The sequence below is a fragment of the Hydra viridissima genome, unplaced genomic scaffold (assembly GCF_058129835.1).
Source record: "Hydra viridissima isolate aposymbiotic clone 2 unplaced genomic scaffold, HvirCarnegie_v1 scaffold_10, whole genome shotgun sequence".
Lineage (NCBI taxonomy): Eukaryota > Metazoa > Cnidaria > Hydrozoa > Anthoathecata > Hydridae > Hydra > Hydra viridissima.
The window spans coordinates 12,600,569-12,873,319 of NW_028324309.1; the positions used below are offsets into that span (position 1 = coordinate 12,600,569).

Below are 272,751 nucleotides of genomic sequence, written 5' to 3' on the forward strand. Positions count from 1 at the left end.
TTATCCTTCTAATCGCAGTTGATTTTTTAGAAGAAACAAAATAAAACAAAAAAATAAAAATAAAAAAATGTTTGATGCAATTAATTTGCACAATACTGTACGTGAGATGATTTTTTTTTAAATTTAACTATGATTCCTAGAATTTTTCTTTTAGGACCCATTAATGTCTGTCTAATTCTGTTTTAAAAGAAAAGCTCGCATCTAGGGTTTGGATTCTGTCGTCTATCATAAATTTCATTTTTCATTTTGACATTATATACAATGAACCAAAATATATTTACAAAAGAATATAATTTAATATAAAACGCTTTGTTTCCATAAATAACAGTAATCCAAGTTAAAATTTATAAGATTAGTAATCTATTTAAAAATATCGATGCTCTGAAAACAAGCTATTTTTTCACAATTAATACAAAATTTCGGAATATCTAGATAATCCATGAACGAATGGTAAATTATATTTATTTTATTTTCATAAGTCACATAAAAACGATATTTAAGTAGAAAAGGAACTCATTGATAACGCAGCAATACTAACTAAACTGCTGTCAGGAGAAATACCATTCGAAGAACTCCTCATTGTTTCATCATCTAAGCCTTCGAACGTAAGTTCCCGAACTGGTGAAATAACACGCATGCGTTGAGTGTTAGATTCTTTTTGTGAGTCGTACCTAGATTGGACAACATCACTCAAAGGTAAAAACGTGTCTTTGGATTTGTCGAATAAACCATCTAGTAAAGAATTTTGGTCAGTTCTTAGCGGTCTGGAATCTCGTTCCAAGACATTTCTTTGACTGTATAAAGATCTTTCAAAACCAGAAATGCGAGCTGATAATCTTGCAATCTAAGAAAGAAAAAAGAAATAATAAGTGAAACCTTACACATTTAAGCAATAAAAAAAAAAATGATTAAAAAAAAATATATCAATACCTCGGCTTCTTTGAGTAGCAGACATTCTTGAAGTTCTCTGCAGCGCCCTCTCTCCGTTTGCAATTCTTTTTTGCTAGTCTTTGAATAATCTTCGAGTTCGTTAGTGCGTAATTTGCATCTTTCCAAATCTCTCTCACACAGAAGATGTTCGTCCGATTTACGCTGCAGCTGCAGTTGAAGGTTAAGGATTTGCTGTTGATGCGATGTCGAATGAAGATCAAAATCACCACGAAGTGAATCAAGCTTTGGGTTTGTAAAAATAACAAAAAAATTATAACTATTGCAAAATTGCAACTGATAACAAAATTTTCAAACGTTTCATTAGCAAACCTGCTCGTTTTGTTGATCAATTTGTAATTGGTGATATTTTGTTGCTTCAGTAAGTTCTTGATTGAGTCTTGCTCTCTCCTGTGACTCCCTAACTTGACTCGCGCCCAACTCTCTAGCTAGTCGAACGCAGTCTTTCTCTTTCAAAGACAAAATCTTCCGTAGATTTTCAAGCTCTTGAGACATATCTGCCGCAGCTTTTTGTGCATCCATATTTTCACAGTTCGCTATATGAAGTTTATGCTGCTGTTAGGAAAAAAATAAAAAATAGATACCCTGAAAAAAATATGTCCCGAACAAAAGAGATATCCCGAACAAAAACAGAATAGATAATCCGAAATTGCTTTGTTATAGATTTATTATTCTCCTATATACGCAACAGTTATTCCGATATTTTTTAACTATAAAAGCAGAACTGTAAGGGGATATCACACTAAAAGCGCACAACAGGTGCACAACAAGTTTACTAAAACTTATGTGATTATCCAGTATTGACAATTAATTAAAAATCTGCGAGTCATTCAATCATTCACTACGTCATTCAAGATTAAGATTTATAATTTCATGAAAGCAGCCAGTGATAAGTCATTTGATTACGAATCGTAAATTAATTAGACCAGTGGTGTAAAGCTCTGGACAATAGGCCGAATTCGACCAGCATGAGCAAATTTTATATTCTCCTTTTGTCCAGAGAAAAAGATTGTAGTAAAAAAATTACATGTTTGAAAAAATTATTGCATTTATATTTTTTCTAAAACATATTCTTAATTTCTGAAACTTTAGATATCTTTCAACGATTGTCTATTCTACCCTGAAGCCAATCGCATAGAAGCAAAATCTAGTACATTTTTGTAGAAGTACAGTTAGCACATTCTTACATAAATAACCCAAACCTGAAATGCAGTGTTACCATGTTTTATGAAGGAGAGTGAAAATTTTTGTAATAAGATGTCATATTGGTGTTAATTTAAATAGCAGCTTCCTCACCTTTCAATTTAAAAATAGCAAAATGAAGAAAAAAACTGAACTAAGTGAAAAATGGACAAATTTTTTGTAATTTCATAAAAAACTAGTGTGTCTCATTTGTAAAGCTTCAGTTCGTGAAATAATAGAATACAAACATAATAAGGCATTATAAATCTTTCATACTAAACAGAATGTTCATTCAATAGGAAAGCTTTGAGGGGACAAAGATCAAAAATTGAAGCAGTAGCTGGTAAAACAACATAAGTTAGTTGCCAGGCGATCATGTGGCCTCCAAGATACTTTGAAAAATAGTTAAGTGCTCTTAACTCACAAAATTGCATTGCTTAAACCAATTTTCTCAAGATGAATTTATTAATTAATGTCTTTTTTGACATGGTTGAGCTTCCGGCAACTGACATAAAAGTATTTTCTTAACAAATTTATCTCGTAATTGCTTTATCAAGAATTACTAAAATGAAAAAAGATTTAAGAAAAGCTAGATGAAAAAGCAGTTAACTTTATCATTTTCAGTCTGATACTGCACAACTTTCAATTTTTATTTGAGATATTGAACCTGATTTTCATTTGTATGAAGATATTTAACTCTTTAACCTATGGCTGTTCTACTGGAAAAGGTATATTGGATGCAATAAGAGTTTTGGCAAATTAATTGCCTGATCTTTCTTGGTTGAATCTAGCTGGCTTTACATCAGATGGTATTATTATGGTATCAACATACATACAAACTATTTTTTTAGACTCCTCTGACTGGTGCAACTGGAACACTTTCAACAGTCTGGATGTCTGAATCTCACCCCTCCCCTCCCTAATATTTGTAACTTCATAACTGTACTTAAAAATTCTAATTAAGAATTAATTCATAACTAATTAATAATTCTACAAGAGTGGATTGTAAAATGTTGTACAAAAAAGATAAAAACTAACTAATTTTATGGAAAATTTATTTGCTGTCATACTTCAGCAATTTAATGAGCCACTAGCAGGTTTTAACAAATATCTTACCAGCTGATTAATTTCATTGTTCTGTTTCATGACAGCAAGTTCAATTTCTGAATCTATTTTTCTTTTAAACTCAATCTGACATTTTTCCAGCTCCTAGGAAATTAAATACAGATTTAGCATTCAGAGGAAAACAATTATTGGATGAAAATTCCATTCTATTTTATCATAAAATATCTGAGTAAGTGGAGATGTCAATCGAGTCTGCCACATGACTTTTTTTTAAACACAAATTTCTTTTAAAGTGCATTTTTGTAGTAGGTAATGAGAGAGAAACGAGGTCATGTTTAAATAAATTTAAATTCTTTAAAATGAATACAGATAGTGTTAAACAAGTTGTAGTATAACAAAATAAAAACATTATATTAATACTAAATTTTTTTTTGGATCATTTTTGAAAGGTTAATGCAGTTATTAAATAAGATAAGAAACTTTAATACTTGTTTAAGAAGCCTCAATTCAGTACTGGAATGCAAATTTCCATCTTCCTGGATTTTTAGCAACTCTTGTATTTCTTGACATCTTTTTTCAGTTAAATTGAATTCTCTTTTTAAGTTTGAACTTAGCTGAGTGAGCTCTTTCATCTGAAAAAGTTTAAACTTTAAATTTTTACCTAAACAAATACCAACACACACACACATGCAAAAATTCAATTCAGGCACACACATAGAAAATTCAATTCAATTATATTCAAGTAAAAAAGTTTGCTTGCTTGAAAACATTTTTCTTCAAGTTGTTTTTCCATTTGTGAATTGCATAATTGGAGCTGTTCAACTTTACTCTGCCATTCGCTCTGTTGTTGTTTAAGATTCATATCCAACTGAGTAAACTGTGCATAATAAAAGTAAAAAAAAAAAAAGATAAAAAACGTCCACCTCTTATTAGACTTTCTTAATGAACTTAAATTTTGAATTTTAAACCTTTGCAGCTTTTTCTTTTAAATTCCATTGTTGTTCATCTAGAAGTTCTTGTAGCTCATTAATCTTTGTATGGCAATCATTGAGTTCTTTTTCCTTGATATTCAATCCATCCTGGCTTATAGCTAACATTCTATATATATATATATATATATATACTAAAAAAATGTTTTCACTAAAAAGATGATTTTTTACAAATAAATTAAATATATATGTGTAAAGACCATAACAGACCTTTCAAATCTGCTTAGTACCTCTTGTTTCATCATAATCTCTTTTTTAACTTCCTTAAAACTTTCTTCTGCAGTTAAATGAGATGAAGAAAGTCTGTCACACTCTTCCTCTAATCCTTTCAACTGAGCAGAAAAAAAAACTAATGATAATATGTAATTAAAAAATTGGTAAGTTATACAAACAACAACAAAAATCTATTGATGTTTAACTACTTTTGGTGGATTTTTTCATATAAAAAGCATAAAAAAAGAACATTTATTACTGTGTATTTATTTTAAACTATTATAGTTCCAACAACGAAAGAAAAATTTTACAAAATTTTTTAACCATTTATATTTTACTTTTAGATAAACATCTGGAATTTATCCATAAGCGTATATATGTATGTATATATATATATATATATATATATATATATATATATATATATATATATATATATATATATATATATATATATATATATATATATATATATGCGTGTGTGTGTGTCTGTCTGTGTATAATGATAGATAGACAGCAGTAAGAACAAGTAGAAAATCTACCTTAACATTTAAGACTTTCCTTTCTTCATGTAGAAGATTAATAGTTCCTTCTTTAGAACTAATCTCTTTCTCTAATTCTTTAATCTTATTCTCCTTTAAACTCAGCTCTTTCACTTGCAAGCTATTAAATTTATTTAACTCAAAAATCTCAGCTTCTTTTTTCATTAATGAATCTGTCTGCTCTGAAAGCTTCTCCTCTTTCTTTTCTAACTCTTTGTAAAATGTTACAAATTGTAATTTTGCGTCTTCCAAAGCTTTATTCAATTCTTGGACTTGACTTTTATACAACTGCATTTCCTTTTGGCATATTGATAGTTCTGTTTTTAACTTAGTTAATTCATCTTGTAACTGTGTTTGATCATGCAAAGATGACTGCCTAAGAGAAACATATTCTTCTTCATGGCCATCTTCAAGTTCAGCAATTCTTTTATTGCTTTCTTGCAGCATTTTAAAATTTTCTTCATATGACTTTTGAAGATCTTCAATTTGTTTATTCTTGCTTCCAACTTCAGCATTGAGATAATGGATGGAGTCTCTAGAGCTTTTAAGTTCATTTTCAATGACCAAAAGTTTATTTTTATATTCAAACTCTTTTGATTCTAAATCTTTGCACTTCAGTTCAAGATTGGCTTTATATTGATCAATAATGGCCTCACACTGTAAAACTCGACTTGTTTCAGAATCAGAAAGTTTCTAATTTTGATGAAATAAAAATTAGAAAGATTATAAATTATCAAATTAAAGTACCATTAATATTTCATCATAAAATTAGGAGCATTACATATTTTGTAATCTTTGATACTTTTTCACAAAGCTTCTTAAGTTAAATGAAATTTTTTAAGCTACAACAAAAGGCAAAGAATAGTCATCAACATACTTGTAATTTTTCTTTATATTGTTCAACAAGATAATTCTTCTCTTTTAGGAGTTGCTCCATTTTTACAACATATTCTTGCAGCTGTTTAAGATTTTCATTCTTAGTTTTTCCATCTTTTAAACATATTTCAATTTTCTTTTTAAGATTTGCTGACTTTAAAATTTTACGCTTAAGCTTCTCTTGTAATCCTTCAATTTGTTGCTCCAGCTCCTTGCAATGTTCTCCATGTAATACTTTTATCTTGGTTACTAGACTGTCAGTGGCTTTGGTTTCCTCATCATGAGCTAGAAGTGAATTCTCCAGGTGAAGAATTTTTTCAGAATAACTTTTAGCCAGCATACTTGACTCAAAACTTTTTTTCTCAAGGTCAGAAACAATGGTGCGATAATCTTCTTGTTGAGATTTCAAACATGAAGACAATGATTGAATCTATTTTGAAAGAGAGTTTATTTCAATTTATAGAGAGTTCAATTCCATTTATATTAAAAACCACAATAATACAATATATTCTATAATTTTTTTATACTTAGATTGGTATTCTGATAGAGCAACAAACATAAACCTTATTTACACAACCACTCATTTGTGTGAAAATGAAAGCTATTGTTAACATTCAAAAACTACCATTTCTTTGTTTGTCATTTGTTGCTGTAAAAGCTGCTCTTTCTCCCTTTGCAATTGAAACAGCTTGTTGTTTCTTTCATTAAGCTTATTTTCAAATGAATCAATTAAAGTGTCTTTCTCTGCTAGTTTTCCAGTCAATTCAATAAGTTGAGATGATTGTCTAAGAATATCTTCATGTTGCTGAGCAATTTTTTGGTCAAGTTCACTCCGTAGTTTATCACTATTTCGAATTTTATCAGTGAGTGCAGTTAACTCTGCATGTAACAAATATGTGCTGTTTTCTTCTTTGAAATTAACTAAATAAAAAAATTCTTTGTTGATAACAAATTTTAAAAAGAGCATTGACAGCATTTTATATAAGACATACATGAATCAATCTTTTGTTGAGAGCTTGACAAGACTGTTGTTTGCAAACGATGTATTTCAGCATCTTTCATTGCTAACCTTAACTGAAGATCTGCTACTAAAGTACGTAATGAATGTGAATCTTTAACACCAGAATTAGACAATGATGGAAAACCACCAAGAGCTTTATCTTTAATCTGAAATGAAAAAAATAATAATAATAAAAACAAAATGAAATGAAAAAGAAAAAAAAAAAAAAAAATGAATTGAAAAATATTTTACAGTTGTAAAGTATACTATAAGCTTTAAGAAAATAAAAAATTTGAAACTTTTTTAAAATTGTTTATTTCAAAGTCTTTCAGAATTTTAAATGCAAAAATTTGATCTTATTCTTTACACTCTGCACAATAATTATTTTCAGCAACCCGTGGTTTACATCCAGAACGAGTCGAAAAATCATTCCAAAAGTCTTGTGAAGTTTTTATTTGTATATTTTAACCTTATTAAGTAGGAAAATTACTATTCATTTACCAAAAGCAAAAATGAATATATTTTCTCAGACATTTTAAAAGACAAACTTTAGGGAAAAGTGAGCTTGAGGTTTGTGATTAACAAAGTGTAATATTATAGGGAATAATACTATAGACTATTTAGAATAATTAACATAATTTTCACACAAAATAAAGTATTTTTTAGTTCTGCCCTTCTACTAATGTACAATTTTTAACTTGGATGCAAACTTATGACCTTTTAAGTAGAAAAATTAGAGTGTAAAACTATTACACTACAAACCTATTTTGATATTTTAAAATCTTTGTTGAAACTACAACATTAAAAAAAACAAAAAACTAAAACATAAAAGATAAATAAAAAAATATATATATATATATAAAGAATGAATAGAAAAAATCTCACACCAAAGATTCATCTCTTGTTCCCTCACAGAGATTTTCTAAATGTGATATCTGTTCTTTCAGTTTTTTTATGTGTTCTTCATTATCTAAAATCTTTTCCTCTTTCTTTTTAATATCAAACTTTAAATTAGAATTTTCCTCTGTCAAGACATTGTACTGTGTTTGCTGATATTGAGATTGGCTTAGCTCAGACATAAGTCTGCTTAACTCTTCCTGCAAATTTAAGTTTAACATTTCGTTCTCTTTTGCTTTTTTGCTAAAAATACAAATAAAAGTTTAAAAATTTATATATTTTAGAAATGAAATATTTAATATTAATATATTTTATTCAAATGTTTAATTTTTTTTTTTTTCATTATTAAATTCTTTTAAAGATTCTTTTTACAAATCTTTGTTTAAAATAAAAATTAAATATTTTTAAATTTAAAAAAAATATTACCAGAATTCTTTGTTTTCAGTAAAAAGAACAGCATGCTTTTCATTAATTTCTTTATTATATGCAGTAAGCTTGTTGATCTGCAAGTATAAAAAAAAACATTTATTTAATTTATACAAGTAAAAAAAAATTACTATTTTGACTTAAATATTCATTATATTTCAAAAGTTTTTAAGTACACAAAGTAAAAAAATAATTATACCAACACTTAGCATATTTTGCATATTTAATTTTTTTTCTCACTTATTCTAAGTAATTGTGTTCATTGTGTTTTTATTTTTGCATTTTAGTTATGATAATAATTGTTTGTGTATAATTTAGACAAATTAATTTTATCTTTCCAAGAATTTGAAATGAAATATAGAAGTAATATAAAATCAAATGAAGCTTTGAGCAACACAATTTAGTTAAATTAAATGGTAATTTAACAACAATCATTTTAAAAAACATAAAATGTTTATTAGTAACAGTAATAATTTGATTAGAGCCTGTCTCATAGATTAATTAACTATTTAGAGTTAGTTTGGTCAATCAATTCTTTTTGTATTGAATTACTACTTCAAAGTTGCCATTATTAACATAAATTATACTTTAATCAACTTACTTAACATCAAATACTCTAAAGTTTTTAAATAAGAAATCTAGCAATCTAAATAAGTATATATGAATCAACACATTAATTTATATATAACTGTAGTTTTTAAAGATCTTTCAGCAGTTAATACAAATAGTTAAGTTGTACCTAGATAGCTAAAGGTGTATGTAGATAATTAAAGTAGTATGTAGATAATTAAAAATAAAGTGTAGCTAGATAAAAAAAAATTTTACAAAATATAAGAGAAATAGATTTCTAGTAAATAGTCATAAAAAAAAAGGCTGATGCTTAGACAAAAATGAGAGTTAGTGAGGGTCAAACAGCTTTTTTTGTTATATACTAAATATTTAAATTGTTTTACTAAATATATACTTTTAAATTGTTATACATTAAATAATTAAAAGTTTTTCAACAACTCTCCAATTAGCATTTCTATCATCATAAACTCAAGCATTTGTTATAAGTGTACAGGTTATGATTGTTCTTTGGAGCACTGGTTAAAAATCACTGAAACATTTTAACTCAAACATGAGGGACAGATCAATAAAGCTTATTATTTTTATAACCACAAGTTAGTTAACTAATGAATTTAATTTTGAGATTCTCTGGCATATCTTTACACATTACAATAAGAATAGATAATATCATTGTAGCAGTAGTTTGCTAATTATTGGGTCATTTCAACATCCAAAGAATTTGAAAAAAGTCACCTTTAAAAGGAGGTTTCTTTTGTTTTGTTTATGATGTGTATGTAGAACTAAGACAAGCAAAATCCTAAAATTGGTGTGTTTAAATATTGCATATTTTTATTTGGAAATCCATCATTTTGAACATACACTTTTTTCATTACAAACAGTTCTAGCACTCAGGTGATTTAAGACCAGTCCAAATTTTTATGGTAGTTCGTCCTACCTTCTATAACTTGTTTTTAGAAAAAACTGTTTTTGAAAATTTATTGTCTAAGCTGAATAATACTTAGCAAAAGTTGGGCTAAGTTGAAAAAAATATTATTGACAAAAATATGGTGGATGATGCATATTGTCCTTAAACTTAAAGATGAATGTTTCAAAAAATAAGGGTTTAAATTGTTAAGCACAACTTTTCTAGTTATCTACAAGCTAAAAGACATCGATATTGAATTATATTGTTTTTTCATACTTTGATTCAGAAGGTAGGGTAGAAAATCCGACGTTTAATTATTTCTTTTGACAATGAACACTAGAGTGTCGAGAACTCGGTAATACTTAGCAATTTTGTTTTGAAAGGCTTTTTGATGACCGCATAGACAGAATGGTTTCTGTCGGTGGAAGTTATTCATAATAAACAAAATAGAGCATGTGGTCACTATATATACATATAAATATGCATATATATATAAATATATATATGTAACTATATATATATATATATATATATATATAACTATATATAACTATATATATATAACTATATATATATAACTATATATATATATATATATATATATATATATATATATATATATATATATATATATATATATATATATATATATATATATATGGGCAATTCCACGCAAGTGACGGTCGTAACATTTGACGCTTTTTTAGCCATTAAAAATTAACCAAGAATGGTATTTACATGAAAATTTCCAGAAACGTTAAATACTATTATATTATTTAGTATGCAAAAGTTAAATCATTCAAGTGTTCAACTTATTTGATAAATCAACTTAACGTAGCGTGACGGTTGTAACGCTTACTTTTTGACAAATCTAAACAAATAAACTTTGTCAATCTTTATGCAGCCATCTACTTAGTGAAAGAAAAAATCCTCTGCTGTGTTCTTTAACTACACATTGAACTTACTATATGGTGAGTTTCATAGATTTTGCTTGAAGTTTTCCGAGAATTTTATTAAGTTTTTTGTTGTGACGGTCGTAACTGTGACGGTCGTAACGAAAAAGCCAAAAATGAAAAACAACAAATAACGCAATGAATGACATAGTAAAAGCTAAATGATTATAAAAACCAATTAAATTATGTTAAAAAATATGAATTTTATAACATTATCAAGGTTATCCATGATGTTTCTTCAATACTGGGATCGTTTTATTTGGAGTAGGCAACAAATGCTTAATGCTATTTATGCTCCCTGTTTTTTTTTGTTTTATTAACTCTATTTAAATACAACTTAATATCTAGGAGTATGTACTTTCTTATGCCTCGCAAATGTTTTAAGGAGCCAGGAATCCAATATAGGAAAAAAATATCTTAGAATAGTAAATTTTTTTTACTAATATATAAGTTTTAAAATTGTTCCGCAACCCCATCACAAAATATAAGAGAATTTTGAAACCAAAAACTTTCTACTTTTTACTTGCATTTAAAATGCAAGTAAAAAGTAGAAAGTTAAAATGCATTTTGGTAATATTTGTAACGACTTTCACTTCTTCTATTTTATCAGCTATTAAGGCCCAGCTTAGATTAATATCGTCTGTGTTGATAAATCTAACATACGTTTTGCACCCATTTGATGCTAAGAGAAAGTCTTTAGCGTTTAAGACAACCACTTCACGAGATTTTACGCTGTTCCAAACAAATCGCTTTAATTACCCTCCTACTCCATCAACTACTCCTTTACCGTGAGAGGTAGCAAAAAAGTTCCATTCTATACTTTGAAAATGATATATCACAGTGCAATGTTGTATGAATTTGGCCATCTACGTATTTTTGAATTGAGTGCATGGACCATCACCCCATAATATAACTTTTTATATAATCAATGCAATAGAGGTCAAATATTTCACTCAACTATGTAGTAGTGGCGCGTTTTGTTTCATCATTATTGTCGGATATTATTACAACTGATTTTGGCTCCAATTGGTAACAATAGATTACAACTGTAAATAAGGTAATAGTTGACTGCGACCAAAAAGCAGCTTAAACAGCATCCTGATAACCACATGTATAGTTTTGTGAATAATCAAAGTGTATCAAAATTTGGTCTGGTTCGAGATTTTCTTTTTGACTGCAATATTGCTCAGAATGGTGCTTTTTAGTGAGATGATGCTTAGTAAACTCTAGTAAATTGTCGCGGAAATGTTTAAAAATACCTTTTATGTTTTTTTTAATTTTTTTAATCAACTATAGGTGATTAAGGTATCCATGTCTCCGTTTTCGGGCAAAGAAACTTTCAATAGTTTACTATCATAGTTTCATTAGTTACTCAAAGTTTCAAAAAAAACTTTAACAAGTTTAGTAATAAGATGAATAAACAAACTTCAAATTAAACAATAAACAAAACTGATTTATATTATAACTTGGTTTAAATGATGTAAATCGTTTGAAATGAATTAAATCGTTCGCGCTTAAGGTTTTTTCTTTTAAGTAAAGAAGCCGTGATGGGAAAACCAGCATATTGTGATGGTCGTAACGTACTTAGTAACATGTTGAAATGGGGATCTAAAGCACTTTAATGTTTTTTTTTTGAAATGATGATAAAGTATGTATAAGTATCTTTACTTTTACCATGGTTGCAGTTTTAAAAAGTTTGATACGAAGCATAGAAAAAACTTTTCGACTTTTTTTTGTGACAGTCGTAACGTCTTGTTTTCATTAATATGCTCTTCTTATAGACCTAGTTAGAGTTCATTTTTATAAAAAATATTATGCATAATGTTTAATTTTGCCTTTTAGTCAAACTTAGAAGTAATAGTTATTTAAAAAAACAGCACTGAATCTTTTTTCAACGCTTCACAACATGACTATATGTAAACGTCAATAAATGCTCATATAATCCTTACAACTTTAAAAGTATGTTATAGTATAATAAAATGATTTTTTTAATAAATTTTTTTCTTAAAAGTATTTTTAAATAGCTGGAAATTAAATTTAATGCAGTTATTATATGTCGCCGTGAAATTTTTTTTTCCTCTTTAACGTGGAATTGCCCATATATACATATATATATACATATATATATATATATGTATATCTATAAACTTGTTATTTTTAATTGGTATTTAGAATTAAATAAATTTGGTTAATAAGTTTGGTCATTTGGTTTTATAATTTTTAAAAGGTACTTATTTTCATGTCTGCATTTAGAAATAAGTTCAGTTTTTTTTATTTAGTAAATTTTCTTGATCTAAATAAGTAATAATTTCAAACTTTTTTTGTTAACAAAACATACATTTTTGAGATTTGTTATTATAGGTAGGCGCAGTTTTTAGAATAGACCAGTTTAATTTAAAGTTAATATTTTTTTCTTTTAGTTGCCAAATATATTTTGACAGCATAGTCTCTTTTGAGTACTTTTCATAATTTTTTTAATTTTTTAATGTAGTTGATGGAACTTCCTGGTCAAAGAAATCAATTACTATTTTACAATGCTTACTATATAACTAAAAAAAAATTATTTACAAGTATATTTTATAATTATATAGAAATGTGATTTATTTTACTATAGGAGGATGGATCCTGCTTAAATACAGCACATTGAAATTTGACTGATAGCATGTTTAATTTGTATAGTAAAGATAAATAAAACTGGAGAAAATGAAGAAAAAGAAAATGTTTATTTAACAAGAATGAAAATATTGCAAGAAAGAAAAAGATTTAGATTGAAAATAAGTTAATTAATAAAATCAGCAAAAGTCTTTAGTAGACTGTTGACAAAACGAATTTAACCGATTTGTTTGGAAGAAATAGAAATCGATTTATTAAATTCTTTTGTAGTAAAATTATTATTATTCGAAATACACTATAAATCAATGTCAACAAATGCATAGACATTTGTTGAATTAACAAGTAATTTACATAAATTTATTAAAAGCAGCTAAATAAGTTTAAAGGTTAAGGTAATTGTTGAATGTTTATATACTTCAAAATGAATTGGAAAAACCTTTGCGATTGGTTTTGAAAACATCCTTTGTGATATTATTGGAGTAATAGTTTAAATTCTAGTAATAAATTTTTGTTCAAGAGGATTTGATTTGTATTGATTATCATTATTTAATTTATCATAATTTTTTATTCATTTTGTTTTAACAATAATCATCCAGTCAATTGATTTATTGATTTTTTGTTTGTTTAGATATTATCTAGATTATCTAGATATTGTTTAGATATTAGAGATAATATATATATATATATATATATATATATATATATATATATATATATATATATATATATATATATATATATATATATATATATATATATATATGCTGCCAGTTTCTCTTTTTTCAGAATCGTCAAGAAGTCTTTATATTTTCTTGTTCTTTAAGAACATTGAGCACTAATTTTGTAAAATACACTAACACAATTTACATCCAATTTAAAAAATCTATTGCAAATAATATAGTAAAACAGGGTAGAATGAAATAGAGGGTAGAATGAAATAGTTATGACTACGCTTATTCTTTTGCTCTTAATTAATTATTGAATAAACTTTTCGCAAATATTTTTTGATTTTGTTGTGGAGAGTTTTTTTCTGAATAAGATGATATTAAACTTTAATTTTTAAAGAAAAGTTTTTTTTATAATTTGTTAAGTCTTCGAAAGCGATATGATACTTTTTTTCTTTTTTTGAAAAATGGACATAAAACTCTCGGAAACTAAATTTGATATCATCGAACTTAATAAGTATTCTGGTAAAACTTTTTACGCTGATCAAGAATCTTTTTTCAAAATTATATTTGCTAATCAGGGAAAAAAGTTATGAGATAAAAATGAAAATGGAGACATGTGGGGTTGAATGAAATACGCAAATTGCTCACTTGTTAAATGCAGCTTTTATTAATTAAATCTCAAGTGACCAATCAATCTCTGTAAATTTTGTGGATAAATTTTAAATTGATTATTATTAAATCTATTCTAATATAAAATATGCCTCAAAACAAGTTGCTCTCAAAGAAAAAAGAAAAACCATACACCGAAGAGCAAGTTACGCTTGCTCTGGCCAAAGTACAAAGCAGTGAATTTTCATTTAACAAAACTGCTCAATCATTCAACATACCAGTAGCAACTCTTCACAGGCGTGTCCACGGCAGAGGTGAAACAATTGGGAGTGGTTCAAACACGAGATTTTCGCATCAACTTGAATCAATTTGGTAGATACGCTCATCAAATTATCCAATTGGGGCTTTGGAAGAACTTATAATGACATCATCACACTAGTTACCGACTATTTGCAACACCAAGGTCAATCTCATTTGTTTTCTAATGGTACACCAGGGAGAGATTGGTATAAGTTTTTTATAAACTGGTGGAGTCATAAGTTGAGCATTAGGGCCATAAGAGCTCGAAAAAAATCCGCTATACAGTTGGAAATTGCATCGATGATGCTGGTAATTGTCCTGCTCCAAAAAATCTAAAAAATGTCTGTACAAAGATTGGTGCTTAAGTGGCCCAGACAAAAGTTTCGCATTCAACCCGTTGACACAAAAAAACGAAAAAATGTAGACGCACCAAGGTTCGAAGGGGAGTGTCTCAATAAACCTGAAATACCTGAGAGATTGAAAGATGCTGAGAGCAAAAAAGCAGCAAAGCAAGCTAAAAAACAACGCAAGCTTGGCTTTAATGATGAGCCGCAAATAAACCAAGCAACAACAGCGACTCCAACAGCATTAATAGCTACAAACCAAGTCAAGTGTAAAGTTTTAGGTGAAGCTTCAACAAGTCAAAATATAGAATGGCACCAGTGTGAAAATTCTAAATGCAAGATTTGGCTTTGTCAAAAATGCATACCAAAGCGATATGTTAAAGGCGCTGAGTTTTATTGCACCAAAAAGTGCCGCAAAAGTGACAACTCAGCTCAGCCTCTAGTACCTCCCTACGACTCAACATCATTACAAGAATAAAGTTTATTTTATTAGGTTGTTTTTTTAATTCTTAATATGGGTTGTTTTTTAAATTGTTATTATTGGTTGCTTTTTGTTTTTTTTAATTAAGTGTTGTTTTAATTACATATAGATTTGCGTATTTCATTCTCCCCGAATGTGGGGTAGAATGAAATAAATTTTTTTTTCAATTAAGTAAAGTTTCTTAAAAAACTAAAAACTTTTTTTACTTGATTTGTATATATTTAAATACAGCTCAAATTCCTCTACAACTTTAAAAAAAAAAAAATTAAAAACTTTTTTCTCTTAAAAAAAAATTCATTGAAATTCTTAACTATTTCATTTGACCCAATTTTACTCTAAGTATTCAAGATTTGAATAATAAATAATGTGGTTTGTTATAAATCAATATATTATATGCTAATTCATAACATGTTATGAAATCATGATATATACTCAAAAAATTAGAAAACTTTCTTGTCGGACTTTTTTAGTCACCGCTTTATTATAAATGTTTAGAAAAATCTCGCGGGATCTGAATGGCATAATTTTACGTCACCCTCAGATAAACGAAACAAACTTGAAATTTACGGAGACTGGCCTTAAACTACATGAGCAATCTGATGGCTATAGAAACTAGATTGTGGCAATTTTCAAGGGTAAGGAATCTAAAAATCATGGTTAAAACAGTGTTGCTGCCCTCTAAAACTCCATATCTGCCCTCAAATTAGATTATAAAGTTTTCTTTGGTTGGCAAAAATGCTGTGCCTAAATTGCTGCGTAAGTTTTTTTTTTCAATTTTTTTTTTTATCATTTAGTCTAAAACCAGACTGCTTAAATTAAAGCAATATTTTGTTTCTAGAATTATCATAAATAATTTTCTTTGTTACTTAGCCATCAGAACTCTTTTTATAGAACAATAAGAAATTCAAAATGGTGGATTTTGAACCATTTTTCAGCAAGATATCAACTCTCCAAACAACCATAACTTCTGCACAGGTTACTGTTAGAAGCTCAAATGTGTGGAACTTTCTTGTCTCTATTGATATTACCATTAGTAAAAAATTCAAGGAGACATATTATGAAGGTGACATTACTAGGATGACTTATATGGAATGAACCTTTTGGACACTGTGTACAAATTTTCAGCTTCAGCCTAACATTAGGCTGCTTTTAAAGCTTAATGTGAAGTTAAATGAACTTTTTTTATCCAAGCATGTCTGAAGCCCAAGTATCAGTTAGATTCTAATTGAAAGTATTCAAGCAATTTTTTGGAAACCAATTTAATTAACAAAAACAACAGAGAAGAAAATAAGAAAGCATTTAATACATTCACAATTATAAAATGTTTTTTTTTTTTTGCAAATATAATTCTCTTCCATCATAATCACATATACAAAACATTTATTACAGAAAATGTTACATACCACAGTTAAGTTATTTTCATGTGTAACTAGTAGCTCATTGTTCCTTTTGTTTAATTGGTCTACTTTTACTTCAAGGCTACAGAAAAATAGGTACATTTAAAAAATAAAATTTAACTGACAAAAATAGTTATAGTAATAATACAAGTATGAGAAATAGGACATACTTATATTATTACTATAAATATATTTGTTTTAAAATAGAATTATTTATTTTTAAATGCAATATTTCTTCTGTGTAAGAACATAAAAATATTTTTGAAGATGGTAAAATTATAAATCATCTTTGATAGTCTAATCAAATGGTTAATCTAGTCACACATAAAGTTAAGTAGATCTATACCTACGTTCTATCCAAACTCATTATTAATTTTTAAAGACTATGAATTACTGTAGATTTACTTCTACAGTATACTTCTATATAAGCAAAAAATGTAAAAAAAGCAAATATGGAAACAGTATTTTGATGATTAATTTAGCAAAATAACTTTTTATATTCAATCTCCAAAAATCTTATAGAAAAAATATTTTTTGCATTGTTTTATTATATTTACTAGCACTTGTGTCCAAATAAGAAAATTGTAAAAAATATCATAGCCATAGTAAAATGAGAGTGTACATTACTTATGAAAGACTAAATCTACAATAAATAACATCATACAGAGAATAAGAAAAAGTCAAATTTAAAAGAAAAAATACAAAAATAAGTCTAACTTTTTAGAGTGTCTTTTCAGCGATTTCATATTTTGATTTAAAAGCTCATTTTCTACTTTGAGGTTTTCATTGTGGTCTTCAATTGTGGATTTGTGTTGTTGTATTTCAATAACAAGTTTTTCCAATTCCCTTTTTAAAAAGAAAAATTTGTCTGAAAAAATTTTTTTTCAGAAAGCATATTCAACAGAATGTACAAGGTGCAACACCAGGAGCAGCAATTGCAATAACACATTACAGCAAGAAAGTTTTTATATAAATTTTTTATGAGTTTATAAAGATAATTGGAATAGACTCATAGATCAGAATTAACACTTTAAGATTATGAAACAAAGTTACTTTTATACTAAGGATCACAGTTATGATTACAGGAACTGCAGTTGTAATCAATAAAACAGTTCAATTATTTGTACAATTTTTAAGCTTTTTTAAAACTCTACAAAAACTTTTTAAATGTGTCAAAATGTGTCTTACTTAACAGTGTAGTTCTTTTTCTTCAGCTCTTCATCTAGACTCCAAACTTGATCTTTTAAAGATTGCAGTTCTTTTATCTAATAAAATACAAAGATTATGATTGCTAATCTATATATACTTAAAAGATTAAGCATTATTTTAGAAAGCTGGGTTTTTTAACACACACACACATATACATAAATCACCTCTAAACGACATTTCTGTATACATAAACTGGCATTCTCTAATTCATTCATCAACTTTTTATTTTGCATGAGTAAAATTGAATTTTCTTCTTCATTCGCAAGGATTTTTTTCTGGAGTAAGGTTTGATCTTTTTGATATGACCTCTAAATGATAATTACCATCTATATTATCATTTTATAGAAAAAATATAGAAAAAAATTACATAGCACATATATATATATACAGGTCTTCCTAGTGGTTGAGGTCCAATTAAACACTTTGAGGCCCCCCCTTTTTAAATCATAAATTTAGAATACCTTATAAACAGTTGTCTCAATGAATAATTATTTAACTTTCAAATTAAATTAAACTTATTAAACTTTCAAATTAAATTAAATTTAAGGATTTTAGTCAAATGCAGCTTAGCTATCTGAATACTTTGTTGTTGTTTTTTTACATTTATCTGAAAAAATCTTAAAAAAACTGCAAACTAATATACTGTATAATTTTTTTTTTTGGTTTTTTTTTTTTTTTTTCCCTCATAGAAAATTGAAGTACCAAATGGATCAAGAGCCCAATTGGCTCTACTTGGAATGGCCTGTATATAATACACTTATTTATTGATTAATTTCCGTTAAAATGTTTACAATAATTTTATTCTTAAAAGTTATACATTATATATATATATATATATATATATATATATATATATATATATATATATATATATATATATATATATATATATATATATATATATATATTAAGAAAATTAACTCTTTTGTAAAGCTTCAATATCAACAACGTTTACCACATACACTTTTAAAAGTTTTATACTTTTCCACATCTGACATGGATTTACTATTTTGGGTATCAAAATTTGGTGGTATCAAATCAGCAAAAGTGAGCACTGGGGGATACCCATTAGAGCTTGGATTTGTCATCACTTTGTTATTTCTATTCTAAATAATTCTATTATTTTAAAAGATATACTTTTATTGCCATTTCTTGTAAAATTCATTAAAAATTAAGCTTATTTCAACATTATGTATAAAATGTAAAAAGACTGCATTAACTCTTCATGAAAATGCAAATCAATATTACAACTTACAAAAATAAAGTCATTATCATAAGATAGTAATTACATATATATATATATATATATATATATATATATATATATATATATATATATATATATATATATATATATATATATATATATATATATATGTTTAACATTTTAAAACTTAAAAAATTGTTAAATCCTCTAAATACATCCCCCTCTACAAATTTCTAAATGCAAAAATTAAACACTGTGTTTTCTAGAATTTTGTTTATAACATCAGTTACTGTAAAAATATTATTTAAAAATCAAGCAGAATTACAGCTCATAAAAAAGTAAAACTGTAAAAAAAATGCAATCAAGCAGAAACTAATTGAAGTTATTACTATGCTCAGTTTATTCTTTGAGACTTTATCGCCTGAAGAATTTTATCTTAATTCCATTGATTGACTTATGTATTATATCAACAGTACCAAAAACTTCATCCTCATCTTGCATTGATTTTAAAGTAAAGTTTTTCATTATACTATACAGAAGTATTTTTTCTTCAATCATCGCAAACTTTTGACCAATGCAATTTCTTGGTCCAGCAGAAAATGGAATATAGCTGTATGGGTTTCGCTTTACAAAGTTATCAGCCTCAAATCGTTCAGGTATGAAATCATTAGGATGTTCCCAATATTCAGGGTTAGAATGCAACATTAAAACTAAGAGAATGATTTGTGTTCCTTTAGGAATAAACTGACCATCAATAATCATATTCTCTTCCACTGTTCGACCATATAAAGGGACAGGAGGGTGCATTCTCAGAGATTCTTTGAGAACATTTTCAAGATATTTTACACTTTTGACTTTTTCAATAAGTGAACCCCCGTTTAACTCTACTTCATCAATCTCTTTATGCAGTTTTTTTTGAACCTCAGGGTTTCTTCCCAGCAACCAGAGAGTCCAGCTTAATGCAGCTGAAGTGGTATCATGACCTTCAAACATAAAAGTATCAACTTCTTCTTGAATGCCTTCAACATCAATTTCCCCTTTTCTGTAAATATCTAACAATAAATCCAAAAAGAATTTTTTTTCATAAGATGGAGTTTCACTGTAAGTTTCTTTAATTTTGATTTGCATACGCTGGTTTATCACATCAAAAGACAACTTATGAGCTATACTTAAAGCTTTATAAAATCTTTTCCCACAAGGTAGCAGTTTGTAAATTACATCAAACCAAAGCCAAGGGAATTTTTGACGCATTTGAATTTCTTCATTTAAAATTGTGATAGCTTTAACATACTCAGAATCTGGATGACTTTGTGCATTTACTTTCACACCCATTGATGTTTCACAAATTATATCCAAGGTAGCCAACCCAATAGGTATCTGAACATCTACAACCTCTCCATTATCTGCAGCAATAGCTAATTTGTCAACCAGGTGAGATGCTTGCTCTTCAAATATTTTTAAAAAATTGTTGAGTATAGAAAAATGAAAACTAGGAGTAAGAAGCTTTCTACGAGTTTTCCATTTCAGTCCTGTACTTGTTAGCAAACCAGTTTTCAACCAATCATGCAGAAATTCATAAGAAAATCCTTTAGTAATTATCTTCTGACTACTTAAAACAGCTTCTGAGAAATTGACGGAGGAAGAACAAATCATGGGTTTAGGTCCCAACCAAATGCAAAACACATCACCATATTTTCTAGTCCAGTCATAAAGTTGTAAAAAAAATTTTCGTGAGTCGCTATGCAGAAACAAAGACGTACCCAAAAAAGGTATATTAGGAGGTGTAACAATTGATGAAAGACCGTATGAGCTTTTCCAAAACTTCCAAGATACCTTGCCCGCAAAATACAATACCAATCCAATCAATATTAGATACAAAGCATAAATCATTCTTAAATGCTGTAATATTTACTAAAAAGAAAACTCCTTAATTGAGTATATATTACCTATAAAATCAAAAAGTGTATAAAGCTTTATAATAAATTAAATATCTTTATTCAAACTATAACAGAAGTATAAACCAAATTTCATACTTTTACATTATATCTAAAACTTGTATTCGTTATTAAACGAATTATTAGAGATGTCCGAGTGACAAGATTCGTACTTACGCGCGCTATATATATCCATTTAAAACCTCGTAACAAAACTACAAATCTGTTTATGGCTAATGAACAAAAAACCTAATTGATAAACCGTTTACGCTTAGACAGAGTTAACAATGTAAGCTTTAATCTAAATAACAACAATGCAATTCAACAAAATTTAAATGTTTTTCTGCTGTTTTAAGTTTGAGGATTAATTTGGGATCGTTGATTTCAGAAACGCTATCAATTTTTGTTACTTCAAGTTTGTACTTTATTGATAGGTCCGCTCTGAGCATAATTTCTCAATGCTTAAATAAAAGCAGTTTAAGATTTTCTTGCAATTTCGGCGAAGCTCAATTTTTCCCCCCTTCGCCCTCCATCCCACATTGGTCTCAAATTTAAGCTAAAGTGCTCTAATCTGAAGTTGAAAATACAAATATATACAACAAATCACTAATATTCGCCGACTTGAATAAACTTGACAGCTTTTTTGTTTTCAAATGGAAAACAAGGACAGCCTAGTTTTTCCTATAAAAATTAAAAGTTTTTTTGGTTTACAAAATACTTGTTGTGTTTGATTACACGCGAAAATTCTTTCGAGTGCATTCTACCTAATAAAGATAAATACTACTCTCCAATAAGGGAATGTAAATGTAAGAGTTACACGCACGTCAGAATAACAAAAAAAAAAACAACAAATTTTTAAAAAAATAAAGCCAATCTGATAAAAAGATGATTTTTTTTTTTATATCTTAGTTGATTATGTTTGATCATAGTAAAATTGACCTTATCATGACATTTAAGACATTTGAAAGGCCCAAATATTTTTAATATCAAGATTATTTATGAAATTATAAAAACTCAAATTTTCTCTAAATTTTTGTTTATTTTCTTAACAATATGCATGATGCGTTGACAAAAAAACTTGCTCAATATAGTTGGAAAATGATTGCATTATATAACAGTTTTTGAGTTTTTGGTAACGAATTTATGTAACTGACAAAAAAATTACTTCAAATAAGCACATTTTTATCATGAAAATAGGCCGTTTTTAGTAACTTATCTAATGACATCCAACCTAATTTTACCAAAATGTCATAATGTAATCCATTTTCAGTTGTTTAAAAGTAAAAACCGGGCCATAAATGACCGTATTAGAGAAAAGTGTCATTAAAAACTTTTGCGCCAAAAATCTTTTTGCTTCAATTTTGGCGGTTAAAATTTGCGTACGCTAGGAGGTGGGGTTAAAGGGACAGGGACCTGAGGTCAGGGGTGGGAGGTCAGGGCAGGGTAAGGGGTAAGTTTGAAGAAGTGTAAAGCATGAAAAATTCGTGAAGTCGGCTTAGCTAAAGACGTTTTTGAAAAAGAAAATATCTGAACGATGAAAAATGCAAAAGTTTTTGATAACACTTTTCTCTAGGACGGTAAAAATTTAATCATGATAAGTTCAATTTACAAAGATTAAACATAATCGAGTAAGATATTTAAAAATTCATCTTTTATCAGATTGGCTGTATTTTTGTAAAAATTTGTTTTTTTTTTGCTATTCTGACGTGCGTGAGTTATAAAAAGAGTTATATTTGATTTAAAATATGTATATACGCATTAATTATATTACGCATTATATTACATTATAGGGGAACCTGTTGTAACTTTGACCACGTTTTACCTTTAGTCACTTCGTCCTGTTGGCCTACTATTATTATTTGGAAAAAACATGAAGTGCTATTTGAAATATTAGTCTGTAACGACTCTTCTTAACGTGAAAGATCATGCTTGGGATAGATTGTGTTGATCCATAAGAAATTATAATTTTTGGCTCTTAAAAAGTAAATATTTGTGTTTATCTTATTTTGATAATAAAACTGTCATAAAAAGTTGTTTGGTTAATGCATGATATTATTAACATTAACCAACATCTTTTTTTTGTTATGGAAAAGTTTAGATGATATCTTCTTAACCTAAATGGGGATTGAGATGATAATTGTTAAAGAAACCCATCTCGTGTACCTTTCGACTGGTTCATGTTGCGCTTTGATTGCAATCTTAAAGAGACCAGTTTTATGAAAATTATCATAAAATTCATGTACTTATGTATAATTGCCTGATGGTCAATTTTAATGATTAAACTAGTTGGCAGCTGTAGCAACTTGATAATCAGGTTGATTAAATAGCTTTACTTAATTCCTATACTTCTATAAGGAAGTAAGAGCAGAAAATTATGTAACCATTTCTGTTAGAATGTTTTTGTTTAAAATGTGAAGGAGCAAGGTTGGTGTTTTTCTCTAAGTAAAACCACAGCTAATGTTTCTTGGAAGATCCTATGCATTCAATAAAGAAACCATAAGAATTATGTAAAAGTTATAAAAATGTTTCAGTATGTTATCATTTTGAACCATCAAACATTTAAGACTGTGATGCAACAGGATTTTCCACAGTTCAAAAAATTCACCAAAACTCATAAATTCAAAAGGCAAAAAAACAAGTAGAAAGTATGACTAGTACAGAATGAGGCAACAGTGCAATAATCATTACAGCTATTAATGCTACTCGAAATAATTTCCCACCATTACTTGTATTTCCATATGCTAAATTTAAGGAATACATGCTGAATAGTGCTCCTCTAAATGTATGACCTTTGGTTGAAAAACCAGTTCTTTTGTTAATGGATAATCATGAAATTCATGTAAACATTTCTATTATTGAGCTAAAAGTTCTAGTATAACTTTAATGACATTTCATCCTCACGCAACCCACAAAATGCAACTCTTATTAAAAATTTTTTTATAACAATGCCATGAATAATTGGATGTTATCTTAAGAAAATGTTGTTAAACAAGTTAAAATTTATGATATATCTTACCTTGTTGATCAAGTTTCTCATGCTTTTGTACCAAATAATATGATTAAACAGTTTTAAATGTACTGGGTTTTTTCCCTTTAATTGAAAATATCTTTACCGAAACTGATTTCTTAGCTGCAATTGTCGCTGATAAACCAATAGTGAATATTGAAGCTTGTGTTTTTAATGATATTATTAAAGCTAAAATCACTCCTGGGAATTTACCATCAACATCAACCGTTTCACCTAAAATAATACAACCTACCCAAAAGCCATATTAGGAAAGACAACTATTACAAAAAGATGCAAGGGAAAATCACGTACTTTAACTGATACACCTGTAGTCTAACAATAAAAAATGTCAAAAAAACCTCTCCAAGACAAATAAAACCAGTACCAAAACAGATCATTTTTAAGCTAGAGTCTTACACAAGTTTAAATGGTAAAAGTTATGATGAAATTGATTTTGGAGTAATTATACTTGATAATGAACAAGAAAAAGCGAACAAGAAAAGTGAAATAGTTTCGCGAAATTTGAAAGTGGAAAGAAATACTCTTGACATGGTGTGGCAGAAGTTATTGAAGTTGTTGGGTTAATTTAAAAAATTAAATATCTTAAGAAGTCAGCCGACAAAAAATTTACACGAGATGAAAAATATTTCTGACTTGCAATTGAAGATATTAAAGTGAAAGTTTTACTACCACTTTTTGGTCACGAATCATCTAGACATCATTATCTTATGTTTGATTTTGATTTGACATCTTTTACTGTACAGTAATATTTAATATACTATATTCTTTTGATTTCTTATTTTTTCATCATCTGCATTCTAATATTTCAGTTAAGAATTATGATCATATTTAAATGAATATGGCAGCTAAAGATTGTGGTTGTAGTTGTGGTTGGGTTTTAAAAGGTTTCTATGCTATAAACCTATTTAAGGGAGATTCGTGTACCTTCAGCCAGATTTTTAGTATGATCACATCATATCATTACTTCTTATTGATAACAATATAATTACTTAAAAGATAAAATTTTGTCAAATAAAAGGATTTTAAAATCAGTGACTCTATGTACAGTTAGTCCATTTTTAATTTTACGTAGGCCACCAACTAGTATTCTAAATTAAAGAACTATATTATTGCTCTTAAATCTAAAATGGTAATAACAACTGTTAGAAAACACATTTTGTACAATTCAATCACATTTGAGTTTTTAATCTCAACTCTAACCATCTCATGCAAAGAGCATTTAACTAAAAAAAATGTGACTGAATCAAAATAAAATTGATAATTGATGTCATTTTCCATTATTAATTTCAAAAAATATTTAAATAAAGCAAAGTCGTAAAGATTATGACCATAGATTTACTTTAAGACACCGTCCTAGGTACAATCAATGGCCCTTTGTACAAGAATAGATAACCTCATAAAAAACAAGATCTATTAAAAAATCCAAGCTGAGAGGAGACTTACGTAATGTCAGATTTAGTAGTCATTGTTAAAAAAAAAAATGACTTGAAATACAAAAAAAATATTTTACTTAGTATTGTAAAACTAAAAAAGAAACAAAAGTTTATTTCACACCATCAAAAATTGTTTTTTTGATATAACTTGCCACGTCAACGTCTTCCGAGACTTTAGAAAAAGGAAGTTTATATCACCAATCAGCGGACTGAGTTGCATAACTTACAACTTGATATTTTAAAAATAAAGTGGGGTGGACTTAGATACTAAAATGACCCTTGGTACAAAAATCTTCAAAAGATTTGCAAGAATTGATTTTCGGATTTATTTTAGACAACTTTGATTGATTACAAAATAGTTTTATTAGCTTTTATTGACATGAAGTTGGCCAGAATTTTCTTTAAAATGCATAGAAAAGCTATAATATATTAAATAAGTCCTAACAGCCCATGATTTTTTATTAATAACATAATGGTCAAAAGAACAACATACCTCAGTCAAAGGTATAACGTCCGTGATATACCATTGACCATTTAACTAATTTTTTAAAACGTTAAAAAATGATACTTAGTGATCGAATGAGAAAAAAAGCCAAAAATAATTTTTGCGCAAAGTATGAGAGAATAACATTGAATGGTTTAAATTGATTCAATAGTATAGACAAAAAAAACACCATGAAGCAAAAAGTGTTCAGAGATACTACAGGTTCCCCTATACATTATATTAACTGTATGGAAGATCTATAACACCATGTCAAAGGATAAACATTTTTAAAGAGAACCTAAAGAACCTACTCAGCTTTTAAACTGAAATTAGTGATCATGATAAATTGTGGACATAAAGTGTGCAAGCCATGTGTGAAAAACAATCACCAGTGGACAAAGGGAATTAGAAACAAACTAGTAATTTGGGAAGGGAAATCAAATTACTGACTCTTAATTTTGTCCCACAAAGGCTCGGTCAAAATAAGACTTGTTGGAAAAGAATGTCATAAACAAAAACTGGTAAAGCAGAAAAAAAAATTTTTTTCTCCCCTTCATATTAAAATGAAAATGATGAAGCAATTTGTCAAAGCCATTAATGCAAAAGGTAGCTATTTTATCTAAATTAGTTCTGCATTTCCTAGTCTGAGTTATTACAAAATAAATCCCAATGTTTTTGATGAACCAAAAATCAGAAAGTTAAAAAGTGACTCACAGTTCTCAATATCAATGAGAAAAGAGCTTAAAATCTCTTATGTCTTATGAAAAACGATTTGAGGAATACGCATAGTTTTGACCATGATGATTTAATTCCTGACTTTGCAATCTATTTTTACTTCGTATCATAAAATAAGAGGGGGAGGGGGAGGGGGTGTAAAATAAATACTAGCCCAGCAAGCACACAACGTTGTTTCAACGTTGTCTTCTTGCTGGGAGACGTACTAAGTAAAAACAGTTTCTGATTTTTGGAATTAGGGACTGATAACAACTCACAAACTTATGATAACAAAAATTTTACTGGAAGAAAAACTTGTATTTTTAATAGAGCTAACTTGTATCAAAAGAATTTTTTTTTTTTTTTAAAAAAATTTGAAAAACATTTTTAAAATTCTCTGAGTTTATTTTAAGTCTTATCTTTTATTTTACATTCTTCGCATAGCTTGACTTGCACTTTTACCATGTCTCCTCCTCCGAGTCTCAGTTGCTGCAACAAACAAGGAATTGTTTTCGTTTACTGATCAATATTCTTTTCAGTACGTATTTCAACGTATTATTTCATTAAAGCGTATTTTAAGGGTTTCTGGTACCAAATTCTGTTAACCGTTTGTCTGAAGGTTTGCTCAAATGGGCGATTATTTGTACCATAAAAACACGAACTTGTTACTTACGTTTATAAATCAACAACAATTTTTCTAAGTACGTTTGGATAATGTCATAGTATTATTCAAGTGTGAGTCTATTTGTCATCATTTTCCAGATATTAGCAGTAATAAATGCCAAACAGAAGGTGCAATATGACTGGTTAAAAATTAAACTCTCCGGTAATTTAAACCAGACAAAACACTTTATATTAAAATTCGAGAAATACAAATCGCTGGAATCGCTGGTTCGCACTACACTGTAAAAAGGCTACCAAACTTTTGAAGTACTACAGTTGCACTCATTTTAGATTGAAATGCAAACACTTAGTGAAGCAGAAAAAGTTGAGTTTTAGTTATTGCAAATTAGAATCTCGTAAAAATTTTTTTTTTAAACTATAAGATTTTGTTTGATAATACTGTCATTCCGTAGAGGCAACGGGAGCGTTGTTGCAGGTTGTTGCATCTTTAAAAAAAGAGGCGCTTCTAAATGAAGATAATTTTATCAGTGATATTACTATTCATTTTCATGGAAGTGATAAAAATATGAAGAAAACGATTGCATTTTTACTTTCAGAACTTTAAAAAGTTACTAGCGTCATACCATTGAGAGACTCAAAGCTCTCCTCCCTGGGCATCCTAAGTATAGCATGCAAACAATGTTAAAACCTTTGGCATAGCTAGATGAGTTTGTAACTTGATTAAGCTAAAAAACACATTAACAATTAAAATAAACTTAAAAATTAAATTCAAATTTAAACAGTTTTAAGTAGGTTTTTTTAAACCACTGCGTTTCTTATAGTGTATAAAGAGTTTTAAGTAGGTTTTTTTAAACCACTACGTTTTTTGTATAAAGAGTTTTTTTTATAGTTAAGTTGTTTATCAAAGAAAGTTTATTGAGAGGGTTGTTGTTAGTTACGAAAGCTTGTTTTGCATTCAATGTGTGGGTAGTAGGAGGGTGTGTATGTGTGTGTTTGTCTATTTATTTTGTGAGTCAGTCTGATGTGTTTATCAGAAAACTGTCTTTTCTAATAGTATTCAAATCACGAGGATGTCATCCTTCTCACATGTCATAAATTCATTTGTGAAAAATAATACAAAACGATACGAATGTAGGGTTGTATATGTACTATTTTCTAATAGTATTCATGTCCGGGTTCGTGTTATAACTTGTGTGACGGTTTGTGTAATATTAGACTCGTAGACTTCTAACATTTAAGATTAACCTAAAGTTTTTAACCTAAATTTTTTAAAAAAGTAACGACAATATGCTAACTCGAAATACATACACACCGGTACTTAACAATCGAATCATGGTTTATGAAAAAATGTAACTTTCTTTTAATTTTCTTACCTTTTACTCAATAAAATCAATGACTGCCCTGACACAACCACGAAACCTGGTGCAGCTGTTGATGATTGATTCCTCTGACAAGGCCTTGAATTCTTTCTTGATTCAGGTGACTAACTCCTCTTTGGTATTGCATAGGGACTTATTTTTCAACTGTGCCCTACACAAAAGTCCATAGGATTTAGTCCGGTGAGTTTGGGGGCAAAACATTAGAACCAACATAGAAAGAAAATTGATGGCATCAAGAAAATTGATGGCATCAAAAATATTGCAAGATTTCTAAGTAAGAGTTCAGCAGCAACCTTTTGCATCAAGGTCAAAGTATGATCCTTTAAGACTTTCAAATACTCATCTATATTCACTCAAGCAATTGGGGAAAAAGTAGGTTGGCATGACGTCACCCTAAAGGAAATGGCTCCAAAGACCATGATAATAGTTGGGAACTTTGTTTGCATGTCCTTGGATACATACTTAGGGCAGAAATTCTTTCCATCAGAGAAAAACTTGTTGAGCAGTTTAACAGAGTTCTTCAGACGCTTTTTTTTAACCTCTTCGGTTCACAGCTTTTTCTCATCTTCTATGACTTATACCTTAAGCTCTGCCACACAAATCCTACTTATTGACACAGACCTTCCCAAGTCATGAGCAATTGGCCTCATTGATTTACTAGGATTAATTTCAATAATTTCTTTGATTTTGGCTACAAATTCAACCGGTCTGTCACAATCAAACTGTTGCTTGTGAATTGATCTCTCACCTATAAAAAAAATTAACAAATTTTGTCATGATGGCTGCAAGCAGAGTTTGAATTTGATTATTAAATACCGCGTACACCCTGCAATATCTATACTTTTACTGTCGATCTTTCTCATCTCTTATAATACTCAATAAGCATTCAAAATGTTTGATTCAAATGCATTTATTTAATACTTTACAATTAATAGAACACTTAATCAAAATCCATTCAAAAATCATCTTTGGAACTCTCGCCAAAAAAATGTCTATGTTAACATCTTTGGAACTCTCGCCAAAAAAATGTCTATGTTAACATCTTTGGAACTCTCGCCAAAAAAACGTCTATGTTAAAAATATTCCTATCTTTCTCTTAAAATTCACATGCAAAGCTCACTCTTTTTTCTCTTTTCCAAAGTTTCCTTTTTCTTCTGCAAGTTTTTTTTCTTCTTTTTCTATGTCTTAGAAGATGTTTCTTAAATTTGGATGCGATGCCTGAAATTGAATTTTAAGCTATTATGGGGAAATCAAATTTTAATTTTAATTGTGTGACTGTAATAACTTTCATGCGGTTGTATAGGTGTGTCCACTTTGTGTTTTGGCTCGCACTTTTAAATATGGTAAATTGTTGCAAAAAAATATCTGTAGTTTGTTTGGCTTTACATTCTTGTTTCTAATTGATTGTTATGATAAAAAAACTAAAATAAGTTCTTCGTACCTACAAAGCAAGCAATAAGTTTTGTTTGCTTTTTATTGATTTCCCCAGACCTTCATGATAGGCTCCTATACCCGTTGGTATACCCAAAATATCACTTCATGCTAGCTAGTTTTCATTTTTTGTATTGCCGCATCTTATTGGAAAATCCTATTCCCAAATTTTAATGACACTGATCTGAAGCTTAGATCTGGGCCCGAATCTGGACCTGAGTCTGTAAGATTCTCTTCCTAATCCGAGCTTACGTTTAACATGTTCTTGTTCTTTTAAACTGTTTTTGACTCATTTGGCTTCCACCGTCAGAAATAGAATTACATCAGACAGTTTTTAACAACCTTTTAATGGTAAACAAAGAAAAAGGAAAAAAATTCTAAACAACTGTTTACTTTTTGGTACGAAACCTATTTTAAAACTATTGTCATTTTTTTTTGATGCAACCTGTAATTATAAACTACTTATATGTATTTAGTATATATTGAAAATCTATATACAGGCAAAAACAATAATGGAGTTAGTTGAATAAGACAAAAGCAATTGAAGTCATGAAAACTGGTAGCATCGGGCTTGTAATCTTAAGCCCAGACTTAGGGATAATAGTTTAAATATAAATAAGGCTATAAAAAATCTTTTTGTTCTCGCAAACCAGTATTTATCTTTAAAGAGCAAGAGTTTGTTGATCAAATTAAGCAGATGAATAGTATATGCTTTTTGGATTTTCTTTAAATCAGCTAAATGAGGTCTGGGGACCTGTTTAAATATTTTGTTGCCAATTACTCAACTCCCTGAGTGCCATTAAAGATCCTTTACCATAAATACCACCTACTAAATATGAAGAAACTCAATACTCTGGAAAAAAAAAGAAACCAAAAATAAAAAAGTCTACAGACTCAACACTGACTAAAAAATTTAACATTAGCATTTTAAAATGTATTATCTAAATATTACATTTTTTTTTTCTTTATCATTTTAACTTTCATAAGCAGCAGATTAATATAGGAGTAGTTAAATGTATTTATGATTAATATCCCTAATTTTTCATTCAATCAAAATTCCTGCTTTATATTTGACCTACCTAAAACCTGGACACATACTACTTTGTGCAGCAAATTGACATGAAATCCATAAATCATTTAACTTATCTAATAACTTGTCGTTGTCTTTAACAAAAGTACGGTAGTTACTTTGCTCCAGAGTAACCGATTTTATGGGCTCATTGAAATTCAGTTTTGCAACTAAAGGGAAAAAGTTGATTGTTCTACATTAAAATATTTTTTATCAAAACTGTACAAAACTCAATGTTTGGTATTTCAAGTCATGCTAGAAAATATAGTTGTTTGTCTAATATAGTTGGAAATATAAGTCTTTTTGATGTTGGAGAAAAACGAACACTTAATTCTTTTGATTACCATTACAGTAAATACGCTAAAGCTAGAAAAACAAAATCAAAGATGGCTGTTTATAAAAATGTAATTAACCCAAGAGTATTATATCTTGAAGAGGATCCAAATACAACTATAGAAAATTTAGCTCCTTTACCTGAATTGCATCCATTCATTGGAATAAATATTACTCTAGAAAAACTATTTTCAATACTATGGTGTGGCTTTAAACAATGGTTAAACTCAAGTTATATAACTTCTAGAGGTTACCATGAAATTGGATTTGATAGCAACAGTGCCAATAGATTCTTGGATAAGTTAGATATCTTTACTCGAGATATTTCCAATAACTGAATGTTTAAGAAAGTTTCAGGCAATAAAGCAAGCTAACTTTGGTGTAAAAAGAAATGCTGGTAATGAGTTTGTAGTTATGGAATTCAAGACGTCTTATGCCAATTTGATGGAAAATGTAAATAACTACAATGAAAATGTTCCTTTAAATATTTCCTGGAAATTTCATATTGCAGTTATGAAATTGACTATTATATACCATTATATACCATTCCTAAAAGTACTAATATAGATAATGGATTTATAATTTACTCAAAACAAGCTGGTGAATCCAATCATTACGAGTTCAAAAAACATGGATTAGGTATATGAGACAACAAAACCTTTCAGAACAACATGTGACAACTAAAAATCTGGAAAAACTTTGTAGCTTCAATATATATATATGCTTAACAATTTTTTATAATTTTATAATTGTACCATAATGTATGTTGCAAATTTGATCCTCTACAATTTACAATAGTCTTTAACTTTTTCAGAACTTAATTAAACATGTTTTAAAAGCTTGAATAATCAAGAGGCACTCCGAAAAGGAATGTACGCTTTTTTAGATTTGCATCCAAAAGAGGACAAAACGTTTATTATTAACACTTTCGCATGGAAAATATCCTAAAATCGACCATTAACGACACTGCAACGAGAGAAGACCAATATAGGACCAGAATGAAAGGTCGGAAGTGGACTGAAAGAAAAATGCCTAAGAAACAGATAAAACCTATTGAAAGATTGGTTGATAAGAAGGATGGTGTTTCACAGCATAGCTTAGCCAAGAGATTCAATGTTTCCCAGCACTATATTTCCAAAACTATCAACGAAAAGATGAACATTCATTATTGTAAAAAAAACTTAAGTGCCAAAAAGACTATCAGCTTAGAAAGCAGCTGTGCGTCCTATGTGCCGAAAATTGGTTGTACTTTTTCTGAAAAAAACTGTGATCATTCACGACGAGTCATAATTTCCATAAGTAACACCAATCTTTCTGACAACGCAGGATATTATATTTCCAACGCAACGCCTAATGAGGTCAAGCTCAAAAGAAAAAGCAAGTATGAGCCAAAGTTATTTATTTGAATAGCTTTGTCTGAGAAAGGATTACATCGCTTCTTCGGGCTATACAGTCGACAGGGATGTGTACATTTCCAAACGTGTGGTTAAATTAAAAAAGTTCATTAACGAGGCTCACAAAAACAACGATACTATGTTCTGGAATGATCTAGCCTCCGCACACAATTCAAACAAAGTGCAAGATTACCTAAAAGACGAAATGTTGAATGTGCCAAGAGATAAAAACCCTGCTATTGTACTCAAACTGCGTCCGATCAAGGATTTTTGGACTGAAGTTAAAAGATTGGTGTGTGCAAATAATTGGCAAGCTGAAAATCTCTGCTAACTAAGAAATCGAATCGAGTATAGCATGAAAAAAATGAACCAAAATCCCGTTCAGAGACTTGGGGCGAGTTCTTTCACCAGAGTTGACCATGTTCGCCGAGATGGACTGATAAACGAATAATTTTGATTTTATTTTGTAAAATACAAGTTTCTTATTGTTATGCTTTTTAAATTAATAAAATTGATAAATTCGTGATTCATTTTCAAAGTTTGTCCAGATTTTTAGTTTTCACATGTTATGCTAAAAGGTTCAAGTCAAATGTTGTTGAATTTGCTGCATTAAGTAAAAAAAATTGTCTGTGTTTGTTATTGGAGTGATTTTATTGCTGACTAAGTGCAAAATTGTGGTAAAACTTATTGTTCATTTTGAGTAAATTAGATTTAAAAGTATTTTAAAAACAAGAGCTTGTTAATTTTTAGTAGAATATCTCATTATATACTAAGATCTAGTATATTACTTTTTGATAAGATGCAGCCTCATAAATAGACAAATAATGAGGAAGACACATAATAAAAAATAAAATTAGTTAGGGCATCATACATTAATTTTGTCTTGAAAATACGTGAAAAATCTTCATTTCAATATGGCTAACCATGTGCTGCCCCTCCTAATTTCATTCAAAACTAAAATGCTTCTTTTTTTTTCCCCTCTTTTTATCTATCTCTATGGAGGTTCTTAATACCTTTATTTAATATATTATTTCTGAATAAGAAGAAAAAAAAAAAAAAAAAGGCTGTGGGGAAGTTTCAAACCTGGCGGTCGCTGTAGTTCACAACCTGGAGATCTTGTAAGAATTGTTAAATCACCACTTATTATGTATCAACCAAATAAAGGTTTTAAATATATATTTTTTTAAAAATTAGCTGTCTTTTTAAAATTGCTATATACAAATGTAAAAATTATAAATTTCTACCTATCTGTTTTTATACATAATAAGTATATATATATTTTTAAAGAATAATTTAATAAAAATATACCCCCTATTTCATCATTTGGTTAAAAAAGTCTCCCTAAAACGAAGTTTTTTGTTTTTCATTTTTAGCATCGACTTTCTATTAGACGAGACGAGTTTTAGATTCTTTTTGAGCAATGTCACGTGACACTTTCATGGATTGTTGGGCGGGTCTGAAACTCTTGAACTTTGGTTCTGCCTTGGGCTGAATTTGATAGTCTTTGTAGCTCCTCTTTTATAGCACGTATAAGCGGTTGAGATCCGCTCTTTGATTTGACATCACCAAAATCATTCATATCAAGTATTGTAGAATGGGCTTGAGGAAACCTAGATAAGTAATCTCTTTCCATGATGTTCTACAAAAGAAAAAAGCAGTTCGATAAATAATACTAAATAAAGTTTTTGGTCAAGATAATCAAACAGAAAGTTCAAATACTTAAATAACATTATTAGCAAACTCTTACAAATGGCTGCATAGGATCCATATGGTTTTCCATATGTGGGGTCCAAACCATATTTCCAACACCGTCAGGTCGTTGATGAACAGGAGTTATGTAAATGTTTTGACCAGGAGTACCATAAGGAAGGGTTAGAGATGCTGGCACTTGACCATAAACAGGATACCCAAGACGTTGATTTACAAACCTTTTAAAAAATTTAAACACTTAAAATACCACTGGAAATAATTAACTGTTGGTATGCTTAAGTGAATTACTTTACAACTTACTAAGAAACATGTACATCTCAGAGTATAAACTTTTAATATACCTCTGTCTTTCAACAGGATCCCAAGAAAGCATAGGTTCAACAAATTGAGTAGTGTTCATGTATGGAGAATACGGAACAGTATAAGCATTTTTTAACAGTTTTGAATCAGGAGTTGATCTCACAGGAATAGCAGTTCTTCCTGAGCCAGGAGCAAGTACAGGAAGACCTGAATGCATACCAGCTTGATGTCTTTGGGAATATTCCTTTGTTAAATTATTCTTTACAAGAGGAGATTCATCTTTAATAAGGTTCTTCTGATAGTTTTTAATTGCACTGAAAGTGTCATCAAGTAGTGAGTGGATGCGTTGCCTGGCCTCACGCATGCTTATATCTGTGTCACTAGAATCTATTTCAACTGGATTACTTTGAAAACTGTTGATAGTCTAAAAGGTAACAACAACTGTTAGGAAATGAACTTTTTGTACAAGAAAAAAAGGGGATTTAAACTTCCAGCAATTACAAACTTTATTTTGAAAATTTTAAAACTAATTGGAAAACTAAAACTAGTGAAAAAAAAAAAATCATCAAGGTTCCACATAAGAATAATAAATGAAAATAAAGTACTGTTTGCTGAACAGATGATTCTGGAATTTTTTTGAATTCCTTTAAATTAGCATCAGCTGATGACTGTTTCAAGACTTGTCCATCACTATTAGGTAAAATATGGACTTTGTATTTGCGACGCATTCGCCTCCTTTTACGACCTTTACGTGTTGTAAGTCTAATATATATACATATACATACATACATACATATATATACATATATATATATATATATATATATATAACATTTGAATTAATATATAAAAAACATTCAAACTTCTATAAACTTTATGCTTATTTTTAAGTAACAAATCTAATAACCAATGCCTACCCTGGTTCAAGAATATCATTAATTTTTTCCTGTTCTCGTTTCCAGCCTTTATCCTTAGGAGTAAAAACAGCTTCAACAGATGCAGAAGTGGGTGACTTAAAGAACTGGTTTCGTTGACGCTGTTTATTTCTTTGACGTTCAATTTCCATTTTGTGTTGCAAGTCTGAATCCATCTGAAACAAACAGATATATTATGGTATTCATAATTAAGAAGATAAAAACACACAAATCTAAAATTTCTTACAGCAGTTGTGGCAGAACTGTGATTTGACTGTTGGTATTGCGCTAAATGCAGATTACTCTCAGGAGAAGCATTCATATTTTGCTGAGCACTCATTAAAGATGTTGTTTTCATTGACAGTAAAGGAAGAGGGCCAGTTGGGTTCGTAAATGAATCAAGTGATGAGTCTACAGTTTTTCTAAAGCGCACTGGAGGTGCAGATGTAAGACTCTTCATTTCTGTCATCTGTTTGAAAGTTGGAACATTTGCAGCAGAATTCTAAAAATGAGCAATCAGATGAAATCCATACTCCATCATCCATTATTAAAAGTATTTCTACCCTTATGCCTTTATCTAGTTAGATTTAGTTTTTTTTTTAAAACATGATTAGTTCTAAAATCATCTCTTACACTTAATAGTGGTAAAACTACAAATTTATAAGAAAACAAAACATTTATGAAGTTTCAGACAGATTTACTTACAACAACAGGCATGAGAACTTCATCATTAGAAATAACATTAGCTGTCATTTCAAATGGTCTACGTGAACTTGAAATAGCTGTAACTGGCATCTTAGAAGACCTAGATATTGGTGATAGAGGAACAGAAGATTTTTCTTTGAAATTTTCATACTCTAAATGAGGATGCTTACTCACAGGAGTTGATACCTTTTTCCTAAATGCAAGACTAAATATTACAAGTTTTTAATGAAAGATTATGGATATAAGACATAAACCAATTCAGTTATATGTAAATTTAAAGTAAACTTTAAAGCCTAAATCATTAAACTTTTCCATTTACAAAATTGTTGCTTGTAAACCAACATAATTTGATTGTATTAGGATAAAAATATAAATATGCAGATATACTTAAAATATTCGTTCTCCAACAAAAAATATACAAGAATTTGTTGATGCAAAACTAACAAGCATTTGTATGAAAACTTGGTAAACGTATTCATGATGTAAATAGCTAATATTCACTGATTAATTTTAATTACCTAATGTTCACAGTAGGTAATTTTCCTATTTCTTCATCTTCTTCTTCATCTTCTTCTTCATCATCATCATTGTCATCATTATCATCTTCATCATTTTCTTTATTATAGTCACGTTTTTGATTGTAAACTTGATTTTGCCTATATAAAAAATATAGGCTTTTCTTGATAAAAGAATATTTAGTTGCTCAAAAATAGAGTTCCAAGAATACAGTAATAAAAACATGCTTAGAAGTCATCCCTCATATGATAGAAAACGCTTGTAATATATGCTTTTCTATTAGTCATTTGAAGAAAACCCTTTTACAGAAACAGCAATGTAAGAACAAGCTATTGAGAGCTCAATCAAGTTTGAAGCATGATATTCTTTTACTAATAGCTTACCTATCAACTGTTACAGATTTCTTTGTAACTTTTCTTCTTAGCAATTTATCATCTTCATTCTGCATTTTATTATTTGCAGAGAACAATGGAACAGCTAAAGATTGCTTTTCTCTAAATATTGTCTCATTTACTTGTGAGGAAATCACATTGTTTTCAGCAGCTGGTCCCTTAGACATTGAAAAGAACAACTTATAAACCAATAGTTTAACACAACAAATTTCAGGAAAAAGTCATTAAACTAAATATTGGTTTGTAAATTTTTTTACTTTCCTTTTAACCATTTTTATTCACTAAAAAACTTTCATCATGGAATTATTTACATATAAATATAAAAAATAATTCGTCTTATGCTTCTTACTTTAAATAAAACCAGAGAGCATTTTTCAAAAAAATAAATAAAAACTATTTTACCATCTTTTTCTCAATTCCTATTTTTTCAGGCAGAACTTTGCGTGGAGCTGAACCTCTTTTACATTTCCAAATAATACCAAAGCATACTAATGATACAAAAATGATAGGACCAATAACAGCTCCTATAATCCAATACTTCACATCGTCAACAGCTGCTCCAATAAGAGATAGAAGTGGTTCTGGAGGGGTGATTACCTATGCCAATAATAAGGTTCAAGCATAATATAGCCTCAATCATAAATTCCTAATATAAAGGGCAGCTTTTAAACTAAAAAAACATTCTATTATACCTGCATTTCCAGCAAAACAGACATTTCAGCAATTGATATTTTATTCATTATAGAAACTGTTTCACTTGCAGTTTTCAGAACCCCTTTATCTATGATAACAAAAATTGCCTGATGATTTCCATTAAATAAATCATTAATACTAGCTATGTTTGCCACTACACTGCTTGTTGCTCTTCTCGATCTGATATTCTTTTGGGCCTTCATGTAAACAAGAGATAATTTTAAGGACAACTCTTGCATATAGGCAGCCTTGCTAATGTCTACATTATTGGGTGTCTTAATGACTATCTTAACTTTATCTGTTTGGTTCACTTGGTGAGCTGCATTGACTATGAATGGCTTTTCCAATACCTTCAATTAAAACATTTAATTTAACTTAATTTAGCAAAATTTTAAGTTCTGTAAATGAATATTACTCTGGGTCAAAATTAAGACCAATCTAAAAAAATATTTATAATTTCTCTAATAATTAATTATTCAAATTTTTATTTTAAGTATATTATTCAAATAAATAATAGCATACATATAATATCTAAAAATTTTGGAGTTAAAAAAAATTAAAATTTTGAATAACAAAATTTTAAAACCACTTTGTTTTTTTAAGAGATTTTGAATTGAATTTTTCTCTGAATTATTTTGTTATATAAATTGAACTTTTTAAAATTATACTTGTTTTCTTGTTTAATTTTAAAAATGGGCAAAACAAAAGATATCACTGGTTACAAGTGTGGTAAAATTGATGCTCTTTATTTAAAAAACCTCAGTGAAAGAAAATTTGCAAAAGATATAAACAGACAGATTGAAGACTCTTATTCATAATTATCTTAAGGGAAGAATTGGAAATATGTTTAAGAAGACTAGAGAACATAAAAAGATAGTTAATAATAAATGGAGTTAATTAGATAATAAGGATTTCAACTATCACCGTAGATAAGACAAAAAGTGATTTATCATTAGATGCTAGTGTTCAAATGATTCAATGATCCATTAATCAATTGTAAGAAATTAAAAAGAAAACCAGCAATTACTCAAAGACAAAAAGAAGCTGAACTTGAGTTTTTTAGAAAATGCATTAAAACAAGGTTCAATTGGAATGATGTTGTATGGTCTGATGAAAAGAAGTTCAATTTAGATGGGCCTGATGATTATCACTATTATTGGTATGATTTAAGATAGAAAGAAAAATTTATATCTGGACATAAATTTAGAGGTGGTAGTTTAATGGTTTGAGTAATTAGAAAGTAGAAGAAAATTAGTTATATTTTTTTAAGATACTATACAAAACTACTTAAAGAAAGTTTGCTACCTTGCTTTAAAAAAACAAGCAAAAATCAAGTTTTTCAACCGAATGGAGCTAGCATCCATAGATCAAATCATACAAAAAATTGGTTACAAATAAAGAAAGTAAATATTTATAAATAGCCTGGACTTAAATCCTATTGAAAACATATGGAGTTTGGTTTGTTTGGTTTATGCAAATGGAAAGCAATTTAGTAATGTCAATCAGTTAAAAGAAAAGATAAAGGAATGCTAGGATCAAGCAACCTTAAATGAATTAAAAAATCTTATTCATTCAAATAGAATTATCAAAGTAATAAAAAAAAAAATGTGGACCAACTCAGTATTAAGAAAAAAAACTAAAATGGTCTTAAAACTTAGTTGTTTAAAAATAAAAAAAATTTAAACAAAATGTGGTCTTAAAATTTGGTCAAGGAGTGCATGAAAACTGAAAAAAATTCTGCTCAATTAACTGCTTAAGCTTTTGTACCTGAATGGAAAGTGCCATAGAGAGCTCACTTAAATTCTTTGTATTAAAAAATGAAACAGTAGAAGAAGCATCCAAGCTAATGCCATTCAAAATAAAAAACAGCTCTAAATATATTTGTGCAGAATCTTCTCTCTTACTGTAGATAATCTAAAACAAAGAGTAAACAACTTAAGACTTTAAAAATTATCTGCTCAATATATACTTTAGAAACATTTTAATATATATTTATATATACCTTTGCTGCAAGAGATGAGGTATTATCAAATTTTTGTTTGTAATATGCTGTTATGTTATATTCAAAATACATCTGATTGAGAGGAAGCGAAAGATTATTGTTTGCTGACTCAGCAACAATAACTCCAACCACATCACTAAGTCTGTGTGGTACAACAGTTGGTACGCTAACTGTCACAGGACTGTTTACCTAAAACATTCAAAACTAATAACAATTTTACAAAAAAAGAAAAATAATGAAATTATGCATTAAATAAATTGGAACATCCTAAAAATTCATATCTTTTAAACTTAAATTCTCTTGTCTTTTCAAAAAAGACAGAAATAATAAATTTTGCTCAAGAGGGTAATTTTACCTTTAAAAAATTGATTAAATTTTTAAAAATTTAAAGATAGGAAGGAAGGGCAGGAAGTGCCTTGCAAGGGATACTCTTTAACCAGCCTATACTTGTTATAAATATTATTATCTACCTGATAACCAAGTTTTCTTTCTAGTCCAGACTGACTAAGATAGTTAAACATAGTAACTACGTTTGATGCTTTCATGTAATTATTATTCACAGCAATAGTAAATTCAACATTAACTTCTTGTGCAAGCCTTTTAGTTGATACTATCTAGAGTAAAAAAAGACAAAGGAAACATGTTACTCAAAATTAAAAAAATTTAGATGCATAAAATTGATTTAAAAAAATCTTATTTTTTGAATTTAGTGTTTAATGAATAAATATACCTCAGCAGTTACATTATCCACTGTAACAAGTTTCCTTTTTCTTTTATTGCCAGATTTTAAACTTATGAAAGTTTCAACTAACTTTTGTTCCAAATCTTTCCTAAACTCCTCAGAGGTTTCATCAATTGTTTGACTTACATTTAGAGTAATTCTTACTTTAGCATCATCTTGTGGCAAACTAGTTTGTGGTCTTGTTGTGCTTGTAACAGGTAATATAGATGAAAGAGTTGTGAGTGTCTCAGATACTGTTGGTTGTATAAACATAAATGAATCTGTAATTGGCGTTTTATTAACATTTAAAGACATTATCTCTGATGATGCTTCTGGAGCTGTTAGTGATGTATTTACAGATACTAATGGTAGTAATGTAAAAGACTCAAATATTCTGGCAGTTTCAGAGGCTGAAGTTTCAACTATTATTGGTTCAACAAATGAAGTGAAGCTTGCTGTTTCAATAACTTTGAAAGAAATGCAAACCATAGTCTCTGATAATGCTTTGGTAGATAGTGAAGGTAACAAGCAACTAAGCGGTAGTGTTGTAGAAGATTCTGATATTTCGATTAGTGGTGTTGTCAAAGCTATTGTTGGTGTAATATGAGAATCCAAGCCTTTTATAGTTTCACTGACCTTTAAACTTAAATCAATATCAAAAGATGATGCTGCTAATACAGATATTATTGGAGGTATTGCAACAGATTCTGATACAAATATTGGTGTTGGATATAATATTGATCCAGCAGAAGAAGCTAACTTTACTGATCTTTCACTGATGTTTAAAGAAAGACTAACTGTTGGCACTGGGTTTATTATGTTAGTAACATTTATAGAGTTAGTAACATATATACTTTGAAACATTGATTTATTACTTGAATCTGCACTAAATTCATTGCTTTTTGACCTTGAAGTAAGCTGCATAGTATTATTAGACAAAGATGGCAAACTTGTTAAAGGGGAAGTCATATACATATCAGAAAAAATATATACAGTGCTCTCTAAGTGAGAGAACTTTGGAATGCTACTTAAAATATTTATAGCAGTACCAGATTCCTCTATGAAAGTTATTTTCTTGCTCGATATATCATCTAATATTGATGAGGTTACATGTAAAGAATAACCATTTGTATGTAACCAAACTACATCGGATGAAGTAAAAATCAATGCAGTATTAATTAAAGTTTTAGACATGTCAATTGTTGGAGAGATATCTAGTGATTTTAGGATAAGTGTAGAATAGTATATCAAGCACATACTTAATGTTGTTGTAAATGACTGATAAGCTGATACTGTGACTTGATGAGTGGAGTTTAACAAAAGGCCAGTTACATTTAATGAATCAGTATCACTAGTTGGAGAAGCATAAGCATTTGAAGAATCAACTTTATTGACATCTATACTTGAAGAAAAAGATCTAGTAGGCTGAATAGTATTGCTGAAATCTGAGTTGATAACACTGAAAGTTGCTTGATCTAAGTTAGTATTGATGTGTATTGCTGATACAGGAGCAGCTGATGAATACATTACTTTGTTTTCAGTTACAATAGAGCTGAAACTGATTTCAGGGAATACTGTAGTTGTATCTTCTGAAAACTCTGACATGCTGTAATTTGATTCAGCACTGATGTTCACATCTACAGTTGATATGCTGCGATTATCATTAAATGCTGTAGGAGTATTATAGGCACCAGAATAACTCGAGAAGCTTTTAGTTTGATTAACAACTACTGTAGCCCAACATGGTACATAGCTAGATATAACAACAGCGGTGTAAACAAAGTTTGATATTGATGGTACTATCATGGCAGAAAAACTTGTTACATTTGCTAATTTACTGTAAGTAGAAACAATACTTTTCGAACTAACAAACGATGATTCTGCAACTGTGCTAAAATAAGAAGCATTAAAACTTGCAGTTAAACGTGCAGTAGTATTTAGTATATGAGATGTAACTAGATAGCTGTCCATTTGAATTTTTGTCATGTTGATACTTTTCTGAGGTAGAAAAGAGGCGGAAAATAAAACACTTTTACTGCTCATTGAGGTCAAGCTGTGCATAATGTCAGTATGAGGACTATTTGACATTGGTGAATTAATAAAAACTGGGATAGAGGTAAAAAAAAAGAGCTTTGATGAAAACATTACAGTGGGAGTTCTTGCTACTATTGAATTATCGACTACTGTCAATAAAGTACTTTGCACTTTGTCAGAAATACTACTGTTTAAAGGGTAGGAAAAACTTTTTACTGACAGAGAATTTGAATAAAGTTCAGTCAAATGCATAGAAGACAATAAAATTTTAGAACTATTGGCATTTATAGTTGATGCACTATTTAAAGCTGAACTATCAGTTAATGTAATAACATCATTTGTAAATATTCTGATTGAGGTTGAAATGCTGGTTGAGATTTGTAATGTTGAACTAGATTGAATCAAATTTTGAGAGCTAATATTTGTTAATACAGAATCCACAGCACTTTTTAGATGAGAAGTTTCAGTTACACTGTTGCCAACCAGCAAAGATGGATATGTTGTAGAGAATACTGAATCAGGTATACTTATTTCAATCAAGCTTTTCAAAACTATGCTTGTTGATAGAAGGGATGTTGGTGTAAAAAGTGATACATCTTCCCAAAAAGTAGTTTTTGGTAAAGCATTCTCAGTTCTATTTTTAACTGAAGACTCTTGCATTACAGTGGATTCAATCACTGATGTAGACTCAGAAAAAAAGTTTGTTGAATAGTTTAATGTATTTATGTATTCTGTTGAAGTAACCAAGTAGTTAAGTGTATCTTCAAGAATTAAAGAACTCATTTTTGTTGAAGAATATTCAGTGTTTATTACTTCAGCTACAGATGAATTTAATACAAGAAATGACGTTGAATTATAAGCACTAGAATATATAACATTTGATTCAGTTAGGTCTATCATCTGTGATACTGAAGGTGATTCAGAAAATGAGCTAATTGTATCTGATGACATTAATGCTGAGTTGACAATTGCTTAAAAAAAAATCAATAAAAAGCCTTGTTATTTCACTGCTCAAAAAAAATCATCTTATAAATCTCCTATTTAATATTAATTTTTATCCTCTTTATTCTGTTTAATATAAAGTCTTATTTGTAATATACTAAATATGAACTATATTTAAATATGAATTATAATATAGTAAATATGAATTATATTTCCTAAACATTCTTCATAAACATGTAATAATTTATATTTATGCTAGAACACAAATAAAATAAAGCTCAAACTTGTTTATTGGAGTAAACTATGCTAGATTTACACTTTGTATTGTCCAAAAGAAATTTATAAAGTTAACATTCAATGCTCTAATTAACATTAATTCTCAAATAGTAGAGATTAGTAATGTAAATAAATGCCAGTAAATCTAGAAAACAACTTCAGAGCAGTTTTACACTGGAATTAGTTAAAATAGGCAGACATGAACTTTAATAAAACATTTTAGTAACAGTGATATTAAAAATGAAGCAATTTATTCTGATCTGAACAGAAATTACATGACTATGAATTATGAATTCAATAACATAGGTTGAAAAAAGATCCTCTACTTGATCAAATACTTCATAAACATGTTTCCTTTAGTCAACTTACCTTAATTTATAACTAAATCTTCACATGCACAACTTTAAATACCTAACAAACATATAACAGGACTATAAACTTTCACTAACTGAGCTTACAAAAATCTTATAACAATTTTTAGGTGTTATTACAGTTAATTACAGACACTTTAAGCACTTTAAAATTCAATAAACATTTTGAAACCAGATGATTCTATCAGAAACTAACTAACATTATCTCTATCTATACATAACAAAAAACAACATGAGTTCTTACAAATTTTATTAACTAAGTGATTTCTCTGAGAATCTTTATATGCATTAACTTCTAAAATATGTCAAATGTAGGAAACATTTTCATAAGTATGCTTACCTATGACCTACTTTATCTTCTTGTTTTTAAACATCATTATTAATTAGAACGATAAATTTCAGTTAAATCTTTTTAAAGGGACAAACATGTTTATCCACAGTGTAAAATTGAGTACCTAACAGTGTATAGTATATTACAGAACAGTTTATGAACAGCTAGCCTAATTTTCTACAAAGGAATATTGATAACTTTTCTTTTTCATTAATTCCATTTAATTAATGGATAATGCATTTCAAAACACTTAAATTGAATCCATTTAATTGATGGATAATGCATATAAAAACACTTAAATTGAATTTGCCAAATTAAGTAATTTTAAATCCATTACCCATAAACTTGATAAACACTTACACACATAAAATATATAGTTCTAATTATATATTTAAGGTTCTAATGTAAAATTCAAAAAACAGTCTAAAAACTCTGCCTAAATAATATACTTATGTATTAAAATATAGCTGTTTTTAACTAATATGTTTAGACATAGATTTTATATATATATATATATATATATATATATATATATATATATATATATATATATATATATATATATATATATATATATATATATATATATATTATATAAATATATATATATATATATATATATATATATATATATATATATATATATATATATATATATATATATATATATATATATATATATATATATATATATATGCATGCATATAGTGATATACATAAAACTCTTAAAAACAACATACTATTCAACAGATTAAAACAAAGTACCTAATTTTCTATGTACTTGTAAATACAAATAAATTTCTAATAAAAGATCTTAAATTTAAATTTAAATTTCATTTACTAGGTGTAAAAGTTCACAGTTTAAAAGAAGAACGTTGGGAAGTCATTCCACTGAAAAACTTTCCTTTATCATAACACTACTAAAAAAAAAAGTATTATATTTTTAATTCTTACCTGAAGTTGAGGTTATAAAACTAATCCTCATGCAGAACAAAAAATAAAAACAACAGCTTCTCATGTCAAAAAAAAATCAGTTACATTTCGATAGTGGTCTTGGAATATCTTCTTCAGTATTCATATGGCACGTTAGCCATACTTCGCACAACGCAATAACTATTAATGCGAATTATTTCCTAGCAGCTGCTCGGTTGGAAAAAAGTCACATTCCAATAAAATCAGTATAATATTTTAATACGGTTTTTTTTAAGGGTAAGTGTGCCCAGCCGAAAACATCATTTTTTAATTTGACGCGATTTGCTTAGTGACAAGCTAAACAATTTGTTGCCTAGTATACACATGATTTAAATTTAAGCTCTTTACTAAGGTTATTGTTAATTTAAAAGATACTAAAATTAAGTTTCTGAGTAATTTCTTTTCGTTAGACTAATGTAAATTTCTGATTTTTATTTTTACTAAGACTTTTTTACTGGCATTTACATTAACTGTAATTTATTTTGAACTTCCTGTTTTCAACTTAAGGTTTTATTCTTCTTACTCAATCAATAGTAACAAATAAATATTTCATAACAACTGTATTAACATTTTATAACATTAATATTGATATATCTTAAAGACTATTAGATATGCTTAAAATATGAACCACATAAAAACATTTATACAAATATACTTCGATTATTAGTAAAACAAGTTTTGTGTTCGAACAACTGGTAAAACTTGTTAAGTATACTTACTGGAAAAGTAACTTTTGCAATTGTATTCCACTTTTGTAAAAGTGATATTTATACAAATAGCATCTTCCTGATAGCACATCTTTTTAGTATACTGTACGATTTTTGGATCGCAAGTTGTCACATCGATTACCTGAGATCTTATTGATCTTACAAGCGTTGACGCACTCATAAAAAATATTGCAATGCATCTTGTAATTGACAAAATGTCTATAAAATCAAAAAATTTGTCATTCATTTTATTTACTTTAAAGAACATTTTTAGTTTATATATAAAAAGTTAACTACAAAAAGTAAAAACAAAAAAATACATATTTTTGCATGTTTTATTTGTAACTTTATCTCTGAGAAGAATAAAAAAAGAATTTTCCATATTTTTTTAAAGTTAGCATAGTTAGCATTGTAAAAATCCCCTTTTCTAAAAAATTTCTTTGCAGAAAAAATATTTTCTTTGCAAATACGGTGTGGAGAAATGTTGGTAACACTTATAGTTAAGGTAGTAAACCCAAATTCAAATAAATTTTCTTAGTAAAGCATTTTTATCACTAAAATTAGTCTAGTTTTGTTGTAACTGATTTAAAACTAATATTAAAAAGATAATAATAAAAGTTTGCCTCAGATCTTCAATATTTGTCTCGTTTTAGAGCGTTGTTATAGGAGAAAATATCTTAAATAATGAATCCTTTTTAATGACTTTTGGTATTTCAGCTAATGATATGTTAACTTAGGTACCCTAGCAGATTTATCGAATTCCCCGGTATGGTTCAGAAGTTGTAAACATTGCTATAATAATCTTTTATCAGGTAGATTTTGCTAGGTAATATTCAAAATTTGAATTTATAAAAAGTAAAACAAACTATTCTGCTACCAGGCCCCTTCAAATACATTTAAAACAATCTGGGAAAATATCAGAGTAAAAGAATAAACCAATCAAGAGATATCTCGTTTAATTTTTGCTTAACCTACTAAATACTTAATATAGAGAAAATTGGAAAGCAAAGATAAAATGTTATTTAGAATGCTTCTAAAAAAACCAGATTCTTTTACTGCTTCTTTATCTGGAAATCTTTTTTAATTCTTCTCAGCTGGATTCCTACCCACATAGATATTGACTTTTTACCCACATGGATATTCCTTGGATTTTTTTTCCAATATCATTCAAGCTTTCATTACATTCAAGGCAATTTTTTTAGTAAACCTTGAGGATCTCAGAAGACGTTGTCAAAAGAATGTTGTAAGACTTTCATCTTTTTTTTTTTGGATTATTTTTTTTTTCAATATATATATTGAAAAAGAAAAAACAGAAAGTTTGGAAGTCTATTAATTTAAAAATGAAAAATTTTATTTTTGATGATACCATTTTCGCTGGCATCATCATCATCATCATCATCATCATCATCATCATCATCATCATCATCATCATCATCATCATCATCATCATCATCATCATCATTCCAAGGACAGTTTTTTTAAGACTGAATCTTAGCATTTAAATTTTGTAGCTGATTCTTAATTACTTAATTAATTGATCAATAATGAAATCCTTTTTATATTTAAGCAAAAATTTCAAACTAAGTTGTGTTCAAAATGTTTCATTAAAAGTTTTATTATTATTTGTAAGTATATTTTTCATTTACTAAAGTTATTATCTATTTACAACTGATTTATTTTGCTTTGTTATTTTTAATTGACATTTAGTGTCAAAGCTTCAAAATTGTCAAAAACTGTGTTATTTTTTGTTTAAAAAAATATCACACCAACTTGAATTCCGACGCATAAAACGCGAATTTTTTGGAAAAATGAAAAATTCAGAAACTCTGGAAAATTCCTGAATCGTTTATTCCAATCTTTAATCAGCAGAGAAATTTTAAACAGGTGTTTTGCTATTTTTTTAGTTTTATCTTAATTCAACCTATAACTTACATCTTTTTTGAAAAAAAAAAAAAAAACAACAACAACAACAACGACCAATTGCTACAACTTATAGAAAACTTTTGGATTTTGAACAGATTTAAGAAATAAGAAAAATCAACAAAGTGAAAAATACGATTTACTTACGATTTCTACTCATATTTTATTGTTTGTTTTAAAATAATTAGTTTTAAAAATCATTCTGTTCTTTCATGTGCTTTTTGCTGAACAACTTTTTTTTTTGCATAGCAACTAATTCTTTACAAACAAAAACCTTCTATTAATATTTGAAAAGTTTTATCACTCCGTTTTTTTTGCACTACGCATTTAAGAGTAAACAAAGGGAAATTGAAATATTCTCTTAAAAGAGTTCTTTCCAATATGAAATACGAGAAATAAAATTGAGTTAAAAATTGCGCAATTCAAAAGTGGCAAATGATAAAATCCATGCTTTAAATTTACAATTATCCACAATCTATGAGATCAGTTTTACAATTTGTTTATTCAAAACATGGAGATAAAAGAAAAACAAATAGCCACATAATGTTATTCATTAAACAATAAAAGTTTATCTTCATATACATCAGCGTAATTCCGTGTCAAATCATCTCGTCGTTTCACCAAAAAGGTTTAACTCATTTTTACATAGGTTTAACTTACGTAAAGTAGAACAAGGTTGCAAGTTTGAAAGCCCAATCACTCAGAGTTGATAACGTCTCCCGGCGGCAAAACAAACTTTCTGCCGAAAGGCCGACTTTTTTTGGAGGCGGAAGCCACTGGCGGCCGCCGCAAGGAGATATTTTGGATGCAAGTTGATTTAGAGACAGCCTCCAGTGGCTTCCGCCTCCCAACTATTAGCAGCAGCTGCTAGAATTTTTTTTTGGAGGCATAAAAGTGATAAATAGTTTGTTAAAACAATCGATAGTAAGGAAAAAACAGCTTGGTTGTCGTAAAAAACTCTCTTCGAAAACTCTGCTGATTTAATTGTTAGAAAGTTGAACGCCTTTTGTGCTCTTCGATGCAAAATGAGTGTAAAACTTCGTTTTATAAATAGACGGCTTAAACAATTTCTTGGTCAAGATGATTATTTAAAGGAGAGCGGTTCCACCAAGTTCTTCAGAAAATGGATGATCGTTATTAGGACGTTTGGAAAAACACACGATGGCAGACTACTGTTGGAGCATCAAGCAAGTTGACAAAAGAAAGAGCTACAAGCAAAAATTTTAAATTTGTAAAAAATAAATTTTTTCCAAATATAACCTAGAATTTCCAAATGAGTTTCAATTCAGAAATACTTCGGAAAAAATGTGCCAACTACCTAAAATTTGAAAAAATTAAGAACTTGTAGGCAAAAAATCTGATGTCAGATTTGAATTTAGCATATCAAAATTAGGTAAGAACAAGTGTCAAAATTAATGCAATAAATTTTTTGTTTGCCTGTGTTATTTATAACAAAAGTTAATTATTTTTCTGCGTGTTTTAAGACAAGATTTGGAATTTGGGTTTTCTCTTATATTTCAAAACAAGTGATGTTAAATGGAATCCTTTTTTTTATTCTTTGTATTATAACATAATTCAAGCTTATATGAAGACTAATATTATTTTGTCAATTTTTTAATAGTAAATAGAAATTTCTTTTCGATTATCTCCAGTGAGATACTTTCAGACTTGATAAGTTTTTCCACCATCTGATGATATTATACAATTTAGAAACGATAAATAATGACGTTCCTCAAGAAAAAAAAAGTATAAAAGTATTTTTTATTGACCTTAAATACCAAAATACTGCGGTTGTTTTGATTGCGGTTGTTTTTTATTTACAAGTTGTTAAGGACTAAATGTTTTTTTATTAATCAAAGATATGCCTTGTCATTATTTTCGAATGTTTCAGTTATAAATATTAATGCTAATTGAATATAGTTATTTAGCTATATGCAGAGTTTACAAAAGAGGGAAAAATTCTTGACTACACTTTTCTTTTGCAGCCATTAGCGTCCACCTTCTCAAAATACTTAAATCTTGAAAATCGTTTTATAAAACACAATTTTGATGTCAATTTTTCAATATTTGAATCCAAATAATCTTTATATTGCTTGTTAACTTAAAAACTAAAGTCAAATTTTCTTTTTAACCGAAAACTTTAACAAACTTTGAAAGGAGTATTATCAAGGGATTGATTGGGGCAATCGAGTTCATTATTTGATTTTTCGATGTCATTAACTTCATTTGTTAGAAAATTGTCTACATCTGAGGGCATTCCCAAGTCTTCAGACAGACACACAGTTCTAAGATCTTTTTAGCGGTTCTTTCTCCTAAACTCTAGCAAATTTTATGAAAAGGAATTATTTTTCCGTTACAGCTTGCCTTTCCTCATTACTAACTCTTGGACTTTTTCCCACTTCGATTTGTCTAACTTCAAATTTAGCAAAACACAATTTGGTAAACAAATGTCATTTTCGAATGTAAAGACTCGTAACAATTATTAGTGCAGTGCTAAAGGTTAAAAACTGAGAAATGGTTTGGAGTTCTTCAATTGATATAAAAGCAATCGACGTAAAGTTCAAGTTTTTTATACTTTGTTCTTTGTTTTTCTTACAAAAATATGTTTATAAGTTGAGCATTAACAATTTTAAGTTTTGGCAACTCCTCCTGAACTAAATGTGTGGGAAGCAACAAAGCAACATATTGTCCCCCTATTTTCTTAAACAGTACCAATGTATATTCAAAATGGAATGTACATCAGTTATTCTAAAATCAGCAAAATATGATTTTAAAGCATTTGGAAATGACTGCTCGTAGTAATCCATTTCTACCGATGGTGAAAATTCATTTACTAAATATTTTAGCTTTTAAAGTGCTGCCTTTTTTCTTACGTGATATCAATCAGGGCTGTGGAGTTGGAGTAGGCGTCGTGGAGTTGGAGTCGGAGCTTAATTTTGCTGGAGTCGGAGTCTGAAAAATTGTACCGACTCCGAGTCCAGCTTAAAAAAAGTCTTTTAAAGTTTCATAACTTTCATATGGATTTTATAGATGTTAAATATTTTATGTTCTGTCAGTCTAAAACACAAGTCTCAAACTCTAGCCCTTCAGTTGTCACAAAACTACAAGTCTCAGTATGTTCTGATAGCTGTAGGATGTCTAGGCGTAATGGAGATTGTAGTTTGCAACAACTGGAGGGCACGGAATTCGATATGTTAGTTTAAGGCCTTTAAAACAGTGATAAGGATTAGGGTATTTTGCTGCTTATCACTGAGAATCATAAATCACCTCCCCTTTGCTCTCGTCTACCATTCCTCAAACTAGATAACTTCATGATGCCCCAACTCCCGACTTAAACTGTCTGACACTGTGCTGCATATTTTTAGTGGAAAGCTAGGCGTACCACCATCAAGCACAAAAGACCTGCTTCACAAAATAGAAAGACTGTAAGTATTCAATTCACATGTTTTATCTAGAAAGAGAGAGTAATAGAAAAGTAGTTATTGATGAAGCTATTAAACAAAAAGAAGAACTTAAAGAATCTCTCAAAGGATGCTTTGTGTTTCTTAACTGAGTGAACTATTTTGCAATTAATATCCGATTTGTTTTTGGAAAAAATGAAGTAGTTAACAAGACATTGGGCAGTAAAAGATACCAAAGTTAATCACCTCAGCGAATTTCTGCAGGTCTTGGTGAAAAGAAATTCTTCAAGAATATGAACTTTAAGAAGATCAAGTTCTTTCTGTTCAACTGAGAAATGTTTCAAACTCATGATTTTGACAAATTCATAATTTTATTTGTGACTGCATTAGAGTTTATTGGATAACTAGAGTTCAGAAAAGTTGTTTGTTCAGAAATTGTTTTCTTATAAATATTGTTTAAAGCACTAAGTGGTTGGATTATTTGTATCATAGTGATGAAATAGCCAATATTAACATTTTACGACCGTAAATTTGTTGTTAGAAATTGGTTACTTATGAAGGAGTCGAAGTCGGAGTCGGTCCATGATGAAATTAAGGAGTCGGAGTCGGAGTCGGAAGCGCGGCTTACCGATTCCACAGCCCTAATATCAATAAGTACGCCACCGGAAAAATCACCTCTTTTATCTCCATTAAAATATTTAATAGTTGATCCCCAGAAAAGTTTAATGGCACAATTTTAAACGTGGAATCTAATAAAATTATAGTTACACTTAAAATATAGCAATTAAGATTTTGTTTAATGGGATGAAGAAACTTGCAGAGTTAAAAAAAAAATTATTTCGTTTTTGTATGTGAAAGCTACGTTTTAAGGTATAGTTTTTCTAATTCTGTTCGTACTGCATAATAATTGCGTGAAATATTTGATATTTTGTCAAATGAATCAAATGCTAGATACTGAATCAAATACTAGGTACTGAATCAAATGCTAAGACAGAAGAGCAAGAACAGAACAAAAGGATTGACGAATAACATTCTAAAATTTCTTAATCTTTTAACATGCCATTCCGGAGAAATGTGAATTTAAAAAAGTCTTCTTTTCTTGCTCAAATCAAAAGAAAAAAAATTTGATAGCTCTAACAATTGCATAAAACTACTTCTCAAAATGAGAATTAATCAACAAGATTTAATGCTAGATCCATTTTGCGCCAAGGTTTTATTTGACAGTTTACGGTTTAAATTTTTGGCTGCGGTTGAATGACGTCTGATGTAAACAAATGTTAAGTAATTACACTGGTAAACACTGTTTTTGTCACACGAACTTTGTAGTAATTATTATGTGTGTATTCTCATTAAAAATATATAATGATTTTGTTTCATTCACTTCCAGTTTTTTATGAACACTACATTTTCATTTCTGACCTCATATGTTTGTCTTTGTTTGAATAACTTTATTTAGGCGACTGCATGACTATTGCATTCAACTGACATATTGTTTACGTTAGTTAAATTGTAAATATGCTACGAACGTGTTCTAACAACCCCGACAGTTTTTATTACTTGTGTGGAGAAATTCAGCAGTGCTATTTAGACTATTTTGTACGGCATCAAGATAAATCCTGAATTAAACTTAAATGCTGTGTAACTTGTGTTAGACTCCTATTAGGTTGGGCTAAAACAGAAACTAGACTTTTTCCATTTGCTATACTAATCATTTGGACGGAATCAATGGATCATGTATGTGATGTTTATTTTAAGTGATGTTTGACTCAAACAAAAGAATTACAACCAAGTCCAAAAACACTATCCAGATATAGTACCGAGCTGTCTGCACCTAACCCTCAAAATTGATCAGAAAGTTGGGATTCTAATCCAGAACTTGTTCAAACTTCGCATTAGGTATCTGAAGATAGTGGCCCAAGTTATGAACCGTCAACTTATACTTCAAAAGAACCGCACTTATCGACACTAAGTAATTAAAATGATTTAGTACGTGATTTGAATATGTCTAAAAAGCAGGCAGAGTTTCTGGGGTCTGGGAACAAAACGGAATTTATTTTCTCCTGATACAAAAACTTTTTTTTTTTAAGTTGTTTGCACTTTTGCTTGGATTACAGCTTGGTTATACAAAATTGCTGTTTCATTTGCAAGTGGGACAGTAAAGACAAAAAAAGTCGCTATATAAAGAAAGTGTGGCCCAAGCATGGATCACTTATTTCAGGCCATAAAAATGTTAAAAATGATCCTTTAGTGAACTACAATAACATAATTTAACCACTGTTAAACATGAAGCCCGGGTTGAAAAAGTATTTTGTAAAAGTTATACCTAAAGATGGTAGTGGATTTTTGTATCTGAAAGAGAAATTCTCCAAACTAAGTAAGGCAGAAACTAAAGATGAAATATTTGTAGGTCCACAAATACGGGAACTGATAAAGGATAAAAGCTTTGAAGAAAAGCTGAGTAATCAGGAAAAACTCGCCTGGAAATGTTTTTTTTAATGTTGTCCAAAACTTTCTAGGAAACCTTAAAGCGGAAAATAACTTAATATCTACAACTTAACAACTATGTATCCCTTAATAAATCAACTGTAATGTCATATATATCTTTGGGGTGTGATATGTCCTTAAAAATACATATGCGGAATCTCATCTGGATTTCTTTCAGGTAAATTTGGGCTCTGTGAGTGACAAATAAGGCGAGAGATTCCATCTGGATATTTTCTTAATAGAGAAATGCTATCAAAGAAAACGGAGTCTAGGATTGTTAGCAGATTATTTTTGGAGGCTTAAAAGGGACCTACCAGAAGCCAAATATTCACGAAAATTATAAGTATTTATTGAAATTAAGCAATAACTTCTGTAAATGCAGCTGATTTTTTGTATTTTTTACGAAAATATGTTTTGATGTCGCAAGGAATTCTTATGTGCCAAACTTTTTTCATTGTCATTTTATTGTTTGGTGGTTCGAAATTTGACATTTGTTTTAATGTGACAAAAAAAAAGTTAATATTTTCTTTACTAGTTTTATCTTGTCGGTTGAAAATAGGTATGCAATAAAATAGATAATTCACTTTTAGCGTCAACCTAAGTTTAATATGAAAAACTTTGTCTATTACAACCTAAGTTACATAGTTTCTACGATTTTAGGAATTATAAAAGTAGGTTTTTAATATTCGTTGACCGTTTTCCGTTTTGACATTTTTCCACTCTGATTTAAATGTCTAGAAACTGTCCTCGATACAGTTAGTTGTGTTTTGACGCTCGCTGAGTAAAGATCTGTCACAGAGAGGGAAAACAAAGTTTGATTAAAGTGTAAATATATTAAATTTCATTTCGAAGTTATTTCTTAACTTAAAATTAGTTAAATTTTAGGAAGCAAAAAAAATATGTGAACAATGCTACCAAGTAAGAAACGTGCCGAATTATCTTGATTAAGAATTATCTTGGGTTTTCAAATCCAAGTTATGCCAGAATTTCCAGAAGCAATAAACGGGTGAGCTGAAGATAATAGCATGACCACCTCAACTGATTGACTTCCCAGTAAACATTGGACGTCCTTAGACGTCCAATGTTTATAGGATTGATTCTTTAAGCTGAGATCAGCAACTACAAGGTAGCCATCGGTTATTAGAATATCTAGAAGACAATGCTTTACTTACCTCATTTAATTTTAAATATTTAGCGTATCAACGACCATCATTTTAAAGTAAGTAAACAATTAAGTCACATTTTAATGAATCACATTTTAGTGGACTATTTAGTTCATTTTTAAAAATGTGTCTGTTAAAGTTAAAGAAAATAGTAAAAAATTAAATACCTGTTTTATCATAAAATGGCAAATTAAAACATTTATCATAACTCATCAAACCTACTACGTTAATTTTAGTTTGCTCACCAATCAAAACAACTCGAATAGGAAGGACGAGGATGAAATTTTGCTTGTCACGGAAATGACGAGCAAATTTAAATTCTTATAGCTCAACCTTTTTGTGAGACTCAAATTTAAATAAAACTAAAAAATATTCAACACTTTAATGGAAAAGAAGGGTATATCATCCCAAAAGAGAAATGTATTTGCAATCGAATATCAAATACATTCTTTAGCTCTGGATGATTTATGCGACACATTAGGCACCAATACGAGAGACGGAGTTACAAACAGTAACGCTAGAAATTTACTCAAAATTCATGGGTACAACAAATTTTCTCGACCAGAAACCACGCGAAGTTCTGAATCTATTGTAAAGAAACTGCTGCTGTGCGGCACTTCGAAAAACGACTGGTCAAAAAAGGATTGGGATCGAGTAATCAACTCAAGAATCAATAAAAGCTACTCTGTTATTCGCGACAGCATCAAAACGAACATTAAAGGGAGAAACTTAGTGAAAGGGGATATTATTCATTTAGAAAAGGGTCAAATTGTACCTGCAGATATTCGAGTCTTCCAGTTTGAAGGATATCTTGCAGTTGATAATCGCATTATTACAGGTAACTGTTCTGAAATCAAATCAAATTTGTTTACGAATATTGATCCTTTATTTAGTGAGAATATGCTTTTTGCTGGCACTGAGCTCTTGAGTGGTAAATGTATTGGTATTATAATCGCAACAGGAAACGACACAATATTTGGTACTTTAAGTAAAGTCGCTCAAAAAGTTCAATTCAAACGCCGTTATCGTTCTTCCGCATCAGGATGTTCCTATCAGTATGGAGTTTAGGCAATTTTTATAGCCAATGAAAATCTTTTTTATTTCAAATGCATTGGATTCCTTAATATATTTTATTTTTAACCACTTCTGTTGCTTATTTGGTTCCAAAGATATTCGTGTTTTAATATTTTCAATTCATATACATTTTATGAAATATTTCCTTAAAGTATCTCGTTAAACTTTTGGCACCGAAAAAAACTTTTTTTTTTTTTTTTTTTCTTGCGTAAAAAGTTGCGTTAACAATAAAATATCAAAAGACGGGGGAAATTTATAAAATCTCCACTTAGAAAACAAAAAACCCACCCTATTAGACTACCAAAAAAAAAAAAAAAAAAACTGTTTGACATAATAAATAAATAGTTGCAGAATCTATTTTTATGTGGGGACGAAAGAATTAGCTTAATTTACTTGTGTATAAACAAAACTGAAACATTTAAAATTAAATAACTTTATCAATTCTAAAGCAAAACGACGCACAGTGGAGTATTTGTATGACAAAACCGCTCAAAAGTCAAAAAATCAAGTTCGCATAAAAGTCTTATTAACTTTATTATTTTCAAGCTAGATAATTGCTTCATTAGATTATGTAACAGAAAATTCTTCTCGATTTTTCCTTTTGTCGTATTTTTGTTCAGAACGTGGCGTTGTTATTTGAAATTTCGTGGGAAAAAAAAATTCAAAAATTTGTGACATTTGCTATTGCAGCTATTATTATAATATTGTTCAGTTTTGAAAAAATAAACGGCTAATTATGGCAGAGGAAGGTATGACCTATATTTTAAAATAAAATTACATTAAATTTCTGTAGTTATTGTGCATAATATAAAGCGTTTTTATGATGGACTATTTGAGTTTTAATTTTCATATAAAATTATAATGTAATAATGTTTTTGTTAACAAGTATGGTCTTGTCGAGTTATAATTTTTTTACGAGCAATAACTATAGGCTGTAAACAATCAGATACTTTTGTAAAATTATCCGCCAACGTCCGCCACTTTTTATATTAACGCTTCAAAAATAGTGTGTAGACCATTTCGTAATATACACAATCTCGTAAAACGTCTTGAAATAGCTATAAAATAAATTCTTGTTGTCTAATTTTTGAATATTTTTGTACAAACTTAACCAAACTACGTAAATCTTAAATTGTATCTAATATATTAAACTATCAAACTATAAAATCTCAAAAAATATATATATATCTTATTTGTCTTTCATTAAGGTCACACCACTATGTATTTACTGATTTTATTATTTATCATGTAGATTCGACAGAAGTCAAAAAGTTGTTCACTAGAAGAGAGTTATATGAAATAATGAAAGATTGTAAAGGTAAAAAATTTGATGAAAAGTTTTCGTTGTTAGAAGAACACCTTATAACAGTCATGAAATATCCAATAGATCAAAAAAGTACCATAACAAGAATTTTAAAATTCTTTAAGAGTGATTTCAAGAAAAGATGGATAGCTGCAAGTTATAAACAAGAAAGTTTTATAAAAAACAATAAACAATGGCTCAAATCAAACATCGAGCTACCTTATTGGTCAATAAACATTCGACAGAAACCTGGACGACCATCAAAATCATTTATAGAACTAAGTGATTGCAGCAAGCGTCGAAAAACTATGGATTTGCGCAAACAGGTCTCTGTTGATGAGTTGACGTACGCAGCCAGAATGAGCCAGCACACTTCAGGAAATACTGATGTTTCAAAATTTATTAAAGAAATTACGGCCACGCCTACCAGAGCAAAGAAATACCGAAAAGCATTTAACTCTGCTTTTAAAAAAGTAACTGTCAATAAATTAACACCTCAAGAGGCACTGGCACTGTTTGTAGAAGGCGATTTTACCAGAAAACAGTGGGAACTTATTCAAAGTAGAAACAAAAGTGTCTACCCCTGCTACTCAATAATACAACAAGCCAAAAAAGAATGTTACCCTAATAAGGAATCGATACAAGTAACCGAAACAACAGCTGAAATTCAACTACAAGCATTACTTGACCACACTACATTACGCTTATATAAATATGTCTCAGAGGTTGTAGAAAAGTGTTCAATTGAAGAAAAGAAAAATATGGTTTTAATATCAAAATGGGGTTGTGATGGATCGCAACAAGCAAAATTTAAGCAAAAATTTCAAAACAACACCGACAGTGATGCAAATATTTTTCAAAGTTCTTTAGTACCTCTGAGAATGATTGTTAAAATTGATGGCCAACAAGAAAAAATTATATGGCAAAACTCAGTCACCTCATCTCCAAGGTTCTGCAGGCCCATTCGAATACGTTTCATTAGTGAATCTAAAGACATAACAATGGACGAGATAGAGCACGTAAAAAACCAAATAAGGAATCTCAGGGAAACAAGGTTGCCCAATGAAATTGGAAAAATAAAGCATACCTTGCTTTTTACAATAGTAGATGGTAAAGTGTGCAACGCTGCAACTGATACTACATCAACTATGAGGTGCTACATTTGTGGACAAACATCGAAAGATTTTAATAAATTGATTAAAAAAGAGCCAATCAATACGGAAACCATCTCATTTGGACTCTCGATTCTTCATGCAAGGATCCGCTTTTTTGAATCGCTTCTTCATTTAGCTTATAAAATACCTTTACAAAAGTGGCAAGCTCGATCAGACGAGGAAAAAAAAATTGTCAAAGAAGCAAAGAAGAAAATACAAACATCCTTCAAAGAAGAATTAGGGCTTCAAGTAGATATACCTAAAGCAGGGTTTGGAAATACGAATGACGGCAATACGTCAAGAAGATTTTTTTCAAACCCGGAATTATCTTCACAAATAACTGGTGTTAACTTGGATTTGATAAAAGGTTTACACGTTATTCTTGAAGTCATTTCAAGTGGATATAAAATTGATGCTGTTAAATTCGACGCTTTTGCTCATGAAACTGCTAAACTGTATATCAATCTGTATGGTTGGTATCCCATGTCTCCAACCATGCATAAAGTTTTGATGCATGGTGCCGAAGTAATAACTCATGCAATCCTCCCTATCGGCCAGTTATCCGAGGAGGCAGCTGAAGCCCGAAACAAACACTTTCGGCAGTACAGACAAAATTTTAGTCGAAAGTTTTCTCGTATCGACTGCAATACAGACGTATTAAATAGGCTGCTATTGAGTTCAGACCCATACATAAGTAGTTCTAGATCAAAACGGCATAAAAAAACGTTGCCTTTTTCCAAAGAAGCAGTCAATATGATGATCTCAGCATGAAGCTTTGATAAGCGAATATGTCTTTTTGTTAATAATAAATTACTCTTTAAAAAATTTTATTTTTTTAATTAAACATTTAATTTTAATAAAACTCTGTGTTTTAAACTAATAAAGCGAAAAAAAATTCATAAAATATTTTTGAGCGGTTTTGTCATACAAATACTCCACTGTGCGACGTCCCCAAAAAAATTATTGTAGTGCAACTTTTTCTAAAAAAAATAACATCTATATATACGTATATACTATATATTTTCATGGGTGGGTTTTTATTCTTCGACACCTACATAAAATCATTTGTTGCGTTTTTTGGACGAAGTTTTTCAAAAATGTACGATATATTTTTTTCCGCGATAAAATGTCACGTGACAAAACTCCCTACTATCAGTCGGCATCAACAAACCACGGTTGTTCACTAAACAAATATGATAGCTAACTGTTTATGATAGCTGCTTATGAGTTAAACATAGATCACTCATAGTTTCCTATATTAGTTGAAAGTATTCGCGTGTTTAAAAAAGAGACAAATAAAATTGAAATAGTTATTGACATTTTCTTTTTATACAAGTTTGCTTTATTTAGTGTTGATTTCGTATTATTAATTACATTTTCCGATTGTTTAATTGTTTTGTTTTTTGCTATTTTCCGGGTGGAGTTAATGGGGTTTATTTCTTAGGGTTGAATTTTTATTTTACATAGGAATTACGTAAGGCTCGCGGAAAAAATAAGAAAGATTTAAGAAACCTGACCAGGAAAATCTCGTGCAGTAAAAATCTTTAAAAAATATATTGTATTACACATAAGGGGAACCCTTATGGTATAACAAGTTTTTAATAAAAAGTTACATGTTTCTAATAGTGCAACTTTGTTTGAAATTCGAGTATTATAAAATTGAATCATAATTTAAGGCTAAGATTAGCAAAAAGTTTAGCAATATCGGCGCAGAACTCGTCGACCGTATTTTTTGAATATGTGAACTTCGTACCTAGATAAGTATCACAGACAGCACACGACTCCGGGCCAGAATTCCGGCGAATCATCGCATACCGTATCGACTTTATTAGTAACGGGCCAGTACTGGCTCGAGACTAGCAAGTTACTGGCGAGTATGCTACTGCAATAGCGTACGTTTGCTATTACAACAAAGTATGTTGATAATTTTCTAAAAACATTAACAAATATATTGTAAATAAAATTGCAATTGTTACGTTCGAACTTTTACAGTAGTAGTTACTACTGTAAATAGTTTGGATGTGGTATGATATAAGTAATGTAAAAGTCAGACTGTTGTAATTATAATTCTAATTACGACAACTAACTTTTGACTTATTAATATTTTTTGTATTGTAAATAGCTGGTTGATTTAATGAAACTGTTATTAACATCCTAAAATTATGTTAGCGTACATCATTACAGTAATTTTGTATAAAAATCAGCTATGTTTTTACATTAAAAAGGTTGAACAAAGTTCATGCAAGATGTTGATTTAATTATGAAACACAGTTGGTAAAAAAAAGAAGCTGTTTAAAGGTTGAGCAATAAAAAGTTTTACAATAACAATAATTACAAAATAATCAAGTATGTAAATAAATAAACAACTCTTTTATATTAATATATAAAAACACATTCAATATATATATAAATATATGGCGTTATTAAATGTGTCTTCTAAATGGTTCGTGCATGTGCGTGTGTGTATACGCTAATTCTTTTTAGAAAGCAGATTCTTTCACAATATCATTTCTCGTTTAAATAGTTAAGACTTCATAATATTTAGGTTTTCCCGTTCCTTGTTGTGGAGATTAATTTAGCGTAATCATAATTTTGTAACTTTTCGTAAACAATATTTCGCAATACTCATAAAGTATTTTATTTCATTTCCATTGTTTTTATCATCCTCTACTGCAGAATTTATAATGTTTAGGATTAGAATATCTACTAAAATTAAAAAGATAACAATTAGAAGATCTATTAATAACTATCATTCTCTAATGTTATCATTCAATTATTTTTTATAATGAATATTATAAATTTGCTCCTTATTATGAAGTTGAAGTTATTGCTTGTTCTAAATTTTTAAAATCATGTTCAAGTATTGCATGTCAGAAAACCATATATCAGACCAAGTTGATGCAATGAAGTCGCAGATTAAGCGCAATTGATTATAATCCGATTCAGTTAAAATAAAAGCCAGAAGGGCATAGATTGCTCTTGAATTCCATCTGGCATTGTGCAACAATGGCAGTCTTTTGAAGTTTATATCTGGAAAGCTGCCATTCACCTTCATGTATCGGTAACTTTGTACTAACTCGAACAAAAACTCCATGTCGTTTCTCCATTTATTAGTCTTCACTTTACAAATTTGTTCACCTTGCTTGAAGCTTGACTTCAAATTTTCATAATTTTTTTTTCAATAAATTTGTAATGTAATTCTGGCAATTTTGACACTCCTTCGTTAAGAATTTCATTCATAGTATGTTTCAAAATTGTGTTGAACACATGATGCTGACAACTAATAAATTGAAATGGTTCAAGATTTTTTCTTTCAAATTCTTTTTGCAGTTGAATTAGATAACTTTTTTAAATTCCAAAAACGTTATTTCCCCTTTCCCCCGGTCACAATTCTTTTTTACAGTAATGGAGAACATTTTTTATTTTAAAACAAGAATTTATACAAATTTCTTATCATGAGACATTTGAGCCACTTTAATGCAAAGAAGAGAAGAATTCATGAAACTTTTTTTCCTTCAGAATATAAAAATTTATATGCGATAAGGGTAACTTAAAAAAGAATCAGGTAAAAAAAGGAGTATGTGTAGTTAGATATATCCATTTAAATCTTGGTCGAATTCAAAAGTTTTTTAAAAATTTTATACTTGTTGTTCTGCCAACAGTGTTCTGTTGTGGTTTTGATTACATGTCAGCGGAACGTTTCAGTTCATCTACAGCTCCAACTTTCCAAATGATACGCTTTTTTAGGGTATTGTCAATTATGTACTGAGTCACTTATTCTGCGGTATTTGCGTAAACTTTGTCAAATATTCCTCTCTCCGTCTCGTTCTAAAATGATCCAGATGAACAATATCATTGTGCCGTTCAAGTATTTTTAGTTCTTTACGACTTCTTGAATCGCTTCCAAATTTAGCTTTTGATCAAACATTAAATGATCAGAGGTGATAACTTCATCACAAGCCTCTTCATGAAGGAACGTCAATTAATGCTAACCCATTTAAACCTCATAGTAGCTGTCTTCAATTCTTCCAAAACTGATAGCTAATTGGTTAGCTTTTTTAGACACTGCTTTAATGATTATACAAGTATCTCGAAAATAGTGCAGCCAGGTGGCATCCATTTTTTGTGTTTTGTTGATGTCTAACAAAATTTTGACAAAAAAGTGAACACAAATAGTATCAGTTTCTAAAGTTTAAAAATGAAAGCAAAAAAGAACTAAAGTTATTAAAATGATCCTCACATTTACTGAAGTGATCAGAATACCTGGAATGTTAAATTGATTCTCATATTTACTGAAAAGATAAGAATATCTGGAGTGTTAAAAAAACGGGAAAGTACTAAAAGGGCTTAGGTGCAAATTTCTGTGAAGGAAAAAGTTGACAAGAAGTTCACAAAACAACTAAAGAAGCACTTTAAGAAGAATCCTTCCGTAACCATTAGAAAGACTACCAAAATGTTCAAAATTGATACAAGGCCGTGAGAAGGGCTTAAACTTTAGGTCAGTGACAGGAAGAACGGGTCAGCCCAAGAAGTCAACTTTTTTACAGAAAGACTTAGGACTCTCGGATTATAGTGATCAAAAAAGCATTTAAACTGTTTAAAGAGCTAATGGCCCATCAATTGTCAAAACTTCTCATATATGAAACTATTTACCATTGACTGTGTCATCAATGAAAGAAGTTATTGATTTACTGTTCAAAAGGGTGGTAGTGTACCAACTGAGTGTCATAAAAAGCATTCTAAGTCAGTAATTATAAAAAGTGTTGTTGCTTCAAATGGTGAAAAATATCCATCCATCTATGTTAAAGAGACTGAAAAAGTAAATAAAGAGGTTTATCAGCTTTTTGAAAAGGTGTATGGTACTACTACTCAAGAAGAACTTTCCAAATTGGAACTATGTGTTCAAACATTATATGTTCAATTAGTATGGTTCAAACATTATGGAGCTCCAAGTCATGAGGCCAGAAAAACCCAACAACTTTTAAAAAAGAATGTGGCCTTCTTAAAGCCCACATGTGAATCCACTTGATATTACAATATGGAGTAGGCCTTTTTGCATACTTAGCTCTCCACAATATGTTGTGGAGAAAAAAGCCAACTCAAGTCTTAGATCTCTCTAGCTATCATTACAAGAGCTTGGAATTCTATGTCAAGCAATACTTGATTAGTACTTGCTCGACCTTCCGTCCGTGTCTAGAGGTTGTCATTGATAAAAATGGAATCTTAAGGTAGGCAAGGCATTTATCTCGAACTTTTCTTTTATAAATATTAATCAGAGATGATTAATTTTGGCTCTAAAATTTTGTAAGTCTAGTAGTAAGAAAAAGTCTGCAAATCCAAACCCTGCCACACCCTGCACAAAAGTGTACTGCTTAAGAAATTTGAGCTATATAAAGCGTACAATCATTCAGTACAAAGTGATCCATCCACAGATGATATCCTATAAAGTCAGTCATCATCAAAATTCTTATAAAGTAAAACAGTTTTAGACAATCACAATGATAAGAAGGACGACTTAGCTTAAGAGCATTTTTGCCAACTCCAGCGACAACCAATCAATGTTTCATGTCCAAATCATCAATAGAAAAAGAGCTTAAAACTTTTTCTGACAATTTCAGTTCTTGTAATCTACAGATCTCTATAAATGACTCAAATAGAAAAGAGACAATAACTACCCACATATATCTTTTGAAAATGATTGTGAATTCGAGACACATTTTATGCTCTCCTGTAAAACTTGCTCAATATGGGATAAGAGAAGAAATCCTCTTGGGGTATCGCCTATAACGACTGCTGTTAAAATAATCGTTAATTTTCTCATTTTGCTTTCATAAGATGGAATTTTAAAATTACTCAGATTGCATTTTCATTTTCCTATTAAACAGGCAATTGTGACGACTATTGCGCAATCCATAATACTTGTTATTTGTCTGTTAAATAAACTACCCATTAAAAGTACATCGCCGTCTTTATGTATGCAAATACTAATTTTGATCTAATGAATTTTTCCGTTATTTATTATTTTTACCAAAGATTAAACAATAGAACCTTGAAGAAAAAAGGATATTTTTTAATTATCGTTTAACCTTTTAATACTGAACTTGGAGAAGTTCGTTTTTAACCCTTTCGAGACCGGTGATGCTTTAAAACGTTATTGAAATTTTACATGATCGCAGTGAATATGAACCTTTTTCTCAAAATCCAGATTGTGATGTTCCATTGTCTAATCCGGTGGTGAAAGGGTCAAAGACATCGAAAAAAGCACTGATTGTCTGTAATCATTCCCTACACAAGTAATACACTTAATCTTTTTTCTTACTATTTTATCTTATTTAGAAATGTTTGTATTGCTTGGTCAAGACTGAACAGTGTATGCCTCAGAGAAGAAATAGCGAAAGCCTTCAGATTAGGAGTAGTTAAAAATGTTTTCGGACAGATGTCCCCAGCAAGTTAAAGACTGACATAGATGAACAAATTCTAGACTCACTTCGATGAAAGAGATTCTCTCAAGCTTGTCTGTAATCATTACCTACACAAGTTTTTCACTTAATTTTTTTTTTTTACAAGTTTTTGACTACAAATCATATAGTAAAAGAAATACTGCAAATCATATAGTAAAAGAAATACTGCAAATCATATAGTAAAAGAAATACTGCAAATCGTATTGTAAAAGAAATAACTCATTTTGTAAACAAGCTTCACCACGAAAAGTTTTAAAAATCAAGTTATGGAATGAGATGGTGCAAAATGGAGCGAACATGCGCAGTGATAAAGCGTATTTAAATGAATGCACACAATGATAAAGCGTTATTTTGCACATATTGAGATTTTTTGTTATAAACTATGAGTGATCTATGTTTAACTCATAAGCAATATAAAATACAGATCTCTATCATTCTATAAGTCCTAATTGCATTATTTTAACTAACTATTGGTTAAAATAAAACAAGTTTTAACATATTTAATTATATTTTTACTAAGTAGGGGGGAGGGGGGAGCATCGATACTTTTCGACAAGAAATTAAAAAACAAAAAGAATTTAAGAGTAAATTTAAGAGTAAAAAAAGTAAAAAAATTAGAGTAAATAACTTTTGCTATTTTTTCAAATGTAATTTTCTAAATATAGTTTTTTGTACCAATGCTCCCTTACATGGGGAGCATTGGTACACAATGTGTTTACATTATTACAGTAAGAAATTTCATAAAAAAAAAAGTTAAATTTGAATGAAAAATTAAACAGATTTTAAAACCAACAAAATATTTTATAACATATCAAGAAGCATATAGATAATTTATTTAAATAACTAGTATTTAAACAATTTTATTTAAAGTGCATAGATGCATAGCACATAGTGTATGAAAGCATTAGCAAATCATTTGAGAAAAAGAACCACATTGTAAAAAGTATATTTTACCACACTTTACCAACTATATATGTAATCTATAGAACAAATATCAAAAATTCAGTACCAATGCTTCCTGATTTCAATGTACCAATCCTCACCCTTTACGAGTGAGTGCTTCAAAGTGAAATATAACTTTTTTATGTACTAAAAAATTTTTAGTTTTTTACATTTTTTTTTTTTTTTTTTTTTGAGTTTTAGGATCAAACTTAAGTTTGAACAAATTAAGACAATAAAATACACTCATAAAAAGTAGCGTAGGGGAAAACCTCTATGAATGGGACAGTTTTTGCAAAATGCTTTTTAAACGTAGATAAAATTGTTTAATATATATATTTAAATAAGTTTGATAACCACCGACTCTTGCTCAATGATATAGTAAAACAAAAAAATTGGATTTGTACTTGGCTATTGGAAATAAGAGAGTTTTATTGGAGCATGACATTTGTCCCATTCATTAAGTATGTCTCATTGAATGGGACAAACATAAAAGAATTAAAAATAGACGTATTTAATTCAATCACTTTTCAAATTAGTTTATTAATTGTAAATGTAGTTAAATATACAGATACATACATAAAGACCACACAAAAAATATTTTTAACTTTAAACTTTTTAACTCTAATTAAATTTCAATCAACTCAGAACTTTCTCATTTTAGAATATTATATTTAGTTATTTTTATTTAAGTAAAATATTGCAGTACAAAAGTGTGTAAATAATACCCATTACCCATGGGGATAAAAGTAAGGGACTGCAGCATCCCTCTGCTGAGCTGTAAATAATACTTTGTTAAATTCATTCAATAGGTAGTATTTTGTCCCATTCAATATGCGCATCACTTTATCCAAAAATGATTAGTCACACCAAAAACACCATTAATTAAGCTTGAATGTTTTACTCACTGTAGTACTAGAGACTGTTATCTATTTAAGCATGGAATTTTATTTTCCATAACTTCAAAAATTGCTGCAAAATCAGAAGAAAAAAAACGCTTTTAAAAATTACTTTTTACATTCGAAAACACAAAAACATCCATTGTCATTACGGTCATAGAGCAATAGGATGGATGAGTCGGTTAGTTGAGTTCTTGTTTCTATCACTCTTTGTTACAGGAATTTGAATATCCTTACATCGATGCTTGTATAAGAATCTGAGTTTGTCCCATTCAATAATCGTCCCATTCATTAAGGTTCTCCCCTGTTTATCATACAAAAGTTAAACGTGAAAAAAATCAAGATAGCGGAAAAATAAACAAAAGGTAAATTTACAGGTAAAAAATGCTTAAAATCTAACAAAATTTTTTGTAGAAGAAGTGATTATTAACAACATTTGGTACCTGCATTCAAAAGTTGAAACTGATTTAAAACGGCTGAACATTTGCCTGTGTACCAACGCTCACCCTGTACCAATGCTCCCCCTCTCTCCTAAAAAAGACGATTTATTCATGCTATATATAGCTGTTGGAATGTCTGTAAAATAAGTTGTCAGAACTTCTAATTGGTGAAATAAATATTTTAAGATTACATTAAGTATTTACATTTTGAAACATACATTTTAAAAGATTTTAAAAATTTTGTTTATTAAACAAAATTTTTAGGCTTACATAAAACCCCAAAAAATTTTATAGGCTTGCATAAGACCCCCAAAATTTAGATAAAAATAATCTCCCTCGTTTTTAAATTAGACTGAAAAGGATAATCATATTTAAAATGATAGATAATTACACTGATAATTAAAAGTGAAAATTTTTTTCGGAAGTTGTTTTTTTTTTAATTAGTTTTTTCTGTCCATGATCTTCCGCCCATGATATTTTACTTATCAAATAACAAATCACAAAGCCTTGCAACTTAATCACTAACGGCGAAATAGTTCTTTGAAAACTTTACTGCTTGTAAATAATTTTTATCTTTATCATTCTAGGAGCAACCATTCTAGACTGTATAAAGTATTAATCTATGCTCAGATTTATTAGTGCCTTGTCAGTGGTAACATTCCCTGCCCTACAAGTGGTAACATTCCCTATTTTTCTTGTAGGACACCCTTTTCCCACGAGTGGGAGTTGGGGACTTAAGACGCCACATTGAGCTTTAAAAGAGTAGCTATAATCAAACTCAGGCTCTGAAATCCCGTCTTTGACAAAATAGACCTTGTCAATGATGCTTAATACATAAATCAGAATCTTCAATTGCTCTCATAGATTGACCTATTTACTAGAAATATTTTGCCTGTTATGTTTTTACGATAAAAGAAACATGGCCGTGTTAGTAAGTCATATGGATATCAAGTTGGAGTTAAATAAACACTTAGTCCCAAGAGTGAAACGGTTACTTTTATAGTAAATAAAGTTCAATCAGGTTTATCCCAATTGCCACCAAAGAACAAAAGCAGAATGTAAATAACACTACGTACTTTTTAAACTAGTTTTCTTCGATACTTACTACATAATTTGTTTATCGATAACTATGTATTGGAGGAATGAGTGGGGTGTAAATATTTCTATGAAATATTGGCATATTTTATTTGAATTCTGTGGTTAAGTGAAGTAAAAAAAACAACAGGTAAAGCATGAATAGTAAAATCGGTCATAATTAGTTTTGAAGAAAAACTCTGTATCGGACAATTTTTTGAGTGTTAAGAAACGCTTCAAAGCCAAGCTTTAAAGCATTAAAATTATTATTTTTTAACTTGATTTCAAAAACATTTAACTTTGTGAGAACCAATCAAATTAAGAAAAAGAAGCCTTTAAGTAATTTGTTATCATAAAAAGTAGAAAAAGGCAATTATAATCAAGTGCCATCATTCATATCCAATGATTTATAAACTATTTTTAAATTTGTTAATTTGTCTTATAAAAAAAAAGGAGTATAGTTTATAATAAATTACATACTTCCTGTTTAGAAATGCATCGTGCAAGATTACGAAATGTCTTGAATTTTCCTTTTAAATTACTTCCTTACTGCTTTATATATACAGTTATGTGAGATAAATATAGTTTTTAAGATAACTATTATTCTTTGCAAAATAAAGTAAAAAGCGTACACATGGATTCATACGCTGAAAATATTCCAAACGAACATTTGACTGACCTGACAGTCCTATTAAAGTTGTTAAATACTGATATTGAAAATGGTTTAGATGAGAATGTGGCAAAACGACTTTTTAAATTGGTTGGTAAAAATAAATACAGTTTGCCGTCAGGCATCGCTATAAGTGAGTTTGAATATTCTTGGAATAAATTTGTTCGAAGGAAAGTAACCGCGCCGAAGTGGACACAGTATCAGTGGGATATTTTATTTAACTCAAGAATAGGAAATATTTACAAAGTGATTCGTAGCAGCAAAAAATGTTATATAAGTGGTTGGTCTTTAGTTCGTGGCGATTTGATCCTGCTCCAAAGAGGGGATATTGTGCCTGCAGATATCCGAGTAATCTCTTGCGAAGGAAATTTGGTTGTTAATAACTTAGTTATAACAAAAACCCATGCGGAGAATAAGTCTCAAAGAGCAACAAGCAACGACTTTCTAAAGACTGAAAACATGTTATTTGCAAATACTCAAATCATTCAAGGCAACTGCAAAGGGTTGGTTCTGCAAACTGGGGATCGAACTGTTTTTGGCAACTTAGCAAAATATGCTCAGAAAATATTTTACACGCCATATATTTACCATAAAACAGGTTGTTCAGATAACCAAAGTAAGTTAGGGAATCATAACTATTTTCTAGAGCTTTACATAAGTTGAATTTTCATTCAAAAATTTTTCTGAGCATCAGCGGTTGGTTTTTCAATTTATAACGAGTGATAACGAATAATAACCAACTGCCATTTCAAATTTTTAAGAAAAATCAAATTTTCTGAAGTATGTTAAAATAGAACTCTTTTATGAGTTTAAAACAGCAAAGTTTTTTTGGTGAGACAAATTTTTATTTGCGCAAAAGTTTTTTTTTTTTATTTGAAACATGTTATAAAAATAAATTTAACGGTTTTAATCCAGTTCTGCGAAAAAGTTTTGAATGGTTGAAACAAAATAACATGAGGTGTACAAAGAATCGCAATTTTTTTCAGGGATTTTATAACTTTCTATTTCAAAATAAATAATTTATTTCAAATTCGATTTATTTCAAATAACTGATACAAAAGTTTGCATTTCTAGGTTACTACTCGTTAAAAACCGCAAAAGCAAACTACAATGCTTAATTTTTGTCTTAAATTCATTAATTTAGAAGATGATGTGTTTTTTTGACGACAATAAAAATTATGGTTATAACTAAATCTTCTATTTTAGATCTCTTCTTTCAATATCAAAATTATTCCCTAAATGACTAGCTTGCTATTCTTGTTTTATAATTTTATCTCATCATTTAATGCAACAATTGTTGTTCCTCTTAGATGCAAAAGTCGAAGTGGAAACTGCTGAAATAAATAACGAAACCAAAGAAACAGATTTTTTGTTGGCTTGATTGATTGTTAACTTTTTTTTTTTTTACGTATTCAGTTTCAAAACTAGTTTTTTGTTAACTACGATCTTTTAATAATTATATAGCAATTTTCCTTTCGTGTATATATTATTTTTTACGGAGTACAAAAAGAAAAAAAAAAATACAAAAAACAAAAAACAACAAAAACAACAAAAACAAAACAAAACAGATAAATAAGTTTACTTTAGGTCCGCGAAAAAACCCGCTAAATTAGTAAAATCTCTCCAAAAAATTCTTGTTCAAGATAAAAACAGAAAGAATTATCTAGTTCATTTTTTTTCATTATAGGTCAATTTCTTCAACTTAAAAGAAAGCCAGTATTTTTTTAGCCTAAATTTGTAAATATATAGCAAGTAATTTTAAGAAATATATGCGACAACTTTTATGTTCATGATAAAATATACAAAAACATGATTTACATTTAACTTTTTGAATATTATTAGATCCTGGTTCTAGATCTTGACTCTAGATTTTAATACTAGATTCAAATGATTGAGAAAATTTTGAAATATATTTAAGTATATTTAGTATGTCTACTGCAAAAAGTTTTTTCAAATTTTTGCTAGATAATCTGGAAAATCTAAAGTGGAACAATACAAATTCAGCATATAACCTTAATGTATGTATGTATGTATGTATGTATGTATGTATGTATGTATGTATGTATGTATGTATGTATGTATGTATGTATGTATGTATGTATGTATGTATGTATGTATGTATGTATGTATGTATGTATGTATGTATGTGTGTATGTATGTATGTATGTATGTATGTATGTATGTATGTGTGTATGTGTGTGTGTGTATGTATGTATGTATGTATGTATGTATGTATGTATGTATGTATGTATGTATGTATGTGTGTATGTATGTATGTGTTTTTCTAGTGCTATATGTATAATTATATAATTGTATTTAAGGAATTTATTAGAGTTGCAAATTAGGATAACTGGTACTTGCAGCAAATGAATCCTGCAGAGCTTATTCTGTCTCCATCTAGAGAGCGTTTGTTCCGAGCTTGCAAATCTCCTAGTAAATCAGTTTTATATAAATCTCCATCTCAAAGCAAAACTATTATCCAATCCAACAATTCTTCATCAAAAAAAGAAACTGAAGATCTAAGGCGCAAAGAACCTGAAAAAAGTAAAATCAAGCTTCCTAAGAAATATGAATTAAAAAACCTTTATAATTATAAGCATGTTTACACGTTTGGTTATAAATTTTTTACAACCTAATTTTACAGTACTTTATTTTTATGAGTTTTTATCTAAAAATTACCTTTCGTTTTGATTTCTACTTCTAATGTTTTTTTGATAAATTTTATGTTTCTTACAATCACTTTCTTAAGACATCTGATTAGCAAACTGATAGTATGCCCAATTGTTTAAATTAAGTCCTTAAATTTAATCATATCTTCTTGAAAAGTATTCCTTTTTGTAAGTATAAGAACTAAGGTGAGATTGGCTAAAATCTCAGTTGTGTAACAAAAAATGGCAATTTTTAAATTTTTTTGGAATTTTTATTTATCTTTAAAATTCTTATCAGGATTTTAAAGATAAATAAAAATTCCGCAGCCTTATCATATCTTTCTGGCATTTTAGCCAACCATTAGTGATGACAGCCTAGATGGTACCAATGTTAGGATGCTGATCGTCATGGCTTCTGACCTCAATATTCACCCACACTAAGAAATCAAGGGGGATTACATTAGCCAAAGAGTGTGGTCAGATGTAACTTGGCCAAAAATTCATGATCCTAGATTTGTCCAGTTTTTCTTTGTGATAAAGTGTGCCATCTTAGGTTAACAAATGCAAACTTTTATATCAGTTATTTGAGTTAGGGAAGGTAGCAACAATCCAGGTGTTATCTTTTCTCCTAAAATGGCAAAAAAAGTAACACTAAACCTTTGAATTGATTTGATGGGATCAAGGATTTCTTTGGCATTTGTTTGGTTGTGAAATGTTCTGTTTGGCTATTGGATTAACAGTCAAATATTTTTTGTCTGAAAACAACAAAGTTGGCATTTTTTTCAACATATGAAGAAGCTTTATGGAATGTTTTTTTCTGAGGGCTTTTAGATAATCAGTAAGAAACTTTTTTGTTTTGTCCAGTGACCTGGTGCCAATGTTCTTTTTGACAATATTTCTCACTGTTGTGGACACATTGAGGTCTTTTGCCATCCTTCTCATTGAGATGAAGGGGTTTCTATCAATGTGGCTTTAGATGGTGCTGACTAGCCTGGCTTATGTTGTTATGTTGTCATTGTTCTTTAAAACTTTTTTTGACTTTTTCAATTATGCAAGCTTCTTTTAATATCTGTAAAATATGGCATTTCTGCATGAAACAAAAAAGCTATTTGTTCATGTTTGGATTTCATCGTCAGAAATAGGATTATATCAGCCAATAAAATTATTTTTCACTAACTTTTAACAACTTTTTAATTGTAGATAAACTTAAGAAAATTGGAATAATTGTTTTTTTTTTCAAGTATAAAAGTTATTTCAAAATAATTGCCATTTTTTGTGATGCAATCTGTAGTTCTTGATTTCCATATGATTCTGCTGATGTTTGGAATTTTCTAAAAAGAAAGTAAGAAAAATAAATAATTTTCCAACAGGTTTAATGCAAACTTTGCATCAAGTAAAAAAAAATCCTAATTAAGCTATAATTACATTTTAAAACAATTTTTTTTTTAGGGAAGCAAGATTTTGCTTGTGATTTAATTGAAAATTTTCCAGTTCTTCAAAGTCATTTTGAAATTTTAAAAAAAATTGGAGAAGGTAAAATTCTTTTTTTTTTTTTTTAAATCCATTTAAATTTTATTCAAAAAAATTTCTCTACATATTAAACTTTTAAACAGGAGTTACTTATGTATAGAGACAACTTTTCTGCTCTACCCCAAAAGCATCATAAAAAATTTGCTTTTTCTATCACCCCTAATCTGGGTTCTGTTTATCTATCAACATTATAGAAAATGTCACTATGTATTTTGACTTGGGAAGCATTTATTCAGACTTGGGAAGCATTTACTATGCTGATTCCCTCCTCAACTGTCATTGAACTTTAAATACCCACTGCTATCCAAAAGTATGAGACCAGGTAATCTTTCGAAAAGAACATGTAATCTAGGGAAAGGAAAACCGGTTTCTGGAATCGGTAAAATTTTTGGAAATCGAAAACCAAAAATGTTATTTTCAAAACCGGTTTTTGGATATATATCTTTTGTACAAAATTTACTTGGTTATTTGGCAATTCTAAACCACTTTTCTTGATGTGAAGTTGCTCGAGAAACTAAATGAAAACATTCAATTTGCTTCCACTTGAACTTTAACAGTAAGTTACTGCAATTTGTGATGTAAAAAAGTGAAACAAATTTTCACAAAAATGAAAATGTCGTTTTCTTTTTTTTTTTCACAAAAATGAAAATGTCAAAAAGTCCACAAGGATATCAGTTTGGAAGCACTTTTTTGCACTCAAAAGAACTTGAATTGGCCAAGTGCAAGCTCTGCGACCAAGAAATTAAGTGCAAAGGAGGAACCACAAGCTCCATGAGGACAAAGCACAACATCAAATTTGCTGCAGTTGTTACTCCTGAGAGGAAACTCGAAGTCATCAAACCCATTGATTCATTTTTTAAGACAAAGGACCCTGTTGATGTTGTTTTGGCTGAGCTTATTTCATGTGATGGGATGCCCTTTCGTGTTTTCTCAACTATTCAACGTTTGAGAACAGCTCTAGAGACACAAGGATATAAATTGCCCAAAGATGCTAAATTGATTAAGGTTCTGCTGATGAAACATTATGAAGATATCAAGAAAACATATCAGCAGCAATTTGCAGAAAAGAAGCTTGTAAGTCACAAATTTAGCTTAACCCTTGATGAGTATACTTCATCTAGAAACAGAAGATATATGAATATAAATGTTCATATGGAAGGTGATTATTGGAACCTTGGAATGATCAGGGTACATGGGTCTATGCCAGCAGAGAAATTTTGTGTAATTGTTGACGAGAAACCGAAAGAATTTGGGCTATGTTTTGCCTGTGATATTGTCGCGGTAACCACAGACAGAGCTGCTGTAATGAAAAAATTTGGTATTTCAATTTTACCATACCATCAGCTCTGCGTCGCACATGGAATCCATTGGCTGACTTTGATGTTCTATATAGGCAATCTAGGAAAGAAGATAATGGCACACCTGAGCAAGTCTCTATTCTAGAAGAGGACTAAGAAGATGATGAAAGCAATCAGGAAGGAGGATTAGAAGTTTCAGCAGAAGCAGGTGCATAAGCTCTTCCAATGATCAGGGAGGATGTCAAAGAACTCATTAACAAGGTCAGAAAATGTGTCAGATTGTTTCGAAAGTCTCCAGTTAAAAATGACATGATTCTGCAAAAGCATGTCCAGTCTGAGTTTGGAAAGGAGCTGCAGCTAATCTTAGACTCTAAGACACATTGGAACAGCTTACCAGATAAGATTTCAAGATTTGTTACCCTTAAGAAATGTATTCAAATGTCACTGATTGAGTAATCAAGCGATATTATGATTTCTGAGTCTGAATTTAGCACCTTACAAAATCTAGTAAATGCTTTAGAACCAATCAAGGTTGGTGCTGAAGCACTTTGCAGAAGAGATTCGAACTTGCTCTCATCTGATGGTATTCTGAAATTCATTTTCAAGCAGCTAAAAAGCCAGAAAAACACCTTTAGTCAAGAGCTAGTTGACTCATTTTCTAAAAGAGTCACTGAGAGGAGGAATGCTATATTAGTAAACTTAGTTAAATATCTGAATAATCCTGATGTCATTAATGGAGCAACTCATGACATTTTTGAAAATTTCATGCCAAAGAGAAATGCAATTGCTATTACTGCATCAAGTTTGTTTAATCGTTTGTTTGAGCAAAAGAGAATTGAGTCTATAGATGAGAAAAACTTGTCAGATAATGAAACTAATCAAGAACAAGTACAGCAATTTACTTCCTTGTCAGAATAGCTCGAGTTCTCCATTAGAGAGACAGTCAAAGGAGCTTCACCAAAGAAACAAAAAATAGAATCAACTTCCAAACTAATTCTCAAAGAAATGACAGTATTTGAGCTAACAAAAAAACAAACAAGCAACTTAGATTTGTTGCACACGGCTTTGAAGTCAATTCAAGTAACAAGTGTAGAGGCTGAAAGGTCATTTTCTGCAAGTGGTCTATTTGTCACTAAACTAAGGTTAAATGATGGTTAAATTAAGGTTAAATGATGAAACGCTCAATGCTTCATGTTTTTTACGTGCTTATTGTCTTAAGAAATGTAAAATTAACCATTAAAAAGACTTGCTCAATTGTATTCAATGTACGTATATGACGTTGTTGCTATATATATTTATGTTTTTGCTGCTGTTGTTCCCCTGAAATGTATATATAAAAAGATACACTAGAAAACCAGAAAACCGGTTTTTAAAACATTGAAAACCTCGGTTTATTCGAAAAACGGGTTTTAGAAAAAATTTAAATATTTCTTTTCCCTAATATAAACATGCACAAGATATGGTCAGCTCTGTGTACAGAAGACTGAATATTATGAAACAAAATGGTGTTGATGCTCTATAATCAAAATTTTTTGGAAAAAGCTTTTTATTTTTCATTAAAAAAAAAAAGATTTAAATTTCAATAAAAGATAGCTAAATTAATCATGTTAAAATCTTGTCTCATTTTTTAGTATTTAAAATAATTGAAGGGTGTTAGAGAAAATAGAGAAAGTTTTGCATGCAATCTTTTCTCCAATTGTCTAAAATTGACATTTGCTGTTTTTTTCCCTTCATTAGTTCTTAACTTTTGTTTTATTGTTGTTTTCTAATTTTTCTTAAAGGGACCTTCAGTGTGGTTTACTTAGCAAGACTACGTGAAGATAAATCACAGATGTTTGCATTAAAGTATTTAGTGCCGACAAGTTCTCCAGGACGAATAGAAAATGAGTTGCTGTGTCTTCAAATGTTAGGGTAAATGTTGATTTCAAACTTATAAAAAGCTATTTTTTATTTATGTATATTTTTAGTTATTTCTGTAAATGTTTTTAGTTTTATTTAATGAATTATCTCATAGAATGTTTTTATAATATATATATTTAAAAGTTTGTTTAAGGAATTTAAATGAAAAGTATTTTTGCACTGCCAAGATTTTACTCTATAGTTAGAAAAATATTCAGAATTTTTGAACTGTGAAATTGTTTTTTTTTTTTAAGTGGAAAAAATAACGTTTTACCTGTGAAGACAACCATGCGAAATGGTGATCACATTATTTTTGTACTGCCCTATTTTCCGCATCAAAGATTTTCTGTAAGCTAAATATTTTTTTATAACAGATTTTGACATCCCTAATTCTAGAGGAGTTTTTTTGTCTGTTTTTACATTTTTATAACACTTCTAAAGAAAACGAAATTTTCTTAATAATTCATAAAACTGAGCAGATTTTAATATTTATTTTCTGGGCTTTATTTCTTTCAGGATTTTGTGAGACATATGACACTATGGGACATTCAAGAATATATGTGGAACCTGCTAGTTGCATTAAAACATGTGCACAAGAAAAATATCATTCATCGTGATGTTAAACCTAGCAACTTTCTGTTCAGCAAAGATGAAAAAAGGTAGGAATGTTAGTAAAGCTTTTCTTCCCTTCAGAAAATCATTCTTTTTGAATGGCAAGAAATTTATGTTAAGTAAAATAAATTATTAAAAAGGTTTTTGTCGAATCATGATTTAAAGTTAAGTTTTTACATTTGCATAATTGGACTTGTTAGGTTTATATTTCTTGGCTGCTACAAAACTGGATACCTTAGTTCATATTAGTCTTTTCAACTTGAAATGTACTCTTAAATTATTTGATGTATTAGTTCAAGGTAGACTTTTTGAAACAAGGGCCATTTTGAATTCAAATAAGCTAATCTTGATGTTTGTTAATAATGTGGTTTAAACAATTTTTTTTTGCATCAAATCTTGAACAATCAACTGGTATGAATAGAATAAATCTATTTTTAACTACTGCAAAAGGGTATTTTAGTCAAAACACTTTGCTGCTTTTTTTTAATGAATTTTTTATGGGAATAATTTACTTATGTATTAAATATTTCATATGTGCAACCATAAGAGAATTTCCTTTTTAAATTTTAGCTTTTTAAACTGTTATTGTAATCATTGGGTGGTTTTGAGTTTGTTGCTTACATTATCCTTCAGTGATTGCCAAAGAAATATTAAAGGAGAAATATTTTGATTAAGTGTAACAGTATGTTTATTTAAGACCATTTGTCAAAAAAAGACCAATAGTTTTGTCACTTTGGATTTAAATACTGGTCAAACTTTTGTACTTGTTTAGGAAAAAATATCTTGCTCTTCCAAGATATTAATAACCTCAATGTTGAGCTTGTGGCTATGCTACCATTACGAAAACCGTGATTTTCTAGTCAAAATAATGCATTAAGAATTTGATTGAATATTATGCAGACCAGATCTAAGATGGTAGGTTTTTCTAATATTGCTATTTTTATGCTGTCTTTTTAAGGTATACACTAATTGACTTTGGTCTTGCCATGTCAGTTCCTGGTTGCAAAACATCTTTGCTGAAAGGTATGCACACTTATCTCTCATACCTTGTGCTTTCATGTATACCATTAGAATTTTTTAAAATCTAAATTGTTGAAATCGAAAAGTTTACCCAGAAAACTGATCTAGTTTTCTCATGTAAAAAAAAAGATCCAATCAAAATTTTTTACAATTTTTGGAAAACAGTAATTGGATCTGCCCAGTTCTTCAAGATGACCAAAAAAAAAAAAAACAATTTTCAATAATAGTAAATGTTAAATGTTAAAATTATATTACCAATTAAACAAAAACTTCATTTGCCAAAAAAAAGTTATATATTTAGAATATTAAGAATTGTTGAATTTAACTATTATCTTTTATCTTTGAACGAGTTCCTCCAAAAAAAAAAGAACTTTAGAGCTTTTGCAAGTTTCTTTTGTACTGATTGATTGTGTCAAAAACACCCAAACTTAGTGGCGATTTTTAAAATCCGTATGTTTATGTATTTTAAAATATAAATACAAAAATATCTCTATCTAATTTAGACTATACAGTTGTTTCATCAGTACAATTAGCTGATAAAATATTGTCCAAGAATAGTGGGACGCAAGTTAATGGAAAAGCTGGAAATGCATGTAAACACCCATCATCGCATATCTGCGTAGTTTGCAGACAAAGGTGATCAACGTCGATTTCTTACGATTTTTGATTGTTAGTTGAATTCTGAAACTATGTGTTGATCAGTTGACTTGATGTTTAGAGCCCGCCAATGTGCTCCTCGTGCCGGTACATCGGGATTTCGTTCCCCAGAGGTTTTGGTCCGTTATCCTAAACAAACGACTGGTATTTAATATCTTCTCGTATTTTCTCATCTTGATTTTAAAAAGATTTTTTGTAATAGAATAAGCCTGATAAATGTTGAATAAAAAAAAGAATTTGAAGAGTTAAAAGTTTCAATTAGAAGAATTAAGTTTTCTCGATTTACTAAGTTAATTAATTCAATATTTACTGAATTTATCTTGGTTTTTAGCTGTAGATATGTGGTCTGCTGGCGTGATACTTCTTTGCATGTTAAGTAGACGCTACCCATTTTTTAAAGCTCGAGATGATATGGAAGCGCTTTCTCAAATAATGGCTTTGGTCGGAACAGAAAAAATGAAGTCGTTTGCTGAGACTATAGGTATATAAAACGTCTTCTGTTTATCTTGATTCATTATTCTGTTTCGTTCTATTTTTAGATTATAAATTCTGTGTAGCCACGTGAAGTAACCATATAATATCGATAACGATACGCTCTTATATTAAAGGTAAAGAGTTCGTGTTTGGACCAGCTCTAGAAGAAGTAGATAACTACAAAGTTATGTGTGTTAAGCTAGCGCAAAGAGTATGTCCTATACATAAGCAGTCTGTTTTAAATTTCCATCAAGATTATCCTGAAAAAAAGGGAAAAAGAAAACGTGCAGAGGATTACGGCTCAGGCGTAGATACTGTTCTTTCTAAAAAGTCGGTGGCTATCGTTGAAAGCCAGAGACCTGTAGATAACCAAGTGCATATGAACTGTCAGAAGCCTACAGATAACCAAACACATACGAACCATGTTGGCTTTAAAAATATTGAAACTCTAGATGAAATAAGCTTTATTAATAGTACCACTTCAGATATCTTAACAAAAGCACTTACCGACGCAACGACAGTTAGTAAAGTAACAGAAACACAACCCGAGGAGTGTGGTGCTAGCATGCTATTTAAAAATCAATCAAAAGATAAAACTGAATGTAATTGTATTCCCGATAGTGCCTACCATCTATTAGAACGGTTGCTGGAGCTAGATCCCCACAAAAGAATAACAGCTGAAGAGGCATTGTCCCACCCTTTTTTATCAGCTGTTGGAAGTACGAAAAAACATACCGAAATTCAAATGGAACTTTAAATGCTTTTAAGTTAGAAATTAAGGTTGAAATAACTTTTTAATGCCCCGGTCCGATAAACATGGTTTAATTATAGTATTTTAAGCTAAAATTCTTCGATTTGCGTTTGTCTTATCGTTAGTGTGGATGAGGGGGGGGGGGTATAAGCTGTAAGGTATGCCCCCCATTCATACTAACGCATCGAGATTCGCGAGAAGCTTTTTCTTCATCGCAGAATTTTATTTTTTATTTTTTTATTTTGTTAATAATGAATTTTAAATTTTTTACAAACTGGATTTTTTTAATACAAAAAAATCTTGAGTCTTCAAATTGAGTTTTCTTGATAACATAAAATTGACAATATAGAATGATTTAGGTTTTTTTATAAAATGAAGGTTTACTCCTGTTAACCTAATATTTCGCCAGAAACTACTTAAACAGAATGATTCTGTCTTCAATCAAATAAAGCGGGGGGCGGGGGGCGACGACTACGATTGGAGAGAGAAATTCTGCAATACCATCTTTTTAAAGCTTTTTTAAAACAATCAGCGTCCAGGGGCCAATGCTATAAACAATTCGAAGTTTTTTTCGAGAAAAAAAATCTTTCGTAAAAACGCAATTTTTCACGTACGAAAAAAAGTTCGTAATCTCGAAGAATTTATCGCTGTTTGTATTTTTTTCGGCCATTGCTATAAAGCATAAAACGTAAACGTCACTGAAATTCACGAACTTTTTTTATCCTTAATATATAGTAGTAATATAATTGTAATTTTTATTGTAACTTTTATTTATTAGGCCTACTTAATGAATTTAATTAGTCATTAAGTATGCTGTGCTGTCTATTCTATTTTTATGAATATTTTTAAATTCTAGTATTTGGTGTTTAAAAAATCTGTGTAAAATTAAAGTAGAAACATGAATTTAATTTTTTCGGATGAAGACTTAGATTTCGAAGTTGCAGAAAATGAGCTTCGCCACCGATTGCCTCGAGAGGTTGGTGTTTAAAACATTACTTAAAATTACTATATATATATATTTTTTTAATGATTTTTTATCGAACAAAATCAGAAATCATACTAAATAGGCGCAGAAATTATATTTTTGTTTTGTTTTTCAATATCATTTTAGTTTAATGGTCGCTTTTTTAACGAAGATGTTTCTGACAACGTTTTTCGAGAGCAGTATCGAGTCCCAAGAGCTGTATTAGATTTTTTAGAAACTAGGCTTAAAGATGATTTGCAACATTATACTAAGCGAAATAAAAGCATTTCAGTACTTTTCCAAATAATGGTATTTCTTCATTTTATTGGCACAGATATTTTTTTTCATGTTCTCAGAGACTGTCATGGAATCTTTACCAACACAATTTATAGTATTATACAGTGTAGGAGAAGCTATTTTCAATGTTAGTGTATTAAGTTAATAAAACTATTGGAAGTTTTACAATGTCATATAAAGTTGCTTATTATTTTTATTTTAGTGTGAAAATTAAAAACTAAGTTTAGTAAAGAGAAAAATTGTTATCTTATAAGATTAGATTCGACAAGAGATCATAAAATGGCCGAATGATTGCTCCACTCTTCCACAAAAGTTTATGGAAATCGGAGGTTTTCCGTGCGTATGTGGTGTTCTGGATGGGTCTCATATACTCCTTTCTAACCCTCCTCAAGCAGATGAAGATTCTCTAATCAATCGCCATCATGTCCATAGCATAAATGCAATGGCAGTATGTGGACCCGACACGTCCATATTTTATGCATCGACCAACAGTCCAGAAAGGTGGCATGATGCACATGTAAGCCTGTCACTAAGTTATATTTTACAACTGTTAGTTCACTAATGCTGGGTATTCAACTAGTACGTGACATTCTTCGGTATGTTCATATTGAACATACTATTTGAACTATTATGATTGCTAATTAAAATGTAACTTAGACTAACTAATATAATGTATTATAATGTAACTTACAGTAAATTTAAATATTGTGATTTTACTACTATTAGGTTCTAAGAAATTGTAACCTATGGAACAAGTTTGAAATTGGAGAGCTTCCATTTAATGGAGCTGTAATTTTGGCTGACTCTGCGTACCCATGTCGAGAATGGTTAATTCCACCTTTTCCTGGTGATCCAGACGGAGCTCAAAAACGTTTCAACAAAGCACAGAGAAAAACTAGAAACATAATTGAGCGATGTTTTGGCATTGTCAAAAACAGGTTTTATGCTTTGAAAACTGGAATTCGTTTGCATAAGGTCGAAGATGCCTCTAAGCTTATAATGTGTGGATTTGTTATCCATAACTTGTGTATTCAACATGGAGACAACGGTAATGACTTTGAAGAACGCGAAGAAGAACAAGTTGATGAAAATCTAGCTCAAGAAAATCAGAATGATGGAGCTTTGAATAGACGATTACAGCTACTTAACTACTTTACTTAAAAGTATTGTTTAAAAATTCATATACAATTTGCTCTAGAGCATAGGATCTATCAAAATAGTTTGGACATGGATCATAGATTTGTGCCTAAATTAGTTGAATTAAAATTGGAAAAAAATTCACACAATGACTTTTTAATAAATGCAAGAAATTTTTATAAAATATTAGACCATAAAAATATATGTTTATATCTGTTTTTATATAGTATGTGTATTTTGTTTTTTTATAGAACACGCTTAAAAAAAAATTAGGAGATTTGTTAGCTTTTGTCGTTAGGAGCAATTCTTATTAAGAGTATTTTAAAAAGGTAAAAAATGCTTAATAGCATAAAATTAAGATATGATCGTATTAATATTAAACTAGATTACAAAATAAATTTAAAATATGAAAGATATTGTTTTGTTTAAATTTTAAAATCAACCACTAGCCAATGCAATACCTTATATATAGTTATATATAGTTGTGATGCTTGTATCTATTTCACATCGCAACAGCATTGGTCTTAATGTTTGTGTGAAGTTTTACAGAACTTATTACTGTAAGGTAATGGTGATAAAAAAAATGAAATAACAAGAACAATTTCAGGTTGAAGTTATATTTTTATTGTTACTAAAAAATGTAATTGGTCATGGCTTTACAGTTAAATACCTTCAAGGTGAATGTTTAAATATAGTTATACAACATTTTTCGAAATTTAACATAAAATTATGATGTAGCTCTTCTCTTAATGCTCAAGAATTTCCTCCTAAAACAAAAAAAATTTGTTAATGATAAAGTTATACTAAATACAAGCTACAAGTTATACTAAATACAAAAAATTTGTTAATGATAAAGTCATACTAAATATTATTACAAATTAATTTTAAAATACCGTTTCTGTATTTACAAAATGTTGCTGGTTTGAAGGTTGCAATTTCTCATTCATTAGCTTTGTTGCTGTTGTGTAATATATTGTTAAAGCCTTTTCTTTTCGAATTTGCTGTTGTCTGAGAGCAACGTCCAATTTCAGAAGTTTTACTCTTAATTCTTGTTCTTTTTTTAATCTTTCTTTTTCTAACCGTAAAACACTTACTTTCAATTTTTTAAAACTTCCATCTACCAGGAGACTTTCTCTAGCTTGTTTTCTTTTTAATTTTTTTAATGCCCCCCTTGATGGTTTATTTTGAATTGAATCTAAAATTTAATTCTAGGTGTCAAAACAAGATCAGTTAACTAAAATAATAAGAAAGGTGGTTTAGATTCCTTTAAAAATAAGAAGTTTTTAATGGTTTTGGAAATACTAGTTGTGTAAAAATTAAGCACAAATTGATGTTGTCTGTTATATAATTATAAGTCTAAAACCTACAATTAACTAAATTAAACAACTGAGATTTAAAAAAAATTAATTTATAAATTGCATTACCTTGAAGTATCTGACAACTGTCACTAACAAGAGTGGTATTGTCTAAATTAGGGGAGGACATACAATCAAATCTTGCATCTAATATAAACAATCAATTAACTCTATAAACTATAGAAATAGAAATATATATATATATATATATATATATATATATATATATATATATATATATATATATATATATATATATATATATATGTATGTATTTTATAACACAACTAGTCTTAACCAACAAAGAAAAATATACCAGACATAGACGAAATAAAAGAAGCTGTATCAGAAGATTGTTTCAAAGTAAAGTTTACTTCTTTACTTGATGAAGAAAGGGTGGCAGTGGGAGTGGAAAGTTGGTTGGGAGTGGATGACAATGCATCATCTGTTGTACAAAAAGAGATATTAAAATCAGGAACATCGATTCCAGATACATTTATTGACTTCCTGTCAATAATGTCTAAAACAACATTATCTAATTCTGTTAGTTGTCTCCCTGCAGCACCTTAAAAAAAAAAAATTATATATATATATTTGTATATATAATATATATATACAAAAATATTTAATTATATATATATATCTATATCTATATATATATATATATATATATATATATATATATATATATAACAAAACTATACCTGTTTTTAGACTCTTAGCAAAATTTTGCATTGTAGCTCTTCGCAAATAATTCCACTCTCTACTACGTAGCTGGTTGATATCTTCAATTTTTGCCCCTAAACTATTTAAATGTGACATTATGTCTTCCCAAATTCTATTTCTATGCCTCATAGTAATAGATGGACCTAAAAGTAGATGAAATAAATAATCAATATATAGTATAATATAGTCTTATATAGTAAAATACTAAATATTCTATAATAATATATTATTTTATAATAGGAATCATACCTAAAAAAGCTTACCTATATATATATATATATATATATATATATATATATATATATATATATATATATATATATATATATATATATATATATATATATATAAAATATAATGCAATTATACATATTTTTATTTAAATAGTTTGCTAATTAGAACATACCAAGCTTCCCAAGAAGAACCTCTTTGTTTTCTCTAATCTTTATTGCTAGTATCATTTTAAGTTCTTTAGACAGCTTTTTATTTTGTTGTGTATTTGTGTATTATTTTGTTGTGTATTTGTGTATTATATGGCATATTTGTTGACTATTTATACTTTTCTTTAGTCAAACATTATGAAAAATTTGTTTAACCAAAATTACTATCGAAAACCTAACAAGGAAAAACAACAAGGAACTGAATAATCGATTAAATGCAGATTTTAAGTAATTAGTTTATTATGGAGTTACCAAAATCCTTTTCAGTTTTATCTATAAAATATCTACATAAAAACACAAACAAAGAATGTTCAATGATTTTGAAGCGCTAACGTTGTTCCAGCAATGGCCGCCAAAAATCACGAAGAAAATATCTAAAATTGAGATCAAAAATCTATCTGAAGTTTTTTTTCGAAAAAACGCATTTTTTATCTGAAAAGGCGATTCCCTTGTTCGTTTATAGCATTGGATTTAAAAACGAAGTTTTTATCTTAAAAACGGAATTTTTTGAATGTTTATAGCAATGGACTTTTTTTTTCTTCGCTTTTTACGGTAAAAACTTCGTGTTTTACGGAAAAAACTTCGTTTTTTATGTTTATAGCATTGGCCCCAGGAGCTATTCATTACGTTTGCTTGAGAATACTTTTTCTTTAGAGTGAAAAGTAATTTCGTTTTCTTAAACGAACAATCTTACCGTTAAAATAAATTCTCGTAATTTTTTTTTGCGCAAAAATTTCTACTCTTAAAGTATTCCATGTTGTTATTGAAAACGTAGAAAAACATTTTATTAAACTAAATACTATAAATTATCGGTTTAAATAATTAAAAATTTGTTTAAAATAACATTCTCGTTTAGAGTTAAATAATATTACCTGTATATTACAATAACGTGAAATCTTCACTTAACTAGGATTTCTGGTAACTCAATGAAGTTTTACCGTATAAATAAACTTCAAATTAAGAAAATTTTAGAACGAGAAACAACGGATTTATATAATCGCCGAAAACAAACCAATTAAACGACAAGTTACATCTAATTAGATATTTTTCTAATGTTTTCACAAACAAAATTAAAAACAAAAAACACTACGTTAACTTAGAAACCGAGGAAAAAATTCGAAAGCATTACAATGAAAAGTATAAAAACATCTACGAATTTAACTTTTGATTTGTAATAATTTATCAAGTGGGTGTCATCGCTATAAAGCTTTTTTCCGTTGAGTTATCTGGCTGGGAAACACTTTTTAAACGATACTGAGAGTCCACTGCAGAACTTGTTACTGCACTTAGTGAAACGGCTTGTGGACTAGAAACGACTCTACCTCCAAGATTAGTTGAGTATGTAGCAGACAAAGTATTTTTCGATTGAGATAAACTTTCAGGGGTGTGCCTAAACGACTGATTTTCTAAACTTTTATTTTCAGTGCTTCCGTTTATAACATTCGAGGATACTTGAGGCAAAGAATGATTGCCTGAAATAGGCGCAATTTTAGGAAAACAGTTGGATATTTTAATTATTTGAGCTACAGGCTCTTGAGAGAAATTTTGAGGTCTAAGAATCATCTCCTGGTTTTGTGGAGATTTGCTGAGTTTTGTGGATTCTATTTTTGAACTACCCATTTGATTGCTAGTTGAACGAATTATTAAAACATGGCTTCCATTGGATTGGGAAATATGTTTTTGAGTTCTATTCATAAAAATATGATTGTTTGATTCTTGAGTTTGCGGTAGGCCACGAATAACTGACGTAGCATTTGAAGTTTTACACTCTAAGATACTCGTATTGAGGTACAACGATGAAGACGCTGATGTAGAATTAGACACAACAGGCTGTCCTATAGTTGTTACTACTGATATATTACTTAATACCTCAGGACGAATTAAAGTTGTTGAGATAGGACTGAATTGATTGCCAACCGGACGGAAAAGTATGGGTAGAGATTTTGTCAATTTTATTGAACTCGAACCCAGTTTTTTTTCGTGATTTTGAAGATTTTCAACAGAAATAGCAGATTGTTGTTGAGAATCCCAAACTTTTATGCTAGATACTGCGCTTGATACAAGAGTAAATTGCTTTTTAGTGCCCAGCTCACTGGTTGTTTGAGTGAAATTAGGCGAAGAAGAGACGCGAAGTTCACGCAACGCTACGGCCGAAGTTCTATTTTTCAAATCAACGGATTTGCTCAGATGAGCATGAAGTTTAGAACTAATTTGATTTACAGCGGCAACCTGCTGGACTGCCTTTTGAAGATCATTATTGGAATGTAACAAACTTCCCTCAACCGATCCAGGCAAGGGTTGAGTGTCAATATGAGTTCGCAAAACTTCTGCAGGACTGACACCAGCATTTTTTAAAAACCCTAATGTATCTGGAACTAACCGAACTGTATTTGACATAGATGTCATTAAAGGTAATGAGGTATGAAATGATTGAGGTGAGCTTGTAGCGCTTTCTGAGTCTTTTCCAATGAATTCTCGAGTAGAATTTAACCAGCTCTCCACTTTAGAATGGCTAGGAAGAGCAACATGATCTATCTTCGTAAGGATTGGAAATGTTGTCCTTTCAATTGACGTAACAGCAGATGAGATTACTTCTTTGGATCTTAAAACGTTCGAAAATGAAAACACCTGACCACTCAGAGCTAGCGCAAGAAACAATTGTATAAATGTTTATTTCTAATAGAGCCACATAATATTTCATATACAAGTGCTAAAATGAAAAATTATGTAAAAAAATAGTTATACACCTAATTAAAGACACTTACTTGTAGTTGCGTTAGAGATAGCCGAACCAGCTTTCGTAAGTTGGGCTGTAGTACAAGTAAAAACAACTTTTGGTACGTTAGCACCTAAACCGTTCATTTGAGTCATAATTTGTTCTTTAACTTGCTCCCAACGAGGAGAATCAGCTGGTATGTTTGCCCCTGCATTTTTCATTTGTAACATAAGCTGTCTTTTTAGATCATCCCAAGAAATTGTTGCTGGATGCAACTTAGATCCTGAGACTTTTGAATCCGACTGCTGGCATTGGAGAGATACAGAGTTTTTGTCTTGAATAACTGTTGTTGTTACGCTAAGGGGCTTCCTCGGACGACCACGAACAGTCATTGACTCAATACTACTCCGCGGTTTCAAGTCATTTATTTGATGTCTCAGAGGGGCGAGGTTAAATGGGAGCGAATTGCTTCTTAAAAGATTGTTTGCCAACACTACTTTAGAACCTATTTGTAAAGGAGCTAAGGCTGTATCGGCCAACTGATGTAAGGGGTTCGACAGTACAGAATCGTTTTTCTGATTTAAGGAAATACTTTGCTGATTCACTACAGCAGTTTCCTGCTGCATAGGTTTTATGACAATATTTTGCCCGTTTTGCATATTATTTTGATTTCCTACAAACATAAGAAAATATCAAATATAAAGGTTTTAAAAAAATTACACAAGATTTAAGCTATTTACCAAAAAAAATTTTAAAAGCGCACCATCAATGTAAATACGAGAAAATGCTGCTCTTGGGTTAGATTTCAACATTATTAATTGTAATTGAGCAGGTGACATTTTTTCTAAAGTTTCATACGTTTTAGCACATGCACTCTGACTATCTGATGCTTGTTTAACAGCCTTAGAACCAGTCTGAGCCTTTACTGGAGTAATATCTGAAGACATGCCCGACCCAGCAGCAACAGGTGTGAGAACTTTTATTTGTTCTTGAACAGAGGATGAAATACTGTTATTACTCTTTTGCATTTTCATTTTCTTAGCTTTCGCTGGTTGTTCGTCACTCATGAAAAAATAATCATCATCTTCATCAAAATCTGGGGGAAACTCTTTTTTCATTTGTTTAGTAAAAACCTTTTTTAGTTTCATTGCCATTTTGGTGAAAGCTAAAAAAAAAAAAGTATTAGATGTTTTGAAACAACATTTAAACAAACAGCAGACAAGGTAAATTTTTAAAAAATATGAATACCAATTTATGAAACAGATTAAAGATATGAAAGCTACAACTATTTTATAAGACGCTAAAATGACTTACGGCTAGCGGTTCCATTGTACATTTCACAATTGTCAAAAACAAGTAGAACATCACTTTCAAACTAAAAATTAACATCTTAAAGTAAATTAATACCTTAAAAAAAAAGAAAAAATCTTAAAAATTTTTTTTTAAGAACTAAAATTTTATTTAACAGGAACATAAAATGAAAGTAAAATACCAAAATGTAACATTTCTAGAACTAAATGAAATTAAAGAACTTTACCTCACTCTTTTGTTTGTAAACTTTCTTTCTAATCTTTTCACCTATTGTTTTAAAATCCATTGGGTGCTGGAAAAAGAAATTGTTTCATTACAAGTTAAAAATTGAAAAGTAACAAGTTAAAGGTTAACATTAAAAACCAAAATAAGAATAATTTTACCTTGATGTATGTATAATAATTTGGTGCTTCTTCTTCTTTAACAGGTTCTTCAAAAGGCCAAGAATCATTGTGATCAAGCAGAGAATGAAGAACTAATTAAAATAGAAAGAACTAGGTGAAAAAGACTATATTGTACAAATGAAACTATTTTAAAAAGACATCATAAAAGTAAACTTTGCATAAAACTATGAACCACACCTTTCTCCATTGAAAAAAGTTTGTCATTTTGCTCTGAGTCTGAGTCATCACTGTTTGAAACTTTTATCAAACTGTTTGATTTTTTTGTTGAGTGCAAAAGATCAGGGTTATCTATATTTAACTTTTGTTCTTCACGCTGTTTAACACGTAATGCCCTTTCTACAAGTACAATATTGTTTATAAAAATTACAAAAAACACATCCAAAAACACATCCAAAATCACACTGTTCCAAAAACAAGAATCCAAAAACAAGCATCCAAAACCAGACAAAAACATACAAATTTTCAAAAGTCATTTTTACAAACAGTTAAAACCATAAATATAAAACAAACAGTTTACAAACATACCCTCAAGAAGCTTTTCTCTTTCTAATGTTCGCCTAGCGCGTTCTTTGAGTCTCTCTTCTTGTTGTTGCTTTTGCTTTTCTTCTAGTTCTTTAGCTTTCTGTAGACTTTTAAGCAGTCTTTCTTCTTCCTGCACCTTCTCTTCTTCTTCTTTAAGCTTCATCTTCATCGTAATTCTATCAGAAGATCTTCGTGGAGCCATCATTAACAGTTTACGGTGGTATGAAGCTTCCTTTTAAAGATGTCAAAAAACATTATTTTGCTTATCAAAAAACAGTACTTTGATTTGGCTTGGCAACCTTATAATTAGGATGAAACAACAAACTTAAAGAAAACTCTATTACTGTTTTGTCTATCAATTTTCTATCAACATACCTCTATTAGGTATCTCTATTTACTAAAAAGACTTCATAACCATGCTTAACTTGTACCTTAATTTACTAAATTGGTTTTATGACTGATTAAATTTTCAACAGGAAATTACAGCTAACAGAATATGCATCAAACTAACAATATTATCACAATAACAAACTTTTTTGCTTAGGGTCCATACCTTCGTATGGTAATGTCATAACTTAAAGATATAACCGTAAAACAAAGTATAAAAATCTAACAGTTTATAAATTTAACCTTTTCTTTGAATAACTTTTTTATACTGATATCAAGTACTTCAATGGCAGCCAGGAGTTCTTTCTCCTTCTTATTCTTTTTACCTTGAAGCTCCGTCAAGAAATCATTCCAATCTTGAAGGGTAGAACAATGAAGGGACCAATCTTTTTTAATTGAATTTACAGATGAACTATCAATACTTTTTTCAAAACTTTGCTTGCTAAAAATAAAAAACTAATAGTTGCATGATTGATTAATATTTTAATTAGACATAGATTATATTTATATTTTAACTCTGAGGTACATAATTTTTATATACATAATTTGCATTTATCAAAACATAAAATTTTAATTGATTAAAATTAACTTCATTAGTCAAGAATTTTGCCTTACTTTTTACAGTTAGTAGCAGGAGCAAGAGTATCAATCCTAGCTTTTTTTCGAATTGGTCTTCCACTTTTCGTTCGAGCAGTTCTTGTATGATTTACACTGCTTTCAGCAGATTTTTCTGACTCCACATTTACATTTTTTTTTTCTTTATACAGACGGGTTCCATAGAAATACCAATATGTACTCCCTTCACAATCTGTACCTACAGGATCAACTCTCATATGATCAGGATCAATGTTCTAAATTTAAAAAAAAGACCAAATATTCAAGTCTGAAACTATCTACCAGCTATAAAAGAAGAGGGGTGCTAAGTGAGTTAATAACCTTTATAATTTAGCATAGTAATTACAAAAATACCAATTGCACACAAATATAAAAAAATTAAAATAAATTAATTATGGCTGAATACTTCAGCCTGCATTTTTTATAAAAGAAAAGTAGATATAATAGTATATGTAGTTTTTAAAGAGCCTGGAAGCCACTCATACATAACAGTACAGCAATAACATCTCAATTTGTACCTTAGTAAGTTCCATGACATCTTCCAACTCTAACCGCCAATTGCACATACTTAATAAAACTTCAACTTTACTTCTTGCACTCAAAAACCTGATTTAAAAAAAAATTTTTGTAGAATAACATATAGCATAACTTTGATAAAGAAAATATTTGAAGTACTCTAAGTAGGGATTGAAAACCCGACCTGGATACCCAAGGGTACCTGTAGATGGACAATTTTAATAAGTTTAGGTACCCAATACCCTAGCCTTTGGGTCAGTTATTAGCTGATATAAACTACCTGTAGAAGTACCTGAATATTGGGCAGTAAGGTTACCCAATCATCAGACCAAAATTTTAGCGCAACCAGGTATTTTTGTTTTTTTTTAATTTAATTTTATCTCAATTCTTTTAATATCACTCTTATTTCTATTTAATAGTTTCACCTACTCCATGTAAGTATTAAATTTTAATTAGTTAAAAATTAATAATTATATGGAGTAGGTGGAATTAATACTCAATTTTGAACAGCTTTTTTATTTATTTACTTACTTTTTTATTTAATACACTACCCATATTTCAGAACCACCTGCTAGTTGGGTAATAAAATCAGATATTGTGCATTTTCCATAACATTTCTTTAAAATACGTTTTTTTAAAATTCACTTGTGATTAATTTAAGGTTTTCTCTTTATCAATTCAACTATGACTGTTTTAAGGCCTTTCTATAAAGTTATGTATGTATGTATGTATGTATGTATGTATATATGTATGTATGTATGTATGTATGTATGTATGTATGTATGTATGTATGTATGTATGTATGTATGTATGTATGTATGTATGTATGTATGTATGTATGTATGTATGTATGTATGTATGTATGTATGTATGTATGTACATATGTATGTATGTATGTATGTATGTATGTATGTATGTATGTATGTATGTATGTATGTATGTATGTATGTATGTATGTATGTATGTATGTATGTATGTATGTATGCATGTATATAATGGAGCAGCTAGCGTTTATGAAAGAGAACAGTAAATTACTAGATGAAATTTCAGGCTACTTCTAATTTTTTTAACGCTGAAATTTGAACTCCTTCAGTGCAAATATTTATATTTCAATTTTTTTTTTTTGTCATTTGTAATTCAATGTAATTAAATGAATTGAGTTGAACTGTTTTGGGTATTTTTTCTTCTTCAGGTATTTTTACGGGTATTCTATAGGTATTAAAAACAATTGGGTATTATCTTATTAAAAATAAAATAACAGGTATTTTATAACTTTCGGGTAATTACCTGAATATTTAAATTTTGTTAATACCCAAAATAACTACCCGGATTCAAGTTTGGGTCCCCTAAATCTAAGCGTCAATAATGGTGTGAATGCATCATAAATTTATTTTTAATATAATTTGTTTAAAATAAATTTTTGCTTATTTTAACATACAGATATATTGGTTTAACTTGTGCATTTGAATTTCACACCTCAAAATCAACTAATGGAATTATTTTCAGCTATCTAGTGACTATAGAATAGAATTTATAAGAAAAAAGGCAATTTTTAAGATGATGGAAATTAACCCAATCCAATATTTTATCCAAAATTGAAACAAGCATAATGAATCACTGGATCCACTGAAGTTTATATTAGCTAAATTTTTCTTATTCTAAATCAGATGAGGAAAATTAGATATCACTTACTTGCAGAATCTAACCACTTATAAAAATTAATTTAAGAAATCTTATTCCATTTCAAAATTATTTTTAAAATTTCAATGTTAATATATTATGAAACAAAATATAATCAAAATTATGAAGCAAACAACGAAAACTCACTTGAAATCTTTATCTGCAACAGGATTTTCCTTATTTTGCTTTGTCTTATAATGAAAATCTAACAGATCTTTTAAGTATTGATTGTAGTTCTCCAGCCTGAAGAAAAGTAATATTGATATTTATATTCAGAATATACGTTTAATCAGTTGAAATATATCAATAAAAGTAAAACGGATTTTAAGGATTTAAAGGATGCAAAGTCTGTGTCAGACCTTGTCTCAAAACCTTCAATAAATTAGTTATCGAGACAAAACGCCAAATTGAATTAATACCCAGTAAAATTTTAATGTCGTTTTATATATTAAAATGACTTGAAAAAAGAATTCCAGAAAAAATTCTTGATAACTTCAAAAAAAAAAAAAAAAAAAAAGAAAAAAAAAGAACAATAAAAAAAGCAGTTAGGAATAATTTCACATGGAAATAATTAGTTAACATAAAAATACTTGGCATTAAGTAACACTCACCTCAAGCTCATATACATAAGACTTTGTTTAAAAAATATAACAGATATGTTAAAAGTCCTAACTTTCAAATAAGTAATCAATTTTATATTTGTAAAGCATAAAAGCAGTGTCTAGAAACTTAAAACATCAAAAAAAGTATTAAATCTATGTAAAAAAGTATTAAATCTATTATACTATGTAATAATCTAGATATACATACGAAACCAAGTAATTCTGTAATTAAACACTAAAATAATACTTTTTCTTAAAAAAAAAAAAAAAAAAAAAAAACAACCAAGTAAAAAAGAATAAATTCAAACATATTGAAATAAATTGACAAAGGTTTGCAGGAAACAGTAAAAAAAAAATAGACTTTAGTTTTTTATGAGTACTAATGAAAAGAGTGAGTTATACTTTTTAAATGTACACTTTAATAAAAAAAATTCAGTTAGCATAAGTATTCCATATTTACTGGTGTATAAGACTTTTAGCTGTTTTAAGAATGCAAGAAGATAAAAATATTTTTCTGTGAAAAGTAAACCTTGAGTTATACATTTTTTACAAAATATTAAAAAACTCTTTCCATCTAAAAATAGGAAGTCGACTTATAAAATGTTAATAATAAAAAAATTTAGCTTAGTAAATAATACATGCATAAAAAAAGTGATTTTATTTGGACACTTTTTTCAAAAGCATGCACATTATAAGGTTAAAGATAATGATTAATGTGTAAGTAGATTAATCATTATCACTAATGAATTTAAAAAAATTTTATTTCTTAAAATTTTATTCAAAAAAATGTTGACAACTTACGTGATTTGCAGGCCATCTCTAGTTTTGTAAAGACCTCTTAACAAACAAACAACTAAATCTGCAATGAAACTTGAAAAGTTCTCTGTACCATCTACTAACAAAGATTCTTCAAAATCCTAAATGAAAGGACTCACTTCTATTACTGTAATCAAAAAGGAATATTAAATGTTAGTAAACTAACCACATTTAACAATTCAATTAAAGTGAATAGTACATACATACATACATACATACATACATACATACATACATACATACATACATACATACATACATACATACATACATACATACATACATACATACATACATACATATATACATACATACACTTGCTTTAGAAATTTTATAAAGAAAATGACTAAAACAATTTTCTACACACTATGAGTTTAGGATATATATATGTATGTATGTATGTATGTATGTATGTATGTATGTATGTATGTATGTATGTATGTATGTATGTATGTATGTATGTATGTATGTATATATATATATATATATATATATATATATATATATATATATATATATATATATATATATATATATATATATATATATATATAAGTAGATAAAAGTACTAAGTACCTCAATTTCAAAATTAATTAAACCAAATGATTCTTTAAACACGTGAAAGAAATGAGAGATTGTAGGAACTTCATACCATGTGTGCAACTCTGTAAAAACAGTTTGAATTTAAAATCTATCAATTGTTTTGACCATCCCTGACCAAAAGATGCATGTGCATAGACTGCATCAGCTGATTTTTATATTGATTTTTAATGAAAATTGTTAGATTGAGAAACTGACTTATACGGAGCTGGGATAGATTTTAATAGTTAATTGTGTACTTATGTATATATGCAGTGTTTATTAAGGCCATTATAAATCTCTTAGATAATTGATTTTAGGTTAAAATAATCTTTATTTTATTCTAAAAATTTATTCGCATAACCATGAATAATTTGTTTGTGAGATTCCTTTATTAACAAGCTCTAAAATGCCAAAAGGAACTTTTTGTCTGCGTTCATTCGTGTTTCGTAACAACATAATTAAACACAACACAACTTACCGTCCATTTCGATTTTCTTTTCTTTCATATTGAGCCGCGCATAACTGAGTTTTTTATGGAGATTGGGGCAGAAAACGTTACAAAATCAATCAACACTTAGTTAACTCATAGCTCAGTACAAGGATATGCAGTCATTAAAAAACACGCTCACCCGAAACTGCAAAATATTAAAATTAAAATTAAGAAAATTTCCAACTGAAAAAAACATGACAAGGAAGAATAATGCTAGAGAAAAGGTTTTGAAACTGTATTACTCGGTTAAGAAGAAACCAATCTCTACGAAAGAGAGCAATATTTTGCAAAAATACGTAATAACATAGTGGCAGATGAATTTCTTAAGTATTACATTCCAGGGAAATAAAAAAGTAAGCTTTTAAGACAACACTACCTTTATTCTAAGAACTTGATAATGTCACATGTATGTTGAAATCGAAACAAATTGAACTTGATATTAGATTCTTTTATTTAAAAATTACTGAATATCTATTGTTGCAGTTAGAATTCAGGGGTATACAGTTGTATATACCAGTGTTTGACAAATTGCGGCTCACGAGCCACATACTGCTCTTTGGTTAATCCAGTGCGGCTCTTCGAAGAATATTAAGGATACAATTTTTTAAACTTTAGTAGAATGAAAAATTTTATAATTTTTTAAATTAGTCTAGTAATGTGATGTACAGTTAAATTTTAGTTTTTTTTTAGGGAAACATGGGGCAAGATGTCGAACGTTTTGAAAAGCACTTATATCTTATTCAATAACTGTTTCAATAAGTAAATTCCATTATACCATTACCTTCTCAAATAACACGATATCATAAATTCTAGTTAATAAGATATGTAATACAAACGGTTATGTAATTTTTTAAACAATTCTACTACTTAAAAACTACTAATCTACTAATCTACTAGTCTACTAATCTACTAAACTACTAGTCTACTAATCAGTTCATAGCAAATTCAAACACAACAATATAAAGCAAATGTCAAATAAAGTATTTTAATGCATAATAAAGCAATGTAATAATGACTAAGCTACACAAAAGTTATTACAGTACAGGTTTATGGTAAAACATGTACTTTGGCGAAACGACAAACGAGTCAGCTTGCCCCGTTCATCTTGCCCCTAGGCTACTTAATCTTCGAAATGACTTAGAACTCTACATAGATAAGTTATCATAGCTTAATACTACTTGTATGGCTTCCAAATTGAACAAAAGGAATGAGAAATTCTTACTTACCTTTGGTTGGTGATGTAATTATGAAATAAATCAAATACAAGTGGTTAAATTTTTTTTTTTCTTTAATGTAGGAAAAATCTTTTTAATAATTATCTTTGATTCCGAAAGTAATATTTATAAAGAAAGCATAAATAAATCTAGTAGATTAATCTACTTCCCTATCAGCTACAGTCAGATTTCATATTTAGTTGAGTTTTGAAGATAACAATATGTTTTCATCTTGCCCCATTCTTCATCTTACCCCATGTTCCCCTACTTTTTTACTTTTTCTTCGATATAAATCCTTTGTGTCAAATAGACAAAAATATTATAAGCTACTTGAAAAAAATAGAAAACAAATAGCGAAACATTTTAAAAATCTGTTTTAAGTTTAGTATAAGGTTTACGTACGTAAGTGTACGTAACGAATAGAAACACATCCTTTCCAATTGTTATAACATAAAATCTCTTTATCTTTCAAATGATACATTTTAATTCATTAAAACAACTTAAAGTTGATAATTTAGAATGTTACAGACGAAAAAGTTAGGTGTCCAATTTAGAAGATTTATACAACATGTAACGTATTATATTTTATACAGGTCAGTTTTTTTTTCTGTACTCTCATTAACTTTATAAAGTGTTTTTTTTTTTTAATTTATTAAAAATTTGCTGTGTGGAGGTAAACATATTAGTTCTACGTCATTAAGAATACAGAATTTGACAGCTTCCAAAGAGACGTGACTTTTATGACCATCTAAATAGAGTAAACATTTTTTCCTACCGATCTTTTGTAGATGGTTTTTAAAATGCTTTAATCATTAGATAAATATATCTTATTCAATATAACCCGATTTACTACATTTAAAAGAGGCTCCTGCTGGGAACTTGGATACATCAGAAAGATGTTTAACCTTGAAAATCAAATTTTTAAAAATACGAAATTTTCGGAAAACATTTTGATTATTAAAAAAATTTTCGTTTTTATTAAGTTATGAAATACGTTATTTTTGAAAGTATATTTGAAATCTTTATTTGTTAAATTTTCATTTAATTTATTAATTTTATTATATCTTCTTAATGTTTCAAATCAACTTACCATACTACTATTCCCGCAACACATGACCAAAAAATTTCATCCAAAAAAAATTGTTCAAAAAGCACAAATATTGTACATAATTTTTTTTTTTTTAATTATGGGGCTATTTCGTAATTTTGTGGTGAAATTGCCCCGCAATAATGTACTTGGACAAAAACCTATTAAAAACATTCACCACAAACGGTTGAGAGATGATGATAACAGATTTATGAAAACTAACCTTAACAGTTATTGTCAAACTTCGTTTCAATCAATTTCACAAAGATAAATAAGAATACCGCAAGGAGAAAGAGAGGCACGATAATTTCAATTAGTAATAATAAACAGCAAATCATATTTAAAAGTTGCAATAAACCAATAGAATTTTGCAGCAACTATGATCAATTAATAGTAAGTAGGGGAAAACCTCAATGAATGGGACAGCTTTTGCAAAATGCTTTTTAAACGTAGATAAAATTGTTTAATATACATATTTAAATATGTTTGATAACCACCGACTCTTGCTCAATGATATAGTAAAACAAAAAAATTGGATTTGTACTTGGCTATTGGAAAAAAGAGAGTTTTATTGGAGCATGACATTTGTCCCATTCATTAAGTATGTCTCATTGAATGGGACAAACATAAAAGAATTAAAAATAGACGTATTTAATTCAATCACTTTTCAAATTAGTTTATTAATTGTAAATGTAGTTAAATATACAGATACATACATAAAGACCACACAAAAAATATTTTTAACTTTAAACTTTTTAACTCTAATTAAATTTCAATCAACTCAGAACTTTCTCATTTTAGAATATTATATTTAGTTATTTTTATTTAAGTAAAATATTGCAGTACAAAAGTGTGTAAATAATACCCATTACCCATGGGGATAAAAGTAAGGGACTGCAGCATCCCTCTGCTGAGCTGTAAATAATACTTTGTTAAATTCATTCAATAGGTAGTATTTTGTCCCATTCAATATGCGCATCACTTTATCCAAAAATGATTAGTCACACCAAAAACACCATTAATTAAGCTTGAATGTTTTACTCACTGTAGTACTAGAGACTGTTATCTATTTAAGCATGGAATTTTATTTTCCATAACTTCAAAAATTGCTGCAAAATCAGAAGAAAAAAAACGCTTTTAAAAATTACTTTTTACATTCGAAAACACAAAAACATCCATTGTCATTACGGTCATAGAGCAATAGGATGGATGAGTCGGTCAGTTGAGTTCTTGTTTCTATCACTCTTTGTTACAGGAATTTGAATATCTTTACATCGATGCTTGTATAAGAATCTGAGTTTGTCCCATTCAATAATCGTCCCATTCATTAAGATTCTTCCCTAGATGATAGAATAAAAGTAACAAATATTACAGGTCATATTTATTACAAAAGTAATAAAAATCATCTCTTTTACTCGCAATATCAAAAGTGGCGAAAGCTTCCCGAGGTGAAATTGTCCCAGTCCACTCTACTTTAAAATTATGATCTACCAACTCTAGTTTGAGTTCGAGAAGATACGTGGCAGTAACTCCTAAAGCTTACTGAATCTAATAAATATCAAGAGCAAACTGTTCCCAAAAAGTGCTTCAACTTTTTATCATTTAGAAATTAGAACTTAGAAGGGACGATATTACAAGCACGAACCCTACTAGTTATCACTTCACTTTAAACCTTTAAGTCTATAAACCTGAACATAAGTAACTTCTCATTTATTGGGATTTTTTCCAAATTTGAGGGATAGGGTAGGTTTCTAGGAGACTAGAAAGGAAGAGTATAATAGTACTAGCTCAGCCACATGGTTGTTTTCATTTATCACTTCACTTTAAAATATAGCTTATAGAACTTGAACTTGAAGTCATTAAACTTAAAACAAGTCATACGACATTCGTTTGTTTACTTTTCGTGCGCATTCGTTTCGTTTACACAAACGATTTCGAAAGCAGTTATATTTTTGGAAGCGAATTTGAAAGCCGGGGTCAATGCTATAAACAATTCGAAGTTTTTTTCGAGAAAAAAAATATTTCGTAAAAACGCAATTTTTAAGTAAATTATTTTTACGAAAAAAAATTCGAAAATTCGAAGAATTATCGCTGTTTGTATTTTTTTCGGCCATTGCTAAAAAGCATAAAACGTATACGTCACTAAAATTCACGAACTTTTTTATTCGTAATACATCATTGAATTACGAATAAAAAAGTCAATTTTTTCGGATGAAGACTTAGATTTCGAAGTTGCAGAAAATGAGCTTCGCCACCGATTGCCTCGAGAGGTTGGTGTTTAAAAAATTACTTAAAAGTACTAAATTTTGATGTTTTTTTTAATGATTTTTTATCGAAGAAAATCAGAAATCATACGAAATAGGCGCAGAAATTATATTTTTGTTTTGTTTTTCAATGTCATTTTAGTTTAATGGTCGCTTTTTTAACGAAGATGTTTCTGACAACGTTTTTCGAAAGCAGTATCGAGTTCCAAGAGCTGTATTAGATTTTTTAGAAACTAGGCTTAAAGATGATTTATGCAACATTAAACTAAGCGAAATAAAAGCATTTTAGTACGTTTCCAGATAATGGTATTTCTTCATTTTATTGGCACAAATGTTTTTTTTTATGTTCTCAGAGACTGTCATGGAATCTCTACCAACACAATTTATCGTATTATACACAGTGTAGGAGAAGCTATTTTCAATGTTAGTGTATTAAATTAATAAAAATATTCAAAGTATATATATATATATATATATATATATACTTTAAACTACTAATAGTGCTAATGATATATAACAAGGGTAATAATAATGGTAATAATAATTGCCATTATTATTACCCTTGTTATATATCATTAGCACTATTAGTAGTTTACTTTACATTAGTTTATAACTATTTGTATATAAACTTGAATGTAAAATCTTTTTTTAAAAATATATGATTGATTGATTACATACTTATATTGTGTTAATATATACTATATTTTACATACTTATACTAAAACATTTGTAAATATACACATTTGTAAATATACACACACACACATATATATATATATATATATATATATATATATATATATATATATATATATATATATATATATATATATATATATATATATATACATATATATAAAATATAATGTAACTATACATATTTTTATTTAAATAGTTTGCTAGTTAAAACAAACTAAGCTTCCCAAGAAGACCCTCTTTGTTTTCTCTGATCTTAGTTGCTAGTAATATTTTAAGTTCTTTAGACAGCATTTTATTTTGTTGTGTATTTGTGTATTATTTTGTTGTGTGTTTGTGTATTACATGGCATATTTATCGACTATTTATTCTTTTCTTTAGTCAAACACTATGAAAAATTTGTTTAACCAAAATTACTATCGAAATTACTATCGAAAACCTAAATTCATGCATGCATTGTTAACCAAGCACATAAGGAACTGAATAATCGATTAAATGCAGATTTTAACTAATTAGTTTATTATGAAGTTACCAAAATCCTTTTCAGTTTTATCTATAAAATATCTACATAAAAACACAAACAAAGAATGTTCAATGATTTTGAAGCACTAACGTTGTTCCAACAATGGCCGTTAAAAATCACGAAGAAAATATCTACAATTGAGATCAAAAATCTATCTGAAGTTTTTTTTCGAAAAAACGCATTTTTTTTATCTGAAAAGGCGATTCCCTGGTTCGTTTATAGATTGGATTTAATAGCGAAGTTTTTATCTTAAAAACAGAATTTTTTGAATGTTTATAGCAATGGACTTTTTTTTTCTTCGCTTTTTACGGTAAAAACTTCGTGTTTTACGGAAAAAACTTCGTTTTTTATGTTTATAGCATTGGCCCCCGTTAGAAACTTGAAACAAATTTGAACACGTCAATTTCGAATTTACGCAACTTTTTACGATTTTGAAAACCGCGAAAATATATTTCAATTGAATTAATACGATTTTGAAAACCGTAAAATTAAATTTTATACAGCTATTAACGATTATGAAACACGATTATGAAACACGCGACTTTTAGCAATGTCGAAGCTTAGTCTTCGACTTCGAAAACATATCGATCTTGATTGTTTTATCTCTAATATAAAATATTTCATTAAGAAATTATACAAGCTAAAAACGAAATATATGTGTTTGATTAAAATAAATAATCGAAAAATATCTCAAAAAAAAAAAAAAAAAAAAAAAAAAAGACAAGATTCTTATAAATTAAAAGTAGCTACTCGGGGCTCCTAATTTTTATGGTACAAACTGTTTATGGAAGGTGTTTGTCCCTGTAAAATTACGAGTAAGTTACTAACTAACAAAAAGAACATAATACGAACTCTTTTCGTTACATATTGAAACTTGAGATGAAATTGATATTTTTTTCCGTTAATTTTTGTTTTCTCTTACGAAGAGACGAATCTACTAAACCTATTAATGCGTCATATTTTTGCTTTAAATTTTTCACCATTTTTTACTTCCCAGAAAAGACGTCACACGTTATGAAAAGGACATCAAATGTTATGTAAATCTTTTTTTTATTATTTTTTATATATTACTCAATTTCATTTGTATGAGGAATTATATTGTGTAGTTTTTAAAAAAATACATACATTCAAAAAAATTACGTTTTTTTTTTACAACTTCTAATGTTGATGAATCTACAGAAATTTCGTTTGAAGTTCGTTAATTCTGTAAAGTCCAACAGTTTTACAAAATATGCGAAAGTTTTTTAAACGAAGAAAACGAAACGAAAGTCAATTTACAATTTCTAACATCATAAAAACGGAATTAATCTTATCGTATAGCAAAAACATACAAATTCAAACGCGAACTTTAGTTAAATAGTTTAACTTCTGAGAATAGATCTTTCCTTTTTTTTTTGGAAAACTGATCATCGGTAAAAAAAGGTGTTTTACATTAAAATCCTGAAATCGGTGCCACTTTACCTTACAGTTGTTAAATTACTTGAAACACTGTTTTACATTGCTAAATTTTTTCTGACATAAATTGTTATTACACTTGTCATATTGTAACTTGAAAAATCATCAAGTCCAACCAAAAAAGGTTGTCTTTACATCCTGTTCTTTAGAGGACAACCCATAAATACGCCTCTAAGAACAATATAATTTCCAGAATTAAATCAGCGTTTTTTCGGAGAATAACGACTAATAACTAGTCAATTGCAAGTCCACTTTAAATTAACTGAAATATATGCAAAAAGTTGGTCTTTCTATTAACACGAGAGACTTTTAACTTCTTCAGATATTATTCTGTCAGCTAGTTTGTGCCAGGGTTTGAACTTGTAAGATTCTGTTATAAAAATCGACTACTCAGTCGAACCAACGTTGATTTCGCAAATAAAAACCATTCCTAAGCACGTAGTTGTAATAATATCAAGTTTAAGAAGTTTATGATTTTTAAAATTATACAAGCATTCTTTTTGAAGTTTTTAAAAGTACGAGCATTCTTTTTGAAATTTTTAAAATTATGCGAACATTCTTTTTGAAATTTTTAAAATTAGGAGCATTCTGTTTGAAAATCATATGACAGCTATTTTTTCAAATATCTCTTTACATAGCATCATTTTTCTCAACATGACAGATGCACAGAAGTAAAACGGATTAAACATTGTTATGCAAATAAGTTCAAAATAAAAAAAAAAAAGCTTCAGAACTCGACTATTGAAATAATACTGCTCCGAATAAGAGAAACAAAAAAAAATTTATGATTGACAGACCATAACAAGCAATAATCTGTTGCATTTAAACTGTTATTCATAATTTCAAGAATCTCTGTAATGGATGAAATGAAAGTCAATGATACTGCTTGTGGGTGTATATTTCACTTAACTTAAGTTATTATATTCATATTTTTATTATGCGTGCTACGTACTACTTTTATGTTCCTGTCTAAAGGTGGTAATGATGGTACCACTCAGGGTGATGATTTCGTGTTTTTTACATATTATGCCTCCTTTTTCAAATGTGATTAACATGATTCTAATTTTATCAGCTGATGTCATTTTTACGGGGCTCCATGATTATTACAATCTATAGGTGTTTTTGTGAACCTCTTATTTTTTAGTGCAGGCAATATGTTTTCCCCAGGTGTTTTTATATGATTTCTAATTCTCAAATCCTTTCACAAATATAATTTATCTTTCTCTGTTTTTTTGTTTTTTTTTATTTGTAATGAATTTTTTAACCGATTTTTCAAAATTTTTTTTAACTCACAGAATCTTTAATTAATAATTGATCAATTATGTCCGGTTAGAATGAATAAATATATAAGTAAATATAATATGAATATAAATGTAATATAAATAAATATGTTATCTAAATAAAAGTTTTGTAAAAAGTTTGCCGTGAAATAAAGATTTTTAAAACTTAGTGTTACTCTTATTCCTCTAAATTTTATTTTTTTTTACTGGATAAACTTTTATAGACAAAATGATAAAATTTGCAACTCTTCGTGGATTACACAAAAATCTACAAATGTTCAAGCGGCTAATTTTTACGGAAATACCGCAGAATAAAATCACGGCTCCTGCAACGCAAATTAAAAACCGCCCTTTCTTGCCTGGTTCTTTAAGTGAGAGTTTTCCCGAAATCCTAAAAAGTGAATATAAACCAGGACTAAAGCTACTAACATCAAGTGAAAAAGATCTGCGTCTAGTTGCAAGCGAGCTTCAAAAATACATTAACAATTGCATGCCAGAAATAAGCGCAATCCTTCTTAAGAGTTTACCGATATACACACCAGAAGATTTTTCATTATTTTGTAACGCGCTTGATTATAAATCACTTGCATACACGGGAGGTAATGGTTTCAGAGAAGCCATTATTGGAGACGTTTATTCAGCAAGCGATGATCCTCCTGTTTATTCAATTGAGCCACACAACGAAATGTCATACATGCCAATCTACCCAACAAAGGTATTTAATCAAGGATGTTCTTTTTTCTATAATACTAAACAATTTTGTTTACACTGTTTGAAATTCGAAGGTCAATAAGTAAACGTTGTGAAACTCAAGATTACTATTTTTTTAAAACTAAGATCATGTTTTGCTGCCTCTCTGAAGCTACAAAAGGTGGAGAATCTCCAATCGTATTTAACCGCGAGTTATTATCAGCCTTGCGACCGGATAAAGTAAAAAAAGCAACGGAGAAAAAAATTAGGTATTTTCGAAATTTACCTCATCAAGATAACACAAAGTATATAAGTTGGCAAGGAACCTTTTTCGTCGATTCATTTGAGGTATTTTTGAAATTCTTATTGAAGTAGTTTTTAAGTTATAATATTTTATAATCTACTTGGACAGCCACCCTATACTCGGACAGTTGGCAAAAAAAACTCATAAATCCCTCTTTTTCAGGATCTAACCCATACAATAAGGTTTTTTCAGCTTAGAAACTATTAAATTATAGTCTGTAAATACCTTCAAGAAGCTAAAATAGCTTTACAGGCAGTCTGATAACTAATCTTATGATTAATTGATATCCTAGGATGCTGAGAAAATTATGGCTAAAAGTAATATGAACTGGAAATGGCATCCAAATGGAGACTTACAAATGTGGAATATTGGTGACGCAGTAGTTAAACATCCCGTAACTAAAGAAAATGTTTGGTTTAATCAACTCCACTCAAATCACTATACCTATTACAAATTTCATCCAATGGTAACTTTTTGAAATGATTTATTCCCCTAAATTTTAGCCAAAGGTAAATTCCCTCCCAACCCAATCTCCTTCACCCTTCTCTAAAATTTGTTTGAGAACTGCATCACATTGTATTTTGATATTTTATATTTATTTTCTGTGTCTTTCTTTATTTTTCTTTCACCATATTTTTTTTTTATTCTTTATTTTATTATTTTTTTCTAATTTTTTTTTTGGTTTTATCTTTGTTATTTTTTTCTTCTGAACTTTTTTAAGTACGAAGGGAGAACGGAATCGTCTCCTTACTCTTATCACTATCATTGTACATATGGAGATGGCGAAGAGATCGAAGAAGATTTTATTGATCAAGTTAGGGCAAAATCTTGGCATTGCGCAAAAAATCTAAAATTACAGAAAGGAGATGTTCTTTTTTTGGACAACATTTTGGTGCAACACTCTCGAATAGGATTTGAAGGGAACAGGAAAATAGTTGTTAAACTCCTTTGTGAATGAAAGTATAATTATGTTTAAGGGTTTAAAACGTGCATAATTATACAAATGCTCATATCAATAAATAATATATCACATAATCATTACAAGCTATTATGTAAATCATCATGCTAATTTTCTTACTAAATTTCATTGTTCATAAGAACAAAAAATATTTAAGTGACATGAATAAAAGTCAATTACAAATATACCTCATTACTTTAAACATTACACTGTAATGTCATTTAACCATAAAAACTACAGCAAGGTTAGAATTATTTTGTTCTATCTCCAATTTTAAACTTTAGTAGAAAGTTTTTGATTTTTTTCTAAAAGTAAAGATAACTTAAAACTTTAGCTTCAATTTTTTAAAAAAAATGCTTTAAATAATTTATATTTAAATAATTTATATTTAAACAAATTATTTAGAAAAAAAAAATTATAAAATTAAGTAAATCCGACTCTCATCACAGTTTTTCCGCATTTGGAAAATGTCCCCGAACAAAATATTCTAGATCAAATGTCCCAGTATAAAGTATTTAGTCGAACTAGATATGAAATCTTAACATTTGATCATTGTGTTGGTGAAATGGCGAAGGAAGGGGGAGTTGCATAATAAAAAACTAAATCATTTTAAACTAAAACATTTCAGTTTTTAGTTGGCTTTAAATTATGCTTACGTCAAATGCATCCCGAACCTTTTCAGTTTGAATAAACAATTGATCACCATATTTAAAATTTGTCAGTTTAGTATTTAAAATCATTGATTTCCCATACCTTCATGCTGGGCTTCATGAGTCGTTTATTTGGCCCAAATCACAACAGCTTCATTCGCTTCAAACTAAATTTTGATTATCTTGGGGTATGTTTTGTACCCAGCTGGAAAATCCCCTAAACGTGGCATTACCTACTTAACTAACGGAAGCATAACATTTTAATAGATAACCTTTAAAATGAACAAATCCATTACAAGGCCGGATACAGGTATAAAAGGCTAGCTGCACCTCTTTTATTATTTTTCTCTTTTATTTTACTGTTAAATTATAATTTTGCCAAAAACGCCAGAGAGTATTTTAATAATAAAGATCTGCGCACGGAAAGTCTGGCTTTGAACCACAGCTCTGCTTTTTAAAAACGTTTTTCCCTGCTAGTAGGTATTTTTACACCAGTTTGCAGGTGTAAGATGGTTGATAAATTCCGTAAATATTATCTTAAATTTGATTAAAACTATGGCCATTTATTTTTGTGCTTACTACACTATCAAGATGCCAATGATTATATTTTCTAATTCCATCCTTTTACTAATTTTTAATGTTTTATGATATCACTTAAATATGAATTCAAAAAATTAGAGTGGGTTAGTTTGATTTTTTACCGGCTTTAATGGGTCTGTGTACATTTAAGGTAATACTTACAGACTTTTTAAAGTAGCCTCTATTTGAGGGATGTTTTTGTCTCTCAACGGAATTTATTTCAAATAATTTTACAAGTATAACAAAGTGGTGAATGGATAACTCTCCGACAGTTAATTTGAACTTTACGAAATTAGGAAAATAGAGCAGTTTCTACACCAGAAAAAACAATTCCTACATGCCATGCAATACATCTTTGGTTTGATAATGTTTCCCTGTACCAGCAGCAAAAAAATCCATCCTTGCTATAGCTGAATATAGAGAGTTAGTCCTATAACGGGAATCGTCAGAAAAAAATGACGACGAAGTGTTTTTGCTATTGCTTCCAGAAAAAATTTAATTTGATCCATTACTAAATAAAGTTATTTTCAATTTAACAACATCTAACTTTTGTGAGCTAATCCAAATTACAATAATTTTTTTTCAAAAATTGCATCTTTCTTAGATAAAAAAAAGTTAATATAAGATAAAATAAAAATTGTATCAGTAAAAACTCTGCCTTTCAATTAACAGTAAAATAAAATATAAGAGAAACTTAAAAATAATTTATGATAATCAATTTAAAAAGTATTTAAAATATTTTTTGAAGCCAATTGTTCCGTAGTTACCTATTCAATATTATCTCCTAAATGTTGTCCAATATTATCTCTTAAATATATTTTTAGACGTTTGTTATTGTATAAAAAGTTTCAATCATTCAAAAAAATTTTGAGTTATTTAGTTTTTATTGTTTTGAGTTCAAAATATCACTTAAGGGAGCAGGATATTTTTAAGGGATGCCCGAATAAATGAGTAGTAGAGTTGAATCAAACTTTGTTTACTTAAATAGTATCTGACTTTATATAGAATTCCAATACTTTTGGCCAATTTAGTAGAAATAAAGTCGAAATGATACTTCCATGTAATATTTTCATCAATGTAAATGCCTAAAAAACTTGTGACCGACTCCTTTTTTATTTCAATTTTATCAATAAAAAAGTTTAGGTAATATTATATTTTTTTATTTTTGGTTATATTTTGATAATATAGTTCGTCTTTGGCCACAGTATATACTTTTTAGCCAGCACCATTGTTGAGAATCTTAGAAAAATAAAAATCAGATGACCGATTTTGCAGTCGCAGCATATTTATCTTCATAATCAAGAGGGAGGGGGAGGGGGAATTTTCGGACCATAAGGGAACTGTAAAAACAAAGTACAGATCTTTCTAATAAATTTAACTTTAAAATAAAATGATTCACAGTCTCTTCCTTGTAAATACAACTGGGTATGGTACTGTAATTTTAATATTAAAATCGAGAAATTTTTTTATTTAAATTTAAAAAATTAAACTAAGCAATTTACCCTAACTCAACTTGTGTATACTATACTATAGATGATAGCAACAACAACAAAAATTTTTGTACAGTGTACAAAACATACTGAGTTTGTGGCTTTTTTAAAGTCCTTTATTAAAAATATCAAAAATATTATTTTTTTGTTATAATATGTAACCTAAACTAAAGAAATTACTTAAAATATATCTTGAAGTTTTTATTGTGAAAGAAACCCAACCTGTAATTTGTATCAGTTAAGCAATTTACACAAATCAACTCAACAAATATTTGTAAAAGATTTTTACAAACATTTAAAAATTTTTTATATATATTTTAATATTGATTATCATAAATTACTTTTAAGTTTCTCTTATATTTTATTTTATCAAAAAGGTAATGGCCATGTTTATCTGATTTGTTTAGTGAAATCTTTCTTGAGAAGCATTGGAAGAGTGTTATTTCACATGCTGTTTGTGACTACTTTTTTGATGCTCAAAAGAAGGTACTGAGTGATTTTTGTTTTTATATACTAAAATTCTAAAATGATATGAAAAAAACCTTGAATTTTAAACTTCCTCCCAAAATATGAACATAATAAAATGTTAACAATAAGACTTTGGAGTTGGAGTCATGGAGTTGGAGTATGAGATTTTTTGGGAGAGTAGGAGAGTAAAAATGGTCATGCTTTTTCTAGAAGTCTTAGTAAAAATGGTCATACTTACTATTCATTTTAGATATTTCATAAAGGCATTTTTCAGTTAAAATAAATACAATTTTTATCAGTTTGTCAGCTGATAAAATAAGCTTTTATCAACTGAATTAATTCAGCCCTAGCTAGCAAGGGTTATTCAGGATTTTTTCTCATACAATAGGTTTTGAATTATTAGTAAGTCTTTCTCTCTAGGCAAGAAATTACTATTAATAATATATATTGAGGATTTTTTTTGTTTTTTCACTGGTGTCAGTATAGCCAATAAACAGCATATTGAATATACTGTTTCATCTTGAGAAATTTCAGCAAATAAAATTAAAATTCTAAATTAGAACCCTACTAATACAACAAACATAAACATATTATTTTAAAGATATGTAATCCATAAATACTTATACTCTTTTGGGCCCAAAATAATGTCCAGTCAACAGTCAAATGCCACATGGTAGTAAGATATTATGTTAACATTGATATTAGGATAATATTTTATGATATTGATATATTGATATCTAATTCTTAGCAGGAGGAGGTATATATTAAATCTGATTTACTGTTTTTAATAATGTTGGTATTATTTTTTTTTTCATATTTCAAATGAACTTCTAATAAATTGATTGCATTAAAAAAAATTTTTCATTACTAACATAAAAAAATATTATTTTTTTTTGTTAGCAATAAATGTAATTTTTTATTTTGAAAATCAGGCAATCATTTTCCCTCAGTTTTGGATAATGTTTTTGAGTGCAAACTGAATTTAAAAAATAATGTAAAAAATATTGTAAATATATAATTGTTGCTATTATTATGCTTACAGGTATTAGATCCAAATGATGTCCCTCCTGTAATAGCTACTCCTCATCACTATTTGATAAGCATCTTTAGAAACAGTATATACTTTATTACCGTAACACAGAGTGAAGGTATTTTAGCATTTATTTTTCATCAGAATTTATAACTCACTGTGACAATTTTTGTTTTCAACACATTTAAATATTTTTACTATAACATTTTTTATGTTTTAAAGTATTTTTTCAAGTTAAATTTTTAACATTGGTGTTATGATTTAGTCCCACCATTGTTTGTAATTGAGTTCCTTCATCGTGTTGGAGACACATTCATTGACTATTTTGGTGATTTTAATGAACAAGTTATTAAAGATCAGATTGTTGTTGTGTATGAGGTGTTTTTTTTTTCTGTTAAGATGAAAAAATATTTTTTTCTATTGAAATTGTTAAAGTTTTGTTAAAATTATTTCAAAACAAATTTCAATTTTAAAGTGAAAAATAAAAATATTAACTGTATTATGTGTAAATAGAATGATACATGTTCATAAGAAAATTATTAAAAGCATTTATTGCTATTAAATCTTTTTTAAGAACGTTTAGTAATAATAAATGTGTTTTCTTTGTAGCTACTTGAGGAAATGTTGGATAATGGTTTCCCTCTTGCAACTGAGAGTAATATTTTAAAAGAACTCATCAAACCTCCTAATATTTTAAACAAAGTAGTAAACTCTGTTACTGGAAGTACAAAGTATGATTTTCCCTTTTTAGGACTTTTAATCGGTACTTTATGAACTAAAATGGACTTTTGTGTTTCGTCACAAGACAGATGTAGTTTAAATAAAAAAAAAAATTTTTTAGTGTCAGCAGTGAGCTTCCTTCTGGTTCTTTATCAAATGTTCCATGGAGAAGATCAGGAGTCAAATATGCAAATAATGAAGTGAATGCTTAACTTTATCTTTTAATAACATTAAAATATTTAAATATATGTGTGTATATTCTAAAATCAAACTAAATATCCTTGATCATTACTTTTGCTCCTCTCCAACTCTCTTATCTTTTTAAAGAACTGAATACTAAGTGATTATTTGAATTTCAGGTTTATTTTGACATCACTGAAGAAATTGATTGTATAATCGACAAACAGGTTTTTTGTTTTTTTTTGCTTACAATTTTCTTTTCACTAGAAAAAGTTAAGTTACCTGAATTTAAGTAATGTTACTTTATTCAAAAAAATCTTTTTACTTTTAGGGTACTGTTATCAACCTGGAGATTAATGCATATGTAGGTTTTGAGTCTTCAACTTTTGTTTTTTTTTTCTCCTGTAAAATTCTTAATTATAACTAAAATGAACTGCCCCCTGGTTTTTTTTAAGTTTTTAAAGTGTGATCAGAAAAGTATCGTTTGTTTTTAATGAAAGTTGGTTAGTATGTTGTTTTAGAAGATAGGTATTATGTAATATTTAATGTTTCTTTGAGCATTAAATATTTACGTTCATTAATTGTGGAATATGTTATAAAAAGAACTTTATTTTTGACTTTTTACTATAAATTTAAAAATGAATTAAAGAGAAAAAATTTTAAAGCTGAAATACTGAATTAAAACATTTTGATAATATTTAGTTGTGCTTAAACATAAGGAACTAATTTACTAAAGCTTTATCAGAATTAAAGGTACAACCACCCCTTCCCCTACTCCATTCTCCCTATCCCCCATTCCCCCTATCCTAGCATCCAGTAATGAAAATTAAATTAGTGCATTTTGGTATTCTATGGAAGTCATAGATTACTATTTTATAGAATGTAAAAATGACTGACATTTTAAACTTTGTCTTTCAGATTGACTCCTTCACTCGTCTTTCTGGAATGCCAGGTCTGTTGAATAATTCAATAAAATATAGTTATCTTATTTTAAAATGTTTGCTGTATTCTTAAGCTTATGCAAAAATATTTGGAAAATTAAATGCAAGGCTAAAGGTTATTTTTTATGTTTGTATTTATAAAACTCATCACAGATCTCACTCTTTCACTGATCAATCCTCGTCTACTTGATGATGTCAGTTTTCATCCTTCTGTACGGTTAAAAAGATGGGAGGTGAAATAGTTATTTTATATCCATTTTAAAGTTTATTTAAACATGAAATTTTACAAGTGTTTTTTTTACCTTAAGTTACATAATATTCTTGTTACAGAATGAGCGTCTTCTATCATTTATCCCACCTGATGGTCAATTCAGGCTTCTCTCTTATCACATTACTGGAGGGTTAGTCAGCTAAAACATTATTGTTTAAAGGTTTTAAGTTGAAAAGTGGAATTATCTAATTTTTTTTATCTAGACAAATTCAACTACCAGTTTATGTAAGGTCTCAGATTTCATTTATTTCGGTTAGTTTCTTTTTCTTTTTTTTTTTTCTTTGTTTTTCATCTTTAATTTTAATTTTCTTAGGAGTTTGTTATATTTTTTATTTTTGCATTTTTACTGTTTACTCAGGGTGGCACAGGGCGTTTTGATTTAACTATAGGACAAAAGGCTAATCTACAAAAAACGGTTTGATATATTTTGTTAAAAATATTCCATTCGGATCATGGAAAATAACTCATTTCAAAAAAAGAAACTCATAACTTCTAACTTTTTTGTTTAGGTTGAAAAATGTTTGGCTACCATACAAATGCCTCAACAGGTTCTTGATTGCAATCTTACTCCTAGTGGTCAGTATTTTTCTACCTGAAATCTTTTGTGTCTACTAATTCGTCCGACATTTCGTCTTAAATTGTGGTAATATTCCCTTTGTTTCAAAAGATTTTTTTTTTGCAGTTGGTAGCATATCATTTGATCCAGTCAAAAAAGTTCTCAAGTGGGATGTAAGTTTTTTGATGCTTTATCAATTCAAAGTTTATCTAAAGGATGTTGTTTTTTAACCCCATGGTTACTTAAATCATTAACGTTTTCATTATAAATCTTTTAATGAATCTATTTTTTGTTCCTCTAAATTTGTCTTTTTAGATTGGAAAAATTCAAAAGGTTTTACCAAATCTGAGAGGAAATGTGAGTTAAGATTTATTGCATAAAGATGAATTATTTTAAAGTCCTTCAAATTTAACATACTTAACACTATCAGATATTAAGTCTTAAGTTTTGATTCGGTTGTTCAAGAGAACGATTTTTAACAGTACAGTTAAAATGATTATTTCAATTACTCGGGTGATTCAAGGCCAGTCTGAGAAAATTTCGTTTTTTTTCGTGTTATTTTTGTTTAAACGCGTGTGACGTGTTTTCACCTCGCGGGATTAATCGCATTAAGAATTTGACGTTAAGTGTACCGTTTTCAAAGGCCGATATTGTTTTTATAGAAACAGCCGATGATAGATAAAAATATACAGGTAAATATAAACATTCATATTTAACAAAAATAGTACTTTATTTTTATTAAATATAAATGTTTATATTTACCTATTTAAAGTGTATGTTCTTATTGAACTTGAGGTTCCAAAATATTACATGCATTTTGAGAATACTGCTCAGAAATGCCTTTATTGGTTCACCAACCAATATCTTCTTATGGAAGAAATTGGAAAATTTACTATATTTTCTGTAAAAGTATCTTTCTTCGATACGAATGTGAAGGAACTGGCACTAAAAATCTTCATACTTTTTCTTTTTTTGAGAATGATGGATTTCTTTTAGGCCTCCTAAAATTTCAGCTTTCATATAAAAACACTCAAACAGTTTAGTTTAAGGGTCTGCGTATCGTTTCATTTCCATTTCGTTATCATACCGATATGATATCGGAAAAAAAAAGTGTCATCGGAATGATTATCGAATTTTAATGTTCGAAACCTCTTCAACTTTGTTTACTTTTTTTTTTTTTTTGCAAAATTTGAAATTTGCGCGGTAGAAATAGGAAAAACATAGTAGAATACCCCATAAAAGTCCTTTGACTTTTTAAGGGGAAATTTGTTACTCGCCTATAACACAAAAAGGCTAAAGGTCGACCCTGGTGTATGTTTATCCTGATATATTTTTTCACTTTTTATTACCCCAAGCATAGGCTACATCCAAACCTTTGACTCTAACAATTAGGAGATAATAGCTTACTAAAGAGTGCTTGATATTTATTTTTCATTGTCTTATGAGAAACAATGATTAAAAAGTTGTCAGTATTAATCCAGTACCTTGTATTTTACACACAATATAATGTATGTATGTATGTATGTATGTATGTATGTATGTATGTATGTATGTATGTATGTATGTATGTATGTATGTATGTATGTATGTATGTATGTATGTATGTATGTATGTAAGATTGGCTAAATAAGATTGTTTGCTCGTTACTGATATTTTTATTTACTAATCATTATATAATTTTTTTTTTTTTTTACCAACGGCAGAAGAGACTCATTTCCCAAAGTTATTACCTCTTTATTAGCTTTTCAACATTTGTTATTTGATCACAACCTGGTATTGTCAAGTAAAAATGTAAGTTTGATCACATGGTTTCACCCGACAAAAAAAATAGCCTTAACCCTTTCGCGACTGAGTTAAAAACATCTATATGACTGCGCGTAAAATAACGAATTTGGACCATGAACAATTGAAAGGCCATTAAAAAAAAACTACTCGTCAGAATATAACAAACGAGACCTTGTTTTTTTGTTAGAGAATAGACTCTCGTATTTTTTTTTTTAATAAATTAGTCACGTGATCGAAAATATAACATTGAATAAACGAAAGTATATAATTTCCTTATTTAATCTTAAAATATTAACAGATAAATTCATAAACATATAGTTTTTAATATTAAATAAGATTTATAGTGATGATCAAACAAAAAAAATCAATATCAGTATCGCTATCTACATCATTACCATCAAACAAAATATCAAGGATCTCATTCATATCAGTATAACTTGTTCGCTTTTTAGCCATTTTTCAAAATTAATTTTTGATCGATCTATAAATGCAAGTGACAAACGGTTTGAAGTATCAACTTAAGAAATTATTCCTATTTCAGATATATTTAATGTTTTCTTAAGCCCATATAGATGTTCAGGAAAATTTAAAATTATTGAAGAACCTCCAGGCAGTTCACACGTCATTTAGAAACAGATTTTATGCACTGTGGTGTGAGTCACGCGTCAGGAAAGGGTTAAATACGCTTATCGACTTTATTGCTCAGTGTCGTTAACGATGTTCGATCCTTTTAGTTGTAAAAGGGGCGACGCCGGAAGTTTAACAAGATAACAATTATCAAAGTGTACTAGACTGATTATTACTGAAAAAGTTGTGCTTAGAGATCATTTTGTTTATTTTTATAGATATTCTCCTTTTTCAGAAGACAAAATCCGTCATAACCCATAACGTCGTAAAAAATGAATATTTTAATTTTTAACAACTTTTGCCTGGTAACGTTCATTTTAGTGAATTGTGTGCCAAAAAAATTTATGCTCATAAGAAATGTATATTGGTACAACCGAACACTAATAAAAGCCAGACGTGCCTTAAATCACCCGAGTAATTCAAATCTAACGAACTATTTGAACATCTGTTTTTGAGAAATGGCTTGCTAGCACTTTTTTCCTACTTTAAAGTTAATTTTTCATTTGTTAGTAAATTAGCTAAATTTTTCTTTTAAATTTTTCTTTTAAATTTTCTGTGTTTCATTTATTGTGTTTTACAAATAAAATGTTTTTAATGTAAAAAAAAAATTGATGGGTTTTTTTTTATATTTATGTTTAGAAATTTACCAATATTTCTTATAATGTTACATAATAGTAACATAAAAAAACATAAAATCAATCGACGTCTTGACACATTGATCAGTCATTTAGCCTATAGCCCTGATCTAAACCAATGCAACAGGTGGGCGTTTTAGATTTGTAGAAGTCTCTCCGACAACATGATTTTACGTGTGTAAAGGAAATTTTGGAGGCCGCGCTGCAGTTGTTCAACTTACTACCAGCTGATGATTTGAAATGGAACTGAAACGTTTGTATAGCTATAGTAAAGTTGTCATAAGGTGTGGTGGAGACTAGACTACATGGATATAACACGCTTTTTTATGTTACTATGATATAACAAAGAATATTGGTAAATTTCTAAGACTTTTTGAACACGCCAAATATTTAATTTATTTATAGCCAAACGTTTAATTTATTTATGTATTTTAATCAAATGCCAAATATTTAAGCTTAAATGTTTAGTTCTTGAAATAAACTGGATAAACGAGAATATGTTTATCAAGATATTTTGTGATATTTTTTTACTGGTCCAACGCAGGCCACTGCAATTCAAAATTATACTATATCTAGATCACACTCGTAACTGGTGCTTCTACTCCTGAGGATTCTGCTGTTATAAACGTTTGTTTTTTACAATTTTCTAGCAGGAGATAAATTTGCTCCGTTTTTTTTTTTTTTTTTTTTTTTTTCTCTTAAAATTAAATGTTGATGTAAAATTCCCCTTATTAAATTAAAAACTTTGTTTTTGATTGGTGTCATTTGATTATTTCATCAGCTGTGTTTTTTATGAAAAATATATTTATAGCTTGAATATCGTATTGGCCAATATGCAGTATCAGGTTTACGAATAAATCGTTTGGACATATATGGTGAAGTAAGTCTGATTAAATAACTTTTGTTCATTTTTGAAAATATTATCAGTATGTCTAATTCACTACTTTTATTTCCTTGATATTGTTTTAGTTTTTAAAACGATTTTTTTCTTCCTCTAGAAATACAAGCCTTTCAAAGGAGTAAAGTATGTCACTAAAGCTGGAAAAATTCAAATAAGAACGTAGTTTAAACTACTTAAAACTGGCCATTCTTTATAAATAGGTTGTATAATCGAGAACACGAATACATTTGGTTCAATTCATCGTGCATTATTGCACAGGAGATTAAATAGAACTTTTTTTACTTTTTTTTACTATATACAATTTGTTTATTTTTTTGTGAAAGTTGATTTCGTAAAGGTTTTTGGTTGTGCCACGCCCAAGATAGAATGTATTAGTTCTTTGATAAATATCAGAATTAACTTACTTAACGAAGCACGCTAATCTTGAAACTATTCAAACGTTTAGAGTATTCATAAAACGTAGTTCCTTTATATGACTTAATGGTTCATTTGCTTTTTGTTTGTTTTTTTTCAAATTTCTTTTTTTTATATATATACTAGATATTTTATATAATTCTAATAAGAGCTTATTTAGTGATGAAAAAAAATGGGTAATATAGTTTTTACCTAATTATTTATTTGGCATGGTTCTTTAAAGTAACAAATTCAGACCAAGTTTTAGTTTTCAGGATTCGTTTAGTACAACTTTCTTCTAAGTTCTTTTTATGTCAGAACACTGTGTGTTGTATGTCTAAGAGTATAGTTACTTTAAAGAAGCATTAAATGCTTCATTTAATGCTTCTTTAAAGTAACTATAACGTAACTAATGCATATGACAATACATTTGTGAATTCTTAGATAGGCTGATAGCAAATTTCGCGGGTTATTGGAAGTGTAAACCTTTAAAAGACCAAAAACCGAACGACGAAAACTTTTTTAACAGAACTAAATAAAAAATGCATAAGAAAAAGGCGCTTTGAAATTTATATATATATATATATATATATATATATATATATATATATATATATATATATATATATATGCATTAGTAATCCTAAAAGTAAAAATTAGAACATGAGAGTAAAAAAAACTTAAATTATATCATGTATATCACAGATTGTGCGATACTGTGATATATACAAGGCCAAACGTAAGATGATTTTCTACTGTTAGCTCAAAGGAATTCTCTTTCCCCCCCCCCCTCCCCCCACAACAACAATAAAAAAAAAAAGGTTCAAAGTTCACCTTTAAACCATTTTCTACATTTCTGACTATAAAACTTTGTAAGTGACTTTCTCGTTGATAATATATTCTATAAATTAAATATTTTTTTTATTAACATAAATTAAAATATCACCTTATAAATACATATTACGTAATATATTGCGTAATATATTACATATGACACATATACAGAATTAGTGATTGTTTTATATTTCTATGTAATTTGGAAATGATTTACAGAGGAAAGAAAAGTGGTAACCTCAGATAAAAGATTTTCAAGTATTGCGTCAGCGAGTTGAAATTTTACACGCAACTCATCTTCATCATAGTTTACCCACTGTACTTCTTCCTCGCGTAACTCGTCTACAAGTATTGCATCAACATAATCCTTTTTAGCAAGATTTAGTGGAAGTTTTCGCTTAAATTTTTCTAAGGATGGTCTACCCGACCTTAAACCTATAATTGTGCATACATGAGAACATATGGCCGAGCGTATTTCATGTTCATCAGTTAGTTGGTTAGTTTTCCTAGTAAACTTTGAGTAGGTTTTTCGACGTACTTGAAACAGCATCGGTTGCTTTTGGGTATGATCATGGCGAAATTGTAAAATGTCGTGGTAAAGTGATTTGGAAACGTCAAATATAAGCCGACGATATAAAACAGAATGACTATCATCGTCGTTCTTTGTTTGAATTAAAAAACTGTCCGATGGTTGAATTCCTAACATTCTGTCTAAAGGGACACTCTCAAGTTCATTTAAAGCATTTGTTACTAAATCTATGGTTTCTTTCTCCGTATAAGGGATGTTCATTATTGATTCCTCCGTGTCAAATCCGCGAGGAGGAAGTATAATGCTGCTTGGAGATTGATTATTGTTTTCTTCGTCTGAATCAGAATCGGAATCTCCTAACAGTGCATCTAACTGATCGTGTACTGTCTTTAGCTTTTCAATCTTTTCTGAAATATCAGGATGAAGCTGTTCTTCAGTTGGCAAAGGAATGTGCAGATGGCTAGTGCTCTTATCTTCTGAGATAAATGAAACAAAATTATTGGTAATAGTCGATGTTTTCAAAGATTCTTTTTTGCGCTTTTCAACGTTTATCATATGTAATATAGCATCATTTAACATGGTCTTTATAGTTAATTCAGTAATAGTATCTGTTTTATTTGATACTGATTGCTCATCGTATTTAGTTTTACGCATAGATATATTAACTGTTTCAGTTAAAAGCGATCTCAACAAACTATCCGTGATATTATCAGCGAGATTAGAGCCTAGATTTTTAGGAGTGTGAACAATATCAAAAGAGTGAGAACCTGTATTCTGTTTATCATCTGAGCGATTATCGACTGATTCTATGTATATGGTATTAATTGAGTTATGGGGCGGATCTTTAAAATCGGTTAAATTGCTTAGATTTATAGATTTACTTCCTTCATTAGATCGATCTAGTATCTTAGATCTATGAACTGACTCAGAAGAAATTGATTCAGTTGATAAATCCGCTTTTAAGGAGAGTTGACCAATTGACATAGGTTCAGATTTAATAACTACATCACCGGAATTTTTGAATGACTTAATTGATTCGTGAGATGTATGACTTTTTGGTTCTATCAGCTCATCTGCTATTTCAACATCGGGTGTAATTGTTCGTGAATGAGTCTCACTATCTTTGAAATCCGTAATATCACTAACATTATCTGTAATATCTTCTTCTTCAATAAATGATTTAGGAACTGAAATTCGTGAATGAACTTCGCTATTTTTGAAATCGGTAACTTTTTCTGTCATGTTCTCTTCTATAAATGATTTCGGAACCGTGTCCAGAATTTTTAGCTTTTCAATTGTTATAAAAAGTCCATAATTATGGTGGCACTCAAAATATTTTTGGCCATTAAATGTACCGTTACTTGTACCACGTGGCTCATCGAGCTTAACCCCTGCTACAAGCAGAGGAGAACTTGAAATTTGACCCAGATACATTATTGTTCCTGTCATTCTTCCTTCAACGACAACCCGATCGTTTAAACTAAAACCACAAGTGGACACTGTAACTTCTTTCTTTAGTGAAATACTAGAAAGACTAGATGTAACAACCGATTTGATATCTTCTTTGATACTTTTACTATGTCTATTAGATAAATCAGCAAGATTACTGGATTTACTGTCAGACTTCGGTGAATGATCGTTAAAGTTATTTAATGATTTAGTTGTGTCCAATGGTTTAACGCCAAGACTTTCGTCGAGTTTCTTGGAAAAGCTGGATAAAAGTTCTTGCGTATTAGAATTTTCATAAAAAGTACTTTTATATGATAACTCGAAAATATCATCGTAAAATCCATTTTCTTCGTTAACAACTTCTTTCGTGCTTTTATTAAAACTTTCAGAAACGGTTCCCTCGGTACTTTTGTTGGAATTTGCAGATATATTTTTCTCTATTCTGCTAGAATTTTCAGAAACGTTTTTCTCTGTTATGCTAGAATTCTCAGACACACTTTTCTCTGCATCGAGCACTGTTTCATAAATTGATTTTTTAGATAAGATGTTATCATCCAATTTAGAGCTAATCTGTGAAGAATCATTGTTGAGCCCAATGACTTGATGACTTTTCAAAGAAGAATTCGATTGGTCAATCTTTCCTTCTTTATCTTGCTCACTAAAGTTTAAACTTCTACGCGACTCTTTTTCTGAAGAATGCTTACCTTTTTCAGAACTTGTTTCCAAACTCCTCGGGGAAAGTATACGAGGAGATTGAGTCCTTACAGGACAAGGGCTCGTTTCTGCAATCTTTTCTTGGTGAATTTGTTGCTCAAGTGACTTAAAAGATAATTTAAATAAAAAATGATAAGTATTAGATAATACTGACACCCTAAAATATTTCTGAACTATGGACACTTACCTGCAGCTCTTGCTTCAATTCTATCTCCTTCTTTCTTAGTATTTCCTTTTCTTTCTTTCTACGCAAATGATTCAGCTGGTCACGTCTTCTTTGCAATTCATTTTCGAGTCCCTTTAAACGTTGTTCTATGTCGCTGACATCTGATGTACCTTCTAGATCAAAGAAAATCCGTAAGCTCCAGGTAAAAAAAATTACTTTTAGAAAAGAACAACTTGAAAAACGAAAACCTCTTCTCTGACATCCCATAAAATCCAGCAAGCAATAAATTATGCTCCATTTCATGGTTCCCCCTCTCAATATAGTCAGCTCAGAGCAAACAAAATATTTAAATTGAAAAAATCTCTGGCATTTGAAACAATTTCCGTTAAGACTGGAACTAGCATAATTATGTATGTCATAATACTATGCAGGACGTACTTGAATAGCTGACGATTAAGCTACTTTAAAGCTTTATTGTTAAAAAAAAAAAAAAAGTTTAACCTTCTTATTATTTGCTCAGAATCAAAACTTTATTTGCTAAATAAATACTGTAGTAAACAAGGTTTATCTTTGTCTCAATTAAGCTTAGAAAAAAAAGTAAACTTCGTTTTTGAATATTTGTTTAAGATAATAAAATTTAACTCGAATAAAATTTTGACAAAAATCAAAGAGATATTTAGAAGTAAACTCATAAAGGTTACGAAAAAATTTGTTCTTTGTTTGGATTTTGGACCAAAAGAAAACACACTCCAACAATATGTAGAGAATATATAGAAAGAAAGAACGATAGGGCAAGCAATAAATTAAGCTTAGAAAAAAAAGTAAACTTTGTTTTTGAATATTTGTTTTAAGATGATAAAATTTAACTCGTCGTAAGCAGAATTTTAACTTTAACATCTTTATATATTTATTCTCAAAATTTTGCTTACGACAGCTATTTTAAGTTACTACAAATATTGCGATTGAAAATTTTTTAGCATTTTCAGTTGATGATTTGAAACGATTTTTAAAAAGAAATTATACAAAACCTTTCTAAAGCGGTTCACTAAAAAAAGCCTCAAGTTAAATGGAAAAAAAGATAAGTTTTCTGTTAGTTAAGTTTTCAGGCTTAGAAAAAGAAAAAAGGTCATTATTAAACCGAAACGAAAGTTAAACGACTCACCTGTCGTAGATTCGTCATCTATTCTTTTGTTGCCAAGTTTACTAGTATACTCTGAGGGATCTTCAAAAAATTCATTGGAATAATGATCTGAGATCTCTTTACGAAGAAATTTAGAACTCGTAGAACCTTTTGCAAATTTATTGGAATTTTTGTTGGTACCTGTACTGGACGAGACTTCTTCTGTTTTCGCGTCAGATGTAATCAACTGAGTTTTTGATTCTGCAGTTAAAATATCTTCTCTAACTGATAAATCATAAAATGATGGTGAGTTTGACTTATTAGCTGATGTAGAACCTATTAAATCTTTTATAGAATCTTTTATAGAATCCTGAGATATAGATTTGGTAGAACTTTTTGAATATGCTTCATGAGAGCCTGTCTGCTGGGATTTCCTTTCAGAGGAAATGCTTTCAGAAATTGGAGATGTGTTATCTACGGAAGAGTGACGCTCAAGTACTGAAGAAACTGTGACCTGTTTAGCGGAGGGTGAACTTTGACACGAAGATTTACTCGTCGACATCTGAGTCATTTGTGAAGTAGTGAGATCTACAATAAGAATTTTTTTGATTTAAAAAACTATGATAAGTAATTCAAACAACTTTACAGCTTGTTGAGGCAAACTGTACTACAGTCAGTAAAGGCATAAAAGCCAATTAATTAGACGGAGGTGTCTTGAAATAAGAAATAGAGAGTTTGTTTTGCATTTTTTCTGCATACTTTATTTACGAATCAAAACCTTTTGATTAACTCACTAACCTTTATCATGGATATTTTTAGCGTCACTTGCATTTAGTACACGTTTTATATCTGCCTTTAGTTTTTGTTCCTCCTCGATAATTTTTTCCCGCCAACTTTTTAGCTTATTTTCCCGTTCTAAGATCTTGCTGAATTGTTCTTGCCGAGATTGAAGTTTTTTCTCGCGCTCAGTTAAATACCTAAAATATTGGATGATGGAAAGAAGAAAAAAAAACAACCTCAGGTGGTGAGGACTAAAAGAAAGTTTCAAATTCCAAGAAATAAATGTGCTACCTCTCACTAGTTATACTTCTTAACTTTTTCATATCTTGAGAAACACTTGATTGGTCTGCTGCTTCATCTCTAAGCAGATCATCTTTTTTTGTTACAGGCTCGTATACATTCGAAGCCTTTTTGATTTCCCTGTCTGATAAAACGTTTTCTATTGCAGATTTTGTTATGGGGGGTCTTAGATCCAAAGAACTAGAAGAAGTAGGACGATCAAGTTTAACTGTTTTCTTAAGATGATCGCCGGACTTAGAAGTTTCACGAAGAACTTCCTATTAAAACAAAAGCAATTGAATTGAAAGGAAAGCCTCATATTTAACTAATTTAGTACGCACAATGAAACAAACCTTTATAGATAAGTCGCTTTTGTCAAAGTCTCCTAATTTATTCCATATTATTTGTGTAGATGCGCGTATTCGCTGGATTTCTTTTTGCTGGTTCAACATCGATTTACGCTCGTACTTTGCCACTTTTAATGTTTCCTTTTGACGACGAATTTCTGCCTGAAGAATTAAGCTTTAACAGATTAGTTAATCACAAAAGTGTAAAACAAAAAAAAACCTTTGAAAAAATTAAAATAATACCTGTTCGGCTTGTAGCTTCATAAGCAGCGCTCTCTGTTTCTTAGTTATAGGAGGCATCATGTCATCACTTCCTTTCTTTTTTAATCCTTTTTTTTGCATCTCTAAGAAAGCCATTTCAGCCTTTGTTTTTTCAATAATGGCCTTCTCACGAAGAGCTAACAATGCTTTCTGATGTTTCGCTCTCATTTCTTCTTCTTGAATATATTGGCGAACCATGTCAGCAGTGAATCGAGAAAAAGTGTCCTCTTCAGCAAATGGACTCTTGGAGTGTCTGTGAGACCACTATAAATAGAAAATATTCATTTAATCATTTGAAAACGTATCACTAAATACATAATATTACTAGATACATACATAATGTTGAAATTTTAATTACCTTGTGTATTCTTGGAGTATCCACTTCATCCTAATATCAAAATAAAAAATGTGGTGACAATTTTACAAACTAAAAACACTTTTAGTAATAACTTAAAATTTACTTAAAGAAAAAACTTACTGAAGAAGACATTTCATTAACAGTAATAATATCTTTTGATTCTAAACTTTTCCTTCTATGATTTTCGGATGGTAAAACCATACGAAAATCGTTTTTCAATTCATCTTCTGTTAACGAAGAGTAGAAACGTTCTTCTAATTGAATGCTCTCTTCATCAATAACATTTGCTTGAAATTCAAAAAAATAAAAAAAAGAAGAAAAAAAATGAAGGAGTTTTATTTTTTGTTACAGAAAATGAAAATCAAATTTAGTAAAAAAAAGCAACGAAATTTTATTCAAATGAAACTTTACCTTCAGTTAAATGACCACTAAATGAAACATTAGAGTAAGATTTATCTCCATCATCATCATTCTCTCCATCATTATCAATGTTTCTTCTAGCATCATTACTGATAGTTTGCATTTTGTTGGATTTAGTGGATGAAACTTCTGATTTCTCAGACGAGAATTGTGATAACAGCTCTTCAGCAATACTCTTTTGCGATTTTTCGGTATCAGATTCTTCTCCAGCAACCAGTTCACTATCGACACTACCCAAGATAGAAGTATGACCCAAGATGGAAGTGTGACCATGAAATTTAGAGTGTACATTTACTACATCACTTGAAGTAGTGTTAACATTTGAAGAAACTGAATCAATAGTTGCATCATCAATAAAGTCATTTGAGGCCTTTGATCTCTCATTATTTTTTGACAATGTTCTGCTAGTTTCTTTGGTAGGTGACTTGGGAGTTTGTGAAAGTGAATCTGTTATTGTTTTACTTGCATCAGAGGTCTTTGTTTTACTTAATGAATTTGATGAAATTGAGTTGGAAGGTGAATATAATTCTGATACTTTTGCAAGCGATTGCTTTCTCAACTGTTCAAGTTGTTGTTTATGATGTTCTAGAGCTGCATTGACTGCAGCAAGTGAAGCTGCAGAAGCTGCAGCCACAGCTACTTTTTCAACATCATAAATTTGACGCTCAACAGAGAACTTGTAAGCTTCAGTCATGTTCATTCTTGATTGATCTGCTCTATTTGCAGCTTCCAAAACGATGGCAGCTGTCTTTTCATGCACTTGTGCTAGTTTCCTAGCATTTTCAGCTGCATCCTCTGCTGATTTAACCTTCATATCAGCAATCGCTTGTGCTGCTTTCATAGATGCATTAGCAGTGGCTAACCTAGCAGTGTCAATGTCTTTGGCAGAAATCATAGCTTTTTCTTTAGCTTCTAAGGATAGCTTTTCAAGATCTTGTCTGTGTGTCAACTGCTTTGCTTTTAAAACTTGTGCTAGTGCAACAGACTGCTGCTGAGCATTAATTATATTCTGGATTTTTTCCATATCATCTACTTGCTGCAAGGTATCGCCAACATTATCAAAAAGGTTGATCTCAGCTCTTAAACGTCGTTCTAGAGTATTAGGAGACATGCGACCTCTAGACTGGTTAATATTTAGTCGCAAAAAACTCTCCTGTGTTTTATCTGATTTTTGGCCAGGAAACCTACGGGTAGATGTGAGTATGGGGTTGATTTCATCAGAAAATAAACCATCAATAACTGAACTTTCAGTGTCACTTGAATAATCATTCAAAACATCTTGAATTAAACTAGGTTCTGATGGTCGGGAAATGGGTGAAAAAAGCTTTTCTGAATGGTCTGACAAATCAGATAACTCAAGAACATTTCCTTGAGAAAAACTGCTTTTACTTTTTGTGGGAAGAGTTGAAGCCTTACTTGATTCTTTTTCTTTTTTTGAAGATGACTATGAATTGGAAAATAATTGTTAGCAGAAAACAAGTGAAAAAAAAAACACAAAAAGAAAAAGAAAGAAAAAGAAAGAAAAGAAAAAGAAAACAAAAAGTATTAAATAATTTAGATATGATTTAGAATATCAAATGAAATAAACAGTGAAATTATTTATACATTTATCATTTACACTTACTTATTCCTATGGAATTTTCTGTATTTCATTTAATTATCTTATACAAGATATTCATATCTGGAAAAAATAAGTGGAATACAGGAAATTCCTAAGAGAATATTGAAAAAAAATTAATTTACTTCATTTTTTTTATCCTCAAAAATGCTTCGTTCAGCATTAGTGGAACTTTGTTCGGTTGCAGTGGCAGCAGATGATTTTATAGAAACAGAATGATTTGACAGTGTAGAGGAATCAAATTCAGTATTTAAAGGCGTGTATTCAACGTGCTGCTGAGGTTCACCTGAAAAAACAAAGTTAGATTTTTTTTTTTTTTTTTTTTTTTTTTGTTCAATAGTTTGTTAAATACAAAACATTTAAAAGGCAAAATAAACAAATTAAAAAATCATGTTAAATTTATGAATTTAAAGTTAATTCTATCCACTTAGCTTTATGTATCTCTGTTAAACCATTTTTAGGGTATCTGTTTAATCTTTATTAGCAATCAATTTATACAGATACAAATATTTATAGCTATAATTATTTATGTAAACATTTACCAGCAATTTCTTGAAAAAGATGTTGACTCTTTAATCCTGCATAGTTACGTGTAAAAATATTGATAACAGAATACCTAAGACATAAGCAATATTTATGATACTTAATGAATACATATTTCCATTTTACAATACTTTACTAAAAATGATTTTAACAGGACAAAAGTATACAATATATAATCTCTCTATGTGTAATTTTTATGCATCATCTCTATACATTATTTGTCTATATTTGATCGCTCTCTATATAATCTCTTTATATATTAGAGATTAAAGGTTTGCAATATGCTGGTAAGTACAAACCAGACAAAATTCAAAATGTTTATTGAAATCAATGAAGATTCTTGGACAAATATATGACAAGAATGATGTTGAGAGAGTGGAACAGCAGCATCTTGGCCCAAATGAATTCTGGTTGTCTAGAAAGAAAATGTTGATGGTTACTAAGAACATTAACTGGTAAATGAGGTGAAAAAATTGTTGTATGAGATCATACTTGTGTTTGTTCTGCAATTTGTGAATGAGAACAAAAATGAAATTGTACACACCATAAATCATACATCACACAAGTGATACATCACACATTACAAGTCATACATCACACAACACAAGTTATAATTTGCACTTTTTTCTATTTTCATTTACTCTAAAAGTGAAGTAAAAAAAATCTTACAATCGCTAGAGGTTAAACAGCCACTCCAATTAAATTCATAACAATTGATGATTCATTTGTGAGTTTAATTGAAGTGTAAATATTTAATCACTTAAATATTCACACTTCAAATAATTAAAAAAAAAAAAACTATTTTAAAAATAATTTTGATTTCATTCAATTGATTAAAGTTTTTTAGAAAAGCAATTAATACTTTCAACCTATTTCTATCTAGCAAACATTTAAGGGTATCACAATATTTTTCACAATGTTTTTCATTAGATCAGCATGATATCTGATGAAAAACTTGCATGCCAATCATTAACTACTATTTTAACTTTTTTAAACTTTGATTGGAATAAAACTTTTCATTTTATAAAATTCTTGAATGTATTTTGAATAAGTTTTGCAATCAAAGTAAAAAATGTAAAAAAAAAAAATTTTTCTAAAAAAAAACTCACTTATCACTCTGGGCATCCTTATGTTTTTCTAGAATACTTCGCAACTTTTGTACTTGATCTTCAGAATGTGATTTATTTGACTCAATATCTAAAGAGTAACTTAAACTGATAACTCTTTAATAACTTATATTAAGCTCATGTTATTGTATTTTAACAACTGAGACAAAATTTTAATGCTTTAATTGCTTAATAGTGATTAAATGGATAAGTATATTTACCTGAACATGATCTGCTGCTACTTACAGCAACATAGCTGGGATTAGAGTCCTAATAAGTGTAATAGAAAGAAATATTTAAAAACAAAATAATAGCTAAGAACGTTTTCTCAAAACAAGTCTAATTATTACCTTTACAGGTTGTTTATTAGAGTGGCTTTCTCTGCTTGCAGACTTCAGGCTATCAGTTTGAACTGTGTCATTTGAACTTTGTAAAGATTCATTAATAAAAGATGAAGTTAGGTCTTTCTTACTAAGAGATAAGCTATGTAAGTCATAATTGTTGGCTATAGTAACTGGTGGGAAGTTACTGCTGGTTAATTGAACAGGCTGGTTTTTAATATCATTAAGAAATGCTCGTCGCCGAGCTTCTTCTAAAGTTTGATACAATGTGCGCCCAGATGGAAGTTGCCATGACAAACTTTGACGAACATAATGTCCTCGGTATGCAGCTTGTATTTTTTTTGCTGCAACTTCCCTGTCGTGCTTAAAAATTTTAAATGAGCAAAAAATAAAAAATAAAAAAATAATATTTTTACATAATCCCAATAAAAATCACATACTCTAAATGCTTACCATTAGCTATGATTTAATTAAATTTTGGTAGCTAAAATTTTCTGAACTTACAGCCAAGGTTCTTATACAATAAACTCAATACATTTTGAACCTAATTTAATCAATTGAATCTAGTTTGAATCTGGGCTTTTATTATTACTCTTTTTTCCTTTGACTTTTTGTGAATTTTTATCTATAACTTTTCTTTTTTTAAATTTACAAGTTATTGATTTATTTTTGTTTGTTATTCTTTCAATTTATAAGTTAGTTTTCAATTTATTGCATTTTACTTAATGGTGAGTTATAAGTTAAAATTCTGAATGAAAGTCTTTTTCCTATCAAATAAAGGAAGGGGTGGAAGTGGGTGCATTGAAAATGAGATTTACAAGTAACTTTAGGATGATGTAGTCAAAACCTTTCTGAACAATTTATAAGTTTTTTTTACAAATAAATTAACATTATTTCTAAGTTGATTTCATTATTCTTTTGATCTGGTAATAAGGCATTACTGAATAAATCAGTTTTTGCATGAGGGTAGGCTATTGTCACAATACAATTTGCACATGACGTTAACATATTAATTCTCCAGAGTTGTTTGATTTACTGGAGACTAAACATAAACCTGCCATGCTACTAGAAAATTTATCATGATTATTTTAATAAAAAAAAAAAAAAAATTTTACCATTTTTTTATTTAACTTTGTTTTTTCATCCAAGTTGTGAACACCTTCATAAAAATTAACAAAAAATTATGCATTAATCATTTTTAAAGTCATCTGGTAACTAAAAATTTTTCTACTGACTAATAATACCTGGGAGATTATTATCTTCGTTGCCAAGAAACTGTTGCATAGCAGATTGCATAGGAGAATTTCCAGATTTAGATTTTTTTTGTACTAGAGATGTTAAACGCTTTGCTTCTTCGTCTAATCTTTGACGTAATGCAGCTGCAGTTGTTCTGATTGCAGCAATTCGGTCTGCTTTTGATTTCTCAAGATCTGAAAAAAGATCATTCCTCTTCCATACAACATCATCATCTAAAAATATTGATGCTAACAATTTAAAATTTTAAACTATTGCTTAACATCAAGAAAATCAAGTAAAAGTTTATCTAACCTGATTTCATGGACAGCATATTTGTAGGAAATTCACAAATTGGTGCTGACTTTTTAACATCATCAACTAAACTCATGCACTGAGACACCATATCCAAAGAACCCTTGCTCCGCGGACTACTTGTTTGCTTTGGAACTGTAAATGATGAAGCATCTGTTGAGTTGCTTGATGAATCTTTAAAGTAATATATCAAATATTTATTTCTAAGGTTTACTTTCTCTTGTCTTCAAAAAAAATCATGATATTCTGAATTGAGTGTGCACTATTGTCATAGAAAACTATAGCAAATTATGAAATTATAGATTACTTTAACAAATAGTGAAATCATTGATAACTTTCATAAACTATAAAACTATTGGCTATGCTTTAAAATCTTTAAAAAAGTAATTTTTTTAGCTTAAATTGTTTTTTACAACAAATGTTAGCAAATGATGAACCTAGTTTTAATGTTTGTTTTTTTTTTTTTAATATTATGATGCAACATTTTTTACTTGGATTTTATTTGGACTTAAATACCCCTTACATTCAGTTGCATTCTTTTGAGAAAGTATGCACATAATTGTTGAAAATTGTAAAAAAAATTTTGATAGAAGAAATAAACAAGTCACAGTCATTTTTGTTACCTTCTTTATAAAGAAATATATATAGTGTATAATATTTTTCAGGAATATCAAGCCATATTGGAGTATACATAGAGAGTGAAGTTATAAAAGTTTTAAAGAAAATTAAGCTGAGTCTTGGGAATCTTTACTGACAAATGCTGTTATGCTGCTAACATGAAAAATTTATGTAAAAGAAAATTATCCTCATCTTTAATTAGCATGGCTGCATTTCACATGATTTGAATTCATAGGTTTTTTTTTAAACTGACTACTCTTATCATTAAAAAAAATTACAGTCAAATATTTACTGGCTTGCAAGATAATTGAAAGTTTGTTGATTTTGTACTGTACTTACTCCACTTGACACTGTTAAGATTAAATATACTCTTAACTCACTGTAAATTTAAGAGATTTATAGGAAACTTATATTATTTACATAGAAAAAACATGGAGACAACTTTAATTACTTACTAGAATGTTAATTTTCTTTTAGAAAAGTGTGCTTGATTGTATTTTACAAATGCAGTATGTGAAAGAAGTTTAAGCACAAATTTCAAAAAGAAATTGTTTGACAGCTGAGAGTGAAAGAAAATTAGTTTATTTTTTAGTCTGAAACTAGAAACTATGGCTGCAATCGTGTATCTAGAAACTATGACTATAAACTATGACTCATATATTTACAAATCTGATAATTACACATTTAACAATAAAACAATAAATTTTTAATTATTTATAGACTTACTTTGTATACTTGACTTGTATTTCTCCTGTTCATTTTGAAACATCTAAAAAAATAGATTTTGCAAAATAAAATTTAAAATATGCAAAATAGATTAGTTATAATTATATCAAAGTAAAAATATTTTAAAATGAGAGAATTATTCAAAGCTACGACACCGTAAAACATCCTATACTAAACATGATAAATGTATTCTAGATGTTTTCTAGAATACATTTATTATGTTTAGTATAGGATTTTCATCAACTATAAAAGCAGAAGCTTTTACTTACACATGATATTAACTTACTGCTTCAAGTTTTCTTTGTTTATTCTTTATAAATGTCTCACTTATTGCATGCTTTGCTTCAACTTTAACAGCAGCTTTTTGCTTTGCATACAAATCCTGAAACAAATAGACTGGGAATTACATATTTTATGATTTTATACTTTTTGTATTATTATCTCTACTTGCCCAGCCTTTTCTAAGATTAGTTTTAAAAATGTTAATTTAGGAATTAAATGATTTAAAGTAACAAATAAAGCAAACTTCTGCTACAGCTGATTGAATTGAACTGAAAAAAAAAAAAAAAAAAAAAAAAAGCCATTTAAACAAAATAAAATTCTTTGTGGGAAAAAAAATTAACCTGCAACATTTTTTCTTTCATAGCTTTTTTCTCTTTTTCTTTGCGCTTTTCGTCTAAAATTTGTTTTTTCCGTTGGGCTTGTTGCATCAGCATATATCTCTAAAGTAAATAAGCAGTAACAACAAATAAATCTACAATAATCCATCATTCAGAACTATTAAAAATTTATTTACAATACTTATTAAAATTTACTGCTAAACTTATTTACATTCACTAACAAAAAAACATAAAATACACAAGTATTTGCTAAATGGTTGAATTGCAACAGTTCTTTTGCAATGACCATTATCTTATCAAAAAACTTTTAGTATTGTATAATACCTCACCATATTTTCAATTATTTTGGTGAAGTAATAGAAAAAACACTTTGCCTTTTTCTCTACTTGTACAGATAATTTCATATACAAAATCATGTAATACACAATAAAAAAAACAATTTATTCAAATTCATTATCAATGCCACAGAATTTGAGATTTCAGCAGGATATGTGACACTATCACCGCAAAGGGTATGGGTACAAACTTTACCAATTCTTGTTTTTCCTTGAATAAAACACATTTTTTGTCATTATATAGGCAGCATAACTTTTCTGAATGAAATCTTGCCCTTGTCCAGTTGTTTCACTTAATTTTTTTGGTTTTCTATTGATTTATTTTGAACCATTGTAATTTACACTTTAAAAAATCTGTAAACTTAAAAACTCATTTCTCTGGGTTTTAACCACTTTTTACTCTTTACATTACTAATTTAAATAAGTAAAATAAAAAATAAAAAGTAAATCATAAAAAGATTAAAATTATATCAAACTATAAATCTAAAAACTAGATTTTATTTGTTAAACTTTTTGTAAATACAAAGTAAAAAAAGTTACAAGTTCTAAAAAATTGTAATAACAAACAATTTATGAAATATATTTAAAACTATTTATTAAATATATTTAAAGCCTTAGAAATCTAATAAATGCAATTATCTAAAGCTCCAGAAATTAAACATTTTTTAATTTTACTGATTTACTAGAAAAAAAAAAAGTATGGTTTGGTAATGTTGGTGAAATACTAATGGTTTTCATGAGGTTAAAACAGTTGAAGATTACAAAAAAAACATTTAAATCAAATGCAATAACTCTGTTCAATTAACAAATAAAGCAAGTTAGCAACAAAAAAAAAAAAAAAAAAAAAAAAAGAGAGAAAAGAGTCCAATTTTTAAGTTAAAAATTTTGCGAATTTTTCCAGTTTGAAAAATTTAAATCTTTTTGAAAAGATAACAATAACTTTACAATATACAAGTTTTTTTCTCATGATAAAAAATATAATTTTATTGCTTACTTGCACCTCTTCTTGGTCATAGTGTCTAATTTTTCTTTTTGGGTATATATCTTCTTCTAAGATTAAATAAGCCAAATTTAATGTATAAAAAAACACTTCTGATACAATCTTCCGCATTGTTATTATTGTTAAGAATAATTACAATTAAAGAATAGGATTTAACAGACTGTTAAAATATAAAAAATGCCCCCTGTCAATAAACTACTGTTATAGTGTGATTAATATAATTAATAAAAATGTTTTTAAATTAAGTATTTGTTTAGCATAAATGATGTTAAAACTTTTGATTTTGTAAATACAGCAATTTGGACCTTTTGTTATATTGACTATGTAAAATTGGCTGAACTACATTTAATTTCAAATGGGCAGGGTATTGTTTAATTTAAAACTAGTTAGTTTGGTATCTACCTCTGTTACACTTAAAAGAATTCTTTTCTATTTTGTGTGAAATAAATCATAAATATAGAGATTTGATTTCCAATTCCATTAGCAAAAAACATCTGATTGCCAAGTTATTTTTCTGATAGATTTTCTATTTACATAAAGAAATTTGTATGTTTCGATTAATAAATCATAAATGTGGACATTTATGATTTGCCAGTAATAAAAGATCAATTTATGATTTTTATTAACATTTAACTTCTGTCTTCTATTTAATTATGACATGAAATGTACAAATGAAAAAAATTGAATTGTTGTGAATTAGTCATGAAATTTAACAACTGCAAAACAGTTGTCGAATAGATCAATTCTAAAAAGGTCATTGAATGAACCAGATTTTAATGCTACAAATGATGATAGGATGAAAATCATAACAAACCAAGCTTCCTCTTGACTGGTGGAGACTTTTCTGCTATTTTCTTCTGTTGCAATGTTTTTAAGCCAGTGTCTATACAAGCTGCAGTATGTTTCTTCTTAGGAGGACTACTTGGAACTAAAAATATTCATACCTTCTTCAAGTAGATGTTCTTTTAATTTAAGAAAGTTCTGTAAATTAAAAAGAAAAGAACTTTTTTCAAATTTTTAATAAGCGACAAAATAATAAAAGAGTGTAAAACCTTTTTCAATGTGCTGAACATTTTCTAAAACTTCTTTTGCAGTTTTTGATAACACTTTGCTTTCTAAAAGTTCACTGATATCTTTGTCCACTATCATTCTGTCATCTTCTACATCACTATCTATGGACTGTTCTTTTAACGTATTATCTTCATTTATTTTTAAGTCACTTCCCTCATTATTATGATTTGTTGTTATCTCACCAGAATTTAGAAACTCATTTGAAGGATGTAAAAAACCTTCTAAAGAATGTAAAAAATCATCTCATAATTACACAAAAGGAAAAAAAGAAAAGAAACAACTTTAATTTAAACAAACATTAAAATTCAATTGTGCAAAAAAAATTAAATAATTAATTTGATCACTGTAATAGAATTATCTCATTTATTTTTATGGTCATTAAAAAAAAAGTTACCTTGATCTGTAGGTTTTTTTTGTAATTCATTAGTAACAGATGCAGTTGTTATAGAATTGGTTTTTTCAAAATTAATTTGATTATCTTTTACTGAATTAAACTCCTGTCGAACTTTGCGTTGAATTTCTTGACCAAGTCTCCATGACATAGTGGTAATTGTATTAGGAGATTTCTTAGGAGCTACAACACGATGTGGTTTTCCTAAGAAATATAAGTCAGTTTATTTTTTTTTTTGTTACGCAAAGACTTAATCAAATAGAAATCCATTTACAGAATATTTTATCATTAATCACCTTTATTTTTTTTTTTCATCAACACACTTGCGCTTTTTGGGGAAAGTTTTTTAATCACTTCTTTTTGTGCCTTTTTTCTGAATTCTTTAGAGCCAATATGATTTACAGTGAGAGGTTCATTAAAACCTTTATATACAGGAGCAGATGGAGCAGGTCCAACCTTACGAGTGATGACCTTCAATGAATCTGGTTGCTCAGATACTTTCACAACATCAGTTTCTTCATGATGTAACTTACTTGGAAATTTTTCTAAAATGAAACAAATTTTTAACTATTATAATTTCCGTTAGTTGATAGTTAAATTTCTGAAAAAAAAAAAAAAAAAAAAACATCAACAATTTACTTTTATATTGTAAAACATAAATTTCTAGTACATTTTTATAAATATTTATACATATTGCTATGATGTTTAAACTGGCATTGATGGTTTAAATTGAATATCTGAGTCATAATAATAATAGCTACAAAAAAAAAAAAAAAAAACAATTTCATTTACCATCACTGTCATCAAAAGATGAGAGATTATTTTGCTTTTGCTGATTGATTTTCTCCTTTAAGCGCCTCAATGCAACTAGAAATATATAGAATTAAAAGAAATAAAATTATCTTAGTAATTATTACATTAAACTATCTATATTACAAACATTAAAATTGAAAATTTTTACCACTTTTAGACTGCTTTGTTAACAGGTATTTTCCAGCCAATGAATTACTAGTTGTTTTACCATTTTCTTCAAGCTCTGGATTCTGCAAATTATATATTTTCTGATGTTCAATATTTGGGTATTGCCTATTACGAGAAGCATAGACAGAAGGACTTTCCAAAAGATCTACAATGACATGCAAAAAGTTTCAGAAAAAAAAAATCAAAAAAAAAAAACATAAGAATCTGTAAAAAAAAATTGAAAAATTTTAATAAGGATATTAATACATAAAAATTTAGGATATGGTTAAAGATAAGCGTGAAATATCAAAAAATATAACTGTGTGAAAATTATGTTTTTTGACATTTCATCTTAAATTCAAATTGAAACTTTTAAATTTGAATTTCTTTTTTAGTGCAATAAACAAAGAATAAAATCCCTGATTTTAATCTTTAAAATGTTTCATTTTTAAAATACTTCATTGCAAACAATAAATTTAAATAAGAACAAACTTTTTTTAAAATCATTTTAAATCATTTTTTAATTAATTTAAATATCATTCATATACACATGCATACATTTGCAGCATAAATATCACTAGCATGTTTTTAATTCATTATTTAGTTAACACCATTGTTTTTGTATGCTTTCTTGTTTAATTTTTCTCCATTGGGTCTTTTTTTAGGCATTACAACTTGAAGTTCATTTTCAAAATCATTTTTATGTAATCTCTTGCAAGTTTATTCAACAGGGACTGTTCCTGTTACCATTGCAAATGTGTCAAAAGTAGATTTAGATTCAGCAAATGAATTTTGTATAGGTGATGATGTTCACATCACCTATACTGCTTGTTACCAGCAAGACAAAACATCAAGTAAGACAAAAACATTAGGTAGACAAAACATTTATGGCATGTTTAATATCAACAAAATTGGTTTATTTCAATCAATAATTTTTAAATCAAAAAATAAAACCATATTTTTTTTTTAAAAAAAAAGGCTATTGTCAATTTTTCTTTCATTTTAATTGTCCAAAACATCTAAAAAAAAACATTTAGTAGCTGGAGAATGCAGATCCTTTTCATAATAAACAACTACATTAATCAAAAAGATAATAGCCACAAACATCATAATCAAGAATAAATACAGACAAAAATTACAAGAAAAAAGCATAGCATTGAAAGAAAACAAGAAACAAAAAAAACATACCAGAGACATATGGCTTCACATAAGCAGGTTGTGGATAACTCATAGGAGGTATATTTTCTTTGTGAAAGATTTTCTAAATAACACTTGAGAATTTCTATATTGCATTCAAAACATCAGGATATGCCAGTGGTGCAACTTAGACTCTTAGGGCATTTTTATTTAAGTTTGTTAAGTGAATGTTGAAACTGAACAAAAATAAACTAAATTATAAATTTAAATTCCCAGTCAAATGTCACAGTCAAATAATTATCAAAAAAAAAATCCTTTGTCTAAACCTTTAACTTTTATCAAGAAAATAGCAACAATATGTGTTTACCACATATCTGGACTGCAAAATATCATATGACTGAATATCTGGACTGCAAAATATCTGGATATTGAACAGAAATGTTTATATTTATGTTTGACTACTGTTCTAAATTTAACATGTTTTTAACAAATATTATAAGTAATAAATGTCTATTTCCAGATAGGTAGTAGTTCATCCACTACTCATTTGCAAAATCTGGAGCTTGAAGAAAATGGTAAAACAATGAGTATTTCATTGGCTGGAAAGTATTTGTTAACAAAGCAGTCTATAAGTGGTAGAAATTTTCACTTTTAAAATTTCTAATATAGATAGTTAGATGTAAAAGTTACTATGATAACTTTATTTCTTTTAATTCTATATATTTCTAGTTGCAGTGAGGTTGCATATTTTAATGAACAAATAATAACAACAAAATAAATATAATAATAATAATAATAGTAATAATAATAATAATAATAATAATAATAATAATAATAATAATAATAATAACAATAACAATAACAATAATAATAATAATAATAATAATAATAATAATAATAATAATAATAATAATAATAATAATAATAATAATATTAATAATAATAATAATAATAATAATAATAATAATAATAATAATAATAATAATAACAATAATAATAATAATAATAATAATAGTAATAATAGCAATAATAATAATAATAATAATAATAATGGTAATAATAATAATAATAATAATAATAATGGTAATAATAATAATAATAATAATAATAATAATAATAATAATAATAATAATATTAATAATAATAATAATAACAATAATAATAATAATAATAATAATAATAATAATAGTAATAATAGCAATAATAATAATAATAATAATAATAATGGTAATAATAATAATAATAATAATAATAATAATAATAATAATAATAATAATAATAATAAAAATAATAATAATAATAATAATAGCAATAACAATAATAATAATAATAACAATAATAATAATAATAATAATAATAATAACAATAATATAATAATAATAATAATAATAATAATAATAATAATAATAATAATAATAATAATAATAATAATAATAATAATAATAATAATAATAATAACAATAATAATAATAATAATAGCAATAATAATAATAATAATAATAATAATAATAATAATAATAATAATAATAATAATAATAACAATAATAATAATAATAATAATAATAATAATAATAATAATAATAATAATAACAATAATAATAATAATAGTAATAATAGTAATAATAGCAATAATAATAATAATAATAATAATAATGGTAATAATAATAATAATAATAACAATAATAATAATAATAATAATAATAATAATAATAATAATAATAATAATAATAATAATAATAATAATAATAATAATAATAATAATAATAATAATAATAATAATAATAATAATAGCAATAACAATAATAATAATAATAACAATAATAATAATAATAATAATAATAACAATAATATAATAATAATAATAATAATAATAATAATAATAATAATAATAATAATAATAATAATAATAATAATAATAATAATAATAATAATAGCAATAACAATAATAATAATAATAACAATAATAATAATAATAATAATAATAATAATAATAATAATAATAATAATAATAATAATAATAATAACAATAATAATAATAATAATAATAATAATAATAATAATAATAATAATAATAATAATAATAATAATAATAATAATAACAATAATAATAATAACAATAATAATAATAATAATAACAATAATAATAATAATAATAACAATAATAATAATAACAATAATAATAATAATAATAATAATAATAATAATAATAATAATAATAATAATAATAATAATAATAATAATAATAATAATAATAATAATAATAATAATAATAATAATAATAACAATAATAATAATAAGAAGAAGAAGAAGAAGAAGAAGAACAACAACAACAAAAATAACGACAGTAACATTAACAACAACAACAACAAGAACTACAAATAAAATAATAATGAAAATACTATGTTTTAGTTATGTATTTGTTTTACCATATGTGACCACAAATGCAAAAACAAAAAAAGAAACTAAAAAGTAAAAATGAATATAAAAAATCAAACCAATTGTTAATCTCACCATGACTGGCATCGTGCCCAAAGATATTGCCTAGATGGTTAACAAATCTTTAAGTACTGTCTAAACTGTGATTTCATGTTTCCAAATAACTTTGCCATATAAAAAGAAACCATAGCAGTGCACAGTGGGTCAGAATGCACTTTTACTGGACAAAATTCATAACTAATTTAATATTAGAGCTATATTCACTAAAATTAGTATGAGTACTAATATGATGTCTGCACTTTTTATGAAGGTAATATTTTTTTATTTCGTTGCTATGGATACCTTTATTTTGCTTACCAACAACCTACTTTTGTTATCTGCAGATATTTTATAAGTGCTATATTCACTAAATTTGGCATGAGTACCAATATGAGATCACACTTCTTACAAAAGTGATAATTTTTTAAATTTAGTTGTTATGGATACTTATATTGCTTAGTTACCGGATACTTTCCTTAGTTACAAAGTGGTAAATTGATATTTGAATATCTTATCGGATTTTTGACCCACCTATATTGAATAAAAATTGAGTATTTAGGTAAATAATGTTTTAGGAATAATAAAAGCAAAAAATAGTGCAAGAAAACGTTATCAATTTTAAATTACATCAAAAAATTATAAAACAATAATATCGTTTGAAGATTGTTTAAGTAATTGTAAAACATCTGAAGGAAATGCTTTATGATTTGTTTGGTGTGATGTTGATTTACGCAATGATGAAATAACAGGATCACTGGAAACTAGGAGTCTATTGATAAGATCAGTATTTGTTGCTTTTCTGGATGTTTTTCGGCTGAAATTTTCGCGATAAGATTTAAAGTCTTTATTTCTAGCCTCTTGAGCTTCCTCTGACATAAGTCCGATGGGTAATGTAAGGCTTTTAATTATGTCATGTCCATGTATCAATACTTTGTGAACTGATTGAGCCATGTAATACCATGGATAAAGGGACACATATAGTCTAAAAGTGTCAAAACAATAATCCTTGAACTTTAAGCAGTCTATTTCATATCCTGAAGAGAGCGTTACCAAGATAATGTAAAATCTGAATATAAGGTTTTGGTCAATACCCAGAATTTCAGCTGTTTGTTCATATGCTGCAAAAGCACGCCTTGAGGTATTGCCATCATTACTTGTTCCAGAACCACCACTTTTAGGGAAATCAACAACAAGTCCCATTTTGTTCATAAAATCAGTCTGAATCTTTTGTTTAGCTACAGATGCCTTTTCTTTGTGTTCTTTAGATCTTGCTTGCCACTTTCTTGTTTCTTTTTTATATGAAATATGCAATAACATCTCAAAAAATCGAATCCATGCATGAAGACTGGAAAGACCATATTTGAACTCTCTGTTAGTATAATTTATATTAAGGATATCAAGACTATTCATATTTTTTGGAGAGACACCACACACTGAACAGCATTGGTATGAGTTATTTTTTTCAGATAATATTGTTTGAACCTTCCCATCAATCATTGTAAGTTCAATAATACAATTCATTTCAATAGAAGATCCGCAAACCTCTAATAAAATCATACCCAAGCTTTCTATCTCACTTTTAATGTACTGATCTTCTTCAATCACAGATTCCTTGGATTCCATTTTGTATGCAAATCTTATGGGCCTACAATAGGCTGTGGAGGACGACTTTTGATTTCTCCAAATAGGCACCTTTTCGTTGCTGTTGTTAAATCCAGTCAAATCCAATGGGACAAGACAAGTAATAAATAATGATTCTTCACGCTTTAAATCTCTGTTAATGTCGGGTTCTGATAAAACTTGTTTATAAATGCTTTGGCCAGTAGCACCATCAAAACCAGCCTTACACGTTAGTGTCATTGTTTTTGTTGCTTTGTCGTTCAATATCAAGTGCCTTAGCACAGGTTCCTGAACTGCACAGATTCTTTGCAAAGTATGAGTCATTAAATCTTTTAAAGGAACTGAAGCTGAATAGTCCTCCACTGTTATGTTTGCAGGATAACATTTCAATTTTGTATCTCTGACATCATTGTAAGCGGGGTAGATGTTATATTCTTTCTCCAAGGCTCTGCTTCTAATCAATTGATAGGAAGCTTTTGTCAGACTTGCATCAATTATTAAAGCCAGTGCTTCGTCTGCTGAATATTTAGTTGCTTTATCTGTATTTGATATATTTAAAACATTCTTGGCAGCAATAACAACAGATTCATCTCTAAATTTTTTATTAGCAGCAAAAAATAATTCATTGGATGAATGAGATTCAATTAAACAAGATACACAATGTTTTTTAGTTTTATTAGAACTATTATCAAATGCAACTGGTTTTCAACCACGTCTACTTGCAGTTGGTTCATTGTCTTTTTTTCTGACAATTAAATATTCATTAAGCCAGTTCACAAACTTCTTTTCAAAATTTTTCACAGTATAGTTTGCAGATTTCCACTTTTTTTTATACAAGTAAACAAATCGTTGAACAGCATGTCTAAAATAAACGTCTTTAAAATCAGCAAATTTTGGCTGAATAAATTTTAATATATCTTCAGTAATATTTTGTTTTGAAATACGAATGTCTAAGTTTAACAAAACCATATCTAAATAATTATTGTAACAAGTATTTTGTATTTAAAAGTAAAATGTTATAATATATATGCCGCCTGGACTACTAATACTTGTTAGTAATTAAGTTACTACAAGTGTTAGTAATTAAAATTAAAAGTAATTAAATTACTGTTAGTGTTAGTAATTAAATTACTAACAACTACCGAAAATATGTTGTTGCTATGTTATGCAAAGTAAGGTATCCATAGTAACCAAAAAAAGTTAACCTCATAAGAATTCTGAATCTCATTTTAATACATACCCCCAATATTGTGTATTTAGCGCAAGTAAAATACTGTTAAAACAACGTTGATGTAAAAATGAGTTGTTGCTATGCAAAATTTAGTACCATAGCAACCAAGTTAAAACATACATAAAATCTGAACGGGGATTTAAGGGGACGAGCAATCAATTAAAACTCGATTGAAGCATCATATAGCTCAAATAAATATAAGACAACACATGGCAAATTGTGGTAATTATTAGTTATTGTGCGGCAAAAAATAAGTTTCTTAAGAAATTTTTTTTTTAATCTGTGATTTTCAAAGTATAACTGAGATAACATGCTATGACAATTTTATTTCACACATTGGTTTTTCTTATCTCTAAATACTCTAGAATAACATGTACTAATTTTTTGTTTCAAAAACGTAGATGTAATTGAAATATAACACAACATTGATGTCACCGTTAATTACTTATTTATAATTTTTTATTTTTTTATTTTATCTCAATATTCAAATGCTTAGAGTCCTGGTAACTAAGGGATTTAATATAAATAAATTATCAATAGATTTCTCCTAATATATGTAGATAGTAAAATTAAATAGGTTTTCAAGATTAGACAACTAAAATTTTTCCCATTTTGTCCACCTACTGGCCCACTGTGCAGTGGGTTCAAAATGAGCTGTTCATAAACCTTAGTAATCAAGGCTATCAAGGGCTGATTTTTTCAGAATCCATTAAGGTCAATAAGTAAAATGGTAAAAAAGCTCTCTGCAAATGACCACACCATCAGAAATGTGGTCAGAAAAAACCTCAAAGCCAAATAGATTCCTATAAGTATATTTGAATCTTGGAAAACCATGCCAAGCCCTGGATAGATGTTATCTGTCCAGGGCTACTACACTCCAGAGGTTAATTTTATGTTCCAGCAGAACAAAATATCCTATTTAAATTTCAAAGAAGACATAAAATTGGCTCCAGGGTAACCTATCAAAGCACTGGTCATAAGACCTTTGACCACCTAGCTTTGTTACCCTTTGACTACTCAGTCTAGGTGTTCATTGAGTTAAAGACTTTTAACATCCTCACAACAGTTCCAACCTCCTGATGGCTGCTATCAAGAAAGAGTTGAATAAGATGTCCATGAACATTTTCAAATTAAAAAAAAATCCAGACAACCTGTTCTAGGTTTAGGAATTGACTAGAAGCTGTTGAAGGAAACTATAATCAATAATAATGTGGTAAATGTAAACGTAAATGTAAAATGTAAACAGTTCTTATTCAATAATTTTTTCTCTCCCACTTCATGTTTCCGATCTAAGTTTATTTTTATAAAAAAAAGTTAAACTTATATAAAACTTGCAGTCATATGTGGTAAATACATGTTGCTACTATTTTTTGGACTACTTTTGTTAATATTTTCAATATTTCTCTTTATTATTCATATTGCTATCATTTAGCAAGAACAAAATGGCAAAATTGCTATATATTCATTATATATACACTATTATATGTAATTACTTCAGTGATAGGATTATCTTTAATACTTGTATGTGGCTGCCAACTCATCGAATGTGAAACAGGATTAACAGATGATTGTCTTATACGAGAGTCTACATTTTTTAGCTAAAAGAAACAAGGATTCTGTAACAACTTTTTGTAGTTAAATGATCCTCGTCAATTTATTATGACAAAAAAAAAAGACAAAAGAAAATTTTAGAGCATTGAAATTTAAAAACAATTATCTGTAAAAAAATTTTTGTTTAAAAAGCACTAAATGCTGCTACAATTTAATATAAGAGTTTGTAAATATGAGAAAACAAATAAAATTAAAATTACTTAGACAAAAAAAACTAAAAGAATTTGTAAAAAGTAACTTTAACTTTAGAAACCTCTTTTTTTGCTTCTGCAACTGAGGCCCAAGCATCACTTAAAGCTAAAAATTAGGAAAACCAAAATTTAATTTCAACCATGATCAATTTAAAGCAAGTAAAATAATTTAATTTAAAATAAGTAAAATACTTATAAATATAATACTTATTTTAATAAGTATTAAAATAAGTAAAATGCTTAATTTAAACTCATACTTTTTAAATAACATGTTTGCTCAATGTAAAAACTTAAATACCAGTTAAAATCAAAGTTGCTTACCAGTTAATGAAGATCCATAAATATTGTCATAAACATGCAAACTGGGCTCTTGAATTTTTTTCCCTTTGAAATGTGACATTTGATAAAAATTTTGTTATTATGCATGTGTTAGCCTAAATAGCAAAATAATAATTCAACTGTATTATTGAAAATGAGTATAACTTTCAGAACAATATTTTAAAACATAATGATAGCATTGGAGGAGTGTATCGAATAGTGATGGAGTTTATAGAAATAAAACAAATACTGAGAATATTTAAGATGTCAAGCTTATGTACCAATAAAATAAAATAAAAAAAGATGTACAGATGTAATAGTTATAACAATTTGGCAACATGAAAAATAACTTAAAAGAAGAAGTGTGAATAAAAATGAAGAGTAAATCCACAACCTGGTAACCAAGTTAAATAAAAAAAAAAGTATGTTTAAAAAGGAAAACCAAAAAAACTCTACCAATTTTAAACAACATGAAAAAAAAAATTAACAAGTTTTAATCTTAGGTAAAGGAAGTTAACATAAGGAGGTGATATTAACTTATATTAACTTCCTTTTAATATAAGAGTTATAACCTTCTTATGTTAACTTCAGAATTATAACAAAACACTTTCTGTTTAAAAAAAAAATTTCAAAAAGACAGACAAGTTTTCAACTTTAAATTTATAAGCTTTATCACCCTCGCCAATAATGTTATAATTATTGCTTAATAAATTTTTAGTAATTCATTCTTCTTTCTTTATTACTGAGGACAATTTAATACCAGAGTCCTATTCAACCACTTTTTTAATTCTTTCATTTCTTTGTTGCTTCAATATCTTTAAACCCAAATACAGTGCAATATGAACTAAATAAAAAAGAACAACATAGTTCTAGAACTTGTAAAGGAGCTTTCCTTCATTTTAAAAAGAAATTTAAATAGTAAGTAGTTACAACAGTAACCCCAACTCAAAAAACTGCTGCTCAACATCAACTTTACTCATTTGAAAACCATCATGCAGTAACACTTTTAACACCAGTATAGAACATAATATAGAATGTAGGAAGTTTATATGACTGAAATGCAGATTAATCTTAATAGCACATACTGTAAAGAAAAGCACACACAAAAAATTGAATTTAAGATTTAACTGACTGTAAGCAATGCACTAGCAGATTTAGCCAGAGGAATACAATCAAATGTGAGTTAATTCTTCCAATTATCCAAAAACACAGATGTTAAATTTAGCAATAAAGGTTTTTTGTATGAGAATATTTTGTATGTGAAGTTCGGGAAGTGCAAAAAGTTATAATATTTAGTATCAGATATTGCTAAAGAGCATAGAATTTTATTGTATATAAAATAATTTTGATATTTGAGGATTTTATATCTGTCTGCATGTGTTACATCAACATAATCATGCTTTTACATTCATGTATAAAAATGCATATTTTTAAATTAATGTATTGGAAGTAATACAAACTTTAAGTATAAATAGCAATGACCACACCTGTAATAGCAACACCAAATATCATTTTTATCTTTATTTTTTCCATTTTCTAAATGCTTGTAAGAAAGGAGTGATAATTTTAAATGGCAAATTTTATACAATTGCTTTAATGCCCAATATTTCTTTTTTTTTTTTTTTTTTTTTTTTTTTTTTTTTTTTTTTACTCATGGCCTCCATGAGTAAAAGAAAAATGGGGTCATGAGTAAGACTTTAAACCAAAGAAAAGAAACCAAGAAAAAAAAAAAAACTCAACCTTAAATAACAAAATTATAAATAAAAAGTCAAAGCTGAGTAGACACTTTACCTATATAACAAGTTTTCCTCAAAGGTTTTCTTGAAGTTATATAGACCAACTACTTTGGTCAACTCTTATGCACAGAACATAATATTACAAGGATTGCATCATCAAATCATGTTTTAATATTGCATTTTCATGCAATTAAGAAAATTTATACTTAAAATATACAAACAATATATACTACAAAGCTAGAGAACATATCCAAATAAATTTTAAGATTTCAATGTAAATGATAATATTATAATAAACAAGATCCATAGAATTTAGGTAAACCTTTAAAATTGTAAACAATAAGAAGATGCTTGAAACTTGGATAATTAGATATTGCAGGAATTTTAACAGATTCTCAATGTGCTGTAAAATTTAAACTTTTTCATTCAAATTTGCACATTTTATACAAAACAGAGTATTCAACTATGAGAGATTAAAAGAATTATTAGAGAGGTGATAAAACAAGACTTCAGCATTATTTACAATTATTTCTAATAAATATCTTTCTGTCCTATAAAATAAACTGAACTATAATAATTTTTTGATTACAGGAGAGAGAGAATAAAACAAAATGAAGGTAAACTCATTTTAAATTGTTGTCATTTGATATATATCAAACTCTTATTTGTTGCTACAAAGAGTTATAGAAGAAAATTCACTATAAAGTTGTCAACGTAAGCAGCGTTCAAAGTATACACTTCCAATGTAACCTCCTCTCATTGTTCTTTGTACATTTTGTTCAAACAAACGACGATTTTGACGCAAAACTTCTGCTGCATCTAGTTTTAAATAAAGAATCAAATTGCTGAAGAAATGATTCCATTAACACTAATTTTCCTTAAGAAGTTTTTCTTGAAGCACAAATGTTATTTGTGCTTCAAGAAAGACTTTTTCCTTTCTTTAAAATAATTACATTTTTTGTATCTTTTTAAGTCATTTTAAAGGATATTCTTGATAAAGCAAAACTTTCTATTTTCAAAAATACAAATTAAAAAGACTTAAATATATACATACCTTTGTTCAAGGGGTCATCAGGATTTGGTTCCTTTACAAAAAAAAAAAATATAAATAAAAACAAACAAAACAAAATATGTAAAATATAATATGTAAAATCAATATAATTAGTAGTGAAAAAGATAAGTAGCAAATTAATTATTCAGAGACAAATTTTAAAGAGTTTTTGATGCTGAAATTAATTTGAAAATAAATAAAAATATTTTTTACTTTTATTGAAATAATTCTTAAAAAAAAAAACATTCTTAAACTTTTGTCTCTTATCATAATTGCTTTGTTATACTTTAAGAATTGCTACTTGTACATTGAGTCTTTTTACTATGCTTAATTTACAAGAACTGGAATTAACAAAACTAAACCAAGTGGAAGCATTAGGTATTTTTTTGGTTTTAAATCCTGTTTTCAAGTGTAATTTCTTAGTAAACATTTTGCTAATTACTTTTTAAGGGTTTATCAATAGTAGAAAATAGAATTTAAAACCTGGATTGCTAAAATTCAGACAAATAATTTATTTACTATTTATGAAAACTCCTACCAAAAAGAGATACTGTATACCATATACAATAGCATTTATAGTTAAGACTGGTTTCCAATCTTCTCTAGAAAAAAAAATTTTCAACCTTGAAGCATTGCAAAATGCTAATTATGAATAACCAAAATTCAGAAAACTTCTTTCATGTTAAGAAATTACACACTGACTCACCTAAGAATATTTAGACAGACATTTCCTTCAAGATCTATGTTTGGATGGTACACCTATAAAATAAATCTTAGAACAATACTTGCAAATCAATTATTATGATATATAATCCATCACCCTAAAGACATAAGACATTTGTTAATTATTAACATCAGTGTAAACTAACAAAATAGTGTTAAAACATAATTAGCATAATTAGAAAAAAAATACTTTATATTATCTTAATTTTTAGAGAAATTAATGAAGCTAAAAAAATTGATTTGTTAGAGTATTTTTATTAAATTCGAAATAAGACTTTTTAAAAGTTAGTTAACACAAGCAATTAAATATTAGGTTTGACAAATTTGGAAGAAATTTATCAAGCTATATTTAATAGCCTAACCCACCAAAGTTTTATTTAAAAAAAAAAAAGAATTTAATTGTAATGATAGTTTTCAAAACACTTTCAAAAGTTAATCTATAACAACTTAACTAAGGATTGATTGAATGCAGAAATGTTTTATGCATCATTTTTTTGAATGAAGAAAATGAGCATAAGAAAAAGTTTATCTTCATAATCAGTGCTGATTCATAGACTTTATCTCCACAATTGAAGCTGATTTATATAAAATTTATCAACTATCAAATCCAGGTTTGAAAAATTTGTAATAGTTGCAAATTTCATCAAAGTGTTAAAAAGCAGTAAGAAAAGCATGAAAGTTAACAATGGTGACTGACAATCGGAATTTCAAAACCTACAGATCCAAATAAGTTCTTTGAAAGCCAGTTCAAGTTGAATTCAAAGGCTTTTTACAACTTTTGGATTGGTTTATACCAAACCCAAATTTAAATTGCAGGGAAACTTGTCATTAATCATGTTATCATCAAAATAAACAATATATGTAAAGAAAGAAAAATTATTTTGGTTAAAAAAAAAACAACTTGAAAGCTACAAACCAAGATTTTTGAGAAAAAGCTCAGGAGATTTTCTCTTGTAAAAGAGCAAGGTCAGGAGACTTTCTCTTGTAAAAGAGAAAATCCAGACCTTTTTCTTTTATCTACTTTGCTCCAACTATTTTACTTAAATTGCCTTGAAAAAATATAAAAATTAAAAGTCTGTCAGTGAGATGGCACTTAAGCAAATGTTAGTTGTTGTTATAGTTTAATTTGTGCATATCTTTCTAATCTTTACATACCGATTCCCCTGAGAGAGAGAGAGAAAAGGATGGTTCAAAGAACCTTCCTTCCTCATGACAAAATTCTGCCTATGCTACTGATTACCAATATATTAAACTATAAAGTCAATAGGACCTAAAATAAATATACTATAAAAAAATCTATTGATATTTCAAAAACCCAGAATAATCAAAATACCCCAGGTTTATTACAAATAATTGTCTGTGAAGGTAAATAGTGCCAAAATTTGAAACTCATGTAGTTTTTTTGTTTGTTTAATTTTTCTTCTTGTTTTTTTGTTTGTTTGTTTGTTTACTTTTTTTCAAATGTTGTGACAGTTGAACCTCATTATTCATTTAAAATATTGAAAATGATGTAAAGTTTACTCTAATAGAATATAAATCCCATTATATATACTCTAAAAGAAACACTCTCTCACCATTGTTTCACATTTTACTTTTGGTGGTTCATGGGGATAATTAGGTCCAATCTAAATATGGTATTAAAATGAAATTTAAAAAATTTCTAAATTACTTAATAACTAATATTAAAAAAAACTTTTTTAGCTCAAAATTTACAAAATAAATAGTTTCAGAACTATCAAATTGTCTATTACAAAAATAGAATTGAACAGAAATAAAGTAAATTATTTTCAAAATTGATTGAAAATGAAAAGCTTACTTTGAAAGTGAATATAAATTTGCCACTTTTATAAAACCCCTATAAAAAGAAAATTCTTATTGATACCATTAACAATTAAACAAAAACATTTGATTTTTGAGTTTCACATTTCTATCAATATGGTCTTGAATCAAAGGTCAATTTAAAGTTGTCAATTTAAAGCTTAAAAAATTTGAAAGCAATCACTTACTCTAAACTCTTCAAATAAAATTTAAACTCAATACTTCTATATTCAGTCATGGTTAACCTAAGTCAAAAACTATTCTCACCAGGTATTTTTTAAAATGAATTGCTACCATCATTACTGATAAAACATAACTTTTAGAAAAAACTAGTATCTTAATTTTACAACAACCATGGTTTAATAATTGTTAATAGTAATTAATCGGTCAATTAACCGTAGTAGTACTTATATACCTCATCAGGTTGTATAGTCAGCTTAAAGTTAAGCAAATCATCTGGATCAGCAAATTCAGTTTGACAAGTCTTAGGTAACTGCAACTCTGACAAATCTAAAATACGTTTTTATACTTATATAGAATTTTAAATAAATTGGTGGATTCCCATACTTTTGACAAGCAAAAAGTAATTACATCCACTTCAAAAACTAATGAACCAGTTTCAGAGACATTAGGTGTTATAGTCACCAGTAAAAAAATACATTTATAAAGCAAAGCACATACAAATAAATTGTAAATTTATCTGGTCGCTACTTGATAAAAATATCAGCCCTGATAATTATCAACAATTTGTAATTAGTGATAAAAATTGTGTCTTTTGAACTTATGAATTCATCCTATAAAATTAATTTTCTTTTAACATGTGTATTCTCTGTAAATTTGTATACATAAAGTATAGCTAGGTTCCTAACTTTTATATATTTTAAGGGTATGGAATTGATTTATTGAAACATTAATTTTTGGACATTTGATACAGTCTTTTTTTCAAAGTTTTAAATTATTCCTATAAAACCCACAGCTTTTAATTAAAACCCTCATTTAAGATTTAATTAAAAATGTCAATAAGATTGGTAGGTTTAAAATGATATTTAGATTGTATGTATAATATTCTTTCAATAAGTAAGCTTTGATTTGACTAGTACTTGATCTAATTATACATGTCAATATTAGATATTTGCTGCATCCTTCATAGACTCATTGTTGACTCCTATCAATAATGAGGTTATGAAGCAGACAATAGCCTTTTTAATGTTTCTAGCAAACTCTAGCTGAAGAGAACGATAACATAAATATTGAAGTTCTTCTTTCTAAACACCAACAAAACATTCAAGTGATTGTTGCTTTCTCTTGTGATGAATTTCAAATACTCCAGCTGAGCAAACCTTTTCTGTAACTATGCTCTGACTGTGAAAAAAAAAAACACTATTTAACAAACATTTACTTTTTTCATGTTCCTAGGTGTGATTTCCTAACCCATTAAGCCTAAAACAAACAGAAAATAGCAATACTGAGTAGTCTTCTAGAATATTCTTGAAGTGCTAGAATTGTCCAGAAGTTTCTAAAATTTTCCAGAACTACTTAGAACTTTTGCGACACTTTTACAACTTTCTAGAATGTTCTATGATGCCAGTAGAATGTTCTATTATGCCAGTAGTATTCATACAAGTATAAAAACACAGGCAAATTGAAGCAACATTTCAGTTTATGTTTTTGCTGAGTAAGAGAATAATTAATCATAGTTAAAGAACAATTAAATACAATCATTATTTTACTTAGATGGCATCAAGAGGTTGTTTGCTATATTTTAGGTTGTTATAGGAGAGAAAAAAGAGCCATGAAATTTCTTATTCCACAATTTTGGTGGCTGCCATCTGACCACTCAAGCACCTACTAATTTGCATGATGGATTCAACCAAATGCTTTGGCAAGAATGCACCTGAAATCATTTATCCAGATATTCCTTCTTCCATTGTTCCAGCACCACACTGTCCCAAGTTCCCTATTTCCACTCCTCTGAAGAGGGATCGGCCATTTTCAGGAGACAGTAACAAGTCAAACAGCAATGAAGATATTGGAGATCTAAATTATGTCACAGATGCGGTTGAGAAGCCTATACTTCTCTAAACACAAAGATGTCAACAATCTGATCAGAGACCTTGGTCTTACCAAGTCTAATGCTGAACTTTTAACATCCAGGCTCGGGCAGTAAAATTTTAGGATGAAAGCATGCAAATCACAGACCAGAGAAAATATCACTAAACATTTTGCAACTTCTTCAGTTAGCAAGATAGGCTGTGCTTGTGCAACAATTTGGCCAGTATATTTGATGTATAGGCATTACCTGTAACCATAGTGAGTAGCATCTACTCTTAGATAGTTTATCTCAGTCTGAAAGCTGTGCTGTATCAAAATTATTTTGTTTCCTTAGCCTCTAGGCAGCCATGACACTATGGCGAACTATAAGAGAAAGGACTGGCCAAATGGACCAAGTTTTCTGTGGTTAATAGCAATCACTAGTAGGAGCTGCTGATAAAACTTCAGAAGGTGCTGATGCCACCACTACTCATGGAGTTAGGTTTCATTAAGCAATTTGTCATTGCTCTTAACAATGAATCAGCATCTTTAAAGTACCTCCAAGATCAAGGCTGGACCTTGGTTGGACTGCAGCTCAAGAAAATCATAGAATGTGATGAATTTGCCAAGCTACTAAACAGGATGGAGAAAATGGCTTGAAACAGTTTCTTCACAGTTTTTCATAGCTTGCTGGGTAACCACAAGAGAACTATGTGCAGTTGGTTCAAACTTTCATAAAAAATTACATTAAAAAGAATGCAGAATGACTCTCATATCCTTGACGCTTATCTTGACCAATTCAATGAGAACATGGGAGCTTATTCAGAGGAGCAAGCCAAGCACTTTCATCAAGATATATTGGACTTTAAATGTTGTTACCAAGCACAGTGTAATGATAACATTTGGGGGCTTCTTTGAGAAAGCAATTTGCAGTACACTTACATATCTAAAAGACCTTCTCATTTTTGAACATTTTTTAGTGATTTTTGACTTTCTTTGTCAATTTTTTTTCTGAAATGTTATCATAAAATCAAAGTTTGTTCTGAATGTTGTTGCTTTTCAATGGACTGTAAACAAGTAGTTGAAATATAACACTTTAAGGCCAGGAATAAAAATTGTGCTATATTGTGTAATTTTATTCATAACTTCCTATATTTATATAATACAACACAAGATGTGCACTCATAATTACATAATAATTTTTCAACAGTTACTGTAGCTAACAGTCACAAGTGTAACATTCTATTAGCAGTTAAAAACTTTACTTTTTAATGTGAACATTAGGAATATTTCAATGCACCATTATAATCAACAATACCTACATATACTTTAGATAAAAATAAAAATGACAATTGTATGATTTTTTGAGTGCTAATACTTTTTTTTAAAAAATGCCTCATTACATTCCAGGGAATGAAGATTTAATTACCAATTAGATTTAACAAAATTTTATATTTTATAAAACAGTATTACAGTTTACAAAAAATGATCAGCAAAGTGGATTGTCTATTTTCCTTTATAGTTAAGATGCTCATTATATAAACATAAATGCAAGCTAAAACAGCAAAAACAATCAGAATATATTTTTTAATTGCTCAAAAATGGCCTCATATATTTTATATTGAGTGCTATTTAGCAAATACTTTACTACAAAATTTAGATAAGTATTTTACTACCAAGCAAATATTTTACTACCAGTAAATAACTGATAGTAGAATATTTGATTGATACTAAAATATTTAGTTAAATTTTCTTTTACTCATTAAGACCATGAGATAAGGAAGTAGGCATGTAAAAAGAATTTAAACTTATTTTTGTTTAAACCATCATCATTAGTTAAATTATTCATAGGTAAATTTATAGGTAATTTTAAAAAATTATCATAGGTAATTTTTTTTAGGTAATTTCTTCTTAAGAATGAATACTGGTGGTAGACAATATATAATAGCAACAGAAGTATAAGTTAACGTGGAGTACCATTAAAATAAGCTACACAAGATAACTATTAGGAAATGGAATAAGTTACCAATAAATCATAATTCTGACTACTTCCTTTAATTATGAACTATATTGCATTTAATTATGAACAGCAAATCATAATTAAATTAGGCAAGCTTGCCTTAAAACAAACTTCAATTATATTCAAAATTATCTTAAAAGAAAATAACTAGTATAATTGATCCAGACAATCGATAGATTTATGTGTAATTCCAAGCAATTTAACAAAGTATGACATTGCAATAAATATATTCAGACTTTAAACATTTGTATCCTTGTAAATATGCAATCTAGTAGCTGCATAAATTAAATAATACAACATTAAGATATAAACTAGTATAGAGCTACTTAATATCTTCCTTTCAACCCTTTTTTTTTTTTTTTTTTTTTTTTTTTACCTTTCTGAACCCTTAACTGTGCTGCAGAAGCTCTTTTTCCTCCTCCAGACCCACGATTTGCATCTGTTTGTTGATTTTTCAATGAAAATAATTTAATCATGCTAAGGCTTTTCAAAGTAATTGGTACCGAATTCTACGGCTTTTGTAAATAGTACTCAGTAAATAGTACTATATAAAATTATTAAATTTGCTTCGTAACATTTAGTCCTATCTATAAAAGTTTTAATAAAAGATATTAAGATTATGTCTGCATGTTAATTCGGCTGTATTTGGGACAGTTGTTTCCAGATTATATGTAAATTCCGCCTTGGTTTTATTTATGATCACTGAAGAGAAGGCAAAGATAAACAAGAAGTTATGTAGATAAAACACTTGCACAAAGAAGTTGTTATAAGGAGTGAATTTTAAAACCCGTAAAACGTTTTAGTATTAAGTTACTACTAAGTTCTGTAAAAACCTGACTCATAATTACTCTAGAATTTGGCTAATTATGAGTCATTATTTGGGTAAAAATAGGACATTTTTTCTTAAAGTATTTCATCGTCAACTTAATCTTGAGATTTTTTTAATTTGTTTGTAGGATTCTTTAATTCTTTTTTTTTTTCACACGGCTCTTTGTTTCATATCTTCTTTCATATCTTCAGAGCATTTTTCAAAACTATTAAATTTATTAAATTTTTTTCAAAAGAGTTACTTTTGATGGCACTACAATCTGTATATTGTTCATTTTGTTTATACTCATTCTTTCTTTTTTTTATTCTGCCTGTTAAATGTCAATGTAGGTTAAGGTGTTGTTAATCTCTTAAGACTATAATTTATCTTTAGGCTTCCATCCTAACGCACGATAGAACTCAGGGTTCTGTACAAATGATAAATGCTAAAATGCTGAATGCCGCAAGCAATATTCCCTTTCAAAAATGTTTTTCTTTTTTTTTTTCAAAATTTTTAAAACAGGAACGTCTAAGGACTGTTGAAGCACATATAAATAGAGCCTTACCTTATCTGCTAAGTGTTGTAGATGTTATCATAAATTAACAATCAGAAGTGCTAACTTTGTAAAAATTAATATTTTAAAAAAAGTATATGGGACAAATGGATTATTTCCCTAATATCATATTATTAGGAAAATAATCCATTTGTCCCATAATAATAGTAAAAAGTGAAATTTAAAACGTTAGTTATTGGCTTTTACACCTGTAAGTTGTGTTGGAGCGAAAAACCGTGAAGCCTCAATGTTTCATTATCATCTTTCATTTGTTTTGACTCATTTATCAATTTTTTTTAGTTGAACCTAATTTAACAAATTATAACTATATTTTTTAAGTTTTAACCAAAAAATATTTACCTACATTAAAGCCCCTGAACACTCAAAATAATATTCAGGAGTAATATTTTTAATTTCTTGTTTAATTATATGTACTTTTTTGATAATAAATGCTTATTTTCTTTTGCAACTATTATCGATTATGAAACAAATTAAAGATTTGGTGCCAATAATTTTTTGTTATATATTTAAGTCATTTTTAAAAAAATCTCTTCTTGATAAAAGCAACGATAGCAGGGTTTTCTTGATAACGACGTCATTATTATCATTATTTGGATGAAAAATAAAAAAAAACATAACACGAAAAGTTGTGTTTCAGACCTAACGAAACCATATACTCGTTAGGATAAAAATAAACAAATGATCTATTAACTTAACCACCGCTATGGTGGTCGCTGTTAACTGTAGTTCCACTTTTGTTTGTTTTTGTAAAAATTTATATCAAAATTATTAGCCGGCTAATAAAAAAAATACCATGTCATCTTATAAACACAGGTAATTACTTATATGATTGTTTTAGTAATATTAGTTCGCACAACTTTTCAAATAGTTAAAGGTATCTTTTAGATAACTTTTAACACTTTCTTTACTTTTTCAAATCGGTAATCAGGAATCTTACTTTATAATTTATTGGTAACTTTTAGAGTCTGAAAAATAGCAACAACATCAAAAAAAAATTATTTATATATGTAAAGCACACTGCTGTTACCTGTAACATTTTAATGCTTAAGCCTTTTGCTCTAATGTCATTAATGTAATCTAATGCAATATACTATGCAATATTGATGATTACCTGTCTAAACTACTAAAGCAGAATTCAGGGAATGTTTTATTAAAGAAGTTTAGTTTTAAATTGTGATTTTTAATTTCACTATTTGCATAAAATATTTGTTTAATACTTAATTTCCAAATAATAAATTGCAATAAGTTTAGAGTTAATCAGTTCAACCAAATACTTGCTGATCCTAAAGCTGATTTGTTAAAGTTTAAAGCACTCTGTTTTGAAGGTTAGACTTCTTTTTTCTTTATTTTAGATATTTTTAGTAATTCTAATACTTGTTTCTGTTATTTTATATACTACATGAAGATATTTTACTCAAATTTTGCTTTAAGTCAATTCTCTTCTCAAAAAAAAGTTGTATTTACAATATTTTATTATTGACAAAAAACTAACAGTAATCTAAACTATTTATTGCTGTTGAATATAATACCAGATACCTTATCAGAACTACTCATTGTTATTTTGTATCCCAATTTCATAATACCAATCTATAGAAACTTTAGGGATAATTTATGGAATTTGTTTTGAACAATTAAGTCAGACATTTAATGAAAGTTGCTTTATGACTTCTTAGGGACTTTTGTCTTTGAAGTGCTTGGATTAGCTTGGCTGGATATGTTTGAATCAGTTGTTTTACTTGAAAATCCACTTCAATTAGTGTTACAAGAAGCTCAGGTTCTGGAGCAGTCCCTGTAGTTTTTATATATATATATATATATATATATATATATATATATATATATATATATATATATATATATATATATATATATATATATATATATATATATATATATATATAGATACACACACACACACACACACACACATTTGAATATCAAACATGGACCATGATCAGGGCTTTCAAAATTTTATAGTTATGTTGTGTTAAGTTTTGTAATCATAATTCAGATGAGAAATCAATTAACTTAAAATACTTTTCAATAGCCTCTCTGCTCATCACTCTTTGAACACCTCAGTAAACAGCAATAGAGTATGAAAGTAGGGTTTAAACATATCTAATTTTGTACTGTTAGGAATAAATCCAAATCAAGTGCTCATTTTCTCTCTGTAGTCTCAACCTTTAAATTGCCACACCTTCAAATAGCCATCAATAACAAGGTTGAATTTACAACTGTTACAACAATCTTCACATAACCAGTTGTAAAGAAAATCATTTAGTTTTTTCATAATTCATATTAATAATAACTTATATGAATTATAAAAAATGATTGATCATTATCTACAATAACAAATAAGGTTATTTTATTTACCTCTATTCTCTATATTTCCTCAATTTCTTTTTTAGCAATTTCCAAACTATTAGAATTTTTAAACATCAAAATTTGCTCTCATAAAGTAATGATAGGTTTCTTCAGAAACTTCCGATTTAGTAAGAAAAGATGTTTTTTTACATTATGCAATCTTTAACTTTTATAATTACAAATTTAAAAAAAATATTCATCAAAATTAATATAGCTATTTTGAAAAATAAAATAGCCTACTAATTTTCATATAAGTATACTTGATTAATTTCTGTTAAGGCATACTTATTGATCTATAATTTCAAAACTAAAGTATGAGGCTTGTTATTGGTAGCAGCATGACATGTCCCCTGATAGCCTAAAATCAAGAAGGAGAGAAGTGCATTCTGTATCCATTCCTGGCTAAACTATTTACATTTACTGGAGTATTTCGTTCTCTTGAGTAGTCCCTTATTTTAGCTTTTTTTTTTTTTATCTATATAAAAAAAAATCCTTTTTAGTTAAAACTTAAAATATTTTTCATAGGAATTCCAGACCATCCCTCTTTGAGATCTTTATCTTGGAAGGTATGTCATTCTTTAAAGTATCTATTAAGAATAAGAATCATCGTTATAATTAATTTTAACGAACTGTTAACGTTTTCTTTATTTCTAATTTAGCATTGTTGTTAATGCTTTTCTCTAAATATTTAATTTGTTTTTCATACTATAAAATAGAGCTCAAAAAAAAATCTTTTGAGGAACTTTTAGATTTGGGTATAAAAACAATACTGCTTAAAGTTATGTAAATAAGTACAAAGTCTCTTTGTTTTTGTTCAGGTAGAAGTAATAATACTCCTTGATAACCAACAGTATGCACTGCTTCTGTTACACGTTATTTGTGTGCATCTTTGTGTTTTATTCATCTATTAAGCCATACTACATTATACAATGTCATTTATAACTCTTATTGATTTAGTAGTGGTTTTGTCTGATTTATAATCTTTATCCTTCAGCCTAAAGATAATTTCTTGAGTGGATCATTGATACCAGTTTTATTTAGAGACTTAACACTTCCTTTTTATAGAAACACCTCATCAAAGAATGCAAATGGTATCATTAGAATATCAGCTTACTAAATGCATTAACTAATCATGAAATGTTTAAAATCTTTTTGTTCTATAGAAGTTATGGATCGTATAAAAATAGCTGTCTGTTGATCACTCATGAGGTTTTTACTCATTCCTAATCACCATACCTAAATCAATTAAAACAAAATAAATAGTTCTATCTATTATATTGTTTTGTATTCACTATTTTACATAATGATTTAGCATCTTTTTATTATTATTTTTCTATATAGTTCAAACGAATATATCGATTTATTTCAATCAAAGAATGAGTTTTATTTTATGTTTAAATAGCAGTTTTTTTTACCATATCTCTTGAAATGGAATAGGGTTACTCTCAAAGGCTTAACAGTGCAAGAAAGTTTGAAGCAGCCATATAAAAAGCAAATACTTGCATATTCAATTTTGTATTGGCAAAGTTCAAGACATTAGTTTATATTACATTATGGTTAAATTACAAATTGATAAATGCGACCTGAAAACACCATTAAAGTTATGGTGTAGTCTAAAGATGCTTACAACTTTCTTGTCTAATAGATCTGGCTAAATAAAGGGTCATAATAGATCAGATAAAGTTTTACCCTAATCCATAGTTTAGCAAAGTTTGAAACAATATTGTACTATTGTTTACATGTTTATGGTGAAGTATGAAATTAGAAAGTAATAGTTTTGTGAGCATTGAAATAAAAATTGTATTTTTCTATGAATATTGTGTTGAATACAATTCTGTGTATTTATCAGTATTATCGTTATTTTTTTACTATTTTTTAAATTCCATCAAGTTTTCACTTTCAAAGCTTTTATTCACCTACTTTAAATGATATAAATTGAATCATTTAAATCAATGTTTGAACTAAATTGCTCTATTCTCTTACTCACTTGATAGTGCTAAGTGAACAGTACACAAGGTTTCTTGGTGTTATTATCATGTTTTACAAATTCTATCATTTCCAGTTGTCTATTAGTAATTACCTTTTTTTTGTAAGTCAATTCACAAACTTTCATGGAATTTTGAAAACTCATTCAACATCAATTCATCAAATTGATTTTTCAAAAAATTAATCTTATAGTTTAATAAATGACATAAATTTATCCTATAGTTTTTTACATGCTTTAAATTTTTTTGTTGTTAGATATTATTAGATTATTTACCACTTCAAAAAAATGACAGAGAATCAGAATTGTCAAAGCACAGGTTATTTATGTCTAAAATTTCTAGTTCTGCTAATTATATCTTTGTTATTGTCTTTTGGTTTTTTTTTTGTTATATTCTCTACTTTTTTATTGGTTTTTTGTTTTTCTCTACTTTTGTGTTACATGCTATTATCTTTTTTGAATGCTAGATCAATTTACAAAAACTATGTGAAAGAAATAGTTGCACATCCTAATCATTCAAGTCAAAAGAGCAGCGTTATGTCTGACCATGTAAATTCTAGTTTAAGATGTTTAAAGATATTTTTTAATTTAATTTTAGTTTTTCTTTTTAATTCATTTTTAAATTAAATATTTTAGTATTAGGTTGGCAAAAATGTTTCCAGAATTTTTTGATGCTAAAGAAATTCAATTTTTAAATACAGAAAAAAAAAAATCATTCCTTTTGATTGATTGTTTTTTTTAAATCACCATTCTTATCAATAGCCTTCCAAGTAATTTTTTTGTTTGCCATTTTTGGTGGTTTAGGTTAAAATTGAGTATGTGACTCAACTTGTAGGGGTAAGGATTCTAGTATTTCATATCTATTTCATTACTTAGATGAACATAATCTCTGATCATTTTAAGACTGATATCTAAGTCATATTTACCTAAGCTGAACCTTAAAGACTATTTATATAGTGTACTTTTAACAATAATGACTTCTCCAAAAAGAAAACATTATTGATTAAAGTGCACCATGTAAATAGCCTTTAAGGCATTAAAACCATATAGTAAGCAGGTGTGTATTTAATTGTGTCACTTCTACAATGAAAATATGTAACAAGTTCTATAAAGCCAGAAGTTTTAAAAATGTTCTAGGCTAAAGTTTTCAAAAGTCTTGAAAATTCAGGAAAATTTTTAGCCAACCATTTTTTTTTTAAATTTTTGAATTTAGTCCTTTTTTTAAAAAATAATTTTTTTTAAGCCCCTTAACATGAGCCAAGGCAGTCAATGGAAAACATATTTTAAGGATAATGAAATCTTGATGCAAATTGATAAAGATGTGAGGTATGCCATATTAAATAAAAAGTTTCTAATTTCTATTTAATTTTTTTAAAAGAAGTTTTCAAAGATTAAGTTTACTAAAGTTTGTTATTTAACATTTAATTTACAAGACCAAATTTCTTGAAACTTCTGTTCAGCTTAAAAATATTTTAAGAAATTCTTATTTGATCAAGTCAGTTCTCATCAAATCAAAATTTATGATGACATGTTGTTTCTTTAAACAGCTTATCTACATATAAATCATATTATAATTGTAATAAAGGTTGACATGAAGGATAATAATCAAAAAAGTAAAAGATGCTTCCAAGCATAAAACTCAAAGATGCCATTTGCTCTTTCTTTTACTCCAAGCTCTTTTTCTCAGATAAAGAAGCACCAGAAGAGCAGATTTCTGGCGCTTCTTTATCTGAGAGAATTTTTCATGTTTCTGATTCAATATGTAAGGCTCCAATAAATTTTAAGCTATGAGATTTGCAGTTTAATTTTAATTTATATTGTTTCATCAACTACCAACTCATGGTGATTGCTGATAAAATATTTGTTTGTTAAACCTTTTTAACTTATAATAATTCTCCATAAAACTTTACTTTGTAACAATTACTACTTGGTTAAATAAGTTATTTAACAAGTTAAACTATTATTATCTTATTTTGCATTTTTCTACTTTTACCACATAGAATCTTTTTTTTTAAATTATGAAACAATAAAACAAAGATAATTTTTTTCGTTTTTTATATTTTAAATGCTTTTAATTTTGTTTTTTAAAAATTTGATGAACATACCATGTAATATATCAGATGTAAAACTTGGTGTAAATTGTGGTATAAGTTGATTTTTTTTTCAGACGATTATGTCCTGACATATCCTTTTTTCAACGTGAAACCTCTTACTCGATACACAAACTAATGGGTCAGTGGTATTTAAAATTCTGAAAATGTTTTCAGGTTTATGAGTAATTTATTTTTTGAGCTTTATAAAAGGATTAATGTGGCAATATTTTTTACTTAAACCATATATTTTTAAAAATAGTTTTTTGATTTATTGATTATATTTATGGCTCAATTTGAGTTATTAGCACTGGTATGCTTTTTTGTTTGAATAACCTCTTAGGTGAAATTGGTCCTTTTGACACATTGACAAGGAGAGTTGATCAAGCTATGTTAGAAACTTCAGTCATTGGTATTACAAAAGGTGGTCTTAGAAATGTAAGTTTTTATCAAATTTTTATATCAAACTTATATGTAGCTTTAAAAAATATTGTTTTTCTATAATTACAATAAATACTTATGTGTAAATACATGTAAACATGTGTTAGTATATAATTGCATATGTGTAAATATATAAGAAATGCATGTTTGTATATAAGAACATACATTTGAGTAAATAAAAAGGTTTTCATGAATTATGTTCCATAAAATTTACTCTATGCATCTTATGATAGGCAATTATAAAAAAGTATCGGGAAGAAGAGTATACAACATTAGAAGATGGGAAAGAAGCACATTGGCAGGTGTATATATATTTCTTTGCATGATAAACTCAAATTGTCACTGCAATTGTATATATTTTTCAGTTTATATAAGTTTTTTTTGAGGTTTTTTCAAAAAAAAAAAAAAAAGAAAGAAAATTAACTTTAGTGTGGTTTTATACATCGTACTATTTAGTCATGCAAAATAGTGAACTAGAAAATTTTTTGAATTCTTGCACCATTAATACTCCGTAACTTAAATCCTGCAAACCATCATTTCACTATTTTTCTGGCCTTTGTCTAAACCATGTTTAAATTTTGAATTGTAGCTTATGATTTTGATTTAAAAAGCTTGTTAATGAAAGTTTACAATCTTAGGTTGTTGAACGCATCTTGTTTATCTATGCTAAGCTTAACCCAGGGTTATCATATGTTCAGGTATGTTAATAACAAATTGGAGAAGACTACTATTTACTTTTTATATATGAAATTCTCCATAGTACCCATGATTAACTGGATTTCATTGACTTTTGATTAATGAAGTTCTGAATTCTTTTATTACACCTTTGATATCTTTTTATGAAACCTTTGGTATAAGTGTACTTTTCTTTATTTTTATTTAGGGTATGAATGAGATCATTGGTCCGCTCTATTATACGTTTGCCTCTGATCCTGATATGAACTGGCAAGGTTAGTTTTTTTTGGTATTTTTTAAAATTTTTTAAAATTCCTTTAATGTAGATGATATAAATTGTAAACTAATTAATCAAAGTTAATTTTTTTTTTTTTTTTTTTTTTTTTTTTTTAAGCCAAAATGTTTTCTGCAGAGTTAAGTTATTATTATCATACTGTTCGAATTTCTTTACTGGTTTTAGAGCATGCTGAAGCAGACTGCTTCTTTTGTTTTACAAATTTGATGGGAGAAATTCGTGATCATTTCATTAAAACATTAGACGATTCTCCGCTTGGCATAGGTTTAAATTTCTCGTTATTTTCCATAAAAATAAGAATTATTCGTTTTACCAATACCTGGAGTTATAAAAGAAATGATAAAACGATTAAGATTTATTTGGTTTTTAGGCCAACACATGAAGAAATTGTTTTGTTTACTGCAGACAAAAGATCCCGAACTATGGAAAGATTTAGTGAGTATTTTTTTATGTTAAAATGCAACCAAAAAAAATAAAAATATAATAAAAGTTTCAAAATAAACCGAAGTCAAAATTCAAAAACATTTTAATACTAATATCGGTTAAAATAGTTAATACTTGCGGACTACATGTGGAAATATTTTAAAAGAATTCGTGTTTTTAGATTACACCCTGTGTAAATTGGATAATTAACTTATGTAGAAACGCAAAACGAATAAAATGTTTTAAGAGATACTTGAGAACCTTCGTACTTCAGAAAAGCTATCCAAAACAGTCTAAAATTCCAAAACAGTCTAAAATTCCAAAACAGTCTAAAATTCCAAAACAGTCTAAAATTACAGTCGCAATAAAAATTTTACATTCGCAAATATTGCAATAAAGTTTTTTTAGATAATATATTATAGTATGCGCTATAAAAACTCACTAGCAAAAGCACTCAAACCTATTAAATTTGTTACATTTCATTTATATTATTTTTATTTATTGCACGTGTTTTCAGGAAGCAAAGCAAATGAAACCACAGTTCTTTGCATTTCGATGGATTACGCTGTTACTTTCTCAAGAGTTCAATCTTCCTGGTAATTTTATAACTAAGTTAAAAAAAACCCACATCTTCGTTTTTTTATTTCAATAAATTTTTTTTTTCTCCTTTGAAATTGCTTTTATAAATATTCCCAGTTTGTTTTTTTTTTGTTTATGTTGTTAAACCATTTAAAACTCGCTATGCGAACGTTAATTAGGTTTAACGATTTTTATGATTTTATGAAAAATTCATGAGCGTCCAACTGATATAAATTTATCATTTTTACGTGGGGTGAATACGTCATTAGGTGAGTAAAAAAGACTAATTATGTGAATTAATTCAATATAATTATTGTGCAGATGTTATCAGGTTATGGGATTCTCTTTTTGCTGATACCAAGCGATTTGAATTTTTACTCTACGTGTGTATCGCGATGCTTGTGTAAGTGTATTTAACGATGTATTGTTATTTAGCTCTTAAGTCATCTTATGAGTTTTGTCAGTCATCGTATCCTTGTAGCCTCTCAGATGCTAGTAGTAAAAATGACAAATTATTACAAGTTATTACAAATTAAAAATAAATTAATTTTAAAATAAAATAGCGAAGTTAATGACTAAATTACCCCGAGCGCATGAGGGGCGCCAAGAATGCATTAACGGTTAATATATATTCTTATCGTATCTTTTATATTATACTTATTGACTTTTCATAAATTGTGCATTTACTTTAGTACACGTGTCTTATATTATTTATGTGTATTGCGAGGAAACGTTACTTGTCAGTGCGAGTGCTAATTGATATTTAGGCTAATAAGAGAACAGATACTTGATTGCGATTTTCCTAAAGCAATGAAGTTAATTCAGGTAAAATTATAAAATAACTTTTTCTTTAAATCGGCAGTATATCAGCATATGCCGACTAAAACTGGCATTATTGAAAATACGGACAGAATTTTCGATTTTTTAAGTTTCTACATCAGCTTAGCTATTACAACTTAAATATTTATCTTATGCTTAGAATTTTCCTCACGAAACGTACGATATGTCAGTAATAATTCGAAAAGCTGAGGAGTTGCGTGTAGTTTCTTCCCCTTGTACTGCCGCTCCACCAGATGCTACACCTCCGCCCAACAATAAAACGACATTTTTAAGAAGTTCCAAGTTGAAGAAGAAATTTACCACTCTTGTTCGGAACGAATCTAGTTAGAGCTTTTTTTTAGAGATTCTAATAATCATCCAGATCTGGCGATTGTCCACTGTCTTTTCCTCAGTTTCTCAGATAAATATTCAATGATATTATGAGAACGATATTCAATGTAGCTTAACACTTGAACACACTGATAATTAGCTAAGTTACTTTTTCTCGCAAATTCGTAAAAATGAAACGTTTTGAGCATTAAATCACCCAAAAAAATCTCATACATAAACCTTTTTGATCTATTTTTTATGCTCGATAATTCATAAATTAGTTTCGTACCGTCTCGCACGAAATATTTTTGTGGAATAAATATAATATAGTGGAAATAATAGTTCCTTAACTGATGATTTAACCACCAATTAACGATTGATTTTACTTATGAAAAAGAATTTTTTTATAAACGATAATTTTTTATTACGCGAATATGACCACAATCCGAGCTATTCAGCGAGTGAATAATATAAATATAGAAAAAGTATTATAACCCTTTAATCTTCGTAGTTTTTAGACGAAGTGCAGTTGAGATGATCTTTTTTAAATAAAAATGTATAAAATGTTTACTTCTCTTCAAATTTTATCACACGAAAATAATGTATAAACTCAGTGTATAATATATTTTATATACTTTTATATTATGCCTGTTATTATTTTCCTTTGTTGAAGTATTTCTTTTGGGTTAACAATTTGAATTTTCTCAAGCGGATTTGATAATTTCAACATTTGAAAAGCCATCGGTAATTCATGGTGCATCGTAAAGTTTAATAAAATTATAAGTAATCAAATAACTAAAATTATAAAACTATATATAACTTTACATTTAAATAAATATATCTTTTAGTTTGATGGTATAATAAATTTTCTGTTTTCTCTGCCGGCAATGATTTGGTGGTAGATTCTATTGTGTTTGATAGGTTCTCAAAACACCGTTTGATCATAAGGAAGTTAGTGTGTCTAATTCCAATTGCCTCTGGCATCTTCTAAGTCTTAAAAGTTTTTTGAAACTTTGGTACAGGAAACCTTACATTCTTCTAAGATACTTTGCATCATTGATAAATTTACAATTTAATGAGCGTTCTATCATCTTCGATATTCATAACGTAAGAGTGTATACAGATATGCGTTGATAAATTTTCATCTGAAAGGAGAGCGATTCTGCAATGAGTATTTGTTGCCTAGAAACATTTCATGTGTTATGTTGAAAAATACATTATATATATTGAACGCCTGTTAAAGATGTTATCGGTTCAAATCTCCAGGAAGTCTGTTACTTGGAAAGTAAAACTTCATTAAATTGAAACCAATAGGAACTATTTTACGAACTATTGGCATTTTTAATGTTTGCGACATTTCGCAACTGTACGAACTTTCGCCGTCTTAACTAAAATTAACGTGGTATGAAAACTTAAATCATTAATGAAAGTGCAGATAGCTAATTTTAAAAAAATATTCTGCTACTTGTAAATGAGCTTTTATTTTTCAAGTGGTGGTGCCTGACGTTTTTTATCAAGAATACTTCCATTGATTTAACAAATTGGTTTTGTTTGCATTGGTTAAAAGTTATCTGTAACAAAAACATTGTAATCTGGGTAATTTAGGCAGCTAAAAACTGGCTCCTTTTTTTTACATGAACAAATAAAGTTATATATTTGAGATTAAGGGTGTTATGAAAAAAAAGTAACAAATATAAACAATTTATTCTATAAAAAAAAAAAAAGTATTGTACATACTTTATACTTAAAAATAAAGCTAACTGGTGTTCGGTAGCGGTTTTTACTATTATAATTATAATGGTAACTATTTATAAATGTAAAAACCTTTTATAGGTATTTTAGTGGACATTTATTTCTTGTGTTAAGCATTAAATCTACTTAGAATGAAAATAATTATTAATGTATATATAAACTGTCTTTCATTGTGAGAAATGCACAAGATGTATTGGCAGATAATTATGTGTGTGCAGGTACATCATTATACATGCAAATATTTTTTTTATAAGTTATTTTAATTTAGAGTATTTTTATTGTCATATATGTAAACTGTTTGTCTTGATTATTAATGAAATCTATTTTTGATACCTTTTTTTTATTCAAGTAAAAATGGCTTTTAAAGTAAATTGTTTATACAAGTTATTAAGAAAATAATCTATTATCTTTAACATACATCTTTGCGTATTTTGATAAATCCTTTTAAATAGAAATAAAGAAACATAATATGTGGCTGTGAAAATATTTATAGTATTTGTGTTCTCTAATTCCTATTGATTAACAAAAGGCATGTTAATAAACTTAAATCAAGATAACATAAGTGTTAGTTATAAAAATGAATTATGTTCTTGTGTTTATAGTTTTGTTGAAATGTTAAATATATAGCTAATAGTTATATAACCAAAATCTAATGTTCAAGATGAGCTGTTTTTTTGTTTTGTTTTGTTTTGTTTTGTTTTTATCTATTTTAAGCTGTTGTTGTTATAGTGAAATGTATGCCTAATTAGTAAAAAAAAGTATTATAAATATGGCTGAAAAATTTGGCAATCTGAAAACAAAAAAATGTCATTCTTATATGAAACCTGCTACACCATGTGAAGAGTCTGACAGTGAAGAAGATGAAAAAGAAAGACGAAAGCATATTAGTCTCAAAGGAGGCCAAGGGTTTTTGTGGTTTCCAAATAAATTTAGTAACCAGTGGGATTTAACTAAAACTAGCTATGATTTATATACCAATTCTAATGCTGAAAACCAATTAGTTGGAAAAGAAAAGCAAATATTAGGACGAAGTACAAGTGGTAGACACTCTTTAAGGCATGTAAGATGTTTGTCAAATCCACCAGTCGGATTAGATAATATACATATAAACAATGAATTTGAATATGGCTTCAATCCTCAAAGACCTAATGGTAGTAAAGCTAATATGGTAGTAAAAACCAGGCCTATTTCATTGTATTCATCATCAACTGTGAAATCTAAAAATATGAATCAGTCAGATAAGCAGAAGCAATTGCAAAACTTTCTAAGAGATAATCTTTCAGAAAAACCTATTTCTTATGCAAAAAATGATGTTGAAGCATTATTAGAGCAGGAGATATTTTTGCTAAGAGCCCAACCATCTAGCCTCAACATTCATGGGTGCAAGGGAAATGCTAATGAAGAAGAATTAGCTGAAGATTTAAGAATTGCAAGAAGAAAACGGTTTTTGAAGCGTCAACTTTCATTTGATTCACATCCACGCCATCGATTGAGCAAAACATTATCACTGGAAAGTGTTTTAGAAAGTAATAGAAGTTTTAAGAGTTTTCCTTATCGTATAAAAGCATCACAATCTCACCTTAATGAGGATTTCTTATTAGATGTCACTAGTGATTTTGCTTGGGATAAAAACAATCAATTATCAAATGCTTTAAAGTTGGGACATTCTGTAAGGGACAATGTTGATGCTGATCCGCCAAATTTTACTACTGGCTCTAAAGTTAATTCTTCAAAAATTCAGAATTCATTTATATCTCCCATTACTGATACTGTTGAAAAACAATGTGAAAAATTATCTTCAAAAGTTGTTGAAGATCCTGAAGAGAAGTTTAAGAATGAGAAAAAGCGTAAAGCAAGTATTCCAAACTTGCTTAGTGCTTTTCGTTTGCCCAATAAAAACACTTTTAAGAAATTTATACGTAGGAAACACCATGATCCTAGCTTGTCCATAAAAGTTTCTCATGACATTGTGCAAATGCCTGAGCATTGTGAGAGTCTACCCACTTTTATATCAATTCAAAACAAGGATAGTGTTAGTAGTTTTTACTTACATGAAGCAGCAAATTCCCCAGAAAAATGTAATAATATGGCACTTGCTGACAAATCAAGTTCAGTGTACTCATTAGCCAGAGTTGATGAAGGTAATTTTTTTTTTTTTTAATAATAGATGTTTGTTTACAATAAATATTTTTTTGATGCACTAAACTTTTCTTGCCTAGCTAACAATAGCAAGCTATTTGAAAAGTATTGAGCAATGAAATGATTACTTTTAAACCTAAAACTTATAATAGCAATTTTCTTGTTGTTGAAAACTCTTCTATTATATCAGAGTATGTTTTTTAAAGTTGTTGTAGAAGTAATCAGCATGAATGAATTGATGAGTATTTTTTAAGAAGCTTAACAACATGCTTATACCTTTTGTTGAAAATCAGATTTTATTTAGACAAAAAATTTTGACATTTCTTTCATTTTTTTATTATTTAGGATTACATGAAATATGTTTTTGGTATTTGATAGCATAGTCTTTAAGAATTTTAATTATAGGAAGAGGTGCAATGAAGCTTAGAAATTATTACAATTTGTGCTTATGAATTTTTTTAATACACCACATAACTTAATTAAATAAGCAGTATTAAAAATGTGTAGATCTATTTCATCTTTGATATCTAATCAATAAGTTTTTAAGTTCATTTATTTAATCAAATAAAAAATTTAAAATGTATTTTTTAAATTATGTTTTAAAAAGAAAATCAGTTTATATAAATTGTTTCAAGAGTCCCTTGAAAGTATAAATATTAGGTGTTGTTTAAAGATATGAGAAAAGTGGAGTGGAATTTTTTGAATTATATTTTTGCTTAGTTCATCATCAACATCAACAGATTTTGTGAACACTTAAATTTTCTTATGCTAAATTTAAACTATTAATTTGATATTCAGCAAAATTATCTTGCTGTGTTTAGTCACTTGGTGATATTTTCCTTAAATTTGTTTAAACCAATTTTACATACTTAATGGGTACTTAAAAGTGTTTATTTAAATTATTATTTATAAAAATTGTTGTTATCTAAAAATATTTCATTTGAAAAAAGTTGTTTGTTGAATTTGGAATAAAAGTGCCATGTGATATTTGACAAAATCATTGCTGCATTAGGTTTTTTTCAAAAAGTTGATATATTTATTTTTTATGACTATTTCAATGTAAAATAATACTTTATGCAACAATATAGATAAAGAAAGCTTTGAATTTGGAAATCCACTTGAGCGTAGATCTTGCAGCACTTGCAGCATTTCTAAAAACAGCCATGCTATAAAAAGACACACAAATATCTTAGAGAGACGTATGAGTGATACAGCACTTTCTTGTACTGAAAGGCAAGGTGAGCACTAGAAGCTCCTAAATTTTTTTTTTTTTTTCACTTTTATTCCTAAACTTATATTTCGTGTAAAATTGTAGGTTATTCTCCTGGAAGGAAGTTTGTTCGAAAGCTGCTTTTGCCAGTTGTATGTGGCCTCCCTTCTCCTGATAGGTATGAAACTTTGGACTATTCTAATTACAGTCTTACCAGTTGTGATTCACTATCTATTACATCTGAGAGTGATATCCACAATTTGTTGTTCGAGTTTGGCTCCCAAGAACTAGCTGATGAGATAACCTTAATCGATAAAGAGCTTCTTATAAGGATACCTTGGGATGAGCTTTCTAACTGCAGCTGGATGACACAAGAAAAGGTGTGAAGCTTTTAGTTCTTAATAGTTTTAGCTAAACTATTGTTTTTTTGTAAGGTTTTTTGATATACTGATTGGTTTTCTTTTTAGTTCATTCTAGCCCCTAACACAATGAAAATGGTTCAGTTTTTTAACCGTATAGCTATGATGGTAGCTACAAGTATTTTGTCAGAAGAAACTCCATACAGAAGAGCGAAAGTTATTCGCAAAGCTATTAAGGTAAATAAAATTAAATTTTTCTTTAAAACATCATTTGGCTTGCATGTGTATACTTACATTCATATGTAATAATAGTTGTCTTGTCGTTGTCGATTTATGAAAAACTACAACTCGTTAAAAGCAGTTTTAAGTGGGATGCAGTGCACTCCTATATTCAGACTGAAGGCAACCTGGAAGCAAGTTCCATCAAAATATAGAAGGTAGTTATTGTAAACTATACTAAAATGATTTACATGTATTTGTATACACACACACACTTACACATGTGTTCATACATAAGTAATTGATGATATTTTACTGACAAATGTTTAGAATATTTCGTGAGTTATCAGAACTGATGTCAGAAAACAATAATTTCAGTCTCTATCAACAAGAACTTTCAATAGCCCTTCAGAATCCCCCATTTATTCCTTTTCTTGGCAATTTTCTTACTACAGTTGCTCATACTCACACGTATATGTCAGTACAGACGAAGTATAAAAGCCAAATTGCAAGTGTTCCACAGGATCCTTTACGCGCTAATTCAACAGACGAATCAATGGATTCTGACTTACGTTTATCTAGTGAAGTGATGTCTGATTTGAAAAAATCATCAAATAAAAATCATTCACGAAGTGACTCTGATGATAGCGGAGTAGTCTTATGTCGTCTTAGTCATACGTCAGATGGCTTTGATATTAGCCCAAGAGAAAGCTGCCTAAGTTCTCCTGATGATGATGAACATCGGCTGATGGAGGATATTTTTTCTAAACGCAGTGTCCTTAGACATTTAACCCCTACACAAAGGCGGAAAAGCGTCTCACATGATCTTATTTTCATTTCTCCTGATGTTAATCAGTTCCATAAAAGTTATAGTGTAGATAACGGGAGTAGCAATAAAAAACACTTTATGAACATTAATGATATAATCAACAAAAGACCTATAGAACCACTTGTGCGTGATCCATTTTATGATTGTGAACTACAGTTCTGGAAATTCCAGATTTCTGCTGTTCAGTATAAACTTACTAATCAACCTTATATCCAAAGATTTTTAATTAACAGTCCCTTTAATACCGAAGAAGAAAATTATAAACTCTCTTTGTTAAGAGAACCGCCTTGTACAAGGTTTTAAATCCGATTGCGAAATTTATATAGTCAAATGAATATCTTAAGAGGGAGAGACTTATTCTATATTAATTTGACTATATTAAGTAATTGTAATAGTCTTTAGTAAATGGTGTATTTGCGAAGATTTTTTGCTATTGAGGTCTTTTTACCAAAATACTTTTCTGTTTCTGTTTTATCGTACGGCGCGGTTACAATAAAAATACATTTCAAACTTTATTTCGAACTTTTAAAAAAGTTAGAGTTTTGAGAGAATCAAAAGAGAGAGTACTTCTCTTCCGTTTTAAAGAAATCTTTTTTAATGCCTCGTTTTAGTTTTTAACCAGATCTTTAAGAGGTGTAAAAACTTTTAATTTTTTATTTAAAATTAGGTTATAATATTTAATGCTGTTTCAGCAATTATGTATATATATTCAAAGAGAATAGTACTGTTATACTAAAGAATATGAAAGTCTTAAAAACTTTAACATAAGCTTTATGTGTAAGTTGTGATACTTTTGAGACCCAATGATAAGAAATTTTATTAACATTTGATTCGTTTCAATGTATATGTAATCTATAGAATTACCAGATGTAATCTATAGAATTACCAGAAATACGAGCTGCTGTTTAAAATAAGGCCAATATTATATTTAGGATTAATATCTTTATTATAACGACTTTTCTTTATTAATAACCACCAATCATTACTTTGACTAAGTTTGATTTTATTTTTGATATCGTTCGTTGATGCCACCATTATTTTGCTTTATTAAATATTTATATTACATATTTTAATATATAATATATAATTACATTACATAATTAATAAATTTGTATTCTTATACTGTTATTGTACTGACAAATCCCCAAAATCTCATTTTGTGCAAACACACATTGAAACTCGCTTGGATGACATACAGGTCAGAAAAACCGCCGTTAATCATCAAAACTGGACCAAAAAACGTCAATTTAAATTTTTTACAAAAAATTATAAGCGGATTATAACTTTAAATGTCATCTATACGGAAAATAAAAAGTTTAAAAACATAATAGCATAAATTTAGTTAAAAAGATATCGAAATTTTTTTAAAGCTTGCGGATAAAGTTTATAATATTTTTAAAGAGTTTGTATATATTATTCGCGTGCTTTCTCTTTTTTAAACATTTTTTTATACCAAAAGGAATAATTACAAAACTAGAATAATAATGAGCTTTTTAGTATGAATATTTTTCAGTTGATGTAAGCACGGTTGAAATACGTAATTTTTAATACACAAACATCTACTTTAAAGTAAATATTTAGTCTCAAAAAAAGAAGACCACACAACCTTATTGCAAGAAGATTACAACGTTCATAGAGTTTAGATAATGCACAATTTTCTGCTTTTTTAATTTTCAATAAAGATACCGACGTTTTTTTTATTTAAACGTTTTTTTGGCCTCGTGGGAAAATTTAGTCCAACGAATGTTTTTAGTCAAATCTTTCATCATTATGACAACCCAATTTAATACTTCGGATCAGTTAAAAATAGAACATTCGCATTAATGATATTTGGAACAGCGTTTTTAATTGCTTATTACGACGCGTCTGTTCCTCTAATTCGTAAAATAGATAATTGGCAAATATCTGTTAACTAGAAATGTTTTTAATTGGTTTAAAATGCAATATAGCAATTTATCAACTCTATAAACATTTGAATGTAAAAAAAAGATGATGAAGTTAGAGTTATTGTAACTATTTATTGCTCCATAAATCGTAAACGAAATAAAATTCTAAAACCAACATTAATACGCCTTTTTTATGCCACGCATAACTTGTAATGTTTCTCTGGGTATTGGAAGCCCTTTAAAATTTAGATTATAAATCTACAAGTCTAATTTTAGAAGCTTGTATTTCATGAACAATTTATTTTATTATCTTTCTAACTTTTTTTTGCTTCAAAATGAAAAATCTTCAAAATTGTAATCCATTTTTACATCATAATCAGATTTTTGATTTTTCAGCATGACTCAGCACTTGTAATTTTTGAAAGATTTTTTTAGCATGACTCAGCTCTTGTAACTTTTGAAAGATTTTTCAGCATGACTGATTTGAAACATTTTTCAGCTCTTGTAGGCATTTTTTTTTAAAAAAAGAGAATGATATGGGCGCTTGAAGAATTCCAGCTTAACTTTTGTTCAACATTAAAATATTACTTTTGATTTTTATGACACCTACACCCATTTATTGAAACAGTTTCATATCGTACCGTACAAAGTGTAGGATTGTAAGCGTTAAAGCCATCATACCGTCTTTTTAAAATCGAAGCGGAAAAGAATAAGTTTTTCTCATGCTTCGTTTTTTTTTGTTTGCTTTTTGTTTTCTTATGTAGTTTATTCATGATTTGTAGATTTATTACTTAGATTAAGTTTGCATGTTAAAGATCAGTCGATAAATGAAATAAGTTAGAATTACGGGCTCATTTGTTTAAGCAATGAGCTTATATATTTCTAGAAGTATTTTTGATTAATTTTCCACTCCTTTTTTTTTCCATGTTGCTGGAATTTATAGTCTAACGTGTAATATTGAAAACCGCATGGTTTTTTTCTCCATATATTGCATCACTCCGGGTTTTTAAAGTGCATCTGATTAATCTACATTAATCTAAATTACAAAGTTTACTCCGAGAAATAAGGGGGGGGGGGGCGTAGAGTCCATTTTTAAACAGTTTTCCTAAGCGAGCAACAAGCAGGTTTGCAAGGTTTAAATCTCATAGTTTTTTATTTGAAATAAATTTTCTATTTTTCATTCTTGTTTTTTCAAGATTTGGTCGTTGAACGAAATTTTCCTCACTGTTTTTCTATTATTTTCTGGCGTTCAGTCGTCGTCGAAGGAATTCTTTTAAAAAATCTAGTGCTTGCGTAAATCATTTTTGTTACCCGTGACGTCACAAAGATGATAAAAATAAATTAAAAAAAAGGATAACCACCAGCTTTAATGATAAAACTACCGGATTCTTTAATTGGTTTACAAGACCTGCTGTTGATATGCGCAACACTTATATCTTCCTTTACCAAGTTAATAAGGGTGACTAATAATGTCACGACATGACAAGACTGATAGAATTAAACATTTTGCCATTTCAAAATAAATTTCGGGTCTAAGAATTCAATGCAGATAATTGGAATCTGGTTTGTGCAATTTTTATGCTTTTAAATAGGAAGTGTTTAATGCTAAAAAATTACACCACCAATAAATAACGCAGGAGCTTTTTTTCCAATAGTAGTAAAAATTGTTTTTGCTATCTTTTTGAAGTGGCTTTTAATTTTGCTGTCGCTTCTTTATTTCATCTTTAAAATAAAAATTCTCACAAGTGAAAATATACACTTTTTTTCGAAAGCCTAGCGGCATAAGTGCTGTTGTCTTTTGAACAACAAGTAATTGTGTGACACACATCCCATTGTGTTTTCGAAAGGAAATAACAGTATATTATATATGCCGAATTTCTCTCAGTCATCATGATATATCTCAGTCACCATAATTTATCATAATTTGAGCAATTTCAAGAACAGTGGTGGAGGCTCTTGTAAATAAAAATATGTTAAAAACGCATAATTGGGTCCCTTTTTTTTTCAGCATCTATATATCATTTCCTCAAAACATTTTTAGGATTAGCTCCCTCAAACTATATTCTTTTACTCTTTTTCTCTAAAAGATAGGATTCTTTCGATGAATTGCTTATTTCATGTTTTATACTTTTTTCTTGGTATTTTTCAATTAATCTTTGAATTAAAAATTCCCTTCATTCATTTTTTCAAAGGATTACCTTTATGCAGAGTTTAAAATGGATCTATACTATCCAATTCATCAATAGTGATAGTATTTAAGTATTAAATCTAATTATTCAATATTAATTAGATTGTTATTAGATACCAACGTTGGAGCCTAGCACGAATTGACTTGATTATATTATTGTTTTTTTGTTTGTTTGTTTCCTTTACTTAAAAAAAAAAAAAATTCAAGTTGAACTTTTTCGCTCTAAAACAAAAATAGGTTTCTACTTTATCTTCTGTATAAACAAATAGGTTTCTACTTTATCTTCTGTATAAACAAATAGGTTTCTACTTTATCTCATGTATAAAACAAAAATTTCTTTTTTATCTCTTGTATAAGCAAATATAACATGAAGAGAGTTCCTTAAAATTTAAGCTAAAAATTTATTTAGATATTTGCTAAAATGCAACATGTCAACAAGTATTTTTTTGAAACAAAAAAAAAACAAATATTAAAAATATGTAAAAAGTAGGCATGGCGGTTTTAAAAAAAAAAAGGCTTTGACTCCGGGCTTTGGACAATATAATATTTCGGTTTTGTAACTTGGCCGAAGGCTGTCCACACAACCTCAACTTCAACATCAAAATCTAAAAACACCATAATTTTACCGAAACGAAGCGAAGAACTTCGCCTAACTTTGTTAGACAACCGTTTAATTAAAACTATAAGCATTTTTATAACAAAAAGTACCTTTAAATAAACGCTCCTACCTTAATCTTTTAATTGCCACCACGCAATTTTAGTTAACACTTTGTACATTATCGGATAACATTGTAGGTCTACTATTCGATTAAATATCATGATTAAGATGTTTTTAATCTAGTAAAAAAAAAAAAGAAAAGATTTTTAAAACAAAAAATGACAAAGCAACGTCCACATCCTTAAGCCCATATGCGCGCAGACATCTACGGAGCTATCAAGAAGCTGTGCTTCTGCGAGTTCTTTTCATCATTCACCTGAAGCAAAACAGATTAGCTATTAGAAGAAATACTTTTGTTAAAAAAATACTCAAAGTCTGAAATGTTGATAAGTGAATATAAAATTTTATACTTCTGTTTTAGCTGGGTTGCCATTACATCGTACACCTTGGCGGCTTGACCCGGGTGCATCAATTTGGGGTGGTCAGACATGCCTGATATCGACGAATCTGGCCGGCGGATGGAGACGTCAAACACTTTACAGATGACCCTTGTTGCTGGAATTTCATCGAAGAACTCTCACACGGCGGTGTTCCATCTTGCCACTCGCTTCCAGGCTGGTGTTCTAACTTCACCCTCAGGCAAAGTCCTCTTTGTGCTCCTTCGTGTTGACACTCCACCAGACTGCTGACCAGAACCACTCCGATGGTTACTTCAGTTTAGACAATAAAAGTAATTACGAAGATAAGTGTGAAAATAAATTTTGAAAACTGTATTTCATTTCGTAAATCGGCAGAAAGGATATGAATTTTTAAAAACAGCATTTCTAACAAAGTCAAAGGTGTTCTAACGAAGTTAGACGATGTTCGAAGACGAATTCGATGACCGAAGTTGGCTAGATAAAAAGTTTTCAAATTTGTTTCCACTTCGACGAAGTTAACGGTGGTTTCCGAAGTCTGAAAAAATTAAAAATCCTTCGAACTTTGTAAACTTCGCTTCGTATCGCTTCGTTTATTATCGATTTTTGACATCGTCGAAGTTTTTCTCCCACCTTTAATAAAAGGTTACAAGTGTTGTAAATTTTGAAAACAGGAGTTTCACCTTACTAAATTTTGATTAGTTTTTAAATAATAAATATGAAATTCTAATGCTTTTTAGTTATTCCGAGGTTTACAAAATCCAGCATTAAACTGAGAAATTTATCAGTTCTACTTTTTTATACCTCAAGAATTATTACATTGAGGATGAATAATACATTCTCTTTTCAACGAGATTTACTAATTCGCCTGTTAATCGTTTTGGAATTTCGCGGACAAAAACGAGACCACAACAACCGTTCACTTAACTAAACATTAAACCTATTTATATAATCTTAAGATTTTTATGATATTTTCATGATAAAACCATAACAACTTTGAGCTGTTTTAAGGTATATGGATTTAACAGGAAGTAGTTATGAAGGAGATGTCGATGTTTATGGCAGGTATTCAAATTTTTTTCATATAAATATACACGCATAAACGCCTAAAAATTAATAACACATTAACATTCATATTCTGCTGCATAAACACTGGTTTTTAGAGACTTAAGCAAAGATAACACAAAGCCCCCTTTTTGAATCTTCCAAAGAATTTGCACAACGCACAAATTATGCCCATGAGGATGAGATAATCCAAAACAAATTCAATCAAACGTAAAAATGTACATTTTGTCAATAAACAAAATGTATTTGTAATAAATCAGACAATCTACATTTAAAAAATTTCAAATCAGATTTAGGCTAGATAAAACGGAATAATAATGTCCTAAGAACAAAAGGCTATAAATCAATTTCAAAAAAATCAGAGTACAATAGTTTCAAAACTTTGAATTAAATGAAATCTTTTGCTATTTATAAAAACGTTTTCCACTCTGCCATGGGTCTATGAATTTATATCAAATAATTGGAATCAGTTTATGTAATCTTTTTTATCTTGTTGTGAAATTTTTTTTTTCTTTTATCATGCTTAGTTTAGCAAAAAACTCTCAATAAGATAAACTTTAATACAAAAACTCAATAAGAAAAAAGCTTACATTTATTAGTTAATAGGTTAACACTAATACTTATGGGTGGAGTTAAATGTAGCAAACTGTGTGTCAATGTAAAAACTATTATTACTGTTTTTTTGACTGGTGTGAAATGTGGTTTTTAATGTGGTAGTCAAGATTTATGCATTAAATTTAAGTTCTTTTCCCTCTTCCTTTTTTCTTGTAAATTCTCTTTCCCTTCAAATAAGAGAAGAGAGAAGAGGATAGGGGCACTCCATTTTGGGTTATAAGGGTATCTTCATCATTTTTATTGGTGGCACTCAATTTTGTGTTTTACTTTAAACTAATTTTGAAACATGAAATTGATTTAAAAGCATTTTAATTAGAACTCTACAGAACTATGGAAGTAAGCAGTAGAACAAGTACTACAATGAAATAAATTAAGTTCTGAACTTATAAACAATTTTTTTTATAAATGAACATTTCTTAATATGTATTTTATAAATAACAAATAATTTAAAAAATTTGTTAAAATGCCTTAAACTTTAAACAACATTCTAGTTATCTAGAATTATCTGTATGAAGCAGCAAATTAATTAGAATTAGAATTAAAATTTCATAAATTTTTATTTATTAACTAATATTTAGGGCATATTATTGATATATGTAGAATTTTCAAACATTTATATTTTTTTTTAAATCAACTTCCTATTTTTAATTGGAAAGAGTAGTTATAATATTTTACAAAAAATATATAAGTGAAGGTGTATTTTCTAAAGATTCATATTTTCATCTTCTTACATTCTTAAAGAATATTTTTGATCTTTTCTAAACAGTTAAAAGTCTTAACACTGGTATGTACAGTATAAACAAACAAAAGCTGTAGTAACAGCATAAATATGCTGATAATGGTGCTGTAGTTTATTGAAAATTTGTTTGTATAAATACATAATAATAAACTGTTTTTTTTTACATATATAGAATGAATGGGAATGGTACATACCAGTTTCCTGAAACAATAGGAACCAAATATGTTGGTGAACTGAAAGATGGGGTGTAATGTCGTATATCTTTTATTTATTTGTGTATTTATGTATGTATGTATGTATGTATTTATGTATGTATGTATGTATGTATGTATGTATGTATGTATGTATGTATGTATGTATGTATGTATGTATGTATGTATGTATGTATGTATGTATGTATCTATGCATGTATGTATGTTTATGCATGTATGCATGCATGAATGCTTATGTATGTATGTTTTTTTATAAGGTAGATTTCATGGAGAGGGTACATTGTACTTTCTTGGTGGCAGCAAATACAAAGGTACTTGGAAGAATGGAAAATGTATCAAGGTAAATCAATGTTTATTTTATTATTTGATACAAAAAGCTCAAAAGCTTAGTAAACTTTATGTGGTATCAGAATGTATTACTAGGATGTTAATCACAGTGTGGTTGAATGATTGTGTTATTGAATTTATCAAGTACTGAGATTAGTTGTTCATTTGCACTTATTATTTCAAATTTTTATTATTATATTTCCAGTTATCATTTCCCAACTATTGCTTTATTACTATTATTAATAATTGGTATTGCGATCTATTTTTTTTAATGATGACTTTTTTCAGTTTAAGTCTTGTAATCTACAAAACAAAAGTAAAAACTTTTTGTTTTTAAAGTCTACAAAAACTTAAAATAAAAATACATCAAAGATTATTGTTGCTTTATTAATGAACAATGAACTGGTCAACCTGAGAAAATAAATAATTCACAGTGTTATCAAATATTTTTTAACAAATATCCTTAGGGAGAATATTTGTTCAAAGATGGTTTAACTTACTCACCAGAAGATTGGAGATATTGTGATTTAAATGATAGGAGATACTACAATGAAGTTTGTAATGGACTCAAACCTGCTGGTATTTGTTTAATTTTTAAGTTTCCTTTGCAAAACCTTTTTCAAATTTACAGCAGTCAAGAGATTCATATATTATATATAATTGAAGCATGTTAGCAACATTCACTTTAAAGAATTAAGCTAATAATTGACTCATTTTACAGTGGGAATTTATTGTAATGATTATTAAGTATTTTATTTTCTGGTTGACTAATTTGAAAAATACAATATGAATATATTTTTTACGTTTTGAAAATGAATCCCCAAACATTTTTTCTTTTTGTTTTATTGTATAGTTATAGTTCATATTTTTTGATTGAATCAAAGTAAAGTAATCTGTTTTATGGTTTAAAAATTTTTTTCTGTTATAAGGTTTGTCTCAGCTGACGAATGAGATTCCACCTAAAGCAATACCCAAAGGCTGTTATGACTGTGGTGATGGTTTCTATAACCCAGAACTCCATGTGGTTTTTGATTACGATAATAAATTTTTAAGAAATGCTGGTAAAATCTCTTTTTCTGCAACATACAGTTATAGTTACTAATGCATCTTTTAACATCATTCTGATTTGTATTAGGTTATTCAGAAACAAGTTTCCTTTTTTTTTTTTTTTTTTTATATAGAAATGAAAAAGGATATTTTTTTATGTAAAGAAATATTTTATTCAATAATGTATTAACCATTTTGTTAATACATATGTGTAGCTGAAAAACACCTTTTGCCACCTTTCAGGGGAATGATCTGGCTGTGCTATTGCATCAAATCGGTGCGCGGTCAAGAATTATCATGATGAAATACTGCGTCTCTGTACCTATATTCTGGCCGCTACTGCTTGATGCGATTATTTAACTTAGCCTATTGTGGAAAATACACATTTGAATCAATTGTTGCTTGATAAGAATAGAAAGAATCACTTCTTTTTTACATATTATGGTTTCTTTTTTGGTGGATTTTATGATTTACATGAATGAATTTGGCTGTTAAAAAATACGAAAAACGACATCCTAAAAAAACGAAATTAATTTCTGAAGAACTTGATATAATTGAAAATTATTTTACATATACTAATAATTTTATTAGAATTTTGGTTTGATTTTATGTTGATGGATTGTAAATCTTTTTTAGACGACGATGAACACAGTTGGATAATCAAGCATTGCCGTCGAGGGTGGGACGAAAATACTGGATATAAAGAGAGTTCTGAAAAGCGATTTTAATTTTTTTAAATTTGTATCAAATAAATTAAAGTTTACTTTCTAAAAAAAAAGTTGTCTACAGCATTTTAAACAATTTGCATCAAAGCAACTCATTTTATTTACTATTAGATATGCATTTTGTAATTTTTGTTATCATTTGATTGATTTAACTGTTAGTGAAGAAGTTTGCTGCAAGAACATCGCATTGTGCGTCTGATGTACGATGATTGTTCTTTTTTTTTTTTTTTTTTTTGATGAGCGGTTCTTGTTTTTTGTAAACTTTATGATCAAAATAAAATGTTGATTTAACTCTACATACCACATAACCTCACATAACACAAAAATTTCACTCGGAGTAAAAAATTTACGTTTTATGTTTCGATGGTATTGTGAGGGCAGCGTTTTTTTTAATGAAATTAAATTATTTGTTTTAATATTAGTAAAGTGTTATGATGAAGGTAAGGGATTAGGGTTAGGGAGGTTTGGGTTCTTGAGTTGAGTGGAAGGGTATATGGAGGTTGGGAACAAGGTGGAGGGTCTGGGGATTACTTGGTTAGGAAAGGGAGAAATTTGGGGATAGTTTGGTTAGGAATGGGCAAGGTTTAATCGTTAAAGGGTTAAGGTTGTGTTTACCGTCGTCAGTATATTCTGTTAAACAATAAAAACCAATAAATGTTCTATTAGTGTGTAATGGTTAACTTTCTTATATTTATTACGTTTATAAAATATAAACAATATTCTCTTACGCTTTCTGCAGTCTTCTATACTGTTTATATCAATTATTCTTCTGTTATATATATCTTCTTTTTATTAAAAATATCTCTTCTTTATTTGAAACTTCTGGTTATTCTCCTTTAATCAATATTAAAATCTTCTGATTATCGAAATCTCTTCTTCTTTTCTCTTTTATTCACTTATAAAACTGCTTGTTCATCAAAGTAATTTTCAATCACAAAAATTCTCTCAAAAATTCCTCTTAAATACTCAAATTTACTTCTCTTTATATCTACGTCTTTCTCCTCCTTTTAAAACTCTTCTTCTAACCGTAAGATTCTTTTTTTTGAACTTTTAAAGTTTTTGGTTGTATTTCAGTTGCAATACCTTTTCATTTATTTATATGGCAGGTTGAATAAGTCTCTGTATGTACGTTTTTTCTCAGTTGTTGTTTTTAACTTAATTCTTTTTGCTTTATCATTTATTTATGTGAAGAGTTGACGAGTCATCTTGTGTGTATCTTTTCCAATCGTTATTTTTAATTTGATTCTCCCTCCTCACAGTATGGAGCAAAAAATCATCAAGACGATTCTGTCTAAAATTAATCGCAACTGCAGCGAATTTCTCGTTCTGTACCAACATCGATTCAGCAAGAGGTTCTTTTCTTTAGAAGAAAGAAGTCTTTATGCTTGGTGAATTTCCTACTGTATCGTCTGATCATTTTAAAGTATTTTTGAATAAATAGCAGTGATTCTAACATGAAAGAGAAATGAGATTTAAGAGCCCAATCATTTAGCTGAAAAGAGCTTAGAAATTTTAGTTTACAAAAAGTTGAATTATTAGCGTCAAGGATAGAGGTGTAAAATTTTCCTAGTATTTTAATATTGCAAAAAGCACACGATAAGCGTATTTGGTGATCAAGAATTATGTACTAAGTATCGTCTTGCATGTAAAATGATTAATCAATTTTTTTGTATACAATGTATTTTAAAACACCTGTTCTAAATACCTGTTTTGGTACTTAGTTAACTCCGGATCGGATAACTTTCGAATAAATGTTTTATTCGAAACTTAAAAATAAAAATGATTTTCAAAACCTGTTTCGGACCGAATAATTTATGATAACTTCCGAGTTAAAAAAAAAACAAAAAAAAAAAAACATTCCGGAATGATACATCATTCGGAAATAAAAGTATTCGGAATAAATTTCTTAGAGAATCTTTAAGAGAATTTATCAGATATGACACGAAATGAAACGTAAAGTAAACAAACGATTTTAAAGGAAACGTTAACATATAGGAAAACCTTATATAATTAAGCCAACGATAAAGAATTGGGGTTCCATTAAAAAAACGACAAAATAAAATGCATTGTTTTTATATATAAATGTTGCACAAAATATCTAGTTTCTATAAACCATAACCTTATTTGAGAAACTGTTTAAGACCTAATAAAGAGAGAGATTTACAAAGATGTAAAATGTTAAATTGAAATTAGGAGTTCGTATATTTGCGAACGCCGTTAAAATAATTTGTTTCAGACAAATTATTAATTGATTCTTCCGTTAAATAAATACTTCGTGAAAACCAAAAAGTTACGTTCTAAGAAAATATTATCCAAACACAGAAAAAATCATCAGCCTAGTAAAACATATTTAGATCTTGCTTTCTTTTGAGGAGTTTCAAATGTCGTGACATTTGTATGAGACATAAAAAATCTTTTCTAATGCACTCTTACATATCAATGATAAGAAAGTGCGGTGCTTTTCAAAACCTGATGAAATTCATTCATCTTTAACAGATATTTTTCATTTTATTTATTGCAGATTATGAAAAATCGTTGTTCAAAATGAAGAAACTTGGTACCTATTTTGGATTTGGTCAACGCAAAGTATTCTATTTTAAAGTTTAAAAAAAGCCTAACAAATTGGTAATAAATGTCATTTTCTCAACACCGTCATTTTTTACTTAAAGTAAGATAAAAAAAACTAAAATAAATCGAATGGGACTAAAATAAACACTTAATACAAAACATTGGAATAGAAGTAACCCTTTAATATAAAACTGATAAAATTAACAATAAGGCTCTTAGACAGAAGCCTCTTAAGAGGGGCGGTCCGTCACGGGTGACAGCCGGTGCCTCAACATCTAGAAAAAACAAAAATACAATATTATTTTTAAGCCAAAAAGAAGATACTTTAATTATAAAATAAACACGTTGTATAAAAATGTTTTTTTCGTCTTCGTTGTTATTGTGCTTTGGTATTTGTTCAATATTAGAAATATAAATATTAATTATTCCATGAAATATATTAAATTTATTGCTTACAACTTTTGACGGGTAACACCACCAACTTCAGCCCCGGGTGACACCCAAATTAGCTACGCCACTGCTCTTCGAATCTGAAAGATAATTGAGCTTGATTCTATTTCTTTAACCCAAATTGGAGCAAAATTAAAAAAATCCCATGAGTAATATTATTGGCAATTTAGATTAGCATCCAATTCAATAAATCTCTTTCAATAATAGCTAAAACAGCATCAACATTATTTTTAAAAAGATAATTTCCTCAGTTTGCTCCGGCGCAAAAAAGAAATTTTGCTCCGGGGGTTAAATGTTTCTTTAAGTATGAACCAAGTTTTAAGGATTATGCTGGTAAGAATTGATTTTATGCATCTAGTAGGTGTTACAATGGTTTGGTATTCTTGTTTGCAGATATTTTCATGAACGCATAACGCATTGTAACCCATAATATAATCCGTAATATATTGGCGGCTTGTAGATCACGGTGAATAGGAACATGCTGTAAGACCTTGCAACACATCCCCGGAAATTTTTTTTTTTTGATTATCATTAAAAAACATTTCCTCATTCAAAAAACGTAAACGACAACTTTTTTTAGTGGGGGCTAGGGGAGAAATCACATATTTTAGGGGAGTGCCCAGAAACTTTGTTGTTCAAGATAGGTAACTAAGAGGCATGGGGCATACTCAAATTTCTAGTATGTTGTTGCTAGTATCGAATGAGGATCACTTGCAAAAAATTAGGGTAGTTGAAGCTAAACCAACCCCACCCCGACCCCTAACTGCCCTTTTCCTACAACTACGTCTCTTTTAATCGTAAAAAATTTTTTTTTGTTCTATCATAAACTAAGTTAAAGTTCATGACAGATTTCCAATTTCAACAAAAAGTCTCTTTTCGTTTAAGATTAATGACCATGCAAAGCTTAAAATTACCTCCAATTACCCCCCTGAAATAACTTAAATGTTCTTAACTTTTAAACGAAAAAATTTTTTTTTGATGCAATTTGAAATCTGTCGATGAATTTTGATCTAGCTTAATATAAAACAAGCAAAAATTGAAAAGGGTTTTTAGGAACCATACTCTAGGGGAGGGCTATTAGGGGTCAGTAGGGTTTGCTACAATTATTTATTATAGCAAAAAAAATTTCTGGTCTTTATGGTTAGATTATGATTGATATTTTACATTTAAAAATCATATTAAACGTTTGTTCATAGGAGGTTTAATATTTTAGAAACTACATTCCATCAAATAGAAAACTACTTTAAAAGTGCTTGTAGTTGTAAGCAATAACCATGTTTTTTAGCGCATCTATATAGTTTGGGCTGTGCTCTCCAAATTTTCTCATTCGCCAAAACTGATAGAAATCCTGATGAATGGAATCGAGAGCTTGTTTGGTCCTGTAACCTAAGCCTATAGAATTTAAGAAGTACAAAAGGAATACAAGTTTATTTAACAAATATTCGTCATAATTTATCCAAATTTTACAATTCAACTGCTGAAATAGAGTATTTAATTACTAAGATTCTAAATTATTTTTTATCGAATTTAAAAGTTATTTATTATACCGAAGGCTCCACCTTTCATGTCGATGAATTCGATAATATGTTGCTCAACTATGTGTACCTTCAAACGAATTGTAGCCCTTAGATTTCTATAGCTCGTAGAGAACTCCTCTAAATCTTTGACATATGTGGAGCTTAATGATTTTTCAAAAAAACCATGCACTATTTTTTCAAAATCTCTGAGAACCTTAATGTATTTTGTAGCGGAAACTCTAAGACTGGACTCCTGAAAAAACAGTTCAAAGCTGTCTATGTTTTTAAGCAATTTATTGCAAACGTTGCCTTCCAAACGATGCTGCCCTTGGTAGGACACTCTGCAGATATTTATCTTAGACAGATATTGGTTAACAAACTGTAACCCACACTCCTTGTTCTCAAATAAATTTTTTTCAATCTCTTTTAAAATTTTGTCTACAACACCAAGCAGTATATGTAGACCAGGAATATTTACAAGTTTTAATAACTTTTTGTTTTTCTCGCCGATTAATAAAGGGGGATTAACAACATTTGTGTAATTTTTTTCTTTTTTTAAATTTGCACCATCAGCCATCCAATGGTCGTACAATCTACACAAAGATTCTACAGTATAATGATCAGCTTTTTGAAAGTCAGGAGATGACGTCATGCAATAAGGACAAGGGTGCTTTGATTTTGCAGTTTGTTTTCCAACCATTTGAAGCAAAACCTTTAGATCTTCAGATACTGTGTAATCTAAGGATGAAATGTTCAACTTATCCAAAATTAACCGCAAATTATGGTATTTTTTGTTCAATGAAGACAAAATGGCCAATATAATAGTTTTGTGGAAGCTTGAATCTTTAAAATCTTTGCACGCATATCCTCACACTTGCTCAGTTTTTCTGGAATTTTATTATACTTTAACTCAGGTTTTAGGGTTATTGACAGTGTAACTTTAAGGAATCCCTGCCCTTCATCTACACCTAATTTGATATCAACATCATTTGTTCCTTGACTTCTGTGATGAAGTACCATTTATACAAGCTCTTTAATGTAATTGCAATACACAATAGGAGTATCTTTTTTTACCAACTATACATCCATAAAAGATCAAAATTAATGATACAAATTGCAATCTAGTTATTAAAAAAAATTTTTTTTTGGTAATAGTTTACATACCTCTTCGCTTTCATTTAATTCTAATAGCAATGGGAGTTTATCACAAATGAATAATTTAACAATCATCTAGTTGTTCTCAATCAGTTTAATATTGAAACCGGGCTCCACACTTTTCCTTCCTGCCTCACTTCTCAGAAATTGTGCAACTTAAATCATGTTGGGATTACTTAGAAATCATAATGAAGTTATTACAAAAATTGGCTTCAAATTCATAACAAATTATTTTTAAAAGTATTTCTAAGCTACAAAAACTTACCTGGAATGTAGTTTTAATTGAAGTTTGTTTAATCTATCTAAAGAAAAGAAAGGTTTCTTAACCTCAGTTTTTCCGAAAGAGACAGTGAGTTGCTTCGGAACAAAAGCTTTTAAAGGTGTTCCCTGAGTCATTTATGCTTAAATCTTTGATAGAACTGGACAGAACTTTTCCTTGCGTTGTTGGGGATGTTGATTTTACAATGGCAGTCAAATTCCTTTGTCTTTCTAATTTCGCACAGGGATGAGGAATTCCTTGTCCCACTTGGGCATAGTTATCTTGACAAATTAGTCTTTCTGCAGGTTTATTTGAATCATCTTCAGCGCCTTGATAAACAAGTTTTCCCGACACACATTCAACCATAGGGTCCAATATTTTTTCCATTTTTGATTTGCGCCCATTTTAACAAATGAGACATTTACATTTTCTCTCTGTAATAACTCTGGTATTCAGGTCTAAATTTTATGGCATATGTAAAGCAACTGTAATAACTAAAATAACTTGACTAAATTTTAACGAAAGTAAATTAAATATCAATATAGTTATAAGTACACGGCCGCATGGTGAAGTAAGGATTAGTCCTTGAAAGCTTTATTCTACATTTCGAGCAAAGCATGGTAGGAAGGTCAGGGTTATCCGCTGAATAATCTTTCCAGAATATAGTTTTGAAAAGGTTTGAGAAGTCATTTTTATTTTTATTTTAGATTTAAATAAGTTATTTCATCATTATTTATTGGTCTTAAATCCTTGCCTTTATTGAAGCAGCAAAAGTAAAATTTTTTAACAAAATCACCATGCTCTTTTGTATGTTAAGGCATTTTAAATGAATGCTTCAAATAAAAGCTCTGATATGGATTGATAATATTGGCATGCTATATCGGTCATATCAATCAAATATCAATGTAATGGACATACTTTCAGTTCGTATATCAACTAGTGCCAGGAGTTATTATGCAACTGTTAACAATTAGCAACTGCTAGCTTTTACTAATTGTTAATAATTAAAGGTTGCTTTGCTTTGATTTTATTTCAATAAACATAGTGATGAAAAGTAATGAAAATTACATATCCGTCTGTAAATTTCAATGTTAAATAAACATTTTAAAAAACTTTTAAAAAAAAAGTGATAAATCTATCACAAACATATCTGAAAATCTAAATACAGGGGCATGGGCATGATTTTGTGATGTTTGAAACGATCCCCTGAATCCCCCCTTGGGTATGGTTCCTAAAAACCCTTTTCAATTTTTTGCTTGTTTGATATTAAGCTAGATCAAAATTCATCGACAGATTTCAATTTACATCAAAAAAAATTTTTTCGTTTAAAAGTTAAGAACATTTAAAGTTATTTCAGGGGGTAATTGGGGGTAATTTTAAGCTTTGCATGGTCATTAATCTTAAACGAAAAGAGACTTTTTGTTGAAATTGGAAATCTGTCATGAACTTTAACTTAGTTTATGATAGAACAAAAAAAAATTTTTTACGATTAAAAGAGACGTAGTTGTAGGAAAAGGGCAGTTAGGGGTCGGGGCGGGGTTGGTTTAGCTTCAACTACCCTAATTTTTTGCAAGTGATCCTCATTCGATACTAGCAACAACATACTAGAAATTTGAGTATGCCCCATGCCTCTTAGTTACCTATCTTGAACAACAAAGTTTCTGGGCACTCCCCTAAAATATGTGATTTCTCCCCTAGCCCCCACTAAAAAAAGTTGTCATTTACGTTTTTTGAATGAGGAAATGTTTTTTAATGATAATCAAAAAAAAACTTCTGGTGATGTGTTGCAAGGTCTTAGAGCATGTTCCTATGCACCGTGAGATTAATGTATACAAGTCCTGTTATAAAAAAGAATTTTTTTCCTTCGATGATTTACTAATTAATTTTGTGAACCCTTCGTATTTGCTTTGAATCTTTATCAAATCACCCAAATTTTATATCTTTTGAATCTTAGCCAATTTTATTTATCAACAACATTGTAGAACCTTGTATAATAATGAAATATTGGGCTACAAAGCTGAAACCGAGTAGATTTTATGAAAAATGTAAATTTAAACGAGATAATTGTAACCGTTTAAAGCAAAGGTTTTACACAATTATTCTTAAAGATTAGATGACACTTAATTTCCAATATATTACAATTAATGACACATCTTCAATTTTGGGGAAATGTCCTCGCAGTGACTTCTATTCAAATAATTTGTGGAAAAGGTTTCCAAACCTAACTCTAACCCTGATTCTAACCCTAATCCTAAGTGCAACTACACTGCACGTATGGGTTCGTTTTTTTGAATGAGTTTTGCATATATCCTACCGGTTGCAATTTAAAAGGAAGCAGGCGCGAAGAAGCAATCAAGCAATTGAAAAAACCGTAAAATATATTTACAGAGACAATATAATAGGTCTGCTTGTGGGTTTTCCTAAATATGAAGAATTGGGAAATGTCAGGAGATTCTCTGCTTATCCTGACTTGGCATCTAAAGAATTTCAAAAAGCTCGTATTAAAGGTGTAAAGAACTTTAGAGGTACGCTTAGAAAATGTAATATGACTAATAAAGATCTTCTCAATATGATACTAACAATATTTACAACAATAAAGAGTTTCAAAAGCGTTTTACATAAAGATGTTACTCCCTATTAGAAAAAACAAATTACAAGACGTATCTTTAATCGTCCTTATTACGAGTTAACAGTTAGCACACTGCTATTATTTGCGTTAAGAATTCGTTTTTTAAAGTTTTATGTTAGTAAAAAGTGTTAGAAATCTACAAATCTAAAATTTCTTAAACCATTACACGAACCATCCACGAATACCATTAGACTAGACACAGTGATACAAAAATCAAACTGATCCACAAAAAAAAGGCCGTACGCACACAGCTACAAACTTAGGCTAGACAAGCATAAATAAATTCTATCATCACCATAGATCCGTTGTTTTCTACAAAACAGTTTTTGCAAGCAAAACTTTACACATTTCTTTAACATTAATGCAATATTTTGCAAACACTTTTTAAACACATATTTTAAAGATAAATTTGCGCACAAGGTGTGTACAACTTGTAACTGACAAAATGCACTATTTCGGTCTCAGTGAAGCAAATTCTAAGAAAGCTGCTAGCATACCTTTTATTTTATTTTAATAAGAAACATATAACTCAGTGTTTCCTAAGTTTTTTTGCCCTACCTAAGCATTTCAAAATTTCTTATACCGCTACGTAACATATAGATATAAATATACTCACCGAAGAAGCTTTAAGTCCATTTTGGAATTGTTTGCTTGAAATACATATTTCGAATAGCGAAAATGTTTTAGAGAAAATTTTTAATTGTTAAAAAAAAGAAATTTTTTCATTTGGTAATTAAATATTTTAATCAACGTATTAATGTTTAAAAACAGTTTAAAAAAAAAAAAAAAAAAAAAAGAAGTGAAATGACTTTTAAAGTTTCATTGAGTATCTTCATGATCTTTTACATCTTGATTTTTTTTTAAAACATTTAAGATTACCATACAATTTCAGACATGAATTATTCAAAGGTGGATTTTTGTGATATCAGGGTCAAAGTTTGTTAAAATAATCTAAATTATGGAATTTTTTTGTTTTTCAGCACTTTTTTTTTTTTTTTTTTTTTTAAATTATCTGAGCTGAAACCACGGATTTTTTTCTTATTCGAGAATAAATAAACAGTCGAAATTTTAAGTAAATTTGAGTATGGTTCAATGGACCGGGTGATTTGATTAACTACCCATGAATGTTCTGTTTTGTGTATTAATTCTGTTGATTTAATTGTTAGTTATTCGCTTTCTACTCTTGAAGGTTAAAACAACCATTAAAAAACCGCGACTTAAAGTTTTTAAATAGAGTAAACTTTTCTTTGAGGTTGTAAAATCATAGGAAAAATTTAGAACCTTTCCCTGCGAGTTCTAAATTCCAGTTTAAATATTTTAGTAGCCTTTTTTTTTTTTGGTACATAAAGTATTCCGAGGCATCAACTTTCATACCAGCAAAAACAGTTCATACTTTCTTGAAATGACACTTTAAAATGTGACTTAGTTAAATTTTTAAATTCATTTATCTGTAAACATTTTGATAAATAATAATTCAAAATTTAATTTATTAAAGAAAAATTTGTTTGTAACAAGACATTCTTTGCGAAAAAAAGAAATTAAAAAAAAAATCGAAAAAGGATTTCTTTCTTTTTAAAAGTTTTTATTTTAGAGCAATTTAAGCTTTTTATTTTTGCTGCGTTCTTTTTTAAATTCAGATGCTTGACGGTTGAACTATGTCAATGCACTTTTAAAAATATTTAAAGTTAAAAAAAAAATTTTATATACATTTCTTTCTCTAGGTACATTTTGTATTAATCTGACAAATTTTTACTCAGATAGTTTAAAAAATAATTGTTTTTTATTTGGCAAATGAAAGTTTTCTTTTAATTCGGAAAATACAAATTATGCAATTGTTTACGAATTTTTCCAAACAGAAAATTAAGAATAATTTGTTTAAAAAGGTGGTAAATATTTTAACTAGGGTTTCTAAGGTTTAAGGTGATGCTAACTAGGCTTGTTGCGCTTCCAGTATTTTTTTACATCTTCATGGCCAGATTTAGAGACAACCATTAAACGTTTTTGAGTATTTGCCCACAATAAATGATTGTTTTCTTCAGCAAATTTTCGTAACATCTCAAAGTCACTTTGAGAAAGAAACTGATTGTATAAAACTCCTTGAGAATAACGCAACCTATCTCTCTCCATTTCCCATAACTTTATTTGATCAGTTATTGTTGAAGCTATAACTGGACTGGTAGTAATCATCTGAGAGTGAGCTCGGGTTTTTAAAAAGTCAATTATTTGTTCAGCAGATATACCACATGCTAATGCTTGTTGTACACTTTCACGACTTAGCACAGCTACAGCAAAGCTTGGGAAGCGTGCTTTGATTTCAGTAAATAAACTAAGTAAGGCAATATGAAGAACTGAATCAGTGTATGCATAAACCCTGTAGTTTGTCTCCACAATTAAAAAACCTTGCTGCTGTGAACTAGAGTCATTATTACCAGTAACAGCTGAACCAAGATTAATTGCTAATCTTGTTGGATAAAATCGTTTAGACTTTCTTTTACGTTGGAAAGCTAACCCAATTTCCCTCAATAGCTGCAAGAAAGCAAACTGAGCTTCTGTCAGGTCTTTTACAGGATAATCTTTACCAAGAACAGAAAAACTAGTCTGAAATAAGAAAGATAAGCATTGGACAAGGACTACTGGTTCCATAGAATTTAAATGTTGCACCATAAAATACCACACTTGTGATGAAGTATCCAAAAGTAGAAATTGAAACCCTGATGAAGTTATACAAGTTGCTTGCTCCTGATGGTCAAATACGAGTAACCCTGCATTTATAAGAACACGAGCAACATCTTGACTAACACCAGCATTTCCCATAACTTGTGATCCAGTCATATAATATAAGACACATTCCCATCGTTCTTTTGAATAATTATCAAGAAATGTTACATCACGAGCATGTTTTTCTTCTACTGCTTTTAGAGGTGCTGTTTGAATAGGACCTCCTCCACAAAGTCCAATTCTTAAATTAGACTGAAAAGTTTTATTAACTTCATACTGTACCATTGGCGTACCATCTTCAAGACTAACCCATATATGTAAACCTTTCAGCTTATTTACAGTTTCCAAATGGTCTTTCACACAGTCTTTTTTACACCATGATAAAACATATGCATCAGATAGAGTTTGATTGCAAAATAAAGTCCTCATAATATAATGTTTAGCTAGTTCTGGAAGACCTCTAAAAACAGCCAAACATGTAAAGGGATCATTATATAGACCATTAAGTGAACCTGGAGAGAGTGTCAATAAGTAGCCATATAAATCTTTGCAATCTAATTTTTTCTTTCTATTTATATCAGTCATTGTTATATTGTGCTTCTACAGAGTACAAATCAAAATAAGAAGTTTACATAACATGCAGCACAGCATGTTAACAAAAATAAATTTACAAAGCTTTACTAAACATGACATATAATATACTAGATGTATGCATGTATGCATGTATATGTATGTATGTATGTATGTATGTATGTATGTATGTATGTATGTATGTATGTATGTATGTATGTATGTATGTATGTATGTATGTATGTACGCGCGCACACACACACACGCACACACTCTCACACACACGCACACATGAAACTCTGCATTTGTGTGTGTGTGTATGTGGAAAAGTTAAAAAATGAAAATTTTTGTCTTAATAATCTTTTTCACTACTTTTTCATGATTTATACCGGACGTTTACCAAACCATCAACTTCATAAAGCAAGCTTTTAATCACTTATTCTAAAAAAGATATATCATGCGAATTCCTATTCCCTAATTCAAATGAGATGGTACCTTTTTTACATTACAATCATGTACTCACGAATATCATTTATGTATAAACATTAATACATATATATGCAAACATGGGTACAATTAATACGGACCTGTTGTAACAAGTTTTTTTTTTTTGAGTCATCACAATAGGTACGTGTTTTTAAAGCGCGAGATAGTAAAACAGGCTGGGAGAAGAAATACAGAAAGTATTAAAAGGTTAATACTACCCTATTTCTATTTTCAATTATCTATCCTTTTCATTTTTAATCTTATTAGATATATGAATTTTTAAATACAATTATGTATGAATTAAAAAACTGATTTCCTACCCCAGAAAGTCACTTCAATATAATTACTTGCTTAACTTCTGAAAAATTCATTTGGAATGATATCTTTCTGGATAATTTTAATTCTGAGTCCTTTGGGGTAACAAATTACCAAAATCAGAACAAACTAATCTTTGATTTAAAAAATATTCATGAGTTTATCGTTTTGAACGGCCATTAAGTCCCGTTTAGTTCTGTGTTTCCGTAAGATAAAGAGAAATCGAAATTAACAAAATGAGGTTGTATTACGGACATGTGCTTCCCGGTATATCTACGATGAAAGACGATAAATCTAAAACTTAAAAACTTAATTACATAAGTAATATTTATGAGCTCCTTATAATATGTGGAACGTTTCTTTTTTGTATGAACTAATTAGGTATTTATTATAGTAGTAAGAAATATATTGTAAAAATTAAGTTTTTATTATCTTATCCTTACTGAACTATTTAAAAGACCTAAATAAAAAACCGTGCTTAATGTAAGCCATAAATCAAAAATTTTTTAAACGATTTTTTAAAATTTGTTGTCATACATAAACCTTCTATGTAAATATTTTTTTTATTTTTAGTTTAATAGTAAACAACTGTAAAAATTGATTTTTGTTAGCATAACAGTTTATACTAAAACATTTTTTTATTGGTGCACAAGTAAACTTTTCATCCTTCATGAAATCGTTTTTTTAAATTAGTTTTGTTAAAGAAAAAAAAAAGCTATCTTTTGTTAAATAAGTTACTACATTTAGAGTTTGAAAGTTCTTACATATTTTTAAACTAAATTAATTTATGTAGTTTGATTAAAATATGGTAAGCTTAAAAGTTTTATGAAAGCTTGTGTATATAAAGATGTTAAACAAGTCTATTCTGTTTATCTTCCTAATTAGACTAAGTTAAGTTTCAAAATGGATTTGCCATCAACAAAAGTTCCAGAAGTTAGAGATATCACAAGAATGGAAAGAATTGGTAAACTTTGTTTTCAAAGTTAAGAAATAGATATATGGCTTATAACAAGTAGTTTACTTTCCTTATATATAATCTTTAATTTTGATATGAATATAAAAATTGTAAATTAATAGTTAATGTAATTACACTATTTTGTACTATTTTCAAAAATGCAATAAAAATATTCATTTCAATTACTGGCTACAGCAAATAAAATGTAAATTAAATTAAAGTTTTAACATTTAAATTATTTACTTTTTTTTAGGTGCTCATTCACATATTCGAGGTCTTGGACTAGATGATGCTTTGGAAGCAAGGCAGGTACAATGATTATTTAAGTATCATTACTTAGTAACTTTATTGAAAACAATTTGCTAAATTTGCTATCTTCTCTCAATGTCAACATGTAAAAATAAGGCAGCAAAAATATAATAGTTTACATGAAATTTATTATTATTGTTTAATCTTAATTCTATAAATAGGTTTCTATAAGGATACTAGTTGTGAGTTTTTTTTAATTGTAATACAACCATGTGGACAAAACATATATTTTTAAAAAATTCTAATGTAAACATGCAGAAAAAATAATTGGCACCAATTAAAATGAGTTTTTTGATATTTTTTTTCTCAGTGATTTTGTGTTACAAATCAAAGAAATTCCAACATTAGTTTTAGTTACCTTAAAAACAAGTTAACTTACATTTAAAAAAAAATCATTTAGTATAAAGAATAAAGTCTAACCAGCATGAGCATATATACTAGGTTTCTCAAGGAATGGTGGGACAAAAAAAAGCACGTCGTGCTGCTGGGATTATAACAAGAATGATCAAAGTATTTACTTTTAAATCTTTTTAACAGAGTTTTATTCATTTTAATTACTTTTTTATTCAAACTTTTACAAAGAAATCAGAATAAAAGTTTACTTTGTAAAATATTGTTAAGGATGGAAAGATAGCAGGAAGAGCAGTGTTGTTGGCTGGCCAACCAGGAACTGGAAAAACTGCTATTGCTATGGGTTTGTTTTCTAGTTATTAGGTTTTTTATTTTTTAAATGGCTTTGAGTTCTAAAGTTGATAGAGTAATTGCTTTTAATTCTATTTATTTGTTTAAAAGTTTGTCACTGATTACATTTTTTACAATAATTTTTTTAATTTATAGGGATAGCACAATCTCTTGGTCCTGACACACCATTTACAGCAATGTCCGGTAGTGAAATATTTTCTCTTGAGATGGGAAAAACAGAAGCTCTTACACAAGCATTTAGAAAATCTATTGGAGTAAGAATTAAGTAAGTGATTAGGTTGTTGTTTTATTGATTTTAATTTTAACATGCAAATATCTTTATACGTATGAATGCTTTGCTGTAATGAAAATATTGATAATTTCATTTTAACTAAAATATAAATTTGTTTTGATATTGTATTAGTCAAGATTAAGAGCATAATACTTAATTAAATAAGTTTGTTATTATTGTAACTTCATATCTAGGGAAGAGTCAGAGATTATTGAAGGTGAAGTAGTGGAGGTGCAAGTAGATAGACCTGCTACAGGGACAGTATGAGTTCATTAAAATTTTCAGAGAAAATTTTTTTAATTTTTTATTTAATTTATTTACCTTTAAGATAAACTATTTGTTCCTAAGTCAGTTTTATTGTGATATAGCAACATTTTTTTTTTAATAAAAGAATAATAAAGAAATTTAAAATGTTGTTAAGAAACACTGTTGAATGTAATGTTGTTCTTATATATATTAAATAAAAGAGAGAAATGTTATTGTTTTTAAACTGTCAGGGAGCCAAGGTTGGAAAACTAACACTTAAGACCACAGAAATGGAAACTATATATGATCTTGGGACAAAAATGATTGAGTCTGTTACAAAAGAAAAAGTTCAAGCAGGGTATGTTGTTACCTTAAAATATTATTATATTATCTAAATTTAAAGGAAAACAATAGTTCTTTAAATATTTGTACTTAGACCACAGAACCCTATAAAAATTTACCATGAAGCAAGTTTATTTTTTCTTATTTTAACATTATTTTATACATTCTAGAAAAATTATCTAGGATATTTAATTAGAATTTTAGAAATTTTTTTCAGAGATGTGATAACTATAGATAAAGCAACAGGAAAAATATCAAAGTTGGGAAGATCCTTTACTCGTGCACGAGATTACGATGCCATGGGACCTCAGGTTTATTACCTTTTTTTTTTCATGCTGTTTCTCAGCAATTGATATTTCGGACATGAGAAAAAATAGTATATCTGTTTATCTTTTAGACCAAATTTGTGCAATGCCCAGAGGGGGAGCTTCAGAAACGTAAAGAAGTTGTTCATACTGTTAGCCTTCATGAGGTTGATGTTATCAATAGTCGAACGCAAGGATTTCTTGCACTTTTTTCTGGTAAATAATTTTATTGAATCTTTTGAAATATTTGGGTTAAAGAAGTTAAGTATTCTAAAACTTAATATTTGCTCTATTTACTTATGCAAATTTCTTTAATATAAAACTTGTATCTATGAGTGTGAATATAGAGATTCTTAACAAAGGTTTAATTGAGATATAAAATGAATTAACTGAAATTTTTGATATCATTGTAAAATATTAAATTTTTGAGTGGGTTGCAAATTTTAGAAGATTTTAAACTTTGGTTTCTGGATTCACAGGTGACACTGGAGAAATCAAAACTGAAGTTCGAGAACAAATTAATACAAAAGTAGCAGAGTGGAGAGAGGAAGGGAAGGCAGATATTGTTCCTGGGGTAAAATTTATATTTATTCTTTTTTTCCTTTTTATAGATAGATATAAAACTTGAGTTTTTGAAATTTGGTTAGTATTTTTATTTTTTTATAGGTATTATTTGTAGATGAGGTGCACATGCTAGATATAGAATGTTTTTCTTTTCTTAATCGAGCATTAGAAAGTGATATGGCTCCTTTATTAATAATGGCTACAAACAGAGGAATAACAAAGTAATTTTTTCTACTTAACTTCCAAAACCTGATTGATCAGAACTAAAACCTGACAGATCAGTTTACATTTACTTGTTGTTTTTTTTTAATAAAGTGAAAAATGTGGTCTTTTTCTTTAGAATTCGTGGTACCAATTACAAAAGTCCTCATGGTTTGCCTATCGACCTTCTTGACAGACTTTTGATAATTTCTACATCACCTTATGAGGAGAAAGATCTCGAACAAATTCTAAAAATAAGGTCAAAAAATAAAAGAATAATCTAACCCTTTGCGTGCGTAACTAGAACTTCGAATTTTTTTTCTGGTCGTGTATTATAATTTTACAGCCTTTGATAACTGTTTTTTTTTTTTTTTTTTAATGCAATAATAACAGGTGCGAGGAAGAGGACGTTGAAATGAGTGAAGATGCACTAATGGTCCTCACAAAAATTGCACAGGAAACTAGCTTGCGATACGCAATTCATCTGATTACGTCTGCCCATCTGTGTTGCAGAAAGAGAAAGGTAATTTCCCCATCACCATCTTTCCTTTTTTTTTTTTTTTTTTTTTTTTTTTCACTTTTTATGTTTTGCAAAATTTTTGTACAGTTATAAAGGAAGTTAAAAAATTTAAGTTTAAGAATGTCTCAATATCTTGCAGGGCACTGAAGTTGACGTTGAAGATATTAAAAAAGTCTACTCACTTTTCTTCGACCAAGGTCGCTCTACACAATTTTTAAAAGAATATCAGCAGGAGTTCATGTTTAATGAAGAAGACGCTGTGCAATCGATGGATGTAGCGTAATTCATTATAAAAAAGCTCTTTTTGCTTTTAATGCTTTGGCCTCATTTTCCCTGACGAGTAAAGACCTGAGTTTTGTAAAGTTGATGTAAATTTGTTTTAAGGAAACGTTTTAAATATTGTTTAATTATTAAACAAAAGACCTATTCTCAATAAAAGTCTAATGGATTCAGAAAGCAACAGATTTTAATCATGCGTGATTTTTATTGATCATAAAAACTACATTTGTGAAACTAAATGATCTTTTCTATGAGATCCTAATGCGTAGTAACTGCGGTGTTAAGTGTATCACTTCATCATCGGGTAACTCAGCAGTGTGTCTTAAAACATATTGAAGGACTCAGAAGTATGTTGGTCTATGCTAAAGTGCACCTTTGATCGACGGAGTTTGTCAATTTACTATGTTTCGTAGTATAACGTCACTCGTCACAATACCCGTCTTCCAAGCACCAATGCCTGTGCTCCCCAAATACGAGAGTTTTAACTCTAAACTCTTGGCAAGAAAACGTTGCTTTCGGCAGATATTAAAACAAAGTGTTGTACATGCATTCTCTTGAGCTTCGATCTCCTTACTTTCCAAGTACGAATCAATACTTTCTTCTTTTGAACTGTTATTTTTCGTAGTGAAGTAATGTTCGTTTATTGGTGCAATTTGATGAATATTTGGTTCTTCTCTTTTAGTTAACTCTACAACTTGTGTATCTACAACAATTTTATCTAACATCTCTGAAAGAAGTAATTCCACTTCTTTTTCGACTACTTTTCCCGTTTCTTTGCTTTCTTCGGCCATAATTTCTTCAAACTTTGGGAAGACGAAATTTTCTTCAAATCTTTCTATCGGCGTTTATATTATCGTTTTTACAACAAGCGTGCAGCTAAAGCTCTATTATCTTTTAACTTGAAAACCGATATCTATCCATGAAAACCATATTTCATCTGTCTCCACGTGATGTGCAGTCAATTATTTAATGTTTCTAAATATACATGAATTTAATTCAATGCAAGACATATACGTTGTCTTTTATCAATAAATTATTTAAATACCTTCAACTGTTATTGCTGAAAATTTTAAAAATATTTAAATATTTATGAATGCTTTTTCTCAACAGTTATTTGTTTTTTGTTTTTTTTGTTTCAAGAGTACTTTTTAACTTTTTTCTTTTTAAAATTTTGTTTATCAATATACTCCGTCATTTTTTTAAATTATATTTATTAATATACTCCGTCACTTGATTTCAGTCAAATATCGATCCGAATTAGATATAGCTAGCAATTTATTTCTAACAACATTTAAAGGAGAATTTAAATCACCTTTGCGTTCTAAAGAAGAGTTAAGTCCACTTTGCGCTCACAGTATTTGTCTTAATGAAGAGAAAAGATATTAATAAACTTTCTAGGTCAGGTAGATCACGATCGTGGTGTTAAACATCACAAATGTAAACCAATCAGGATTCTTAGATTAAAACATAAAATTCATGTATCTTAGAATTAAAACTTCTTACTACCATTTTTTTCGAATTTTCATGACGTTTTTCTCTTTTTAAAGAGATTAAATATGCATTTGCAGGAAAAAATTTAATGAGCAGAAAAAAATGCGAAAATAAAATTAAAACTGTTTCACATTAATTATCCTTTAATTACTTTTCTATAGCAACAAGTTTCATATTGTAGTTGTAATACAACACAATTTTGAATGGAGTTCTAAAAGCTTTACATATCTATTGAAATTTTAGTAAAACAGTAAAAAAAAGAAGTCATTAAAACAAACTGCATGATATATTTATTGGCTTTTAAATGAAACTTTCGAGCAAACTTATTTAAGAAATTGCAATTGTGGTAAAACTTAAACAAATGAGTAGCTAGGTAATACAAACTATAACACCATGACAACGCATAGCTTAAAGTTAAGGCAGAGAAATACATATAAAACATACGAATAAATTAAAACTAAATTGAAAGCTATAAAAGAATACTAAACAAGTTTTGCTTCATCTAGGCACAAATTTGTACATTTTTCTAATTTCATATTCAGAGAAAATTCAAAGGCAAGGGAATCTGGAAAATTAGTTCGTTGATAGGATCTTAGCTTTTGCCTGAGAAAGTATCAATAGAAACCTTTCTGTAAAAAGGTTTTAAAGATCATTGAGTGAGCAAAGTGGCCGCAATCAGCTTTAAACAATGGCTTTTTTTCCTCAAAATTTCAGCTTTAAACAATGGCTTTTTTCCTCAAAATTTAGACAAAGGTGTGAAACAATCGCACGTATCGAGAATTTTTCTTATAAACCGCGTTTTCGTGGAAAATACATTTCTACAACGAAAAAAGTTTTGTTTCTAAATATGTAATCCGCATATTTATAACTCATATAAGATATGCATGTATATATACATCTACCTTTAAAAGTTAAAGAAGAAAGAAATAAATCGTAACGAACTTGAATGGCTGTATCCCATATGCGGCAACAATTAAATCAACATTAATAAAAATTTAGCGTTCAACTTCATAAGTAAAAGCTGAATAAACTTTTAAAAGTGCGCACCATTAATTTCATTGACAACGTTACACGAGTTTAATAAATATTAACATTATATAAGACCTCAGCGAATAAAGATAAAATTTTTATGATAAAATATATTTCAGAAACTTTTAAAAGGCCAGTTTCATATTTTATTTTATTTTCATATTTTAACTAAAAGTAAACTAAATTCTATTTCTTAAAAGAGATTGTTTGGTTAAATTTAACAAAATAAACAATGTTTGTCCGGGGAAAAGCAAGATATAAACTTTGAAGCGGCCAAAATTATTACCATAAAAATGCTATAAAAAAACAAAAACAAAAAAAAAAACAGATTTTTACAAGAAAATCTAAGAAAATGTTTATGAAAATCTAAGAAAATGTTTAAGAAATGTTAATTAAAAACATCTCTAAATCATTTTTCCCGCTTTTTTCATTTTTATGTTATATTTTTGACAAAGTGTAAAACCTCCAAATTAATTCATATACGAGGATTTTTTAGAAAGCTCTTGCAGTTTTGCCAAGTTATTTTTAAATTATAAGTTTAAATATACAAGCTTAATTTACTTTTTATTGACTATTATATTAAAATCCTAACAACAATTTTTCTTTTCTCACTCTTAAAAATTGAGTTCAAATTATTAACACATTAAAAACTTCCGCTTTTTAAAATAGTTTTAAAAAAGGAAAGACTATATCTAGTAATGAAGAACTCGTTACTTCAAATACCTTGAAATAACTTTTAATTCTCTAGAACATATCCGGCATCTTAAGGTGCTATCCATACAGGTTTGCATGACATGTTCAGATGTTAAAATAACGAATATTTTAACTTAATGTAAAATGACAGATATTAAAAGAACATGTAAACGCTCATAAACAATATACATAATATTTCTCTGGTTAGTGGCACCCATTTCAATGATTGGAACAACTATTTTCTAAAGAAATAATATGGTTAATAAATCCACTTGCCCAACCCACATCCATCTTATAGTCTTCTTGAAGATCTATCATTTCATTTGAAAATATGAGATTGTTTTTGCGGTAGAATAAAAAAATGTTACAACTTAATGTTACATCTTAGTTTGTATATGTAACAAATATAAGAATATTTAAAAACTTAAAAAATGTTTTTTTTAATGATATTGTATTGTTCATTACATGAGAACTAAAAATGAGAACTAAAAATGAGAACTAAAAATGAGAACTAAAAATGAGAACTAAAAATGAGAACTAAAAATGAGAACTAAAAATGAGAACTAAAAATGAGAACTAAAAATGAGAACTAAAAATGAGAACTAAAAATGAGAACTAAAAATGAGAACTAAAAATGAGAACTAAAAATGAGAACTAAAAATGAGAACTAAAAATGAGAACTAAAAATGAGAACTAAAAATGAGAACTAAAAATGGGAACTAAAAATGGGAACTAAAAATGTTCCCTGTGCTCTAAAAAATACGCATCAAAAATAAAAAAACCGATCCATAAAAGTCGTAGCTCAAATGACTTAAAATCAACCTGTGTGTTAACTCTAGAAATGGCAGTAGTATTTCTAAAATTTTAACAGCACTTGATTAAAACAAAAATTAAATATATGGTATCTCTATCTATCCCTAGGGTAAAGGTGTTTGAACCATGTTTCCTCAGTGTTTTTAAGTTTTAATGGAAAAAGGTTCGTTAGAACAGCCAGTTAAAATAACGGCAAACACACAAAAAAAAGAGTAATATAATAAGTCATGTGACAGTTCACCAGTTTTATTTGGTACAAAAATAGTAAAATCTTCCCAAGTATAGACAGGAAACTAAATTTAAAAAACGCAGAAAAAAAAAATCTTAAAACAGTAAAAAGTTAATAATAAATCTTCGTTTCCGGGTTGAAAATAGGAGCTGCGAATTAAAACAAAGAAACAATTATTTTGATGGTGTCGTTTTTAGTCTTGGGTGATGCCTCGAACGTTGTTCCGTTTGATAAAGTAAACACATTAAAGATTTGAACAAAAGATTTTACGACTCTGCTTGGAGTTTAAAAAGAGGGGTTTGTATCAGTTTTACATTTTAAACTTGATTGGGTGGAAGAATAACTTTAAACAATAATAATGAGTTTTTTTGCATCTGATTTTGAGTTTTACAAATTAAGCGATGCAAAAAAGTATGAACTTCTAAATGAAAATCTCTACGACGGGTTTATTAATTCAAACTTTAATCACACACACTCCTCAAACATAATGCCGTATCATAGAACAGAAATTAAAATGGGTATGTTGACTCTTCAGAACTTGAAAAATTTTTTTCATTATTACGGTTATTTATGTTAACTGATTATTTTAATTATTCTTTTAGAACCTTGTTCTGATGTTGGATATAGCTGCATATCAAATGAGGATTTGAATGTCAGTCAGAAAATATGTCCCTTCAAAATTAAAGCGGTGTTAGAAAACCGACGAATCTTTGAGCAGTTTAATAGAAACACAACAGAGATGGTGGTGACGAAACAAGGAAGGTGAGTGGATTTTAAAGACAGTTGGTTCTAATCTTATTATTTTTGTTTTTTTTCGGGCCGTTTGAATATGCAGTTTGTAAATGAGGATAAAATATCTTTTTAATTTTTCATATTTTTTTAGACGCATGTTTCCAGCGCCCGAGGTGACACTAACAGGAATGAATCCAAATTCTTCTTATTTTTTACTTATGGATGTTGTTCCAGCTGACAATGTTAAGTACAAATGGACGAAAACAAATTGGATAGTGCAAGGCAAATGTGAGAGTTATCGCTCATCTGAAATATTCGTTCATCCAGACAGTCCTCTTCTTGGTGCACAATGGATGAAGAAAGCAATAAACTTTAAGACGATGAAGCTCACTAATAATACTTCAAATCCAGCAGGAAATGTAATATTTTATCTCTATTTTTTTTATTTTAATGTTAAATCAAATATCATACAGAGCTTTTCATGGGAAACATGTTTTTGTGTCTAATTTTATGAGACTTCTTTTTCAAACCAAATACTTTTTGTTTGTATCAGATACTTTTGAGTTCCATGCACAAATATCAGCCTCGCATTCATGTTGTTCAAGCCTGTGATATGCAATCGATCAACTTTCAGCCATTTAGCACTTTTGTTTTCGAAGAATGTCAATTTATTGCTGTAACAGCGTACCAAAATCCTAAGGTAGAAAACACTTTTGCTAAATATGATTTTTCGGTACTTTAACAATAGCCCGAGTTTTTCATTACACAAGAAAATTGGTAGAAAATATAATGCCATAATTTTTATGTGATTGTTAAAATCTGACGAATTAGTGATGTATAATTAGTATAATTAGTGATGTATAGTTAGTATAATTAGTGATGTATAATTAGTGATTATTTAAAAAAATGATCAAAAAGTTTATCTACCTGATTTGAAATGAAAATGTTTGGTTTTTAAAAAAGTAATATCTAATTTTTAAAATTTTTTTTGGAAGATCACAGAATTGAAAATCGAAAACAATCCGTTTGCTAAAGGATTTAGAGATGAAGTAAGAAGAAAGAGCTGTTCGAAGAGAAAATCTTCTGCTAGAATGGAATCCATTACAAAAAAAAGCAAAATCTCAAGTAAGAAATTATTTCTAATTACATTGGATTATGAGAAGATTAAGAAATTCTATAAAATATTTAAGTGAAGTTTGAAATAAATGAATCCTTTGTATAATTGTTAAACAACGAACTATTTTTTTTTTAATTTTTTTTTTTATTCAACATAGATGTTGAAGTAAATACAATACAGGCTCTGGTGAATGAAGGGATGGAACCACTTTTTGAACAGTTAATTCAGCAAAGCACAAACCCATTGTCAGGTGAAGGTTTCGAGTTGTCGGCTGAAAGTTTAATCAACGAACTAACGCTACCAGGAACAATTTCGAGGCAAAATCTTGAATTGCTTTGCCAACCCCATTCTCAAAGCTTCCACTTCACGCATAATGAAACTAATGTGAAAACAGGTTTTCCCCTCGAAGAATTTTATAATTATTCTGTGTAAATAATTATTGTTTGGTTACATACTGTTTGGATTTAATTGATGTAAAAGTATTTTAACCTGTAGATAATCTGTATATAAGAATATATTTATAAAGTGATAAACTATTATTTTTTAACAATTTTTTTTTCTAATATAGTCAGAAAATCAAAAAAAGTTCAAAAATGACGCATCTTTACCAATAATTAGTTGAACTTTTCAATAATAGTATAATAATAGTATAATAATAATAATAATAATAATAATAATAATAATAATAATAATAATAATAATAATAATAATAATAATAATAATAATAATAATAATAATAATAATAATAATAATAATAATAATAATAATAATAATAATAATAATAATAATAGTAATAATAATAATAATAATAATAATAATAATAATAATAGTAATAATAATAATAATAATAATAGTAATAATAATAATAGTAATAATAATAATAATAATAATAATAATAATAATAATAATAGTAATAATAATAATAATAATAATAATAATAATAATAATAATAATAATAATAATAATAATAGTAATAATAATAATAATAATAATAATAATAATAATAATAATAATAATAATAATAATAATAATAATAATAATAATAATAATAATAATAGTAATAATAATAATAATAATAATAATAATAATAATAATAATAATAATAATAATAATAATAATAATAATAGTAATAATAATAATAATAATAATAATAATAATAATAATAATAATAATAATAATAATAATAATAATAATAATAATAATAATAATAGTAATAATAATAATAATAATAATAATAATAATAATAATAATAATAATAATAATAATAATAATAATAATAATAATAATAATAATAATAATAATAATAATAATAATAGTAATAATAATAATAATAATAATAATAATAATAATAATAGTAATAATAATGATAATAATAATAATAATAATAATAGTAATAATAATAATAATAATAATAATAATAATAATAATAATAATAATAATAGTAATAATAATAATAATAATAATAATAGTAATAATAATAATAATAATAATAATAATAATAATAATAATAATAATAATAATAATAATAATAATAATAATATAATAATAATAATAATAATAATAATAATAATAATAATAATAATAATAATAATAATAATAATAATAATAATATTATTATTATTATTATTGAAAATATTTTTAAAATAATATTTTTAAAGTACTAATATATTTAAAGTGAAAATATTTTTAAAGTACAGTAAAAAAAATTTTTTTTTTAATCTATTTTTTTTTAAACTTAACGTTCTTTTAAAATGTTCAGCAAAGTAATATCCTTTTGTAAATTTTCCACACCTTTTTCTTAGAAAGGCATCGCAGGATATTTTCATCGGCGTTTGGTCATGTAAACAGCACTAATTATAAATTATGAATTGCGTAAAAAGCAAATTGTGTGTGCAAATAGTATTTGAAGCATCTGTGTAAATGGAGATTATAAAATGTACGAAGTTTTAAAGTGGAAAAAACAACAAGTTAAGAGTTATACTAAAGTAGGAGAGGGATTTTTTTAAAAGCAAAGCTGTTGTTTTTTAAAAGCAAAGCTGTTATTAGCTTTAAAGAGGCTTAAATAACTGGCACTCACAAAACATAATGCTTGATTATAACTTGTCGTCTGAAGATTATTGTGCGGAAAAAGCAACAACTAAAAACTTAGTTTTGCAACTGCTCTGCATATACATGCTCATTATTGGAGTGATTGGTAACGCTCTATGCATCATAGTTATTTTGGGTTCAAGACAACTTCGCGCTATTACAGGTTACCATTTTCTTGTCTCGTTAGCTGTTGCAGAATTAGGTGTTTTATTCTTTGTAACTAGCTTTAAGATTGACTATTTTGGGCATAATCGGTTCTACTGTCACTCTACAGAATTCTGTGTTTTTTCAAGTTTCACGGACTTTTTATTTCCGATTGCATCATCTTTCCACATGACTGTCATTGCCGTTGACAGATTTATCGCAATCACCATGCCTTTTTTCTACTGTGTACATTTCACCAAAAAGAGAGTGAAAGTTTATATTTTGTTTGTTTGGTTGTGGTGTTTACTTTGGGCAAGTTTGGGTATGTTTAGCTGGGAAAGAGGTAAGTTCGTCGTTAAGGTTATTCAATATGAATGCCTCAACCTTAATAGATACTATTTCTCTGTAATGCTGATCACCATACTTCTTTTACCATTTGTTATTTCCTTTTGGTGCTACATGCACATTTTGAAGGTGGTACGACGCACGACTCAACACAAGAATAACTTACAACTTCATAGGCGTAAGTTCCCAAGGAAAGAGCTAAAAGCGGTAAAAACTGTTTTTATTGCGTTTTTAGCGTTTGGTGTATGCTATGTACCGCATTCTGTGCTAACTATTCTTGGTTATTGGACTAAAATCCCAAAAGTCTTTAGTGAAGTACACCCATCAGCATATAAGATTGTAATGACAGTATTTTACGACATTTTGCCGTTACTTAATACATGCATTAACCCTTTCTTGTACTTTTTAACCGGTTCGCATTTCAGGAAAGCTTCAAAAGAAATTTATTTTAAAATCATGAAGAAACCTCAATCATCTTTTTATCAACAAAGAAATAAAAACGTAGGATTATGTAGAAGTGAATTTGGATCAAAGAAAACCTTCAAAAAAAAAATCAGGGGGATTTATTACAAACTTTCTAAAAAAGAGAAAACATTTAGCGTGGAGAACAGTATACAGTCAATTGAAATAGGAGATTTACAGCAATCGAAATATATTTCTAAATCTCGCATTACAGTTGAAGAAATTATAGAAACAAATAATTTCTTGGATTAAAAAAATAACCAAGTTTTGTTTATAATATTCAGAGGAATAAAGTAACAATGAGAAGAAATTAACAAGTTAAATAAAAGCCTTTCCGAAAAAGTAATAATTAACTGAGCAAGCAGATGCGGAGTAAAAAATGGAACTAAACGAAAGAGAAGAAAATGGAAATAAACTAAAAATAAGAGAAGTTTACTTTGAAACGTTTAGACACAAAAAACCTTTATTTCTTCATTTGTTAAGTACTTTGTTCTCTTACAAACTAGTTTCAGCCCTTTACGCAGCCCCCCCCCCCCCGGTGCGAAAAAGAGGAAGAAAATGTTCTGAAGCACAGGGAAAGAAGAGTCATGAATCTACATGAAACATGAGCGAGAGGGCGCTGGACTGATTTGAATAGTAGTCTTATATGATTTCCTTGGACTTATAAACATTGCACGTATATTGCACATGTAAATTTACAATAACTTTATTATTTATTGCAGATAACCATTTATAACAACTTTATTTTTTGTATAAGTTTACTTTTAAATAGTTTTAATAAAATAAATAAATTACATCAGATTGATGTGTTGATAAGATCCCTATCTCCACTTCGTATCTGCAACTTAAAACATTTTGTGCACAACTTTGTACTAATTTAATTAAAAATTATGATTAAATAATAATCAATATTAATTTAAATAATTAAAAGTGCGGTCAGATCCGTTAAAACATTTCCTCAGCAACTTTTTGGAAGAAAGAGAGTGACTTGTTTCTCATTAAGCTGAACACACCGATCTTCAACTGTAGGTCTGTTCCTGAAAATACTATTTCGTATAAGATTTCCGTTGCAAGAATCGTATATACTCATATAATTCGTCGTATAAATCAAAGTCATAAAAAGGATAAAAGTTACAAAATTAAAAAAAATATTCAAATCAAGTTGAAGATTTTAACTTATAGGCTAGTTTATACAATAATAACTTGTTTAAAATTTTTCTACTTGTACGTGAATATATACTGTACAAGCAAAGCTATATAGGTTTTGGCCATGTGTTACATTTTTTCGGTCATATGGGAGGAACATACTCTTCTATATAAAAATCTGTTTTTTTCAGGATCTTTGAATAGTTTAGAATTAATGATCAGCAAAAATAAAATCAGTCTAGGAGTTAGTTACTGCCTACAAATGATTGAGTAATATACTTCTGAAATTTTTGAAATTTGAAAGGGGAGGGGAAGGGGTCTCTACCACTGATCTCTATAATAATTGGATAGCGCATCTCTAATATCAAAATTGATGCCAAAATCGCCATATTGGAAAGCCCTAGAACGCTGAAAACTGATACTGTATATAAAGCGATTAGTCGAAAAACAGAACTTAAAGCTCACGGGATTTAAATTTTTGGGGCTTTCAAATATGGCAATTTTGGCGTCAAAAAGTTAGAAATTTTGCTTGGAGTTGCGCTATCCAGTTATTACTGAGATCAGTGGCCTCTACTAATGAGACATTTCTTTAACTGATTATTCTTTATGCGATCAGCAAAAACTTGACAGAGACAAAGATGACGATAATAACTACCATAATGCGGTTTGCTTGAACTAAACAGACTTAACATATGGTATCAAGATTGACGCCCCTCTCTAATTATTCAAAGTAATGACATTTTGACATTTTTGGTTCAGTAAAACGTTCGAATGGAAACATATTTCCGAAGAAACTAATTTTTCGTTTGTTTTTGATTCTACTGAATACCAATCGGGGAAATTCTATTAAGACTGCAATATGCCCAGCTAACACAAAACGTTCAAGTACGTTCGAAGAACGTTGGAAACGTTCTTAAAACGTTCTTAGAACGTTCCCGACCGTTTCTAACGTTCTACGAACGTTTCTTGAACGTTTTGTGTTAGCTGGGTGGTTAAACCTTATTTTATCATTACCATAAAATTGGGAAAAGCAACCTATGCAAATGTCCTCTACTAATGCATGATAAACTAATTTTATTGCGAGTCTATAGCTGCAAATGAGTCTTTTAAAATCAGTTTTCTTACATTTTTAACACTCCCTCTGTCCCAAAAAACTGTTCCGATTTCATGAAAGACTTAGAATAGAAATCGAAAAACAGTATTTTTGGACAGAGGAGGTATTACACAAAGTCAACACAATTTCTGTAGAATACAAATGGTTCTGTAGAATAGCAAATGGTTTAATTCCCCAATTCAAAACACCTGCCACAAACACACAGTTAATTGGAAAGTGTTTAAACTTTTCTGTAAAACAAACTTTTAAATTATTAATTTAGTAAAAATAATTTAAATGCATAACTATTACTGGACAAAATATTTGAATATATTATATATAAAGCATATATTAGGGGAGACCGGGGCTAATTGGCTACAGAGGTAAATTGACACACTCCGTTTAACTTTGGAATTTTCCACGAGAAATTTCCAAATTTCACATATCTAATTCATCTTTAAGTGTAGTTTCAGGGCTTTAAACGCATGCGCATAGAAGTTATAGCGATTTTTTGTTTTTTTTTTTTACTAATTTTGTAACTTTTGTAACTATATTACTTTTTCAATTTTAAAAAGCAATAGTATTAGCTACAAATAAACTCAAATAGATGTAGGTGTTGTATGATTCACTCTAACCAGTCACATTTTGTGTTTCTCAATATTTTGCGTTTTTGGAAATTTATAAGCCATTTTGTGAGCAAAAAGCTTTTGGCGCTAGTTGGCACAATGATTGTGGGGCTAGGTGGCAACATGCGCCAACTTACAACATTTCGCATTAGCCATAAACTCACTTACGTTGTATAACACTACAGATCTACAGAGATGAGAAATTATAAAAAAAAAGTAGACAGGCCTGTAAATTCTAAAAATGTTACAAAAAATGCTGTTGATACTATTTTTATAGAAGAAAAGTCTATTTAATCGCCTTAAGGGCAATAAAAGTTAATGTCAAAAAATATTGTTGGATAAAAATTATCAAGAGTTTTCATAAAAAAGATGGGCTTGAAAAAGATGCTTAATGTTGCTAACCTTGTCTCTTTTTATATGGTGTGCCAATTTACTCTAAGAGTACAGGCAACTTACCCCGGGCCGGGGTAAGTTGGCTCATTTATTTTCTTTTTTGGATGCCCTTTTTGGGCTACCAATTATTATTATTTTTTAATGTGATCACTTGAACTTGTTTTTTTTTAATGCGAACACTTGAATACTTTAATTTTTTAATGTGAACACTTGAATTTTTTTAAAATGTGGACACTTGAACATGCTTGCCAAATTCATATTCTTTTGAACTACAATTTGATGTCCTCAAAAAAGTTCACCCAGAAATGCACAGAGCTCAAAAACTAAAACTTTAGCCAACTAGCTCCGGTCTCCCCTATATATACAACATATATTATATATACAACATATATTACACAATGTAATTTACGCAATTAAATTTATGGAATAAATAATTAGGACTCAGTGTTAATTAAACCCCGATATTTAGTCTTGGCAAGAATTATTTAGCCTCGGCGAGTTTCGGAATGGCACCTTTTATATAAAATAAAACTCAACTTTTCTTCTTCGTGCTTTACATTTTGTAAGAGAAAGAGAAATTACACTATTAAAATGCATCAGAGCTATTTTAAGTGAACAGCACATACGATGAGAATTACATAAGAATAACAATTCAAGTAATTTATTTTTTTTATAAAAGTATATTTTCCTTCATAAAATAAATATTTACATTCTTTAAAAACGGTAAAGAACTTTACCAAATATGTTAAATTGAGTTAATACCACTTTCTAGCTGACGTTCTTAACAGTGATTCAACCGCTAATCCACTGATTCACATCAATATATTTGACCGACAATAAAATATATAACATACATTCAAATTTGCTGCATAACATTTATGGCATATATTACTTATACTCATAATACATCAGCTTAGACGAAAATTTTTGCAAAGCGTTATAATATGATGCAAACGTGACTGTTTTCATGATTTCCAGACGGAGCACTCCGACGCAAATTAGCTAAAACAGACGAGTTGAACACTTAAAACAAATACAAAATATGCGAGATAAAAATGATTGTAAATACAAAATAGGTAAGATAAAAAACATTGTAATCATAAAATATGAAAAAAAAAAAAATTGTAAAAGACCAAACATGCATCTTACCTTCAACATAGATCTCTCTGTCAAATTGCGCGCCAGAAACTCGAAAACTTAAACAATTTTAATTAGTTACTGAGGGTAAATTAACTTACATGGACGCCCTCATTTATACAAGTGTATTCAAGTTAATTTAACAAGAAAATAAGAACATACTTTTAAAAACCAAAAAAACCTGTGTGTGTGTGTGTGTGTGAGTGTGTGTGTGTGTGTGTGTGTGTGTGTGTGTGTAAAAAATTTACTTACTTATCTTTAAATGGCTCAATCACTGTTTCAAATATACCATAAACTGGTCTAGAAAGGTAGAGCAGGTCATAAATAAAATCATTTAAAAAGATTTTTTATGGTTTGCATACACCTTAAAAAAGTTCTGTAATAAAACTTCTACAAAATTTTGGCTGGAATAGTGAGAGCGATAGTTAATCTTTCTCCTCCGAATATTCTCTCAGAGACGTAGGTTTTTTTTTTTTTTAGTAGGAAATTTTCAAATGAATATGGAGTAAATTAAATCATAAAAACAACTTTTTTTCATTTTCATAGTTTTTCAATGTAAAGTAAATAAACAAAACAAGGAGAATAAAGAAGATAAACTAAACAAAAGGTCTGAGAAACCAAAAGTTATGTCTGTGTTGTGAAAAGGATTTAAAAGTGTAAACCTCCTGGCAAAATGTATTGTGATTACCAAAAAACTGATACACTTTAAATTTTCTTTTGAGAATTTTTAATTCAAAATAAAAGTTCAATAGTTATTTTAAAATTATTTCAAAATAGATAAGACCTATAACAGAAGATAGATCAGTTACTGAAGATAAGACACTCAACCTTATTCATAGCACAAATAACTTGTAATGAATAAAATTCAAAATCACACAATCTATTTCTGATATGGAAGTACTTAATAAATATTATATTATTGGGTGTAAAAGACCTTTGATTGCTTTGATTGCTCCAAGAAAAACAAGTGACTTCACTTCAACTGATTTATGAAAACATCTACCCTGACCCTAATTTCTTGCATTTTCATTTCATAACCTATTTCCAAAATTTCTGTACAAGACAATAAAGTGCAAGGTTTAAAAATTGATGTTGTCTAAACTGGAAAACAGGAAATGCATGTTAAAATCTATCAAGATTTATGAAATACGGTAAGCTTGCCAACAATCAAGCATCAAAAGTCATGTCTCAGGCAACGCCAAAATGTTAACAGCATCAATGTAAACAAGCTAGAACTGCTGCAACAAGATACAATAATCTATGCAACTTTGTAAAAAGAAGTATTTCTAGACAGTTACGTAAATTGGTACAAAAGAATTCTCAAGGTCAGAACAAATGATGGCACTTGGATAAGAACTGCTAAGGCTTAGATATTAGTACCTACAGTAACATCTGGAAATAAATCGACCTTCTAAAAACTTCCCTTACAGTTTCATTCCATTGAACAATTAGTGTTCATACTTACATACATATTGTTAACAATACAGCTTAATTGCAACAACAGTTGTGCAACAAAAAAAACATTTTAACAAAATGATCTTTAAAGTTGTTTATCTATTCTGACAACTTACTTTGTTTAAATTGTCAGAAAAGATAAACAACTTTAGAGACTATTTTACTAAAACTTTTTGATCCATTTAAATAATATTAATAATATAAGTAAATAAAGAAAAAAAAGTAAAGCTGATTTAAATTATTAAAATAGTAAAACAGTAACAATTAACCAACCAATAATTAACCTTTAAATGCTTTTTATAATTGATATTATCCCAAATAACTCATGGAGTAAGCAAAGTATATAAACTCTTTTAAGATGCTTACTTGTGATCTGACACTTTGATTGAGCTACATGAATTGTAAACTATTGATACCAGCTCACTGGGTGGTTTTGATTTATGAACAATTCGATCCTGAAAAAATAACATAATTTAATGTCAAAATACAACTTCAGATAGGAAAAACAACAAAAATATAAATAAAGAATTGCAGCATCTAAAAATATTGTACTTACAGTCCATGAAGGGACCCTTTTCTTGGAAGATGTATCATAATTATCTGTGTTGTCATCAAATTTATATGTAGGCATGAAATGTATTGGTGCTTCTAAAAACCCATGAAATATTTGACCTTTGTTGCGGAGACTTCTTAGTTGATCATACTTCAGAAGTTCATTAATCATAAAAGACTGGTCATTAGCATATAGAGCAAAAAATTCATCAACAACTTTTCGTGTTTGTGTTATACGAAAATTAAAGTCGCCAAACCAAAACACTCTATCAAAACGATTAGTAAAGTCTTCTAAAAACACAACAAAAAATCTGAATTTTTTTTTATTACTAAATTTTAGGCCATTAAATGAAGTAAAGCATTGTAAAGAGTTAAATAAAAATATCATACTGTAAAGACTTACTTGTGTCAATATTTTCTGTGTTTTGGTACGGTAATTGAATACTTGCACAAATTCTGTTATAATCATTAATACGCTCACGAACCTTCTCTGTGTCAGCTGAATAAATTTGAAAAATGAAAAACAGATATTTTAATTTGTTTCATTTAATTCATTTTAATTCATTTCACAAGCACAACTTTTTTTTTTTTTGTTTTTTTTTTGTTTTGATATTATTAGCAATATAGGATTTTACACTCTTTTTTGTTTTACAACCAAAATTAGAGTTTTTGAAATAAAACTAAAAACTCACATGCAAAATGGGAAGTTATAAAAAGTAAAGATGTTCCAAAGATATTAAAACTCATGGCTAACGCACCCTGGAGAAGAAAAAATCATGCATGATCAGAACTTGTGGACAGCATTGATGATTAACAACAAAATTTTTTATCAAAACTCTTTTACATTTATTTTGATCTAAATTTATAACTAAATAATTTTGCCAATTATAGCCTCTAAACATGAAATTAACTTCAAGTCTGTTACAATTAATGCACTATTAAAGTGGTTAGCTTTAACAGGGTATTTTGAAAAAATAATAAACTTTCAAAAAATAAAAAAAAATTTTTTTCTTTGCCATTTTTGTATTTTTAGATTTTTTATACTAATTACATTTTTAAAACAATTAGTGAAGAAAATTAAGTTTGGTCATCTTTTGTTTTGGTTCAAGATACTTATCATTCAAATATATACATTCAAATATTCAAGAATACATAAATAAAACTGCTGCATATGTATTTAATTACATTTTATACTTTTTAAAAATGAAATCAATAATACATTTGTTTTTTACCTTTGTTTTAATCTTATGTGCTACTCTTGTAGCAATTGTATCTTGTTCGATTCCTAAAAGATCCAAATGTTAAAAAAAATTATTATGATCTTATATTAACATTTGATTGATGATAGAAATGATTTATATTGGTCTAAGATCATGAAAATGATCTAAGACAACTGACAGTGATTAACTATACATGACTATAATCTCACCTGAGCAAAACCATACAAGCTCTCTACGCACGAAGACAGACATTTGTAACACTCCAAAGTTGCTGGCTTGCATAAGAACATGTGATGGGCCGAACGTTTCTTGAAGTCGAACTTGCCACTCTCTCCTAAAAGTTTTGTTGTATGCAAACATACACCTGAGATTTAACTTTTTTTATAGAATGAATATCATTTTTGTAAATAATTTAATAGTTAAAAAACACATTTTTAAAAACATAAAAATTATGCTACTTAGTCTGACCTGAATGGAGTTCCCTCCTGTGTTCCAATCACATAAATATCTTGTAAAAATTCACTCTCTGCTGGCAATAAAAAGCTGTCCAATGAATCTGGTAAAAACTAAAATATTAATGCATACCCAGCTAACACAAAACGTTCAAGTACATTCGAAGAACGTTGGAAACGTTCTTAGAATGTGCTTGAGTGTTTCTAACATTCTACAAACGTTTCTTGAATGTTTTGTGTTAGCTGAGTACATGTATGTATGTATGTATGTATGTATGTATGTATGTATGTATGTATGTATGTATGTATGTATGTATGTATGTATGTATGTATGTATGTATGTATGTATGTATGTATGTATGTATATATTTATGTATGTATGTATGTATCTATCATTTTAAACATTTTAATCTCATGAATGAGTTAATAAAGAACCTCAAAAAATGCACAGCACATTACTACTATCACCCCAATATTTTTACCTTAGTTCCTTTCATATTCCAAGTACCGACAAAAATAGTAAGCTTTTTGTTAGGTAAATAGTTTGTCAACTCTGATAAGTGGTGGTCACTTTTTCGACTTCTAACTGAACGAGTAGTTAATTTTGGAATCAAAGTTATCATTTGTGCAATTTGCTTAAATGTTTTATGATTACCGTCATGATTAACTTCATTTCTTTCTTTTTGATGGTCAAGTGTTTCATACAATCCAGAATCATTTTGCAAATTTGAAGATGGTATTGGTGGTAATGGACGAAATTTGTACACTCGTTCTGCTCCTGGTTCACTTTCAGCTTCAGATTCATTTTTACTAACATGACTAGTCTTTTTTAAAACAAATTTATCTATTGTTCTCAGATCAGGAAGAGAATTTGTATAGCATTTCTCATCAACTCCTAATTTTGCCTTAGTCAATACAATACTGTTGAGATGTTTGTTATGTTGAAATTTTTTAAAATTTTCTGGATTTTTAAATTTATTAGGAAGACTATATAATGGTTCAAACTCATTTGGTGCAATTGCATTTGTTAAGAAATCTTCTTCATCTTTATCTGAGGAGCACAAACTACTTATACTAAATTCATCATCAGAAGATGTGGAAATTTTATCGCTTTCATCATTACATACATTGGATGAATCACATATCTCTTTGCCATATCTGTGACTTAAAAAGTCTTTATACATTCCTATTAGATTTTTTCCTTCATCACCTTGTTCATAACCAACTGTGTCAACAAAAGGTTTAAGATATGTATCATTATTGGTAGCAACAATAGATAAATCTAGTTCACTTTTATCTGATGTTGAAGTTTCTACAGACTTTTTTCTCCTAATTTCAGTAGGTGGGTGAGGAATAAAGTTAACTCTATCTTGAGATAGATTATCCATTCCAATCGATGCACTTTCTTCAAAAAAACATGAAGGGCTTTTCGAATTACAGCTCGATGATTCTTTTACTATTTCAGTGGGTAAACTCTGATTTGATTTGTTCGAGGTTAAAGGAAAAGGACTAGATCGTGGAGAAAGTCTTCTAACACGAGGTAACTCAATGTTTGTATTATAAAAAGAATATGAGTTGGAAGAATTACTTTTGGTCATCCTAGATACCTACGCTACCATAAAAAATTAACAAGAACAGATATTTGTTGATTGTATGGCAACGTTTTGGTATCAATTCGGCTCAAACAACTATTTGCAAATATACGTTTTTTAGCTTATAATTATTGAACAAGCGAGGCTTCCATAACAGATTTGAAAGTATAACTTTCATTGAACCCGTAACTAGGAATTAAAAATTCCTCAATAATTCAGGTTGGCTTTATCCATAACATTTTGATTTTGTTTAAACTTAGTTATTTAAAAATTGATGTTAAGTTAATCAATTAAAGTATTCTCACTTGGATCAAACCCATTCACATTTATAAATAATGGATGCATTTCTTTTTTCAGTAAAAAAACAAATTAAAAATCTTCTCCTCTCTTTTCCCCTAACCTCCTCTTTGCCTCACTTATTCCTAACCATATTAGGTTTAAAAAATTTTTTGTTAACCCAAACCATATCTATTACTAAACCATAACACACATGTAGCACAAAGAAGAAAAAATGGAAAAAATGTAAATAATTTATGATTGACGTCTTCATTAAATGGTATTTTAGTTTAAGTTATTTATAAACCGTTACATCATCCAAGTAATTCTTATAGGAACATACATTTCATATGACCTCAACCAAGCAATTTTTTTTTTGTTGATTTTTTTTTTTTTTTTTGTTATCAAAGAAGAGCTAATGTTTAGTTTTTATCGGTTCTTGTGATATTTTAGCAAAGCGATATTATTAAATTGTATTTAAATTTTTTACATGCGTTACAAAATTTATGACCACATGATTGTCTAAGGAAGGCCATATTCATTGTGAAACAAACAGTTTTTACAAAACTCTCAAAAATAAAATTTAGAGCGTTAAACTTTTCAAACAAAATAAACTTTAGATTAACTAATCTTTACTCTTTTACTGCTTCAACACATAATAATCATATAAATACATAATAATCATATAACTAGTATTGGACCAAAAGTTTTAATAGAGCATGAAAATATTTAACTTTAAAAAATTATTCTTCACATTATATTTGTTAATCTTGCTTCAGATTGTTTTCAGTAAACTTTTGCAAACGTTTTTTGAAGCTAGTTACGCATTCTATATCTAATCTTTGTTTTTTGCTCTTTTTAGTTGATTTTTGCCCATTTCCTTGATTTTGTGTTTGTTCCTTGGTTTATGGTTTGATTTTCTTTTTAGTGAGTTTACTTAACCTTGCTTTTTTTGTTTTCTTTACTTGTTGACTTTGTTAATTATTAATCCTCTTTGTTTTTGTTACTTAACTAAATTTTTATTTGGTTACTCTCTTTTCTCTTGTTACAATCATAAACTTGTAATTAGATTATTGTTACAGCAATTATTCTTAACAACAATTTAATGTCAATAGCTTTGGATAGGCTTTAAGATATGCTATAGTTTCAATCAAAAGCTGATCCTTGCAGGATCAAAATTAGGATATGATTATTACATTCCAATATCCTCTTTTTTAAACAACCCGTTACAATATCATTAACAGTGCTTATTATGTAAATTAATGTATATGATAGTATATTTTTCTTTATACAATTTTATCTGCAGTTTTTATAGACACAGAGGATAAAAATGCCCAGCACAGAGGATAAAAATGCCCAGCAAATTTGCTTTTGCAGGAATTTAGCGGGAATTAACTAAATTCTAAAATATTTTTTATTTCTGCATGATGGACCCTTCCTAACGTTGAAATGACAAGAAGGCACCTCCCATAATACATCCAGACATTCTTTCATCCATCACCCCGATATCACACTGGCCTAAATTCTTCCACCCGTCTGAATAGAGTTCCCACCCATCTGGATCGAGATCAGCTATCTACAGGAGAGATCAGTACAATGAAGAAAGGAGAGTGGGAAATAAATCAAATCCTCATTAACGTTTACAAGTGTAGATGATGAAAGAAAGCCAAACAAAAAGATTTCAGCCAAAAATTTGACAACAAAAGATACCAACAATTTGATCAGGAATCTTGATCTTATCGAGTCCAATCCTGAGCTTCTGAAATATAGAGTTAAACTTTTGAACTTATTGGATGAGAGTGCACAAGTCATAGATCAGAGAAAGTGTCACCAAATTTTTTCAGTAAGCAAGATGGGCTTCACTTCTACTGTAGTGTAACAGGTCTATTTGATGCTATAGGAATTACCTTTAATCCGAACGAATTGTCTTTACTCATAATGTCTTAAAGCTGAGCTGCTTTTAAACGTGGACAAGTTCTTCTCATTCTGTGCACCTAATAGACAGTTTCAGCAAAATGTTGCTGAATGTCTTAATGTATGACAACTTTAACTGGGAGGTGATTGGAGATTTTAAAGTGGTGGCATTTCTGCTGAAGCCTCTTATCGACCCTCAAAGAATCATGGTGCTATCCCTGCACATTATTATAGGGTCGTTTATTTATTTGTCACAGTTATAGGCATAGAGTCATCAACTACCTTCATAATCCTTTTTCAATGCTTCCGGAGATAAAAGTTAATACTAATAACTTCGCCGGACCACAGATTCATAGAGTATAACAGATTTGCTGAGAAACAAAGGAAAACAGAGTAAGTGGCTTTTTGGGTAATTGCACAGTTGAAAATAACGAGTAGCTAGTTCACTCTTTTAAAGAAAAAAGTTCAAGTGGGATCTTGAATGTCTTTTAAAGTCCATATCCTGAATTCTCACCTTGCATCAACTTTACTGACCTGCATTTCTAGGTTTCTATGCTGTATTTACGGAACATACAAAAAAGTGGAAACTATACAGATTTTAAACTTGTAAATAGAGTGATATTTTACTAAAAATTTTACAGACCTTAGTTGATTTTTAGTTATGTGTATTTTGTGAGGACTCACAAAATCTTGAAAATTATTTTTATTTAAAAAAATTGAACTTTTACAGGGTTGTAAATAAAGACTTGTATTTAAAAAAATTCTGTAAATGTTTATAGGATTGACGCCTTTACAAATTTAAGGAGAAAATTGGAGAAGTGGAGGGCATACTTAGAGAAACAAGGCGATTTTATTAGAATATACTGGGAAACTATTGGGGGTTATTACAAAAGCAATTTCAAAAATTTAGAAAATCGACTCTTTCTAAATCCTTTTTGAGTAGTTTTGACCTTCTTGTAGTTATGACGTAAGCGTTGAATTGTAAAAGATTCCAGATTTATAAAGAAAAGCGCTATAGAAATAAGTTATTTTTTACATTAATAAAATGTTATTGAGTAACCAGGATTTTCAACAAACGAAAAAAGTTTGTTATGGAGTTGGCTTGGATTCGAAAAGATAAGCTAAATAGATAAACATTAACTTGGCTTCACTTATCGAATGCATAGATTTGACTGCTGTGCTAAGTTAAAAAAAACAACATTGAGATAAAACAAAATAAAGTTAACTACCAGCATCGATTGAAAATTGATAAAATTAAGGAACTTTTGTTAATAAATCCGGCTGATATCATACATCAAGCCGCCCTCAACATAAATAAAAGCAACTTAAGTGTCATAAGCTACTTCCTATCTTAAGGGTCGGAAGAACAAAGCACATAAGTAAAATATTGTATTAAAATATAAAATATTAATGGTTGCAATATATTCGATCTTTCCAATAACTATACTAAAACAATTAAGTCAATTGCGTCTGTAAATCTCCGAAGCAAGATGTTCTTATAATTTTTGCTAAAAGACTCTAAAAAAGTTTTTTTAAAAAAAAAGTAACTAAACTACTCATAATTGTCTATTGCATGTCACAAACTGGATTGGGTAAGACCAGGGTCGGACTGGCTTGAAAAAACGGCCCGGGAAATTTTGGTCACGGCGGCCCACTTCATTGTATGCTGCATATATTTCATATATATATAGGGGCGCCGAGAGCCTTCACGCCGCCCATGACTGCGACTATGATTAACGCCCTTATTTTTCTAAATTTACCTATATTATATTTGTAAAGGACTTTTTATTTTTAGTTGCATTATTGTTTATTATTATTTAAAGTATAAAAAAAAAATTTAAACTTCCCAGCCTAAATATTGATAAAAAGAAATATTTCTAAAACACTGCTGTAAGTTGTAGTCTAGAAATAGTAGACACAATCGCTATTCAATATTGACTAGTATAGCAACTTTTTCATCGTTTGACTAGTCGATGCCAAGACATCAATTATTGCATCGTTATTAATTCTCGGAAGAAGGTCTTTTTCACAAGACATCAACATGAATGACTGTAAACTTGACTGGCTCATCAAAGTTCTTAATCTGTTCAAAATATACTTCAATTTCGAAAATGACCTTTCACAAGCAACTTGTGATGAGGATAATGTCAGCACAAATTTGTAAGCCAGAAACAAATTTGAATACGCAAGACTATGCAAGTTAAACTTCTGGAGGACAAAGTAACAACAAACAATACATTTTTTGCAAGATTTGCATTTATTTCTGTGGCTGTCACTGTTTTCCACTTCTGGGATTGTAAAGACAGTTTCAGATTCTTCGGATTTATATTGTTGCATGTTGTCCGAGACAGAGTCAGATACTTCCGTGTCAAATATCAAATTATATTCATCTTCAAGAGTTATTTCGAAACTTTCCCATTTCCTTGCAAAGTCCGATAATTCCGTTTGAAGCTGATCCTTTGTTACACTAGCATCAAACTTTCTGAGCAACCCACTCAGATGCTGTAATGCAGCACTAGGCATTTTTTTCAAAATTTCTGCAAAATTTCTTGGATCTAAACAAAATAAATCAGCATATAGACTACCATGCTCTGAGAATCTCTGTTTTAAACTACTGATTACTTGATCCATTACCATGTTGTGAACATTGATACGAAATTTATCTTTTGCACTTTCAAGTAGTTGATTTGCTCTAATTCTTTTCTCTTTCAAACCAGTCTGAACTTCAATGTCGAGATTCCTTTTTCCCAGTTCACTGTTCGCAAGTTCTGAAAAATGTGTAGCTGCTTGAAAAATGGAATCAAAATTTCTATCTACTTTTCTTAACTCATTAATACTGTTTTGAACCATATTATAGGCTCGTAGTACATCCATTCCAGTTGTTTGCAAATATTCAGATAATGGCGTTGTGTGCTCAAATACTTTTAAAAACAATTGTGCCGTCAAAATAAATTCAAAACTTGTCAATGAATCTAAAAGAGCTTTCGCTCTGCAACGGACGTCATTATTGAATTTGATTGATGTAGAAATATCATGAAATGTTTGTAACATGTCAATGTACAAAAAATCAATAACTTGTGTTTCTTGATCGGAGGTTTTGATGAAGAAATTTCCAAATACCTTAGTAAGAGCTCTGTCTTTCCCCCACCAACGAGTTTCACCGATTACAGATATATATTTCAATTTGCTAAATTCACGCCAAACATTGAAGCGTAAACATGATTCCCGTAAAAATACTGCACATGTGTTTAAAACACCAAATAAGGTAGCAACTTCAACAGCTTTTTTAGTAACATCACCCATTACCAAATTTAAAACATGGGCATAACACCAAACATGAATCTGACCTGGGGAAACTGTATTTAACCAGGTATTGAATCCATTGTATTGACCTTGCATATTAGAAGCTCCATCGGTTGCATTGCCAATACATTTACTTACATCAATGCCTACCTTTTCAAAAACGCCACAAACCAAATCACACATTCCTTTTCCAGTTGTTGATGTGCAATTGACTATCGATATTACACGTTCATGTACAGATTCGGTTACATATCGGATCACAATAGAACACTGATCCTGTACATTAATATCTTGTGTGGTATCAATTTGAACACTAAACATACCGGCTTCTCTAATCTCTTCCACAATCATGCTCGTTAAAGATGTTGTTATTGCATCAATGACTTTATTAACAGTCGTTTTTGACAGAAAAGTGACCAAGTCGCCACGACCTGTTCTGTTGCTAACTGAATCATGCCGGGATTTGCTTTTTTGAACCACCTCTTTGATATGTGCTTCCAACAACGGATCAAATTTGCCAGTTAGCAAAAGAATCTCTAAAAAATTCCCATGATCCCACACTGTCATCAAGCAATGTGTACCCAGACTCTACTGCACCTCTGTAGCTAAGTCCATGCTTACCAATAACTTTTAAAGTTTCTATGATTCTTTCTAAAATTAAACGATTCTTTTTAACCTCTTCACCATGTTGGCGCGTATAAATACTTATAATATCTTTGGCATTAATTTTTAAAACATACGACTCTGTGCAGGCTGCATGGAGTGCACTTCTTTCATGTTCTGATATTCTTTGATAAATATGCTTGGAATTTGCAATGTTATATCCACTAATGAACGTTGATTGATCTGAAGGTTTGCTAAATGCCAGACAAAAAGAACAAAATAACTTTTGTGTGTTTTCTTCAAAGGTCAGCCAGTGACGAGGTTTATTATTTCTGAAATAAACGCTCTGGTAATTAATTTTACCGTTTAGATCAAAATTGTTTTGCTTCGGATGAAATTTAAAAAATGATTTCAAAATGTCTGCTTGTGGTTTCGGAAAATAATAATAATTGTTTTGAGTTTCTTCACTTGGCTCGCATTGATTACTGTTCAATTTATATTGAGTGTCAGAGTTAGGATAAGAGGTTGCATTGTCTTCAAAACTATCTGCCGTTTGAAATTTAGAACCATGTGCATCTGCCTCATTAGGTGATAATAATACCGCATTAGCGGGATTGCAAATTGAATGGAGATCAGTTATTATTTCTGTTGTTGCTACATCAGCCATATTGATATTAACTATTGAGTTAGTACTAAAAGATGTTGCAAACATGTTCGTTAACTTTTTACATTTCTGGCCATCGTTCTCTAAACGTGCTTTCTTTCTTATTCTTTCTTTCTCAGCACCTCCTTTTCGTTTATTCATTTTCTATGGGGTAGAGTATGTACAAACGAATATATACAAATGTTTAGTATTCGAATTTCGAATATTAAACATTTGTATAACTATTAGACAAATAAATTTGGTTTGAAACCGTAAATTCAAAAGAAACTAAAGCTGTAGATGACTTTACTTTTTCTTTCTTATTTTCTTTTTCATTTTTTTTTATGCAAATTTTCTTGTTAGTTTGTTTTAATTGTTTATAGCACATATATTTTTTGGAAATGGTTTTAACTTAAAAATAAGTTATGAATAATTAATGACTTAAAACGCACTTGTTGAAGTTTTTACGTGCCTAACTTTTTTTAAACTTGCAGTGGAAGCACACTTGCTAACGCTTGTACTAACACCGCCTAAAGATAAAGCGCGCATGCTAAACTCACTATTAATATAATACTACTTTCGATCAGCTCAAGATGGCCGCCAAAATTTATATAATTAGCCGGCAAATAGCCTTTAATTAGATGTAATTAGAGGCCAGAAAAAAAGTTATTATATTTTTAGTTAAATTTTAATTTATATTTTATTTGGAAAATAAAATGTAGCCTAACTAAAAATATAATATAATTTTTTATGCCAACCGGCCCACCGGGAATCTCCCGGTATCCCGGCGGCCCAGTCCAAGCCTGGGTAAGACTGACAAATAATTTTAATAAAGATAGTCAATCAAATGAATTGAAAACTTTCTAATTTGTTCCGTTTGTTTAAGTAACAAAGGTTTAAAACTATGCCAAGGAACGCTTTGTTTATCCTGTCTAGCGTACGCTTTATGTAAATATCTTGGTTAGTCATTTGTTTAGGCGTAAATGGATACTTCAAACTGTCATTCGAAACTAATTTTGTAAACATTGTCTTCTATTTGAAAAATGTGTTATGGAAAATATGATTAGTATAAAAAAAGATGGTAAATTGCATAAAGAATTTTTTCTTGTAATAATAGTGTTTGCATTTGCACAAATAGATGCACCCAAAATAAACTTTCAGCTATGCTTGTATATTTTCGACGATAATTTACGTCTGAACTTGATCTGTAAATATACGTAACCAAAACCTCGATATAGTATAGTGCGACAGATGTGAAAAGATCTCTTACGGTGTTAATTAACTAAAAAAATATTTCACAATGTATCAAGTAAAAATTGCAGTGCATATGCTGCTACATTTGCTTTTTAAATCACAACAGCCCAATAGATGCATGAGATGAGCTTTATTATTTGAATGATTAATTATATTAAAACTTGCTCTGTACATTGATAAAAAAAAAAAAAAAAAAAATACTAAACTTCTGTTGTTGAAAAATTAACAACATTTCTGGAATGGTTAAGTATACCAACTCAATAAGCTAATATACTGTTGAGTTGATAAACGTATATATATTTATATATATATATATAATTTTAGTGCTGTGAAAGATCAATAAAAAGATGGATAATAAAGAAAAAGCCATAGATAAACTGAAAAAAGATCTAGCAAAATTCAAGCAAGATGTAGTGAATGATGGATGGCTGGAAGAAGAAGTTGATGAAAAAATAGCTGATGTTTTTGAAAGTAATGTTTATGCTTCAAAGTTTTTTTTTTAGGGCTAAAAGTTTGTCCAGTAATTTTAGTGGTTTGATTTGTTTACTACTTTAAACTCAAAATTTTCATTTAGATTTTCACTGGTACAAGTACGATAATGGAAAAAAATCTTGGAAATCATATATCTTCAAATTCATACTATATTCTTTAATTATACACTTGGCTTTTAATGCTTTAGTAGAGAATAATAAAACATTTTCTTCAAAGTACAATGACTTTATGTTTGGATACCAAGTTCACTATCATATCCAGAGATACTTAAGATTCTTTGCAATGCCTATTTTCAGATTCTATGACTTGTCAAAACATCTTAATGGAGAGTGCTTAATCAGTAATCCATTCTATGTTGAAGGTAATAAAAAATGAAATCTTATTTTTATATCCAGAGAGATTTTTGTTTATATGCTATATCTTGCTTGTGTCTGTAGGTGTATGCAATTGTGTCTGTTTGTATGCACACTCACACACTTATAATTGTAGTTTATTATTTTATGTATGTACTAATATATAAAAAATATATCTACTTAAAGTAAAAAAGTAATACAAGTTGACATTTTCTTGGTTGCTTACTGCTAACACAAGGTTGTCAATCTGCAATCCAATCTTCTTTGAAAATACTTGTCAAACACAATCCAATTCAAAACACTAGGCTGCCACAATACTACAATAATAATGGAACAATTTTTAGATGTTTAAAAAATAATATTCTTAATTTTTAATAAAAAAAGCCATAGCAAAAGAGATTTTAATCTGAGCATCAATTGCATTTCAAATTTCTCATGTTAAAAGTTAAAATCATGATTCCATTTCAGTTTTTATTTTGTTTTAATGCTGCTAATTCAGTTTAATTTTTTTTTTCATAGTGAGCTTTGTACTACTTTCTAATTTGCTTCTGTTTTTATTTCACTTTTAACATTTAAATCTTTTGGTTTGTCTTATTTTTCAGTAATGAGTCATTTGATTAGTAGCAGTGGTTTTGCCTGAAGTTAACTTGCACACTATTATTCAAAGGTTTTTCATGATTACATTAATCAACATTTAAGTATACTGTATAATCAACATATAAGTATAACAAATTAATAATCATAATAAATCTGTAGTTTAAGTTTGGAAAAAACAAAAAATTGTAATTTTTGCTTTAAATTTCTATTTTAAGTTTTTGCTTTGGTATTTTTTATTTCTTTTTTTGTTACTTCTACTTTGTTTTTTGTTATTTTTGTTTTGCTTTTACTTTATTTTAGTTTCATTTTAGTTATTTTTTATTTTATTTATTTTTTATTAATGGACATTTTTGTTTCAGTCTTTATGAACATAAATAGAATAACTTACACCCACACTTGGGGGTGTAAGTTATTCTATTTCTGTTCATAAAGACTGAAACAAAAAAATATTACTTATTAAATGCTGTTCAAAAAAATATTACTTATTAAATGCTGTTCAATGAAAAGTATCTAAGTATCTAAAAATGTTAAATTAGCACGTTAATTTCTTATAATATTGTCTCAATATCTTAATATCAATATTATAAGATAATATCTTTATAATTGATCATTGGTTGGACATTATTTTTAACTCTAAAAGAATTACTAAACCTTTCATTTCTGCCATCCAGCAAAACAAGTTAAATCAAATTCATAGAAGATATTTTCAAAAAAACTCAAAAAATAAAAAACTTAAATATGTATTGTATCTAATATATTTTCAAAAAATATATGATAAATAAATGTATGAATAGATTTAGTTTATCAGCAAAAAGTTTTCCTAATTTTAGTTTTGGTGATTTGATTTGCAATAATAATAAAAAAAAAAAACTAACTTAAATAATTTCAAATAATTTCATAGATTAAAAATAATCTCAAATAATTCTCTCTTAAAAAGATAAAGTTATAAATGTAGTGTTTATTGGAATAGATTGTTACAAAACAGTGTGTGAAACAAAATGCCTGATTCCTTTTATGCAATGGAAAATGTTCATAAATTGAGAAAATCTCTACTATGGAATTGCAAACATACTTTTAATCATAATAAATCATGTAGTTTTGGTTAAACTTAAAAATAAAAAAAAAGATTTGTAACATTTTCCTGCACTCAGTTTTTAAACAAAACAGGGTGTTAAGTTTTAAACAAAACAGGCTGTTAAGTTTTAAACAAAACAAGGAGGATAAAAGTGATCTACATAAAAATCCAATAATGGGTTTGTTTCTCCTTTTTTTGTGTGTATAAATTGCTTCTATTCTTTTTTGTCCTTTTTCTTAGATGTATCCAATTGTGAATTCTGTGAACAAATAAAAGGTATTCAAGTCATTGATATCAAAAATCCAAATATAACTAATTTTATGGAAAAGGGTGAACCATTGGTTTTAAAGAATGTTCCTGGATACCATAATATTTCTGTCAACTTTCAGAGCTTCAAAGATCTTTTTGCTGAGTTTTCTAATGATTTAGAAAAGGCTATATGCAGTTTAAATGTTGGGGATGATATCAAGACAGTGAGTGACTACTTTAGGCTTACAGAAGAAGAAATAATACAACGAAACATTTCAATCACATGGTTAGTCGAATAAAACAATAAGAAAACTTTTAAATGTTATTTCAAGATTTTATGAACCTGAACTCTCATGGATCAACTTTTACATGCAACACTGATCTATGAAATTTGAGGTTTGATGTAGCTTGTGTTGGTATAAAAGTAAATTATCAAAAAGAAATCTTTAAAAGTAAAAAAAAAAAAAATTTAATGTGAGGGTTTCACATTACATTTTTTTTTCTTTAATGTTGGCAGTGATAAAACATGCTTATTGATCTTCATCTTTAGTATATCAACTTTAATTTTTTTTTTTTTTTTTTTTAAACTCATCAAATTTTCTTTCATTTTTTAACTCTTATCAATATTTTATTGTTTTTTGATTTGCAGTTTATTTTTATTTTATCCTAAAGTAATGTTTATAATATTTAAGGACGAACTGCCATACATATGGGACCAGGTTTTATCGCAGGTTGTTTCCACGTCCTCTGTTTATACCAAATACCAGTGAAATTTACTTTGAAAAGAGCGTATCTTTTCTCCAAAATGGTTTTACTTACGAAAACGTAAGTTTTTAATGTGATATTTTAATTTCCAGTTGAAATCACTTCTTTTAAATGTACGTTTTAACAATAAGTACTAAAAATTAATTTCAGCCTGATATTAATCAAGAAGGAATTACATTCATAGTACAAGTGAGCGGCCAATCATCTTTTAAAATGGTTACGCCTGATGTATGTCATAGTAATTGTACTACTCAAAATCTCTCAGTTCAACTTAATAAAGGAGATATTGGTAAGATGTTTTAATTTTTGGTTTGCTATAAATTTTAAGCTGAAAACCATGTAAATTTAAACTTGCACATGCGCATATACGCACATTTAAGCTGATTGACTAATTTTTTTTTAGTTGTTTATACTTCAACTGGATGGATGAGTTCACTTGTTACCTCAAGTAAAGAACTGTCAATTATTTATGTCTCAAAATTTTCCAGATCTTTTTAATACTCAGAGTATGGTTCTCATAAACAGTGAATGTGTTTTTTAGGTATCTCGTAAATTATCATTTATTTTAGCGAATTATCTTTTTTTTTTTAGTATAAATAACAAAAATAAATTATACTTGTCGTAGTAACATGTATTTGTCCATCAAAATAATAGACGAGATTAAAAAATACTGTCGCTCAAATATATGCAAAACACAATTGCTTGCAGGTACAATAAAACTCCTTTATTGTCTTGTATCAGACGTTTTTTTTTTTGTTTGTTTCTGAGTGTATATAGAAACCACCCGTAAAGACTGTAATATTCTTTAATCGTTATTTTTTAACATTTTTGCTTTTAGTATTTTTACTTTAAACATTTTTACTATTAATAATTTTACTTATAATAATTTTATGTTCTGTTTTACTGCCTCAAATTACAAGTATGATCAATCAAATCTTATGTATCTATGTATTTTATGCATCTATGTTTCCCAGCGTGGGCCCCACGTTCCACAGGGAAAAACTGATCTAGATTATATGTATATTAATTTAGTGTTTTAAGTTAGGTGCAGAAAAATGACTTAGACGTTTGAATTTTTCTCTGCAATAATCCTAATGTTGGACATTTGTAAACTTAAGTCCTCTATACCAAAGAACGTAAATCCATTTTGATGATTAAAACTCGTATGGTCTCGAGAAAAGTCCTAGCTTAGATTAATTGTAAGCAAAGAACTGCGATATTTTTATAATCATATACAATTTTCAAACCTGCAACATATGATGATGTGACGTTGATATAATACGGGAGAACATTAAATCAAAAGTTTTAATTTTGTTTTAATTGATTTCGAGCTCCATTTATAACACTGGTCAACATACTTTCCTATTAATCGTAAGAAGGTCATTTATGATGAGTTTAATTGTCGGTCTTGCTAGACTAGCTCTTATTTGCTAAATAAAATGAATACCTCAGCGAAAAGAAAAAGATGACACTTATGCTATGCCAGTGCTTAAATTACAAATAAAAATACTTATATTAAGGAATGCTACAAGTAAATGTTATTGCATGTCCCGTCTACCTTAATACATTTTTTCCTTCATCTTGATGAATCTCATTTAAATTACCAGACTTTTTTTTAAACTTGAGCGGCTATGAAAGTAGTCGAGACTATGCTTGATTACCCAAAATCTGGTATTTTTTCCATGTGAAAATATGGGTATTTGCTTCATACTTCTGAGATGATAATATAATAAGGTCACGATTAACGGCGAAAGATATCACTAACTGTTAAGAAATTATGTTTCCAGCTATCGGTGGCAGCAACATGGTGTAACACTCACTAAGCCCAAAAGACCATGGAGCTATTAAGACAAATTTTCGGAGAGAAAATTTCTAGAAATGCAGAGTTTCGCCTGAGATTTTTTTATGAGGTATTTGAAACAGCGAGAGGCTGTTGATAAGTTCCAAACTATTGCTAAGTTGAGCTCAACTTAGCAATAGTTTGGAGTTTATAATTTCCTGACAAATATTGTTTGCTAGCAAACAATATTCGTCAGGAAATTATAAACAGTCACTTTGCAAGCAGCTGTGGAGAGTGACGTCGAAAGAGTTTGCTTTTGCGAAAAGGAAAACAAGGGTCATTTGAAAGATATAATCTTTAAGGGTCTGCGTATCGTTTCATTTCCATATCGTTATCATACCGATATGATATCAAAAAAAAAAAGTGTCATCGGAATGATTACGACGTAATATCGTTATAAAAATTTTAACCGGTGTTGTAGTTAGTTTAAATCTTGGTATATACCGAAACTTTCGTCATTCCGATTTTTTTTTTTTTTTCCGCTATCGTATCGGAATGATAACGATATGGAAATGAAGCGATACGCAGACCCTTAGTAATCTTTCGTGTTTAGACCTAAAAAGCCTCTAAGATACGTAAACTATAATCTTAAAAGAAAAATTTATAGAAAAATTATAAGTAAAAAAGTTATTTCTTTTTTAAATGGTAAAGTGACTTTTGCCCCACCAAATGTATCGTAATTTTTTTTTTCTTTTTAATTTATTTATGTTATCGAAAGTTTAAATTTTATTTTAAAATAGTATTTAAATGATGGTAAAATGATTATTAAAAAATAACCACAATAGTTACTAAATATATATGAATACATTTACAGTCATGTCAAATGAACTTAATATCTTACAGGTAAAAGTGACCCCTTTTCTAAAAAGTGATTAACCCTTTTTCCTAATTTTGGAAGACCTAATTTCATTAGCGATTTGCAACTGACCTGTGAAAAAACCAATACTTATTAGAGAGATCCTGTAAAAGAATTACTAATCAATTTTTTTTTTTTAAAGATATTGTTTTACATACAATTTGTGCCTAAAGAGTGAAACTTATATATCAATGTTTTGGTTTTATCATATTTAACATATTTAGATTATCAATTCACGTGATTTATAATTTTTAAAATATATCTTCTTTGAAATTGTGGTTTCTGTTCCATTTCGATAAAAAAAAGTGCAAAAATGTTATAAAAAAACTTATACAGGAAAATTTAAGAACCAAAGTTCTTACAACTTAAGTATAACAAATTGGCGTGATGATAATAATTCGTGAATTCCCAAAATGTTCAAGTTGCGCGGGGTTTTTTTTTTAAGAATAAATAAAATATAGATGGCGCACTGAACTCATCTGGGTATTTTTACATTTAAGATGTATGATATTTATAAAAATAGTTTCACACACGATACAAGAACGCGTTCAAATTGTTGAATCATTTTATGAAAATCAGCGTTCTGTAAAAAGTGCTTTTTAGAAAACTACGTGAATTTTTGTGGGCTGAATTAATGAATGAATATTGATCTAGAAGAAATTTGGTTTCAACAGAATGGCGTTACACCTTATTTTGCTAAAGCAATCACTTTATTGCGTAACAAATTTCCTGGACATGTTATCAGCAGAAATGGGAAGTTAATTGGCCACCAAGATCATGTAATCACCGTTGAATTATTTTCTTTGGGGTTACATGAAAAGCTAGGTCTATAAGAATAATCCACAGCCGATTACTAAACTTAAAGAAAAAATTATTTGTCATTTGTGAGATAAAGCCTCAATTATGAAATTAATTGAAGATTTCAAATAAAGGTTGAATGTAGAATGTGAGAATTTAGACAAATCGATGAATAATTATTACCGTATTGTACGCTTGTTTTTTGTTTTTTTTTATTAAGAAAACGGTTTGAGGGTTACATTTTACAAATTTTTAAATGTGATAAAACGATTATGAACTAAACTTCAAAAATTCTTCTTTTAGAAAACAAAGTTGTTGGATTCTTTTTAAAAATGTATTATAAAAGTATATTACTTGCAGTATAGTTTATTCTCTAATAAATCAAAAAACGGCTATTTTCACAGCACAAAAAGTTACGCAAGATAAATATACTTTAACAACATTTTTTACGTTAAAACCATGTGTTAATGTACTGCTTTTGTAAGCTAAAAGATCATTAATTTGTTATTCTCAAAATGGCGAATATTAGGGTTTTGCTTTTTCTGAATCAGCATAAATTTCTCTATCATAATCAATCATAAAAAAAAAAAAAAAAAAAGGGGGGGGGGGGGAGGGAAACTACTCGGGTGATTTTATAAGTGTTCGATTGCACCACTAAACATTTCTTTTGACCATAACCTTTTTTTGGAAAACAATTCACTAAAATGAACGTTACAAAGCAAAAGTTGTTAAAAATTAAAATGTTAATTTTTTACCACGCTATGGGTTATGACGGATTTTGTCTTTTCTGAAAAAGGAGAATATCTTTAAAAATAAACAAAATGATCTCTAAGCACAACTTTTTCAGTAATGTTCAGTCTAGCACACTTTGACAATTGTTATTATCCATTTGTACAACTTTTAATTTGTGGTACGATTTAGAAAATCCGACGTTTTTTACAAACTTTCGACGTCGCCCCAAAAACGACTAAAAGGAGCAAACATCGTTTGCGACACTTTGAGCAATAAAGTCGATAAGTGTATTTAAGGTTTTTTTTTGTCCGGTGAAAACATGTGATCAAATTTACATTTTTACTTGACAAAACCAGGTTGTGATCAAATAACAAATTTTGAAAAGCTAATAAAGAGGTAATAACTTTGGGAAATGAGTCTCTTCTGCCGTTGGTAAAAAAAAAAAATTATATAATGATTAGTAAATAAAAATATCACTAACGAGCAAACAATCTTATTTAGCCAATCTTACATACATACATACATACATACATACATACATACATACATACATACATACATACATACATACATACATACATACATACATACATACATACATACATACATACATACATACATACATACATACATACATACATACATACATACATACATACATACATACATACATACATACATACATACATACATACATACATGCATGCATACATACATACATACATACATACATACATACATACATACATACATACATACATACATTTTTAAAATTTCTTCCTTGAATTCCATTTAATTTTTTTTTTTTCATTATATGATAACTACTAGTGATCGACCGGAACAGATATTTTGCCGGAACCGGAACCAAACCGGTAATAGATTCTAAATATTCCTAACCAGAACCGGAACCGAAAATAAATCCAAACCGGAACAGGAACCGAAACCGGAACCGAAAATAAGTAATATATTTTTAAAAAGTTAGTTCTAATTTAAACAAAAATTAATGTAGTAAAAATAACTAAAATTTTACATTTTTTTTTAAAGTTTTTCCGAAACCCAAGGCATAGAGAAGCAGTTAGACAATCCAAAAAAATCATTTAACACCTAAATTATTTTTTGGATTGTCAAAATGCACATTAATCGTTTTCCCCTGTTCGAAGTTGTGCAATAATTTTTACAATGTGCGAAAAAGATGAGCTGCAGGAGCCAAATTCATCTTTAGGAGGTTCAAAATTGTCCATTTGGATCATGACAATATGTTTAAGAAAATGAGCTGGTAAGAATCAGAATGGTGTAACTTCAGCTCAAATAATAGCGATAAAAACATTACAAGATATGAATATTAATTTAAAGTTAATTTAAACAAGAAAATTAATTAGTTTTCAAACAAAGCCAAATTTTATTAATATTAATTTTTAAGCTTAACAACTAATTTAAAAATTTTTTTAATCATTTTTATCAAAATGATCATAACGGTATTATGCTAAATAAAGCTTTATAATATATATTTTCGGTAGCATTTTGAACCGGAAATCCGGCCGGAACCGAAATCTTAAATATACCCGGAACAGGAATCGGAATTTCGGTTCCGGTCGTAATTTTGACCGGAAACCGGATCCGAACCGAATTCCGGTCGATCACTAATAGCTACATTATATTGTGTATAAAATACAAGGTACTGGATTAACACTGACAACTTTTTAATCCTTGTTTCTCATAAGACAATGAAAAATAAATGTCAAGCACTCTTTAGTAAGTTATTATCTCCTAATTGTTAGCGTCAAAAGTTTGGATGTAGCCTATGCTTGGGGTAATGAAAAGTGAAAAAATAAATATATCAGGATAAACATACACCAGGGTCGACCTTTAGCCTTTTTGTGTTATAGGCGAGTAACAAATTTCCCCTTAAAAAGTCAAAGGACTTTTAAGGGGCATTTTACTACGTTTTTCCTATTTCTATCATTCTCAAAAAAAGAAAAAGTATGAAGATTTTTAGTGCCAGTTCCTTCACATTCGTATCGAAGAAAGATACTTTTACAGAAAATATAGTAAATTTTCCAATTTCTTCCTTAAGAAGATATTGGTTAGTGAACCAATAAAGGCATTTCTGAGCAGTATTCTCAAAATGCATATAATATTTTGGAACCTCAAGTTCAATAAACATTTATATTTAATAAAAATAAAGTTTTATTTTTGTTAAATATAAATGTTTATTGAACTTGAGGTTCAATAAACATTTATATTTAATAAAAATTATAATAATAATTTATATTTAATAAAAATTATAATTTATTTTTGTATATAATTAATAAAAGAATTTTTCAACTTCTTTGATAAAAACTTCAAAGGATATTTTAGACAACAAAGTAATAATCCCAGTTACCGCAAATTTGCATGATAATTTAAACATGAATGAATTCTCATAATTAGAAATCTTTGCTATAAAATAAAAAAAACCAGGTTGTTTGTTCTTTAAAGAAATAACTTTTAAAACAAAAAAAAGTCGTTTTCCAAGATGGCGGATATTAGGGATCTATCGTATATTTTTGTACTTTCAACTTCAGATTAGAGCACTTTCCATTGATTTTGAGACCTATCTTTTTATAAGATTCTTAATCAGCATAAAATTCTCTATCAGAATCAATCATAAAAAAAAAAAAAAAAAAAAAAAAAAGAGGGGGGGGGGGGGGGTGCGAAAGTCTTTTTTTCTTAAACATGGGTTTTTTTCTTAAACATGGGTTAGCGCTGGACTTTTTTTCTTAAACTTTGCCTATTGATGTAGTTAACTTTTTTCTGTGATACACCTTTACCCATTTCATCAATGGGCAAAATAGCATCATAGAAAAAAGTTAATTACTTTTTGATTACAAATAAGATATACAAAAATTAAATTTCTTAAGCTGCTAAATGCACAAGTACCTTCCCGCAGTAAAAAAGTTCTTGTAAACAATGTTTAAAAACTATGAAAACTATAAATTCCTTACACCAACAAAAGAAGTCAATGAAATTTTCACACCAGTGTATATAGTATTGCTTTTTTATATAGGCCTATCTTCACAATGGCAAATGTAAATTCAGGTGATGAAGAATTCTTTAAAACTCCAGTCAGCAATTGGGATCCTTTTTCCACAGAATGGACAGAGAAACCTACTGTATTGTGTTTAAGCCGGATAAAGCGAGACATTTCTGTTATGATGACTGACCCATCCCCTTTGATTTTTGTGTTTCCTGATGAAGATGATATTACTAAAATACATGCATTAATTTCTGGGCCTGCAGATACACCATATGAAGGTGGATTCTTTTATTTTTTTATTCGAATACCTCCCACCTACCCTATGTCACCACCTTTAGTTAAACTTATGACAACTGGGAATGGATCTGTTAGATTTAATCCAAATTTTTATAATAATGGAAAAGTTTGTTTAAGTAGTTTAGGGACATGGTTTGGACCAAAATGGACTGCTGCTCACTCCCTATCCTCATTACTGATGTCAATACAGTCATTAATGAATAAGGAGCCTTACATTAATGAGCCAGGATTTTGTAAAATGCAAGGAACACGAGAAAGCATGTTGTATAATGAATATGTAAAGCATGAAACTTTGCGTGTTGCTGTATGTGAAATTCTGCAGGTGTCAGAAAATATCCCTATACTAATAACAAAATTTATAGAGAAAGTTTTCTTGAGCAGCTTTGACTTTTATTTCAATCTTATTTCTGAAAGCATGAACTGTGATGGACAAAGTATAAGTACAGTTTTCCATCCTGCAGAATGTACTGCTAATTATAAACAACTTTTATCCAGAATATTAGACATTAAAAAGAAGTTGGAAGCAAACCAATAACTTTTAATTAAAAGTTTGTGTACTTCTGAATAGCTAGTTTATGATGTACAATATTTATATTTTTGGTTTTTTTAAAATATTTTACATTTTACACTTAAATACTACATACTCACAGCTTGAATTAAATCAATTTAATTTTATTCACTTTATAAAATTATGCATTTTATTTATAAATTGACTATATTTCTACCTATAAATGTATTTTAGATTTATATGTAATATGATTTTTGCATTTCTTTTAGTTTCTTTAAAGCTTGCTATTTGTGTTCTTTCATTAATTTTTTTTCTTAAGAACTACAATTTTTGTACTCTGTTTATTATTTAGGAGACTAAGAATATATATATATATATATATATATATATATATATATATATATATATATATATATATATATATATATATATATATATATATATATATATATATATATATATATATATATATATATATATATACTATAAAAAATATAATGAAAAAAAAAAAAAACAAAATTCATGGCTGGTGATTGCTACAAGACATGACATACAACTCAAAACTATAACAACACACACAGATGTGTGTGTGTGCTTGTGCTTGTGTGTGTGTATGTGTGTGTGTGTGTATATGTGTGTGTGTGTGTGTGTGTGTGTGTATATATATATATATATATATATATATATATATATATATATATATATATATATATATATATATACATACGTGTGTATATATATATATATTTATATACACACACACACATATATAGATATAGATATAGTACAATTGATGTTTAGCAAAGTTCTAGTTAATATGCTTAATGTTGCCTGCAGGAAATACTTGCTTACTCTTCGCAAATGTGGACATTTTCATAGTCAAAGCGGTCAAATTAACTATTTTTTATATTTAACAAAAAACTTTCAAAAACCCACATATCAAAATATTAAAAACAGTTTCATAAGATCTATTTGCTCAGAGGCACAATCCATTGGACAGCTCAAACGCAAGTTGAGTTTGACCTACACGTGCAAAGTTTGTAACACTCGCTCAACTAAAGTTATCAATAAGCAAGCCTATGACACTGGAGTAGTCCTTGTAAAGTGTGATGGTTGCAATAATATTCATCTCATCTCAGATAATCTTGGATGGTTTTACGATACAAAACGGTGAGTTATAAAACGTGAATTTTTTGTTTTTAATTGATAAGTTTTAAACGCACAATGAAAACAATATTTAAAATTTACAAACATATTTGTTTACCTTCAACAATAAGCGTATGTTCGTGCTTTTAGAAATATAGAAGATATTTTAAAAGAAAAAGGTGAAACTGTTACCAAAGTTGTATCGGTGGACGACACCGACATACAATTTGTGCCTAAAGAGTGAAGCTTATGTATCATTGTATTGGTTTTATCACAATTAACAGTTAGATTATCAATTTACGTGATTTATAATTTTAAATTTTCTTTACCAAATGAAAATGGAAATTACGTGATTTATACTTGTTTATTCATAATCAATAAAAAATTTAAAGAATCTGTAACGGAAATCTTAATTCGTTTGTTTGTTACACAATAATGGTGTGTAAAAAGTTAATTAAAAGCTAGAGCACCACTAAAGCATCTGTTATTATATGTCCAGTTTTTAAAGTATCTTGAATCATTAAAGATATTTTTTAATCTTCAAGTGTTAAAGCTATAATAAAAGTTATACAAAAAGAACTACTGAAAGAAGATTTTAGACCTCTGGTTTGGGCATTTCTTTCGTGTGTAGGAATGAACGCAGTCACGGATGAAGATCATTTAGAATCCTTAGACTTTGAAAATTGAAGGGGTACTGTCTGAAATTCACGATTCAGAAAATCAATTTGATCTTGGTATGATGCATCAGGGACTAGCTTAGGATTATTCTTGGCAATTAAGGTATTAGATCACTCAAAAATCTTAAATTTTTTTTTATGTAACTTTGGCACGAAATTTATCGCTGAACACAAATTTGAAAACCATTTTTAAAGATTTGATTTAGTTCTTGAGATATCCAATGTTGCCTTTAGCTGGGTAAATTTTTTCTGCCTAGTAACACGTATAGCAACGAATTTTTAACAAGAATTGCGAGCTTATTCATTATAGTTTTTTTATCTAATAAACTTTCTAAACAATGGGTAAGTCATGCAGAGTAAAACAAAGTACTAAAAGTAAAAAATCTAGAAGATTTCATGGAAATAGATGAACCAGAAGTTTGCTAAATGATTCAACTTTGCCAGTAGCTTCTTTTATAAGTACTGAAAAAGACTTTCTTCTAGCACTTTGTTGATTTATCTGTATCTTCAAAATAATTGAAAAAATTGAGACATAGCAAAATGAAAACAATTCTGTTGGTTATCGTATTGTTGACATGGAAATTTTATCTAGTGTGATTTACCAGTTATGTTGTAAAAAAATGTCTACAATCTAGTTTAAATCTTTCGGAATGTTTTTCTAAGAAAAAAGGGTTGATCTCAATCTTATACATTTGGTGCCCAAACTGCAACGAAAAACTTGAATTCTACACTTCAAAGACATGCTCTGGAAGAAAAACTTTTGATGTAAATAATTTATTCAATGCGTGCATGTGGTCAAGGTTTTTCAAGATTAGAAAAATTTACATTTTTAATGAACATTCCTAACCTAATGACTAAAAACAATTACAACAAAATAGTTAAAAATGTCTCTGAATGTGCTAAAATTGTTGCAAAAGAAACAATGATTGATGCTGCCAAAGATATCTCTCAGTCTTTTTTAAATATGCTACAGATACTGTAGTATCTGTAGATGGTAGCTGGCAACGACGTGATTCTCTTCATTAAATGGAGTTGTTACAGCGATATCAATGAAAACAGGTAAAATTCTTGATTGCGAACCAATGAGTCGATCATACAAAGCATGTAGCCTAAAGTTTAAACTAAAAGAAAGTAATCCTATTGCATTTGAAACATGGAAATCATCACATGTATGTAAATTAAATTATCGTGGCTCTGCTCCTGGTATGAAAGTGATTGGTGCACAAAGAATGTTTAGCCGTTCGATCTCACAAAATAGACTAAGATATGTAGACTATTATAGATATGTAGTGTGTAAGTTGGAGTGTGTTGGACATGTACAAAAACATGTTGATAGTAGATTAAGAAAGTTGAAAAAGACTATTAAAGGACTTGGAGGGGAAGGAAAATTAACAAATGCTACAATTAACCGTCTACAACGCTACTATGGAATTGCTGTTAGGTAAAATGTAAATGATTTGAAAGATATGAAAAAGGCCATATTTGCAACATTGTTTCATGTATCTTCATCAGCTGAAAATAACTAGCATAATCATTGCCTTGATGGTATCAATAGCTGGTGTCGTTACAAACAGGACAAAGCTAATAAAACCTCTATCTACAAATTAGGCACAGGCCCTCCATTCTCAGTTGTCAGCCATTTAAAACCTATATCAAGAAGAACTCTTAAAAAAATGCCTTCACAGTAAGACATTTTTTGGGTGTGCGCTGTTATATCATGGGATGATATGGCAGCGCATACCCAAAACAAAGTATGTTTCTTTAACACAGTTGGAGATCGGAGTTTATGACGCTGTTTCAAATTTTAATATTGGAAGAAAAGCAAGATCTCTTAATTGAAAAGTTGAATATGACTTCAGGAATATATACTCTTCAAGGTTGTTCAATCATGAACAAAAAACGTCTAATTTTTGCAGAATATCAAAATCGGACAACATCAAAAAAGCAACAAAAAGTAATTCGTGGATGCAAAAAAAAAAAAAAAAAAAAGATGCTGGTAATAACCAAGAAAGTGGTCTATATGATCCTGGTTCATGTTCTTATATGTAACTGTTTTTAAACTGACATTTTTATTGAAAATTTTTGGTACAATTATGAATATTATATTTAAATGCGTTTTTCTCAATATGTAAATTTTTGACCTCCCGACCTCCCCAGACCTCCCGACCATCCTATTTCATTAATGGTATGTTCAATTTGCATGAAACTTACAGCAAAAATTTATTACATCTAGTTTTACAATTGGAACTAAAAGTTTTGCAATATTGTAAAAACTTTTTTATTTATACTAGCTTGATCTTAAAAATTTCATTTTTTTAATGCGTCATTTTAAAAATTTCAAATATTTATTTTTTTAAGATAGTTTTAGTTCAGTTTGTAGATCAATATGTTGTTAACTTTTTGCCAAAATTTCATACCGTAAATGCTTTCACTTACTGAGGTAGTATGGCCGGGGTGGCACAAATATTTTTGAATTTTGACTATTTTAATTGGTAACCATGACAACTAATAAAATTATTATTTTATTTTTTAAAATGTTGTTATCTAGTTCTTTCTCAGAATATAGTTAGGTTTTTTTTTTAAATTTTATCTTAAAATTTTTTTGAGGGGTCTTATGCCTTAAACGACCAGCTCGGCTGCCGCTGGGTGGTTCAACAGAGAAGTATTTTTCGACTAAGAACAGCTAAACGTATTTTTCTTTCAATGGAGTTTTTCTTTTAACACTCCAGTCTTAGAGACAGTAAGAAAAAACTTTTTGTATCCGGCCAATAATATGGCATCGTTGCGAACGACCTGTCACTGTTTTCTTAGGCACATTAACATCTTTTGCTATTCTTCTCATTGACCTGATGGGTTTCCTGTCAATCTGCCTTTTAATAGCCTGGGTGTGACAACTGTAGCTTTTTTTATCTAATCCTAGCTCAAGTCTGAGATGCTTTTTAAATTGCTTTTGACTATAAACTATACTCAAATATGTTCCGAGTTCCTTTAACAGTGATGGGATTTCCACGAGGAACAAAGCAACTATTTTTCTTAACGTTTGGCTTCTGTTGTCATATATAGGATTATATCAAGGCAATTCAACTATTTCTTGCCAAATGTTAACAGACATTGCAAATTGCAAACAAAGAACAAACAAAAAATTAGAATTGTTTTTACTGGTATGAACCAATATAAAAGCAAGTCATTTTTTGTAACGCAGTCTGATCGTCAGATTTTTTTTTGCATTGAATGCACCAACAATGACCTTCTCAGATTTCTCTTGTAAATTAAGTTTTGGTCGAGCTGTAATTTAGTAACTGAAAGTACGAGAATAATTACCAATAAAAAGAAGAAAAAATATGGCAAAAAGTCTTCAGGAGAAAACTTGTTAAAAATATAAAAAGCATGCCCATAAATTTTTTAAAACACTAGTCCAATCATTTTGACGTAAATTAACCGTATATAAATGTATTTTTAAATCGGATAAAAGAACAATTTAGTAACAGTTTCCATAACTTTAGAAAAAAATAAAAAAAAAAAAGCTAAAATGTTTTAGTTTATTCAACATATCATTAATTTAACAATGCAGTTAAAACAAAGCCACCACAGTGATATTTATACACCTAATAGTCAGGTATGCGAGAAATGAAAACGACTTTCCACAAAATAATAAAGATGTTTGGTATTTACAAATCTAATTGACGTTGCCATCTGATTTTAAAACTAAAAGTCTTTTTTAACGCTGCGCTTCATAACCCTCAATGTAAGTTGATACATCGATTTCTGCAGGAAGTTCACTGACATTTACTTCAAAACGATCTTGAACATCATTAAGAACTTTAGCATCTTCCTCATCAGAAACAAAAGAAATAGCTAAACCTTTAGTACCAAAGCGTCCGGCTCGAGCGACCTGAAAATGATTTAAGATTTTCATGATATATTGCTCTTTTAATAATTCTTTGAGTGCTCTAATAAATGCTTTTATTAAATTGGTATTAATGATAAATTAACTTTTTGGAAAAAGCATGTTTAGGTAATAAAACCTACTCTATGAAGGTATGTATCAGAATCTTCTGGCATATCATAATTAACAACTATGTTGACTCTTTCAATATCCATTCCTCTTCCAAATAAATTAGTTGCTACCAGAATGCGCTTCTGAAAATCTTTAAATTGACGGTAACGTGAAATTCTAAAAGTGCAGTAACAAAAATGTAAAAAACGCAACTAATTTTTTATTAATTAAACTAACAAAATAGACAATCAAAAATAATAACAATATAAATAAATAAACAATTGAGATAACATAAAAAAAAGAACCAAATACCTTTCTTCTTGAGGCATAGATCTATGTATGGCAATAGCAGGGAAATTTTGCTCAACAAGTAAGTTAGATAATGCAATGCATCTTTGAACAGATTTCACAAAAATTATAACCTAACAATAAAAATCATAACTAAAATTTTACCAAAAGAAAGTTTTTAAAACTGACCAAACTTTCATACCAATAATTTCCAATTTGAAAAAATTGGTCCTAGAAAAATAAGACTTGTTTGAACTGTTAAAAAAAAAAGTTACCTGATTAAATTCTAGAGCATCTAATAAATCAAATAGTTTTCTATTCTTCTCATTATCTTTCAGTTTGCAGTAATGTTGCGTTAAGCCATGCAGTGTTAGCTTTGTTTCGTCGTCAACGTAAACTTCCATGGGCTGTATAAAATATCTTAATATATTGAAATGAAAAAATTTCACAATAACACCACTTAAACTTGGTATAACATTTTATTATAATTGAAAATATTGTTAATGAGAATTAGGAAAAAATAATTTTCTAAATTCACATTCATAAAAAAAAAAAAAAACAACTAAATGAAGATCTCCCACACTCTTTCTTATAATCCTGCTCACAATGACAAATTTTCCTTCTAAGTTAAGACTGCTATATTTTGCCATTTAAATGCAATCCATTTCTTGTGCCATATTGAAAAAGTAATGGTGAAACTATTAGAGAAAATACAATACCTGACAATACCACAATTTGTTTTAAAATTCTCTATGTCCAAATCTGATAAGACTAAGGTTGTAACTTTCTCTTACAATTATGTTATAGCTAACTTCCCCTTGAAATTATAGTTATTCAACTGTTTTTTTTTTTTTTTCTACAAAAAATTTCTAAGCATAATTAAAACTTAATTATGAATGCTATAAAGGACATCACCACATAAAAACAAGATACTACCATCAACTCTTGGATGCATCCATCTTACAAATGAAAACATCGTTCACTCTTTCTTTTCATTTTGTCTGCTTCTGATTGCTGACAGCAAATGGCCAATTTTTGAAAGATGACGCAATTAATAGCAACAATATTTTTCTTGAAAAACTTGACAATGGAAAGAGTCAATGAAAATGAATGAGCCTGATGATGTAATGATTAACCGCCAACATTTCTAACAACCACCAACATCATTTTGTTTAAATGAATTTTCTGATTTGATGACTTCATAATTCATAAAAAATGATCCTCTGAACACAATCAACTTGATCAACAAGCAAAACTATGAAACTTATGAATACAAGATGAATGATTTTGAAATGAGTACAAAATAGGATATTTACATCTTGCATGAACTTTTTGCAAACCAAGCGCATGTCTTTACTAAGTGTGGCACTGAACATCATAACTTGTTTCTCATGTGGTGTCATACGAAAGATTTCTTGTACATCACGACGCATGTCTGAAAAATAAGTTTTCAGAATCATAACTGAGATTTGAAAAAATTAAAAAAAAAAAAAATCATTGTAAGAAAATTAACTCACCTAACTGTTCAAGCATTTTATCACACTCATCTAGAATAAAGTGTTTTACATGTTTCAAGTTCAGAACTTTATCTCTTGCAAGTGCCAAAATACGACCAGGAGTACCAACAACAATATGTGGACAATTTGTTTTCAAAGTCTGCTCATCTTTTTTTACACTAAGACCTCCAAAAAAAACTGAAACTTTGGTGTTTGGTAAATATTTGGAGAATCGTTCATACTCTTTACTAACTTGAAAAGCAAGCTCTCTTGTATGTGACATTACAAGAACACTGACTTGACCGTCAACAGGTTCAAGCTGTTGAAGAGTAGCAAGCACAAACACAGCTGTCTTTCCCATACCACTTTTAGCTTGACATACAATGTCCATACCAAGGATAGCTTGAGGAATACATTCGTGCTGTACTATAAGGCATAAAGACTTTTAATAAGTGGGTAGTTTAAAAATTACTGCTAAATGTGTATATATATATATATATATATATATATATATATGCATGGTTATTAAAGTCTGCATTATTTTATTGTATCAATGTAAAAAAACTGGCACTTTAGCTTAAAAATATATCCTAATTAAAAAGATATGAATAAGAAAAAAGGTTGTAAAAAAAAAAAAGTGGCTAGTGAAATGAGAATTTTTGAATAAAAATTTTTAAATAAATTATTAGAGGAACTCTCTAATTTTTTTTTTTTTTAATGTTTTCCTTAAATATTATTGGAAATAAGTTATTTTAAGGTTTTCCTAACACTTTTCCAAAACTTTTCATTTATTGTAAGACAGCTCAAAAATTGTACAAATCTTAAAAGACAATTTTTTCTTAAGTTATTGAGTTTTATAAATAATTATCAGTCCACTAGTATTAGCTGTAATCTTTTACAGTTAACTTTTATTTTAATCTTTAGGGCTTTCAGTTATTGAAATCGATTAGATAGCTATTATGTCTTTTTAGCTCACCAATTGATTGTAAAATACTAGATATAAATTTTAAAAGTAAAAAATATTAAAATTACCTTCAGATGGGTGCTCAAAACCACAATCAACAATTGCTCTCAATAATTCTGGCTTTAATAAAAAGTCTCTAAAACCTGAACTGTGAATAGAAACATAAGTTCCTTTTACATCTTTTTTAACACTATCTGTTGCTTGAACACCGTCTTCAGCAGTGGCTTCATTGTCACTTTGCTCTTCATAATCAGGTATAAACTCCTCGTCTTGAACGTCAGCCATAGTTAGTTATTTAAGACTAAAATAAAACAACCATACGTACGTTGAAATCATTCTATTAAAAGTTTCTATTACAATTCTCTATATAATAAAGAGATTTATAGGATAACCATGAGAAGTTCTATTCATGAAAGTGTACTTACTTTTGCCGCTGAATGGCAAGATGGAGTCGTAGAGGAATTCTTTGGTTGGCTGTCTAATTACCCGAACGACTTTGCTTCTGTTCTGTAGTATACAAAAAGATAATTAATCAGACTTAATTTCATCATAAATAAGAAAATTTGTAAAAAAAAGGAAACGACGACAAATTTTAGTTACTTATAGCAAGGATAAAACTTTTTCAACTTTATAACTAAGCTTTCTAATACTGAAATGCTCGGATGGTTTTTAGTGCCCGTGTAAAGAATTTTTTAAATAGGCGAAAACTTCTACTTACGCTACAGAAAACGCTTTATCGAAACTGCTATGAACCATCGCTTCCTTTACTTTGTTCATGAATAGTTCTGCATTGTAGTAAATATTTTCAAACACTGAGTTGCTCTTTGATTGTTTCAACTGTTTCCGAGTAAGGTAACAGCGAGGTAACTTCGATGCGTTTTAAAAATTCTGATGGGAGTAATGTATTCTCAAATGATTTACTAGTTCTATTGATCACTCTGCATCCTAAAGCTTCATCAACTTATAAGGAAATTACCCAAGTGAGTGAGAGTTACCGAAATTTTTATTAATTTTAATGTCATCAAACGACAATATTACCTCATATGCGGGTTATTAACGATTGTATAATTTCATTTGTCACAACTAAGTGATAATTTCAACTCTGCATGCCAACGAGGTCACCGCAGACCTTATTGGTATGTATAGTAGAAATTACCTTATTTAAAACCTTAAAAAAGAAAGAAAAAAGTTGTTAAGGTGGCTCACCCCCATTAAAAATCAAAAAAAAAATTTTTTTTTTTTTTTTTGAATTATGTTATATTAAGCATCGAAGTACAAAATTCATAATATATTTTTACTATTATATGCTTAAAAAGTAACAAAAAATACCGTTATTGTGGTTAATGCAGTTTCCTACTCCTTAGCAACGCCATAGCAACGGTGTAAACAACAAATTTATTCATTACTTCTTGAAGGTTTTAACTTAAAGTTTTGAACTATTTTTCAATGTTAGATCTATTATGCTTTTCTACTGTTCTGTAAAATGTAATATTTCTTAAAAATGTGCTCTGTATCATTAATTTAATGTAATTTAACTGAAAACTATCTATCTGGTATGGCGAACAAAAGGAATAAAATTAGAAATTTAAAGAGAAAATATCATGGAAATAGGTATACAAGGAGAGCAGAGGAAGTAAATGGTTGTAGCAGGAAATCAGAAACAACAAGTGCATCAAAGCTTAAGAAAAAACATAACTTTAGTGCTGCAACAAATTGTGATTCCGAAGTTGACAATTTTTTCTTTATTTGTAACTTTAGAATTATTAAAAATATATTTGAACAGTATTCCACATGCAGTGAGTGTAATAGCAAGCTAACTTTTTTTCATAATGAATCTATACGTATGGGATTTTCTATTGAAATTATAATACAATGTTCAAACTGTGACTTTGAAAGTACATTTTATTCATCACCATCTGTAAATCAAAGTGTTTCTAGTTCAAAAACATATGAAATAAATTTACGTGCTGTTATGGCATTTCGTGAAATTGGACGTGGTAGAGAAGCTATGTCTACTTTTACTGCTATAATGAATATGCCTCCACCTCTTACGAATCACAGTTATAATATTACAAACAATAAACTACATAAAGTTTATAAAGAAAGCAGTTCTCAGAGTATGAAAGCTGCTGTATCAGAACTAAGGGAAATTATAAATGCAAATGCTTCTGATGATGAAATTATTGACTGTGGCATATCAATAGATGGAACATGGCAACGTCGTGGGTACTCCTCCCTAAATGGTGTTGTTGCTGGTCTTTCGCATGAAAATAAAAAGGTGATTGATGTTTGTTCTTTATCTAAGTTTTGTATGCAGTGTGAAGTACATAGAAGAATTAATAATCCTATTGATTTTGAATATTGGAAAGCTACACACACTTGTCAAGTAAATCATTTTGGCTCAGCAGGGTCAATGGAAGCTGCTGGAGCTCAAGAAATATTCCATTCGTCCATACAAAAGTATAATTTAAGATATACTAAGTACCTTGGAGATGGTGACTCAAGTTCATTTTCTAATGTTGTTAAAAGTAAACCATACGGTGATTATGTTATTGAAAAGCTAGAATGTATTGGCCATTATCAGAAAAGAGTAGGCTCTCGTTTGCGTCAAAAAATTAAAGATTTTAAAGGCAGGTTGTTAAGCGATGGCTTAAAAATATCCGGAAAAGGAAGGTTGACCAATAAAACTATTAACACAATGCAGAACTTTGTTGGAATGGCTATAAGACAAAATAAAAATAACCTACTGAGTATGAGAAATTCTGTAATAGCTGTACTTTACCATTGTACAAACTTTCCATATGAAGTCACTCGTCATCAATTTTGTTTAAAAGGGAAAAGCAGTTGGTGCAAATGGCAATCAGATAAAGTTACGGGTAAAACAAGCTATAGACAAAAAATAAATTTACCTGTAGCAATTATGGAGGAAATTGAGGAAAATGAATGCAATTTATTAGTTTAGTATCAATTTCAAGTTTAGTAATTTCTTTTTGCACGAATGCTGTAAGTCTACTATTTAACTGTCTTCCGTAAAATCTACGAGAGCAAACTATATTTGATTTGTATTTGAACTTCTTTGTTAAATAATGAGCTGTTATACAAAGCCAATAGGATCTAACCCTATTCTTCCACAAATCTGTTGCTTTGGCAATATGGGTAACTGACTTAAATTTAGCTCTAAGATCGTTCTTGTATTGATAGTATTACTTCCTTAATTGCTTCGCTATTGCCTTTCGATGAAGCGGCTTGGAAAGTGGAGCAAGAATGTTTAGAAGGCGTTGCATACCAGGTTTATGAAAATAGTTAAAAAAACGGCCATCTTGAATAATGCAATTTATTACGGCTTCATCTATTTCATCTTTGTGCTGCATCCCAACTAATTTATCTTGAACAAGTAATTTTTTTTGAGAATCGTAAAGATAATCAGATTTTTTATGAACATGCAAAATATGTTTTCGCAGATTTGGTTCAGGCCCACACAAAAGGTTTCCATTCTCCGGGCACATCAAACAAACATACTTATTTGTGTTGGCAACAAATGAAAAGAATGCTTTTCAAACAATCTCTACTTCCCATATGGGTGTCTCCCATATGGGAAGTAGAGATTCTTTGAAAAGCAAATTTATAAGTTGTTTAGGTTATTTCTAAACTGGTTTAAGAAAGAAACCCAAGAACCCCACTTAAATATCCCCCTGACAAAAATTCCCTACGAAAAAATTCCCCCTCCCCCAAAAAAGCAACAACAAACCTTTGTTTAAATTAAAAGACTACCTCAACAAAGTCCAAACCGTCAGTTGTTGTGTGTTCTATTTTGTTTATGTTCTCCCTTAAGGTGAATTTCCACTCATCCGATTTAGCAACGGGAAAGGGAAAGGAATGGGAAAATTAATCATGTGAGCATGCGCAGTGATTAATTTTCAAAACTATTTTACAAATTGCTCATGTGATTAATTTTCCCATCCCTTTCCTTTTCCCTTAGCTAAAACGGATGAGTGGAAACTCACCTTAACAATCAGTCAATATATATATACACTAATTCCAAAAAAATCATTCGATAAAACAAAAATAAAAAAGCAACAAATAAATTTAAAAATTTACACATTAAAAGCGGTATCAGGAAAAAAGCTGATACAATGATAAAATGACAGTAAAGCGTATCTAAGTATATAAAAGAAACTATTTAGGCATTTTTCTCAGGAGGTTTTTTTAAGGAGGATAATTTTCTTGACACCGCCTGAATTCCATACGTTCCGTCATTGAAAATTTTCCAAAAGATAACTGTTCCAGCCTAAGACTAGTAAAATATTTCCATGTTCGGCCAGGAATTGAACTTCTTTTTTAAACAGGGTCTAAGAATGGTTTCAAAGCAAATGCGAAATTGTTCCGGCGCTAGGAATGGTTTTAATTGCCAATATAATCGGAGTCGATTATTGATATTTTAAAGGTGCACAGGGAAAAAAAAGTCTTAGTCCGTTCAGACCAGTTGTTGCCCCAAATTAAATTACCTATGCTTTACTGCAAGTTTTGTTTCACTCCATTTCACTCTCTCATACAATTCTTTCAAATCCTATCAAAAATTTCAAATCCCATCCTTTAAAAGAAATTTTCAATCCTATCCTTTTAAAGAAAATGTAGACGAAAAGTAAATTTACTTACTTTTTAAATATAGATTACTTTTAATTGTAACTAAAAGTTATTTAAAATGTAAACTTAAGTAATCAAAAGTAATTTTATGTAATTTACTTTTAATAGCCATTTCATTTTAGTTATAAAATAACACATTTCTACTTAGGAAAACTAATTATATAAGTAAATTTTATTTACATTTGATTGCATGTAACTTTTTTATAATGTATTGTAAAATGCTTTTTTTTTTACAATTACGGTAATATAATTTTTTTAAAAATAAATTCTTTTTAAATGTAAAAGTAAGTTACATTTCGAGGTAAAATTATATTATGTAATGCAATTTTAAAAAAGTAATTAACTTATAAATGTAAAAGTAAATTACTTTTCTATGTAACTCAATTTTACATGTAAATGTAAATTACTTTATTATATAATCTACTTACATATAACTTACATTTGAAAGTAAATTCACCTTTCTTTACAAAATAAAAATTGTTTTAGAAAAGTAAATTACTTTTAAAAGTAAATTTAAGTTTTTTTTGAACGCTTACAATTATATACGCAATTTACTTTTTCATAAAGGCTTACTTGAGTAAGTAAAAGTGCCATCCCTATATATGACTGCGATTTATTAAAAAGGGTCGCAAGAGCCTAATAGTAATTTATGGCTGCTCCCACATTTTATTTCTTATGGAACCAATTCTCAAACATAATATTTTTTCTTTTCATTCTATTAATAGAAAATACTGTGATAAGAAATCAAATTGAAGATTATTTTCTAAACAGTTTGAGATTACTTTGATACGGTTCGGAATTATTTTGACAAGGTTCGGAATTATTTTGACGCCGTGTATTTCTAAAACCGACAAGTTACTAAAAAAATTAACATTTAACAAATAACAGAGATAATATAAGTTTTAAGAAACAGTACTCGCGGGTATTCTTGTTACATAAACAATTAACAACCGGCTACAATTTTAGTTTAAATTCATGTCGATTGTATTTTAGCATATAAAGATATTCGCATGATTTGTTGCCATAGATAACTAATGTGCTTTTTAGATTAACAGAAGCTTAAAAGTGAATAATGTCAAAGTGACCACGCGTTAACTTATTAAAAAAAAAGGTGAATAGTTGAGAGAAGTTCGTCAGTTTTAACAAAAACTCCCGGTACGTAAAAAGCCTGTTTCTTAAAAAGCTTGAACGTGAAGATATCTTTTGCTATAGTTTTAACGTTTATTGGTTTTTGAGATAGAATCTAAATAATTATGTGATATTAATAAATTTTTGTAACATATTATACTTGTAGAATTTTAAAACAATTTTACATTCACGCTAGCTTTTTAAAGACGTGATGCATCTTAACGCAAAGTGTCACAAATGGAAACCATGTTAATACACTTTGTTGTGGTATGGTTTCTTTTTGTAACACTTGACGATACCACACTTTGCAAGTAACTAATGTGTTTTTACATGGAAAGCTTAAAAACATTAAAATACTTTTAGTCCTTAATTATTCTTGCATAAAATTGCATAGTACTGGATACACAACAGAAAGTCAAACCTGAATATACATCATTTATTAAGAAGCTATATCTTATATTTCTTGGGTTTAAAACTTTAGTGCGTTTAAGAAATGGTGCAATACCGATATCAGAATATGAACATGTTGAACTATTTTATAATGTCTTGTACTTCCTTTCATTTTTTTTATGGTGTTTTTTTCTTCAACAACAGCTATGTTGTTTAAGAGAATGCGACTCTTTATTTTTAACGGCAGTGTTATCAATTGAATGAAAAAGTTCACCCAATGGATTTAATTGTTGAAAGAATTAAGTATACTGTTGTTGTCGTGGTATTGTTGTACTATATTACTGTTCCTAGTGTGTACTGTCGTTGTTAAAAGTATGAAGTATTTTGTAGTTTTGGAAATACTTGTTTGATTTCCAAACCTATAAGATTTTTTATTTTCTTTTTGCTACAGACGATGCTGCATTACATCCCAACAATTCAAGCCTTTTTTAAAGTGAGGTACAGTTAAGTAGTTTGAAAAACGAGAAATTAGATTAAGGAGATGACACCATTTTGTTTCTATTTGAAATTCAATAAATTGCTAACTCAGAGGAGTGACCCAGTAGGCATTGAACGTCCGGTGAATGTCTAAGGACGTCCAATGCCTACTGGGGATGATGTTCACGTAAATTACAGGCTTCAAAAAAGTATGGTATTCACATTCGAAGTCAGTCCCATGCAAACAAATATGCAAAGCTATTAAAGGATTCTATGAAAAAAATTACAGCTTTACTAAAACTCTGTTAAATCTTAAATCGTAATTTTTAAATTTTTCTAAGCATTTAATATCTTTGAGCTTTATTTTTATAATGTTAAAATAAAGGAAAAGTTGGAACCTATCTCTTCAAGCATACCAAGAGTCCCCGCGAAAATATCTTGTTTCCCAGTGGTTCTCCTCCTCTGTAACAGCTATGAAATAATTGGAAAAAATGCCCAGAAGTTTTTTCCATATAATTTTTTGTTTGTCTATTTAAACATTATCATAATATTTAATAAACACAAATAACACTTTGTTTGTTTTTTTTAAAAGAGAAAATTTTCGGAACAAAATAAAAATTACTTATAAAAATTCAAAGTGTTTTTTTTCCCGGGAAAAGAACACATTTTTGAATTTTTTTAAATTATATTTTAAATTATAGCCCCCTGCTCCCTCCCCCCCCCCCCCTTCTTAAATAATCCCATTAAGTTTGTCCTGAATTAAAGTTTGAATGAAAAAAAAATGGTCAAGTCCATACAAATACTTTCAAAAGAAATATCCAATAAAAAGAGAATTTGTCCAACTTTTAAAAATAATTACTTCGAAACCACAAAAGTATGACTTATTTTTTGTCTGTGTTTTCATTTTGTGGTTCAAATAGTGTGCAAAGTTCTTCTAGATATCCCAATATTTTAATCCTTATGAAATTTAAAATTAGGAAAATATATATGGCCAGCTTTTATATTTGGATTTTAGAACCACAAGAAGAAAAAATAATAATAATTAAGACCTTTTAAATTTGATTATTTTCATGATTTCATTGGCTTTATCGTTATTGTATATTGTTATATATTTGTTATTTGCACTTAATCATCCCATTAACTTTCACCTTTTGTTTCACTTTTTTTCTTTTTTTCAAGTATTAATTTAAAATGACGCAAAATAAAACTCACACCTAAGACATAAGCAAGGATGTTTTTAGTTAAATAAAGTGCTGAAACAATAACCGGAATCGATAAACACGGATATCAAGTTACGTTCCTTTTAAATTTAATTTTCAGAGGTTTGATAAACGATAAAGTGCTTAGTGTTGTTTTCATTTAGAATCTCTTAGATTATTTATCAAAAGATTGTTTTAAACAGCTCGTTAACCTAAAATTTATAGAAAATTTGAAAGAGAGCGTTACTAGTTGGACCGATGCCAGTTGTTTTATATTTTAAAGTAAATGGAAAACGAAATGGAGTTTAAAGGTAGGCACAATACAGAATTGTAGGCGAATTAAAACACCATAACATTTATTAGGAGGAAAATATTTCTTCCACAATTTTGAAATAACAAGTTTTTTCGGAAAAACGGGTTTTCAACGAAAACTGCTGACATTTTTACCGGATATTAAGTAAAGATAAAAATCGACAACTTTTAATAATTCAGTTTGCAAACTTTATATGAATTTTCGTACCTTATAGTGTTTTTAGTTTAATCAAATATTCAATAACTAATTATTTTCGATAAAACGAGGAAATGCGCCGTTCTCCAGTAATTGATCGTCATCCATCACCTAAAACAAGATCGAAAAAATACGACGACACCGATATTGTTGTTCCCCAAAACTTTATACCTGGTTTCACAACCCCTGAGGTTGTTAGAAGTGTTTCTAAAAATCGCTCCAAATCATTTAATAAAGATGCAGTAATTGACAACCACGTGAAAAATATTGATTGCGATACTAAAAAGATTGCAGAGGTTGGTACTGAGGAGTGTAATCTTCATCACCCACTAAAACAACAGCATTCAAAAATGGGCCTGCTCTGGCCTCTCAACTTTCATAAAAAAGAAAAAAACAATTCTCTGGTCAACCAAAATACTGTCGATATAACTGACTGTACCAGTCAGCAAGCTGCTTCTCTGGTCAACCAAAATACTGTCGATATAACTGACTGTACCAGTCAGCAAGCTGCTTCGCGAGATAGTAATGTACTTCCTGATAAAATCTTGAGAAAAGAAATAGGGATAAGAAAGTGGAAAAGCTTGGAAGCAATGCACAACTATAGGTTATAATTGCTATGACAGTTTTGTTTATTTACAGCGGTGAACACTGAAGTGTCACAACTGCCGTGTATGTGAACATTGTAAAATAGTGCACCAGCTACAAAGGTTGTTTTTTTTTTTTTTCTTTTCGTCGGACTTAATTCTATTTACTATCGTTTACTAACCTATGATTATTTTTATTTCATCATAAACTCATGTATGCAAACTTATTTGCATTAAGTTTCTAATAATCCTTACAACAATTATTAACGCCGGCGCCGAAAACTTTTCTTTCGACGGCATAGTTCATCATATAAACAACTTTATAAATACATTTAAGGAATTAAAAGTATTATAATACCTTAAATCTGTTACACAGATGAAAGTTAAAATTAAAAAAAAAAAACAAGAACTGCTGTTGATCCAGATTTAATATTGAACTTAAAAGAGATTCCGATCTAAATTTTCTATGATCACAAATTTAAGTAATTAGGAAATTCAATTCGTGCATTTGAAATTTTGAAAAAGGTTGTTTAAAATATGATCTTTTTCAAACTTTTGTTATAAATAAAAAAATGGCTTTTTTCAAAATATTCGTTTAATACAACCGTTTTAACCGCGAAAAATTCAGAGGCATCATACTTTAATCGACAATTAAATTCAGTGTTCCCAACATTTATTTACAAGTAGAATGCCAAAAACGTGAATGTAAAATGCCAAAATAATGCCATCTTTCAAATTGTGGCTGTTTCAAAATGAATTATCGCTTATTTTGAACAAACTTCATCAAAACACCAGACCAGAACTTTTTACTTCTAAGGAAAAAAAATACTATTTAAACATATTTGTGTTAGCTTAATGTTTATTTCAAAATTGGATCAAGAAGTTAATCTTTGAATTGGAAGTCAAAAGGTGTTTTTCATCATCATTAAAAATTAATTTCGAAGTTTTTTAATTTTTCTGTATCAAAATGCCAAAATAATGCCATAAAATGCCGTTAGGTAAAAAAATTGGCAGATTTCCAAAATTTGACATCCTATAATATCAAATGGTAATATTGATTTAATTTAGGAAGCATAAATATTTGATTCTAAGGCATTTACAGCTAGCGTAAAACTTTTGCGGACTTCTGAAGTCATGTAATTATAGCATGCGCCAACATTTCTAGTTTCTTTCAATATCAGCATGAATTTTAAGGTTATCGTGCCTCTGGCAGCTGTACACTGGTGTTTTAAAGACACATATAATATTAGTTCAGTGCCTAAAGAGAATATAGAAAATAGATAATTTACAGAGCTAACAGAGATGGAAAAAGCCCAAATAATCGCTTGGCGTAGAGAAAAAGTTCCCAACAGAATAATAATGGAAAGTATGAAGAAAAACTTGTGTTTTTAAAATTCTTGCACAAGCTGAAAATCTTCCTTTTAGAGTAATTCCTTCAAAAAAAAGCGAACTGGTAGGCCTAGATTAACTTCTAAGGACACTGATGCGTTGATTAAAAGAGAGATGATTAAGAATCCCCAAGTAAGTGCCACAGAATTGAAAAAAAACTCACCCGTCATTGCTTAGAAAAGCGTCTGTTAGAACAGTTCAAGTTTGACTTCAAAAAGACCTAGGTTTACCATGTCTAATGTCAGCGCAAAAACCATTGCTTACGACCGCTATGTATGTAAGAAAAGAATTAAATTTGCTCGTAGACAAAAGCATTGGATACCAGAACAATGGTATACCGCTATGTCATCGGATGAAAGCAATTTTTCATTGATAAGTAGAGGTCGAATGCGAGTGCGTCGTGGTTCTCACCGATTTAATTCCAAACACACCCATAGAAAACAAAGCGCACAAGTAATGGTTTGGGTTTACATTAGTTGTATACAAGGTAGAATGGTTTGGGGTTGCTTTAGTTGCAAAATTTGCGGATATCTGAATTTATTTTCTTTGCTTTTTTTAAAAAAAATACGAAAATTAAGTCAGATATCCACCAAATTTCTGCGCTGTGTCAGTTACAATCTGAAAAATGATATTTACTCTTTAAAAAACGCGTAAGAAAAAAAAGTTTCTTCAAATATAATCAGTGATATTTGTTTTATTTGAAATGACTTTTCAATTAAGATCATAACTCTTCAAAAAACGGTTATAACGGTTCTATTAAATGAAATAATAAACTTTGGGCGGGGATTGCCTTACGGTTAAAATCGTATTCCAACCGCTGCTTGAAACTGTCGGTTTTCCAATGGTTAGTTTATAATCATTTAAAAGAAAAAATGCCAGAAAAACATAACTGAAGTTAATCTCAACTTTTAGAGAGATTATATTTTAAGTAATTACATTGAATGACGTCTTCTAAGATAAACCTGTGGTGGATTAAACAAACTGCTTTTCAAGGCAACATGATACAATTTTTTTTTATATCAATTTTTTACTTACAAAAAAAGAATTTATCCTTACTTATTATGTCCGCTATAATTTATGAAAACGAAGAAGTAAATTTATTAAAATATGAGAGATGCAAAGTGGTTAGAACTTTACATGCACCTACGCTTACACGAAAATCTCTCAAATTTCTGAAGCCAATAAGGGTTTGTAAATATGCAAACTTATTAGTAAAAGTATACCACTTGCTCAGTCCTGTGGAATAAATGATAGAAGAAACAATTTAATTTGCGGACTTGTGTTTGATGTAAGATGTGCATCGAAATTTGCATCAAAAATTGTTAAAGAAGAAGCTTTTATCGAGTGATGAAGTAAAAAACGTTGAGATAAAAACGATGGGACCAAAATATCGATAAAAGTGGAAGTGTCACAAAAATAATGTGCTTCAAAAAATTTTTTTTTGGAGTAATCGAGATGATTTCATCAAAACAATTTGCTCAACTTAGACGTCTCTATACTTCTTTTTTGGGGAAAAAAAAATAGCTGCTTATATATTTGTTCTTAGAAAAAGTGCATGACAATAGAACCTTGGGTATTTGAATCGTTAAAGGAGTCAGATAAAGCTCTTGAAGGTGAACAAAATTTTTAGCCTTTTAAACCCTCTTTCAAAAAGTGAAAACGAAAAAGTTTTATATACTTCAAAGAAACTGAAGGGATTAACAGAAAAACTTGTGAAGTTTTAATAATGATTATACTACTTTATTTATTGGCATTTATAATGGTAGCGATAATCTGCTCAAGACATGCTTGGAAGTTATGTCCAGCCAAAAACTTAATTGTAATATTTGTTTCTCTGAAGTAATATACTTCGTATATGGTATTGTCAACAGATTGATAGAAAGATTAGGAGGTTCTGGGTAAAATTTGATGTTCTAAAAAAAGAGGTACCATTTGGTTACAAACTTGTGGATTGATCAAGCCGAAATATTGTAGGGAAGAGTTTAGTAGTAATCATTTTTAATTACTCGTGTGGGTAAGTAGAAAATGCTACTCCAGTTAATTCTGAAGTTAATAAAGTTGTTGACTCATTCATGGCATTTAAAGAAGTAAAAGAAAAATTTTCGGATCTGATTACAAAGAAAACCTTGGTCAGGTTCGGTACATCTCTTACGATGAGCTTGGAATCAGTGCGATTCCTTAAAGTTCATGGAGCAACTAATCATGAGTATAAGTTTATTGCAAACGAAGGGCCTATACATGATATTGGTAAGTACTCAAAACAGACATCTGAGGCTGTCCACTACATTTTAAATAGATTATAGAAGGAACCTGGCCACAGATGCCAGTTACTTTATAATGACTTCAAAAATTTTCACTGAAATGTATAAGTAAACACTTTTCGTGACATTTCTTTAACAAAAACAATGTTTCTATTTCGTTGACCGTGTAAATCTTATTTGCGCATAAAATAAAAAAAAGCCACTGAAAGGGAATTGTTTTATTTACATTTATAACATCATTTTCAAAATTTTAAAATATTTAAAAATCACAACAATTAGAAACATTTGAATATTATTTTCACATAAAATCAAATTTACATTGAATACATGTTCATAATTTCAGAAAGTATATCCGTTTATGTGACTTTTTTCTATATGAGAAAGAATAACTCTCCCTCGTATGGCGAGAGAGCTATTTTCGGTCAGCGTGACGTCAATTGAAACAATCAATAAGAATGTCATCCTGAACCGAAAATAAACAGTTTAAAGTTTAAAAGCTACCAAAATACTAGACGATAATTCGTCTGACTTTTTTTTCCCATGAACTTTGGGAAGTCAGACGAGAAAACTTTGGTTATTTAAAAAAATGAATAATGGCGAAATATAATTACGTTTCGCAGGTTTAAGGACGGGGGTAATAAACGTTTTAAAAATCAACTATTTTCAACCAATTATCAACCATTTTGCCAAATATAAATATACGTCGAATATATTTTGTAAACCCGTATTTTGTACTTTCAAATTAATGTTTTTCACAGCCTGTTGGTTGGCAAACAAAACAATCTATGCATTACTGAGAGCTATTAAAGCTTCTTTTTGGTAATCCTTTAAAGACTTAATAAAAAATAAATCACAAACTATTTTAAAAGCATACTCAAAATTATCCTTTTTGTTTGTCATATTGCTTCTGAATAGCACTGACAATTTAATTAACTAAATTTTGGCGTAACCTTTAATTAACCCCCCGAAACTTTACGATATTTCATTAAGATCAAAGAAAAGCCGCAGGAACATATTTGTTCCGGTAGATGAAAAATTGCATTAGCGCAAAAACCAAAGTTTTCTCGTCTGACTTCCCAAAGTTCATGGGAACTGCCCAAAGTTCCCGTGAACTTCCCAAAGTTCACGGGAAAAAAAAGTCTGTTTTCTGTATTTTTTCGGATCTTGAACCTGATTACAAAGAAAACCTGGTTACAAAGAAAACCTGGTTATCATGATGCAAACAACAATAAATATTCATGATTTTTTCCTTCGAGATAAAACTCGAAGGAAAAATATAGCAGGAAGCCATTAACTGTCTATACGTCGAAATTCACGGAAACCGCTTAAAAGTTTGATCCTCAAATTTAAAGAATTTTTCTTCATTTTTTGAACATTTAAGTTCAGTTAACCAAATTGTTTAAATTGACTTAAGTTTCTTTTTATCATAACATAATTAACATAATTAAGCCACAGAGCAAAAGTTTTGTGGTGATTTCAGATTGAGACACAATCCTATTTTTAATGTTAGCAAATTTCTTCCCTTTCACGGTGGTCATTTTTGGCAAAAAATCTCGTTGTTCTTTAAAACTACGAACTTAAAATTTGGAATGAATACTCCTTAAACCCTGGCTTATTGTATATTTATCACTGTGATACCATTATCATGAATCTGATAGACCCCGTAGTGGACGACAATAACATCATCTATGGATAGGATACCAAGAATCCATTTCAGAATGATCTTAGACAAATAACACCTGTTTTATACCTACTTTTAAAAATAATCTTGAGAGATTCATTTGGTACATGTAGGACCAACTGACTAACAGCATCAAAATTGAACTTCGGACGCATAATAGTATTAAGAATGTTACAAAGATCATTTAGATATGAAAACATATTATCTTAAATTTTACAGAAGAAAGTCCAAGCATTCTTAAGTAGGTCCAGTTCTCCTTTAATCCAGAAGTGCTCCTGATAGAAGTGATGAGTAGGCAAGTTTATCTCTTACACCTGGTGTGAATGCATAATCGTCTTGTGAACTCCAGCCGGCATGGGATACAATTCATAAATGTGTTACATTTGTTATAATGACACCTTCCAATATAGTTCAAGCTTACACAGATCTATTGGATTCTTACAGGACAAGACACAAAGGATAATGTTAGTTGTTACATCAACTCGCATTGCAGCATCTCCATCTTTTGTTGTCCCAAAGCCTTAACTTTTGGGAACATTAACTATCTATTCCAAGTGATCTGTTGAAAACTTTTCTCCTGAAAAATATTTTCATGAACTTCATTTTTTCATTTTGTTAAAATAAAATTTCTGCGTCTCATCTGTTTTTCCATAAACAAATTCCAGAATTTTTTTTTTTTTTCCTGTATTTCTTTTCTGTCAAGCAGATATTTGTATTTCTTCTCTGTCCTACATGTACTAGATAATCTAGCCTAAGAATCTAGAGAAGGAGAGTGTGGGTTCGTCAACATAATAACTGTCATTAGAGCTGTTATCTTGTCTACTAAAGTGGTGCGATTCACTTTTGAAAAAAATTCGAAATGATATTGTAAATGATTAGATTTTTTTTTAAAAATTTTAAAAATCACCTTTCAATTTTCAGACTAAAAATTTTTCGTTTTCTCAAAATTTTTGTTACGCGTTGTTGTGAAACTTTTTTTCGATTGCTCTGATTGTTTTAAAAAAATTTATACAAAAAGAAGCCAATTTAATATCTTATACCAAATTCTAGTATCATATGCATAAACATCAAGAACATCTATTTTAAAGCAAACATATTAAGAAGTAAAGAAGAATATGAAAAAAGTTTTGTTGTCCATAAAAAATCTCATTTGAAATGAAGTGAACGGTCCTTTGAGGTGTTTAAATTAGTAGTAGCTTGATTGTAATACAAAATTAATCTGTTTTTATAAAAGTAAAATGACCATTACTGTTGTTTAATCAAAAAGTCGGAACTATTTTGAAAAGAAACCTTTAACTTTATAAGTTCTTTTAATTTATATCAATAATAGCAAACCCATATATAGGTAGTTTACTGTAAGTTAACGAAGCTTATTGGCCCAGCAAGTTTTTAGAATAAGACCTCCCAACTCTGAGAGATATTCATTAATATGTATTAATTCTTAGAAGAATGTATGAACTTGACCAATTTTCTAGTTTGAGAAAAACCTGTGAAAAGGTTGTTGAATTAAAGAGTTTATGGTAAAAAGCCGATCCATTTATGTCAATTATCGAGAGGGGGAATTGACAGGATTATTAATGAATGGAAGAGAGCAGCTGTTGAAGAAAAAAACTTCTAAACAAAAGTTTTCTGATAAACTGGTTATTGATAAACTCTTTGGTATATAAACGTGTAAAAATCCTATCATATCCTGTGAAACGTGTATCATATCCTGTGAAAAGTCAAGTTGTGATGATTGCTATCGGAAGTTTCAGACGATATGTAAAAGTTTATGGAAAAGAAAAATTCCTTGTGCGTAGAACTTTAGTTTATGAAGGTTCAGAGAGATAAGATAGGAACTAAGAGTAAAATAAAATTATAACAGCTTTAGCAGCTTGTACACCTATATCAAAATCAGCTAAAGATGCAGATTTTGTTAATGATAACATTCCTATTACAAGCTTCGCCATAAATCGTAAATAAATGGAGATATCTAAACAAAAATTTAAGAAAAACTGTCAACATGTGCATGATAAGATTATTATGCCATAGGATATCCAATCCAAATAGTTTGACAGGAGAAAAGACACAAAAACTAAAACGTCTTTTGTAAGTACGGTAAACTACATTCAAAGGCAATCAAAGAAGTCCATTATTCTGTTTATTCTTCGGCAGGTTGAAAGTATCTTTTTTATTTTGTTAATAATCCAGAGGAAAGAGGCGGCATGACACCTGCTGAGCAAATTATTAATTAGAGTGCAGAAAATATTTGAATCCAGAGCTGAAAATCTAGTTGAGTTGGTCACTTCTATGTCGGTTCCTCTATTCTCTGTTCATGATAAAATATTGAGAGGATTGTTAAAGAAGTTGCAATGGTAACAAAGGCTGGTTTTGGATTTCAGTGAAGACATGACATGATCTAACTTCTGTCTTCATGTTGTTGTTCAGTCAGTACAAGTTCTATCTTGATCCATTTCTCGTAATGAATTGTAAATCTGTCTTTCTGTCTACTTATTGCAGCCCATGTTAAAGCCCTTAATTTTTCAAACAACTGAATCTGCATTCAGAAGAATATTGAGAAATCAACATGCTAACGCTAGTTTTTGCTTCTTCACTAGTTAAGCACCCATATTCATTTTCAAATTTTCGTTTAAATCAGAGGACGGGAGGGGAGGGGAGGGGGGAGAGGCTGGATTGTAAAAAAAATTTAACACTTTGTAAATTATTTCTTTTTGAAGTTTTTATGCTTTTTTGTCATCTTAATCCTTAATATTTCATTAGCCCTTAGTAAATCTATGACAATTAAAGCAGCCAAAAAATGTTCAGATTTTTGCACAATAAAAACAACATTTTCACTATTTTTTGAACTACAAACTCTTTAAACGATTTTTTTTTAATTCAAACTTGAACATTTGAATTTTGTCTTTTTTATTTAACATTTTTAATATAGTATTAGGCCAATTTTAAGATGAAACATAGCTTTTGAATTTTTGAATTTATGACATGGTCCTGGATCAATGTAACTCGGTCAAAGAAACTCATATTTCCTCAAAGTAATTCTCGATCTATGTAATAACTCTATACTCATTCTTTAAATTCGTATTGTTTAGCCATACTAATCTCAAAAAATGTTTGTTAAGGTCTGCGATGAAAAATCATAAAAGATGTATACATCTCCCTAAATTGAAAATAATTTTGACTAAAATTTTGATTTAGTCTAGTTACATTCAGGAAAATATCCAATTAACATTAATAAGAAAGTATTCTGTTGTTTATTTAATAAATTTTGACGTTTTAATTTGGTTTTCTTTTATCTGCTTATTTTGACGTTTTAGTTTGGTTTTATTTTGTTTTTCATTTTTTTTAGAAATTAGAAATTGCAGCACTAAAAGAAGAGCTGGTGAGAAGAAGCAGAAGAAGAAGAAGTAGAAGAAAAATCTCAAAACCTTAAATGAAATGGGAAAATGTTACTAAAAAATCAATATCAAATGGGGTAGTTACTTAAAACTGCAGACTAAAAGATAGTATCTTCAACATTATAGCAAGTGTGCATTAGGAGCACATTACAGCAAGTTTGCTTCAGCAGGGAGCACAAGCCGAAAAACGCGGTACTAAAAACCAGGGCTGTGGAGTCGGTAAACCGCAGTTCCGACTCCGACTCCGACTCCGACTCCTTAACTTTATCATGGACCGACTCCGACTCCGACTCCTTCATAAGTCACCAATTTGTAACAACAAATTTACCGCGTTAAAATGTTAAGATTGCCTATATCATCACCATGATATAAATAATCCGACCACTTAGTGCTTTAAACAATATTTATTAGAAAACAATTTCTGAACAAATAATTTTTCTTAACTTTTGTAAATAGATATACAATACTAATAAAATTATGAATTAGTCCTCAGAAAAAGTATTGCCTCCATCAGATCCTCCTTCATGGATGTCCTCAAATCTGATCTTATTATTTTTAGCGCAGAGAGTGGTGACAAAGCAGTAACCACTTGAGTTGGTGGCAAAGCAGTAACCACTCGGGCAACTTCTCTGACCATTTCAGGATACTTATCAATAGCTTGCAGTACTGTTACTTTTGATGAACGGTCAAATTGTTCCACTACTTTTAATGCACATGAAAAACTGTGCTGAAATTTACTGGCAATGTTCTCTAATAGAGATGACTCTTTTTCCATGCGGGAACGCTTTGAACGGTCTTTATGGTCCAAATATTTCTCAAAATCAAGTTCTTCATCAGTAGATGATGTTGAAGATGTGGTAGTATGACCCAATTCCTCTTGTTCCTGACAGTTCTGCAACTTGTTCATTCTTACTGCTAATTCAAACAGAGCTTCTTTTCCTTTAGTCAGTTGTTCATCATCAAGAAGTATCCGATGCATTGGGTCTACATAAAAAGCTGCTAAAAGAATCTTATTTTCTAATAGTACTTTTTCTCTCTGTTTCATTGAAGCGACAATGCCACTTGTAAATAACGCTCCTTTTTGGGACAGACAAAACATCAAGTTTTTCCACTCCTTAAGGAAAATACCTGGAGTTAAGTCCTCTTCTTGCAATTTTTTAGTCACTGCAAATGGATGTTGTAGCAATTCTTCAAGCTCTTTTACCTGTTTCCATTGGCTTTCATGTAGCATCAATTGAGGATTAGCCATGTCTACGAGAAAGGGTTTCAGTTCAACCAAGCGTTGAATCATTAAGTAGGTACTTCCCCATCGTGTGGCTTGATCAATAATTTCCCCTTTTCCAGCGCGTCTCTTCAAAATTGAGTCAACTTTAGGGGTTCTAGCAGCAGTAGCCAATTTTCTCAATTTTTCAATTAGTGCAGCAGCATGTCCTTCTTGCAGACCATCCCGTATAGCCAGCTGTAGCGTATGCACAGCACAGCGCATGTGATGAATGCGACATAGTTTCAACAAGATCATCTAAACTTTCATATTGCTGTTCATCTGAAGCAACTTCTGTTTGCTCCTCTGTCTCTATATTGTGTTCCTCCATTTCAAATATATCTGTTTCTCTGAACCCAGTATGTTCTTCCAGCTGCCTGTCACTTTCAGTAGTCTTGTTCATCAGTTTAATGGTACTTATCATGTTTGAAGCATTGTCAGTTACAACTGAAAGAACTTGTTCTTTTTTAAGTTCATACTCTTGAAGATTCTTCTCCACTAAGACCTGGAGAAATTCGCTAGTATGATGAGCTTTGGTGTCTTTTACTGCCAAAGTCTTGGTAACTATTTTATTATTTTCACAAACAAATCGGGCATTGATCGCAAAATAGTTCACTCTGTGACGTGTACAGCCGTCCATTTTAAGAAACACACAGCGTCCTTTGAGAGATTTTTTAAGTTCTTCTTTTTGTTTAATAGCTTCTTCAATAACTAATTTTCTAATACTCTCTCTCTCCAGAGAAACGCTAAGCTTGCGGGCCATTTCTCCATTAAGACCCATAAAAGCTGGTTTTGAAAATAATGATATAGGCAAACCATCCTTTACCACAAGCTCTATGATCTGTTTTTTAAATGTTTCAACTGTCATTGTCACAGTAACTTTGTCACTAACAAAATATCTTGCAACTGATATCTGCAAGGTTTTCTGCTCCTTTGTTTGGCTGGAAGTGCTGGTCACTGGTTCATTACTTTGGATGCAGTCTTTCTCGTTCACTACTTTGAATAGTTCAGAATGAAAGCGCTGTAAATGTCTCTTTAGATTGGAAGCTCTTGTAGGAGCATTTTTATCTTTGCCTGCATATGCACTGATCTTGACTCCACAGCATTTGTTTTCATCTGGATCATTTGTCATACACTGACAGACAAAATGTTTTCCATCTTGAGTAATAGTAAAATGTTCAAATACAGCAGACTTAACAGGAGGCTTCTTTGACATTGTCAGTTTTTTATAATGTGCTCACAATTCAAATGACAACTGTTTTTCCTAAAAACAGTTGCACACATTAAAATCTATATACACACAAGTATATGTATTTCACAGCTGTCCACTATGTATAAATTTATATGTTAGAATTACATTTGTCGGAGAAAGAAAAATGTGAAAAGTGCAGATGCTATGTTTAGACACGAGGGGTTATTTATGGAACTATTGTAAAGCAGTAGGTCGGGGGGGTAGGGTGGGGCTAGTTGAGCAATTTTTACTAATTCTAACAGATCTCTTCAACGGTGCATCGGATTTACATTATTTTTTTACTATTAGAAAGATAGTTATATCTGCTAAAAATGGCATAGGAGAGAAAAACGTTTTTAGATTTGTTTGAGAAATTGTTTGAAAAGTTTACCCAGCTGCTCAACCTACCGCTGTGGGGTAAGTTGCAATAAACAAATTAATGCATTTCTGTGACTACAATGAATTTTTTTATAAAACTAAAATATATATACATATATACATACATACCTACATACATAGTATTGAGTCGCATTTCATGTACGTAAACTAATAAAGTAAAAAGCGCAACTACTACATTGCGCATTAAAAGTAATTAAAAAGTTCTTTTGTTTTTGAAACATTTTTAACCAAAGAGTGCATAAATAAGACTTCAGTAAATTTTCAATTTTCTTTTGAGGAAAAGTTTGAAATTGAAAATATTTGTAAATTGAAAATAAGTGGCATTTTACAGTTTTTTAAAAACTGTAAAACGCCAAGACCGTAAAAAAAAAAGATAATAAAGAACTTTTAACTTCGAAGTATTCAAAAAAATAAATTTACAAACATTTCAGCTTTTTACATTTGTTGCATAATTGTGCAATAATTATGCGCTTTTCTGTTAAATAGTAAAGTTGCGCTTTTTACCCTTAGTTTACGTACATTACATACTACACTACATATATATATATATATATATATATATTTCACTCGCATTTAAACTGTAACATATTTCAAAAAAAAAAGAATTAAAGATATCTTAAATTGCTTAGAGTATTTAAGAATGATTAATTTAAAATGTTTACCTAAAAATGTTTAGCAAAGTATAATCAAAAGTTAAATAAATGGGTAATGTATAAACATTAGCCATTACACAAACCTAAGTGTTGATAAATGGTTTTTTAAGCATCTGAGAGAAATATAGTAAATATACTTTTTTTACTTTTTTGATCCGAAATCAAAAAGGTGCCCGCGCATTTCATTTGAACGCCGTCCAACAACCATTTAATGCGCATTATATTACCATTATATATACCTATCTTTCGTCCATTAGATGTTTTGTCATTTGATGGGTAGTTTGTGAGATATTTTAGTTGCCCAACTTGCCCCTTTTCTTAACTAGCCGCGCTATGCTCAAATAGCTTAGTTGCCCCTAGCAACCAATCAGATTACACATTTCATTTTCCAAATAAGCTGTGAAGTGAAATGAAAGGTGGAATCTAGTTGCCTGGGGCAACTAGGCCACTTCTTTTTTACACAAAATTAATAAATAACTCCTTTGGTGTCTAAACCTAATAGCTGCACTTTTTGTACATCTACATAAGAGGTTTACAGCTGAGCATATGTGCTAAATTCACAACCATAAAAAGCAGCATTTCTTTATAATGTCCTTCATGATCCGGAGGCTACATTATAATAAGGAAAATATATATAGGAACTTATCCTGTTTCTGTGTGTGCAGTAATAAACAAAGTAAAAGAGATAACAATGCCAAACACAAGCACTATAGTGGTCAGATAGTGTTATTTCTCATGTACTATCACTTTACAAAAGAATAATGCAAAGTTAATGGAATACTTTCAGTCTTTCTGTTCTGTGAAGCAGCTTTTTTCTGCTTGGTGTTGGCACGTCTAACTTTCTACTAAGAATATGAAACATAGTGTAAGGCAGTGTAAGTCATGAAGTTATCTATTATAAGGGATGGTGGAAGAGAGTATAGGGGAGGTGATTTATGATTCTTAGTGATAAGCAGCAAAACACCCTGTTGCTTATCACTGTTTTAAAGGCCTTAAATTAACATATCAAACTCCAAGCCCTACAGTTGTTGCAAACTATTACTACCATTGCCATTATGTCTGGATATCCTACAGAGTCTGATACTTAAAGCTAGAGTTTGATACTTAAGCTTTAGACTGACAGAACATAAAATATTTTAATAACTAACATATATAAAATCCTTATGAAAATTATGAAACTTTGAAAGATTTTTTTTAAACTGGAGTCGGAGTCGGTACATTTTTTCCGACTCCGACTCCGACTCCAGCCAAAATGAGCTCCGACTCCGACTCCGACTCCACGACTCCGACTCCGACTCCGCAGCCCTGCTAAAAACCTTCTTTAGAAAGTTAAAAGAAAAAATCAAAGCTACAACAAAAATCTTTCAAACAAATAGAAAATATTAATCCGAAAACGCTTTATAAACGGCTCATAAACATTCGTGTCTTGCTTTATTTATCTTCATTTTCATTTCCATTATTTTGGATTCAATTGAAGATAACAATGAAAGCGAAAAGTAAAACTTTTTAAAGTAATAAATTACTGAAGCCATCCATCTTGCACAATATGAAGAACCTGGTTTTTTTTTTGGACTGTATATCAGTAAGATACAAGGTAATTTAAGGCGCTCCCAAAATCTGCAAGGAGCTTCCTTGCAGGTTTTGCAGATTTCTCTGCATACCTTGAATTGTCAGACTCGTACCGCTTTTTATCAATTGAACCCCAGCTGTTTTTGAAACATTAAAATAACTTCATATCTAGTTCAGACAGACCCATTGAGGGGATGAGTAAGGGATGAGCTAACCTAGTCTGGTGGGCCTCTGGCTTATATAAAATTATAAAAGTTTTCTTTCCTATTTAAAAAAAGTTCTACAAACTTGACTATTTATAAAAAAAGTATATTGTAATAAACAAAAGTTGTTTTCATCGTTTTATTTTATGCTTGCGTTGTAATTATTCTTTGCTTTGGGTTTTTGCAGTGCCCTATTATCGTCATGCAGTTTCACAATTAATGTAGCTGATGGGTTTGGCTTTGGATGAAATGTTTGTCTTTGAACATTTAGAACGTATTTCATTAGACACATAGTTACGTGGTTCTCTTAAAGTATTTTTTTTTTAATAGTGAGACAATAGACATGTCGCATAAAATTCCCATTTGGTGGAAGCTTTTTATAACCAATTTTAATGAGCAGATGCCATATAATAAATAATTTTGTTTGGCTTCTAGTATCAGGCAAAACTGAGATCTTTAGAATGAAAGCAGCTCTTTTCAAGATGTCTTGAACACAAATGGCTGTCCAGTGTAGCGACATTTTGCACAGTGTAGTGCAACTTATTTTATATTGGCCCAAAATGTTTTACCTAAACCAAATTATGAGATGCGCTGTTGATTAAAGACATTTTAGTATATTTAATTTGTTCTCGCCGAATGTAAATGGTTTTGAGCTGGATTGAAACTACTTAATGAAATTGCAATTATTTTATGGTGCATAAGTACCTGAGTTGCAATAAACTTAATTCTCTATAGTGAACTTCTCAACATACCGCTCTGTGGAATATCTCCAAGAAAGATCATTTCGCGGTAATCATCTCGCGAAAATTCTACGTTGAGAGCTTATGTTCAGCAAGACATCATAGATTACTTGATTACTGCCAGTTATATAAACGCTCTGATAGAGTTCGTTTAAATTAAATATGTTCTAAATTTCTTTGTATCTCTCTTCTCTAAATTTTTTTCTAAGAAGTTGTAAAGAAGTGCGATTTTTTTTCTAGGTTTTCAGCATCATATTTTTCTAGGTATTCAGTATTCAGTATCATTTTTTAAGCGGTCGCAGAAGCATTTTCACTGTCGTCACCACTACCACTGTCTTATACGCTTGATGCTGGAATCATCAGTTTCTAATGTAGCAAACTGGGTACCAAAGTATCGTTCCGTTTCTTTATCAATCTTTTTTTTCATGATAGCTTCCATTACAGTGCATTTCAGTACTATTTCTTCTTTGGACTTTATCTTTGATATCGATTAACCATGAAGTTCGCTTGCTTTTTTCGGCGCTGAAGTACGATTAAATTTTTATTCTCGTCGTTTTTCATCTATTCCACAGCATCTGAATGAGCGAGTCAAAGAGATCAAATAATCCACAAGAAAAACATTTTTTTTTCTTTTTTATTGTCTGCTTTTTTAGTGAAAATTTTTTTTTCAAACTTTTGATTCATCACAAAGTTTGTGTATCAACGTAGTGGTCAGTTTTTCTAGAAAGAACTTGTGCTTTTTAAGGGAAAAAAAGAAATTTCTTTAATCACCAATCCGTTAGAACTAGGGATTGCAATCCCGCACACTTTTCAATCCCGCGGGATCCGCGCGGAATTTTTTAATTTTTGTGCGGATCCCGCGGGATCCCGCGCGGGATTAGTAGGTTTCTTATGCACATTATAAAAGGCAAAATGACAATTGTATTTTTCTTTCAAGTATTTCAGAAAAAATATACTCAACTTATGAAATTGATAAAATAAGGTAAATAAAGCCAAAAAACACAATTCATTTGTAAATCAATATAATTCTTAACATTTAATGAACAAAAAGACAAGCCAAAGTACATAGGACATCTTTTAGCTTTACGTAGAACGTCTATTAGCTTTATTTTTTTTTTTTAATATCAAAATGAGAAAATCATTGTAAAAAATGCGCTCTTAAGAAACAGACCCTACTTAAGGTATCATCACTTAATCTATTCCTCAAAGGACTGCATATGTAATCAGCTGCTGAAAAAGCTCGCTCGGCCTTTACGCTTGTTGGTGGTATGGTCATCAAGTAACTATGCGCTATATCTTGAAGCTTGCCTCTTACTCCATTACTTTTATAGGCAGACATTTCCGGCTTCAATAATTTATCAAAGTCTAAAGAATCTAAATTTGGTCTCTCCTTTACATTTTCTGTCCAGCTTTTCTTGTCTTTCTGTGTTTGATTTTCCAATTCTTTTTTCAGCGATAGAATTGTAGGAGTAAGTATTTGGGAACTGTTAATAAAATCTACAGCTTCTTTTTCTTTGAGTTCATTTTCTTCGTCGGATTTTGTAAGTAAACTAGTAGTCCATTTAAATTCTTATTACGACGTTGTGTAAACCTCACACGAAGTGCCGCGGCTAAATCTATGCTCAAAAGTGATGATTGCTTTTGCAATTTATATAGCATAAATTGAAAAGTTGTTTCCGCCGTGACAAGGTTCGATTCTCTCCTGCATAAAAGTTCGAGACCAAGTTTTAGTGGTGCTAGGCAAATAATTAAGTCATTGATTTGGGACCACTCTTCTTGGGTGAAACGAATTTCTGACCCAATATCAATTAAGGCTTTTTCAATACAATACCAAATACCAATCAGCAGATGGTCGGTCAAAATCATTGTCAAACCATATTCTTTAATTATAACTTCATCATCCTCAGTTTTACCATATTCATCTTCTTCTTTACAATTTTCATATGTAGTAAACGATTCTTCGACTTCTCCGCTGTTTTTCTTGTATAAGATATCAATAACTGCAAGTTGTATTCCATGAGCATAACATAGTTGTTGATAGCAACTAACTTGACGCAATATTCTGCATTACACGATCCATGGATTCGAATCAATCCAAGATTAAAGTGTTTCGCCTCCATATGTAAATTTAAGTTTAAGTATCTCTGACTATTTTGTGATGTCCATTCGTCAAACGTTATTGAAAACTTTTGATTTTGCTTTTTTAGTGATGTGAATTTTTTCATTATATTGACTTTTACAGAATCTGAGAATTTAACTACCATCGATCTTATAGTATTAGGTGAAGTAGGAAGCCGGAAACCACTCTTTGAAAACAAGAACCGTAAATCTGAAGATGTGCAAAAACTATTAAATGTAAAGCCGAACATAGCATGCACTTCGCATTTTCTTTATCACTTTTTTTAAAATATTCCATATAGCTTTAATTTGCGACATGCTTAGTACTGTTGTATTAAAATCTTAATGTAAATAATTTTTAAAGACTTTTTAAAAAGTAGTTTTTAAAAGTATATTTTTTATAATTATGCACGCACGTTTTCAATTTCACGTTTTCAGCATACTCATTAACAAAAATTTCAACATACTCATTAGCGAAAATTTCAACATAATCATTAATTAAACAAAAAAAAATTTGAACGAGTTCGACCAATGTTTTGCTAAATAATTATTTATTTTTGAATGATTTTTTTATATTTATAGCTAAGAAAAATATTTTAATAGCTGAAGATAAATTTTTAAATGGATTTGTTTCGCAAATACATTAAACACTTTTAATTTGATATTTTTTTTGTCTTTTTAGTTTAAAAGAATTGACCTTTTTTGTTTAAAAGCAATAGTTTCAAAATCCCGCCAATCCCGCGGATCCCGCAGTAGTTTTTGCGGGATCTCGCATGCCTTAAATTTATGCGGGATCCCGCGGGATTGCGGGATCCCGC

The 272,751-nt window shown here is 28.8% G+C and overlaps 25 protein-coding genes, 4 long non-coding RNA genes and 3 pseudogenes across 60 annotated transcripts; 17 read left to right on the forward strand and 15 right to left on the reverse strand.

The window, feature by feature from the left end:
- Window positions 1–202: 202 nt before the first annotated feature.
- LOC145181196 (uncharacterized) lies at window positions 203–19,334 on the reverse strand. 2 transcript variants are annotated; one of them, XM_090100027.1, is made up of 19 exons: window positions 19,149–19,334; window positions 18,351–18,494; window positions 18,166–18,242; window positions 17,695–17,823; window positions 16,984–17,059; window positions 8,139–8,215; window positions 7,703–7,955; window positions 6,808–6,982; window positions 6,441–6,736; window positions 5,817–6,245; window positions 4,940–5,632; window positions 4,395–4,516; window positions 4,164–4,293; window positions 3,956–4,072; window positions 3,684–3,827; window positions 3,247–3,339; window positions 1,261–1,503; window positions 931–1,173; window positions 203–844 (listed from the first exon to the last, which is right to left on the reverse strand). In XM_090100027.1, the coding sequence occupies exons 1-19, from the start codon at window positions 19,272–19,274 to the stop codon at window positions 497–499; spliced, it is 3,915 nt and encodes a 1,304-aa protein (XP_089956153.1). In that variant the 5' UTR covers window positions 19,275–19,334; the 3' UTR covers window positions 203–496. The 2 variants fall into 2 exon arrangements, with proteins under 2 accessions (XP_089956153.1, XP_089956154.1); XM_090100028.1 differs by having other exon boundaries at window positions 19,142–19,306.
- A 317-nt stretch (window positions 19,335–19,651) lies between these two features.
- Window positions 19,652–21,283, reverse strand: LOC145182158 (cytochrome P450 4V2 pseudogene; annotated as a pseudogene). Its single transcript, XR_016456310.1, has one exon. The product of XR_016456310.1 is annotated as a cytochrome P450 4V2 pseudogene (transcript).
- A 6,098-nt stretch (window positions 21,284–27,381) lies between these two features.
- LOC149883172 (uncharacterized) lies at window positions 27,382–29,544 on the reverse strand. Its single transcript, XR_016456532.1, has 3 exons — window positions 28,984–29,544; window positions 28,234–28,335; window positions 27,382–28,115 (listed from the first exon to the last, which is right to left on the reverse strand). It is a non-coding gene; the product is annotated as an uncharacterized LOC149883172 (long non-coding RNA).
- Window positions 29,545–31,716: 2,172 nt separating this feature from the next.
- LOC149883173 (uncharacterized) lies at window positions 31,717–33,864 on the forward strand (annotated as a pseudogene).
- A 492-nt stretch (window positions 33,865–34,356) lies between these two features.
- LOC145181393 (uncharacterized) lies at window positions 34,357–49,011 on the reverse strand. Of its 5 annotated transcripts, none has more exons than XM_090100127.1 (17): window positions 48,870–49,011; window positions 46,815–47,021; window positions 41,179–44,174; window positions 40,919–41,062; window positions 40,449–40,637; window positions 40,214–40,360; window positions 38,446–38,796; window positions 38,156–38,350; window positions 37,745–37,911; window positions 37,364–37,501; window positions 36,846–37,038; window positions 36,388–36,642; window positions 36,144–36,316; window positions 35,832–35,988; window positions 35,268–35,650; window positions 34,964–35,144; window positions 34,357–34,855 (listed from the first exon to the last, which is right to left on the reverse strand). In XM_090100127.1, exons 1-17 carry the CDS (start codon window positions 48,880–48,882, stop codon window positions 34,640–34,642), a joined length of 6,105 nt encoding a protein of 2,034 aa, XP_089956253.1. In that variant the 5' UTR covers window positions 48,883–49,011; the 3' UTR covers window positions 34,357–34,639. The 5 variants fall into 5 exon arrangements, with proteins under 5 accessions (XP_089956253.1, XP_089956256.1, XP_089956255.1 ...); XM_090100130.1 differs by lacking the exons at window positions 46,815–47,021; window positions 48,870–49,011 and adding exons at window positions 44,791–44,832; window positions 46,078–46,293 and having other exon boundaries at window positions 41,179–43,060; XM_090100129.1 differs by lacking the exons at window positions 46,815–47,021; window positions 48,870–49,011 and adding exons at window positions 44,791–44,832; window positions 46,078–46,286.
- Window positions 49,012–53,635: 4,624 nt separating this feature from the next.
- On the forward strand, window positions 53,636–56,906 carry LOC149883174 (sodium/potassium-transporting ATPase subunit alpha-A-like). 3 transcript variants are annotated; one of them, XM_090065420.1, is made up of 2 exons: window positions 53,636–53,857; window positions 56,007–56,906. In XM_090065420.1, exon 2 carries the CDS (start codon window positions 56,155–56,157, stop codon window positions 56,836–56,838), a length of 684 nt encoding a protein of 227 aa, XP_089921546.1. In that variant the 5' UTR covers window positions 53,636–53,857; window positions 56,007–56,154; the 3' UTR covers window positions 56,839–56,906. The 3 variants fall into 3 exon arrangements, with proteins under 3 accessions (XP_089921546.1, XP_089921547.1, XP_089921545.1); XM_090065421.1 differs by lacking the exon at window positions 53,636–53,857 and adding an exon at window positions 55,386–55,432; XM_090065419.1 differs by lacking the exon at window positions 53,636–53,857 and adding an exon at window positions 55,593–55,826.
- Window positions 56,907–58,027: 1,121 nt separating this feature from the next.
- Window positions 58,028–60,216, forward strand: LOC149883175 (uncharacterized). 2 transcript variants are annotated; one of them, XM_090065424.1, is made up of 2 exons: window positions 58,042–58,162; window positions 58,273–60,216. In XM_090065424.1, the coding sequence occupies exon 2, from the start codon at window positions 58,456–58,458 to the stop codon at window positions 60,070–60,072; it is 1,617 nt and encodes a 538-aa protein (XP_089921550.1). In that variant the 5' UTR covers window positions 58,042–58,162; window positions 58,273–58,455; the 3' UTR covers window positions 60,073–60,216. The 2 variants fall into 2 exon arrangements, with proteins under 2 accessions (XP_089921549.1, XP_089921550.1); XM_090065423.1 differs by having other exon boundaries at window positions 58,028–60,216.
- A 9,507-nt stretch (window positions 60,217–69,723) lies between these two features.
- LOC149883176 (uncharacterized) lies at window positions 69,724–71,244 on the forward strand. Its single transcript, XM_090065501.1, has 2 exons — window positions 69,724–70,400; window positions 71,095–71,244. The coding sequence occupies exons 1-2, from the start codon at window positions 69,749–69,751 to the stop codon at window positions 71,163–71,165; spliced, it is 723 nt and encodes a 240-aa protein (XP_089921627.1). The 5' UTR covers window positions 69,724–69,748; the 3' UTR covers window positions 71,166–71,244.
- A 151-nt stretch (window positions 71,245–71,395) lies between these two features.
- LOC145182042 (cell division cycle 7-related protein kinase-like) lies at window positions 71,396–80,986 on the forward strand. The gene is made up of 11 exons (XM_090099751.1): window positions 71,396–71,802; window positions 72,106–72,328; window positions 73,882–73,965; window positions 77,042–77,171; window positions 77,414–77,507; window positions 77,676–77,818; window positions 78,730–78,794; window positions 79,295–79,427; window positions 79,510–79,592; window positions 79,780–79,929; window positions 80,057–80,986. Exons 2-11 carry the CDS (start codon window positions 72,151–72,153, stop codon window positions 80,677–80,679), a joined length of 1,683 nt encoding a protein of 560 aa, XP_089955877.1. The 5' UTR covers window positions 71,396–71,802; window positions 72,106–72,150; the 3' UTR covers window positions 80,680–80,986.
- Window positions 80,987–83,672: 2,686 nt separating this feature from the next.
- LOC149883177 (uncharacterized) lies at window positions 83,673–86,092 on the reverse strand. 5 transcript variants are annotated; one of them, XR_016456216.1, is made up of 6 exons: window positions 85,559–86,092; window positions 85,131–85,295; window positions 84,801–84,991; window positions 84,496–84,573; window positions 83,965–84,266; window positions 83,673–83,838 (listed from the first exon to the last, which is right to left on the reverse strand). XR_016456216.1 is itself a non-coding variant. In XM_090099752.1 (6 exons), exons 1-6 carry the CDS (start codon window positions 85,611–85,613, stop codon window positions 83,818–83,820), a joined length of 870 nt encoding a protein of 289 aa, XP_089955878.1. In that variant the 5' UTR covers window positions 85,614–86,022; the 3' UTR covers window positions 83,673–83,817. The 5 variants fall into 5 exon arrangements, 3 of the variants coding, with proteins under 3 accessions (XP_089955878.1, XP_089955879.1, XP_089955880.1); XM_090099752.1 differs by having other exon boundaries at window positions 84,743–84,991; window positions 85,559–86,022; XM_090099753.1 differs by having other exon boundaries at window positions 84,496–84,537; window positions 84,743–84,991; window positions 85,559–86,012.
- Window positions 86,093–86,619: 527 nt separating this feature from the next.
- Window positions 86,620–96,324, reverse strand: LOC145181066 (uncharacterized). 2 transcript variants are annotated; one of them, XM_090099749.1, is made up of 15 exons: window positions 96,222–96,324; window positions 95,738–95,826; window positions 95,147–95,262; window positions 93,891–93,986; window positions 92,066–92,153; window positions 91,548–91,783; window positions 91,176–91,374; window positions 90,549–90,777; window positions 90,201–90,359; window positions 90,003–90,094; window positions 89,846–89,911; window positions 89,623–89,683; window positions 89,072–89,473; window positions 88,358–88,981; window positions 86,620–88,234 (listed from the first exon to the last, which is right to left on the reverse strand). In XM_090099749.1, exons 1-15 carry the CDS (start codon window positions 96,247–96,249, stop codon window positions 86,775–86,777), a joined length of 3,945 nt encoding a protein of 1,314 aa, XP_089955875.1. In that variant the 5' UTR covers window positions 96,250–96,324; the 3' UTR covers window positions 86,620–86,774. The 2 variants fall into 2 exon arrangements, with proteins under 2 accessions (XP_089955875.1, XP_089955876.1); XM_090099750.1 differs by having other exon boundaries at window positions 96,105–96,222.
- Window positions 96,325–104,967: 8,643 nt separating this feature from the next.
- Window positions 104,968–106,788, forward strand: LOC145181255 (uncharacterized). Its single transcript, XM_080056320.2, has 4 exons — window positions 104,968–105,467; window positions 105,590–105,790; window positions 106,039–106,212; window positions 106,468–106,788. The coding sequence occupies exons 1-4, from the start codon at window positions 104,982–104,984 to the stop codon at window positions 106,702–106,704; spliced, it is 1,098 nt and encodes a 365-aa protein (XP_079912446.2). The 5' UTR covers window positions 104,968–104,981; the 3' UTR covers window positions 106,705–106,788.
- Window positions 106,789–109,250: 2,462 nt separating this feature from the next.
- Window positions 109,251–117,946, forward strand: LOC145181755 (AP-3 complex subunit mu-1-like). Its single transcript, XM_090101125.1, has 19 exons — window positions 109,251–109,358; window positions 109,831–109,909; window positions 110,934–111,039; window positions 111,187–111,299; window positions 111,531–111,652; window positions 111,763–111,841; window positions 112,001–112,048; window positions 112,153–112,185; window positions 112,740–112,773; window positions 112,916–112,995; window positions 113,093–113,163; window positions 113,237–113,285; window positions 113,392–113,448; window positions 113,543–113,609; window positions 113,716–113,762; window positions 113,905–113,946; window positions 117,213–117,263; window positions 117,448–117,516; window positions 117,635–117,946. Exons 1-19 carry the CDS (start codon window positions 109,324–109,326, stop codon window positions 117,698–117,700), a joined length of 1,248 nt encoding a protein of 415 aa, XP_089957251.1. The 5' UTR covers window positions 109,251–109,323; the 3' UTR covers window positions 117,701–117,946.
- A 951-nt stretch (window positions 117,947–118,897) lies between these two features.
- On the reverse strand, window positions 118,898–146,558 carry LOC145181394 (uncharacterized). Of its 3 annotated transcripts, XM_090101113.1 has the most exons (35): window positions 146,439–146,557; window positions 146,135–146,190; window positions 145,408–145,491; window positions 144,651–144,763; window positions 144,392–144,435; window positions 144,021–144,125; window positions 137,253–137,325; window positions 136,066–136,230; window positions 135,897–135,971; window positions 135,401–135,649; window positions 135,108–135,308; window positions 134,695–134,934; window positions 134,457–134,570; window positions 133,637–133,692; window positions 132,311–132,409; window positions 131,974–132,069; window positions 131,688–131,730; window positions 130,344–130,517; window positions 130,040–130,264; window positions 129,911–129,954; window positions 128,805–129,158; window positions 128,676–128,724; window positions 128,458–128,545; window positions 127,348–127,421; window positions 126,931–127,091; window positions 125,179–126,631; window positions 124,888–125,054; window positions 124,768–124,797; window positions 124,392–124,673; window positions 124,155–124,310; window positions 123,814–124,079; window positions 123,541–123,719; window positions 122,785–123,330; window positions 121,644–121,795; window positions 118,898–121,561 (listed from the first exon to the last, which is right to left on the reverse strand). In XM_090101113.1, exons 4-35 carry the CDS (start codon window positions 144,727–144,729, stop codon window positions 118,958–118,960), a joined length of 8,643 nt encoding a protein of 2,880 aa, XP_089957239.1. In that variant the 5' UTR covers window positions 144,730–144,763; window positions 145,408–145,491; window positions 146,135–146,190; window positions 146,439–146,557; the 3' UTR covers window positions 118,898–118,957. The 3 variants fall into 3 exon arrangements, with proteins under 3 accessions (XP_089957239.1, XP_089957240.1, XP_089957242.1); XM_090101114.1 differs by having other exon boundaries at window positions 121,644–121,792; window positions 144,651–145,491; window positions 146,439–146,558; XM_090101116.1 differs by having other exon boundaries at window positions 130,040–130,225; window positions 144,651–145,491.
- Window positions 146,559–146,891: 333 nt separating this feature from the next.
- LOC149883178 (NEDD8-conjugating enzyme Ubc12-like) lies at window positions 146,892–154,714 on the reverse strand. Its single transcript, XM_090101117.1, has 8 exons — window positions 154,403–154,714; window positions 150,391–150,485; window positions 149,974–150,012; window positions 149,732–149,782; window positions 148,141–148,193; window positions 147,973–148,036; window positions 147,438–147,468; window positions 146,892–147,202 (listed from the first exon to the last, which is right to left on the reverse strand). The coding sequence occupies exons 1-8, from the start codon at window positions 154,500–154,502 to the stop codon at window positions 147,093–147,095; spliced, it is 543 nt and encodes a 180-aa protein (XP_089957243.1). The 5' UTR covers window positions 154,503–154,714; the 3' UTR covers window positions 146,892–147,092.
- Window positions 154,715–156,068: 1,354 nt separating this feature from the next.
- Window positions 156,069–166,048, forward strand: LOC145181754 (TBC1 domain family member 13-like). Of its 5 annotated transcripts, none has more exons than XM_090101118.1 (17): window positions 156,069–156,221; window positions 156,660–156,733; window positions 158,298–158,338; window positions 160,014–160,075; window positions 160,224–160,305; window positions 161,000–161,082; window positions 161,924–161,988; window positions 162,190–162,284; window positions 162,521–162,589; window positions 162,926–162,985; window positions 163,171–163,237; window positions 163,423–163,521; window positions 163,628–163,692; window positions 164,198–164,276; window positions 164,581–164,662; window positions 165,027–165,084; window positions 165,239–166,048. In XM_090101118.1, the coding sequence occupies exons 1-17, from the start codon at window positions 156,202–156,204 to the stop codon at window positions 165,425–165,427; spliced, it is 1,290 nt and encodes a 429-aa protein (XP_089957244.1). In that variant the 5' UTR covers window positions 156,069–156,201; the 3' UTR covers window positions 165,428–166,048. The 5 variants fall into 5 exon arrangements, with proteins under 5 accessions (XP_089957244.1, XP_089957245.1, XP_089957246.1 ...); XM_090101120.1 differs by having other exon boundaries at window positions 156,079–156,221; window positions 156,655–156,733; XM_090101119.1 differs by lacking the exon at window positions 165,239–166,048 and having other exon boundaries at window positions 164,952–165,084.
- A 568-nt stretch (window positions 166,049–166,616) lies between these two features.
- LOC145181753 (uncharacterized) lies at window positions 166,617–172,369 on the forward strand. Its single transcript, XM_080056912.2, has 6 exons — window positions 166,617–169,301; window positions 170,388–170,537; window positions 170,615–170,889; window positions 170,977–171,105; window positions 171,181–171,305; window positions 171,418–172,369. The coding sequence occupies exons 1-6, from the start codon at window positions 167,930–167,932 to the stop codon at window positions 172,217–172,219; spliced, it is 2,853 nt and encodes a 950-aa protein (XP_079913038.2). The 5' UTR covers window positions 166,617–167,929; the 3' UTR covers window positions 172,220–172,369.
- A 3,825-nt stretch (window positions 172,370–176,194) lies between these two features.
- Window positions 176,195–182,838, reverse strand: LOC149883179 (uncharacterized). The gene is made up of 4 exons (XR_016444523.1): window positions 182,523–182,838; window positions 177,059–177,697; window positions 176,719–176,964; window positions 176,195–176,595 (listed from the first exon to the last, which is right to left on the reverse strand). It is a non-coding gene; the product is annotated as an uncharacterized LOC149883179 (long non-coding RNA).
- LOC145181258 (MORN repeat-containing protein 5-like) lies at window positions 177,691–181,997 on the forward strand. Of its 4 annotated transcripts, none has more exons than XM_090065360.1 (6): window positions 177,691–178,129; window positions 179,656–179,730; window positions 179,957–180,035; window positions 180,490–180,601; window positions 180,952–181,083; window positions 181,313–181,997. In XM_090065360.1, exons 1-6 carry the CDS (start codon window positions 178,080–178,082, stop codon window positions 181,318–181,320), a joined length of 456 nt encoding a protein of 151 aa, XP_089921486.1. In that variant the 5' UTR covers window positions 177,691–178,079; the 3' UTR covers window positions 181,321–181,997. The 4 variants fall into 4 exon arrangements, with proteins under 4 accessions (XP_089921486.1, XP_089921485.1, XP_089921488.1 ...); XM_090065359.1 differs by having other exon boundaries at window positions 181,706–181,997; XM_090065362.1 differs by having other exon boundaries at window positions 177,955–178,129; window positions 179,953–180,035.
- A 1,659-nt stretch (window positions 182,839–184,497) lies between the features above and the next one.
- LOC149883180 (uncharacterized) lies at window positions 184,498–191,030 on the reverse strand. The gene is made up of 3 exons (XR_016456219.1): window positions 190,989–191,030; window positions 184,819–184,892; window positions 184,498–184,637 (listed from the first exon to the last, which is right to left on the reverse strand). It is a non-coding gene; the product is annotated as an uncharacterized LOC149883180 (long non-coding RNA).
- Window positions 186,056–188,564, reverse strand: LOC145184545 (uncharacterized; annotated as a pseudogene).
- A 1,103-nt stretch (window positions 191,031–192,133) lies between the features above and the next one.
- Window positions 192,134–194,252, reverse strand: LOC145181917 (general transcription factor IIH subunit 4-like). Its single transcript, XM_090099851.1, has one exon. The coding sequence runs from the start codon at window positions 193,673–193,675 to the stop codon at window positions 192,299–192,301; it is 1,377 nt and encodes a 458-aa protein (XP_089955977.1). The 5' UTR covers window positions 193,676–194,252; the 3' UTR covers window positions 192,134–192,298.
- A 34-nt stretch (window positions 194,253–194,286) lies between these two features.
- Window positions 194,287–199,273, forward strand: LOC145181020 (ruvB-like 2). The gene is made up of 15 exons (XM_090099850.1): window positions 194,287–194,353; window positions 195,347–195,425; window positions 195,670–195,725; window positions 196,167–196,235; window positions 196,347–196,419; window positions 196,563–196,692; window positions 196,893–196,959; window positions 197,196–197,302; window positions 197,504–197,597; window positions 197,684–197,807; window positions 198,071–198,165; window positions 198,258–198,376; window positions 198,496–198,615; window positions 198,750–198,879; window positions 199,016–199,273. The coding sequence occupies exons 2-15, from the start codon at window positions 195,365–195,367 to the stop codon at window positions 199,157–199,159; spliced, it is 1,389 nt and encodes a 462-aa protein (XP_089955976.1). The 5' UTR covers window positions 194,287–194,353; window positions 195,347–195,364; the 3' UTR covers window positions 199,160–199,273.
- A 4,495-nt stretch (window positions 199,274–203,768) lies between these two features.
- Window positions 203,769–205,691, forward strand: LOC145181395 (T-box transcription factor TBX5-A-like). Its single transcript, XM_080056487.2, has 6 exons — window positions 203,769–203,928; window positions 204,013–204,172; window positions 204,294–204,561; window positions 204,696–204,842; window positions 205,138–205,267; window positions 205,417–205,691. The coding sequence occupies exons 1-6, from the start codon at window positions 203,769–203,771 to the stop codon at window positions 205,689–205,691; spliced, it is 1,140 nt and encodes a 379-aa protein (XP_079912613.2).
- Window positions 205,692–207,178: 1,487 nt separating this feature from the next.
- Window positions 207,179–208,471, forward strand: LOC145181249 (substance-K receptor-like). 4 transcript variants are annotated; one of them, XM_090065609.1, is made up of 3 exons: window positions 207,181–207,834; window positions 207,966–208,043; window positions 208,262–208,374. In XM_090065609.1, the coding sequence occupies exons 1-2, from the start codon at window positions 207,345–207,347 to the stop codon at window positions 207,995–207,997; spliced, it is 522 nt and encodes a 173-aa protein (XP_089921735.1). In that variant the 5' UTR covers window positions 207,181–207,344; the 3' UTR covers window positions 207,998–208,043; window positions 208,262–208,374. The 4 variants fall into 4 exon arrangements, with proteins under 4 accessions (XP_079912437.2, XP_089921735.1, XP_089921733.1 ...); XM_080056311.2 differs by having other exon boundaries at window positions 207,179–208,043; window positions 208,262–208,471; XM_090065607.1 differs by lacking the exon at window positions 207,966–208,043 and having other exon boundaries at window positions 208,262–208,471.
- Window positions 208,472–212,216: 3,745 nt separating this feature from the next.
- LOC145181125 (phosphatidylinositol polyphosphate 5-phosphatase type IV-like) lies at window positions 212,217–218,103 on the reverse strand. 2 transcript variants are annotated; one of them, XM_090100812.1, is made up of 11 exons: window positions 216,855–218,099; window positions 216,389–216,486; window positions 216,130–216,254; window positions 215,933–215,985; window positions 215,393–215,459; window positions 215,104–215,199; window positions 214,705–214,991; window positions 214,515–214,603; window positions 212,946–212,993; window positions 212,706–212,752; window positions 212,217–212,558 (listed from the first exon to the last, which is right to left on the reverse strand). In XM_090100812.1, the coding sequence occupies exons 1-11, from the start codon at window positions 217,968–217,970 to the stop codon at window positions 212,494–212,496; spliced, it is 2,091 nt and encodes a 696-aa protein (XP_089956938.1). In that variant the 5' UTR covers window positions 217,971–218,099; the 3' UTR covers window positions 212,217–212,493. The 2 variants fall into 2 exon arrangements, 1 of the variants encoding a protein (XP_089956938.1); XR_016456519.1 differs by lacking the exons at window positions 212,217–212,558; window positions 212,706–212,752; window positions 212,946–212,993; window positions 214,515–214,603; window positions 214,705–214,991 and having other exon boundaries at window positions 216,389–216,476; window positions 216,855–218,103.
- A 340-nt stretch (window positions 218,104–218,443) lies between these two features.
- On the forward strand, window positions 218,444–219,608 carry LOC149883181 (uncharacterized). The gene is made up of 3 exons (XR_016456520.1): window positions 218,444–218,486; window positions 219,103–219,167; window positions 219,547–219,608. It is a non-coding gene; the product is annotated as an uncharacterized LOC149883181 (long non-coding RNA).
- A 2,484-nt stretch (window positions 219,609–222,092) lies between these two features.
- Window positions 222,093–223,808, reverse strand: LOC149883182 (zinc finger MYM-type protein 1-like). The gene is made up of 2 exons (XM_090101025.1): window positions 222,740–223,808; window positions 222,093–222,691 (listed from the first exon to the last, which is right to left on the reverse strand). The coding sequence occupies exons 1-2, from the start codon at window positions 223,806–223,808 to the stop codon at window positions 222,093–222,095; spliced, it is 1,668 nt and encodes a 555-aa protein (XP_089957151.1).
- Window positions 223,809–225,507: 1,699 nt separating this feature from the next.
- LOC145196411 (uncharacterized) lies at window positions 225,508–230,427 on the forward strand. 2 transcript variants are annotated; one of them, XR_016456604.1, is made up of 7 exons: window positions 225,508–225,784; window positions 226,282–226,428; window positions 226,532–226,810; window positions 228,715–229,119; window positions 229,416–229,548; window positions 229,639–229,777; window positions 229,892–230,427. XR_016456604.1 is itself a non-coding variant. In XM_090101111.1 (7 exons), exons 2-7 carry the CDS (start codon window positions 226,305–226,307, stop codon window positions 229,984–229,986), a joined length of 1,065 nt encoding a protein of 354 aa, XP_089957237.1. In that variant the 5' UTR covers window positions 225,538–225,784; window positions 226,282–226,304; the 3' UTR covers window positions 229,987–230,427. The 2 variants fall into 2 exon arrangements, 1 of the variants encoding a protein (XP_089957237.1); XM_090101111.1 differs by having other exon boundaries at window positions 225,538–225,784; window positions 228,715–229,009.
- Window positions 230,428–236,439: 6,012 nt separating this feature from the next.
- On the forward strand, window positions 236,440–237,619 carry LOC145181396 (ubiquitin-conjugating enzyme E2 Z-like). Of its 2 annotated transcripts, XM_090101112.1 has the most exons (2): window positions 236,443–237,008; window positions 237,148–237,314. In XM_090101112.1, exons 1-2 carry the CDS (start codon window positions 236,774–236,776, stop codon window positions 237,150–237,152), a joined length of 240 nt encoding a protein of 79 aa, XP_089957238.1. In that variant the 5' UTR covers window positions 236,443–236,773; the 3' UTR covers window positions 237,153–237,314. The 2 variants fall into 2 exon arrangements, with proteins under 2 accessions (XP_079912614.2, XP_089957238.1); XM_080056488.2 differs by having other exon boundaries at window positions 236,440–237,619.
- A 644-nt stretch (window positions 237,620–238,263) lies between these two features.
- On the forward strand, window positions 238,264–241,312 carry LOC145181594 (DNL-type zinc finger protein-like). The gene is made up of 2 exons (XM_080056721.2): window positions 238,264–238,705; window positions 238,832–241,312. Exons 1-2 carry the CDS (start codon window positions 238,329–238,331, stop codon window positions 238,923–238,925), a joined length of 471 nt encoding a protein of 156 aa, XP_079912847.2. The 5' UTR covers window positions 238,264–238,328; the 3' UTR covers window positions 238,926–241,312.
- A 1,571-nt stretch (window positions 241,313–242,883) lies between these two features.
- LOC145181031 (spliceosome RNA helicase DDX39B) lies at window positions 242,884–249,948 on the reverse strand. Of its 3 annotated transcripts, none has more exons than XM_090099862.1 (9): window positions 249,875–249,948; window positions 246,529–246,610; window positions 246,172–246,404; window positions 245,161–245,565; window positions 244,960–245,078; window positions 243,919–244,050; window positions 243,668–243,777; window positions 243,388–243,532; window positions 242,884–243,250 (listed from the first exon to the last, which is right to left on the reverse strand). In XM_090099862.1, exons 3-9 carry the CDS (start codon window positions 246,386–246,388, stop codon window positions 243,077–243,079), a joined length of 1,302 nt encoding a protein of 433 aa, XP_089955988.1. In that variant the 5' UTR covers window positions 246,389–246,404; window positions 246,529–246,610; window positions 249,875–249,948; the 3' UTR covers window positions 242,884–243,076. The 3 variants fall into 3 exon arrangements, with proteins under 3 accessions (XP_089955988.1, XP_089955986.1, XP_089955987.1); XM_090099860.1 differs by lacking the exon at window positions 249,875–249,948 and adding an exon at window positions 246,822–246,879; XM_090099861.1 differs by lacking the exon at window positions 249,875–249,948 and adding an exon at window positions 246,704–246,798.
- Window positions 249,949–272,751: the final 22,803 nt, after the last annotated feature.

Bases quoted from the DNA above. Each gene is read 5' to 3' on its own strand.
- LOC145181196 (XM_090100027.1), bottom strand. From the start codon at position 19,274: ATGACAAATCCAAGCTCTAATGGGTATCCCCCAGTGCTCACTTTTGCT. The intron at 18,243-18,350 runs GTGATTTATGTA...GTATTTTATTAG, and splicing joins TACAGAAATGTCGTTTAGAG to ATAAAAGAACTGCAATCTTT. The intron at 4,073-4,163 runs GTTTAAAATTCA...TATTATGCACAG, and splicing joins TAAAAGAAAAAGCTGCAAAG to TTTACTCAGTTGGATATGAA.
- LOC145181393 (XM_090100127.1), bottom strand. The intron at 38,797-40,213 runs GTACAAAAGCTT...TTTTAATTGAAG, and splicing joins CTATGGCACTTTCCATTCAG to GTATTGGAAAAGCCATTCAT. The intron at 37,912-38,155 runs GTAAAATAGTTT...TCAATGTCTAAG, and splicing joins TAGGAATTGAGAAAAAGATG to GGACCAGCTGCTGAAAACAA.
- LOC149883174 (XM_090065420.1), top strand. From the start codon at position 56,155: ATGGAAAAGAAGGGTATATCATCCCAAAAGAGAAATGTATTTGCAATC.
- LOC149883175 (XM_090065423.1), top strand. From the start codon at position 58,147: ATGAAAGATTGTAAAGGTAAAAAATTTGATGAAAAGTTTTCGTTGTTA.
- LOC149883176 (XM_090065501.1), top strand. From the start codon at position 69,749: ATGGATTCATACGCTGAAAATATTCCAAACGAACATTTGACTGACCTG. The intron at 70,401-71,094 runs GTAAGTTAGGGA...TGTTCCTCTTAG, and splicing joins AGGTTGTTCAGATAACCAAA to ATGCAAAAGTCGAAGTGGAA.
- LOC145182042 (XM_090099751.1), top strand. From the start codon at position 72,151: ATGAATCCTGCAGAGCTTATTCTGTCTCCATCTAGAGAGCGTTTGTTC. The intron at 73,966-77,041 runs GTAAAATTCTTT...TTTTTCTTAAAG, and splicing joins TTTAAAAAAAATTGGAGAAG to GGACCTTCAGTGTGGTTTAC. The intron at 79,593-79,779 runs GTATTTAATATC...CTTGGTTTTTAG, and splicing joins TTATCCTAAACAAACGACTG to CTGTAGATATGTGGTCTGCT.
- LOC149883177 (XM_090099752.1), bottom strand. From the start codon at position 85,613: ATGATACTAGCAATAAAGATTAGAGAAAACAAAGAGGTTCTTCTTGGG. The intron at 84,992-85,130 runs GTATAGTTTTGT...TTTTTTTTTAAG, and splicing joins TGCTAAGAGTCTAAAAACAG to GTGCTGCAGGGAGACAACTA. The intron at 83,839-83,964 runs GTATTTTAAAAT...TTTTTGTTTTAG, and splicing joins ATTTTGTAAATACAGAAACG to GAGGAAATTCTTGAGCATTA.
- LOC145181066 (XM_090099749.1), bottom strand. From the start codon at position 96,249: ATGAAAGAAAAGAAAATCGAAATGGACG. The intron at 91,784-92,065 runs GTACAAATTGAG...TTTTAAATTTAG, and splicing joins ATGTCATGGAACTTACTAAG to AACATTGATCCTGATCATAT. The intron at 88,982-89,071 runs GTGCGCTTTTAA...TTATGTTTGTAG, and splicing joins TTCTCGTATTTACATTGATG to GAAATCAAAATAATATGCAA.
- LOC145181255 (XM_080056320.2), top strand. From the start codon at position 104,982: ATGATAAAATTTGCAACTCTTCGTGGATTACACAAAAATCTACAAATG. The intron at 105,468-105,589 runs GTATTTAATCAA...TTTAAAACTAAG, and splicing joins TGCCAATCTACCCAACAAAG to ATCATGTTTTGCTGCCTCTC. The intron at 105,791-106,038 runs GTATTTTTGAAA...TTGATATCCTAG, and splicing joins TTTTCGTCGATTCATTTGAG to GATGCTGAGAAAATTATGGC.
- LOC145181755 (XM_090101125.1), top strand. From the start codon at position 109,324: ATGATTCACAGTCTCTTCCTTGTAAATACAACTGG. The intron at 109,910-110,933 runs GTACTGAGTGAT...TTATGCTTACAG, and splicing joins TTTTTGATGCTCAAAAGAAG to GTATTAGATCCAAATGATGT. The intron at 111,300-111,530 runs GTGTTTTTTTTT...TTTTCTTTGTAG, and splicing joins AGATTGTTGTTGTGTATGAG to CTACTTGAGGAAATGTTGGA.
- LOC145181394 (XM_090101113.1), bottom strand. From the start codon at position 144,729: ATGTCACATTTCAAAGGGAAAAAAATTCAAGAGCCCAGTTTGCATGTT. The intron at 132,410-133,636 runs GTAAGCAATAAA...TATTTACTTTAG, and splicing joins ATGACCAAGAAGAGGTGCAA to AGATATATGCTGATGCAACA. The intron at 125,055-125,178 runs GTAAAGTTTCAT...TTGAATTTCAAG, and splicing joins TAGTGGTCATTTAACTGAAG to CAAATGTTATTGATGAAGAG.
- LOC149883178 (XM_090101117.1), bottom strand. From the start codon at position 154,502: ATGATTAAATTATTTTCATTGAAAAATCAACAAACAGATGCAAATCGT. The intron at 149,783-149,973 runs GTAAGCTTTTCA...TACCATATTTAG, and splicing joins AATTTATATTCACTTTCAAA to ATTGGACCTAATTATCCCCA. The intron at 147,203-147,437 runs GTATGTATATAT...ATTTAAAACTAG, and splicing joins TGATGACCCCTTGAACAAAG to ATGCAGCAGAAGTTTTGCGT.
- LOC145181754 (XM_090101118.1), top strand. From the start codon at position 156,202: ATGTCATCTTATAAACACAG. The intron at 161,083-161,923 runs GTATGCCATATT...TTTTTTTTTCAG, and splicing joins CAAATTGATAAAGATGTGAG to ACGATTATGTCCTGACATAT. The intron at 162,590-162,925 runs GTGTATATATAT...TTACAATCTTAG, and splicing joins GGAAAGAAGCACATTGGCAG to GTTGTTGAACGCATCTTGTT.
- LOC145181753 (XM_080056912.2), top strand. From the start codon at position 167,930: ATGGCTGAAAAATTTGGCAATCTGAAAACAAAAAAATGTCATTCTTAT. The intron at 170,538-170,614 runs GTGAGCACTAGA...GTAAAATTGTAG, and splicing joins TTCTTGTACTGAAAGGCAAG to GTTATTCTCCTGGAAGGAAG. The intron at 170,890-170,976 runs GTGTGAAGCTTT...TTTTCTTTTTAG, and splicing joins GCTGGATGACACAAGAAAAG to TTCATTCTAGCCCCTAACAC.
- LOC145181258 (XM_090065359.1), top strand. From the start codon at position 178,080: ATGGATTTAACAGGAAGTAGTTATGAAGGAGATGTCGATGTTTATGGC. The intron at 179,731-179,956 runs GTAATGTCGTAT...TTTATAAGGTAG, and splicing joins GGTGAACTGAAAGATGGGGT to ATTTCATGGAGAGGGTACAT. The intron at 180,602-180,951 runs GTATTTGTTTAA...TTCTGTTATAAG, and splicing joins TAATGGACTCAAACCTGCTG to GTTTGTCTCAGCTGACGAAT.
- LOC145181917 (XM_090099851.1), bottom strand. From the start codon at position 193,675: ATGACTGATATAAATAGAAAGAAAAAATTAGATTGCAAAGATTTATAT.
- LOC145181020 (XM_090099850.1), top strand. From the start codon at position 195,365: ATGGATTTGCCATCAACAAAAGTTCCAGAAGTTAGAGATATCACAAGA. The intron at 196,960-197,195 runs GTATGAGTTCAT...TTAAACTGTCAG, and splicing joins ATAGACCTGCTACAGGGACA to GGAGCCAAGGTTGGAAAACT. The intron at 197,303-197,503 runs GTATGTTGTTAC...AATTTTTTTCAG, and splicing joins AAAGAAAAAGTTCAAGCAGG to AGATGTGATAACTATAGATA.
- LOC145181395 (XM_080056487.2), top strand. From the start codon at position 203,769: ATGAGTTTTTTTGCATCTGATTTTGAGTTTTACAAATTAAGCGATGCA. The intron at 204,173-204,293 runs GTGAGTGGATTT...ATATTTTTTTAG, and splicing joins GTGGTGACGAAACAAGGAAG to ACGCATGTTTCCAGCGCCCG. The intron at 204,843-205,137 runs GTAGAAAACACT...TTTTTTTGGAAG, and splicing joins CAGCGTACCAAAATCCTAAG to ATCACAGAATTGAAAATCGA.
- LOC145181249 (XM_080056311.2), top strand. From the start codon at position 207,345: ATGCTTGATTATAACTTGTCGTCTGAAGATTATTGTGCGGAAAAAGCA. The intron at 208,044-208,261 runs GTAAAAACTGTT...TTCGCATTTCAG, and splicing joins CAAGGAAAGAGCTAAAAGCG to GAAAGCTTCAAAAGAAATTT.
- LOC145181125 (XM_090100812.1), bottom strand. From the start codon at position 217,970: ATGACCAAAAGTAATTCTTCCAACTCATATTCTTTTTATAATACAAAC. The intron at 215,200-215,392 runs GTGAGTTTTTAG...AAATTTATTCAG, and splicing joins TATAACTTCCCATTTTGCAT to CTGACACAGAGAAGGTTCGT. The intron at 212,559-212,705 runs GTAAGATGCATG...CGTCTGTTTTAG, and splicing joins CAGAGAGATCTATGTTGAAG to CTAATTTGCGTCGGAGTGCT.
- LOC149883182 (XM_090101025.1), bottom strand. From the start codon at position 223,808: ATGATTGTGGAAGAGATTAGAGAAGCCGGTATGTTTAGTGTTCAAATT. The intron at 222,692-222,739 runs GTAGTCTATATG...GAAATTTTGCAG, and splicing joins ACAGAGATTCTCAGAGCATG to AAATTTTGAAAAAAATGCCT.
- LOC145196411 (XM_090101111.1), top strand. From the start codon at position 226,305: ATGGATAATAAAGAAAAAGCCATAGATAAACTGAAAAAAGATCTAGCA. The intron at 226,811-228,714 runs GTAATAAAAAAT...CCTTTTTCTTAG, and splicing joins TAATCCATTCTATGTTGAAG to ATGTATCCAATTGTGAATTC. The intron at 229,010-229,415 runs GTTAGTCGAATA...ATAATATTTAAG, and splicing joins CGAAACATTTCAATCACATG to GACGAACTGCCATACATATG.
- LOC145181396 (XM_080056488.2), top strand. From the start codon at position 236,774: ATGGCAAATGTAAATTCAGGTGATGAAGAATTCTTTAAAACTCCAGTC.
- LOC145181594 (XM_080056721.2), top strand. From the start codon at position 238,329: ATGTTTAGCAAAGTTCTAGTTAATATGCTTAATGTTGCCTGCAGGAAA. The intron at 238,706-238,831 runs GTGAGTTATAAA...TCGTGCTTTTAG, and splicing joins TGGTTTTACGATACAAAACG to AAATATAGAAGATATTTTAA.
- LOC145181031 (XM_090099862.1), bottom strand. From the start codon at position 246,388: ATGGCTGACGTTCAAGACGAGGAGTTTATACCTGATTATGAAGAGCAA. The intron at 245,566-246,171 runs GTAATTTTAATA...TATGCCTTATAG, and splicing joins TTTTGAGCACCCATCTGAAG to TACAGCACGAATGTATTCCT. The intron at 245,079-245,160 runs GTGAGTTAATTT...CTTATTTTTCAG, and splicing joins TAAAATGCTTGAACAGTTAG to ACATGCGTCGTGATGTACAA.